The sequence below is a fragment of the Microcebus murinus genome, chromosome 16 (assembly GCF_040939455.1).
Source record: "Microcebus murinus isolate Inina chromosome 16, M.murinus_Inina_mat1.0, whole genome shotgun sequence".
NCBI classification, from domain to species: domain Eukaryota; kingdom Metazoa; phylum Chordata; class Mammalia; order Primates; family Cheirogaleidae; genus Microcebus; species Microcebus murinus.
The window spans coordinates 13,210,319-13,498,676 of NC_134119.1; the positions used below are offsets into that span (position 1 = coordinate 13,210,319).

The following is a 288,358-nucleotide window of genomic DNA, read 5'->3' on the forward strand; positions in this document are numbered from 1 at the left end:
TGCAGGGAGTGAGCGAGTTGGAGAGGGTCCTGCTGGTTCCAGAGTCCGTGGTCCGTGACACTTGCAGGGCGGGCTGTGATTGCCCCTTGATCTTTGGGTGTGAACCAAGCCAGAAAGGGCTGCTGGCCCACCTGAGACTGGGCTAGTTGTGATTCCCCCCCCTCAGGCTGCTGTAGAGATGGGACCATAGAAGTGACTAGCTCAAGAGCACAGAGCTAGTGGACTCCTACTTAAGTGCTCTTTCTAGTAGATAAGGCATTATCTGTCACTTTTTAAGTGAAAGAAAGTGTTAGTGTCCCTTTCTTGGGCATGTCTGTGCACCTGCCCTCTGGTTGCATTTTACCCTGGAGACCAGCCTGGGGAGAGACGGGGTCACCCCAGAGTCTCCTTTCTGCTCCAGCGTCCTCTCTGCGCTGCTGTGCTCTCTGCTCCCTCAGCCTGACACCCCCTTCCGTGGCGGGCACCTTATTCTTCAGGCTGTCTTTCGGATGTCACCTCTGAAGTAGCCGCTCACCCACCTGCCCCTCCTGTGCTCTGTGTCTTGTCAGTTCTCTTCATAGCCCCGAGCAAGGTCTGTAGGCGACTTTATTTCCTGTGTGTGTGTGTGTGTGTGTGTGTGCGTCCCACTCGACCGTGAGCTGTGTGCGGGAGGACTTCCAGGACTTGGAAGGGCTGATGGAGGTCACGGCCCCACCCGGTGGGCAGCGCTGTGCAGGTCAGCCCGGAGCCTGCCTCACCGGGAGGCGCCCCCGACCTCCCGGCCTCCCGCAGAAGACAGACACCCAAGGAAGCCGCTTGCTGACTCGGAGGTATGGAAATGGTTATTGTTTTTTAAACGTTGAATTTCAGTTTTACCACTTACTTGAGCAGGTAATGCAGTCACACGACTCAGATAGGAAGATAGGAAAGGGCCCCCCGTTAGAAAGTCCCTCTGTCCCAGCCACCCTGGTCTCCTCCAATTTCCCTTCCTGCGCCATCCGGCAGGAAGAGTCTCTGCATTTACAAAAACAGAAGCAGAGCGACATTCCCTGCCTTTTCCTACATCAACCGTCGCCTTTGGCACACACTCCTCTGCCTGGCCTTCCCTTTGTGACTTGTCTGGAGTCTGGAGTGTTGTTCCATCTTGATGCAGGTCAAGAGCATCTTCATTCCTCGTGATGGGTGTGCGGTATCCGTTGCGCGGACAGGAGATAACGCATGTGGCCAGTCCCCAACTGGTGGACGCTCAGGTGGTCCCCAAACACTGGCTGCGGCGGGCTGCCTGCCTCGCGCGCCTGCGCACCTGTCCCTGCGTGAGTGCCGCGGAGCCACGCCCAGGGTCCGTGGGCGGCCAGGTGAGGGGAAGTTTGGGTGGCGTGTAGACCCAGTGCCAGTTTGGGTGGCGTGTAGACGCCCGATGACTCCGAGTCTATGCATGGGAGCTGCAGAGGGAGACACGCCGGAACCTGGCGCCCCTGCCCAGCTGCTGTGGCCCTTCTCACTCCTTCCCCCGGCCCGCACGTGCGCACAGCCTGGGGCGGCCTGTGCGCGCCGGCACTCTCGCCACATGGTGGCCACGGGCAGAACTGCAGCTCGCGGGGACCAGGAGCGCGTGGCCAGCATCCTGCATCCCCACGGCCATTTCCCCCGCCCTCCGCGGGAGCCGAGCGCCGGGCCGCAGCAGCGAACGAAACAGGCGTGCTCCGTCCTCACTGAGCAAATACCCGAATGCATGCAGTGCGCTCCCTGGCCGGCTGGACGGTGAAAGGTAAATGGCGTGGGGGGGGACGCCTCTCGAGGGGCTGACCTTGGAGCGGCAACCCGAGGAGGCGGGACTGAGCCGGGACACCTTGGGCAACGATTCTTAACGCCCGCTGAACATCAGAAGCACCTGGGAAGATTAAATCCACTAACTACTTGGACGCCACCAGAATAAGGCGCCAGACTGTGAGCTGGGGCTCGGGCATCTGGACTTTTTGGAGCCCAGCTGACAGCCACTGACCTGGCTGGAAGGGGCTCCGGGGAGAAGGAAGCGCACCTGCGAAAGCCCTGAGGCGGGGCCAGGGAAGGAAGGCTGGCGAGGGAGGGAGGGAGGGAGGGGCCCGGGAGGCAGGGGTGGGGGGATCAGAGGGAGAAAGCTGGGGGGAGGCCGAGGCGTGGATCCCGTGGCGCCGTGCGCTCTAGAGGAGACGGGAAGCCAGGGTGGGTGGGTGTTTTGTTTTTAAAACAGCTTTGTTGATGTATAATTCACACACTATACAAGTCACCCATTTGAAGTGTATAATTCAATGATTTGAAGGTATTTTACAACATTAATTTTTAAAAAAATTTGTGGTGAAATGTATATAACATAAAATTTGCTATTTCTACCATTTCTAACTGTGCAATTCAGTGGCATTAATCAGAGTTGTGTTTTCCAAAGTCCAGCATTCAGCTGCCGCCTTCACGCCAGGGCACAACCGGACACCACCTGTGCTCTTACATCTTCATCCGCTGAGGCAAGGGTCCCCCACGCCCCTCCAGGTGTGGCCGATGAGGGCATGTCCCACGTGCTGGGCTCCGTGCTGAGGCTTTCTGCGCTGTAATCTTTTAGGTCTTCCCAATGACTCCACGCATGAGGCAGGCACTAGAGATGGGCCCATTCTCCAGATGAGGAAACAGGGTCGGAGAGAAAGAAGTGACTTGCTCAAGGTCACAGGAAAGGTCAGTGCCAGAGCCCAGAGCCGGGACTCAGCCAGACTGTTCAATGCCCAAGCCGGTGCAGGGAGCCATCAGACGACACTGCCCCAGCCCCGGCGAGCCTGGTGGCTGCAGCACCGTGGTAAGAAGACAACACGCCTTCCCAGGCACCCTTTCCCCGACTACTCTCAGTTACCCGTGGGGTGTGTGTTGTCCCTTCTTTGCGCAGCCTGGGAAACTGAAGCTCAAGGGTTAAATGAATGTGGAGGGGTCAGGTTTTTAGTTGCAAATAACAGAAGCCACTCTAGCTAATTTGAGCAGGCAAAGAATTTGTTAAAAGGTATTTATTGAGTGGCTCACAGATCTCCAGGAGGGCCAGAGAGACGGGCCGGGAGACTGCACAGCCACCATCAGTGTCCAGATTGCATTGCTGGACCTGCTTGTTAGGACTTCCCCCATCAGTGCTGCTGGGCCCAGTCCCTGCAGCTCACTAGGGAGGCTGGGGACGTCCCTTCTGCCCCTTGCTGGCTTCCACGCAGCAGAATCCACTCCCACTGCTTTCACCTTTCGGTGTGTCTGGCCTGGCTGAGCCTGGGTCCCACATGGGTGCATCTGGTGGACTCAGCCCGAGTGCCAGTGGGTGTATTTGATCGCTGAGCCTGGGTGCCATCTGGGGACATGTGATTGGCTGAGCCTAGGTCACATGCCTGCATTCTAACTGCAAGGCTGGGGAAGCGAGAGTCGGGCTTCTGGTGCAGACTCGTAAGGTCTATGTTGACAAAATGACGACAGCGCCTACTGCAGAGCTGTCCAAGGTCTCTGTCCGCGAGGTCCGAGTAGAGAGTGGGATTCGAGGGCCGGTTTAAGCACAAGGCTCTGCATTGCCCAGAATTCCCTTTCCTTGAGTGGTTCCACGCTCAAGGTGACCAAAAGAGGAGCTGTGTGTGTGAGATTCTGAAGACAGAAGGGAAGCAGCAGCCTAAGGTCCTAAGGTCCCTGTGGTTAGACGTGGCGACAGATGCAGAGGCACCAGCAGGCTCCAGCTTGTCCTTGCTGTCGCTGAGCGTCCAGGCCTTCTTCCTCGCTCCTGGACGTCAGCGCCTGGCCTGTCACCAGCCACGTGGCTGCAGAGGCAATGCTGCCCCATTGATGCCCGACCCTGGGTCCCCTCTGCCAGATGTGCCTCACAGCTTCTCAGGTTGCCAGTGTGGGGAGTCCAGATCCCGTTCTTGGGCCTTACTGTCCTTGTCCTCCCACCGTTGTGCACAGCTCAATTCCCACGATAAATTACTTATCCCACACTCATAGGCCAGATCCGATGCATTGAGAGTATTTACAGAGTCACAAGGAGGCTGCAGAAACCCGTCTGCGTTTCAGGAAAGCCACGGGGCTGCCTCGGAAGAGATGCTTGGGGTCCGGACCTGCAGGTGACCTGAGCAGCCTGGCTGGAGGCAGCTGGGGAAAGAGTTTTTAGCTTTCTCTTTAGTTCGGGAAGCTACCACAGAAGGAGGAAGGATGGTTCGATGTTGAACAAGCCCGAGGTGGCCGGGCCCAGGGCTCTTAGCTGCCCAGGGCTCTCCTTTCAGAGCGTGGTGTTAATGGAAAACCGAAGCCTCTGGGCCCAGCAGATAGCCCAAGTTCCAACATGACAAGGTTTGTTACGACAATCGAGCACTGACCTTGGGTCACCTTGATGAACTGATGGCGACTGGAGCTTCATTTACATACACAGCAGCTCCCATGTTCCGGCAGTCTGTGCACGTTGCATTCTAATTACCTGCGTTTGCAGCAGAGCACAGCAACGGGCCCAGAGGGACAGAGGCTCCACAGCCCGAGAGTGGTGGAAGCTGCACTGGAACCTAGTCTAATGACAGAAAAAGGCCTGCTCTTAATCACCACTGTATCTTTGTATCGCTAGAGAAGCCTTTGCATAAAAGCCACGAATTAATTATTAATTAGACACTCATTCCTGGCGGGGCACAGTTTCAGGTGCCGGGGGCACCCGAGGGTGGGGCGGGGGCTGCAGGGCAGAGAGACGCCCACCTCGCCTCCCACCAGAGTTCACCAGATGCTCATCTTTGGCCAGATACCTAATGGCTGAGGCTCGAATGAACTTCTGGAGATAAACCCTAATGTATTCCCAAATAATTTAAACTATTATTACAATTATAATATCACAAATCAGGGCAGTCCACGTTCAAAGTCAGGCTGGGTGCAGGAGCACGTGCCACCCAGCCCTGCGGATCGCTCTGGCGGCCACCAGTGTCCCTCTGCCTCCTGCAGGGACATCGTGTCTGCTGAGGCGGCTGCTGTGGTCACTGCAGAAGGTCACCTATCACCGCCTCTCGGGCCTGAACACATTGTCCTTGGTGCTGTAATTCCATCGGAGCAATCCTGCAGCACGGGCGGAGCCTGAGGGAGACGCTTTCTGAATCCTTCCAAGGGAAGCCTCCCGTTATTATTTTCTGGTCCAACTTCAAGTGGCATCTGCAGGTGACTTGGGTGGGCTGCGGGGTCGCTCTGCCCCCTGGTGGTCACAGTTGAGCACAGCTTTGCGGGCGCTGAGCTTGCAGCAACCAGGGCTCAAAACGTGGGAAAAGTGGTCCTGTGTTCTTAACTCAAATTGCCCTTACCCAGGATAAACTGCAGGTCTAGCAACAGCACGATGCATCTCAAAAGCATTTCAGTGGGAGCAGCCAGGCACCAAAGGTTGCATTTTTCGTGAGTCCGTTTATATGAAATTCTAGATCAAGCCAAACTTTTTTTTTTTGAGACAGAGTCTCACTTTGTTGCCCAGGCTAGAATGAGTGCCGTGGCGTCAGCCTAGCTCACAGCAACCTCAAACTCCTGGGCTCAGGCGATCCTCCTGCCTCAGCCTCCCAAGTAGCTGGGACTACAGGCATGCACCACTATGCCTGGCTAGTTTTTCCTGTATATATTAGTTGGCCAATTAATTTCTTTCTATTTATAGTAGAGACGGGGTCTCGCTCTGGCTCAGGCTGGTTTCGAACTCCTGACCTTGAGCAATCCACCCTCCTCGGCCTCCCAGAGTGCTAGGATTACAGGCGTGAGCCACCGCGCCCAGCCCAAACTGACAGAAATCAGAGCTGTTGTATGTAGACTGGGAAGGGCACGAGGGAGCCAGCCTTTTGCCTGGAAACGTCGTCCGTCTTGATCTGGTGGTGTAATTATCCCAGCGTAATCACATATAAAAGTACATCAAGATGTATACTTGAGATTTGGAATTTGAGCAATAAACTTTGTTGATTACAAAATTAAAAAGAAAAAACCTCCTTTAAATTCATGAAGGAATCCCGTGATCAGATGTCCTGCTTCCCTCCTTCCCCTCCAGCAGCTGTGATGATTTTGAAAATAAACATCAGATCACACCACTCTCCTGCTGATCATCCTCTGACATCCTTTTTTTTTTTTTTGAGACAGGGTATCACTCTGTCGGCGGGGCTTGAGTGCCATGGTGTCATCCTAGTTCACTGCAACCTCAGACTCCTGGGCGATTCTTCCAAAGTGCTAGAATTAGAGGTGTGAGCCACCTTGACGGCCTGCCTGTATGATTTTGTGGAGGATTCTTGGAGTCACCTTTGCCACACCAGGCAAGAGCTTGTCGGAAAATTAAGGTCACATAAGAGGAAGCCATTTTATCACCTGGGTCCAGCTATGCCTGAAGTCAGGAGTCTCCAAAAACTTTAGGTTATTTCTCCCTCTCCCCTCCCTCCCTCCCTTCATACCTCCCTCCCTCCCTCTTTCTCTCCTTTATCCCCTTCCCACCTTTCTTCCTCCCTCCCTCTCCCTTCCCTCCCTTCTTCTCTTTTTCTTTCTCTCCTCTCCCTCCCCTCTCTTTTTCTTGACTTGAGCCAGTCTGAGTTGGATTTTATTCTTTTGCGACTGAAAAAGTCCTGGAAAAGACCAACACGTTTGGAAGCCCGAGAGTGGTAACGAAGTGACTACACCCTACCCCACTTCGAAACGTAAACGTGGTTTTATTTAATGCCTGTAATCCATCACAAAGGACTGCTTCCTTCCCAGCGTCCCCCTCCCTAGGGCGCGAGAGGGCAGCGTAAGGCACGTGCGCTGTCCACGTGAGGCACGTGCGCCGTCCACGTGACGTCGAGCGGGTCTCTGAAAACAAAGGCAAGGAACAGTCTCCCCAGCAGCCCGCGCCGCCTCCCCGTCAGTGGTCAGAGAACGACTGGACCCCACAGCACGGCGGGAGAAGAGCGCGCTTGAATTAGATCTGTGAACCGCCACACGTGCCAGTTTAAAACACCAACGACTAAGAAAACCAACAACACAGGTACAAGAGCGTAATACCAGAGTAATGAGACTAGTCCATAAATTAAAAAGGAAAAAAGAAAAAGAGCCCATCCCCTGCTCCTCAGCAGCCCCCCTCCCCCCGTCAGCACTTCCTTGCTTTTGTCCTGTGAGTCTGGGGGGGCCTGCGAGCCAGCCCTCGCCCCAGGTGGCGTGTTCCCGCCAGCGCTGGGCACTTTGCTGCTCAGGGGCCCCGCCGGGGCCGGCCGGACGGGCGGCTCTTGGCAGCCACGGGACACGTCCTCTCGCTGTGGGACCTGCCTGGTGTCCGGCGTTGGGTCTTTGCGGCTCGCGGTGGGGACGGGAGGGGCTGGGTGGGCGCCATGGCAGGTGCAGGCGCCGCCGCTATAAGTACTCCAGCTCCAGGGCGTGCCTCAGTGCCTCCAGGTCGGCGTGGCAGGATATCCGCCAGAACGGCATGTTGTGCTGGAACACAGAGCGCCAGGTTACCGCGCCGCCCGCGCCCCCTGAGCCCCCCGCGCCTTGATGGCCGTATGAGCAGTGGACCCCAACTCGGTCCAGCGTGTGGGCAGGTCCCAGAGCGTGATGGTCAGCACACGCACCTCCCGCCACCAGCGAGGCCCGACCACTTTTGCCCCGCACCGCCCTGCGCTGTCCCCGTGGGGCCCGGGCCGTGTGCGGACGCGGTATCACGTCACACAGCGACCGGGGATTCCTTTGTGCAAGTTTGTTCTGGTCCTGCCTCTTGCAGAAGAAAGGCTCAGCCGGGTGCGGGACGCCTCCGCCGGCTCCGACCTCCGTTCTGAACAGAGAGCCGGCGCAGAGGGTCTCGGGCGAGCCCTGGTGTGTCGCTGGGTCGTGTCCTTTGCAGCCTTTGTGTCTGGCTTTTCCGTTGCCTTACGGTGGGGGACGCTTGCTCTGTGTCACTGTCGTGGTGTCAGGTTTTCGGTGTTGAATAAGCGTTAGTTGGTTGAGAGGAAAATGTGCAACGGTACAGGCAGGGTGCGGCTACGACCAAAGTCGCAGCTGGCGTGAGTCGGGGTGTGCGGATCACAGCACGAGGTCACCAGTGTGGAAGAATCGCCGGTCACCTGTGCCAGGTGCTTCTACAGGGTGATGGTCAAAGGACACCCACCGTCACCAGCCGGGTGACCTTGGGCAGTTTACTTTGTTGCTTGTCTGTCAAATGGAGATAACCCTTGCTGTATACCATGGGCGCTGTTCACCATGCCTGCGCGTACGAAGTGCTCCGTACGTGTTAGCTGTTATGATCAAGTCTCAGTGCCCAAGGACCTGCCTACATAGATGGGACAAAGTCAGGAAGGATGCAGGACAAATATGAACATGTAGGTGGAAGAATGGATTTTGGGGGTTTTCAGTAGTTTAAAAAATAATAAATACGAGTATAACATGAAGAATTAAAAAAGTCATGACGGCAGGTGTAAATAAAATGTCATGGGAGCCAGCAAGAGGAAGCAGACTCCTTTTTGGTGGCAGTGAATGGGATGGGCGTGGCCCAGAGGAGCAGAGGGGGCATGAGAGCCAGGCCTTGAAGGATGAACGAGGGCTTCAGGCTTTGCAGGCTGCTCAGGGGAAGGGTGTTCCTGGGCGAGCAGAGGAGGAGATACAGGATGCAGGGGGCAGCGTGACCTGGAAATATCATTGAGTGGAGCGGCTGTGGTGTGGTGCATGCAGGTGTGTGTTATTTTCTCTTCCTATTTGGAGGTTGTCATGTTAGTTTGTGATACCTGGAGCTATGGCAGCTATTTTGAGATCATGAGGCAACACAATAGAAACTAAAAAGCCAAAGATGGTAAGAAAGGTTGAGCAAAAATGATGCTTTGTAAATTTTTGACCCACTGAACCAACCACTGTCTACCCACTTTTGGTCTTTAGGTGTGCAGGTGTGTAAGCCATCATTATATGGGTTTTCTGTTAGTCTCCTAAAGACAGTCATTGGCCTTAAATTATTTGCTGAGTAAAAAAAGATATCCTTGATGAGCATATGGATGCCAGGGGTTCTTTGGTGACTCTGAGGTTTTATGCCTAGGGGCTAGAAACTATGCAGGGGTCCATTTGTGTCTGGAACACACCAAGCCCACTCCTGTCTTTGGGGCTCTGCACTTATTACTCTGCCAACTCTTTTTTTTTTTTTGAGATGGGAGTCTTGCTTTGTCACCTAGGCTTGAGTGCAGTGGTGCAATCCTAGCTCATAGCAGCCTCGAACTCCTGGGCTCAAGTGATCCTCCTGCCTCAGCCTCCCAAGTAGCTGGGACTACAGGTGCGTGCGATTGTGCCTGGCTCTGCCAACTCTTTATATCATTGGTCAGCTTCACCTTTCTGGTCTGTGGTAGGCAGAAAAATAGCCTCCCAAAGAGGTCCACATCCTAATCCTTAGACCCTGTGACTATGCGACCTTACAGGGCAAAGGGATTTTGCAGATGTGATTGCGTTCAGGATCTTGAGTTGGGGGAGAGCATCCCGAGGGCAGGGCCTCGGTTGCATCTCTCACTGCTGTCCCCCCAGCGGGCTCTGCTGCACAGCGGGCACGCACTCATGGAGCTTTCCTCCGCGGCACAGACGCGAAATAAACAAGGAAAGCTCATCTCCTTGTAAATGCCGCGGGCGAAGTAGAACAGGGGGTGGGGGAGAAAGCAGCCGTGTGTGTGTGAGGTCAGGAAAGGTCTCTAGGGGAGTGTCATTTAAGCAGGCCCTGGTAGGATGTGGGGGAAGGTAGAAGACACAGCAAATGCAAAGGCCCTGAGGAGGCTTTGAGCTTGGAATGTAAAGTTCACTGCTGCATTGCATGGCTCTTGGCACATATAGGCGCTCAAGAAATATTTGTGGAAGGAAAAGAGAAAAGGCAAGTTTCTCAAGCAAAGTCCCCTAGGAATGCATGCTTTCCCCTTGTGCTCTGTAGCTTCTAAATGATTCCCAGCACGAGGGGAGCAGAAGGCTCTCCGTCACGGGTGACAGGTGCCCTCTCTTTAATGCCTTCTAGTTCTCCCAGCTCCCCCATCCCGGCCAGGCCTTCCTGTCCCTGCAAAGGTGGAAGAGAATGTCTCAGCCACCTCCCTCCCAGGCTTGATGGCTCCAGTGCACCTGTCACTGGTGTAGACAAGTGACCCCCTGAAATGGGGTATTAGTGGCACTGTCAGCAGGAGCAGTCACAGCCCCCGGTGCGTGGACCCTTGTCGCGGCCTGTCCCTAACGCGCTGGGGCTGCAGACACTGTTGGGGGATTTCTAGGGGTGCTTGGTGTGTGTCGGGGCACCTGGTCCTCTTTGGTGGACTCTTGTCTGACTAGCTTAGGGGTGCGAATCGACGGGGTTTGAAACTCATTTGGAGCAAGACATAGGTGGGCTTGCACGTGCCAGCTGTGTGACCTTAAGAAATGGGGTGGGCTTGGCGGCTCACACCTATGATCCTAGCACTCTGGGAGGCCAAGGAGGGAGGATTGCTTGAGCCCAGGAGTTCGAGACCAGCCTGAGCAAGAGCGAGACCCCGTCTCTACTATAAATAGAAAGAAATTAGCTGGACAACTAAAAATAGAAAAAATTAGCCAGGCTCTGTGGCACGTGCCTGTAGTCCCAGCTACGCAGGAGGCTGAGGCAGGAGGATTGCTTGAGCCCAGGAGTTTGAGGTTGCCGTGAGCTAGGCTGATGCCACGGCACTCTAGCCCCGGCAATAGAGTGAGACTCTGTCTCAGAAAAAGAAAAAAAATGGGTTGGAACAATAACTACAACTCTGCATTACATCATTTTACTCAATCCCCCCCACCAAAACCCTGCAGAGTGGGTAAGGGCACAGGGTGAGCTTGGCCCCTTAGGTGCCAGCTGTCCCCCAACATCCTGTCTCCCCTTCTCTCTGAGAAGCCCCATGTTTTAGCCGGCCGCTCAGTGGCCAGTAAGGCTGCATCTCTGGGGAAAGGGAGGAACCTTCCAGGTGGAGGGAACAGCGCATGCAAAGCCTTCTGAGCTTCCTTCTCCCCCCTGAGGACCCCAGGGCCTTCCCTCTTCTTCTGGGTTTCGTTAGCTGAGACCCTAAACATTTTTGCATTTCCTTGGGATTTACTGCCAGGGAGAGAAGGGGGAAACGAGGTCCCCCAAATTAAGCTCCGTGACATTAACAATCCGCTTCCCAGGCCCCTGGGTAGGGGGTGGCAGGCTCTCTGGGGCACTGTTGACAGGCCCAGACTCAGGGCTTTGGCAGCTGTTTCTTTTCTAAGAACAGAGATGTGGCCACCAGAACCCCCTGCCCTCTCCTCCCAGGCCCGAGATCACAAATGTGGGATTTTCTTTTTCATTAGCTTAATGCTGTCTTTATTAACTGGGAAGGGTTCCTGGAACAAATGATCAGCGAGCGTTAAATAAAACGCACACACGTGCACCAGCCCCACCAGCCTGCCCCGACGGGGCGTCTCTGGGTTCCCCAGCACTTGTCCCAGAAACTGTCCAAAGGCACAGAGGGGATTTGCAGAAGGAAATTACTTCTGCGATTTGCAAATGGGGGTGGATGGGTGAGAAGGAGCCTGGGCAGGAGGGTGCGGCTAGTCGGGGAAGAGCCCGAGAAAGCTCGAGGGAAGGAAGAAGTACCTTTTTCGCTCCTTGCTCCTCTTCGACACCGTCCCCGATCACCACGTAGACGGCCTTCCTGCCGAACCTCTGCATTATCCTCTCGAAGCAGCTCTCCTTCCCTGCACAGGGCGGAAGGAAACACGAGGAGAAGCGCGGTGAGGACCAGTCTCCAGGTGTGGGGAGCTTGGCTAGGCCGTCTCCATGTGAAGGAGGGTGAAAACTCAGAGACACAGAGAGGTTAAGCCGCTTGTCCCGGGGGACACAGCAGGAAGAGGCTGCGCAGGGGTTTACAGCAGGCCCTGGGGGCCGCCTGATGTAGGCCTGCCGTGGGGAAGGTACTTAACACTGCTGGTAGAAATGTTATATTATTTTGCCCCAATTAAAAATAGAAACATTGGCCAGGCCTAGCACTCTGGAAGGCGGGAGGATCACTTGAGGTCAGGAGTTTGAGACCAGCCTGAGCAAGAGTGAGACCATGTCTCTGCTAAAAGTAGAAAAAATTTGCTGGATGTGGTGGTGCATGTCCCAGCTACTTGGGAGGCTAAGGCAGGAGGATCGCTTGAGCCCAGGAGTTTTAGGTTGCCGTGAGCTAGGCTGATGCCATGGCACTCTAGCCCAGACAACAGAGTGAGACTCTATGTTAAAAAAAAAAGAAAAAAATTAAAAGGTGGTTCTTTTTTTTTTTTTTTTTTTTTTTTTGAGACAGGGTCTCGCTTTGTTGTCCAGGCTAGAGTGAGTGCCGTGGCGTCAGCCTAGCTCACAGCAACCTCCAACTCCTGGGCTCAAGCGATCCCACTGCCTCAGCCTCCCGAGTAGCTGGGACTACAGGCATGCGCCACCATGCCCGGCTAATTTTTTCTATATATATTGGCCAATTAATTTCTACACTTGATCTTAGCCAAAAGGCTGAGAAGCGATGGCCAATTAATTTCTATATATAGTAGAGATGGGGTTTCACACAGGCTGGTTTCCTAGCTCCTGACCTCGAGCTATCTGCCCGCCTTGGCCTAAAAGATTCTAAATAAGCCTGCAAAGGTAGCTGTCAAGAGGTATGCACAAAGAAAATGAAAGACTCACAGGCTCTTGTTGAAAAATCTCTAATAGCCATTTTGGCCTGAATTACTATGATTTAAAAATCTAAAGGCACTTTTACATAATGTTCAGACCTAGAACTTCAGTGAAGACAAAAGTTGCCATAAGAAAATGCTTCCAAAGTATGCTAAGTTGATTTTATTTGCTCCAGAAAAAAAAAAAAAGGGTAAAAATTTCTACTCATGCCTATAATCCTAGCACTCTGGGATACCAAGATGGGAGAATTCCTTGAGCTCAGGAGTTCAAGACCAGCCTCAGCAAGAGTGAGACCCCGTCTCTACTAAAAATAGAAATTATATGGACAACTAAAAAATACATAGAAAAAATTAGCTGAGCATGGTGGCACATTCCTGTAGTCCCAGTTACCCGGGAGGCTGAGGCAGCAGGATCGCTTGAGCCCAGGAGTTTGAGCTTGCTGTGAGCTAGGCTGATGCCACAGCACTCTAGCCCGGGCAACAGAGCCAGATTGTTTCCAAAAAAAAAAAATTAAAAATTTCTAACTAACTAGACTTATTTTATATTATTATACATGCTTACATGATATAAGAATTAAAAGAAAAAAAAAACAGGCCCCCAAAGAAAACCAATATTTCTTGGCATAAAAAGAAAGTAGCCAACGATAAACAATGCTGTTAATTCCTAGTTATTAAATTCTCTTACCTGATGAAAGCTCTGAGCCTAGACTTGTTTTCTTGCAAGTAAGGGAGATCAGCAGGTATAAGATAGGCTAGTACTAAATTGAGACTCTCTAAGAGAATTAAAGACAATAATTTTCTATGTGGTTTAAAGTTTGATTCAAGGTTACTGACAACCAAGGTTATTTGATGTACCACCTAAATAAAAATCACCTTATATGCCATGCTGTGGTGTGAACTGTTCTTTTCTTCCTTAGTAATAGGATTCCATGAGTTTTATCTGGGCAACTCAGCCACTCAGCCATGGACTATAATTCCCAGCTTCCCTTGCAGCTAGTGGTGGCCATGTGACTAAACTGGAATAGGAGATGAGGAGACGTACTATGCACCTCTTCTGAGCTTGGCCTTAAAATATCAGACATACATTACTGCTTCCTCTTTTCCCCTTTCCCACAGGCTGGAATGGTGATGTGGCAGGACTCTGGTTTGACCACAGACGTGAGAATAAAACCACGAGAGGTGGTAGAAAAATAAAATGGGGTGCCTGGATGACTGACCTCTTCTGTCACGGGAGGGAGACATATGTAAGCCCTTGTGTTTGGGGTGTGTTTGTTACGGCAGCTTTGCCTGTATCTCAACTAACAGACACTTTGGAAAACTGTGGTCCCGATCAATTTCCTTAGCAGCAGAGGAAAAAGCAAGCGGGGCGTGAGGGTTGTTCTTGGGGTTGAGTCATGCCCGTGGACAAGTTCCATCAACTTCCCTGGTGCCCTTTCCCTGCCACCTCCCGTACCCTGGTCTGGCTTGCCCTACCTGTCTTGGTTGCACTGTAGATGTTCTCGATGGGAAACACGGAGCCCAGCCCATACAGCAGGACTTTGGCCAGGGCGGGGATTAGTTGAGTGGTGGTGACCAGCACATTGACACAGTTGGGCCTGAGGACAAAAGAGACGGCGGATCAGAACTCTGAGGTCTCAACAGACCTCCCCCCCCGCAGCGTGAGGCTGTGGTGGGCGGGAATCCTGGCGGGGTTTGGAGGCTCTGGCAGGTAGTCTTCAGGTGAGGGCAGGGCCTGAGGGTTCTCCAGCTGTCCCTCTCTCTCAATCCTGAAGCTGCCTGACACCTTGAAATGGAATGTGGGTGCAATACTTCTCCTGTATGAAAGGGAAATGGGGCCTAGAGGTAAGGTCGGTGAGTGATGTGGAACAAGTGTAGGGCAACAGGGAGAGGTGGCGTCTGCGGCAAACCGGACAGCACATGCCAGTTCTGAACTTTTGAGAGAATCCAGAAACCTGGAAAGTCTCTGCACTGTTTGCCCACCTACGCTACAAGGTGTCCACTGAGCCTTGGACACCTAAGGGTCAGCATGTCTGGACAGGGTGCAAATGAGAATTTGGGGAGTCCAACTCCCCCGAGTGTGGAAATGGAGGAGCCACCACTGCCTACTGGGAGAAAGTTCAGGGGTGCAAAGGAAAACGGGGAGCTGCCACTTGCCGGGAGTTGATGAGGTTTAGTGCCTTCAGGGAGTGCGTCAGCCACAGGTCTGTCAGAGCCTCCAGCTCGGCTCTGAGCTGTAGCCAGGTCTCTCTTTTGGGGGCTCCTATCAAGCCTGTAGATGAAGGGAAAAAAGATGTAGTCGTCATATTAGAGATAACTGGGGAACAGAGTTAGGGAAGAGGAGTCTAGCTGCTATACTCTGAGGGTTCAAATCAGATGACACCCAAAGCCAGTCCAGTGTCTTCTTTTAACCTTATCCTGAAATCAGCTGATTGATTAATCAATCCATCTACTGATTGATCCGCCCACCCATCCACCTACCAAGCCATCCACCCACCCACCCATCTGCCCACACTTGCATCTGCCCATCCAACACAGAATTCCAGAGTACCTTCTAAGCTTGATACTGTATTAGGCACTAAGTACATAGGTATGAACAAAAACACACATATTATAGAACTTATACTCAAAAAATAATAATGGCCAACATGTATTGAGTGGTTACCGTATACGTGCAAGGCCCTGTGCTTTTAACATGACTCACTTCATTCCATTCTCACAGTAGCCCTGGAAGCGGACACTGTTTTCTCTCTGTCGTTTGGGTGAAGGAGCGGGCCTTGTGATGCTGACTGACTTGCTCACCGCAGGGAGGAAATAATGGAGGCAGGTCGGGCCCAGGCAGCTGAGCGCCAGAGCACCCCTGTGGCACATTTAGGGCGGCTCGTGTGTGTCAGACGCTGTTCTAAGCACCTTCCCCATGAGAGTTCACGCTATCCCCGCAGGAATCCCATGAGTTGGGCGGCATCATTAGCCCCATTTCACACACGAGGAAACTGAGGCACAGGGAGGACAAATACCCGCTCAGTGGGCGAGGGAGGACTGAAATCAGGCAGGTGGCTCTGAATCCGACCACCGCCTCCCAGACGTTGACCCACTAGGTGTTTTCTCACTTCATCCTGGGTTTGCAGGTGTCTTTCCTCCGAGCACCTTCTGAAACACGCAGAATCGCGGGCATCTGTGGGGACCCAGGCCAGAGGCTGCGGCTACGCACGTGGCTGGGTCTGTGGTGCAGACGCAGCTGGTGCAGGGAGGGGCTGGCGTCCTGCCAGCTGTGGGTCCTCACCTGTTGACACCTCAGGGAATTTCCCCCCAGCTTATGGGCGAGCAAAGCGGCCCTGCAAAGCCCTGGGCGTTTTCCTGGCTTTAACCTGGACGGGGAGCAGATGGCCTCTGTTGGCCAGCTCTGTGCTGTCTCCCCTAACCAGGCACACCTGCCGCCCTCCTCCCTCCACGCGGGCGCGAGCACACAGGCAGGGCCGACCCTGGCCAGAGGCTGCTGCCACACTCCTCAGTCAACAGACTCGCACCGAGAGGCCGCCGGCCCGAGCTGCATTAGGACGACAGCCTTGGACGAGCCAGGAAATCTGTCCCCGAGAAACTGACGGTCTGGCCAGGGAAGGCAGAAGACACAGAGGGACCCAGACTCCCGAGCAGAACTGAAAGGAACTAGTGATCCATGCCATCATTTATCGAGTGCCTACTGTATACCAGGCATGGAACTGTGCCTTTTGTATGCATTAACAATAAACCTCTCAGCAACCCAGGGAAACAGAATTAGTTTGATTCCCATTTCATAGACCTGGAAACTGAAGCCCAGAGTGGTGACCGGATTAATGTCACCTAAAGCTAGAAAGTGGCGGAGCTGGGACTGGAAGCAGGTTCTGTCCCGGTTGAGAGCTGGGACTCTGCTCTTCCTGGAAGGGGGGAGGGAGCCCGAGGAGCTTTTGTGGCCACGTGGATATTGCAGACACTCTTAGCTGCCTGCTCCAACCCTTCCCTTATGGGCCAGCGGCTGGTTCCGGGCACCATGACAACGAGGAAGACTCCCAAATGGCCCTGGGCGGGAGCAGTATCACCCCCAGCGAAGAACTGGTCTCAGCTAACACTCTCCTGCCTGAGCCGGTTCTCCCTTGGCTGTACATTGGAGCCACCCGGATCCCCGTGCCCCAGCCGCAGCCAGACCAAGAAAATCAGACACAGAGATTCCTCGGGAGGTTCCAATATGAGCTGAGTTTGAGAACCAGTGACTTCCGAAGCTTCCTCCACTTCAATGCCTCCCCAGCCACCTGGGGTTCTGGTTAAAAATGCAGATTCTGCGTCAGTCGAGGGGTTTGGCTGGCGATCTGCCTTTCTCCCCACTCCAGGGTGGCGCTCCTGCAGCTGGTCCACCCGAGGTCAGAGCGGTGCAGGCTGAAGGTTGCGCCCCCACCCCCCGTCCCCCAGCGGGCACCGGACCTCGCAGGGGCCGGCCCCACCCAGAGCTTCACCTGTGCGAGGTCTGAGGTGCGGCCAGAGAACCTGCACTTCTGCCATGCCCCACGTGGCCTGCTGGTTTGGGGACCACACTTTGCGAGCCTGTAGCTGTGGGTAAGAGAACGCAGCCCCGTGCCCACCCTGGCGTGCGGCTCGTGTCATCACAGACACGGCGCATCTGTTTCTCAGCTCCATCGCCCGCAAAGGGAAGGTGACAAAATGCTAGTGTCCTATTCTGGAGGGCGTCATGAGGGTCTCGCCATGTGAGCCGGGACTGCACTTGGAAGCGTGTCAGACCAGCGCCCGGCGGAGGCCGGTACTCACCGCCCACGTTGTTCCTGTAGGTGTTGTACATCTCCTTCACGCGCCGGTAGCGGAAGGCCAGCTTCCGCATCCAGTCCACGCCGCCGTGCACGCCCGAGCCCAGGCACAGGCTGGCGCCCGGGGCTGAGCTGTGGAAGCCGTCCGCCGAGAAGTTATAGGTGCTGGGGAGAGGAGGGGACGGTGTTAATAACTCGGGAGGCCAGGGCTCTTCACTGGGACACGCAGGTCCCACGAGCGGGCCTTGGGGCACCTGTGAGCCACCCAAGCAGGCAGGAGGTGCCGCGCATGCACTTGGGCAGCAAGAGGACCACAGCTTTCATCAGCTTCCCAAAGAAGGGCCACATCTCTTGCTCTTGCCTAGTTGGCATTTATTTTCCTGTCTTTCGATATGAAACAACATCTCTAGTTTCTGCTGGGGAACGATGGCTGCCCCTGCGTACAGCGGCCACGCTGGGGAAAGCCTCTCTTCCTCGCCCTTTGGAGCTTGAAGCTCAATGGGAATTCCACAAAAATGGCTGGAGTTGGTTCGTCCTGGCCAAAGAGTCAAGAAAATGTCAGTAAATTACTGCTACTTTTTTTTTCTCTTTGAGACAGATCTCTCTCTATCACCCCGGCTGGAGTGCAGTGGCATCCTCATAGCTCACCTCAAGCTCCTTGACTCAAGTGATCCTCCTGCCTCAGTCTCCTGGGTAGCGGGGACGACAGGTGCGCACTACCATGCCCAGCTACTTTGTAACACTTTTTTTGTAGAGATAGGGACTCACTATGTTGCTTGGGTCTTGAACTCCTGGCCTCGAGGGATCCTCCCGCTTCAGCTTTCCAAAGTGCTGGGATCACAGGCATGAGCCACGGCAGCCAGCCAATTTCTGCTACTTTGATCCCCAAACTACCCTGGTTCGTGTCCCTCCTGAGGCCTGGCTGCTTACCCTCCCTCCTGTTCTGTGAACAATGCCTCAGCTTTCCACAGAAGTCCCCTCTTTCGATTTTTTAATTTGTTAAATTAGGCAGAGTCATTGTCTAATGGGTGTTTTGCAGCTATCAACCCTGACCCCGGAAGAAGCATGTTAGGCTAAGGAGTTCTACAGTGGACTGGGACATTTTAAAAATGACACAAAGTCAACCACAAAAAAAGGCATCTGGGATCCATAATAGTTTTCTCCTTTGCTCTTTATACCGAATTACTCAAAATTTTTAAAAGACCCTTAGAGAATGCAGTATGACTGTGTGAATAAGTTGTTTGCACAAAAACTTCCTTTTCCCCCATGAAAAGTGCCTCCAGGTTTATGACGCAATCTCGTTGCTCCTTCTTCCTTCGGCTGTGACAGGGACTACAGACAAATGAAATCTGTGCAGCGGGTAGAAGGGAGCAGACAGCTCGAGGACGCACTCTGTGCTGGGCGCTCTTCCAGCACATTCTGAAGATGAGGACGGAGCTGAGACTCCATCCCCTCGCTGCTGCTAGCTCCAGAACCCACGCTTGTCACTGCCACGTGGGCCTTCCTGTCCGGTGTAAAAATTCCCATCGTGCTAGTTTTATTCTTGAAAAGGCGAAACTGCAAAACTGACTATAAACTTGGAGAATACTGTGGACAGATGTCCGGCTGGAGGTCCCTCGTGGAGGGCAGGGTGGGGCGTCTGGGGTGAACTGAGGGGCTGTTCAGAGCTCGGGCCCTGGAGCCAGGCTGCCTGGATTTGCATCCTGCCTTCCCCACTTACCAGCTGTGTGAGTTTGGGCAGGTTGCCTGAGCTCTCTGAGCCTGGCATTCCCCAACTGTAAAATGGGGACGATGGTGAGAATGTCTGTCTCAAAGGTGACTGAAGATGCCACGATTCGACCCAGGTAATGCACTCCGAGCAGAGCGTGTCACAAAATAAGGGCTCTTTGAAGGTGGGTTCTTACCACGAACTGGGAAAAACCCCACAAAAACAAAAGTAGGGGCATCTGATGCTTGGCGCCTGGCATATAGTAGGGGCTCAATAAATATTTCTTGAACGAATAAGTAGGGAATTTGGTTTCTAGGGGAAAAACACCCTTGGACTGTGAGTTCTCCAGGTGAGGTACCAAACAGCTCAGCACGAGGCACAGTTCAGAGGAATATTGCTCTAAATTCCAAGCCAGCGAGCTACGGGGGAAACTTTATAAGAAGGGAACCGCGGTTGCTTGCTGCCCTGAAAGGAAGCGTGGTTCCCAACGATGACTTCATGGAAAGGACACAATTAACCTTGATCTGGGGTTTATTTACTCAATAAATTGAGAAGTCCTGGCGGGGCTGGAGCCTTGCTCCTCGCCAGTCCTGATTGCAGAAGGGATTTTCTGAATGGCTAATTAGAACGAGGCAGGCATCTGCCCGCTCTCACTGCTGATTGTGCTAGGCTTTGAAGTCTTGCGGGCTTGGTAACAGAGACTTTGATTTCTGTTTGTGTAGTAAGTTGGGAGACATGCTTTGGAAACAAGTCCTAAGTGAAGTTACAACGACTGTTCCCATAATCAAAACATTATTTGGTCTAATAATGTTTTTGATGTGCCTAGAGGCATTGAATTGTGATAATTTTGGATAAGCGCAGATGAACTATGGTTCCATTTTTATAAAGTTTCCCCAGGGCTAGGTTTGGAACATTCCAGCCACATTCCTCCGAAAGCTGTTTCATTATAAGCGGTTGGTTACCCGATTTCTGGAAACCATGTCCTAGAAGTGTTTTCCCCTAGAAACCAGACACACCACTTACTCATTCAAGAAAAGCTTTTTGGAGTATCAACTATATCAATGGTTATATTAAAACGTATGTACGCCCATGATTACAGTCACATGTTTGAAGAATGTATACCAAACTCTTAATGGTGGTCAATTTGGAAGGTGAGGTCATGGTTAGTGTTTGAATTTTTGACAACATGCATGTATTACTTTGGTAAGTGGGAAGAAGAGATAGAAACATATGCAGAGTTCAGTGATTTGAGGTGATGTGGAAGAGGCTGGGGGGGTGTGTCAGGCTGTGATTTTTGAGTTCAGAGAAGCACAACTCCCAGCTCTGGCTGGAGGTGAGAAATCCTGTCCCTATCAGCGCCTTTCCCTCCTGCCTGCTCCCTAGAAGGCAAGCTTGATGACCAATCAATCAATTGATCAAAGGGCATTTTTTCTCTTTTTTTCCTTAATATAAACTCACAGGAATAGAAAAGGAACATTTTTGAGTCCCCAAATTCCTACCTTAAATCTTGGCCATTGTCATCTGATGAAACGTCATCAACGTGGATCTGGTCACAATCCTAGGGAGAAATTGACAAGAAGAGAAAAAGAGAGAGAAATGTGCCCGGTTAATCTGATGTAGCCTGCAAGAGTTGGCTTCACAAGCTAGGGGCAGTAATGAGCACTGGACTGGGAGTCAGCAGTCCTGGGTTCTGGTCTGGGCTTTGCCACTAGAGGTGAGATGTTCTTGGGTTAAGTCTCATGCCCTTTTTCTCTTCGGTTTCTTTATAAATGAGCAGGTTGACTATAAGGAAAGTGACCATATAATTTATCATCCAAACCAAGATAGTTTTGAGAGCAAAAGGGCTGCTATTAATATTATATCGGGGGACAGGTGCAAACTAGGACTCCCCAGCTCTCCAGCGCCCCAGGCACACTCCATGGTCACCCTGGCCATGCGGTGGAAGCCTTTGCCTTGCTCAAGGTGTTTCCTCTGCTTCGAATGCTCTCCCTCCTTCATCTGCTGAACCCTGTATTCTTTAAGCATTAACTTCTGGAGGTACACCGTACACCCTCCGTGTCCCTTGATCTGTGATCATCACTTATTGAGCACTTACTACATACCGGGCATCCTCCCAAGGACTTGACATTCAACCAACAGGCGAGGAGATGTGGCATTTGGGGCGGCTCGGGCTGCCTTGTGGGGAGCCGGGCTAGAGCCTGGGAGGAGGGGTCAGCGGAGGAGTGGCGTGGACGCTGGTTCCCATTTGACCCCTACAACGGGCTTTGGATTGGAAAGGGGTTTGCTGGCAGGCGGGACTTCCAGAGTCCTCTGCGCACTGGCCCGGGCACAGCAGCTTTGCGGCAGGTGACTCAGAGTCCAGGAGCTGCCCTTCCCACGTCTGCATAGGACCTTGCACCCGTGACCCAGAGACGGAACCCCAGGCGTGGGCGGTGGTGTGCTCTGCAGGGCCTGGAGGGCAAGAGCAGCAGGGAAGTCCCACCGAGTAGCTTCCTCGGGCTCAGCCGTGGGCAAATGGGAGTCGAGCAGATGGCAAAGGACATGGTGGATGCTAAAGGGTGACCCCAGCATGAAAAACTCTTTGGGGGAGTGGGAGAAAAACTGGGGCAGGGGGACACTGAATGACCACTCTTGAGCCAGCAGGTATCTGGCTGACGCCTAAACCTTTTCTGCTTATTTCACATTTCCTTCCTTTCCAGGGACCCAGGACTCTAATCAATGCTTGGTGGTTTCAGGTATAATCTGTCCCCCATCCCCAAGAAGAAGTGTCCTTTTCCTGCAGTGGCCGGGCACAATGTCAGGACTCCCACCTTTAAAGACTCTAGAGCCATGCCCATGCTGTCCAACACGGCCGAAATTAGTCACACGTGGGTATTTATACTTATATTTAAACTAACTAAATATAAACTTAAAAATTCACTTCCTTAGTCCTATTTCAAGTGATCAATAGCCAGCTATGACACTGGACAGTGCCGATGTTTCCATCGTCACAGAAAATTCTACTGGACCCTCCTGCTCTAGAAGGATCAAGGAACTAGACTGGTGGCTTCCCTCCTGTGCAGATAAGTTCAAGCAGGGAAGAGCTGAAAACTGGCCTGCAGACTTATCTCCTTAGCCCACCCTGTGCTTAAGATTTTTTTGGAAACAATAGCCAAAATGTAAACTCAGTGGGTCTCTCTCCACCCCCACCCTGCCCCTCTCCCCCTCTCTCTCCTTGCTCTTGCTCTCTCTCCAGATTTGTAGCAGCTCTTGGGAATTTGTGCACTCTGGTGGCACAGAGCTTGCACTGTCATATCCTGACAACCGCTGGGAGCTGAGCCGCAGCTGCCTCCTCCCGCCTGGGCATCCCTCCGTAGCTCCCACGGTCTCTACTGTGTTGACTTCACTTTCCATCACCCTGAGTTTGAGACCCCTGACCCACTGCCATCTTACATAAAAGGGAGGGTCCTAGGACCACCAATCCTGGCATGCTAATGAAAATGCTATTTAAAAGACAACGCTGACTTTACAGAGCCAGGCGCAGAGGAAATAAAATTAACAGAAAATCCCTATGCCCCCCCGCCAAGTGCACTGCTTTGCCTGAAATTGGAAAAACACCTCTGTAGGCCCCCAGGCCTTCCCTCAAGCTCCAAAGCCACCCAGGGTCACACGGGCTCAGGCCCCTGGGCAGGGTTCCATGTGCTTTCCTTGATGTCAGGGGAAAGGCATTTGGGGAGGCTCTGGCTTTCTCATTTGCAAGGGGATTGTTGGGGGCGCTAAAGCGTGACAACAGTAGCGATCACATTTCGGACTTAATAAAATACCATGACGCTCAGCTAGACGCTACCTCATATCCGCCAGCTGACCTGGATCGAGTTACCCCTGAGCTGGCAGCGAGGGGCGCTGGACAGCGCAGGGGACATTGGGCTCCTGGGGAAGAGACTCCCACGCCCCCCAACTCTGCTGCCCGCTCCCAGGTACAGGGCGGCCTCTGGGTCAGACCAGAGACTTGTGCACTTCTGGTCTCTCCTGGGTCAAAGTGTGACCGTCCTGGGGGCCCTGAGTGGGACCAGCTGGCAGAGACAGAGGAACGGTTCCCACGGCCTTGACTCCCCATAGGGGAGGCAAAGGGGGGTTGAGGACCAGGACCTGGTGCATCCTGCCTCGAAGGATGTCACTTTCTCACCCAGAGAGACACCTGCAAAGAGCCTTGTGCCAGGATGTCCGTCATCCCAGGGAGAAACTGGAAAACACCTACAGTTCCCTTGATTAGGTCGTGGCTAAATAAAATGTGGTATATCTATTCGGCCGAATCCTACCCAGCTGTTCAGAAGAATAAGGCAGATTTTTATATTAGCACATGGAAATGTTTCCAAGACTGCCTATGGTGTGAAAAAAGCAGGCTAAAGGATGATGAATCCAGTATGGTATCATGTAAAAACCCCATTAAAATATGAGATATTTTATATGGATATGTATGTACAATACGTAACTAGAAAAAGAAAGATCTAGAAGCCTACACATCTGGCTGGTAGCAGCAGTTCCACTTGGGAAGGTGTTGGGATTGGGCTGGTGGTCAAAGAAGGCTATAAGCCTTATTGAATACTTTCATTTTTCTTTTAAATGAGGATAACGTGCATATGCATTACTTTTGAAAAAATAATTGAAAATATCTCACTGGGGAGGAGATGAGATCTAACTTTGGATAAAAGCTAACACTGACTAAGAGCTTCCAACGTGCCAGAGACTATGCTCAGCACTTCGCATGTATCTAGGGGGAAACTATTGTCATCCCTTCTTATGGAGGAGAAGATGAGGCAGGAGAAGTGCAGGAACATGACTGCTGCGGGTTGAATTTTGTCCCCCAAAAGATGTTGAAGTCCTAGCCCCCAGTACCTGTGAATGTGACCTTCTTTGGAAATAGGGTCTTTACAAACAATCATGTTAAGATGAAGTCACTAGGGTGAGCCTTAATCCAATATGACTGCTGTCCTTATAAAAAGGGAAAATCTGGACATAGACAGAGACCCACAGAAGAACCACCACCATGTGACAATGAGGATAGAGATGGGCTGACACATCTCCAAGCCAGAGAACATATGAGACAACCAGGAGCTAAGAGGGAGGCAAGGAGCTAAGAGGAGGCAATTCTCCCTCACAGGCTTTGGAAGGAAGCAACCTTGACCTTGGACTTCTAGACTGGAGTACCCCGAGACAATAAGCTTCTGTTGTCTAAGCTCCCCAGGCTGTGGTGCTTTGCTAGGGCAGCTCTAGCCAGCTGACACAGTGCCCAGGTGAGGGGAAGAGGGGCTGCAGCTGGGCCCACGAGGCCGTGTGCCTGCAGAGCCTGTGCCCACGGAGATCCGCCTCCTCGAAGGCTACAGAAACACGGGCTATCGGCCCGATGCTGCGTCAGACAATGAATGGGGCGACGGGAGGTTTCTAGGACTGGATCTGGCTCCTGTCCCCGAGGTGCCTACCATGCCACTGGAAAAGATGAGGCAAATAAGCATGAACCCCTGAACTGCTGATTCAATACGTGTACATAACGACCACCTGCAGTGCGCCAGTGCTGGGCTGGGCACTGCGTGTGTCTTGTCATCTCTGACTTCCCTCTTTGTCTCACATCCCAACACTGACCCATCAGCAAGTCCTGCTGGCTCTGCCTGTGGCATACACCCACCCTGACCATTCTCACCTCCCACTGCTCCCACCGTGGTCCAAGCCACCATCATCCCCCACCCAGGCCAGAGGCTGGTAAACTACAACCCATAGGCCAAATCTGGTTTGTTGCCTGTTTGCATAAATAAAGTTTTATTGGAACACAGCCATGTTCATCCATTTACATTCTGTCTGTGGCTGCTTTTGTGCCTCTCTGCAGGAGAACTGAGTAACTGACACAGAGATAGCAAGGCCCGCAAAGCTGAAAATGTTTACTATCTGGCCTTCTCCAGAAAAAGTTTGCGGACCCCTGGCCTAGGCTATTGCCATCACCTCCCCGCTCTCCCTGCGCCCAGGCTAGTCTCCGGCCAGCAGCCAGAGGGATCCTTCCCCCTCTCCAATCCCCACAACAGCTCCCACCTCCCTCCAAGTAAGAGCAGAGTCGACACAGTGACCCCTGGTCCTGTGTGGTCTGCACACCCTCATGCTCCTCACTTCCTTCACCTCATCTCCTACCCTCTCCTCACTGCACTGTGGACACAGCCCTTTCCCGCTATTCCTCCAACAACTGGCACACCCTGCCCCAGGGCCTTTGCCTGGGCTGTTCCTTCTGCTTTGAATGCCTTTCCCTCTCCCTTTCCACCTGTCCACAGCTTGCAAAATGCTTTGCTGACATCACCGTATTTGTAAAAACTCCCCCAGCTCCATCCCAGATCAGGCTGAACGACTCCTGTCTCTGTTTCCCCACTTTGTGGAGCCTCTAGGACTAACCTAGGCCTGATATAATGGCCATTTTCTTCTTTATCACTAAATCAGAAGACTCTGAAGGTAGCTGATATGGTTTGGATGTCTGGTCCCTCCGAATCCCACACTGAAATTGGATCCCCGTGTTGAAGGTGGGGCCTGGGGGGCAGTGTTTGGGTCACTGGGGCAGATCCCTCATGAATGGCTTGGTCCCCCCGACCCCCAGACGGTGAGTGAGTTCTCGCTTTATTAGTTCATGCGAGAGCTGCCTGTCTAAAGGAGCCCGGCACCACCTCCACTCTCTCTTTTGCTCTTTCTCTCGCCATGTGAGCCGCCTGCTCCCCTCGCCCTCTGCTTTGATCGGAGCTCCTGAGGCCCTCACCAGCAGCAGCTGCCGGCGCCATGTTTCTTGCGCAGCCTGCAAAACTGTGAGCCAAATAGGCCTCTTTTCTTTCTTTCTTTTTCTTTGTCTTTTTTTGAGACAGTCTCACTTTGTTGCCCAGGCTAGAGTGAGTGCCGTGGCATCAGCCTAGCTCATAGCAACCTCAATTTCCTGGGTTCAAGCAATCCTCCTGCCTCAGCCTCCCGAGTAGCTGGGACTACAGGCATGCGCCACCATGCCCAACTAAATTTTTGTTTATATATTTTTAGTTGGCCAATTAATTTCTTTCTACTTTTTTAGTAGAGATGGGGTCTCGCTCAGGCTGGTTTCGAACTCCTGACCTTGAGCGATCTGCCCGCCTCAGCCTCCCAGAGTGCTAGGATTACAGGCGTGAGCCACCACGCCCGGCCAAGACCTCTTTTCTTTATAAATTACCCAGCCTCAGGTATTTGCTTTATAGCAACACAGAAACGGACTGACACAGTAGCACCTACTTCTTTTTTTTAATTGATTTTTGCTGGAGGGGAGGGAAGTTAAAAGCACACACTCTGGGGTCTGGGTTCAAATTCTGGCCCTGCTGCTTCCTAACCCAATGGCTTGGACAAGGCATTGAACCTCACTGAGCCTTGGCTCCCCGCTCTGTGGTTCAGTACCCACCTTGTGGGTTACTGGAAGGATTAAGTGAGTCAATACAGAGGAAGCCCTTTGAAAAGTGCCTTGCTGTAGAAAATGCCCACACAGCACATGCTTGCCATCCTTGCTGCTACTACTACCAACTTGAGTTCTATAGGTTCGAACTCCAGGCCCGGCACAGTAACAGTTCAACTGGATTGAGCCACCACTGAGAGAGGGCAGGGAAGAAGAGAACAAGGCAGGGGCATTTAGGTTCACACATCCTAGATGACGTTGGAGCTGGCATTCCAATGCCCGTCCCTGGCCTCTGATCCCAGCCCTGCATTTCCAGGTGTGTGATCTTGGGCGAGTCACTTAACACCTTTGAGTCTTCAGTTTTTTTTTTAAATAACCTTTTTATTTTAGAATAGTTTTAGATTTATAGAAAAGTTCCAAAGACAGTACCTCTGTATCCCAAAGACCCACATAACCTACACCCAGTTTCTCCTTTTGTTTACATTTTACATTGGTATGCTACATTTGCTTCACAACTAATAAACAAATACTGCTATGTTCTTATTAACTAATGTCAATTCCTTATACCGATTTCCTTAGTTTTCCCACTGATGTCCCTCTACTGTTCCAGGATTCTTCCAGGGTGCCGTATCACATTTAGTCATGTGTCTTCTTAGGCTCCTCTGGGTGGTGACAGTTTCTCAGACATAACTTGCCTGCTTTGGGTGACAGGCTAAAGAGTGCTGGTCAGGTACCTTGTACAATGTTTGCCAACTGAAATTTGTCTAATAGTCTTCTCGTGGTTAGCCTGGGTTTGTGGGTTTTTGTGAGGAAGATCACAGATATAAAGTGCCCTTCTATCTAAGGATACCCTAATAAAAAAAAAAAAAAAAAAAAAAATAAAGTGCCCTTCTCATCACATGCCAGCAAGGGTATACACACTGTTGACTTGACTTATCACTGTTGGTGTTGAACTTGATCACCTGGCTCAGGTAGTGTTCGCAGGGTCTCTCCACTGTGAAGTTACTCTTTCCCCCCTTTCCATATTGTGCTCTCTGGAAGGAGGTCACTGTGCATGGCTCACACTAAGGGTGTAGTATCTACATAAATTATTAGGAATTTTTCTGCTGGGAATTTGTCTATTCTCCCTTATGTATTTATGCAATCATTTATTTACATCACTATGAACTCATGGATACTTGCTTTATACTCTGGGTTGGAGTCCAGTACTATGTTATTTCATTGAGCTGGCTTCTATTTTATTTTGTTGTGCTTTTTATTTTAGTGTTCCAGCTTTGGCCATTGGGAACTCTTTCCGTTGGGCCCTGTGTCCCTTAGACACAACACATCACTGTGGGGTTTTTCCAGCACTTCCTTATTTTCTTGGCACTACAAGTTGCTCCAGGCTTAGCTTGTACATTCTCTGCCCCAGCCCTACAACCAGCCATTTCTCCAAGGAGCTCGGGTTTTAATTGGAGAATGGTATTAGAAACCATTCTAATATCTGGGTGCTGGGTGTGCTCGTTGGTACATGGGTGTCATTGCTTCTGGGCCCTCCCCTGTGATGGAACAAGGTCTTCAGTTTTTAAAAAAATTATGAAACATGGAGGTATGTTACAACTTGCAGGTATGTTACAAGGCAAGTGGCAGGCACTCAATAAATAGTACCGATTATAGTCCAGACCCCTCCTTTCACCTCCTTCAGTTTCTGCATGGAAACTGAAGCTCAGACAGGATTTGCAGGAAACTTCTGTGAAGAGTCACAGGGTACAGATGAAGGTATCTTCTGGGATTGCAGGGGCATTCTGTCTTTCCTTGGTGATGACAGCAATTTGTCTATTTGTCATATGCTCAAGGTCCAGGTTTATTTTCAGGGTGATGTTTCATAAAATGTGTGGGAGAGGATCCCATCTTTTTCTTTCCTCTGTAGTTTGTGTAGGATGGGATTTATCCTTTCCTTAAAGACTTGTTGGAACTCTTGTTTAAAACCAGCAGGACCTGGTACCTTTTTTGGGAGTATACATCTTTGACAATTTCCCATTGGTTAACTTTTATTTTTTTTTTTTCCCCCTTGGGCTAATTCTGGTAATTTGCATCTTCCTGAGAAGTGTCAACTTCACCTAGGTTTTCAAATTCATTGGTGCAAGCATGTACTGGTATTCTCATAATAAAAATAAATGACCTCCCCTGAATCCTTAGTAATGTCCCTTTCATTCTGTTTTTTTTTTTTTTTTTTTAGAGAGCATAGAAACAAGAGAACCTTTCATTCTGGATGTTGCTTATTGATCTCTCTCTCTTTTCTCCCCGTTTGATCAAGCTTGACAAAGGTTTATCTGCTGTAATGGGCATTTCAATTGTTCTTTAAATTTTCTAATAAGTGTCATTTAAAGCTGTAAATGTCTCTCTTGATCCCCTTTCTCCTGCACCCCACAGGTTTGATACTTAGTATTCTTGTCGGTGCACACTGCCAAGCCATTAGCTCAGTGACCAATACTCATCAAAACCTGTTCTGGTTAAGCTGGGGACAGCTGGGGTCTCCCAAACTCCCCTGCTGTGGTTTGATCCTGTTACATTTTGTCCTTGGCTGCCTCGAGAGGAGACTGGAATGCAGGAAGGAAACAGTTAACAGATTTGCTTTAGAAAAATGGCTTTTGTCAGGGCCAGATGAACTCCCTGGCCACTCCTGCTCTGTGGCAGGGATATTTTTTAAGTGGGATTGCTCAACGCTGCCTCCAGACCAGCCAGAGAGGAGTCTGCCGCCTGGGCAGGAAACCTTGGCCTTCTCCCCTGCGCTAAGTGTTTCATTTATCTCAAGAGCACTAAAGAGGCCGTGGCTCGAGTTGTATTAATGGCCAGCTGGGCAGGACGCTTTGGAGAGCAGTTCGGCACTAACACAGTGAAATATCATTCTCCCCGATAGCTTCCAAAGGACTGTAAATCAGACGTTTAGCAGCCAGGTCCACGTGTCAGGCAGGCAGCCATGGCCTGCCCTAATTTCAGCAACTGCTCAGTCGCTCTGACATGCTCTTTCCCAAAGCTCCGGCAGCATCTAGAACACTTCCCCACCAGCCCACCTGACTGCCTGGCCCTCCTGAATCCGGCCAAGACAGTTTCTGCTGAAGACCTTCAGGGTCATCTCGTTTCTCATGAAGGGACTCTTTTCCCTTCCATCCACTCTGCTGGTCTCTGTTTCTCCTCCGCTTTGTAGTTCATCTCAAAACGCTTCCTCCATGAAGGATAAGCCTGGAAGTCAGCTGGGTCTGGGATCAAATATCCACACTCCTCTTACTAGCTGTGGGACCCTGGCAAAGCGACCTATTTGGGCTGCGGTTTCTTCATCTGTAAAATGGAGATTAAAAAACCCAATCTCCTTTGCAGGGTTTTTTGTGAGGATGCAGCGAAGTAATTCATGTGTGATGCCTGATACAAAATAAGAGCTCAATGTCTGTCAGCTGCCAGGCAAGTGAACTTTGCTGTGCCTCAGTTTCCCCATATGTAAAACGGTCGGGTGTTATGGACTGAATGTTTGTGTCCCCTCAACATGCACGTGTTGAAGCCCTAACCCCCAGTGTGCAGTGTGGCTGTATTTGGAGATGGGGACTCTGACAAAGTAATTAAGGTTAGAGGAGGTCATAAGGGTGGGGCCCTGATCCAGCAGGATTAGCGTCCTTAGAGGAAGAGACGCCAGAGGGCTGTATCTCTCTCCCTCTTCCCCCTCTTCCCCCGCTCCCCTGCGTGCACGCACCGAGGAGAGTCCAGATGAAGACATGGCAAGAAGGTGGCCATCTACAGGCCAAGAAGAGGGTCCTTACCAGAAACCGACTTTGCTAGCACCTTAATCATGGACGTCCAGCCCTCAGAACTGTGAGAAAGTACATTTCCGTTGATTACGTAAATGTAAATGTGGCTATTACGTAAATGTAAATGTGGCTATTTACGTAAATGTGGCTATTTACATCAAAATTAGTTAACATTGAATATAACAAAAATTCATTGCCTCAGTTGCACCAGCCATATTTCAAATGCTCATTAATGACACATGGCTGGGGGGGTATGATATTGGACAGTGCAGGACAGAACATTTATATCACTGTAGAAAGTTCTACTGGACAGCATTGCTCTAGAACATTGGCTTTCAAATGGTTTAGACTGTGACCTTTGGTAAGAAGTACCCTTTGTATTACACAGAGATTTATGTGACTGAAACAAAATTTATGTCACTGAAACAAAATTTTAAACAATATTCACCACTGCAATTTGTGCCATACCCTATGATAGTCTATTTTATTCCTTATTTTTGTGTTATTTAAGAAATTATCCTGGTCTTGACCCTTTAAATGGTCGAAGTTTGCTGTTTGAAAAACGCTCGAGTTCCCCACAGAGTAGGAAAGAGGTTAAGGGAAAGATAGAATGACTAGTTATGGAGGCCTGGACTAGACATTTTATAATAAATACCTTCTCTCATTTAGATCACACGACTACCTTGTGAACTAGCGATGCCCCCGCTGTGCAGAAGAAGATGTGGACGCTCGGCCACGTTAAGTTCCTTCTTGAAAGTCTTAGAGCTAAGAAGCACTGGGTCAGTATTTGAATTTGGGTCCCTCTGACCCCAAATATTAACAGCACCCGCCTCTTTCCGCGGTGCGAGGCATCGCAGTGGATGGGCACCGGCCAGGGCAGGGGTTCCCAGGCTTGCGGTCCACTGTGTCGCAGCTTCGTGGATTTGGCTGTGCAGGAGACCCGCCTCTCCTTTGCTTCTCGTTAATCTTTATATGGACTTTCCCTTACCAACATTCAAATCCTTAGCTTCATCTTGAGCATTATTACCTACGGAACCACTGATTTGACGTGCCAGTCGTTCCCTCCCCCAGTGAAATACGATACACAAAATGGCGTCACGCTGGCTCAGAGCTCTGAAACAGTCAGAAAGCCATTCTGATAAGGGCCACCTGCAGCGCCTACTACCTTGCCGAAAAAAATCCTCGAAAACTTGTCTTCTATCTTTGAACTGGGCTAACCTGCCATGACCACCCATCCCAAAAACCAGCCAAATTTCACCAGGGCTACAATTCCTCAACAGCAACAACCAACGAACTATGAGCCATATACTCAGCCAGCCACCCCCACCAAGGACAGCTCTTTCAGAGCAGCTTGTGTAATCACCCTCAGCTTCCTTTCAAAAACCTCTCCCTCCCTTCAGAACACAGTTTGCCTTCTAGCCAAATCTGTCTCCAGAGTTACGATTCCTAAGACCCCGGCACATGCCTGTCTTCCTGCTTTGCAGTCTGGTCTTCTGCCTCTTGTTGGTTGACACCCCCCAAAACACTGGGGGCTCAGTGTGATGTTTCTCAGTGGACGCCATTGGCATTTGGGGTGGGACAGTTCCACCGTGTACAAGACTGTCCAGCTTATTGGGTGGCTTGGCATCCGTGGCCCTGCCTGCTAACAGCAAATAATTCTTCCCCTTCATGTGACAACCAACCACTACCACCCCTAATTTCTAAATGTGCCCCCTAGCCCCCACCCTAGGGGATAGTGTCGCCCTCAGTTGAGAATCTCTGGTCTAGTGAAACGCGCCGACCATAGGGAAGAGGCAAACATCTAGAACACCTGCTGTTGGACAAGGAATGGCCATGCAGACGGCCCCGTTAGGAGCAGTGCTGCGGATTCACAGCAGAGTGGTGGGAGGTGTGTGCAGAGTGAAGGGACAACCCCGGGCAAGATACCTAGACACAATGGACTAAGATACCTAGCAAATAGAGAGAATGGTCAGAGTCCAGGCACCAGGCCAAGGCTGGAGAAACAGAGACCAGGATTTGAGGAGGAGAAAATGCACTAAACAGAAATTAAGGTCTGTAAAATAGATGAGAATTAAGTGCTGTGGCCAATTGCTAGTTTCCTGCCAGTATCTGTTCTCTCAGCTCCCAACAGTCATAGAATTTTGAGTGAGCCACATGGCTCTCCAGAATGAAGACTACAATTCCCAGCCTCCCCTGCAGGGGGTGTGGCCATGGGATTCTTTTCTGGCCAATGGGATGTAAGTGTGAGTATCACATGTATTACATGAGTATTATGGCAGCTTCTGGGGACATTCTGTGAGAGCTGACTGGGGTGCTTGTCTGAAAGGGAAAAGGCAATTCCTCTTTGTCCCTTCCTCCATCCTGATCCCTGGAACTTAAATGTCACCACTGTGGATCTTGAGGGCAAGACCGATGAAGATTGGTGGAGTTGGAAGGTGGCAGGAACCCGGGAATCTTGAGTTCTTCATCTAGACGAGCTCCCTTGATTGCTCCCCTCTGGAGTTTTACACACCAGAGAAATACATCCCATTCTGTGTGGCCCACTGTTAATCTGCTTTATTTCTAATAAAGTCAAAGTTAGGAACGTAAACAAAATCAGTTTCCTCAATGAAGGTTAGAAATTCCAGCAGGCAGCTATTACCATGGACAGGGTGAGATCACCAACAGTCAAGACTCGAGGATGACTTACTGAGCACCTACTGTGTGCCGAAGACATAGCAGAGAACACAGCAGATGTGTTCTCTGCCCTCATGGAATACACAGCCAGCAGGAAGACAGACTTCACGTAGATTATTTCAAATAATTAACGAAATGGTTACAAGTGTGCAAAATGCACCACATAGGTATGAGGTGTCCTCAGAGCATACAATGGAGGAATCTGACCTTTTGGGGGGACCAGGAAGTGGAAATCGGCTAGGGAAGTGTGTTCCAGGCAGAGGGCGGAGCAGGGTAGGATCCCAAGGTGAAAGGGAGCCTGGTGTGTTCAAGGCATCACTCTCAGTGGACTTGGAGTGGAGTGAATGAGGGAAAGAGTGGTAGGAAGAGTCTGGAGAAGTAAGTGGGGCCAACCCCCGAACGTTTTGTTTTTATTTATTTTTTGATTGGCCATGTCTTTTTTTAAGAGCTCGGAGAAACCACTGAAGAGCTTTAAGCAGGGAATAGTATGTTCAGATTTCCCCTTTATCATCCTGGCTACTGTGATTAGAACTGAGCAGGGGTATTAGGCTGAGACTGCAAGCTGACCCCCAATATCCACCCCCCCACCCTTTTCTATAGTATCGGAGTTTCTACCGGCACCTGACTGCCCAGAAAACGACTACGCCTCCCAGGCTCCCATGCAGGAAGGTGCGGCCAAGTGACCAAGTTCTGACCAATGGAGTGTGAGCAGACGTGGTCAGTGCAACCGCTGGGTGGTGCCCCTCTCTGCCTCTGTCCCCCTCTTCCATCTGCTGCTACCCACGACGGATCTGTTCTGAGATGTGGATCTGGACTTGGCCCCTACGACTCCCACTTCTCGAGGTGTGTCTAAGGCTTGATGGAGAAGACTTTTCACTGCCCTGGGTCTGCAGGGGCGTAGGATGGACTACCGTCAGTCTCGCAGTCTGGTTACAAAGGGCAGGCGTGTCCTGCTGCCGTATGGAGCGCTTACTACATGCCAAGCGCTCTCTCTGCATGCTCCAGAGCAGGTAATTCTCTCCCAGCCGCGGTGCCAGTTAAGGGCTTCATACACTCGGTCTCTGATATTCACAGCAACCTACAAGGTAGACTTTAACCTCCTTTTTACAGAAGAGGAAACAGAGCCCCAGTAAGTTTACCTAACTTTGAGATCATCGGGAAGTAGGCAGGAAAACCGGTTTAACTCCAAATCTGCCCGACTGCATAGCCTGTGTCTCAGCCACTGCCTTATTCTTTGGTGTTTTCTCTGCTTTGCACATCAAGATTCTTCTGCCAACCCCGAGTTTCCAGTGTCTGCATTCATTCTGGGAGAGACTGAGGGAGGGGATGTCTCTACTCTCGATGGAAGTACCTGTGCCCACCTAGCCTTTGGAAAGGCAGGGACTGGCTTCGGCATCAATGCCAGGGCCTGTTCAGATGTCAGTAGCACCTGTGGGTGCTAATGTCCCCAGCAGTGATGTACTGGGGGTGTTGGGGTGACGATCAGAACTCTGTTTCTTCCAGCTACTGGCAACACCACCGAGGCAGCCAAGGGGCAGCCTGTGCTCCCTGCCCCCCCTCACCACACCCGGAGGGCACCTGGCCCTGGTCAGAGAGCTCTGAGTGCTCCTGTTCACTCCAAAATTGCTTTTCACAAAGGAACTGGGTTCTAATTCAGCTCCAAGTGTAACTTCTTTTGCCTTCCCTTGGTTTTGGTGGGGTGTGGAAAAGGAGACTTCTGAAACTACAAGGCTTAATATTGGGGCAAATTCTATCCTTAGAGCGACGGGATCCTCTGGGGAAGGATTGAGCCTGGCTGGCCCCTCTCCCGAGACACACACCCGTGCAGGTACACGTGTGCTGCACTCAATGTCAGGGGTTCCTGGCCCCTGATGGGTGGGTGTGACCTGGGCAGTCACTCCCCAGCTATAACTTCTGCAGCATAATCGTCTCCAAATTGCTTGAGTACCTGAGTACCTAGCACCTTCTGATACCCATTTCCATCTCAGAAGGTGAGACAAGGCAATGAAAACGGATGTAGCGGCAGGAGTATTAATGACTCAGGCTTCCCCAAACGTACCCATCAATTTCTTGCCTCTTACCCATCAATTTCTGCCTTTGCACATACTGTTCCCTGACCTGCAAATACTCTTCCCGCCAGCTAGCTCTAACCTTTTCCTGATAATGACCGCATGACAGCCTCCTCCCTCAGCCTCCTGGTGGCCCTCAGAGCACTTTATCCGACAAGATATTACTTAATCTGTTGTTTATGGTGGCAGCCCCAGCTGGGAGGTCAAGAGGTCAAGCCGAGAGGGCATGAGTCTCGCTGGGTTTCGTTTGCTGCTGAACCCGTAGCACTGCGACCAGGGCCTGGCAAATGGGACGTTCTCTGTAAAAAGCTGCCGGATGCAGAGGACGCCCTTACTTACGGACGGCCACTATGCGCTCAGAGCAGAAAGGGATCTGACTTTATTCCTTGGGGCTGTCACTCGCGCAGGAGCCGGGCTGTGAGCTGGCCTCCTGCGGCCGCTGGCCTCTCCCTGGGTCCATGCTGCCTCCTTGGGAAGCTGCAGAGACTTGAGAGTGTGACAGGGACTGTTCTGCGTCAACAAACAAGGTGTTTTCACTTGTGTGGGTTTTAACTTCTCCGTTGTGTGACACGGTTTCAGTTCTGCTCAGGTGCCCTGGGGCTCCTGGCACGGGGGACATTTTTGAAATAAATTTAATTCCTCAAGTTTCTACTTACAACTGCTTTTTGAAATGGATGTTGGGCAGTGAATATCAATCCCATCATACACATGGGAGGACTGAGGCCCAAGTGGCTAAACCCTTATTGCTCTTTCTTTCTCTCTCTCTCTTTTTTTTTTTTATCCCAGAGACAAGGTCTTGCTTTGTCACCCAGACTGAAGCTCAGTGGCGTGATCATAGCTCACTAGCCTCCAACTCCTAGGCTCAAGGGATTCTCTTGGCTCAGTCTCTGAGTTGCTGGGACTACAGGTGCACCACCATGCTCAGCTAATTTTTAAATTTCTTGTAGAGATGGGGTCTCACTATGTTGCCCAGGCTGGTCTTGAACACCTGTGCTCAAGCAATCCTCTTTCCTCAGCCTTCCGAAGTGCTAGGATTACAGCCACTATGCCTGGCCCACTCTTATTTTTTAATCTGTTGAACCAATAAGATGAACATAATTTACAAATCCAGAAGATCCCCACACTAATCCTTTTATCAGCCAAAAACCTTTCTTCACCCTAGAGAAGGCTGCTTACTCTTTCATTAGCGGGAAGTAACTCATTATAATTCTCTTCTTCCTTTGGCTACCAGGAAGCTCATAGATTCACTCTGAACTTGACTGCAGTAGTTAGCCTATATGAGCCTGGATTGTTTTGGTACAACTCCTTACCCTTATTCATTACATAGCTTTTAATCCTTTTGCTTTAATAGTTCTATTTTAAGTATGTTTTCCATTTGAAATCTTTCCCAAATCTTTCTGACATAGTCTGGGTATAAACAAATGAATTCAATTTATGTTCAAAGCTTCTTTTCTGCCTTTTTTTCCTACCTCCCTTGCATCTTGCTTAGGGGCTCAGGAGCAGATACTTTAAATAAGCATATTCCCTCTGCTCGCTCTCACGCTCTCTCTTTGTAAAACATGCTTTCAGGGGAATGTCAATTGTTTTTAAAAGCTTCCATTCTGGCCCACTGCTAATTATTACTGACCCAGGAGGATCTGCACTAATTTGCCTTAATAAACTTATTAAATAGCAAATTTCAGGAGGAAGAAACTACATAGCCTTTATTGGATTAGTAAAACTGCCAGTGGACATCACCGCTAGAACAGAGAGAAAAACCCATTAACCACACAGGAAAGCCAGGGAGATAATCTGGCTAAGTGTGTTTCTAATAAACGGTTGCTGGCCACAGTTTTGTGCCTTCTTGGGGAATGCAAGCAAAAGTTTCAAGCCTCTGAAAGAAAAAGAGGAAAAAAAAAAAGAAAGGAAGGAAGGAAGAAAGCATCTTTCCTCCCAAACTAGATGCAGGTGATTAAACACAGCAAATGTTAAATGAAAGCGGCAGCTACAAACCTCCAGGTCATTGAAGAACAGATGTGTGTCTGCAAGGTTGAAGATCATCTCTTCCATCATCAGGCCGATGCGCACGGACGTCGTGGTGTCCTGTTAGAGAAGGAGAAAATCACACGAGTGGAGCCTGAGTCATCTCAGCCTCCCTCCCCATCCCGTCCCACTGCTGAAAGGCAGTTTTGGTCTGTTCCCATCTGCACGGCTCGTGCATGGCCTAAAATGTGTCTCCGTGTGGGGTCAGGGTGATCATGTTGCAGATTCTGACATCTCACTTCCAGTTTTTCACCATTTCTATTTACCCTCTCCAGTATGTATTTATTTATGAGACAGAGTCTCACTCTGTCACCCTGGGTAACAGAGTGCCACCTACGGCATCATCATAGCTCACTACAACCTCAAACTCATGGTCTCAAGCGATCCTTCTGTCTCAGCCTCCAGAGTAGCTGGGGCTACAGGTGCATGCCACCACACCTGGCTAATTTTTCTATTTTTGGCAGAGAATGGGTCTCGATCTTGCTCCGGCTGGTCTTGAACTCCTGATCTCAAGCGATCCTCTAGCCTCAGCCATCCTCTCCAGTTTTTAAATCTCCCTGGAAACGCCCTTGGAATTGCAACCGTGTTCAGTGTTGCGTGGACACTCATGACAGAAATGGCTGCAATACAGGAGGGCCTCTTGGAAAATGTGTTTTCTGGGGTTCCCTCCAACACGTTTTTGTTTTCAGGGAGGCCTGGAAGGTTTCTGGGAAAGCAGTATAAACTATGTATAAACTACAGGGAGACCTGGGATGTCAGTTCTCTCTTTCCGATGATCTCTCTATGGATGCTGCCTTACTCCACCTGGTATTTTAAAAATCACTGTTACCTAACAATAGAGGATTAATGATAAAAACACACACACAAAACCCATTATGGTCCATCCATACAGGAAAAACCAGGCAGCCATTACAAAAATGGAGTCATGCTAGAGCTAGTGATCTGAAACTATCATCAAGAGACGCAGTACTAAGTAACGGAAGCGATTTGCATCACAGCGTAATGTATGAAACACAGGGTGCGATAAGTGTCCTCTCTCTCTCTTTTCTGTGCACATAGTGTGGCAACTGCATTGCTGTTCACCCACACTTGGGGTCTCTCCCTGAAGAGCTTCTCCCTGCAGGAAGAGGACACATACCAGGGGTTGGCACACTATGGCCCTCAGGCCAAATCTGGCCTGCTGCTTCTTTTTGCACAGCTCATGGGTTAAGGATGGATTTTTACATTTTTTTAACAGTGTCTTATCTATGGTTCCTTTCATACTACAAAGTCAGAGGTGCCTCGTACAGAGACCACATGTCCCAGGAAGCCTAAATTGTTTACTGTTCCACCCCTGATCCGTACCCTCCCTGTTGAACTCAGGTGTGACTATGCAACTTGTCTTGGCCAATGACACATGGGCAGAAGTTACGTTTCACTTCTGGTCAGAAGCTTTGAAGAGTCAGTGCATGCTTCCCCATGCACTCTCTCTTCCCACTTTATAAGACTGTACATATTCTGGATAAAAGCTATTCTGGATAAAAGTTACTCTGGGTTCTTGAAAAAAGATGATGTGGATCAGAGCTGCAGTTCACCAATAGGGTCATGTGCCATAAATGAGATTTGGGGGATGTTTGTTACTGCAGCTTGCTCTCACCTATCCTAACTAATACACATGGAAAATATGTAGTACAATGGTTTTCAAGCCTGGCTATGCACTGTAATCCTCTGGGGAGCATTCGAAAATCTTGATACCCAGGATGCTCCCCAGACCAATGAAATAAGAACTTCTGAGAGTGAGGTCCAGGTACCAGGAAGTTTAAATTTCCCCAGGTGATTCCAATGTGCAGCCAAGGTTAGGCAATACTAACGCATTATTGGTAATATTCCTGGCTAATCTCTATTAAGTGTTTTCTCTATGCCACTTTACAAGTATTAACTCATTTAATCCCCACAAAGCTCTAGGAGGCAAACACTATTATTTTCCCATTGCTGTGGTTTGGACGTGGTGTGTCCCCGTCAAAACTCATGTTGAAATTTGATCCCCAATGTGGCTGCATTAGGAGGTGTTTGTGTCATGGGTGCAGATCCCTCATAAATAGATTAATTCTTTTCTCAGGAATAGATTAGTTCCCATGAGAGTAGGTTGTTCAAAGAGTTTGGCTTTCTCAGTTTCACTTCCTCTCTTGCTGCATGGTCTCTCTGCACATGCTCACTTCTTTTCCACTTCCCACCATGATAGGAAGCAACCTGAGGCCCTCACCAGGTGCAGCTGCCCAGTCATGAACTTTCCAGCCACCAGAATCATAAGCCAAATACTCTCCAGCCCTGATCTTTCTTTTATTTTTATAAATTATCCTGCCTTGGGTATTGTGTTATAGCAACACTAAACAGACTAAGACACCCAGTTCATCGATGAGAAAAATGAGGCGCGCCAAGGTTAGGTAGCTTGTTCAAGGCCACACAAGCTAACAAGTGCTGGGATTTGAACCTAGGTAATCTGGTTCCAGACCAAGACTGCTTCTGAGGAGAACTCAAAGGGGTTGAGTTGGCAAAGAATAAAGGGGGCCTTGTACCCTCACTCTTTACACTTTCTTTTCATGTTTGAAAATTTTACTGGGAAGGTATATTACTTTTTTTTGAGACAGAGTCTTGCTTGGTTGCCCCAAGTAGAATGCTGTGGCATCAGCCTAGCTCACAGCAACCTCAAACTCCTGAGCTCAAGCGACCCTCCTGCCTCAGCCTTCTGGGTAGCTGGGACTATAGGTATGTGCCATGACACCAGGCTAATTTTTCTATTTTTAGTAGAGATGGGGTCTTGCTCAGGTTGGTCTCAAACTCCTGACCTCGAGTGATCCTCCCACCTCGGCCTCCCAGGGTGCTAGCATTACAGGCGCAAGCCATCACTCCCGCCTGGTGCATTACTTCTATTATAAAAATAAATAATTAACAGCATAAACCCTTCTTGACCCTTAAAAAAATGTGGCTGGTGATGTCAGCTTCACACACAGGACTGTGGAGAACCAGGCCCAGGAATGCAGCCATTAGGAGGAACACCTCATCAGAGCCCCGGGAGCAAAGCTTAGCACTCCCTCCTGGCTGGAAGTCTGGAAGTCCGAGGGGGGGAGGGGGCAGGGTTTGGTGAGAAACAAAGAGCAAATGAGGAAAACAAATGGCTCAGGGCCTAGGAGGGAATCAGAGTGTGACCTGAGAGAGAGAGAAGGTTCTGGGGGTGTTTCCACGAATGACTCACAGCCGAAGCGTTTCACCTCTGCGCAAAGACATTCCTCTTTGACGGGGCCACTCGGCTACTCGTGCACCAATCCACCTACGACCAGCCCTCAACGTGCTGGGCCAGGGGCAAGCAGCAGCTGTCAACCTGGACTCCTCTGCTGAACGGATTTACTCAGAAAGATGTCACCTCCCAGGCCAGCACACAGAGAGGGAAAAATAATCCCTGCCTATGAAATGGCTTCTCTGTGAAAAGTGCCTGTTATAAAAAGGCAAATGCCGCATGTTGATAAAGCTCAAGTCATGACTGATTGATGTTGGGAGGATATGAAGAGACAGTCTGCACGTGTGTGATGGGGGCAAGGGTGAGAGAAGGGACTCTAATTCTCATCTTATATTTCGGGAAGCCAGAGATCACGCCCAAAATGGCAAAAAAAAAAAAACCAACCCAATCAAGAAGTAGCAACATAAGCACGTTACTTAGAAATCTGGAGGTAAGTTCCAAAAGCATCAGCAAAGGTTGAAAGCTGTTGCCTCTGGGTAGAAAGAAAGAGTAGGGGCGAGGGTGGGGGCAGGGTCACTGGGGACTGCTGTTTTCCATATATTTTTCCCTATAAAACTATATGATTTTTTAAAATTGATTTTATTTTTTAATTTATTTTAGAGATGGGGGTCTCGCTCTTGCTCAGGCTGGTCTTGAACTCCTGAGCTCAAACGATCCGCCCACCCCAGCCTCCCAGAGTGCTAGGATTATAGGTGTGAGCCACCGCACCCGGCCTGATTTCTTTTTTTTAAGAGAAGGTCTTGCTCTGTCATCCAGGCTAGAGTGCAGGGGTGAGATCATAGCTCACTGTAACTTTGGACTCCTGAGCTCATGTGATCTTCCTGCCTCAGCCTCCCTAGTAGCTGGGACTATAGGCATATGCCACCACACCCAGCTAATATTTTAAAATTTTATTTTTTGTAGAGATGGGTTCTCACTATGTTATCCAGGCTGGCCTGGAACTCCTGGCTTTAAGCAATCCACCCACCTTGGCCTTCCAGACTGCTGGGATTACGGGCATGAGCCACTGCACCAAGCCCAGAACTATATGAATTTTAAACTATATACATATATTTCTTGGGTCAAAAAATTCAAAATAATAGGCAACATATTTAGTAACATCCTAGAGAAAAACTCATACACATTAACAAGGGGACATGTCAAAAGATGTTCATTACAGAATTGTTAGTAAATAGCAAAAGATTGGAAAAAATTTAGTTTTCCAGCCAAAGGAGACTAGAAAAATAAAATGTAGTATATTCCTAAAATGGAAAATGAAATTTCAATGGAAAGAAATGAACCAGATCTACATGTACTAACATGAATGTATCAAAAATATGTTATTGAGTGAAAAGAAATTTTTTGATTACAGTATATATTATATACTGCATGTTATTACCATTTATTAGGAACACATAAAATGTTACTACATATTTTCCATGGGTACTCATATATTTGTAAGCATCTGAAAGGATAAACTCAGTGAAAGAACAGTGGGTACTTCCAGAAGGCAGAGAGGAGGGAGTAGAGATGGTCAAAGCGAACTTCAGTATTATCTAGAATATTCTAACATTTTTTAAAGGAGAAGGGATCCAAATATTTACTGTATAATTTAAAATTAAAAAAATTAAATACACCCAAATGTTTCTGTAGACAGCCTTCAGAACACCCACCTACTCCTTGGCATTCTATTATTAATATTTCAGGTTTTCCTAAAATTTGCTTGCATGTTGCCTAGACATGCAAGATTGTTTTAAGACAATCTAATAGGCTTAAGCTACATAGGTGGTACCTCTTTTAAAAAACGACTTGATAGAAACTAGTTGCGCAGAGGCAGAAAAGTCTGGAATAGCCCCAGAAAAGCACAAGCATTCCAGGAGTTAAAGTAACACAGAGTGTTGCCCTGGGCCAGACCACTTTATCCAAATAAAAAATGTTTTTCCAGGGTTGCAAAGACTGAGAAGCTAGAAGAAAAAAAAATTGGTGGGGATTCTGTTAATTTGTGTGAGAGACATCTGGAGCGAGGGCAAGACAAAAGCCATCGGTTTTATCTCAGGCTGCCTGCGCAGCGCATCCCTGATACGTGCCATAAACACACCGCTCTGGTCTGTTGGTTTCATTCAGCCCAGTGCGGTGGGGAGGAGAAGCCTCCGTGTTAACCCAGCCGTCCTCCTAGCCACACAAAGCCCGAAATATAGGAGCCTTCGCACCATGCTCTTCAGCCAATAAAGCGCAACTGACCCTTCCAAATCCACCCTGATCCCTCTGACTGCCTAACACCGCAGCGAGGATGAAATGACACAGCACGGGTTTAAGCACCTAGCCCAGGGCCTGGTATGCAGCAGGTGCTCCGCAAGCGTTGGTGATCGCCAAAATCTCCCAGTCCCCTGCCTCGAACCTTTCTGCAAATAACCTGTTTCTGTAAACCCGGCAGGAGCACCCGAAATCAGTTGGTACAAAAGCCTTTAACATGCTACTCGCACGAAAACCATTTTCTTAATCATTACATGCTCTTTGGATTAAAAATAAAAAATCAGTGGTTAATTTCCCAAACGAGCAACAGCATAAGTGGATTACTTAAAAATAAATACATAAAGTGATCAATTTAAACCAGAACAGAGAACTGAGAAAAAGGGATTTCCCCACTTGGGCTTCAGAGTGTGACTGGTCGTTGGAAGCACTAGGCTGGGGACGGTGGGGCTGGGTGGATGGAATGGCGTGTGTGCTGCACTAGAGAATCTGTGGGTGGTTCTCTCCCAGCGAAGGCACAAGTCAGACAAAGGCACTGCAGATTGTTCCAGCGTGCACTAATGTTCTACAGATTTCTCGGGACTGGCTTTGATGCTGGCGGTGGGCTCCGCACACATTCATCTAGGAGGCTGGCAGGAGGCTTCCCTGGAGCCAGCCCTCAGGGCAGGTGCCGTGGCCCTGGATGGCAGCTCCCTAACCTAATTATTACGCATTCTTGATGAAGTTCCCTTAATTAGAGGAGAATGGCGGGGCCTTTCCTATACGCGCTGCCCAGAGATCTGCCTTGCAGATCGCTGTCTTGTGATATAGTGTTGTGTTTCTTGATCAAAGGACTAGCGTAGAAAAGTCTTTCCCCAAAACAAAATTAATCTGAGGCAAAACAAACACGAAGAAAATGGCACGTAAATTCTCAGAGGTCTCAAGATTTGAATGCCAGAAGTTATCCAGGGTTAGTTAAGACCACGACAGTCGTTTTCCAACAAGTGTCTCTACCGTCCTCAAATTTATCAGCGCTCCAGTGGCAGCCACGTTGGGAGTCTATCTCCCAGTCCATATAGACTAGGAGACGATGGTTTTCCTTTCAAAATGGGGAATTGAAGTTTTTGGCAAAAAGTTGTTCTAATGAATTAGAGGTCTATTTGTCCATTAAAGAATTTCCTTTTATTTTCCAAGTTTTCTGTTTTCAGCACATAGTGTTTTTGTATTAGATGGCTCTAGAATGTGTTCAATTCAAAGAAGCGAGACCCACACATTATTGAATCAGCATCACAGCTCTTTGAGGAAGGTATGCTCCAATTTCATCCTGAAACCACGTTATGTGACTGTGGTCTTTTGGGTTTCTTCACAGTCCTGGTTGAATCATGGTGATGATAATAATAATAATAGCCAATCTTTATCCAGTGCTTTGGAGCGGAGGTTAAGAGGTGGGCCCTAAGCCCGTCTGCCTGTGATCAAGGCCAGCTCCACCTCTTATTAGGTAGATGACCTTGTGCTAGTGACTTAAACTGTGGGTGCCTCAGTTCCTCATCTGTGAAATGAGCTTGCTTACCTGATAGAGTTGTTATGAAGATCAAATGAGTTTTCCATAGTGCAGTTTAGAATCCTTTTAGTGAAAGTTTAATGCCTAGCATTAAAAAAAAAAATAGACTAGAGTCTAGGAGTCAGCAAACTGTGGCCTGCTGCTTGCTTTTGTAAACTAAGTTACTGGGTCACAGCGATGCCCAGTTGTTCACGTGGTGTTTTTTTTTTTTTTTTTTGAGACAGAATCTCACTTTGTTGTCCAGGCTAGAGTGAGTGCCATGGCATCAGCCTAGCTCACAGCAACCTCAATCTCCTGGCCTCAAGTGATCCTATTGCCTCAGCCTCCCGAGTAGCTGGGACTACAGGCATGTGCCACCATGCCTGGCTAATTTTTTGTATATATATTTTTAGTTGGCCAATTAATTTCTATTTTTAGTAGAGATGGGGTCTCGCTCAGGCTGGTTTTGAACTCCTGACCTCGAGCATTCTACTCTCCTCGGCCTCCCAGAGTGCTAGGATTACAGGCGTGAGCCACCACACCCGGCCTGTTCATGTGATGTTTACGGCTGATTTCACGCTACAATGGCGGTTGAGCAGTCACCAAAGAACCTAGGCGAAAACCTAAAGTGTTTGTTATCTCTTTATACAAAATGTTTGTCAGTCTCTGGGATAGGCAACAAAATATCAGAATCTATCATACACAGTCCTGTGAACTTCTAATTCAGTTGGGGGGTGTTTTTGTGTGTACACGTGAGTAATGGGCCATAAATAGAAAATATATTTGTATGGTCATGTTAAAAATTTCAAAAACAGTGAGTTTATGACTGTTTAGAGGTTGGAACTGTGCCTGGAACAAAGTAAGCACTGAATAAATGTTAGTTTAATAATGCCTACTATTTATGTTGCTGTTAGTATTACTATTAGTACCATGTGACTTGTTCAATGTCACTTAAGGAAGTGTTGGCAATGAAACTCAGGTCAAATCTGACTCCAGACACCATAATACTTTGGTGATGCCATGATGCCTGTTATGGCTCCTTTGCTTTGAGGCAGCGCCTGCCTTTCATGGCTTAGCCGCGTGAGTAGACAGGAGGAATGTGCCGTCCCCCATAGAATATCCAGATGGACCACACATCTGCAGTATTTGGTGGTCTCCACTGGAGCTGAGCCACTGAGTCGATTTTATTTGGAGTCCTTGCTGTGAAGATTTAGAGCTGGAGGGGCAGGAAAGGGTTAACTCAGCGGGCCTGGGTTGCTCCAACCCTGCACATGGCTAAGAGCTGTCTGTGGTCAGGACTGGCCCTTGGAGAGCTCCTGGCGGGTGAGCTCTGAGCCCCCCGGGCCACACGACTCCAGCTGATCAGACAGTTCAGGCTAACAAGGGTGAACATTCGTTTTGGCTTTGGAGCACTGGAGTCTAGTGGTTTAGATCAGTCACGCAGGTGCTACCTGCTTGTCATTGACCCTCAATAAAACCGCGGACACCAAGACTCAGGTCTTGGCAACACTTGGCACGTGTTGTCACACACTTTTTTTTTTTTTTTAATTTTTTTTTTATTTTGGCATATTATGGGGGTACAGATTTTAAGGCCTCAACAAATGCCCATTTCCCCCTCTCCCCCCAAAAGTCTGAGTCTCCATCATGACCATCCCCCAGATGGTGCACATCTCACTCATTATGTATGTATATACCCGCCCTATCACACACTTTTGATGGGACAATTAAGAAGAGCATCCATGCTCCACTAGCAGAGGACACCCGGAAGGTTGTACCTGGTCTTTCCTGGACTTCACCCCGCGTGCCTTTTCCCCTTGCAGGTTTTAACCTGGATCCTTTTACTGTAATACACTGTAACTGTGAGTATAACAGCTTCTCGGACTCTTGTGAGTCCTTGAGTCTGAGCATGGTCTTGGGGACCCAACACAGCATCTTTAGTAGACGCCTTTACAAACCTACAACTGGTTAACAAGAAAACTCCCCCCCCAGTAATTCCAATACAATAGTTTAACCTGTTATTTTCCAAACCTTGGCCATTCTAGAGCAGCTGTGTTACTATTAACTTAGTATTTTCCTTTAATTTGGCTACCCCCTCATTTAAAAAAACTTAAATGCATTTTAGTTTAGAAAGAAACTTGTTATCATGACCCTAAAGGGGAAACCTGGCTTACTCACCGTAAATGGAAGGTGACCACGAAGACAAGCACATGCACTACTTTCCTACATGCACTACTTTCCTACGGCTGCTGTAAAAAATCAGCATTTTGACCGTTGATTCCCCTGCAGTTCTAGAGATCAGAGGCGTGGGCAGGGCTGCCCTCCTGGAAGCTTCGCAGGAGAAGCCAGTTTCCTTGCCTGATTCAGCTCCCGGAGGCCACCTGCATTCCCTGGTGGTGGCCCCTGCCTCACGTCACTCCAGCCTCTTCCTTCTGCCCTCACGCCTCCTATCACTCACTCTGACCCTTGTGATTACACTGGGGCCACTTAATCTCATCTGAAAGTCCCTTTTGCCATAGAAGGTAACAGCCACAGGTTCTGGGGACTAGGATGTAGGCATCTTTGGGGGGCCATTCGTCATGCCACACTTGCTCCTGCCCCACGGCCTTTGCACTTGCTGCTCCTCAGCCTGGAATTTCCTCTCCCCAGGCTCTTTCATGGCTGGCTCTTTTGCAGCATTCAGTTTCTACTTCCAGTGCCAGACAGATCTTCTCTGACCATTTTATCTAAAATAAGCCAAGATGCCCACCACACACTCATTCCACATTCCATGACTCTGTTGCAGTTTTAAATAGGATTTATCATTAGCTAAAATCATCTTATGTACGATTTTTGATGCTTCTTCCCCAACTAGGACACAAGCTCCATGAGAGCCACTGCCACGTCCCCTTGCACCTGGAGCACAGCTTGAAGGGCAGATGCTCAGCTAAGTGTTTTTTAATGAATACCTGAGCATGTGTGAACTTTGAGCACACTCCCACATTTCCTCCCTAAAATACATTCTCCCTGTTTTGATAAATTGATAAATGAAGACTCAAAGGGAAGTGATTTGTCCAAGGTCACACTGCTAATTAGTGGCAGGGTTGGTATTCGAACCCAGGACTGTCTGATTCAAGAAACCAAAATCTTTACCATTTTACTCACTGAGTCTGTCTTCATGGCAACTAACAACATAAAAATAAAATACTTTATTAGGAAAAGAAGCTTAAGGCGGATGATAATCAGATTTCTTTTTTTGGGTAGACACCTGATTTAAAACTGTTGGTATCCACTTGTAATGAAGCGAATGATTCGTGTAATGAAATCACACTGGCAAACTTGGAAGAAACCCCAGCAGCTGCTGTATAAAACCCAGCGCCAATGCCTGTCCCCCGTCTCAGGCTGGCTTTCCTGTCTAATAACTGCCGGCCTCTCCAGGGGAGGCAAGGAAGGCCCAGGGGTGGGAAAGGTTCTCTCCTTGTGGCCTCTGAGCATCTGTGGCTTTAATTGCCTAGACTTGATATGGAAAAAGAGAAGTTAGCCGGTAAATCCCTTCCTTCTCAGCTGCCATCCCCTCTGCCGCCTCCCAAGGCCAGGAGTGGCTGTGTGGGAACCAGACACCTTGGCTGACATCGGAAATCGGCTCATTTTAGCCGGCCCTGCACGGCTCAGAATCCTTTTTCTGTCCTGCCAGCCATTCTCCCCCCACTTGAATGTAGCCCATAGCTTTTATTGTTTTTGAGACAGAGCCTCACTCTGTTGCCGGGCTAGAGTGAGTGCCATGGCGTCAGCCCAGCTCACAGCAACCTCAAACTCCTGGGCTCAAGCGATCCTGCTGCCTCAGCCTCCCGAGTAGCTGGGACTACAGGCATGCGCCACCATGCCCGGCTAATTTTTCCTATATATATTAGTTGGCCAATTAATTTCTTTCTATTTATAGTAGAGACGGGGTCTTGCTCTTGCTCAGGCTGGTCTCAAACTCCTGACTTTGAGTGATCCTCCCTCCTCGGCCTCCCACAGTGCTAGGATTACAGGCGTGAGCCACCGTGCCCGGCCACAGCCCATAAACTTTGCAAAATGTCATCCTCGGAGCCAAAAGAAGCGTGTTGTGGAAAGACGTACTTGAGGGCTTCTTTAGATCCGTTATCAAATGTTATCAAATGCAACCTTTCCAAACACAATTTTCAGGGGGAAAAAAAGCTACTGTCTCTGAATAACGTCTTGGTCTCCAAGGTCAGGTTGCTTCCCAGAGGCCGGGGTCCCTGTTCTTGCCCGGGGTCTCTTGGGTGGGGCACCGGCCAGGCCTTCCAGGTGAGACGAGGGAGGCGCAGCCTCCACTCTGAGGGGCTTGAGTCCTGCACCCGACGCCAGACTCGCCTGCCTGGGCCCTCCCGACTGCCTGCTTATTGTTCCAGCTCCAAGCACAGCCCTGGGGCTGCCCGAGGACGACAGTCTGGGCAGCTCCAGCGAGGCATCGAAGGAAATCAGCCGACCTGCTTTTGTGCTCCTCCCGAGGCATTTTCTTTTTTTTCTTATTTTTGAGACAGTACCTTGCTCTGTAGCCGGGGCTGGAGCACGGTGGTGTCATCCTCGCTGAGGGCCTGAGCCAACAAGGAGGCGTTTTCTTTTCTTTTTTTTTATTATTTTTTTTTTTATTTTTTAAATGATGCAACATGCTAGGAATCTTTTCTTTTTTAGTCAACTGATCTGGGACTTTAAAGGAGGCGTTTTCTTAAGGAACTTGCACAACAAGCAGAGGTGATGTTTGGCATTTGGGAAGGGGTCTTCGATACTCTTGTGCTAGCAATTGCCCCCGTAACTGTCATTCAGCTGGGAACTCTTAGCTTGAGGTGCATTTCTGAAAAATTTCTGCCGGCATGGTTAACAAATTCACTAGTTAATTCACTTTTTTTTTTTTTTTTTAAAGATTCAGCCCAATTTATTTTAGGGGAACTGATGGGCGCATGAACAGTGCTTTTGCTTGTTTACAAAATGCCACTAGAATGAAAAATGTGAGCATTCTACCCTACAGAGGAGGGTTTTTCAACCTTGGTACTGTTGGCATTTTGAGCCAGATCATTCTCTGTCGTGGGACCATCCTGTGCACTGTGGGATGTTTGGCAGTCACCCTGTCCACCACCCACTAGATGTCACTAGCACCCCCGCCCCGTTGTCACTGTCATAAATGTCTCCGGACCTTGCCCCACATCCGCTGAGGGCAAAACCCCCCCTTGCTGAGAACCGCTGCTCTAAATGATTTTAAAATAATGAAGCAGCTTGGTCCTAAATGCTAGTAAATTAACTTTGTAATTATAGAGCGGGCAACCTTATTAACGAAACTAGCTTTCTAATTAAGACATGAGCTAAATTAAAAAAAAAAGAAATCTGAATCTCCCCACCTGTGGAGCGGGAGGTGCGGCTGTCCCACCCCCGGGGGCGTGTGACTCAGGAGGCAGGAACCACCCTGCAGCCAGACACCTGGCTGCAAATCCGGGCTCTGCCCTTACTAGAAGGTGTGTGACTTGGGGCTGGGCACTTAACCTCGGGCTGCCCGCTTCCTCACCTGGGTGAGGTGGGAACCCGCAGCAGCTGACGGGCTGGTGACGGCGAGTTAGGGAGCTGAGGGGAGGAAAGCACTTGAGACGGTGGCCTGGCTGCGCAAACACCACAGGCGGGTCAGTCATTCTTATTGCTGTTCTTTTTTTTTTTTTTTAGATGGGATCTTGCTATGCTGCCCAGGCTGGTCTCAAATTCCTGGTCTCAAGTGATCCTCCTGCCTCAGCCCTCGAAATGCTGGGATTACAAGAGTGAGCTGTCACCGCCCAGCACAGTCATTCTTATTCACAGAGTCGCTCTCTGGGGCCTCACTGGCCGCATCTAGCATCTGCGCTTGGCTGTCCCTTCCTCGGGTGCCGCCTGAAGGGAAGGCCGGGGAGGCGTCTGTCTTGGCACTTTGTGATCCCAGGTCCTTTCCTCTCCTCTCAGCTCCCGGACAGCGGGCGGGCCGGGCTGCGTGTCGGCAGGGACCCTGTCTGGGCTTGCACACGGTCGCTGCAGAGGGCAGACCTGCCCGCTCTGGGGACGGCTCACGATTGCAGACAGCTTGCTGCCTGCCTTGCCCACGCTGCTTCTGTGTCATTACCCTGACGTCCCAAACTTGGGGGCAGTGTGCTTCTGCACCTCTCCTGGAAAGGAGATCTGCACCCCTCCGCTTCTCTTTTAAAGAAAACACACACACACACACACACACACACACACACACACACAAAACCAATCAAAGCCATCACACCATCCAAGCCAACTGAGCCTTTAAAAAATCACTGCCAAGTAGCTGTTTACAAGCTGAACAAATAATTACTCTGCCACAAGGAAGAAAAGTATTAATTAAAGCTATTCATTAAACCAGCTTCCCTATTCTGTGGGGTTTATCTGTTAGAAGTGTCAGCCAAAGGTTAGGGGCGGATTAACACACAATGGAGAGCTTTGCCAGTTAAATCTCCTCCTTGTGGTTAGCTTTTAATAATAAAGTTGTCATTAAAAGAAAGAATTTAATGGTTTTAATTGGGTTTAATTACTTGGAAACTCTTGGAAGGCAGATCAGCTTGTTGAAAAAAATTTTTTTTAGAGGAAGACAAGAAAATGATGGTCATAAAGAAAAAATGAGTTGATTCACATGTTTAAACAGTAAAGTGAAAAAAAAAAAACTTGGCTCCTTTGACAGTTTCACAGGAGAACACAGAAAATAGGACCGATCATCTTAGCTCAGCAAATGGGTCTGTTTGTACTAACAAGAAGTGAACCGAAAGACTGTAGGAGAAGTTCTGTCATCGCTGAATCACAAGAGTCAAACTGACAACAAATGATGAAATCATGGTCAAATTTAAGAGAACAGAGATGTCTAAACTGGTTCCTCTTTTGGGGTTTTATGCAACTATTTAGCATCTTAGTTTATTCTTTCTTTTTTTTATCCTTTGAAGAATGTTCTTTTGGCTGGAGATGTCTAGCAGCTTTTAAAGCATTACACTAGGGTATAAATTTGAAGGCAAAAAATAACAAATAAATAGGTAAACGGAGCTGTGAACGCTGAGCAGGGTGACCGGCCATCCTGATTTGCCTGGGACTGAGGGGCTCCTGGGTTGTGGGATTTTAGTGCTAAAACTGGACAAACATGCATGAGACGATCACCCTAACACAAGTCACCACCTGGGACCAAGGAGCATTTGATAACATGGGAGACCCGTGTGTTTAGGGAAGTTCACACCAAGGGCTACGACCAGGGCTTGACACCCAGCAAGTGTCTACTACTCCATCTGCACTGACGACGTCCTTGTCAAAACTGTGTGTCTTCTGCTTGTTAGCAGTGTAAGAAACGGAAATTATAAGAAAAGCTCAAAGCCAACAGCTTATTTTACCTTCTGTCCCCCCAGCTTGCTTGCTTACAATATGTAGCTGAAGTGAAGCCATGACAGGCTTCAGCAGGTGCTGGGACTCAGAAGGCCGCAACCGCAGGTCATTTCCTGATAAGAGGTCGGTCCAAAAGCTCCAGGACGGGATGGGGGAGGGGGCCAAACTATGATGACTCTGCAGTAAAATGCAGAGGAAAAGCCCTAACCCCAGAACCAATCAGGTAGCAGCTCGGGACCAACCAGAGCCAACCAGTAAAGAGCTGCAAGAAAATGCGGCGGGTACTTAAGAAAGGCCTGTAGCCTAAGGGGGGGTCCTAGTCAGAATAGAGGCCACTGCAATTGTCGCTCTGAGACTCGGACCCTAGCTCGAGCTAGTCAATAAAACTCCTTTTGATGATTTCAGCCTCAGTGACTCTGTCTCTGTCCTGTGGTACTGCGGTTTCCCGCTCTAACGAGCAGTAGAGTCGTACGTCGCACGCCTCCCTTGGACAGGACGTGTTACACAACCAGCAACTTGTTTCTAACGGTGCAGTTCTTTAAAAGACACGGCCATTCATTTACTCTACAAAAGCTGCTCACGACGTAGCCGGTACGGTTCCACACACTTGCCATGTGTTCACTCACGCAATCCTCCCCCAGGGACCCTACCAGGTAATATGATTGCTATTATGCCCATGCGGGAAAGTACTCATTTGAGGTCATGTGGCTAGGAAGCGGAGCTGGCTCTGAACTTGAGCATTCTGGCTCTTGAGCAGCCCAGGCTCTAGACCAGAGATGGCCAACTTTCCCTGTAAAGGGCTAGAAAGCAAATATTTTAGGCTCTGTGGCCCATATGGTTTCCATCACAACTACCCAACTCTGCTGCCGTAGCCTGAAAGCAGCCATAGACAATATGTAAATGAATGGGCATGGCTGTGTTACAATAAAACTTTATTTAAAAAAAAACAGGTGGTGGGCCAGACAGATTTGGACCACGGGATGGATGCAGTTTGCCGACACCTGCTCTAGGCCGCTATGCGATACTGTCTCCTTGCTCTCAGACACTGAAAGTCCCTTGTCACATGGAGCTTACATTCTAATGGAGGAGGAGGGCTGTGAAAAACTAAGAAACGGTTCATTTCAGACAGTGACGAGGCTATGAAGAAAAGGAAACACGAGGATACGCTGGAGGGAGAGAGCAGCGGGGGGACGGATTGAGCGTGTCTGTGTGCATGTGATTTGGGAAGGGCTGCTAGAGAGGGGGTGGTCAGAGAAGCCCTCTCCGAGGGGGTGACATCCGAGCGAAGGCCAGGGGATGACCTGGGGGAGGGAACAGCCAGCGCAAAGGCTCTGAGGCAGCAGCAAGCTTAGTGTGTTTGAGAAGCAGAAAGAGGGCCAGAGTAGAGCGGGTGTAATAAGTAAGTGGGAGAGGGAGGATTTGCCAGGCAGGTGAATCAGACAATTTAGGGGATTCTAGGCCATGGGCAAGAGTTTGAATTTGATTCAGTGTATTGGAAGCTGGAGGGCAGTTTCCAGCAGGGCAAATGAGGAGGTCTCATTTATGTCCGAAACAGATCACTCAGGCTGCCTTCATGGCACTGCGTCATCCTGTCCAGTCAAAAACTCAGAGAGCTGGGCATCATTATTACACCCATTTTGCAGATGAGAACCGAGGCTCAGCGAATCCCCCACCTAGTAAGTGACAGGACCGGGCCCAGTCTCATTCTCTCCTCCTGTGCCACTCAGCCCTAGGAGACACAACTGTGGTTGCCTGAGTACCATCGTCTCTCAGCCTGAAGGCTTCTTTGTGTTGAGGATAAGGAAAGCAGTACTGGGCCCAAGTCAACTGGCCTGGTTTTAGTCTGCAGAGAAGCTAAACCACTTACAAACACTGTGATGGAGCGTCACCGTGTGATGGAACAGTGACGGAACCTAAGGAATGGGAGGAGGAGAGGAGAGAACAAACCACCCTTTTGAAAAGCCAATCAATGAATAAAGCAAGATTTGTAGTATGCTTGACGGTAGGGCTGCTGTGTACAGCTGCACAGGTTGTGCACTGCATAACTCCAGGGGTATCACTCACATAGACCACGGTGAAAGTAGCATCCCCTAGAGCTGGGCGATATACATTCTGCACCACAGTGTGCTCTGCCAGGAGGTGATGAATATTACAGAAAAAAAAAATAAAGCAAAGAATTTGTGTTGTGTGGGCCGTGCAGGAGGTGTCGCAGTTGTATCGGGTGCTCAGGGAGGTCCTCACGGAGAGGGTGGCATTAGAGTAGACCTGCAGGAGGAGAGGGAAACAGCCACGTGTGTATCTGGAGGAGGAACATTTCAGACAGAGGGAAGCAAGTCTGCGAAGGGCCTGAAGCAGGAGCATGCCTGGCAGGTCTGGGTGCCATTGAGGAGGCCGTGTGGCTGGGGCAGAGGGAGGGAGGGAAGGGACACTAGGAGATGAGGGCATGGGGTGACAGGGGCCAGATCTCACAGGGCCACATCTAAGGGCATGGGGTCTGATAACTGAGCCAGAGGATTACATTTCAAACGTTTAATGAGCACCTACTATATGCTGGGTAAGACCACGAGGTCTCCTGGCCTCCACGTGGCTTGCAATATGCATCTTAAACCCAGCGTCTGCTGTTCTTATCTTGTTCTTGCAGAGCCTAAGCGGTTCACGTGAGAGAATGAGCAAAATGGCCCAGGTGAGACGCACGGCCTTGTTGGTCTTTCATTTTCCAATTCTTGATACAAGAAACATTGACCTTTCTCTTCAATTCTCCTTAGAGAAGACACCAGTGCAAGGGGGTTAGTAATGACGACTGGTGTTTGACCTCAGCGTTAAGGAGACGACGGGGGTGGGGGTGGGGGACTGTGGCAAACTGGAGAACACCCGTGCCATTTAAAAGGGACAGCAGCTGGGCAGCTCCAGCCAAGGGACGCCACGCGGGGTTGTGAGTGCGCCGTGGGCAGACCTTCCGATTTTCCAAGAGAACCCAGAAATCTGAATTTTTTTTTTTTTTTTTTTAAGACCGAGTCTCACTCTGTTGCCCAGGCTAGAGTGCCATGGTGTCAGCCTAGCTCACAGCAACCTCAAACTCCTGGGCTCAAGCAATCCTCCTGCCTCAGCCTCCCGAGTAGCGGGGACTATAGGCATGCACCGCCATGCCCGGCTAATTTTTTCTGTATATGTTAGTTGAAAGAAATAAATAGAAAGAAATTAATTTCTTTCTATTTATAGTAGAGACGGGGTCTCGCTCTTGTTCAGGCTGGTTTCGAACTCCTGACCTCGAACAATCCTCCCGCCTCGGCCTCCCAGAGTGCTAGGATTACAGGCATGAGCCACTGCGCCCGGCCCAGAAATCTGAATTTTTATGTGAAATCTTCTAATTTTAAATGCTGGCAACTCATTTAAAAATGTAAGAAAAAGAATATGTTTAAGAGCCAGGTGTGGCCTGCAGGCCTGCCCACACCTGAGTGGTAACTGGCCTAGGAGGGAACCAGGGTGGATCGAGGGTTTGAAGGTTGGCCGTGGAGCTTGGGGGCCTGCAGTCAGGTGACAGAGTGGCTTAATATGGACTTCGGGGTTCTGGGGCTGACCCCCTCTCTGCCACTTCCCAGCGTGGCAGTCTTAGGCACGGCCTCTGTGTCCTTCTAGGTGGAAGGGGATCACCGTGTCTAGCTTGCGGGTTTGTCTTGAGGACCAAGGAGATGACCCACGTAATGAGTGTGACCCAGTGCTAGGCTCGGGGACGGAGTCTCACGTTTCATCCCGACGGTTGAAGGTTGCTGGGTATGGGTTATATGCTACAGACCATAGTAAGTCGTCGTAAACGTCAATACTTCATTTTTGTTTTTTAGCGCTACACACTCTGTAAACTTGACAATGAGTCAGATGGATCAATGCCTTGTAAACCACCAACCTCCAAAACCCACCCAAGATGAAATAGCTACAACTATTAAAGAACCTGAATTCAAAATTAAAAACCTCCTCCCTGCAGCCCCTCCCGAGTCTCCAGGGCCAGATGGTTTCACTGAAGACTGCCACACCGAACACTTCCCGGAGACTGAGCGCCAACGCTCCACAATCTCGTCCAGAAAACAAAGAGGAGGGAACGCTTTCTAACTCGTCCGATGAGGCCAGTATTGCCCCGACACCAAAACCAGTGCAGACAGTACAAAACAAAAACCAAGCACCAAGACACAAAAACCCACTTGAGTTTTCAAGTTAAGCAATGTTCATCCTTTGCTACCTCCGGGAAGCCCGTGCCTTCGAGAGCACCCGCAGTGCCCTTTGGGGGGCAGAGCGCGAGCCTCAGGCTTGTCCAGGGAGGCCAGTGGGGCAGGAGCTGCTGTTGCAATGTCACAGACACGCACACCGAGGCCCCAGAAGAAAAGTGACTCGCTCCAGGTCTTGGACCCGGGAAACGGGGCAGATGGGATTGGATCCGAGGCCTCCGGACCCCACGAACGTCACACCACCCAACGGGATCCCGGTGAGAAAAGGCACAAGAGCTACCACGGCAAGAAGCGACGTCCCACCCCAGCGGGCACACGGGCTGCGGCCGCACGCAGCAAGCCTGGACTCAGCGGCCTAACAAAATGCTCCACCCAGGAGATTCGTTCTTTCCTTTTCAAAAATTGAGGTGAAATCCACAAAACATAAAAGGATCATTTTGAAATGAACAATTCGGTGGCTTTTAGTACACAGTGTTGTGCAACCACCACCTACCTCTACCCGGTTCCCAAACATTTTCATCGCCCCAAAAGGAAACCGCATACCCATGAAGTACTCGCACCCCCTTCCCGCTCCCCTCTGCCCCGGTAACTTCCAATCTGTGTGCTGTCTTTATGGTTTGCCTAACCTGGATATTTCATAAAAACAGAATCACACAACATATGACCTTCTGCGTCTGGCTGCCTTCAGGCAGCCTAATATTTTTGAGGTGCATCCACGTTGCAGCATGCATTAGTACCCCCTTCCTTTTCATGGCCGAATAATATTCCCCACACAGGAATATCCTGCCATGCATTTATCCACTCATCGTTGATGGACATTTCCAACGAGATACTTTTTTTTTTTTTGAGACAGAGTCTCGCTTTGTTGTCCAGGCTAGAGTGAGTGCCGTGGCGTCAGCCTAGCTCACAGCAACCTCAGTCTCATGGGCTCAAGCAATCCTCCTGCCTCAGCCTCCCGAGTAGCTGGGACTATAGGCATGCGCCACCATGCCCGGCTAATTTTTTCTATATATATGTTAGTTGGCCAATTAATTTCTTTCTATTTATAGTAGAGACAGGGGTCTTACTCTTGCTCAGGCTGGTTTCGAACTCCTGACCTAGAGCAATCTGCCAGCCTCAGCCTCCTAGAGTGCTAGGATTATAGGCGTGAGCCACCGCGCCCGGCCCAAAGAGATTCTTAAACTGCAGATTCCCACTGTGAATTAGGTCCTGTCAGGAGACACACATCAGAGCTTCCCTGTCTGCCATCAGAGGGGCCGGAAAGTTCGAGACTTCTCAGTGCAGGTGTGGGAAACAGGTAAACAGTGAGGCGAACACCTCCCACTCCCTTGTCAAAGCCAACCCCAAACACAATAGGCGCCCATACCTTTCTGCCATGCAGCAGGTGACACCTCATCACCGAAGGCTCATGGGAATCCCAGCAATCTTTGGACTACCTCAAGGACCCTATTGTTGGCAAATTAAGTAGCATAAAAAGTGCAGGTGGGGAGTTGTGGGGAGACAGTGTCCCAACCTGCTAGTTAAGGTAAAGGAAAATTGGTCCCATTATTCAGGCTCCCAGGGTGCCTAGGATTTTTTTCACCACTTACCATTGTGAGCAGCAAGCCCTATATTTACGGAAGACAAAAGAGCTCCTCACTCTGACCCAACCGACAATTTGTTGTAGGTTTTGCATAGAGGATTTAAATCCATCTCATTTTGTTTCCTTTCAGATGCCCGTCAGCATTCATTGAAAGGTGGGGCAAGAAGGGAGGGAAAAGTTGGCAAAGGACGTCTGGGGAAGAAGTCGGCATCTGTTAAATTTGTGGGCGGAAAATTAGGCGCACTCAGGAGTCTTAACTTGCTCTAAAACCTTCAACCCAAGTTGAGTGATTCTACTAGGAAATGGTCTCTCTCCAAGTGGCAGAGAGCACAGGGCTTCAAAGAATGTCCCTGCTAATGAGCACTTTTCTGACAACCCCAAACCATCTTTAAAATATATTTTATGTTGGAAATAATCCTTTAATGCTCTAAAATAAATAAGCAGAGGCACTTGGCATGGAGGTCGCCCGGCTCAGGGAAGCACTATTATAAGGGATTAAGTCAACAAAGGGTACCACCCCCTGCCCAGCGCCCCTCAAACTATGTCATTCACCTCCACGACATCTTTCAAAGCTTTCCCAACTTCTCCCTCGCCCACACCCGCCAAAATGACAACTGCAGATGTTTGCTTCTTGCCCCCACTCCTTGCAGGATGGGATGAAGTGACAGGTGAGGTCACCCTCCGTCTCCCCCTTGTCCTGCAAAGAAAATAATCACTGCTCGAGAAGCCCAATCAAAGCCACGTTTTCTTTATTAGCCACAAAGACTAAACACCTTTTACTTAACTGAAAAGAGAGCAGGAGGGGGAAGAAAAGATTTAAATACAAGGTTTAACCCCCAGTGGGGGAAAGAAATCTCCAACTTCCTCAGAAAATCCTTTCCAAATTGTATTCATCTTGACCTAATCCACATCTACCGAGTGAATTAGGCAGTATTTATTTTGAGAATCTATTTTATAGAGTTCCAAGGAGTCTGTTTTCCTTGGGCAGGGCCTGCGCTCCATTTCAGAGCTAGGGGCTGCCGGCGAGGGCCTGGCCGGGCCCTCCAACTTCCAAGGTGCTTGGCTCACGTGACCAGCAAAATGTAAATAAACACAGCTGAGCTCGGGAGAAATTGGAAGGTTTTCTCATTAAAGAAATAAAATAAACAGATGTCCTTAAGCACTTTGGCTTGTGTTTGTCAAAGGATGGAAAGCTCTAGAAGTCTGAGCGGCAGAAGTGAATTACAGACGCATCGCGAGGTGGAAAGGGGGGGGACGAACAGAAAGCAAAGGAAAGAATCTGGGGTCCCCTGAACTGACTAATCGTCCTCCAGGGAGGGCACTTTTGATTTGAACCTTAGCAACTTCTACAAATAGTTTTTAACTGCTGGGCCATAAAACCTGGGTTTTTTATTTCTTCTCAGTTTGTAAAGCAGTGACGGAGGGGCCGGGCCACGCATCGCCAACGGGATCTCATTGAACCCGATGGCACCGCGCTGGGTACCGCGCTGGGTATCGGATTCGGGAATCGGTAATGACACCGCGGTGGGGTGGGGGAGGGCGGTGGCTGGGGGAGGGGCAGAGGAGCTATGGAGGGGCGCAGAGCCAAGATTGCCCAGCGGAGCCAACGCCAGGCGAATCGAATCGGGGTTACCGCTCACCCACAGACAGTAATCCGTGAAAGCACCCATCGCGGGGGCATGGGGTGGAGAGGCAGATGCCGGGTCAGGACTGTCTGCATTTCTGACAGCTCCCCTGCCATGCTGGGGTCCGTGGACCGCACTTCCGGGAGCCACTCGTGCTACGGCAGGGCTCTGGCAAGGACGCGTTTCAGTCCTGCTAAAAGCCACTCGTGGGAAGTCCGGACAGCTATACACTCTCAAGGCCTTAGTACAGATCGCCCTGGAAGCTGACCCCGAGCCTAGGATTCAGGTGTGAGATTTTACCTGGGAGGTGACCCCAGGAAGCGCTGGTGACCCAGTGGGGCAGTGAAAGGGGAGGGGAAGGGAGGGTGGGTCAATGAGCAGGTCACTGCTGGGGGCCACAGGGGCTCTGTCCCTCGGGGGACACCTGGGAGGCTCTAGAACACACAGCAGAGTGTCGTGGGTGCTTGCAGGGGGATGCCATCGTGCCCACGGGAATGGGGGTGCCACGGGAAAGAGGGTGGGCATCGACAGCATCTTCTATAATCAAAATTCAATTATAGCCCTTTAGCAAGGATGCTAATGATGTTATTCTGTAATCAAATGATCACACCAAGAAATGAATAATTGCCCGTGTTGTTTTAGCGAGCCCTGTGGTGCCATGACCTGCTCGGGAAGACCGGGGACCTTCCCTGAGGGTATGATGCTGGATGGGAAGTGCTGGCTGGGCTAAAGGGTGAGGAGAGCGTTCCAGGCAGAGGAGTAGCCGGTGCAAAGGCCCTGTGGTGGCAAGAGCATCATGAGCGGGCAGCTGCAGCAGGGCTCAGGGCCGGGGGGCAGAGATCAGCTTGGCAAGGCTGGCAGTGGCTGGACCTGGCAGAACCTGCAAAGTCATGGCCAAGAGCCTGTCTTTAGCGTGATGGGTGCCACTGAAGGGTTTTCAACCGGGGTGAAGATGAGGAAGGTGACAGGGTCGTGTTTGTTTCCTGGGGCAGTCGTTGTGGCTGCCCAGTAGACAGGGGGTGGGGAGGCAGAGGGGCAGCAAGGAGGCAGGGGAGGTCCTGGCCAGAGGAGACGGAGGCTGGGCCAAAGCAGGTGGTGGTGGAGATGCGGAGATGGGGGTAGAATTCAAGAGATTTCAGGAATAATAATTATGACGTGTGGGGTGCAGGTCAGTAGTTAAAAGAGTTACGTGAGCATGTATCGCAATGGGGACCTGACTTCCTCTGGGGACCCTGCAGATGTGATTTTTGAACTGTGTTATGAAGGATAACCTGAGCTTCCCAGTGGATAATGGGAGTGGGGGAGGAGGAGGAAGAAGACTATTCCAAGAGCTCAGAGCAGCATGTGCAAAGGCCCAGAGGCAGATGAGAACTTGGAGGCCCTGGGTAACCACAGGTGTCCAGGGCGGCTGGGGAAGAGGGCTCTCGACGGCAGCAGGGAGCTGGATGGTGGGCCACCGTGGGGAGCCTGCCTCCCTAGCAGCAAGGGGGGTCACTGCAGGGCTTCAGGGAGGGGTGGACCGGATCCAACTTGCATGTTCCAAGGACCCCTCTGGCAGCTGAGAGAAGGCCGTGTGGTGGGCTGTCTGCAGGTGGGCGGCAGGTAACAAAGATCTCTGGTAAGAAGACCCCTATCATGCCTGAAAGTGTCTTCAATAGAGGCTGAAGCTTTCCTTGTCATTCTTAAGGGGTAAGGCTAAGAAAGTACACCTTAAAGGGGACAGGAAAACTGTGCCAAGGGCCTTTTCCAGAGGCTTCTAGTTCTGACACTTGAGCGTGCTGAGCCTCAGGGTTCTCACCTGTGAATGGGCATTCGTCCGGCCCCCACCCTCAGAGTTGAGAGGACTGTGCGTCCAGAGTTATCAAACTGGCCTGGTGTCTTCCCGAGAGCCTGTGGGGGGCTCCCAGCAGATTCCACTCAGTCCTCTGCCCCAGGATGGCTGGCTCACATGCCCAAAGGATGCTGAACAAACGCACGTCTGCGCGGAGAGTCACTCAGGGACACATTTGGTGGCCCCAGGCACTGCTCCTTCGGACAATGTGCTCCATTCAAATAAGACATCCTGGAATTCAAGCATGGGCTCAGACAGTTCCGACGCAGTGACTCGCTCTGCAAAGCTGGGCATGTGGTCTGCGCTTCTCAAGGAGTGGGATCCACACCCGGTGCCTCTGCCTGGACAGGTGGGCAGCCGGCTTGGGCGGCGCCATAGCCTCGGGCTTACGGAAGAGCCAGGCCACACACTGTGTCCCTCCGCTGCAAGGGCAGGACCCAGGCCGAGACCTCTCCAGGGAGAGAAACCCACTCCTTGAGAAGCGCAGACCACATGCCCAGCATGTATAATCAATTTAAATCCTTTATTCTTTCAGTTTTTATTTTCATCAAAGCTAAATCCGCCCCCCCCCCCCGCCATGCCCTGCTCCTCCCCAGCACATCCTGGTTTTCACTGGGTGAGCAGTGACAGTTCACAGCCCCACGATGGCCGTGGGGGCTGGCTGCGCTGACCCCTCCCCGTGCAAAGCCCTCCCTGTGTCCTCACCCTTCACAGTGTGGTAGCAAAGCTCCTTCCTTCAAGAGGTGGGGTCTGATGCCCCACCGTGTACACCTGGGCGGCTTCTGTTGGCCTGGGGTGACAGAGCATGGCAGAAACGCCGGCGTGCTGGTTCCAAACCCGGGCCTAAAGAGGCCTGTGTGCTTTCTCTCCCCCCTCCTCCAAAGGAGCGCTGTTCCCCTGACGAGGACAAGCCTGGCCTTGCCTAGTGGGGGATAAGAGATTCAGGAAGCGGAGACTCGTCGTCCCAGCTAAGGCCACTCTGTACCCCGTCGATCTGCCAGCCGACTGTAGACACACGAGTGGGCCCAACCCAGACCAGCAGGACCTCTCTGCCAACACACGATCGCATGGGCTTACAGATGGCTTCTTGTTTCATGACACCCAGTTTTGGGGTGAGTCGTTATATAGCTAATTGATAACGCAGCGAAGCCACATAAACTATTATTACTTTTCTTGCCTTTTGTCTTCTGTGAAGTTAATAACGATCTATCTTTTTTCTTTTTCAATCCTTTCAATGCATTCAGATGTATCAGGTATTTTATCAATTTCATCTTCTTGAAGGTATCTCAGCGCCTTCTGACCTAGTCCACTCAGGACCAACTGCAGCGCTCACTGCCTCTCATACTGGGACCATTTTCCCTACGATGGGGGGTCGCCTTCGTCTTGCTTCCCCGTTGAGTTCCCTGCTTCCTGCATCCCACATCTTTCCCTTTCTCGATTTTTCTCCCGAGTTGTGTGCATATCCTCTAGTAACTCCCTGAAAAGGGGTATGTGACAATGATTTGTTTTCAGGCATTGCAGCTTCCCTTCCTGAGAATGTCTTTATTCTACTGTCCTCCTTGACTGACGATTTGGCTGGGTAATTTTTGCTTAGAAATAGTAACTTTCCTTCACAGTTTTAAGGCACTTTCACATTGACGCTACCTTCCCTTATTGCTAGCGAGAAGTCCAAAGCCACTCTGGTTCCAGAGAAGTATGGAATGTGTCATGAAATTGTGTGTCATCCTTGACCAGGATTTATGCTGATCATCCATGTATTTTTCCTAAATGAGTATGCGGACTATTGAAAAAAGCATTCCTATTGGATTTTTAAGCTCTTTAAATCTCAAAGTAGAAACAGTTTTCTACTTTTGGTTTCCCACTTCCAGCCCCAGGACATTACTGTATACCTGAGAGGTTTAAAAAACTTCCAGGCCGGGCATGGTGGCTCATGCCTGTAAACCCAGCACTTTGGGAGGTCAAGGAGGGGAGGACTGCTTGAGCCTGTGAGTTCAAGACCAGCCTGGGCAACATAGTGAGACCCTTCTTGCCTCTACAAAAAATTTAAAAAATATTAGCCTGGTGTGGGATATTCATGACAGAACTGAAACTCAATGTTTTAGCTCTAGTAGCACCCCATCCCCAAGCCATGACAACCAAAGATGTTTAGGACGTTGCCAAATGTCCCTCGGGAGGTAAAAATGCCTCCAGTTGAAAACTACTGAGTTAGAACATGGAGCTGTATGGATGGCAACGTGGAAGGAGCTAAAACCACAGCACAGAGGGAGAGAAGTCAGAAACATGGGTATTTAAACAACGCTATGCACATACGTAACAAATAAAGGCACGTAAGAGGACAATACATTGCAGGAAACAAACAAAAGGCTCCCCATTAAACCGCGAGGTCCAGGGGCTTCCACCCAATCCCCTGGTGCTGCAGGAGCTCCCTGAAATCTGATTTAATCTGGGGAGGAAGCAAGAGGAACCCAGCAGAATGAATACTGGAACTGGAAATTAAGTGGCATTACAGAAAAATAAAATTCTATTTCACACATGCTGTGTGGGTTGAGATCTCTCCCTGCTGCAAACACATAAAATATTCCCTTGATAACATTCGTGTAATTAACAAACATTCACCAAGCTCCTACTGTGTGCCCCGAGCTGTGTACAAGGCTTGGGGCTGCAGCTGGGAACATGGTGCTTGTCAGTGCCGGAAAAACATGGCCCCTACGTGTACTCATCAAAACATTTTTCTCTATTTTGAATCGAGTGGAAAAAGTTAATAAAAGCTCCACAATAAAAAAAAATTGCTATATATAAAGCCCCTTGATGAGCTGCCCTATGGGGATATAATGGCCACTAGGCCAGGGGTTGGCCACTAGGCCAATTGTGGGCTGATTGGAAACTGTCCCTGTTGCACAATAACACGGGGCTATAAAACAACTTGTCTTTATTTACATTTTTATTTTCTTTCATTATCGATTTTTCGGCATTAATTTTGATTAGACTATAACCAACGTAAAATATTGCACTAAAATATGATTTATCTTGGTTACTCAGTTTTTGGCACACACTTTAATTTTGTGCCTGAGGTGCCCTAAAGCCTGGGGCCTGCTGCTCACTTTACATTCAAGTGTGTGTGTGTTGGGGGTGGGGAGTTGATAAATAATAAATATTTAACATGTCAGGTGGTGACACAGCTTGTTTCAGGAAGGAACATTTGGGCAGAGTCCTGAAGAAAGTAAGAGAGGAGCCACATAGGAAGCTGGGAGATGGGGTTTCCTGGTAAGAGAGAACAGCAAGTGCAAAGGCTGAGTAGAAACCACAAAAAATAAAACTATTGGAGATGCCAGTTATGAAGGTTAGGAACCGGTCATAAGAATAAAGCTGGAAGACTTTTAATTCCCCATTTCAAAGCTTACTACAAAGCTACAGTAATCAAGACAGTGCGGTATTGGCATAAGGACAGACATATAGATTGATGGAATAGAATTAATAGTCTAGCAATAAACACATTTATGGTCTATTGATTTTTGACAGGGTGCTGAGACAATACAAAAGGATAAGAAAAGTCTTTTAAACAAACTGTGCAGGGACAACTGGATATCCACTTGCAAAAGACTGAGGTTGGACCCCTACCTCACACCATATACAAAACCTAACTCAAAATGGATCATTAACCTACATGTGAGAGCTAAAATGACAAAAATTCTTAGAAGAAAGCATAGGAATAAATCTTCGTGACCTGGTTTAGGCAATGGTGTCTCAAATACAACACCACAAGCACAAGTAACAAAAGAAAAGACAAATTGGACTTCATCCAAATGAAAAACTTGGTACTTCAAAGGACACCACTGAGAAAATGGAAACACACCCAGAGAACGAAACAAAATATTTGCAAATCACATATCTGATAGCAGACTGTATCCAGAGTAAGAACTCTTACAGCTCAACAATAAAGAGACAAATAAACCAGTTAAAAGATGAGCAAATGATACGAATAGATATTTTTCCAAAGAATATAGAAAAATGGCCAGTAAGCACAGGAAAACATCATTAGACATTAGTCAAAATGATTAGTTATTAGGGAAATGCCAATCAAAACCACTGTGAGGTAGCACTTCACACTAAACCAGGAGGCCTATCACCAAAAAGACAGACAATAACAAATGTTGATGAAGATGTGGAGAAATTGGGACTATTTCACAGGCTAATGTAAAATTGTGCAGCCACTTTGGAAGCTAGTCTGGCTGCTCCTTAAAAGTGTTAAACCTGGCATTTCCATATGACCCAGCAATTCCACGCCTAGGTATGTACCTAAGAGAATTAAAGACATATGCATGTGTTTTGTATATGCAAAATGTACACATACAAATACTTGTCCACAAATGTTCATAGCAGCATTATTCACAATAGCCAAAACCCCAACTATCCACCAACTGATAAATGGATAGACGAAATGTAGTCTAACCATACAATGAAAAATTATGTGACCATAAAAATGAATGAAGTACTCAATCATGCTACAACATGGATGAACCACATATTGTATGATTCCATTCATATGAAATATCCAGAAAAGGCAAATCTACAGAGACAGAAAGTAGATTAGCAGTTGCCAGGTGACTATTGGGCATGGGGTTTCTTTGTAAGTGTGATAAAAATGTTCTAAAATTAGATAGTGGTGATGGTTGCACAATTCTGAGGATATACTAAAAATTACTTAATTAGACACACTGAAAGGGTAAATTTATGGTATATGGATTGTATCTCATCTCAATAAAGCTGTTATTTAAACTGACAGCTGGTCCTAGAGTTGAGCTTCAAATTGGCACTGAGCTGCCTAGGAGTTTGGGCACAGATGAGGTGACAGGGCTGCCTCACTGTGAATCCCTGGAGGAATGCTGATGAATCCGTCCCAAATCCCTTCCTGGCAACAGGCAAAGCCTCCTGACCACCTCGCATTCGCCTAATCCCAGCTGGAAAAAAAAGAGTTCAGAGTCTGCCGAGGAGGGAGGTGGAGGGCGAGGGGTCAGGAAAGAGGCGGCGATCACTGGCTGCTCCAGCTCTGCAGGGAATTTCTAATGGATCCACAAGATGCTGGGAGGCACAGCTAGCAAGGGGATGTTCTGGCTCTGAGCACCGAGGAGGAAGAGATGGAAAGGAAGTGGGGAGATGACAGCCCTGAGCAGCACATCCCTTGATTGGGAACAGGAAGAGAGCCCAGTGTCTGTTTTAAAATTCAAACACTCTGTTTTGAATCACTTCTTGATCATTTTAGCTCTGTTGGTCTTATTTCTCTAAATGAACAGCAAATCCCCTTTGGCTGGGACTATAATTGATATGATTTCTGCTTCCTGCACAGTGCACAACACAATGGCCACAGGCAAAGAGCTGCTGGTCCTTGGCATGGAGGTACAGGGGGTCTTGGCCCCCAGAGCCCACTCACTGGACACCACGGTCCTTATACTCTTCTGGAAGGAACAGTTCGGTTTCCTTTAGGGGACCACCCCTCTTCCACTCAGTTCATTGGCTGGAGTGGAGCTGACCTGCTCCTCTACTCCCTCCATGCCAGGAGTGGGCTCTTGATCTAGGCTGGCCAATCAGAGCTACAAAGGTGGGCACGTGGATGGGCATGTGACCTAGTATGGCACAATGAGATTCAAGCCTGGGAGTTGTGCTGGAATTTGGGAAGTGGAAGGAAGGTACCCCTTTTTAGTTGGGACTGCTGAGAGGGAGTCGCCACATGGAGAAAGTTGGCTGAGGGATGCAGAATGACCTGAGAACATTGCTTAAGCTCCTGGATCTAACCAGACCTGAATCCCAGATATCCCTGGTTTTTTTTTTTTTTTTTTTTTTGAGACAGAGTCTCACTCTGTTGCCCAGGCTAGAGTGAGTGCCGTGGCGTCAGCCTAGCTCACGGCAACCTCAAACTCCTGGGCTCAAGCAATCCTCCTGCCTCAGCCTCCCGAGTAGCTAGGACTACAGGCATCACCACTAAGCCCGGCTAATTTATATATATATATATTAGTTGGCCAATTAATTTCTTTCTATTTTTTTTTTTTTTATAGTAGAGACGGGGTCTCGCTCAGGCTGGTTTTGAATTCCTGACCTTGAGCAATCCGCCCGCCTCGGCCTCCCAGAGTGCTAGGATTACAAGCGTGAGCCACCGCGCCCGGCCGATACCCCTGGGTTTGTCAATTTTGTGATCTAATAAATCCCCTTTGTAGCTTAAATACTCTTGTGGTTCAAACAGTCCTGCTTAATATCAGCAATTAATAACAAGCTTCACATGGCTACAGTTGCTGAGGAAGTATAGAGGGAAAGAACTGTGAACCAGAGGCTAAAACCTTGAGTTTTAGTTCTGCCGTGAATAATCCCACCAACAACATAACTTCCCTAGATCTCAGTTACTCTGCAAAATGGGGCTCACACTCCTGCTCCTTTAGACCCGCTCCACTTCTCTGACTTCCAAGTTTAGCGCCATAGCCCAGACCTCTCTCTCTCGAGCTTCAGATGCACAAACCTACTTGTCCCTTGGGCCTCTCGAACGGGGCACATTTTGTTTTTCCTCATCATTTTTCTATTTTATTGTTGTTTCTTTTATTATTTGGTTTGGTGGGCTAGAAATTGCTCTAATTTGTTGTTCTCTAATATTCTTTCTTCCTTTCTCTCTCTTAGTGTAACAGAATCTCTAAAATTTAGCGGGGCACATGGCTGCCTCAAATAAAGACTATACTTCACAGACTCCCTTGCAGCTAGACGTGGCCACGTGACCAAGTTCCAGGCAAAGAGAGGTGAGCGGAAGTGATTGTGCACTTGAGTCTGGACCTTGAAAGAGAGGGATGAAAAGTAATAATAAAATAAAAAAGAGAGGAGGTGAATTCTCCTTTTCCTGTTCCCCCTTCTTACTGGCTGTCTGCAGACACGGGGGCGAGCCGTGATTGCCCCATGAGGGCAACGCTCCGGGGAGGCGGGGAACAGGGCGGAAGGAGCCTCGGGCCCTGGCGCCGTGCGGCCGTTACAGCAGCTTCTGCTTGTGTCTGGACTGCTAGGGGAGCGAAATAAGCTTTCATCTTGCTGAAGCCACGGTTATTCTGGGCCTCTCTTAGGGTTGATGAATTTTGCAAATGAAAATACTCCTTCCTCGTCTGACAGCTGGAGAGAACAGAAAATTCTAGAAGAGTAATGAAGACAGCACAGGAGACCTGGGGGCTACAAGAGCTTTTCAGTTTAGTTTTCCCCGGATGTCCACAGATCACGCAGGGAGGCCGGTGAGCCCGAGTCTGACTCTCATTCTCTCTTGGACGATCTTACTTCCTCTGAGCCTCGGTTTCTCCTTACGTGCGATGGAGACTAATTGGACACGATGGTCTCTCAAGTCCTTCCGGCTCTGACTTACTGTGGTTCTGTGATGGTGGCATGGACGTTGAAACCTGGACACCAGAGAGCCCCATAAATGGGTTCCACGGGCCAGGTGGGGGCCGTGCGGGGCTGGAGAGCGTGCGCCCCTCCCAGAGGGCAGCGCCACTCAGCTCCTGTGACTGCTGCCACCTGGGAATGCGGGACGGCCAGTTCTCCTAATTCTTCAAGAAGAGCTGGAAATCTAGATTGTTTTTGGTCTGTGCAATCTCCTGGTTTTAAAATGTTGGCGACAAATTCACATTTTTCAAACACTCTGGGGGCCAAACAAAAATATCTGCAGGCTGAATTTGGCCGGTGGCCACCAGTCAAAAATTTCTGTTTTGATACTATTTTCCTTTCTTCCTTCCTTCATTTAACAAATATTTACTTGACACCTACTAAGTGGGAGACACTGTTTTATGGGGATAGAATAATGAACAAAACAGAAAAAAAGAGTCCCTGTCCTCATGCAGCTTAACATTCTAAGGGATCGTCCTGAGTCACTCATTCAACGAATATTCATTGAGCAGTTCTGCCCTGTGCACAGACGGGGCTTGGGTGGGTGGAATAAAAATGTTCACGGTCCCTGCCCTCATGGTGCATACAGCCCACAAGGGAGACAGACAGTAGGTGCATAATTAGGATGTAAATGAAAAATACAGCTGTGAGGAGAGATGCAATTTGGATGGAAGGAACTAGTGAGCAAAGCCCTCTTGGAGGAAGCTATATATATATATTTTTTAGACAGAGTCTTGCTTTGTTGCCCAGGCTAGAGTGAGTGCCATGGCGTCAGCCTAGCTCACAGCAACCTCAAACTCCTGGGCTCAAGCCATCCTCCTGCCTCAGCCTCCCGAGTAGCTGGGACTACAGGCATGCACCACCATGCCCGGCTAATTTTTTCTCTATATATTTTTAGTTGGTCAATTAATTTCTTTCTATTTTTAGTAGAGACAAGGTCTCGCTCAGGCTGGTTTTGAACTCCTGACCTCAAGCAATCCGCCCGCCTCGGCCTCCCAGAGTGCTAGGATTACAGGTGTGAGCCACCGCGTCCGGCCGGAGGAAGCTATATTTAACGTGAGAACTGCAAGATAAATAGGATTTAACCCAGTAGAAGAAAATTCTAGAACATTTTAGATTATAGCAGAGGCTGCCAGTGTGCCCCTCCTCCACGGCTCCTTGGCTGCCACTGTTCCTGTACAGGCCTGATGCCCCGCCCTGGGGCTTTCTTGAGGCCAGGCCAGAAGTGCTCGGAGTTAGGCCCCCGGGAGAAGCCCTCGGCCGTTATGGAGGGGAGTCTGTGGCTACGTGCCCCAGCCCCCTCCCACTCTGGGTGGGTCGGCTCTGAGGGTGCTCTCCACAGTCCCTCGGACTGAGCCCTGGTGCCACCGCAGCCACCATTTACACAACTGTGTTGGCTTCCTTCCCCTCCTCGCCTCGAGGCCCACTCTGCACCCGGGCTCCCTGGCACTCCCCCCCCAACCTGCCTGCGCCCACTCCTGTCTCAGGCTCCTCCCTGGGAGAAACCCCGCAGAGCTGTGAGGGAATGTGGCAGGTTCAGGGACAGAAGGTAACTCAGGGTGAGCAGCAGGAGAGGCGGCGGGGCAGTGGGGCCGGAGCCCCCCATAAAGGACCCGGGAGGCTGGCGTTAGGGTGGCATTAGGAAGTGATTTTTCGGTATGACCAACTGTGGATTTGAGCATGACCCCTCCATAGGGGGCTGGCAGGGACAAGAGTGGGAACTGGGAGACCAGGGAGGAAGCCACGCTGGAGGTGGGTGGGTCAGGCCGTGGGGTGGAGAGAGGCAGCTGGCAGTGAGGAATGGCATAGGCCAGGGGACATGTGGCCCAGAAAGGCGCTCTGGGCTTTGTCCCTGCCTTGAGGGAGCCCACGATTTGGTTTAAGGCACGGTGGTAAGACAGACACAAACATCAGACCCTAGACCCCAAGGCCCTACGCAATCCATAAGGAGTGATTGCTGCAGGGCACTATGGAACGTCACAGCAGGCTGTGTCTGAGGGCAAGGTGAGGGAGGGGACGTGGAACACCATAGAACACCCCGACTTAGCGGGCAGCTCACTAGTGTCACCACTCTGGGACAGCCCAGGACTTTGCAATGGCTGCAGAGCCCATTTCGGCACACCTCCCCCCCCCCCCCCCCCGCCCCCGGCTCTGCCACCCTCTGCCTGAGCCGTGCAGTCCAGAAACGCGTGCCGGATTTCCCGCAGGCGCTGCTAGACGTATTAACGGCATTCCTGCGCGGCAAGAGATTTCTGCACCACCAACACCATTTTTATATTCTTTACAACATAATGGCAGACGATAAATCTATCTTGCTAATTACACATCCAGCTTGTTATAACCCCCATAAAAAACCCCAGCAGCTGGAAAAGCCATGAGGTGATGTCAAATCATATTGCTGGTCTCTAAACAGAAACGTAAATATTTTCCAGGCGCTGGCGAGTCTCGAGGTCCCTACCCATGGTGGCAGCCGCCGCCAGTGGGGCACACACCTCTGAGGACACGGCGGCTAGGCTGTCCTCTTACGCACTGCCCGCCACCCCCGTGTTTCCCTGAAGAGATGGCCGATGTCTGGGGCACCCACTTGGGGTCCGTGAAGGGCTGAATGCAAAAAACCAGCAAGATTTAGGTTTCTGCAATTGGGCTCATTTTTGCATTATTAAAGCGGTTTCAATGTCTCTCCCATTCACCGCCAATCAGCCAATAATAGCACTTGCCCAGAATTCTCACTAGATGGTTCCCCGACATAATTTGTCGACGATACATTTGTAAAACTGTCCCTGAGATCCACGCTGGAGCTGACAGTGCCCCTCCCTCCGCTCGAAACAACAGAAGGAAGATTAAATTCACATGCCGAAGACACTAGGCTAAACAACTGGGAGGAAGAAAAGCACTTTACCTCATTTTCTAGCTACAATTACTGTCTTTGGCTACAGCGTATCCTCCTCTTTTAGGAAGGAGACAGCTGTAGACCACGAGCTTATATCCTATCAAGGACATGTTGATTGCTTCAAATGTTGGACGAAAAGGCATGGGAGACAATAAAAGGGAAGCTAATTAATTTTTCACATGTCAAAGGAAAATTCCACAGGAGTTTTCAAACCTGGGCTGACCCAAAGGGGCAGCTTTGGTTGAAGAAGCTGCCTCATAAACTGCCCCCACAATTCCCAGGACAAACTGGCTGGACAGATGGTCATGTTGGGAACAAAACAAAAACAGAGAGAGAGAGAAAATGGGCTCTTACCTTCCCGTATCTGGATGCAAAAGTCCCCGTGAGTAAGGAGTGAAAAATAATTATTGTCTCATCCAAGTCCCACACGAACACACGCTGTGATGAAAGAGAGGAAGAGAATGGAAACAAATGGACTTGCTTGCATCTGACTTCATGTCTGCAGAAATTAATTCCCTTGGAGGAAAAGAATTCTTGAAAAACATTAGCTTTAAGTTATAAAACATGCAGCTTACTGATGCATCGTGAATCCCCATCCAACCTCCTCTGCGTATAAAGTGTATCCGAATGGCCAGTTTTCGGGATCCTACCAACCCAGAAGATGCCAGAACCAACAAGCCCGTTCTTGCCTTCCACATGAAAGCCCAGAAGAGGAGGATTCAGGCCAACAGCAACAACAGAAATCATATAGCTCATTTGACAAAATGAAATGCTGCCATTTCAATTCACTGTTCACCATAAGCCCAACTATTTCTAACCATTTCTATTCTTAGCAAGTCTGGCGATTGTCTCCATAATTCTAATGAACATATTTATACCTTTACTTATTTGCCAGCTTTAGAGATTATCTCTTGCCCAGGCGGTCTAAAAGAGGAGGGTTTAGCTCACGCCACTCTGCCCCATTGCTATGGAACCTTACTTTTTCCACATATGCGAATCCCTCCGTTTCCAGTTCCATCGGCTTTGGACGATTTCTCTTGGCTGAACCATTAAATAGTAAACCCGATGTGGAAGGCACAGATATTGGCATCCCTGCTTTCTCCCTACCTCCTCCCCTCTCCAAAACCCATCAGGTTCAGTTTCACTTTTGTATTGTCAGTGCGAATAAACTCTGGCTTGTACATTGGTTTTATAGCTATAATTAAGTCTTCTGTGCTCTGTCTGTATGTTAATTTAGAAAATTGGTTACCAGTAAAGAACATTTACATTTTGTGATTATTGCTCACTGAAGAGCCAAGTAATGAGCGGGTAATTGAACTTCCTGCCCTATGTGTTCAGTGTCATAACCCCAGGTCCACATTAAGGAGAATGCTTCCACCATCACGCTCACACATATTCTCCTTACTTGCACTCCATCTTGATTCAAATCATGTCATATCTCAGTTAATTCATATATGCAGGATACCTGTCTGATATAACTTTTTGCTTTTGTTGGAGTTTAGTAATTGCTTTTAATTTTGCTCGTTTGCAACAATATGTCTTCATTATAATGTCAAATTCAGCCACACCTCCTGTATCAGAGATCCTCAGTGATAGAATGTTCTAATGTGAATGGGATCATTTTTAGGTTTGCCACAGAACTTGCTGCAGACTAGAGAACTAGTCTCTCAAGGAGACTTCCCTTCAGTACATTCCAGGTTGGATCCACTGTTTTTTGGATCCCATGTCTCTCTCTTTCTTGGCTTTCTTCCTTGTTTTGCTTGAGTACATCCTTAAGTTGCTTTTTCTAAGAGGGTGCATGAAAAGTAATCTTCCTCAATTCTTGCATATCTTGATGATGTCTTTATTTTGCTCTATAGTTTCTCTTGGTACAGAATTCCAATTTGAAAACAATATACTGTAGATCTTTGAAAAAATTATTTCTTAGAGTCCAGGGTCGTTGATGAGAAATCTGATGTTTCACTGTTCCTCAGTCCTTCTAGGTTTTACATTTTTTCTCTCTAGGATTTTTAAGAACCTTTTCTTTATACTTGGTATCCTCAAATTGCATGCGGATATATCTAGGTGTGGCCTTTTTTTTTTTTCATTTATATTGTTCAGCACTTAAGCATTTTCAAACCAATGACTTACATCTTTCTATAGCTCTGAAAATTTTTATGTTCTTATTTTTTAAAATAAGTCTCTCCCATCTTTTCCACTGTTCTCTTGTTCTGAAATTCCCAACAGTCAAATCAAACATTTTGGATTACTATTGCTTCTCCTTATAAATGATATTTTCTGTAATTTTGTCTTTTTGATCTATGTTCTGGGAGACTTCTTAAACTTTATCTTCCAATCCTTCTATTAAATTTTTGACTCTCACAGTCATTTACAAATTTCCAATAATTTTTTTTTTTTTTTTTTTTTTTTAGCTCTGAGTGGTCTTTTCCCAATAGTCTCCACTTCTTATTTTATGGATACAAGATCTCCTTCGGTTTTTATAAGAAAACCAATCAGAATTTTTCTAAGTTTCTTTCTTTTTCTTAAAATACTTTGCTTCTCATTTATCCTATTTTTCTTGGCCTTTATTTTTCATACCGTTGATTTACCTCATTTGTCTGGAGATCACTATTTTTAGGCACAAAGAACTTGATTAATTATCTCTGTAGCTGGTGTCAAGGACGGGAGACAAACGCACCTACTCAGTCTGCCGTCTTGAACAGGACACTTTAAAAACTGCTTGGAAGTCAATGGCTGTATTTATGCAATGACATTTGCCATGCATTTAAAAGTAAAGAGAAGCATCTAGAAAGAAAAAGCTACATTAGCATCTCCTAGGGTTCTCTAGTATGGGAGTTTTTGAAGGAATCAGTAGGGCTAAGTATTATATTGTGAATTTTTTGGTTCAGTTATATTTATGTGTATGTATGTGCTGGGTCATGATATTAAGTATATTTCTTATTGGGGGTCATAGTAAAAATCGTTTGAAAACCAGTGTTTGAGAAGGCCTTCTAAGGTGCAAATATGCTAAGTCCTAACTTAATCTGAATTAATTGGGTTGGATCAGTTCAACTTAGAAATTTCAGTAATAGACCTTTTTTTTTGTTTTGAAATGGGGTCTTGCTCTGTCACTTGGGCTACAGTGCAGTGGCATCATCACAGCTCACATCAACCTCAAACTCCTGGGCTCAAGTGATCTTCCTGCCTCAGCCTCCTGAGTAGCTGGGACTACAGGTATGCACCACCATGCCCAGCTAATTTTTCTATTTTTTGAAGAAATGGAGTCTCACTCTTGCTCAGGCTGGTCTCCAACTCCTGGCCTCAAGCAATCCTCCTGTCTTGGCTTCCCAAAGTGTTAGGATTATAGGCGTGAGCCACCACCCCCTCGGCTTACTAATAGAATTTTTAAAAATCAGTGAATATCTTCAAATTTAGAGAAGGCTCCTTTAACTTATCTATTGCATCCCCTCTGAAGAAGAAGGTCTGCCCCTCCCCTACTACCCAGCATCCTAGATTCCTGGTGGGCAAGTCCCTGGTGGCTTCTCTGCAGGTGACCCTATTCACTAGGTCCTGATTTGGACCTGGGTGAGCCCCTAGCCCTGGGTGGGTCGGAGACCCTTCCTTGGGAATTTAAAATTGGGGCCTAGAAAGAAAGCCACTGCCTTTAGGAGGCTGGTGGTGGCCAAGTTTGGCTGTGCAATTCATAAGGGTAGGGAAGGGCAGTCTGCAATGGGAGAAGAGAGAGAAAGATACAGAGAGAACCTAACACTTTACCAGGGCCTGGGTTCAGTGGCGAGCAGAGTGAGCGGTGGGGTGGGCAGATCCCGAGGATCTGTGACAAGTGCATGGGGCACTGCAGAGACACCACTGTTTGGGGTTCTCGTGCCCCCACTGTGGCATGTGTGAAGAAAAGGCATAAACGCATTTCCTCGCCCCTGTCTCTCTGGCTGGTTCTGGTATCTTGCTGAGATTCCCCTGCACCCCTGCTCCAGAGTTCTAACACAGTCCCTGTGTCCTTAAAATAAAGTCTGCCTTTTCGCCTAAGTGAGCTTAAGTTGGTTTCTGGCACCTGCAGCCAAGGATTTTAACTAATACATGCTCAGAGTTTTCCTCCTTTCCACTTCTACATCATTTCTCTCTCATGGGCTTCAGTTATTAGCAAAACTGCCAAAGACTTAAGAGGTGTGACCCATGCAAATCCTCTATGCTGACATTAAGCACAGAAGTGAAACACAGCTCACACCTTTTCAACTGTGCTTGCCCAGTGGTCCTTACGCTGGAATCAAGAAGCAGATGTTTCCAGAATAATATCACCTTATAATCCCCAACTTCCACGCCACAACCCTCCCCGCCTCCTTCTCAGTTTAATGGAAAAATGTCTCTCCACCCCCATCATCCCCCACCGAGAGCAGAAACCGTGTTAGGTGACTGGATGATTGGGGGGTGGTGGTGGAATATTAATGCATGCGTTGCGATCTGTGTTTTGTATTGCTCTGCAACTTCTAGCTGGTAGAAAATCCTAGGAATATGGGAGGGAAGACTGAAGGAAATTAATTCTCTTCTAGGCTTTCCCAAAGACCTAAACTCATCGAAGGGATTGTGCAAAGTCTCCTCGATTTGCAGGAGGGGTTTTTAAGAATAATGGGAAAAGCAAGAACAGACCCTTCTGCACTAACAGTGGTCCCATGAACAGTGGGAACACTTGCCCTACAGCAGGTCTCTAGGGTGGGTTAAGGCTGCTGGTAGACCTCAGGGGGCTGTCCTAGTGTGGGGGACATGCATGATGTTCACAGTTTTTTTTTTTTTTTTTTTTTTAGAGATAAGGTTTCGCTCTGTTGCCCAGGCTAGAGTGCAGTGGTGCAATCATAGCTCACTGCAGCCTTGAACTCCTGGGCTCAAGTAATTCTCTTGCCTCAGCCTCCCGAGTAGCTGGGACTACAGGCGTGCACCACCAAGTCCAGCTAATGTTGCCCAGGCTGGTCTTGAACTTCTGGCTTCAAGCAATCCTCCTGTTTCAGCATTCCTAGTCGCTGGGATTACAAGCGTGAGCCACCATGCCTGGCGTTATGTTCAATACCTTCCGGGATGATCAGAACCAACACTAGCCATAAACTGCTACAGCTGAACTGGTGAATACCAGTTAAATATCAAAACCCTGGCGGTCAGCATTTGGTGCTCTGGGCTCCCAGCATCCATCCCCAGGTGAGCGCATCCTGGCTTTCCTTCCCCTTTGTGTGCTGTCTCGGTGGGGCTGTCAATTAAAGGGCAAGCTCGAGACCTAAGCCAGGCCAATGAGAAGCCGTCTCCTTGGAGTCTAACATTGAACTAAGTGCCCCTAGACTCTAATAGATCCTCATAGAATCTAAAATGGCTGGCTCTCGGGCACAGCCCAGCACCTGGAAGGTTCCCTAGCTTCCTCAGCACCCCTTTGTTACTTTGTTTCTAAACTTGGTTTTGTGGCCTCCTTTCATTGTCCTTCCCAGTTAATTCCTCCCAGTTAATTCCCTCCCAGTTAATTCCTTTTTGCTGATGTAACCAGAATTGGTTTCTGTTGCTTGCAACCAAAGGAATGTAGCTAATACTCCAAGGTCCTCAGGCTTGACAAGGATTTCCATGCCCAGAGTATAGCATGGAAGCCCCAGAGCGTGGCTGGACTTTTGCTGACCACTGCAGGCTCTGACAACGAGGAAGGCAGCAGCAACTAAGCCACCCTGGGCAGTAGAAGCTCTTCTGCCTTCTGAGGCCACCTGGACCCTTAGGTTCTCATACAATTCTGGGAGGGAAGCGTCCCCACTGATGAGATGACATATCTAACTATCCTGGTGGGACGACGACTCCAGAGTTAAAATTAGATTGATTTTGAAGGAAATGACGAAGATGGTATTTCTTAGCATATCCGAGTTTGTGGCTGAGTGTAGCAGCTGCTACATACAGTGCACAGGACTATGAATGGGGCATGACGATGCATTTGAGCTGCCTGGCACTGATCCAGGCTTTGCCAAAACTACCCATGTACCGGCAGCACATTTAAGCCCACAAACGACTGCCTTTCGCAAATTACTACAAAACCAGTGAATTTGCCCATTTCCTTCCATGATAGATAACTGCAGCTTATTTCTGTTTTGGGCAGTCATTTGGCCTGTGTCTCCACTAGTACCCTCCCCTCTGCATGCTGATTTTTGGGAAAATGTCAGTGCCTGACCAATAATCTTATAGTTACTTTATTATAATAAAGATTGGAGATGAATAAGTCTAGAGATGTAATGTACAACATGAGGGCTAAAGTGAGTAAGACTGTATTGAATTACAGATTTTTGTTCCGTAATTAGATTTTAGCTGCTCTTGTCACACAAAAACATATGTGAGATGACAAACACGTTAATATACTTCATTACTATAATCATTTTACTATCTATATGTACCCTATAACATTATGTTGAAAAACTCAAAAATACACAATGAAAAGAAACAAATTGGGGCATCCCTTAGACCATGAGTTCTCAGCCTGGGCTGCGAATTGGAATCGCTCAGGGAGCTTTAAAAATACTGATGCCAGGCCGGGCGCGGTGGCTCACACCAGTAATCCTAGCACTCTGGGAGGCTGAGGCAGGTGGATTGCTCAAAGGTCAGGAGTTGGAAACCAGCCTGAGCAAGAGCGAGACCCCGTCTCTACTATAAATAGAAAGAAATTAATTGGCCAACTAATATATATAGAAAAAATTAGCCGGGCATGGTGGTACATGCCTGTAGTCCCAGCTACTCGGGAGGCTGAGGCAGGAGGATCGCTTGAGCCCAGGAGTTTGAGGTTGCTGTGAGCTAGGCTGATGCCACGGCACTCACTCTAGCCTGGGCAACAAAGTAAGACTCTGTCTCCAAAAACAAACAAACAAAATACTGATGCCTGGGTCCCACCCCCAGGGAATCTGATTTAATTCTGGGGTGCAGCTTGAGAATGAAGTTTCTCAAAGCTCCGCAAGTGATTGTAATGTGCAATCTAGGTTGAGAACCTCTGAGAAACTCAGAAAATCATAGAAATTAGATGCAAACTCATTTCAGCCAGCATCCAGGTTGAAAACTATGTAAGCTGTATTACAGTCGCCAGGGGGAACTTCTAAAACTCCCCTGCACCCCCACATCCCAGGCAAGTCTCTTCAATTGGCCTGGGGTAGGGCCTGGGAATCTGTTCTTTGAAAAGCATCCCAGATGATTTTGATACTTAGCCAGGGTTAAGAACCACTCTGCCCCAGCTGGAGGGTCCACTGCCCACTACCCTCTTTGCCAGGGGCTCTCAGAGTGTGGTCCTCAACCCGGGCATCAGCATCGCTGGGGACTTGCTAGGAATGCAAATTCTCAGGCCTGACACCAGATCTACTGAATTGGAAACTTTGGGGGTGGGGCCCAGCAATCTGTGTTTTCAACAGCGCTGCCAGGTGATTCTGATGCTGCCTAAGTTTGAGAGCCGCTGTTCCGTCCTTGCTCCAGGGCCATCCATGTGGCCAACCTCAGTCCTCCCTACTTTTACCTTCAAGCGCTTTCCCGTGTTACTGTGCTTCGAGAACACAAAGGACAGTTCTCCCCTACGGGCTTGGAGAGAACCCTGTCCCCCCCCCCACCTGTTTGGGCCACAGACGGAGATGACATCCACCGAGTCACATGCAAGCCCTTTGGATTACCTCAATCTCATTGTCCCCCGCGGGGGAGGGGTCACTGCTCCTCTTGGACCGGCCTCGGAGCTTCCCGTCGGAGGCCCGAAGCGGCCTGTCCGTGTCTCCCTCTTTCGCTGGCGTGGAAGGTCCGTTGTGTGCGTTGTAGTCACCTGGGGTAAGAAAAGGAATGGTGGCTAATTCGGAAACTTCACTGGGCGTCTCCTCCCAGGAAATACTATATCAGCACCGTCTAATTCCAGAGTGGTATGTCCCAAAGGCAGCACTGAAGGCAAGACTGTAGAATGAAGATCACTCTGGGAAGTCCCTTACGTTGCCCATTCATGAGAACCATTATCTCTCGTCCAGCCAGCAGATCTTGCCCAGCAAGCTCTGTTCCCGGCCCTGGGGGGGTGTCCTGGTTCTCCTGGCACCCGAGGCTAGTGAGAGCAGAGAGACACTGGACAACTGAGCAGGCAAACCCGCAGCACGTCCGGTGGGGGCACGTGCAATGGAATCGGTAAGTCAGGAGGCGGCAACACTCGCTTCTGTGGGGCTAGTCAGGGAGGGGTAGCCCCTCCTCTTGGATGAGGGGACAGTTGAGCGGAGATCTGAGGACCTGGGGCAGAGGCCGCTGGAGCTACAATGAAAGAAGTGTTTCCAGCTCTTTCTGTACCCCAAAGCCTGAGAACGCCCAGACCCACAGAGGGAGGTAGTACGTGTTCACATGTAGCCGGGCGTCACGCTCTTCTACCTTTGAGAGTCCCCCAGCGCCCTTCCCAGGGGGGAAGAGTCTCCATGTTCCTCTCCTACTGGGCCGCTCTGTTCTCTGTTAAAAGTAAGCTGTTTAAACTTTGCCAGTTGAGAGTTTTGTTAGTTTGAGAATTAAATGAGATCGTATCTGTGAGAGCATCCAGCCCAGGTGTGGCAGCGAGGAGGCGATCCCGATGGAGTTCTGGCTCGACTAGACCCGCAGCCCCCTGTGATCAGCGAGAAGATGCGGGGCAGGACTGACGTGGGCACCTGCTGCTTCTCACTGGGGGGGGGGCACTCCTGGGCGTGGCCCCATGCGGAGGCCGCTGCGCCGTTGCCCTGGGCAACTGTCTGATGGGCCCAAAGCAGTGGAGCAGCCTCTCCAGGACGCAGGTCCCAGCGCCAGCACAGCAGGTGTGTTGCTTAAACACAGAAGTTTAAATCACGGCTTTTTATAACGCTCCATCGTCTTTGCTTAACTAACAGGGGAACCCAGGTTTAGCGAGGTGACTTAACTCGCCCGCTGTTACCCTGCAACTTGGTGGCAGAGCCAGAGCTAAAATGTAGGCCTGTCCTTGCGGCTAGAGTGACAGAACTGTCAGTCAGCGCGGAACCCTCGAGGACATCCATTCCTCTGTCGTACTTTCCAGTCGCTTGTTTTAGCTCCCAAATGTCTCTTGAGGACTCCATCTCTCCTTCCAGAATCGCCAGTTCTTGGATCATCAGGGGGAAATGCCTTTGTCTGAAAATACTTGGCGATGGGCTGTTTTTTTCCTACTCTGGAAGGACTATTTCCCTCCGAAACCCTAGGGGCTAAACTTTAATATTTATAAAACTTCTTAGCAGAAGAAGGTTATAATAAGAAAAGATGTGATTTTGCGTTGTCAGGACGTCTGGGTGATGTCCAACTCTTCAGCATTTTCAGGATACGGCATTAGAGATTTCCAAACACTGAGCTAGCAAGGACTTTCTTCGGGAGAAAGAATTTCTTCTAAATTCACAGACGCTGAAGAGCAGTGTAAGTCAAGTCTATCCTGACTCACTTGGTAGTTTAAGGCTTAGAAAACATTTGTTGCTCCCATTAAAATTCAGGCAAATATTATATTGACAAAGAAGCAGGGTAAATGCCAGCTACCTAAGAAAGGTCTAAAGTAAGGAGTGTGTGAAACCAATGTAGTAGGGGATACCACAGAAGAAAGAAAAAAAAAAGAAATCAAAAGAAAAAAGCAACTTTTTACCTGACCTTATACATTCTTGAGAATAAAGAGTAGAAGACCAAGGTCATAGAATCTACAGGATAGAGCAGGTTATGGAGAGCTTTCTTGGAGTCATTTCACTTTTTCTTTCTCCTTTTTAATGTATTTGCTTATTTTAACAGCTGTATTGAGGTATGATTGACATGCAATCAGCCATACACATTTAGAGCACACAATATGGTAAGTTGTGACATGTGTACACATCCGTGAAGCCACTGCCACAACTACTTTGGGCTTAATATACCCTTCTTTTTCTAGTTCCTTAAGATGGAAGATGAGGTCTTTGGTTTGTAACCTTCCTTCTTTTCTAATACAGGCATTTAGTGCTATAAATTTCCTTTTAAGAACTACCTCAATGACATTCCATAAATTTTGATATGTTTTGTTTTCATTTTCATTCAGTTCAAAGTACTTTTTAATTTCCCTTGGATTTCTTGTTTGAGCCATGAGTTATTTAGAAGTGTGTTACTCAGATTCTAAACCTTTGGGAATTTTCTAGAAATCTTTCCGTTATTTACTTCTAATTTAATTCCACTGTTGGGGAAGAAAACACACTTTGTATGCCTTGATTCTTTTAAATGCACTAAAACTTGTTTTATGGCCCCAAATATATTCATCTTGATAAATTTCCCATGGGTGCTTGAAAAGAACATGTATTTGTTTTTGTTGGGCAGAATGTCCTATAAATTGTCTGTAACGTACAGTCTTTTCTTTTCACTCCAGGTCCCCAGTTTTCCTCTCCAGAGAAAATGACTATTAATAGTTACTTTTGCATCTTTCCAGAAATTTCCTATGCAAATATGGATGTTAACTTACACTTATACTTTAAAAAACCTCAGGGTCACATTATGCATGTAGTTCTACCTCTTGCTTTTTTTCACCTATCACAATAGCTCAAAGAGAGACTCATACTAGTACAGATATAGCTACCTTGCTCTTTTTAACAGCTGTATAGTGTGCCCCTGGTGGAAGTACCATGACTTATTTAACCTGCTTCCTTTTAGTGGATGTCCAGGTTGTTTCCATTCTTTTTCTGTGATGTTCCTGCAATAAATACTCTTTTTATGTAAGTCTTTGTACCTATGTGGAAGTTTATCTTTAGGATAAATTCTTAGACATAGAATAGTTGGGTTAAAGGGTACATGCATTTTAAATACTGTTATTAATAGATGTTGCCAAATTGCATGAAAGAACATTCCAAATTTCTTTTTGAGAGATTAAAAAAAAATCTTCTGTTGGCCAAGGGAGATGATCTTAGATGTTAAAAAGATCCTCCAACTTCTTTTCAGATAATTTGTATCATACTTAAAAATATAAAAAGAAAAAAAAATCCTTAAGCAACCAATGCTGATTTGTTTTTTTCTCTTGAGTAATGTCAGATGTTCAGATTTTGCCCTCTGCATCAGCAAATTGCCCTGCAATCATCTGCAAATTGTCGGCACTTCATGTAAATGTTAATGCATGTCAACGCAGAGAGCACTGCGGTGGAGAGAGCCAGGAGTGGTGAGGAGCATTAAAATACTGTGTCCAGGCGATGCAAAGAGCGAGCAGGAGCTGTCAGTAGTACATAAACCTCTTGAGCCTCTGGAGTTTGGAACCGACCACTCAAGGATATCCTGGATAATTTCAAAAGTAGAGTTTTTATGGGAAATTTTAAAAGAGTGCATGTGTGTGTGTGTGTGTGTGTGTGTGTGTGTGTGTGTGTGTGGACGTGCACACACGTGTATGCTTATGTGCCCTTCCTTTAGAATAAACGCTGGGGAAAAGAGACCTTGGTCATAGCTGACAATTATTTATGCCATTAGATTTTATGTGAGCTTGTTAGACACACAGTAAAAACCATCTTAATCACTTATGGTTGAACCTTAGATCAAGGGATAAATGAAGAACAGGAAGAAACCACAAGGAAGAATTTCAAAGAGACACAGTGAGCTTTTATAGTCACTTCTGATGGGGAATAAATATGACCTTCCTGCATAACCCAAATTCTTAGGAGGGAAGCTTTTGGTTCACCATTCAGTTCACCACTGAATTGTAAATGGATAGTGGTACCTATGTGAAGATTTCCTGCTTGTATTTTCCTCTCTGCCCTAATTTCTCATCAGTTTTTTTTTTCTTTTGCTGAAACCAGTTTGGAGGGGCCACATTCTGAAAAGCAGGATGGCCAAAGATAATTCAAGATTATGACAAAGAAAAGTTTGCCAAACTTCAAACTCTTCAAAGAAAGCAATTTGGAAATTGTTAAATAGGCACAACCCATTCATTAAATACTCTGGGATGAAAACACAGTGACCCAAATCAACCCTAAAGCCCTAAACCTTTTTAAAAGTTGACTTAAACATGCTTGGCCATGTTGTCTCCATTTGTCATCAAACAGAGGATAAATCATTCACCCCCAGGGATGGAAAATAGAAGGTCTAAAACCAATAACTACACCAAGAACCCCAGGAACAAGAGAGGTGGGTACTACCCTATTGTTTCTTTTCATTCAGTCAGTCAATATTTGTTACTGAATGTCTACACACCATGCCAGCTTAGCTTCCACAAAGCCCTAGAACATCGATAGGTTTCATAACAGAAGAAGAAAAAGAACGAAACTCGATGGTATCTCCTTTACATTTGGACATTCTAATGCTTTGCTGCCGTGTTACTTAGAGGTGGTAAGCCCAAAGCACGTCATAAACGAGAAGACACAGGCACAGCAGATTTGTGGAAGGAATGAATGGATCCACAGGCTGTTGAGTTATTTGCACAGGGATGTACATTGCAGGTTGAGACCACAAAGGGGCCAGGACATGGGCTCTGCCACATGTTGCTCATAGTCTAGGTGGGATCCATATCAAGGTTGTGAATGTCTTTTTTGCTTATTCAGTGTCTCTTCTGCCTTCTGGTTAGGGTGCTCTGGGTTCCTCTGGGAAATCACTTCTCCCTCATTCTCGGTCCACGTGGTTGAGGTGAGGCTGACCCCCAACTGCAGCTCCAGCTGTGGGCATGAGACCCGAGTTGGCTGCCCATCCCAGCATCCTATCCCATTGGCCACAGAGATTGAGCACATGACCTAAGCTGGGCCAATGGGAGCTTTACCTGGGACTTTTGCAGGAACCACTAGGAAGGAGGAACTCTGCTTGCTGGGGTGGATTAATAGGCAGGATTGAATCCTCAGTAGCTGGTGGCTGTCTTTGTCAGCCTAGGGGAGGAGCCTGCTTGAGGATGAAATGAACCCAGAAAAATGCAGAGCCACGAGGAGGAGAGAGACTAAGTCCCAGCATTATAATTGGAAACCCTGGACTCAGCCCTAAACCCGTATACATTTTGGTTACATATGCTTCAAAATTCCTTTTTTTGCTTAAATGAGTTCAAATTGGATTTCCTATCTTTTGAAGCCCAAAAGACATGGACTAATAGGAAGGTTTCCTAAAACTGTTGTGCCGTTAAAAATGAACATACTTAAGGATTTCTTTGGAGAATTCTATAATTATTGACGACCCTGAGTCACTATATTTGAACCCCTCTTGGAGAGAGAACCAACATTTGAAGGCCTCTGCCCTTCTGTTCTCAAGTGGGTTAGACAACATTCTCAGCTGTGCATGGGCGGGGGTTGCAGGAGTGCTGCTGACAGAGTCCACCAGACCTGGGTTGCATCCCAGCTCCACCAACTGAAGCAGAGCAAGTTCCTTATCACTCTGATCTTCAAGTTGTTCTTATTTGGAAAAAGTGGGGGGTAATATGAAACCTGTTTTTGTGAGGACGTTGGCTTTCCTTATCACAGTTCATAATTATGTATTTGTATGATTATTCGATCACTGTCTGCAAAGATCAAGTCTATATTGCACTTTATTTATTTCCCAAACTAAGAGGAGTGCCTGGAACACAGCAGGTGCTTATTAAATATGGTCACACTTGAGGCTCAGACTTGTGTGTGGGGGGCAAGGGCATTATTTGAATCCTTAAAATTTGTACCCCCATAATATGCTGAAATAAAAAAAATTGTCAAATAAATATATATAAATGATTAGAGAATACAGCACAGGTATGTGCTTGGTACATAACAGATGGGCAGTAAATACTAGTTTCTTGTCTTTGTGGAGCCCGGCTTACCAGCTCCAAGGCCTACATGGGCCAGGCAGGCAGTGAACCTGGGTTAAGCCGGCTAGAGGTGGAATCATCATCATCTTCTCTAAAGGGGGGGCAGACACACTTAGTTTCAATCCGGGAGCGTTCCTTGGGAATGTGGCTAGAGTGGCCGGATCTTCTTTCAAGGGAGGCCAGAAACGAAAACTTTCAGGTAAAATTTTCTGACTTTTAAACACGAATGCAATTAAACACGTGCGCGTACAAACAGAAAGACCAACAGAACACGTCTGAGATGCGCAGCCCTTGCGGGACCCGTTCACTACATGGGGACCTACGTCCGGGTCCGCCCTTCATACAAGCGCTCAGGCCACGGCTGCGGCGACCGCACGACAGTGGCTGCACGTACCGGCAAGTGACTCGGAACTCTGGCTGGGGACGTTGTGAGGTGCCTCCTGGAGGACGTAGGTGGACGTGGAGAGGGGCGACGGGCAGATGCTGCTGGCCGGGACGTACGGCGGGTTGTAGGACGAGCTGTAATACTGGGAGTACTGGCTCTGGGGGAAGCCGGGGTAGGAAGGATAGTCCTGGGAAGAGACAGCACACCGAGGACGTGAGTGACGCAGCTGCCTGGGCGTGGGCCTTCGCTTAGCCTCGGACCCAGGCGCGCAGACACTGGCACCTGGAGGTCAGCAGGCGACCTTGAGGGATACAGGCGTGACCCTGACGACACCTGTCCTGGTCACTGTTATATCCCCAGCACCTGGGACGGTGCCTGGAATATATAGTAACTCAATAAATGTCCAATAAATGAGTGAACAGTAGAGACCACACGTACACACATATCCAGGAGACCAGGCGTCATGCTCACGGGCATCTGCACAGCACTAGGGGTCCAGAAAATTCTATGAGGGAGTCATGGAGATCAAATCAGTAGATGCCAATCATCTCTGATCAAGCTTTGCCTGAACAGACTGGATATTTCAATTCTCCCACAATAGTCACTATTTCAGTATTCCGCCCGCCATCGCCCCACACCAGGGCTTCTCAACTCTGCAAAGAACTCATGGGAAGTTCAGCTTCCTGGGCCCCACCCCAGGTCTACTGTGTTTTCGACAAGTTCTTATAGCGAAGTGAACAAACACCCAGAATTAAGAGCCACGGCTTAAAAAGGACTGTTTTCTTTACAACTATTTTATCCATGTATACAGTACACTGGAAATAATACAAAATTATATGAAACAATTTTCATATTTTCCAAGTTTTATGAATACATTATTTAGATTCTTCGGCTCCTTGGAAAAGAAATAGCACATTCCTCATATTTAAATTTGTTAAAATATTCCTAGGGCCCATCTACCCTAGGGTAGTTTTAATTTAACAGTAGCCTGAGAGCAGGTTAACCTTTTGTTTTGAAGTGATTTTAGGCTTACAGGAGAGGTGTACAAATAGTACACGGGGTTCCTGCGCATCTTCAGCATGGTAATTCTTAATTCACTCTCTAAGTGAAACCAAGAGAATCAAAATATGAGCCAGCATTTGTCTTTGTAGAGATGACATACTTTGGTTTAACAAGCATTTATAAAGCCCCCACTGTGTGCTGGCTCTCCGCCCTGCGGATACAGAGGTGAGCAAGATGTACTGTCAGCCCGAGAAGCCCCTGGTCTGGTGAAAGAACACGCACGACGGCATCCACATATGCCAGACTGAACAGGCAACGGGTGTCTTGGACTCAGGCCAACTCGCACATTGCCATGACATTTTGGAAATCTTCTAATATAATTCTAATGTCTCTGCCTGTATGTTACGCGTATCCAGTGGCCTTTTGCACAACCTGGCTCCCGTACTCTGCAAACCCAGGGAATTAAGAGGCTGAGTTTCTGGTGGGGAGACTGTGTGTGTGAGTGGCTCTCCGGGTGCTCTGACTTAAGGGGGGTATTTAAGGAAAAAGCAGAGGAAAGAACTGGGAGGGAGCCGTGTCTACCTGGTGCACACTTCCGAATCCAGCTGTGTTGGTCAGTCCATTTGCTCCCTGGTAGATCCCGGGCGTGCCTGTGGGAAGGAGGAACAGGATGAAGTCTCAGTCAGAGAGGAACGTGGAGGAGAAGGATGTATTGGCCAGGTGGGGTCTGAGGTCTGACAGGCTGGGATACAACCTGTGACCATGGGTACCAAGTCTCTCTGAACCTGTTTCCTTAACAGATGAGGCAAATAAATGACATCTTTTTCAAAGGGTCATAGTGAGAAATAAATGAGATATTGCACACCACACACAGTCTGGTCCTTGATAATTATGTTTTTAAAAAAATCAGTTTTTCAAAAATTATGATATATATATATATAACATTTATCATCTTAAACCACTTTATTTTATTCAGTTTATTATTATTTTTTTTGAGATAGAGTCTCACTCTGTGGCCTTGGATAGAGTGTAATGATGTAATTGTAGCTCACAGCAACCTCAAACTCCTGGGCTCATGGGATCCTCCTGACGCAGCCTCCTGAGTAGCTGGGACTACAGGTTCATGCCACGACACCTGGTTAATTTTTCTGTTTTTTGTAGAGACGGGGTCTCACTCTTGCTTAGGCTGGTTTCGAACCCCTGAGCTCAAGTGATCCTCCTGCCTCAGCTTCCCAGAGTGCTAGGATTACAGGTGTGAGCCACCACGCCTGGCCCATCTCAACCATTTGAAAGTGTACGGTTTAGTGGCATTGAGTACAGTCACACTCTTGTGCAAACATCACCACCATCCGCCTCTAGAACAATATACAGTTAGGTTTATTTGTTTCAGTTTGCTATCAAATTTTAGAAATTACTTTTGCCAAAATGTGTTTTATAATTATGTAAAGTATTTACATGGTTCCAAAGGCAAATCTACCAAATAGACTATATCCATGTCTTGGGGGGTGGCCACATACTGGGACTCGGGGGAGAAGAAGCGTCCAGCGAGCTGCTTTCACAGGGAGCTCGGGGCACAAGGAAGGGCCCTGTAACGCTGATCGGGCAGGGCTGGGGTCAGGGCAGGCTTCCTGGAGGAAGTGACATCTAACCTAACCTCCACAGGATGAAAAAGAGCTAGCTGGGTGAAGAGAGCGAGAACCGGGACCTTGGCCAGACCCGGGTCCTCTCTCCTGATGGCCGCCACATGGCGGCTGGCCCAAGGCCCAGAAACCCAGACTTTGTCCGCACCAGCGCATGCCGGGATCCCAGCGGCTGTCCTCAGTGGCCTGCCCTGACACGCTGGGCAGAAGGCCTAGGCCAGCCTACTCCGTTCGAGGGCGGCTAGTTGGACCTGGCTGCCATGGTGACCCTACTTGCTGACGTTTAGGAAGGCCCGAGTCTCAGCCAAGCTCCTGGATGCAGCATTTTCTCTTCTGATCGCTCTCTCCTTTCGTGCCAACCTTCTGAATGGCGACTCAGGGCAGGTTTGGACACAAACAGGTCGCAGTCTTGTCTCTTGGTATCCTTTCTCCAAAAGGATCCTCCTGTTTATTTGCGTTTTGTGACCCAGGGTCATCCGAAGAATGGACAGCTGAACAGACGGCAGCGTGGGGGCGGCCGCAGGGCGCCTGCAGCGAGAAGTCCGTCCCGTGCCAGGGAGGCCCGGGAAGGAGGCGGCAGGTGGCCGCAGAAGCCCTGTGCCACAGCGCGTGGCCTCGTGGGCTCGGGAGGGCTTTGACAGACAGACCCGCCGTGGTGCTGGAGTGCTGAGCGCCTCTGGCTGATGCAAAGCCCGGTGAGGGCCGGGAGGCAAGGATGAGGTGAAAACAACGTCCTCTCTTAAGGCGACGGGGGCAGGTCCTGCGAGGGGTGCCCCAATCTCCATTCACCCCTTCCCTCTCATAGCGACAGGACCTCTGTTTGTGAGCTGGGCACACGGCTCCTTGGAATAAACACTGCAATCCCCAGCGTCCCTCCTGGCTAGCTGTGGCCACGTGAAGAGTTCCAGACAAAGGGGACAGAAGTGAATGAATGTGAGCAACTTCCTAGTTGTGCCCCGGAAGGGCGGGGCAGGTCCTCTCTTTCCCTGTGGACTTGGTGGGGGGGGGGGGCTGCCTTGCATGGCACGGCCGAGCAGAAAGACATAACACGCTCGAACCCGTTACACTTGCTGACCAGGACTGCCGCATCAGTTGGGACTTTCGTATGAGAAAGAAACGCCCTTCTTTCTTGTTGAAGACATTGCTGTTTTGAGCTTCTGTTGCAGCAGACAACTACTGCTTGTGTTTTGTTTTATTGGTTTTCTTGGGTTTTAAGTAAAAGCAGTCTCTCAATGCCTGCCTCCTCCTCTGGATCATGTGAGCATGCAGCGTCTGGAGCTATGGCAGCCACATTGGGACATGGGGCCACGAGCACAGAATCAGCAGGCCCACATGCTGAAACGGAAGGAGTAAAAAAATGGAAAGAATCTGGTCTTTGAAGACATAACTGAGCTGCCAAACTAAACATGGGGGTCCTGACTTCTTGTTAAATATACAATAAATGGGATTATGGTTTACTCCAATGTAACTTGGGCTTTATCATTACTTGCAGCCCAAAGTGCTCTTCATGGACACAGTGCTACCCCACTTTGGCCCACCTCTGCCATGGAGGAAGGTGAGTCTGAGGTAGCCAGAGCTTCTGATTTTTCAGGAGGAGTCAGGATTTGTGTAGGAAATTTCCCAATTTTCAAATGTAGGTAACAAATACAAACTAGTTAGGCAATAAAATAAAACCAAACCAAAACAAACAAAAACACGCAGGGTGGAGGGGCCTCTGCGTTTCCAGGTTGTGTCTGGTCTAGGAGGGGAGGACAGAGAAAGGGTCCCATGTCCCCGGTGTGACAGGGACTCAGCCCTGCAGAGCCCAGACCCAAAGGGCCGAGACCGCGGACGTCTCGGCAGCTGCCCAGGTCCCAGCGACACAGGACTTTGTGAGCCCCCAACACCACAAACACACTGGCACCGAGTGCGATTCCAGAACCCTGGCCCAAATTCTGGAGAGTTTGGGGAAAGCTCTGAAAGACTAAGACGAAACTTTCTTACCATCCCAGAATGGCGGCTTGAGATAGAAATTACGTTGACATGCTGAAAATAAAGTCAATTCTATTTTTTTTACCCCCTTCTGCTCGCGCACGGAGATTTATACCTACTATACAAGGGACAGAGGGATTCTTTCTGTCCCCAGAACTGTGCCTCCCAGTGTCAGGGAACCCGTGGCCAGCCCTATAGGACAAATACGACATCTCATTTGTTGTCTTGAATTCACACTTCTCTGATTCCTGGTGACTCTGGACATCCCTTTGGGCTTGCTGCCCTCTGGATTTCCTCTTCTTTTTAAGGACATGGTGACAGTTACCATGAAAACCCCCCCTCCCTTTCCCGGGCCAAGCCCAGCTTTAACTTAATCCAGGCCCTTGGAAGCCTTTCAGTTATTGGCATTAGCCGTTGGGTAAATAATGATAACAGCTTTTATTTATTGAGCACTTATTATCTTCCCCAAGGCTAATCATTTCGCATGCATTATCTTGTTTAATTTCCACCGTAGCCCTAGGAAGTCGGCCTTCCTGGGAAGTGGCAGGGCAGGTTCAAGCCCAGGTCAGCCCGGAGCCTGGGAGCCCCGCGCTGCCGTCCCCGCGCCCGTGCGGAACAGCTGCCCGCCTCGGTTCTTCGGGGCCAACCTAAAGGGAGCTCGCGGTCACCCGCGGGTTTGACACAGCAACCCAGGCGGTGCAGGGACAGCCTCACGGGCAATCCCAACGGACGGGCGCCCCCTCATCAATGCTACCTGCTCCGGGATCCATGTGGCAGTTTCTTTCCCCATAGCAAAGGGCCCTCCCACGCTGGGTCCACAGTGACGCTCCTACACACGCATGCTCCCTCTTCACACAGCCTTCCCGAGGCTGGCATTCGCACAGAACTGCTGAGACCTAACAGGACTGCGAGTGCAAAAGGTCTGGAAGTACGACAGGGGAAAGGACTCAGAAGACACTGTACAAAATGCAGAAGCCACAAGCAGGGAGAGAGACGTGAGCCTGTTCCCAAACGCACTCACTCGGGTACCCTAACCACGGCCAAGTTCCAGAAAGGGGCACATCCCGCACCCTCATGGGTCTGCGTCTCAGTTTCTTTTCTTTACCTACAATACAAAGCGGGGAGAGCTGCCAGCCCTGCCCCACACTCCCCGCTGTGCAGACCTGTCACTCACCCAGGCACTCACTCCTTTTTCCTTCATTCGCTAAATATTTGCTGAGTGCCTGGTGTGCGCCAACAATTCTGTCTTGAGAAAGAGCTGGGTCCTGTCTTCTTGGACCTTAGAAGCTGGAAGGGGCTGGAAGACAACAGGGAATCCATGCACAACTGATGATTTTCCCTGGTGACTGCGGACAAATGGTTGCATGTTCTAAGCCTTAGTTTTCCCATCTGTAAAATGGAGCCAGGCAGAGTTAATTTGGCTTCGAGATGAGGACTCTGAGATGAGGTATACCAAGGGCAGAGCTGGGCATAGAGTGCGTGTTCAGTAAATGGTAGCGAGGATTGCTATTCTCCATGTGTTAACAGTCATCACTGGAGATGTCAAATATGCTAGTATTTTACTGATTTGCCATTTCTGTTTTTTTTTTTTTTTTTTTTTTTTAATTCATGGGAATAAAGCCATTCAAGGAAGGCTTAAAAAAAAAACCCAACTTGGATAGGGCCAAACAGCAGAGCCCACATGAAGACAAAGGCTTCTGGGATACCCAGATTGAGCGCTCAGCTCTGGGACCGCCAGGGCACAGGGTCCGAGTGCCAGGAAGGGGACGCCCCGTCTGTCTTGCCGCCCTGAGCTGTCTGGCCCACTCTGCCGTCTTGGAGCCCCGGAGCCTGAGCTCCTGCATCTTTGCTCCACGTGGAGCCCAGCCCACATCTGTGTTCAATCAAACCCGCTGCTAAACGTCACAATGGCCTCATTCACAGGTAGCGGAGAGCACATTTAACTGGCAATAAAACAACCCGCATTCCTGAGGATGCCGTTTCAGATAGGCTGCCCTGTCACCCCGTCTCCGCCACACCAGTCAGCCGGGAAAACGCCATGGTGGGGAGGGCGGGGGCGGCAGGGGAGGGGCGGGGAGGGCAGTGTCGCTGCAGAGGAGAAAGCCACCCCGTCGGTCCGCACGTAGCGGCGGGGGGGAGATGTCCAAGGCGCGGCGCGCTGGGACCGAGGCGAGGCGCAGGGCGGCGGGGCTACTCGCAGCACAGGCCAGACCGCGCGTTTGCCTTCGCTGACTGCAGGTAAGTGGAGGTTAATGCATTTGGAAGGCTTCTCAGAGGAGGCAGCATCTGAACGGAAGCTAAATGGATGGGAAGGAGCCAGCCACGTGAAGACGTGGGGAAAGAACATTCCAGGGGAGGGGAAACAGCAAGTGCAAAGGCCCTGAGGTGGGAAGAGCTGAAAGAAGCAGGTGTGAGTGGAATGGAGAGGACGGGGCAGATGTGTACGGTGAGGTCGGAGGTCTGCAGGGCCCGGCGGCGGTCATAGCTCGGCGTTGCATTTATTTCTGATTGCAACGGGAGGCCTACATGGAGGCTTTTAAACAGGGGAGTGATATGATCCGATACGACACCAGATCGGGAAGGACTGCCCATCTGATTTTACCCAGCGCGGTGAAAACAGATCGGGGGATCACAGTGGAGCCCGAGACCAAACTATTATTCTTCCTGCCAAGGGTCTCCTCTGGGGCGACTCTTGGGAATGCTAACCCCCATAAAAATCAGTTTCTGAAACAAGCTCTACGTGTTGGAAAGTGGTTTTCACTGATACAGCCCAGGGAAGGCAATGAAGTCAGTGATGCCTTACGCTGCCCTGGTGGAAATTTGGCAGGGACGAAGCATGTGACCTAGCCTGGACCAATCAGTGCATCACAGTCCCCTGCCCACAATGACTCCTCCAGGAGTGTGCACCTGAGCTAAGCAGGTCCAATGAGAGGGAATCCCAAGATGATGTATGGTAAAAAGGCTGGAGCTACTGCAGCCACTTGGCCACCATGAGGGCAGAATCTGTCAAAGCCCAGTTGTAAAACAGAGAGAAACCAGAACTAGTTGGCATTTTTGAGCTCTGGATCCATATATGCCTAGAGTCCATAATAGTTGGATTTTTCAGTTGTTTATGTCAATAAATTCTTCTTAACAATACTAAGCCAGTCCAGGCTGGGTTTCATTTTGCTTGTGTCTGAAAGAGTCCAAACAATAAAAAATGTATAGGTAATGACTAGAGGGAGATGGGAACGGCCTGGCATAGCTAGGACACTGGCTGGATGTCCCGTGACTGAGTCCTGGAGTCACATCTGGGGGACACAGGGCAGAGGCGCAAGAGAACTCCAAGCAAGGCGTCTTGGGGTCGAGTCCGGACTGCCCACATATCAGGTGTTGGGTGCTGGGCAAAGAGGGGTGAATGCGCCTGTTTTCTGAGGGGCAGACGCGGGAGGCAGGGCCTTTGTCCGGTGCACCTGGCTTACCTGCAGCACCTACACACACGCACAGACTCACCTGGTGCACGGCAGACACCCAACGTTTACATGGTGAGCTGAGGCAATGAATGACCTGGTGTCTTTCCCCCACGAAGAATCGCTGGATTCATGACAAATATTCATCCATCACCGACACCACACTGACACGGAACGAATTTCAGGGGAAGCACAGATGTATAAGGCATGATCTACTTCCTCATGGTCATTCATTCATTCATTCATTCAGTCAAACTAGAGATGGAGAAGTGAACAAGACGACATTTATTCCACAAGTATTTCCTGAACACCTCTAGCCAGGAGGCAACAAAGGCAACTGGGGGGGCAATGCTTAGCGCCTCCCGATCTTCATCAACAAGCCCCATCCATTCTTCATATGGACAACGTATGTTTTCTCAAACATGCATATTCATAAGAATAGCTTATACTTGCCAAATTCTTGGTGGGTGATAGGCACTGTTCTAAGAACGTAACTGCAATAACCCATTTAATCGTCACAACACCTAGGAGGCAGATGCTATCATCAACATCATCCCCTCTTCACAAATGGGTAAACTGAGGCCCCAGGCCACTGGGGAGGGTTCAGAGCTGAGATGCAGAGCCCGGCAGCTGCCTTGAGGCTGGGACCCTAACCACTCTGCTACACTGCCTCTCCTTCCGGCCAGCCCTGAGCCCCTCCCACGCGGACGCTCTAGTCCAGCATCCTCAGTGGGGTGGCGTCACCCCAGGGGGGCACACGTTGGGTCTTGGGAGACGAAAGACTCGTACTCTTTTTATGAGGACAGCACAGACACACCTTCACCACGTGGACAGACCACAGGACGGCCACGGCGCTAACCTCTCATGAGGACGCCTTTCTTGCTGAGGAACTCACAAAGCCAGCAGGGTCTCTAAGGGCTGCGGCAGAGACAGCAGGGCGGCCTCCAATTTCCACTCTTCCTTCTTTTTCGTAATTGCATTTAGAGAAAATGTCTAAAAAGGACGCTTGGGGTGGGCGTGAGGGTGGGGCTGATAATGGAAAAAAGCTGAGAAACTGTGTTGGAACCACCTTGGGGTGTGTGTGTGGGCGATTCTGTGCCCTGGACAGGCCCCCGGCCACCTGCTGGGGAGACTGAGCTGACAGAGACACAGTTGACATCCTGGAACACGCAGGGGACACGGTCAATGCCACCACGACCAGGTCCTTGCCAGAGGATGGCCGGGAATATTCCACGGCTCGTCTGTACCCTGTAAATGCGGATAAAGAAACAGGAGCCCCGGAAGGAGCAGGCGGGGGCCTGGTCCCCCCAGGGGGCTCCTCCTCCTCTCTGGGGCCTCAGCTCAGATGTGACCTCCCCTGACCGCTCCGCCAACGCGGCCTACGCTCCCCCCGGCCAGCCTCACCCCACACGTCACCCTGGTTTTGGTTTTTCCTTTTGGTAGCACTGACACCCAGGAGTGACCTTATTCCTTCAGGCTCCCTGTACTGTTCATCTCATTCCACTAACAGGCAAGCTCCGTGAGCACAGCCTTTGCCTTTTCTTCATAGGAGGCAGGAGGCACGCGGTAGGCGCTCAAGAAATAATTTTTGGGAAAAAAAAGAGGGATATCTGTTCTGTTCTCGGCACTATTTCCAGCTTTCAGCACGGTACCCGCACACGACAAACACTCACTGACTGTTTACTGAATGAACAAACGAAAACAGTGAATGGCTCGACCTTAACGATAGTTACTGATTAATGAGCATCTGCTTTGCGCCAGGCACTACGCTAAGCCCCCTGCCTTGGTTTCCCTACTTCATCCTCCGCTCGACAAGGGAAACAAGACAGCAATGTAGGTGACTGTCAATCATTTCACCAGAGTTTCCTGAGCACCTACTATGTGCCAATCCATCCTGAGCACTAAGAACACAGCAATGCGGGAAATGATGAAACCACTGTCCCCGTGGAGCCGACATGCCAGTGGGCAGGGCCGGAGGTGACAACATATGTAACACGACGTGTCAGATGCAGACAGGTGCCGGAGACAACTACAGCCAGGACGAGAGCCGGGAATGCTGGGGTCCCGGTGGGGCTGTCAGGGAAGGCTCTAGATCTGAGGACAGACTTGCAGAAGCTGAGGAATTGGAAGCCCCCTGAGGTTAAGCACCTTGCAATTCATAACTCACAGATTAGAAGTGGCAGAGCTGGGATTCGAACCCAGGACGGTCTGCCCCCAGGGCCTGCTGTTTTTCATCTCAGTTCTCTCCCAGCTCCTACCTGCTGTAACTTCCATCCCACTGGAAGGTTCATTAATAGTTTCGGTGGGTGTTTGATTTAACCCAGCGAAAAATCCCCCTCCCTCTCTTCCTCCCACTGCACGCTAGGTGTTGCGTGTGCGGCACGCGTACAGGTGACAGCAGCTGGCCTGCCGGGGGGCTGTCTGGAAGGCCCGTGCCACGCCAGCCACACGTGCCGTGGGCACGCCGCCACGGCAAAGCCCTGCGGAGTGTGCCGCTACGGCTCCCTGGCAGCGGCGTTCAACTACGAGGGGAAAGCCTGGCAGAGGCCGGGGGCTCGTCCTGGGGCAAACCGAGGCCAACATCTGGTTAGTGACAGGGAGGCCATCCAAAAGGCCACGTTACGGCCTCTGGTCTAAAGTTTCCTGGCAGTAAAGACAACCATCTCCAAATTGATACTTTTTCAAATGGGAAGGTCAAGTGCTCACCCAGATGACCCCCCGCAGCAATCCTCCAACGCCTCGTAAGGTCACAGAGCCCGTATCCGCCTGCCCCACGGAGCAGGCAGCCCGGGAACCGCTGCCCGCGCTCAGGCCCGCGGCTGCGGCGCTGGGCTGCTGCCTCCGACCCCAGCCCCCGTTTCAAGTGCTTGCCTTAGGAAAAAAGGTTCCCTCCGCAGACCTGCAAGTCCCAAGCGGGCTCGTCTAATGCGCCCCAGGAGGGCATGGCCTTAAGACGCCTCCCTGTCTCAGATCAAAGCCTTCTTGTCCTAGGTCCCAGCAGCCATAATTCACTCCTTGCCCTGAAACCTCGTGTTGCTTTTAAGGTTTGATGGTCCGAGCAGCTGCAGACCTCAGCTTTCATCTCTGCTGGGTTCATTTCCCCTTCTCCCACCATCTCCTCCAATCTTTGTCGCTTAAGTTATTTCCAAAGTCCCAGAATGTGGGTGTTGTTCTTCCCCACTCCCACCAGCGCTCGTGGGGTTTTTTCAGTCTTCATAAAATCTGGAGGGTGTTCACATTCACCGAGCACCTCCTATGTGCTAGGGCAGCCCAAGGGACAGGCGGGGCTGCTGGCGTGTCCTGCGCTGTAATGTGTGTCTGTTTTATTTTTTGCCCTCTACACAAGGGAAGCATTTAAACCAAGGGGTTAGGCTGGGCGCAGTGGCTCACGCCTGTAATCCCAGCACTCTGGGAGGCCGAGGCGGGAGGACTGCTCAAGGTCAAGAGTTTGAGACCAGCCTAAGCAAAAGTGAGACCCCGTCTCTACTAAAAATAGAAATAAGTTAATTGGTCAACTAAAAATATATATAGAAAAAATTATCCAGGCATGGTGGTGCATACCTATAGTCCCAGCTACTCGGGAGGCTGAGGCAGGAGGATCGCTTGAGCCCAGGAGTTGGAGGTTGCTGTGAGCTAGGCTGATGCCACGGCACTCACTCTAGCCTGGGTAAGAGTGAGACCCTGCCTCAAACCAACCAACCAACCAACCAACCAACCAACCAACCAACCAACCAACCAACCAACCAAGGGGTTAGGCCTGGACTCAGCCGGGGGAGGTTAGTGTCACTGGCGACGTGACATGTCAGCATCACGCAGCCCCCAACAAGGTGCATTAAGATACAACGTCACTTGTGAGGTCTCCTTGCCACAAACGCACACCCGAGAGTGACTCATGAGCAAACGTCAGACACACCCAAACCGAGGGACAGTCGCCAAACATACCTGACCAGTATGCATCGAAAGTGTCAAGGTCATGAGAGACAAAGACAGACTCGGGGGCTGTTGCAGACTGGAGACTGGAGGGAGGCACGACAACTAAATGCAAAGTGCGGGCCTCGATTGGAAACTGGGACAGAAACCGGATGTTTGTGGGAACGCTGGTGACATGCAAATCATGCCTGTAATTTAGCTGAAAGCATTGCACCAGCGTCAATTTTCTGCTTCTGAGCACGATGGCTGTGCCCTGTGGTTCGTAAGATGTTCACACCAGGGGAGGCTGGGTGAAGGGCGGACAGGAACTCTCTATACTATCTTTGCAACTTTTCTGTAAGGCTAAACTCAATTTAAAATATAAAGTTAAACATAATAGATCCTGATTGACACTTACTGGCCATGGGACCCTGTGCAAGTTACTTAACCCCTCTGGGCCTCAATGTCACCATCTGCAAAATGGGTATTAAAATAGCACCCACCTTAAGGGCCATCGTGAGAATCAGATGAATGAATATGGGTTGTTGAGAACTGTGTCTGGAACTCAGAAATCCCGAAACACACGGCACCCACTGCTGGGGTCATTATTCCCCTCACTCTCCCTCCTGCTGTCTCTCGCTGGAGAGAACGGGAGATGCCCGCACAGCAATTCAGCGTCCCCTCTTAGCATCCCGACCTGGCACAGGTCGCAGCACCTGCCAGGAACTGCCCTACAGTATGTTTGGAACTGACAAAGTGTAATCATTTCCTATGAGAATCCGGATGTGGGGCTTCCCTTTGGACAGAACCTCGGGGAAGCTCTCGCGGAGTGGGCACACCTTCTCACCTGCGACCGAAAGCTAGAAATGGGTCGTGGCCGCCCCGTTAGATGGAGCGCGAGCTCTCCACGCGGCCAACTGCTCTTCCTTCCCCCTCGGCTCCCCGACCCGAGCAGACACGCCAGCACCGCGGCCTGAGGCCGTCCTCGCAGTGGAAGGGGTCTCCGTGTCTACGGTAGGCTGAGCGACGCCCCCAAAGTCGCCCGCGCCCTAACACCCGGAATTCGTGAATACGTTTCCTTCCTCCACGTGGCAAAAGGGACTCCTCGGATGCGACTGTGTTGAGGTCCTTGAGACGGGGGATTATCGCGAGAGCTTTAGTAGGAGGGAGGACACGTGACCGAGGACGTACGGTCTAGAGTGATGTTCTCGGGAAAGGGAGGATGGGGCTGCGAGCCCAGGGACGCGGGCAGCCTCTAGAAGCGGAAACCGATCCTCCCGCAGAGCCTTGCAGAGGAAGGAGCCCTCCTGACGCCTTGATTTCAAGAATTCTGACTCTCGGAACTTTAAGATAACAAACGTGTGCTGTTTTAAGCCACCAGGTCTGCGGTAATTTGTTAAAGCACCGATAGGACACAATACAATACCCGTGTCTCGGACACAAGTAAGAGTGACGAAAATAAAACAGGGCCCACCCAGGTCTCCTTAGGCTCAGCCCGGCTCCTCGCTGTGTGAGCCCCGCCCTGCTCCTGCGTGTCCGTGTTTGCCCCCTGCAAGGGTCTCGCGTCGCCCGCTCATCGCCCCTCGCGCGCACCGAGCTTCGTGGGGACTGTCGTTACCAGGCCCAGAATCACCGCTGGGGACTCGACGGGGAGCGAGGCACAGCCCTGCCCTGATGGGTCTTGCGGTGTGCGTGGAAATCCAAGGGAATGGCATACGCCACTTAAACTCAGAAAAGAGAAAGATCATTCTTTGAGAGATGTACAAAATAAATTTTTGAAAATGGACAAGCTCCCCCAATGTTATCTTAATTTTGTCTTCGTAATAACCCATGGGGGACAGGAATCGCTCTCCACCCCAGCCATCTTAAAGATAAGGAAATGGAAGCTCAGAGACGTTAAGTAACGCGCTTGAGGTTGCACAGCTGGTAAGTGGCAGCGGCTTCCAGCTGGAGCCTGTGCTTCTTCCCCTTCTCCACGAGGCAGCTCAGATCCGTCGGATCCTTTCCCAGAAAGGCACCAAGCTGCTGAACTCGTGAGCTCACCTTAACAGTCTGCACTTAAGCAGTGGCATAGTTTACGGTGACAAACTTGGCCCAGAGCTGGCCCCCGGCTGGACTCTTTGTGGCTTTAGCCACCTGGTGACACATTTTGAGCAGATGAAAGGACTGGTCCAGAAAAGGCAGATTAGCACCGAGTCCATGCGCTTGGCTGGGAGGACTTGGCCGCAGGCCACCTCCAACACAAGCCTCCGTCAAAGCTCGCTCTCCGGACACTCAGACCAAGGCAGGGATGCTGCTGTGGGATGAGGGCTGGGAACTCCAGTGGCGGCCCACAGCTGTCACTGCTCTGTGCAGGGATGATAAGGGACGCAGACACCGCCACCCACGGGCATATCCACATGCTGGCTCCCCTCATGAGCCCTGGGTGGCAGAGCCTGGTAACAACTGCCACCTTGTCACACAGGGTGACAAGGCTCACCGTTTTACCTGGGCCCATGGCCATCCTGAATAAATACTACACCTCCCAACTGCCCTTGCAGCCAGGTGAGGCCCGGTGGCTGAGATATTGCCAATGCCACAGGAGTAGATGTGTTGTGTGCAACATCTGGGTCAAAGGAAAGTGTGAGGCTGTCCCTCTCTCTTGTCCTCCTTCCCTCCGGCTGGACCAGGACATGGTGGTGAGCCATCCTGGGTGCTAAGGACCGAATGTTTGTGTCCCCCCCCACCCCGCCCCAACATTCCCCAATGTGATGGCATTTGGAGGCGGGGCCTTTGGGAGGGTGATTAGGTCATGACAGTGGAGCCTTCATGCATGGGATGAGTGCCTTCTAAAAGAGGCCCCAGGCCGGGCGCGGTGGCTCATGCTTGTAATCCCAGCACTCTGGGAGGCCGAGACAGGCAGATTGTTTGAGCTCAGGAGTTCGAGACCAGTCTGACCAAGAGTGAGACCCGGTCTCTACTAAAAACAGAAAGAAATTTGCTGGACAACTAAAAATATATAGAAAAAAAATTAGCAGGGTGTGGTGGTGCATGCCTGTAGTCCCAGCTACTTGGGAGGCTGAGGCAGGAGGATTGCTTGAGCCCAGGGGTTTGAGGTTGCTGTGAGCTAGGCTGATGCCATGGTACTCTAGCCCAGGCAACAAAGCGAGACTCTGTCTCAAAAAAAATAAAATAAAATAAAAAAATAAAAAAAAAATAAAAGAGGCTCCAGAGAGCTCCCTCCCCACTACTGCCATGTGAGGATATGCAGAAAAGCTAGCTGCAAACCAGGAAGAGAGCCCTCGCCCGAACCTGACCATGCTCTCACCCTGATCTTGCACTTTCCAGCCTCCAGAACTGTGAGAAATAAGTGTCCTTTGTGTATAAGCCACCCAGACGGTGGCATTCTGTTATAGCAGCCTAAATGGACCAAGACGGCGGGTCATGTAGAAGAGGAAAACAGTGTAGGGACTATGGAGCAGCAAGATGGAAGGAGTCTGGGGCTCGATCTCTGTAACACCCAGACTCTCGCATAAGAGATAAATAAACTGCCATCCCACCGAACCACTGTTTGTTTTGGTCTTTGTCGTGGCAGCTGAACAAATACCCTAACATTATTCCTAAACCTTCATATACCATTGATGCTGAACAAAAGTCTCCAAGACAGGTTCCTGTCAACTTTGAGAAAAGTTTTCTTGGTCTGCGATGGTAATACCCTCGATTATGTAGATGAGTACAAAAAGAAGTTGAGGAAAAGGACAGGGGCACCTGCAGATAGGAGTCCCAGTGACAAATCCTTGGGAGCATTGTGCTCCAGCTACTCTGGAAACTTGTAAGAAGTTTTCAAGACAGGGTATGGTAGGTTGCCTTCAAATACAGCTGCCAAGAATTCTTCTGATCCCTGTAAGCATATGCTGTTCCCTGTCTAAGGGTAGGTCCTCTTTTCCCTTCCCTTGAATCTGGGATAGACTTATGACTCACCCAGGCCTTGTAAGAGCTGGCAGTTTCTGCCTCCTTTCTCCTGGAACCCAGTGCCATGCTATAAGGAAGCTGGCTAGACAGCTAGAGGAAAAGAGTCCATGTGGAAGAGAACCAAGGTGCCCCACCTAGAGCAGCACCAGCTGCCAGATGAATGAGTACAGCCTTCTTGGGCATCTCAGCTGAATGCAGCTGCATCAGTGGCCCCAGGCATCACCAGCAAGAGCAGAAAAACCACCCAGCTGAGCCCAGCGAACCCAAGAAATTGTGATAAATAATACATTGTTGCTGCCTTAAGCCACTATGTTTTGGGATCGTTTGTTCCATAGCAATAACCAATGCACACACAGGGGCTGTTTTATTTTTCTTTGTATTTCCTTAGGGACAGTTATAGTTCCCCAAAGCCTCTTATACTCTTCCTTCATAGCAATTACCACAATTGCAATGATTTAATTAGGTATGTGATGATCTGTTTAGTATCTTTCTCCCTTACTACAGCAGTATAGTGAGAAGCAGTATATTTACATGGTAAGAAGCATGTGCTTGGCCATAAAAATTCTAGAAGTAAACTTAGAAAAAACTCTTCCAAACGTTGACGTAGGCAAAGAATATATGACTAAGATGCCAAAGGCAAATACAACAACACCAACAAAAATAAATGTGGAACTTAATTAAATTAAAAAGTTTCTGCACAGCAAAAGAAATAATCAACAGAGTAAATAGACAACCTACAGAATGGGAGAAAATATTTGCAAACTCTACATCCAGCAAAGGATGAATATCCCGAATCTACAAGGAACTCAAACAAATCAGCAAGAATAAAACAAATAACCCCATTAAAAAGTGGACAAAAGACATGAACATTTTTCAAAAGAAGATGTATAAATGGTCAAGAAACATATGAAAAAATACTCAACATCACTAATTATTAAGGAAATGCAAATTAAAACCACAATGAGATGCCACCTTACCCCTGTCAGAGTGGCCATTATTAAAAAGTCAAAAAACAATATATGTTGGCTTGCAACACTTATGGACTATTGGTGGGAATATAAACTAGTACAGCTTCTTGGATAATAGTATGGAAATTCCTCAAAGTACTAAAAGTAGACCTACCATTCAATCCAGCCATACCCCTACAGAGTATCTACTCCAAGGAAAGTAAGTCATTGTATCAAAAAGACACTTGCACTCATATGTTTATCATAGTACAACTCATAACTGCAAAGGTATTGAATCAATCTAAGTGCCCATCAACTGGTGAGTGGATAAAGAAAATGTGGTGTATATATGTATATATAAATATATACACACACACACACATACACATACGCACACCATGGAATATTACTCAGCCATAAAAAAGAGTGAAATAAAGTCTTTTGCAGCAACTTGGATGGAACTGGAGGACATTATCCTAAGTGAAGTGTCTTGCGAATGGAAAGACCAATGTCACATGTTCTCGTGTACACGTGGGAGCCGAGCGATGGGCACATATGGCCATATAGATGGTACTTTGGAGGGACTTTGGAGACTCAGAGTGGGGGAGGATGGGAGGGATCAAAAATTATATTGGGTACAAAGAATAATATCAGGATCACAGGTATACTAGAAGCCCTGACTTCACCACCATACAATTCATCTATGTAACAAAAAAACCACTCATATCCCCTAAACCTATTGAAATAATAATAATAGCAAAACAAAACAAAACAAAACAAAACAAAACAAAAGAGGTGTGTGCTTGAGTTTCTCAGTCCTGGATTTAGAGCCAGGTCCTGCCACTTTGCCATTGTGTTACCTTGAGCAAGTCACTCTGCCTCCCTACGACTCAAAATGCTCACTGTAAAATGGGAGAGAGAGAGTGATCACAGGATTTCTGAGAGACGAGACGAGAGGGTGTTAGGCAAGCACCTGGCATGCCCTCAATACACATTTGTTGAATGAACATAACGGAGTTCTGCAAACAGGAGACGGCTGGACGGGCAAGTGCCCAAGGTCAGCTTCACAGTGACGCTGGCCTGACCTCCCGGCTGCAGAGGGCAGCTGGGGCCCCTCCCCACCCCGTTCTTCATCATAGCGTTTAGCGCCCCACACTACAACATGCTTATCTATCCTACTACGGAGATTGGTCCTTGCCTGTATTTCCCACCACAAAAGGAGATTTTTGTCTCTCTCGTCTGCGGACGCATCGCGAGCGCCTGGAGCAAGACCCGGCTCGCGGGACGCGCCGTCGAAGGCTGCAGGAGCCAACGCGCGAAGGCGAGCCGTGCTCGTGGGGGATCTCGGGAGTGGGGACCCGGCGGATGGAGAGAGCCCCACGAGCAGCGGCCCCCCCCTTCTCAAGGTGCTTTAGTGCCAGCGGTGGGGACGGTCTGAGTGACCATCCAAGTACAACCGAAAGCACAGCCCGTGAGAAGGGCCATGCTCATCAACGGTGGCCGACTCTTCCCTGCGCCAGCAAGCCCCACGCACGCCCTGCCAGCGCTCTCTCCAGAGACACAGGTTTCGGTACGTGGTTACAAGGATCTTCTGCCGCTGGACAATTCCACTTGGATCCCAAAACCTCGTAACGTTGAACTGTTCCTCTTGATCGCTGCAAAAATGAGATAATGACCCCCGAACTGCCCAGCGTTGATGGGGAGGGTGTGGACTCCTGCAGGCCCACTCACAGAGGACAGTGATGATGAGGGTGGCACAGTAACGCACACGCCAGGAAAGTTTCTGTGAGCTTTGCACGTGTCACCTCCTTTAATCCTCATAACAATTCCATGCGGCCTGTGATAGCATCAGCCCACTTTATAGAATACTGTGGAACAGAGAGGTTAAGAAACTTGTCCAAGTCCACCCAGCTAGAAAGCGATGGGGAAAAAAATGCTAAGTCAGGCAAGTCGTAAATAAAAGGACAGGCACTGCCTTCTGCGTGCGACATTGTGGGAAGGGCGCCAGCCGGCCGCGTGACAGAATGTGGCCATACCCGTGACCACCGCAGCCGGGGAGCAGTGAGACGGGCCCGGGGACACTTCCCGGGCTGTAGCTGGAAGTACCTGACACTTTCTTCCTGGGACTCGGTGTGACCTCCCCCGCCTGTACGCTTGCCCCCCTCCCCCACGGGTGCCCCGCCTGCGCCTCCGGCCGCGCCGAAACGCACATCTGCACCGCCATGAACTTTCGTTCCCCTGGAACGGGTCTGCCAGTAAAAACAAAAGTGGCCTCGACACGCACACGCTCGCAGAGAGGCCCTTTTAAGGAAGAATGCAACATCCGCACTCCCGGGCCCCGAGCCCCGTGAGCGAGGAGGACGCACGCTCTTCCGTCGCAGCTCTGCAGCCCTGGGAGGGGTCTGAGGATTAACCCTCCCCTGCGTCCCTCGCTCCTTTCCTTCTCTGAGCATTTACAGTTGCCCAATGGTTGCCGCCCCCATACCCATTTCCTCTCCATTCTTGTTAAGAGAATGCACACTGAGTGGCGATGCAGCCCGGTAAAAATAATCACTTCTGTACTCTCCCCTGCAGCCAGGGATGGCCCCATCGCACAAATCCAGCCAATAAAGCAAAACCTGAAAACTTCAGCTTTCCCAATTGTGGCACTGCTCCTTCTTGCTTCCCTCTTCTGCCTGCCTTGAATGTAGAGGTGAGGGCTGGAGGTGAAGCAGCCATCTTGTGATCGTGAGGAAACAAGCACGAGGATGAAAGACAGAGGCCAAGAACAGCAGGGCAGACAGATGGAGGGAAGCTGGGACACTGGGTTCTCGGTTGTTTGTGGCTGAATGAACTCTGATAATGTGTGCCAGGTGCTGTGGTTTCTGTGAGATAAGGGATAGTTCCTGCCATCTGGAGGATCAAATACAGCCCAACTCCCATACTTCACAGATGGAGAAACTGAGGACTGGAGGCTGAACGGCCAGGGTCATATATGAATTTGTAACAAAGACAGGATTACAACCCAGACTTATATCCTAATTCTAGTTTTGCTTTTTCTACCAATCTACCAAAATATGATAGAAACCCTCAGTGATGATAAAAAAGGTAATTTTAGATGACTCTCTTCTTAATTCTCTTTTAATCTCATGAGCAGCCTAGCTCAGAGGCTATGAAGAGCTCCATGAAACGGAGGTGATAATAATTTCTACCTATACAGTAGTTATGAGCACTGAATGAGGTAGCACCTGGAAATATAGTAAGTATTAAATTAATTTTAATTATTACTAGGTCAAGGAGAAAATTTCTAATCTCTCTTTGTAGCTGAGAGAGAATAGTTTTCAGATTTGGAGCCTAGGCTAGAAGGTTTATTTTTAGTGAATTTATTTTTACCAATCACCTTCCATTTATGGCAAACAATACTGGCTTTCCATTTCAGGTAGTGCTAGAAATTTGCCTTTTTTTTTTTGAGACAGAGTCTTGCTTTCTTGCCCAGGCTAGAGTGAGTGCCGTGGTGTCAGCCTAGCTCACAGCAACCTCAAACTCCTGGGCTCAAGCGATCCTCCTGCCTCAGCCTCCCGAGTAGCTGGGACTACAGGCACGAGCCACCATGCCTGGCTGATTTTTATATTATATATATTAGTTGGCCAATTAATTTCTATTTTTATGGTAGAGACGGGGTCTCACTCAGGCTGATTTTGAACTCCTGACCTTGAGCAATCCGCCTGCCTCGGCCTCCCAGAGTGCTAGGATTACAGGCGTGAGCCACCGCGCCTTTTAAAATGAATTTATTTTTAAGTTAAAAGAAGTCTGTAAATTAAAAAAAAAAAATCAAATAATAGTACAGATGGCACTTAGATGTGACAAAATCATAAATTATATATTTGAGTGCCCGAAGCTTGGGAAGCACTTCCTAGACCAAGGGAGAAAACCTGAGCACTCGTTCTGAAACTCTCGTCCCACGGTCATGGCAGACATTACCAATTGATCTCCGCACCCCTTCCCACTGAGTCCAACAAGGCCTCAGATACTCACTGAATCAAATTCTCCAATGGCTTCCTTGATTGGTCTAGTCCTTTCGGACAGAATTCAGAACGTGACACTGCAACCCAGCGATGAAAAGAGCAGACCAGTGCAGACCAGTGCAGACCAGTGCAGACCACTGGCAGTTGCTTGAAAGGCTGTGAGTCCTGGTAGGCTTAGGATCGGCTTTTTACCATCTGTATAAAAACTGTCCAATATACATGTATACCTAGACGTGCACAGACTTAAGTGCACAGAAGAAACTGGTGTGGGGGCTGCTTCTGGCGAGAGACCTGGGTGGCTGTGGGTTAGAAGAGGAAGGAGACTGAGCTGCTCCCTCCGCACTGTGCGCGGGTATTGAATTCAGAACACTCAACATATCGCTAAGGGAAAAGGCACGGGGAGGGGAGCTTTCCTGGTGGGGTAGAGTTGCCAAAGTTTCTGGATTTCCCGAGGATCAGCGGGTCCTTTGAGTTCTGGAGCACAGAAATCAGGTTTGCCTGTAGAATTCTAACTCCCTGGGGTGCGGGTGGCAGCTGAGTTCCTGTCCTGCCTCAACACGCCAGGGGATGTGGTTATCTGACTTCCCTGTCCACCTGCTGGTTATCTAACTTCCCCAGGAGGTGGCTTAGGCCTCCAGCGGTGCCTAAGCTCCTTACCCGCTGGGACCCCACCGGGTGCTTCTGGCCCCCTGCAGCTCTGAGCACAAACCTAGCAGCAGGTGTTCTGCCTGAGCTGCTCAGCATAAGCCCCGGGACAGATAAGCCCTAAATCGCAAAGGTCTACAGGCTTTCACCTCCCCCTCCCCACACTCCCATTTCTTGGGACAGTTCGACGTAATGGTAACAGCAACGGCTCTCGGCCGGAAAGCCTGGGCTCAGACCCTGGCTCCGCCACTTCCTAGCTGTGTGACCTCAAGCAAGTCACTCTACATCTCTGTGTCTCAGTGCCTACCCGTTAGGGTGCTGTGACGAGGGAAGTTACCTGCGCAATGTGACGACAACAGTGGCCGCCATAGGGGTGTGATTTTTATTGTGTGACGACAGAGAGTGTAGCAGAACAGGGAATGACAAAAGCAGCAGTGGCCGCATGTCCTGGATGTCTCTGAGGGCCAGCTCCACCGCTGAGCCCCGGACGCTGCACTTTCCCACCAGGTGCAGGTGGGCTCTGTGGGGTGGGCACAGGCTCCTCCATTCTGCAGGTCAGAGGCTGAGACTCAGACCGCGGAAGGAACTTGCCCGAGTCCCCCATTCCAGGAGACACGGAGACGGGCTGTCACCGGAGCATATCACTCTTCAAAGACTGTGCTGCCCGCTACTCCATGGAGCAGGATCTGCAAACTGGGCCAGACCCGCTAGCGGGCCGCGAGACGCATTTGGCAGGTGGAAGCGCTACTACTGAGCAGCTGACCTTCAGTGCCCAAACGGCAAACTCTCACCTGGCGCAGTCTGTGCCACGCACGGCTAAGCACTGGCACCAAATAATTTAATCGTCACAACAACAACCCTAGGAAGTATTACCCCCATTTCCGAGGGAAAGAAGCTAGGCCACAGGGAAGTAAAACACAGCTAAGAGCAAAACTAGAATGTGAACCAGGCAGCCTGATCCACAAGGGGTGTCTCTTATCACAACAAAATACCCTACCTCCACGGCAGAGAAGAATTGCAAATTCTTTCAGTTGTGCCTATATCCAGACCCAGTGTTAAAATAGAAATGGTATGTCTTCCTTCCGGTAGGTCTAGATCAGGGGGTGGGGAAACATTTTCTGTAAAGGGCCAGACGGTACACACTTTCTGCTTTGGCCGCATGGGCTCTGGCTGCGGCGACTCAGCTCTGCCTGCGTAACACGAAGGCAGCCACAGACAAAACAGAAGTGAATGGAAGTAGCGGTGTGCCAATAAAACTTTATCTGTGGGGACTGAAATTTAAATTTCCTATCATTTTCATGTGTCACTAAAATGTTATTCTTCTTTTGATTTTTTTTCTCCGCAGCCGTCTGAAAATGTACAAACCGTTTTCAGCGCAGGGGAAGTGCAAAGCCAGGCAGAGGCGGATCTGGCCTGTGGGCTGTAGTTAGCCTACCCCAGGATGAGGTCCAAAAAGTGAGAAACTCACTGCTACAGAGTTGTTTTTTTCCCCCCAAACAGCTGCTTTGGAACAAAGAAAAAAAAAGTCAATACTTCTTTTGTTTGTCTTCTGTTCCTAAAAGTTCCGGCCCCTCGGGAGACGAGCACTGCGCGATTCCACTTACACGAGGATCTAAGCAGTTGAGCCCTTAGAAACAGAAAGCAGCTGATGCCTGCCCGGGGCCGGGGCAGTTTGGGAAATGGGGAACTGTTGTCCACTGGGCACAGTTTCAGTTTGGCAGGATGAGAACATTCTAGAGACCCACTGCACAGACTACTGCGTACGGTCAGCACTACTTACTGTGCATTTAAAAGTGGTTAAGATGGTAAATTTTATGTTATGTGTTTTTTACCAACACACACACACACACACACACACACACACACACACACGTCCCGCAGCGTCTCCTCTGCCCTCTGTGGTCTGTCCCGGGAGCACCTAGGTGGGCAGAAGCAGCAGTTGATTTGTTCTACTCTAAGTGCGTGACCCCCCTGCACAGCAGGGGACAGAGGAGGCCCTTTACACCTTAACCTTTGACCCTCCTGCCTTGGGTCATAGGGGCCACGAGTCTCCCGGGCTGGGTCAGGCAGGGTCCCTCACGAAGTGCTCCCACCCCTGTACTCAGTCCCTGCCCCTCCTCTCTCCTGGCCGGCTGCAGTCCTCTCCTCGCTGGTCTCCCCGCATCCAGCCGTTGTCTCCCCATGGGATATTCTCTGCACAATAGGTCCTATTAGAAGCTGTGGTGCATTGAATTGTGCCCACCCAGAATGGGACCTTATTTGGAAATAGGGTCTTTGCAGATGCAATCAAGGGAAGGATGGAGAGGAGACCCTCCCGGATCAGGGTGGGCCCCAAACCCAGGGACAGTACACCCGCAAGAGCTGGGAAAGGACACACACAGACACAGAGAGCAGAGGCAGAGGGTGGCGTGACGCATGCACGACCGGGGGCTCCTGGAGCCACCAGAGGCTGGAAGAGGCTGGAGGATTCTGCCCGACAGCCCCTGGAGGGAGCGCGGCCGGCACGCCTGGTCTCGGGCTGCCCCCAGTGCGGTAGAGGAAACATTCCTGCTGTGTTCAGCCACCAAGTCACAGCACAGGACGCAAGGCAGAGCCTGTCCCTCCACCCACCTTGCTCAGGAGACAAAGCCAAGGTCCTCACAGCGTCCGTCTGACCTGGTTTTGTTGCCAGTCCTTGGCCTCGTACTTTTTCCCCTCCTTCCCCGCCTCCAGGCACGATGGTCCCTTTGCTGTTCCCTGGACCCCAAGGTGTACTGTTGTCCTGGCAGGTGCTGCTCCTCCCAGGACCGCCTGCCCGTCCCCAGCCCTTCCCCAGCCCGTCCCCAGCCCGCTGCAAGGGTCCCGCCTCCCCTTTGCTCTTTGCTCAGATCCGCCTCCGAGCCAGGCTCCCCCCAACTGCCCCCGCCCCAGCCGCCGGCTTCCCCACCCTCTCCTCCGCTCCACTTTCCTCTTTTTCCTGCACGAATCCGTCTCCTTCGGAAACACTATGGATTTTACTTAAAAAATCACCATCTACCTTTCCTTGTTTGAATGTGAGCTCAGCAAGGGCGGAATTCTGATGTGTCTGCCACTGCGGTAATGCCCGAACCCGGCCGGTGGATGCTGTGAGCAAATACTTGCTGCAGGACCAGCGTGTGTGGTCGGCAGAGCAAGTGCCCCCACGCCGCCCCCCCAAGATCTCCTTCCCTGACGCTGGGCCGGAGAACATGTTGAATATGTCAGGTGACGTGGCAAAGGGAAATTAGGGTTCCGATGGAATAAATGGAGCTAAACAGCTGGCCTCGAAATACGCCCTATTCGCATTATCCAGGTGCGCATAATTCAATCGAAGGGTCCTACAGGAGTGGCAGAGGCGTGAGGACAGAGGGTCAGAGCGCGGTGATGCGGGCAGGACCCGCCCGCGTGGCTGGCTGAGGGGAGGGAGGGCTGCTTGCCAAGGAACGTGCGGAGCGACAGCGGCGAGAAACTGGAAAAGACAAGGGAGCAGACGCGCCCAGAGTCTCCTGAAGGAGCACAGCCCTGGTGACACCTGATTTTAGCCCGGCGAGACCCGTAACTGCCCTTTTGTTGGTGTGTGTGACAGAGTCTCACTCTGCCCGGGCTAGAGTGAGTGCCGTGGCGTCAGCCTAGCTCACAGCAACCTCAAACTCCTGGGCTCAAGCAATCCTCCTGCCTCAGCCTCCCGAGTAGCTGGGACTACAGGCATGCGCCACCATGCCCGGCTAATTTTTTCTCTCTATATAGATATATTAGTTGGCCAATTAATTTCTTTCTATTTATAGTAGAGACGGGGTCTCGCTCTTGCTCAGGCTGGTCTTGAACTCCTGACCTTGAGCGATCCGCCCGCCTCGGCCTCCCAGAGTGCTAGGATTACAGTTGTGAGCCACCATGCCCGGCCCCGTAACTGACTATTGACATCCAGAACTGTGAGATAACACATTTTTGTTGTTTTAAGCCACAAAATCTGCGCGATTTGTCACAGGAGCCATGGAAACGAGACGGTAAGTCCTAATACTCATGAACTCCTGGTGCTGCTTCTGTCACGTCTATTCTCAGTGTAATTCACCATCGATTCACTCAATCATCACAACTCACTCACAAGGGTGGGACTCCCGTCATCTGCATCTTACAATTGGGGAAACTGAGGCCCAGAAAGACAAAGCTGCTAGCTTATCACACAGCCACCAAATGGCAGAGCTGGGAGGTGAACTCAGGCGGTCTGGGCTCAGATGCCAGGTTCTGAACGCCCGCGCTGGGGTTATGCTGTGACATGAGCTGGTATATGCAAGGCTGTAGAACCTACCAGAAGGGAATAATTAAAGACAAGAACTTTTGATTCAGGCTGCCTGGGGATGAATCCTGATCAGCGCTGAGCCAAGCCGAACCGAAGCCTGGGGCCAAAGGAAAACTGCACGCTTCTACACGCAATTACCAAAGCATCCTCTCGTGTTCTGAACCGAGTGGAAAACGTTATCAAACACTTGACAATCGAAAAGCACGGCTGTATGTTAAGCCCAGTGTTGCCAAATCTGCTTGTGCACCCTCCTAGACCCGCCTGGCTGAGCACGTGTGCGGGGACCTCGGGCTAACTGGGAATGACGGTGCCTGCCGCACAGGGATGCAGGCTCACGTACTTTGTTCGTCAGGGTGATTTCTGCATTGACTGATTATTTTAAAATAGTGCCTTAAAAGAGTCATCTCCATGATCAGGTTTTTGGCATGAGGGGCCAGTGTCCTACCTAGTTTGGGGCCTGATGCTGGTTGTGTCAACTTCCAGCTTTCTGCCTTCCTTCCTTGGAGCCTCAGTTTTCCCATCTGTCGAATGGCAACAACTTGCTGCCAGCACTGAAGCAAAGACCAGGGTGTGAACGCAGGCCAAGTGCTCAGCCTGGTGCCTGGTCCCTGGGAGCCCTCGCTCAGTGTTAGCTATTTTTACGATCATTCAGCACCTGCCACCAAATTGGCTGTTAATTCATGGTGGCCATGATTAGGCTGGCGGTCACCAGATACTTGTCAGACAAACGCTGACTATTAGGACACACTCTTAAACGTCCCTGCCCCAGGGTTCCGAGCTGCCATTAGGGAAAAGGGAACAGAGGGGCGCATTGGAGAGACATCTATTATGAATTTTCTTCCCCTTGGGGAAGGGGTGGCGGGGGGCTGGCAGACAGAAGGGGCTGGTTTTAAAACAATAAAGTCAATTTGGCACGGTCTGCTGCGGTGTTTTGAGATCTTTGAAAGAGATATTGTGTGGCTGCGGTGGGGGCGGCCGGGGAGGGGGTGTATTTACACTGCAAAGGGGGGGCCCTGACCTTTGCTGGCGGCAGCCTCTCGCTGTTGAACTTGCTGGGCTCTGGGCCGCCTCGCCGCCACCGTCTTAGACTGGGACTAATGCAAGCCAGCTGAGCGGCAGGGCCCTGGCTGACCTCTTGCGCCTGGGTGGTTTCAATTTTTGCTAAGCCCATCCGTCTCAGGGGCAGGACACGGCTCCTGGCCTCGTGCCTCTTGCCGCGCAGCCAGGGCTCCTGCTTGGGCGATGTTGTGGGTTGAACCGTGTCCTCTGAAGAGATACGTTCTAGTCCTGACCCCCAGCACCTGTGAATGTGGCCTTATCTGGAAATAGGATCTTTGCAGATGTAAGCAAGCTGGTATGGGGTCACGCTGGATGAGGGTGTCCTCACAAGGACGGGGAAGTGTGGACAAAGACTCACGGGGAGAAGCCATGGGATGACGCAGGCAGAGGCTGGAGCGAAGCATCATCTACAGGCCGAGCAATGCCACGGGCTGCCAGCAGCCATGGGGAGCCAGGGTAGAGGCCCAGAACAGATGCTGCCTCGGTGCCTCCAGAAGGGACCAGCCTGGCCAACACCTCAATTTCAGATGTCCGTGGTGCTTCATTGTGACAGCCTTAGAAAACTCATCCAGGTGATCTTGCTGATGTGCTGGCATTCGTCAGCTTTCCTTGCAACTTTGGTAGGGACAAGGACAGCCTGGCCTCTGAATTGCAAAACTGGGGGTGCCTCCTTGCCCTGTCTTTGGGAAGCTGGGTCACCCCAGCAGAATATATCCCCTCTCTGAGCCTCTACTTCCATGTCTATGCAAGGAAGATACTGAACTAGATTCCTATGTTCAGACTCCACCTAACTCCCTGCCCCTACACAATTTTTACAATATCTTCAAACTACCTATCCTTTTATTTTACTTAATACTTCCATATATCAACTTTAAATTGACTACCATTTTTGCAAAACTTACCTTTGTCCTAAGCCTATCTATAAAATCACTCATTGTTTTTACTTAAATAAATTTGTCCAAGAACACTTTCTATCTACTATTGTAACTATAAATAGGAAATCAATGCCACTTGCCATCAATAATAAACCTATAAAGATAAAAAATACATAGAAAGCAAATGTTTTTAGTTCTAGCTAAATACTGTTGCCTGCCACAGACCCTAGACCTAGGGTTTTCTCTCATTTTGTTAAAAAGAAATATTTGCAGGGATTAGAGAGATGTTGAAGACATATTAGCACCAAACAGAGACTTCCTTACCAGCTTTACCACTGAATCACAAGGACTGAAAGAGAATAGAAAGGGGAATGGCTTCCTCACTATGTGACCCAGCGACTTTTAGTGCCACTCGCATGTTCCATGTAAACTAATCTCCTGGGCTGACACATTAGTCAGGAGAGGTGATGGTATGCTGTGTAGCAAACATCTCCACTCTCTTAGTGGCTTGAATGCAACCAAAGCTGAAGTATCTTTCAGGCTGTATGTGCACGGGCGGTCAGCAGGGGGTCTACGCATTGGAGCAGCATTTGGGGGTACCAGTTAAAGAAGCATCCCCTGGTAGAAGGAAAATGAGCTCTTGGAGGGTTTTGTATTAGCTGCTGATGCTCTGGCCTGGAAGTGACATGGTTATTTCCACTCTCAACTCAGTGGTCAGAATTAGTCAATTGCCTCTCCCCCACACTCTGCCCACAAGAAGGCAAATCTTCCACTCTGGGTTGTTTGGCATGACTCAGTGTTGAGAATGGCATTAATGGCAGCCACAGCGACTCCCCCATACCCAGGGATGGGTTGACCTAGATCAAGCCATCTCAGGAGTTGGCAAACTGTGGCCTGTGGGGGGGGGCACCTGTTTTTGCAAATAAAGTTTTATTGGAACACAACCATGCCACTTGTTTATGTATTGTCTATGGCAGAGTTGAGTAGCTGCAATAGAGAATATACGGTCTGTAAAGCCTAACATATTTCCTATTTGGACCTGTATAAAAAAGTTTGCTGAACCCTGACCTAGATGGTCCCTACTACCCCTTCTAGAAATACAGTTCTGGGATCCTGGGTTATCTCTAGCAGTTTGTGGCATTTGTTTTTTCTTGGCCTCTAGTCTTTTGTCCCTGAGCGATCAAAAATATACCCTGGACCTGAGTCCTCAGCTAACATTATAGATAAATCAATAAAAAAAAAAAATCACAAAATTCCTAAACCACAATGGCTTAATTAACCTTATAGCGTGTGCCAGGAACTATTGTATGTATTTCATACTTTCATCTTTACAAGAATTCTGTGAGGTAAGAACTACTGTCTCTTTAGCTGAAGAAGCCAAGGTACAGAAAGGTTAAGTAACTGGTGTAAGATCGCACAGCTTTTAAGGAGCAGAGATGGAATCCAGACCTTGGCAGCCCGGCTCCAGAACTCACATACTCCCGTGACCACTGTGTGGCTCTGCTTCTTGAGGCTAAAGTCAGAAGGACGCCCAGTTAACGCTATTAAAAGTGAATAAAACACTTACCGTGTCTCGCAAGCTTTCTAACCTGTATAAACAATGAGAAAATCCCCCCAAGGACAGTTCAAGTGTGAATCTCCTGCCCCTGTTTAATTTCTCCACGGCAACCCTAGATACTGAGAATGTAATAAAGACTCAGTCTCAAGACTTAAAACATGAATGGCTCTTATCAAAGCCATTTCCATTCAGTAGCTTACTGGTACACAGAAGGGACTAAATATTGGCCATCTACTGCTCTGATCTGCCAGCCATCCCTCTCCATTTTGTCTTGCCATAGGGGATGGGCATGTGACCCAGGCCGACCAATCACAATTCCTCACTGGTTTAAGGACCAATCAGAGATCTTCTCTGGGATTTTTCAAACTGGAGCTCGGAGTCAGGCTCTTTTCCTCCATGGTAATAAAACTGAGAAGCTTTAAGCCTGGAGGTACAGGAGGCAGTGGGTACGGCCTCGTGGAACCATTCGGTAGAAATCATTTGGTAGAAGGAAACAGGTGAGTAGAAAGAACTGGTTCAAGATGCTTGTGTCTCTGGTTCCAGGTCCCTGAAGCCAGCTCGACTCCCCTGCAGGTGGTTTGCTCGCCATTTAAAATCCTAACCTAATTTGAATTGAGTTTTGGTAACCTGCAAGAGAGTCTGGTAGTAGCTGGCATGGTTGTGGAGACCATGAAGGACCAGAGAGACACACTGATCTGACCAAAGTCACATAGCGATTAGTGGCAGACCAAGACCCACACCCTCCTCAGACTCATAAAAGGAGCATGATTTCTCCGAGGTTCTGTTCATTCCCCATGGCCAGGGTGTGTCCTGTGGACCCATGGCCACCCTGGATTGTGCTGTTGTCCTGGCATAATTATTAATGGTGTTTCCTTTCATACTAAAACCAAATCCAAGTTGAAACAAAAAATTATATAATCACCACCAACCATAGCACTATTAAATTCAACAAAAGCCTTTTTCTTTCTATTTAACCCAGTCATTTACATTTCATTCTGGGAACCAAAATAAACCAGAAACCTCAGGGTTTTATCAAAGTGCATATTAATACATTTAATATATATCCTTAAGAAGGTGGAAATGGCTAAACACGGCACAACAATATACTCTGTAGCATCATCTATTAAACCCAGGGACAGCAAACTTTTTTTGTGAAGGGCCAGTTAGTAAATGGCTTTGCAGGCCATGAGGTCTCAGTTGCAATCACTCAACTCTGCTATTGTAGGGAGAAAGTGGCCGCACACAATGTGAAAACGAACGGGTGTAGTGGCATTCCAACAAAACTCTATTTATAAAGACAGACTGCCGGCTGGTGAGCTGCAGTTTGCTGACCCCTGTATTAGACTGAAAATGCTGATAACCCTTTCAATGCTCATCATTATGGGATTAGTTAAATAAATGATGGCACTTCAATGAAGTGCTATAAAGTCATTTAAAAGAACGTTTGCAAAGTTCAAGGAAAATAAAAAAATGCATATAATATTAAAAACCCTGCAAAAATCTAAATCAATGGATTCAACACACTCTTAATCTGTTCAAGACTATCCACATGTTAAATTAAGAACTTAAAAGGAACTGGTGTAACTAGAGATAAACAAAGTAGCTCAACAAAATGATGGAAATATAAATTATTAATAAAACTAAGTCCGAAAATTTATTTTTGGACTAGTAAAAAAACTCAGCCCTTTTGTCAATAAACCATTATCAGAAAGGACTTAGAGACCATCTTACCCAGAGAGTCCCAAACTGTAGGTCATGATCTTCTAGTGGGATGCAAAATCGATTTGTGTGTCCTGATCAGCAACTCTTTAAACAAGATGGAAGAGGATTTTATTTTATTTTGTGCCTGTTTTTCCTTAATGAAATGGAAGAGAAAATATCAGAGTGTAAAACATATAACAAGGATGGGTATTGTTTTTCAGAGCCTTTGTAACTAGATGTGCAGGCATTTGACTGACTGCATGTTAGTGTGCACCGGGCTGTGATGTAGAATGTATTTTGTAGCATGAACTGTGATTTAAAAGACTGAAAGTCACTGACTTCCAGTCCAACTCTCCCATTTTGCAGGCGGGGAAGACGAGTCCTGGAGAGAAGGTATGTCATCCCTGATATCGTCCCATACTGGGCAAATACTGGAAGATGAGCCCTCCTGTCACTTCTTATAACCTGCCCCAACATTGTAGGCCAGTGCAACTGGGTGGCTGTTCCAATGTGTGATATCAAATCTCTACAGGATTAATGACCCCATGGCAAGTCACAAGGCACAAGGAGGGAAATTAAAGTCTCAGCAACAGCAAATTCTAAGAATCTGGGCCTGGGAGGGCACAAACCCCACTCCCTGTCCCCAAGGTGGAGTTCTCCTATGAGCCTTTTTATCCCATCCCTACTTTGGTCCCAGGAGTCTGTCACCAGACCAGTCAGAGCAGTCTGGAGCATTTAAAGGTCAGGCAGCTGGCTGGGGCCCACATGCAGCAGCAGCTGGGACGGCCCTGGGCTATGGTCTAGGACATTGCACAATCCTTTGGAGCAGCTGGTTCTTGTAGGCTGCAATTTAGGGCTGGAGCAGCGGAGATGCAAGGGTTGGCAGGACCTGGCAAGGCCTGCCGCAGAAACTGGAGGGAGGCCCGGGTCACCACAAAGGGAGACAAACACACAGAGTGATGGGGGTTTCAGTACTGAGTAGTGGGAACAGCGAACAGCTGCAGCAACAAAAATTTCAGACCACGGATTTCAAAGGAGGTAAAAACAATGAAATATTGAAAACAATGTAATTGCCCATCTAAAGAGGCTAAGTACCACGCTGTTTATCCAATCAGTAACAATAATAACCAGCACTAAGGAAGCTACTTTGTCCCAGGCCCTGTACATGTATTTATTACTCACTTCCAGCTTCCCGGCAGCTGACGCAGCTACACCTATGGACCCATCTTACAGATGAGGAAATCAAGTCTCAGAGATGTTATTTGCCTAATGCACTTACGGTTATAGCCAGTAAGTGGTGGGGTTGAGATTCCAACCCAGACGTCTGGCTTTCTCAATGTAGTGCTGGGAGACTATGCAGTCTATGGAGACTATGATGGGTATATTTGAAGTGACTTTGAAGATCTCCAAGACATATATTATTTAGTGAAAAATATTAAAGGCAATTTATTAAAAAAGATGCACAAGATATTACTTACATTAAAAAGAAAAATCCTGGAATTTTCTACTGGTGGGAGGAAAAATAAGCACACATGTGTAAATGCACATACATAGAGAAAGTTCTGGAAAGATGCATGCTCATATTACTGATGTGATTTGAAATAAATGTATGAAAAATAAAGAGCAGTATAAAAAGGCAGGTAGATTCAGGTCTGGAGGGCTAGGCCACCTTCCTGGAGCACGTGGACGTTACCGAATGGAAAATAACACTGCAGAAACTAGAAATTCCCTGCATGTTCAGTTCTCGAGGGTGAGAGGGACTGGGCTCTGGGTCTTCTTCACCACCTCAGCTTTTAGGAATGCAAAAATATGATTTGCTTTATGGGTGCAAATTGTGCATCCCCTGGCTTCAGTCCTGAGTCCTCTGAGTGGAGATGGGAGTTGCAGGGCTTGCCTGTGTCTCTCTCCTAATAAATGGCTCCTTGCCTGAGGCTGTTTCCCCCTCCCCATAATTAGCCCTTTCAGTTTCTGAACAGAAGGCTGAGCTGCCCAGAGCCTGCAAGCTCTGCTTTTATCTCTAAGGAGTCACCATGGCAGGGACTTGTACCTTGAATAGGATCCCATTTTTGTGGGTCTGCGGCATTTTTAAAAAAAAATTTTTTGGTTCATTGTTTTTTTTTTTTTCCTTTTTCTCATTCCATCCTCCTCCCAACCCGCCCCTTTAATGATCAGATGGAGGGGAGATTTATTCTGTCGCTTCTTCAACAAATCTTGTGGGCGCAGACCCTGGTCATGGCTCGGTTCTTATTTCATTGAAACATCAGAAATAAAAATGAACAAATGACACAAGAGCAGCCACATCAAAGCCACGCCCTGGACTTTGTTCCCTTGGGAGTTAAAGGATAAGTTGGAGTGATTCTGGAGTTTTCTGAACGGGGTCACAGGGACCTGGGGGGCATTGCCACATGCACATTGGGGAGTGCGGGCTCTATAGGGTTGGACCTGAGGAAAGCGTGGAGCAGGGGGGGCAGAGACAAGGCCCCGTGAGTGGAGAGCAGTCTGGACTGGTGGCATCAGGGTCCCGAACCCCATCAGACCCAGCGCCCCCTTCTTACGGCAAATGCTCTACAGTATTTGCTGACCCCCGTGGATGCCCAGACCCACAGACGCTCCAGTCCCACGGTCGGCCCTGTGGGGCCCGAGCACTGAAAAGCCAGCCCCCCTCCCCCATCCGAGGGTTCTGCCTCCGCGAATGCTGTACTTCCGTCCAAGGCTGGGTGAACCTGTAGATGCTGAACCCACAGGTACGGAGGGCTGAGACAGTTTAACCTACTTACACGAGTTTTTAAAGAGTCACACAAAACGCTCTTACTGTAAAATAAAGAAATGAGGCAAATTAGAATTTTTGAGCACGTAACTGCCCAAGCGTGGCCACACTGGACGCCGCCCAGAACATCTCCATCATCTCGGGAAGGGCCACTTAGTGAGCCGCTGTGAAGCTGAGCCCCCTCCTGATCCTGACTCTCGATCTCTTCAGCTGTTTCCACCTGTCACCTCCGGTGGCTTTTGGAGATGGGGGTGGCCAATCAAACCCGTTATGTAACCAGAGGAGAAGACTGTCCGTTTAACCTGGACACGTTCTAAATCCGGAGGCCTGCAGCTCAAGCAGGAGGCAGCGACACGGGAAGGTGACTCGAAGGTAAGCTCCACGCTAATGTGCTTGGGGCAGCCGCACCCACTTGGTCCTGCGCGGAAGAGCTGCTGATTCACACCAGGAAACCTGACTTCGGGCCAGCAATCCCTGGATGCCAAGCCTGGCTGCCGTCTTGACCGACACAGCGGGACCAGGCAGGCTTAGCCTGCTCCAAACTGGCTGGGCCGGGACAGCCGCAGAGTCGCTGCCGCCAAGGAGAAACAATGCCCCTTCGCCGGGAGGAGGCCAGTGGGCTGCGACCTCGGCTACCGCCGCGCCCCCACTAAGTCCCCGGGGACCCGCTTCGCTGATGAAATAAGCCAGAGGTTGGGACTCAAAGGGACGACCTGTCTGGTTCCTCAAGTCGCCACTTGGCTTATGGTTTGCTCCATTCATTCCTGGTCTCGGGGCCTGTGGCTGGGTTAAGAAAATATGGAACAAGATTGCAGGTTGTAAGCGTGACGACTGGCCTTACAGGTGCTTGTCTGCTTCACAAGGTACTTCAGAGATAGTGTTTAAATCAGTTGCCAATATTGAAAAAGAAAAGGAGATTTCACATTAAAATGTAATTTTAGGGATCATCTTGAAAAAATGGAAAAATCTGGTCTCCCTGAGATCCATTCTAGCGCGGCAGCGATGGGCTGAAGCCAAGCAACACCCGCTACTCCCCAGCTTGGGTGGGGGTGTGGTCTCTGGTGTGCTGCGCTTCCTGCCACTCCTTATGACACTACACCTAGCTCGCGCCTCTCTTTACATTCCTGTACCACCCTGCACTGTCTGAATTTGAAATCCTGATTGAGAAAAATCACATTCCAGAGCAGGTTCAATCCATAGAACCACAGAATCATTTTTCAAAGAGTAACATTTATTTGTGATTTGAGATATAAATATTTCTTTTCAGTTTGCCATTTGTTTTTTGGTTTTTGTTGTTCATTTTTTTGTTTTGACTTATTTTTTTTTTTTCCTGGAGGCAGGCTCTTGCTCTCTTGCCTGGGCTAGAGTGCCGTGGTGTCATCATAGCTCCCTGCAACCTCACACTCCTGGGCTCAAGCGATCCTCCTGCCTCAGCCTCCCGAGTAGCTGGCATTATAGGTGCATGCCAATGCGCCCAGATGATTTTTATGTTTTTTGTAGAGACCAGGTCTCGTTCTTGCTCAAGCTGGTCTTGAACTCCTAAGCTCGAGCGATCCTCCCGCCTCGGTCTCCCAGATGGCTAGGATTATAGGCATGAGCCACCTCACCCGGCCTGACTGCCCTTTTAGTGTTCTTTGCCATGAAAAAAAAATTTCGTAGGTGAACTTGTCAGTCTTCTCATTTTATGGATTTTGGATTTCAGAGCCATGGTTAGAAAAGCCTTTTCCACTCCAAGGTTATAAAAATTTTGCTCATTCTCTTTCTAGTATTTTTATGGCTTTATTTTTAACATTTAAACAGTTGATCCATTTGGATTTTTTTACTAGTATGAGGAACAGATTTGTTTCCCCAGGGTGCTAACCAGTTGTTCCAATACCATTGATTGAATAGTCCACCTTTTCCCACTGACTTAAGACCATCTTCCCCATGCACTAAATTCTCTAACGTGTGGGGCCTCTTTCTGGACTGTATGAGTCAATAAGCCTATTCACACTAGAAGTATGCTGCTGTGATTATTGACGCTCTATAATATATTTAAATATGGCTATGTCTAGTACTTCATTGCTCTTCTTTTGCACGATTTTTTGAGTCCAATCTCCTAGTTCTCAGAAAAGGAAATATAAATTGCCAAAGATCTGAAAAAATGCTCAACCTCACTCCTAGGACAAGGCTTAAAATTCAGTAGTACACTGAGATACTGCTTTGCACGGATCAGATTGGCAAAAGACTGCGGCAATCAGGGGACCCTGGGTTGGCCAGTCTTTGAGGAAGCAGGCAGTCTCAGACACTGGCCGTGGGAGTTTAAATCGGTAGAATCCCCATGGAGGATAACATGGATGTATTTACCAAATTTAAATCTGCCCCTTGGCCCCGAATCACACTTTTGAAAATTTGCCCTTCAGATAGACTTGTAGAAAAACAAAACAATATACATATAGGGTTTTTTGTAGCCATATTGATAGGATTGCAAAAGACTGGAAACAAGCCCAATGGCCTCCCCAGTAAGGATCTGGGTAAATCACATACACGACATCATTCAGTGGATAATGGCATCTGCGAAAAAGGATGAGGACACGCTTTGTACATATTGACTCAGAAAGGTCTCCAAGGTCCGTAGCTACATGAAGAGAGCAGAGTGAAGAAGAGTGTGCACAGTATGTCATCTATGAAAATAAGGACGTATATTAATACAAGTGTTTCTGCCATAATGCGATAATGCCTTTCTGAAAGGCTATGACTTGTACAAAACTGCACTAAAATAATAGAGCTTATGGGGAAAAGTAGGGTTGCTCAAAAACAATATATATATATATATTTTTTTTTTTACTATGCAAAGAACTTTATTAATCTTTGTTTCCCACTTCATTCCCAGCCTTCTTCAGCTTAATTAGCTGCAAAGCATGAGTTGTGTATAAGCAAAAACTGAAAAGAGCTGCAGTGTCCAAGGGGCTTGGGCTCAAAAATTAATATTAGAGATCCAGATTTTATCAGATCCATAAACAAAACAACTTTAAAAAGCAGCCATAATATAAAATAGCAGCTCCCCATGATTTCTTCCAAGTTTTATCTTCAGAAGTTGACTCGGTTCAGTTTGCCTCATTCTTGGAAGCCTCAACTAAATTCTCCCCAAGATCTGGAGCTTCATCCTCCTCCTCCTCTCCAGCAGCAAGTGGTGCTTTTCTGTCCACAGATCGTTAGGGCAGAGCTTCAGCCCGTCTCCTCAGCCTAGCCAGCCCGTCTGCACCAAGCTGGTTTAATGCGCTGGTGGCATTTCTGCCTGCTGCTTCGTCCCAGCACAGCCTGCCATGTCAGTGACATTGCTCGCTGCCAGGGATGCCTGGACTATAGGCTTGTTACAATGGATCGCTGTTCCTTGGTTTGTAAACATATTCACCCTTCAACAACAGAGACATTGTTTACCCCTCATTCCTTTAGGGAGAACTGAAGTTTTCATCATCTGCGGTAGCTGTTCTACGAACCATCACCTTCTTCCTGCGAGCAGTTCCTTTCCCACCAATGCGCACTTGTGCCTGCAGTTTGGCGAGTTTCTCCTGGTTCATGGTAGTTTCTTTCACCTTGTCGGAGCATAAAGGGGCCGCGTGGGGGACTAGGGTTGGCGCCCAGAGGGTCTCGGGTAGACCAGCCGAGTTCAGGCGCACGCACGCGGAAACACAAGATGGCAGCTAGCTCGACAATGCAACTTTGTGCCCGGAACATTAACAAAAGCAATAATAATCCTAATAAGAATAATAGCACGGAGAAAAATAAATAAGTAAGTAAATAAAGAGTTAAAAAAGGAGTCCTACATTAAATAGAGGGCTTTGCTTTCAAAAGGAGGTGCAAGTACCGTGGTGGTAGGTGGTATAGAGGCAACAGAGGTGTTGCATTATGGGAACAAGGGCGAAATGTACAAAGATTGGCAGGAACTGCAAACTTAGTTCTCCACAAATAGAGCATGTGACCAAGCTGAAGATGAACACAAGGCATCATGGGCAGAACTTTATTCATACATGGCTTGCTGCATTTACCTGTGTTAGATATTTTACACCCAGCTGCTGTTAGCATACATGTGGGAAAAAAATACACATGAACCACTGCAGCGGAACTTGCTCTTCTGGCTAAGACTGAGTAACAAGGTCTGGATTTACCCTCTCAGCTAGAATACTTTGGAAACTACGTTTGCAAGACGCGGGGCATCAGGCATGAAGGATGGTGCTCCTTGTGAGAGGGTAGATGGCAGACGTGGGAAGCCATGTGATCACCCCAGTGTCGAGTTTCCAGGGTGGGGAAACAACTCTCTGAGTTGGGGAGACGGAGCTGCAAGCCAGGAGAGGCCAGCATGGCTTGAATTTGCAGAGCAGAATTCCCAGAAAAAGGGAATCTCACTGAAAAGGCTCTGGAGGTTTGCAGCCAGCTCCTCTTGAGTGGTCACCTGAGAACTGATGGGCTCTTGGGTGTGGGGAAGTTACCCAGGGCTGGGAGAGAACTGCTGGAAAAGACTCGAAACAGCTACCTTTAGACTTCAAAACAGTTCCTGGCCGGGCGCGGTGGCTCACGCCTGTAATCCTAGCTCTTGGGAGGCCGAGGCGGGCGGATTGCTCAAGGTCAGGAGTTCAAAACCAGCCTGAGCAAGAGCGAGACCCCGTCTCTACTATAAATAGAAAGAAATTAATTGGCCAACTGATATATATATATAAAAAATTAGCTGGGCATGGTGGCGCATGCCTGTAGTCCCAGCTACCCGGGAGGCTGAGGCAGAAGGATCGCTCGAGCCCAGGAGTTTGAGGTTGCTGTGAGCTAGGCTGACGCCACGGCACTCACTCTAGCCTGGGCAACAAAGCGAGACTCTGTCTCAAAAAAAAAAAAAAAAAAACAGAGTTCCTGTTCCCACCAGCCAGGGCAAAAGCTCACAGTTGATGGGCATTGGGTACAACACTCAGAAGGGTTTGCCTCAGAGGTGGGCAAAATTTCCTCTGGACTAAATGCTGCTCTGACTCAAAAGAATCAAACCGCTTCTAAGTAACTAACTAACTGCATCCCAGAACAAAGTTATAGGAATATGACAATATCCAGCACCTAACAAGGTAAAATTTATGTCTGGTATCCAATCAAAACTTGTCAGGCATGCAAGGAAGCGGTAAAATATGATTTTTAACAAGGAGAAAAATCAAGGAAAACTAAGCCCGAAATGACAGAGCTAGAAAAAGACATTAAAACATTTACTGCAATTGGATTCTATTAATATCTGTTCAAGAAGCCAGAGAAAAGATTGGACATGTTAAGTAGAGACACGGAACTTATTAAAGAAAAAGACCAAAACCAAACTTCTGGAGATGAAAACTAAAACTATGTATAAGATGAAAAATAACTTGGGTATAATTAACAGCAGATCAGATACTGCAGAAGAAAAGATCTGTGAACTTGGGGGTGGTGGAACAACAGGAAAATATTAGCTGAAATATTTCCAAATTTGATGAAAACTATAAATCTACCGATCTAAGAATCTCAATGAATCCAAAGCACAAGAATCATAAAGAAAACTACATCAAGTCACATAATTATAATAATTATCCTGCTAATAATAATGATAAAGAGAAACTCTTAAAAGCAAACAAACCCGTGCAGCTTCAGACATCATTTCCTTCTTTCTGAATCAAATATGAACTAATTCTTGTCATAGGAACATGTAACATGCCAGATTGCTTATATTTTACTTATACTTTCAAAAAGAAGTTCTTGGTGCGTTCACAAGAAACTACGACAAGTTTGGAAACTGGGCGGGTGTGGGAGACGGTGGGAGAAAGGTTTCTATAGATGCCTGAACTAGTTGAATGCATAATCTGCTCAAAAAATTAATGTGAAAGAGGAGTAATTTTTAATGTGTCTTTTTTTTTTTTAATCACAAAAGGAATACATGAGTGGTGGGGGAGATAGGTAGCATGGGCATGGGGTTTCTTTTTGGAATTGGTGATGGCTGCACAACTTTGTGAACAGTCTAAAAACCACTCAACGGGACACTTTAAAAGGGTAAAGTTGATGGTATGTGAGTTATAGAGCAGTAAAAACGTTAATTAAAACACAGAAAAAAGGGATATATACATGTTTAAAAAACCACAGAGAATCAAATAATTTTAACACAGGAAGGGACCTAAAGGATCATCACATCCAGGACTTAGTGAGCTCAGACCATGAACTTGGAGAGAGGCTCCCTCATCAAACCCACCTGGGAAAACTGCCTCCTCAATTCCATTCTCGGGGAGTCACACGAGTTCTGCAGCACAGACATCCCCGCAACCTTGTGGCTACGCTGTCTACTAAATGTATTGGAAGCATTTGACCACGACCCTTCCCAACCCCTTTATTTTTTCCTGGAACACTTGTTAGCACTAGACTCGCGGAGCAGGGATCATGAAAGCTCGGTGTCTTGTCCAAAATCACACAGCTTACTGGTGCCAGCGATGGCGCTCGATTCCATCCATCTGACAAAGATTTCATAAATGCAACACAAACCAGCCTCAGAGGTCGCGGGATCACTGGCTTGCAAACTCTTACTGTGCTGTGGGTTTTCCCGCACATCCTTGAATCACAGGTGTCCGTGTTGCTGCTGAACGGCGGCCGGGGGGCTCTGAGTGTCGGTGTTGACATCCCCTGGCCTTTGGTGAGCATAAAAGAGGCTTCCGCGGGAGAGGGCGCCCACTGTTTTTAAGTCCCCCTATAATGCAAAGTTCACCGGAACATAGACGGCTCACCAGTCTCATGCCGGCGTTCCTCTTTTCTCTTACTGTGACTGCTTACTAAAATTGACAGTTCAGGAAATAGAAATGAACTTGGAAAGGACACAGACCGTCAGACCTGAAGTCAGGATGACAACAACATTATGATGATGATAATAGTAATGAACATTTGTAGAGCACGTAGCCTGTGCCAGGCACGGCACTCAATACCCCACGTGCATTAACTGATTTAATTACCACAGCACCCATGAGGAGGGTACTATTAGTATCCCCACTTCACAGGGGAAGAAACTGAGGTACCGAGAAGTAACTTAGCTCAAGGTCACACAGCCGGTACTCTCCAGAGTTGGGACGTTAACTCAGTCTGACTTCAGGGTTTCAGCTTTTAATTGTTTTCAACTACCGTGCTACGGAAAGAATGACAGAAATAAGAAAATCCAGCCTTTATGGACCTCATCTGATATGCCCACCAGTCAATCATTCCATTTGGTTCCCCCAACAGCCCCACGAGGTCATCTCCCTCTTGCTGTGATGCCGGTTGCACAGGGGAGGAAACTGAGGCACAGGGAAGTCCAAATGCCCCTCCCCCCAATCATGCCGCTGTATGCAGGGTATAGCCAGGACTGACTGCAGCTCAGGTCCAGAGCTCTTAACTCCTCCATGGCACCAGAAAGTTCCTATAACACACCCTTGAGATGTTTTTTTTTTTCCCCTTTTTAATCTTTGTGGTCATATCTGTAAATAGCCGTGTTTTATCAGGAGAGGCCAAAAAAAACCCCAAAAAATCAAACCCATAAGAAATACATTTCAGCTATAAAAACCCCAGGGTGAACTTAAAGAAAATAAACAACCATGCAAGGCTGAGCGAGGCTGTGAACTTTTCTCTTTTACGTTTATTGTACGTTCGGTGGAGGGGCAGTGTTATCCAAACAGATACAGATCTCAGCCCTGAGCCTTTCGGGGTGACGGCTGTGCCAAAGTTTCTGGAAGTTTATGAAATTAGCTAGAAGAACTTGGGTGAGGAGTGGGCATCCTGGCTTGTCTAAGGCTTGCTCTGTGACCTCACATAAGCCACTCTGTCATGGTGCCTCAGTTTACTCACCTGTAAAATGCTGGGGTGGGCCCCACATAGGTCCTTTTTGATTCTACAAAATTATGATTTTGATTCTTAAGAAGAAAAAACAGACTCATCCCGGTTTCTAATCATGGGCCAATTTCACTATATCAGCATGGTAAGGCCTAAAACTCAATCTTCAGCCTCAATCTTCCTCTTCACTCCCTTCTTGCTCTAAGAAACTAAGCTGGACCATCGCCTTCCATTCTGAAATGCTCAGAGTAGTTCGAGAGTTTATTTCTCCTCTGGATCAACTAAAAAAAAAAAAGTTAATAGGAAGCACATGGGCATGGTGTGTGAGCGTTCTGTGTGTTTGGGTTTGAAAAAAAATACTTAAGGAGGAATATGTCAGGCTTGCAAAATGCCTGGGCTGTCTCAGAGCAGTTTATGGCCATTAGCATCAGACCGAAGGCAGTTAATTGGGACAAAGCCCAGCTGCTGCCCCGGCCCTTCTGGCATCTGGACCCTGAGGATGATAAGAAAATAGCCTGGACTATTCCCATGGCAGGGCAGGGACAGAGCAGGCAAGGTTTCTGGGTTTGTGAGGGGCTGGTGGGGACTGAGGTGGGGGGTGGGGCCCTAGGACGGGGCTCACCCCCGAGAGTCACCTAGATGGAGGGGCAGGATGGTGGGGGCTCTGCAGTGTAACTGCCTGCCTGGCTCAAATCCCACTGCCATGGCCCGGTGACCCCGGGCATGTCACTAACCTCTTCGTGCCTCAGTTTCTCCACCTGTAAGACGGGGGAATGATGGAACTTATATGTCACAGGGGTAACATAAGAGGAACAGTTTATGTGCAGAGCTTAGGACAGCGCCCGGAGTCCTGACGGAGTTCAGGAAATGTCTGCGCTTAGAGGAAGTAGCACAGGGTCTGGGATTCCAGAAACTGGAGTTTGAATCCTAGCTCTGAACTCTTACTGGCTCTGTGACCCTAGGCAAGTCACTTGCCCTCTCTGAGCCTCGCTTTCACTACCTGTCAAAGCAGGGTTGGCGCCCAGCTCACGTGGCTGCTGTAAGGGCTGGAGAAGCAGCGACATTCTTCTGCGCACCCTGGCCGGGGAGGGCTCCGCCACATTGCCGCTCTCACCGCCCTCACTCGCCACACCCCGGACTCCTGCGGGCCCTTGGACACTGCGAGCTTTCCCTGCTCCAGGGCCTTTGCCCTCGCTGCTGGTGCTGCTAGACTGGCTGCCCCGTTTCTATCAGAAGGTCCCTGGCCACCTGGTTAAGGGTGGTCCCCGCCTGGCCATGGTCTAGCACGCCGCTCTGGCTTTGCCAGATTCTGTACTTATCTATTTATTTGGTCATCGATTATCGTCCATCTTTCACCATGCGGGAACTGCCTTTGTTGGCCGCCGTGTCCTCAGTGCCTACGAGGGTGCCGGGCATAAAGCTGACACTCAAAAATCCAGAATGACTATATTATATATGACTATTATAACTCGCTTATTACGCAGCTGGGGCGGGAATGTCAGAATGGGGTAGGGTGGGCTGTGTTTGCTCTTCAGCCTCTGTAACCCTCAGGAGCCCTGAGGCAGTAAGTTAGTTTTCCTTTAAAGAGCTAGGAAGAAACTGGCTCGAAACTGACCCAAATGCAAGTTCAAGTTCAGCGTCTTCACAAGCCTCTATTATTGGGACTGGTGCCATAATTCACTCCCCACTCAGAGAGAGGGGTCCCAGCAGCTTCCCCTGTCTAGCGGGACACAGAAAGGCCACTGTTGGGGACACGCAGGTGGCCGCAGAAGCAGAGGAGGCAGGAGAGCGCAGTGGTTAGGGGCGCGGGCTTCGGAGTGAGGCTGGGGGCTGGGACTCCACTAGGCGCCCAGGAGACGTGACGCAGTCCATCTCCACTAGACTCGCAGTAAAGTCTAAACTCCTTGCTCTGATATTGGACAAATCCCCCTGTGCCTCAGTTTCCTCTTCTGCACATGGGAATAATTCAGTACTGACACTTTGCAGTGTCATGAAGGTTGTATGAGATGACCCACACAATATCACCTGGCACCTGGCGTGTTCCGTCAAGGTCAATTAATGACATCACCTATGAACTCTGATGCAGACCTTCATGGGAAACCATTCCAAGGGCCCAGCATGAAAGCTCATCACCCCTTTCCCTGTGCACATCCCTGAGATCATTCACTGTCCCTTCACGATATTTTTCCCTGAATGGCTGCCCTTGACAACCATTTTTATTGTTTCTTTGATAAAAAAAATTAAAATAAAAAGACAACGACATGACAATACTTATGAGTAATTCTTTTTAAACAAAAGTACAATCAAAGCTGGGCTCAATGGCATGCATCTGTAGTCCCAACTACTTGGGAGGCTAAGGCAGAAGGATAGCTTGAAGCCAGGAGTTTCAGACCAGCCTGGGCAGCATAGTGAGACCCCATCTCAATAACAAAAAAAGAAAAGTACAATCACTTACCAGCCCACCACCTTGTCATTACACTTTCAGTTTTACATTTTACTTTTCAGACCCCTGATAGTCATTCTTACCACCTAACATGAAGGAGAAGAATAGCAGGAAGGGGATCTCCCAAATTACTGCCATCAGTCCTCTGCTCCATGCAGCAACCCAGCATGCTCCCCGGGGGCATCAGAGCAGAGAAGGGACCTTTGACCCCTGGATGGCAAAAGGGGAGAGGTGGTCCCAGGAGGATCCAGCAAGCCGGTTCTTCATGGCATGTGCAGTGAGGGGCTACACAATGGAGTTCTTTCTTTCCTGTCTAAGGCCACCCTACGGGGTGCAGAGCCTGGAACCGCCTGCCTGGAATAACAGCTTCTCCACCTGCCTGCCCAATATTCCAGTGCCCGACATTTTTCTGAGTCTCTGCAATAGACTTGTGTGACTTCCATCACACTTAAAATACAAGCCACCTCCTTCCCACAGCCCTCAAGGCTTCGTGTGATGTGGCCCTGCTCTTTCTCCAAGACCTTCCTCTCCTACGTGCCCTCGGACTCTGCTCCAGCCTCGCCGGCCCCCGCTCTGTGCCTCAAACTCATTGAGACATGTCCCTCCATGCAGCTTTTGCGCTGGTCGCTCCCTGGAAGGCCCTTCCCTGCGATGGCCACGTGGCTGGCTCCACTCGCCCTCTGGGTCTTGGTCCAATGCCATCTCTTCAAAGAACCTTCCCCGATGACTTTATCTAAAGTCACAAATCCCACCGCTCTTGACCTCCCAAATGCTCATCACCCTCTATCCCAACACCATGTTATTTGCTCCATTACATCCAAACCCTTCCAAAATTATCCGGCTTATTTGTTGACTTGATCATTGTCAGTTTTTCTTGGCTGCCATGAGGGCAGATCTCATCTATTTGGTCATCTATTTGATCTCATCTATTTAGTCCACTACTGTAACTCTACTCCTAGAGACAGAGCTTGGCACATAGTAGGTGCTCAATAAATCCGCTGAATAAACGAGTGAATGAATGGACACCCTACTCAGAGAGGGGCCACCGTGGCACACTGACCGTGCATCTGGTAGGTGTAGGGGCTCTGTCCAGTGGATGGGGTGCTGAAGCTCGAGCCATAGCTGAGGAATCCACTCTGGCCAGGGGAATGGTTCAAGCTATCTTCTGTCTTGATGCCTTTGAAAAAGGAAAAAAAAAAAAAAAAAAAAGAACATAAAACAAAAACCACCAAGGACACATGATTAGGATGAGTGCTTGTCACCCAAAGAGCTACCGGAGTCAAGACAGCATGCAATTTTATCAGCCTCCCAGCCAGGAATTGCAAACTGGTGGCTTTTCGGCTTAAGTTAGCCTACAGACACATTTTGCTTGGCCTGCATATTTTAAAGCAAAATCTGAATTAGTAGCTTTTGTTTAAAAATCAGAAGATTATGGAATTATGGCTTCCTGGAGCAAGAAGATGGCCCAGCACCACCATGTCTGCATTCCCATGTGACGACTGGCTGTCCTTAAAGGTTCTCCAATTTGTGTTTCCCAGGTCACCGCAGATTCCACGCTAGCTCCATGACACTGGGGCTGGTTTCAAGGTGCTATTTTCCCATCGAAATTGTATTTTTTTATGTATATATTCCAGGACACTAACAAAAGTGGGGAAGTCAAAGGCAGGCAGGCAGGCAGCCTATACTTCCTGCCTGGCTCTGGAGGTCCATGGGTTTGCAGCCCCCTCCTCCACTGAGTAGCTCTGTGCTTCAATGTCCACTAGGATTTTGGCTGAAGGTGTTAAATGAACCATCTTTCATCTGCAAAGATGATGCCACTTAGCTGTAAGACACACTCTCCGCTCTTCTCATGGGGGGACCTGCTCATCCCAAGGCCACAGTTGCAAATCTGCCTTCTGCTTCAGCCAAACTCTGCGTGCTTCCCCAAAGCACAGGTGCCAGCCCCATGAGCAACCGGCTGGGAGAGGGACTGTGCGGAGATGGGGAGCCGAGTCACCAACAGTCCATTCATGCCCTTTTTATTGAAAATGTAACAAATGCACTGTAGACGATTCCAATATACAGAAGGCACAGGGAAAAATGTCTCTTCTCATCTTGAGCCCAAACCCCAGGTCTTCCTCCCACGGCAACCACTATGACCAGCCTCTGTGTCCCCTTCCAGACAGGCTCTGTGCATCTGCAAGCTGATGTGTATAATATCTACGTACATATAATATATATAATTCCTTCTTTTAAAAATGGGAGTATTCTATAAATTCTATTCTGTATTTTCCTATTTTTTTATTACTTTGTACTAGATGATAACAATCACCTTCCATCACCTTATAAAGTTCTTCCTTATCCTGTATTTATGGCTGTGCAGTATTCTGTTGTGTGGCTTCCCCATCATTTAACCAGTCTCCTATCCATGTACTTCTGGGTGGTTTAGAGATTTTATGACCTATAATCTAAGCTGCAGCCAACATACACACACACGTGCACAACAAATGTATCTTACATGTATACATGCAGAAAATATATGGATATAGATATACTTATATATAATACAGATATGTATTTGCTACAGCTTAGTTTATAGTCATAACACACACACACATTTTTGTGTTTATGTACAAGTATATCTTTTGAGTAAATTCCAGTGGTTGCAATTGTGGAGTCCAAGGGCAAGAGCATCTTAAATATTCATGGGTGGTGCTAACTGGTGCTCTCTAGATTGCAGGTGGACATTCTCTCCAAACAATGTTTGCGCCTGCTGCCCCTCACCCTGCACCAAATGTATCATCAAACGTCGCTTGTCTCTGTCTGTCTTCTAGGTGTAAACCAGTATCTCGTTGCTGCTTAAAGTTTCATTGCTTTAAAGAACATTTTTAGTTCTGGGGATGGTTTTGCAATTGAGGTTTCCCTCCCTCTCACCCAGTCACTCCCATAGCACAAAAGGATTCTTAGCAAGGTAAGACTGGGTGGATTCTGAGTGGGAAGATCTAGGCTGGAGGGGCTGTTTCATTGCTTGGTGACCTGGAGAGTTTCTCCTGCAACCCTAATCTGGAAGCCTCCTTTCTTACGAAATAAAGGGTTGTCAGGAAATTAGAGGAGGAGGAAAGAATGAACATATGAGGCTCGGAATGAGGCACTTAAAAACACCCACACGGCTCCCTTATCCTCATAACAATCTCGCCCGAACAGGCAATGTTATTTCCCTCAATTTGAAGGCGTGGGAGCTGAGGTTCAGAGAGCCAGTCCACCTGCTTGAGGCCTTGCAACTGGCAGGTAACTCTGAAGTCAAGGTTCCTTATCTTGATGCTTCTCAATAAAAGGCTGGGAATTTATGCAATAGCTGGTATAAGACTTCAGTAACAATAATGACAGCAGCAAGCAATATTGATACAGCACCTTGTTTTTGCTCAGTCCGCTGGGAGTGGTTAGTGTTGCACCAGGTACAGTCAGCCTCCCCGTGCACCTGGAGCAAACTCTAAACTCTGCGCTGACCCCCAAGGCCCTGCATGGGCTCTGCCCACCCCTCTGACCTCACTGCCTTTCCCTGCTTCCCTCAGTCACTCTGCTCAAGCCGTGTTCTCAGCTAGGCTCACGCGTGTTAGTGGCTGAAAGAAAATCCAACATCTGGAATAGCACTGTTGATTCAGCCAGCCAGTGCCCTGATGACAGACTCTAAGTTGGTTCCAGTTTTTACTATCACAACCCAAGATGGAATGGATACACCCCCTGAAGCAGCGTCAGAGTGTTTGTCTTCATTGGATACAAGAAGTGGAATAGCCGCATCAAAAGGTATGGGCATTGTTCATTTTAAATGGCTATAGACAAACTGTAAGAATATCTTTGGCCTCAGGCCCTTTGCACATGCTGTTCTCTCTGCCTATAATGCACATCCCTTCTTCTCCACCGGCCTGTGCCTTTTCATCCTCTGTTTCTCAGCTTAAATGTTGTTTCCTCAGAAAGGCCTTTCATGGCCTAAGCCAGTCCCTGCACGGTGCACAGTTCTTCTCCTGCCTGGCACTCGTCCCAGTTCATTGTTGGACATCTGCCCCCTCAGGCTGGGAGCTCCAGAGGGCAGGGGCTGGGTCTGTCTTGTCCAGGGCAGTATCCTCATCCGTGGCTCTCTGCCTGGCACATAGCAGGTGCTCGAAAAATGCCTGGTGAATGAATGAATATGAAAGAAAGCAAAGTTTTTTAACTCTCCTTTTGTCACTCAAGGAATTGGATCATAAAATTCTAACCCATTAGAAATGGAAGAGAACAGGAATGCGGCAGAGGCACGTGAGGGGTTGAGTCTTGTAAATTTCCCCAGATTGTGGTCCACACACCAGTCACGAGTTCACGATGAGAAAGGACACACACTGAGACGCAAACATTCAGAAACTTTCATAGTGTCCTGACTCGGCAGTGCCACCCAAGGCCATATCTCTAGGCTTGCATTTTATATGCTTCTTAAAATTTTTAGATTTAATTTTTTTTGTAATTCATTTTATTTTACTAATGCATCAGTTCGCGACAGATTGGAAATAAAAAAGCAAAACCCGTAAACTAGTCTTTCAAACCAGCTGAGAGACACTGCTCCTTAGGAGATTGAGTTCAAAGGACATCTAGTCAAGGCTTGGCCTGGGGACAGACTGATCTCATCAGCCCTCCTGTTCCTGTGTCTGATGAATATCGACACTGCAGAGAGAGAGAGGCCTCTCCGAGATGCTCAGGAACTATCCACAAGTGCCACTGGCTTCCGCTCATCGAAGCAGTGACGTGAGCATGTGCATTTCAGAGTGGGTGTCAGCAGCAGAGACCCACGAGCATGCATGCATGCATTCATTCATTCGTTCATTCTGCAACTCTTTGCTCAGCATCTACAACAACCCAGGAGATACAGAATCTGGACGCTGAAGACACAGCAGTGCCTGGAGCTTCTGTTCCAGTGGGAGGAGAGTAACAGCAGAACATTAAGTGAAACGCTGTCTGTAGAACCACACAAATTCTTCCCTGGGTAACAAGGGAGAGAACGTGATTGGCTCCCAGACCCCTGGCATGCTCAGCTGACCAGCTGCACACACGCTGCCCTGCCATCCTATTAACCTCCCACGACCACAACCCTCCAAACACATTGAAGACTTTGGACTCCATTTACAGTCTTAAGCTGCTAGGCAGAAGAATAAAGCGGAGAAAGAAGTAGCAAAGTTGGCTGGAGGGAAGTTGGGATTTGGAGTTTTAAATAGAGTGATCTGGGAGGGTCCTCTGGGCGAGGAGACATTTGAACAAAGACCCAAAGGAGGTGAGGGAGCAAGACTTGCGGATACCTGGGGGGATAGCTGTCCAGGCAGAGGGAACAGTGTGTGCAAAGGCCCTGGGGCAGGACTGTCCTTACTATGTTGGATGAGCAGGCAGCAAGGAGGCCTGTGTGGCTGGAGTGGAGTGAGGGGGGCAGAGAGGGGTGGGCAATGAGGTCAGAGAAGCCATGGAGGTGGGGGCAGGGCAGAAAACCTTTGGCTTTGAGCCTGAGTGAGAGGGTCCCTGGAGGGCTCTGGGCAGAGGACAGACAGGAGATGGCGTGTGTTTAAAATATCAGCAGCCCCTCTATTGATGCAGGTGCCCAGTGATGTGGATTTTGGATCAGCCACTGTGCTGCACGGCTCAGTCCTCATTTCCTGTCCTGGCTCTGTGATATCACTTAGGCAGGTCCCTTGCTCTCTAAGCCTCAGTTTTCTCATGAATATAATGATGATTTTAGACCAAATTAGTAGTTCCCCATCTCCAATGACTTGGTATCAGTCTTGGTCTTCCAGTATCCCAGGTCACAGATACAATTCATTTCATGCATTTTTTACCATCAACACAATGATTCATTTCATGTCTTTCTTTTTTTTTTTTTTTTTTTTTTAAGAGATAAGGTCTCCCTCTGTCACCCAGGCTGGAGTGCAATGGCATGATCACAGCTCACTGTAACTCCTGAGCTCAAGTGATACTCCCACTTCAGCCTCCTGAGTAGCTGGGACTACAGGCCCTCACCACCTTGCCTGGTTAATTTTTTTAAAAAAATTTTTTATAGAGATGGGGTCTTGCTGTGTTGCCAGGCTGGCCTTGAACTCCTAGCCTAAGGCAATCCTCCTCAAAGTGGCGGGATTGCAGGTGAGTCATGGTGTTCAACCTCATTTTTTTCATGTGTTTTTAAAAATGAACTCAATTTAAAAACTATTTGCTTGCTTGCCCTAAGCAATAATTGCCAAGCAACTATAGGCTCAATATGCCATATATATATGTGTATAAATATATAATGTGTATATATATATACAATGCATAGTAAAATAAATATGTAACTACAAAATTCCATTAAAGTCCATTTGTGCACATGCCATGTAAGATCATCTCAGGTGCCCCAGTGACCCAGGGAGCGTAGTGCAGGTGACCCTTACAAATGATTCCTGAGAGCTGCCTCTGCCCTGCCACCCACAGTTCTCACTGAGCTCTCTCCCGCTTGCTCCAACTGTGAGCTTGCAGGCTCCGGTTGCCTAAAGCAATCAAGCAATGGGGAGCAAAGGAAAGACAAAGCAGGGCCTCTGCTGTCCACAGGACCCCAGGAACTTATCTGGAGGAAAAGTCCCACCCTGGCATTTCAGAGGCAGCATGGAGGCCCGGCCCATCCCGTTCTCTTGGGAGCAGCACAGGAAGGTGTTAAAGGATCCTACAAGATAGACAAGGAGAGTCTACTCTGTGTTTGAGCACGGAATCCTCCCGGTTCCTGAGTTTCCAATTCCACCACTGGATGCCGACAGATTCGTTTTCCCTTGGAGCAGACCTCTGCTTCTTCGTTAAGAAATTTGGATCTGCTGTGCTAGGTTGAAAACCACGGGCACGATATTTTGCAGCTCCTCTCATCAAGAGGTGGAGACCATTCTCTCACCCGCAGAATCCAGGCTGGCCCCGTGCCATGCTTGGACTGACAGAGCGGCTGGCGTGAGCGTGGGTAATATGGGGACTAGGCATCAAGAGTCTTTGATGCCTCTACCTTCGCCCTCCTGACCCCTGAGCCCGCCACGGCGTGGAGAGGCCCAGGATGAAGGCCGTGTTAGAGGGAGGCCCAGCTGAGCCAGCCCTCAGCTGACCTGCCAGTCGAATACAGCAGCATGGCAGGAACTGGGGAGACAACAGGAGGCCCAGCCAGCCAACCAAAGGAATTAGGACAAATAATAAATCAGTGTTGTTTTAAGCCATTAAGTTTTGGGGTGCCTTGTCACACAGCCATAGACAACAAAAATGCTCTACTGTCATCCAGGAAAGAGGAAGGTGCATATATATACCTCATAACCCAGAAATTCTACTCTTAGGTTTCTATCTCTGAGAAATGCACAGAAACGGTGACTGCAGCATCCTACAGAATGGGAGGCAAACATAAAACCCCCAAACCCTAAACGACCATCTAACAGAGAATGGATAAATGCATTATAATACAGTCAAATAATGGAATATGATGCATTAGTGGAAATGAACGAACTATATCTACATGTAGGAATAGGGATAAATTTTATAGATATAACATTAGGTGGAAAAAAAGCAAGTTGCAAAAGAATGCATACTAAAAGTACATAAAGTTTTAAAACATGCTTAAAATACTGTACATCACAGGTCAGTAAACTACAACCCATAGACAAATGTGATCTGTTTCCTGCTTTTGTAAATAAAGTTTTATTGAAACACAGACATGCCCATTCATTTACATACTGTCTGTGGCTGCTTTCACACCACAATGGAAGAGCTGAGTGGTTGCAGTAGAGACTGCATGGTCTGCAAAGACAAAAATATTTGCTCTCTCGCTCTTTGCAGAAAAAGTCTGCTGCTCCCTCTTCTACAAAAAGAAATGCAGGGGATGATAAACATCAAAATCAGGGGTGTGGAATCTCTGAGAAGGAAGGAAGGCCACCTCCTTTGATTTTTAAGTTGCATGGTCAGTTCATGGGTGTTTGTAGTATTACTCTTTATGCTTTTATATATGTCTTTAATATTGCATAAGAAATTGAGAAAAAAATATGCAATACTCCCAATGTCCTTGTCTCTAGTTTTCTCAATTGTGTTATTTCCCTGAAGCTATTTAAACAAAAGTAAATAGTGCTATTTGCCAAGGAGCAATGAAAAAAGTTTCCCAACGAGAGTCAACAAAGTTTGCCCAGACGATGAGCAAACACTCCTGCTGGGGCACGGGTATATGCGAAGGGAAATAGTTTTTCGTCCCACCTGTTATTGTTCAGTGACATGGACAATATAGATGTGTGTAGGTGGCAACCCAGCTTCTACCGATACGGCTGGCATTCACTGAGAATTTTTCTTGGGCCAGGCCCTCTGAGGAAGCTCTTTACCTAGATCAGAGACCATGGGCCAAATCTGGCCCCACTGCCTGTTTGTGTAAATAAAGCTTTATTGGAACACAGACATACCCATTAGTTTACATATTGTCTGGCTGCTTTCATGCCACAGTAGCAGAGCTTCCGTATGGCAAACTAAGTGGAAAATATTTACCACCTGGCTCTTTACAGAAAAAGTTAGCCAACGCTTGATATATATTTAATAGGTGATCTCATTTAATCCTCACAAGAACCATGATGAGGCCAGATTAGTATTACTTCCATTGTATAAACGAGGAAACTGAGGCACAGGGAGGTGAGGCCATTCGCCCAGTGTCCTGCAACCAGTGACAGGCAGGGGCGAGACGTGAGTCCAGGCAGCAGAATTCCAAGACATGTGCTCTTATCACCTACAACGCATTGTTCGGGAACAGACTCTCTGAGAGTAACTGAGACGGTAAAATAACTTTGAACCAAATTAATTTCCATCTGATGCCATGTTTTGTCTGGGAGCGGGACTAGTTTTCTCTTTTATGTGAAAAATAATATGGCTTCATTTTTCTTGGCTGTCAGCCAAGCGGGGTAACTTACGTGCGATTGTATCATAAGCCTTCTAGCAAAGGAGGGGAAGAGAGTTAGAAGAGATGCCCACACCTGTTGGCCGAGGCCTGTCACCGGTAATCCCCCAGGATTTACGCAGTGCACGCCCAGGCCCCGGAGCTCGGCGGGGAGGGCTTGGACCCCAGAGCCGGGCTGCCTGGGTTTAGTTCCACCTCTGCCACCAACCAGCTGGGTGACCTTGGGTGAGTTTCCTATTCCCTCTGAGCCTCTGTTTCTTTATCCCTCGAGGGAGGATAATGGCATGACCTTCCTTGTAGGGTTGAGGTGGGGATTAAAGGAATGAATGGACATAAACCAATGTGAGTGGCAGGCAGTCAACGGTGGTGACGACTGCTAATGCCGGACTGGCTGCCCCGCCATGACCTGTCAATCCCACCTGCGAGTCCCTCCTGCCCCTGTCTCCTCCTGCCCACCGCTGCGGCCCTGCCCGGGCCTCCAGCACTTCCTGCTCCAGGCGCCATCTGTCTCCGAGGGCCTTCCCGCGACTCCGCCACTCCCTCCGATCCGGCCTCCCCGCAGCAGCCAAGTGATCTTTGAAAACCCGGACTGAACCATATCGCCCGCTGCTCACAAACTCTCCAGTGGTTTCCCTTCTCGCTTGCAATAAAACCCTGAATCCTTCTAGCCTCCGAGGCCCTTCCCGCCTTGCTCACTGCATCTCCCACCCGCTCCAGGCCCCGGCTGTCTCAGACTTGCCAGGTCCCTCCTGTGGCCGCCCCCCCGCCCCACGCTCTCCTGTCTGCGTCCACACACTGCCACCTCTCCATTCCCAGCTGCGTGGCTCCTCGTTGCAAAGGCCTTCCCTGGCCCCAGAACCTCAGATGAGTCTTCCTTGTCTTCTCTCTTGCCAGCTTCTTCTCTTCCCTTACAGCGTGCATCATGGTTTGAAGTAACACATGCCATTTAAAAATTGGTTTAATTTTTATCTTCTTCTAGGCTGGGGTTTGCAAACTCACATGTCTTCATGGGACAGGCAGATAAGTCAAGCGATTACCATGGGGCGGGTGGGGGCTGTGGCAGACTAGGCGACAGCAACTGTCTATAGACGTCCCATCAACCTAGAGCCACCTACTCCCGACACCAAAAACGTGGACCCAGTGCTGCTCGAGCACCTGTTTCGTGCTGTAAGCGCCACGAAGACAGGGCCCGTTCTGCTTTGCTGACCACTGTACGCCTAGCTCATGACTCCATGTCGAATGAATGAATGAACTAATGAATTAACAGGGCAGAGGCAGGGAGGAAGAGGAGGAAGGAAAGAAATATAAGATTTTGGCTTCTGCACTCAAACAGAAGTAACACCATCTGGTTGGGAAGACGAGATGAACGTGTTAATTGTACAGTTGGAGAAACTGAGGCTGGAGTCAGGGCAGCTGAATCTGGAAGGAAGGTCTCCCGCCCACCGACCCTTCCACCAGAGACCATGGATTTGGGTGGACCGTAAAGCCATCCGCAGCGGCGTCTGTGGTTTCCACCTCCCTCCGGCTCCTTTGGGAACCCCTCCCTTCTCCCGCCCAGATTAGCTGTTTTGGGTGAGGCCGACCTGGTTCCATGGGTGGGCATGTGGCCAAATGTGGCCATCCGGAGCATTCTGTCTTCTTGGGTGGGCATGGGAGTCCAGTCGGAGAAACTCCTGGCACTGGACGGGGAGTCCTGGACAGGAGCAGTTCTTACTGGGGCACTGCAGCCTCGGACGCCCAGGAATGTCGTTGCCACCACCATGGGAGAGCCTGCCTGACACTGGAGCCCACACGAAGGGAAGCAGAGGCCGATTCCTGATATTGTCTCTTGAGTACCTGGATCCAACCCTGCCTGAAGCCAGTGCTCTGAAGTTTTTCTGCTATGTAGGCAATGACCTCCTTTGTTTCCTTAAGTTGATGAGTTGGGTTTTTGTCATTTGCTACCAAAAGAGCTTTGGTTGTACATCAATGAAGAGGGGAGGGAAGGGCGTGAGTACGGGCCAGAGGCAGGGCCAGGGGAGTGGTGCATGGTGAGCCCGGTTCACCGGGTCTTCACTTCCTAGCCGTAAGGTGTGGACGGTCAAAGCCTGTTGCTTCTGCACTGCCCCACCCCCACCTCCATTTCTCCTTCTGATACCACCTCTCTGTTTTCCTTTGAGAAACCTACTTCCCCCCATACACAGTCCATATGCTTCAGCCTCCTTGTCTCCCTCACCCCTCTCCTTGCTTTGGGCCAGTGAGGTCAATATGGGATTCCGGCGCAACGATTAAGAGAGATGAGCTCTCCGTCCATGGGAGAGCTGGGCTAAAAGGACGCAAACCCAGAGTAGATGGGCACCGTCTTTGCTGCCACGCAGGCGGAACCTGTGCAGGGGTAAAGCCAACTCAGAGGAGAGCATCCGGAGATGGAGTGAGACACATTCCTCGTGATGTCATTTCAGCACCCAGATCCAGCTGTACCTGATGCCAGCCGTATCCCTACATCTCTACTATGTGAATCATTCACTTCCTATTCTTCCTATACCAGCTTCGGCTAGGTTTCTGATTCTTGCAATGAAAAGAGGTCCTGATATAGTCTACAGAGTTGAACCATATGCAAAGTGTCTCCCTTTTCCCCCTATATGCATTCCAAAATTAGGCTGGCTCCATTTATCATTCTGCATTTAACTGAGGCGATAGGCAAACAGAGACATGGCGTGGGGACCCCGGGAGGGAAAAAAGGGCGTGCCTGGTACTCACTGTAAGAAGGGATTCCGTAGGCTTGTGCCGGAGGTGGGTAAGCCGCGTAGGGGGCAGCCTGCTGGATGCCCGCGCTGTACTGCGTCTGGCCGTAGGCTGCCATGGCTGTGCGCGGCTGGCTGGGCAGGACACGCGGGCACGGTCTGTGCGGAGGGAGACAAGATCAGCTCTCCGGGCCCAGCCCAGCCTCCCTTCCCTCTTATCCTGGCATCAGCATCACCACTTTTCTTTGGGCATTTACTCTTTCCAGGGCAGAGACGACATACACGTTCACCAAGTCCCATTTCATTTTCCTTTTTCACATTTTCTTTCCCCTTGGCAGTCAGATTCAACCCTGTGACTGTGTTCAGTGCAACAGAATGTGGGTAGATATGCTGTAAGCCACCCAGGCTTGGCAAACAAATACATCCCCCTGCGCCCCTCCTGCCCTCCCTCCTCTTTTGGCAGCAATTGTGGGGGTCACAGGTTGAGATGGAAGAGCCATAATATGGAAACATCCTGGATCCCCGTGTCAGCTTGTGGAGGAGAGCTGTCCTGGAGACCTTTGCCCCATCCACATCGGACTTTATGTGAGTAAGAAACAAACCTTCGTTGTGTGAAGCCACTGAGAGTTCAGGGTTTATTGATGACTGCGGCATTGCCTATGTCATCCCAATTGCCTTAATTTAGACACCTTCCAAACTGACTGCAGCTTTAACAGGGCTGTCAATCAAGACGCCTTGCTCTTAGCCAATGGGTGGGCACATGATGCAAGATCATCCAATCAGATTCTGTCCTGGGAATTTAAATCTTGGGCTGAGCAATCCATTGCAACAGTCACACTTTGAAAAGACTGCTTTTAGTTCCTTCGTATTGCTGGGATTCCAGGATCTGTCACATTCTTAGTCTTCCTCAAGGACTGATTATTTCACTTTCATTTATGTTGTGAGCTACTCGAGACATTCTCAAAAATGTCCTTTTAGACTTACATCAGCTAGAATTGATTTCATTGCTTGCAACCAACAAATGGATTCTGTACTTGGTGGTGAACAACAGGTTCCATAAAAGGCTAGGATTTAAAGTGCCACTTATGAAAAATATTTGTAATATGACAGCTACCGATCATTGTGTTCTTACTATGGGCTGAAAATCATGTCGCATAGGCCTGCTATGTACATTGTATGTCATAGATGCTTTTATCAGCTCTCTGGGGTGGAGGTTCCAATAACTCCCACTTTAGAAATGAGAAACCAAAACTCAGAGAGCTCAAGTCGCAGCAAGAAAGTGGTAAATCTAGAACTTAAAGCCAGGAGTCTGACTCCAGAGCCCACACTCGTAACCGTGAACCTTTGCTGCTTCCCATTTACACGTCTGGGATTCACCCAGGTAGCAATAAATGAAGTCAAGGTGAGTTGCTCTAACACCAAGGGGGCAAAGTGGTGGGCCAGGGGCCATATTTTGTCCAAGGATTCATGAATATAATTTTTTTGGCCAGTGCAGTTATTTTTTTTTTCCTAATTTGAATTCGGTGACAATATTTTAAAACCAGGACATTACACACACACACACACACACACACACACACACACACACACACACACAGGTGATCTCCCCCTTCTCTTGGAAAGCAGGTGCCTCGGGAAGCCTGGGTCTGCACTCCCGCGTGGTGCTGTCAGCTGGGTTTGAGCAGGAGCAGCCTCCCCTTTGGACTGAGTGCCACACGCTGTCTGCAAGAGTCCGCTCTAGGCCCACTTCACTGAGTGGTAAAGGTAGCTCACAATTCTCCTGCCTATGATGTGCCAGACACTGTCTGCTTTATGTGGATTGGCTCTCGTAAGCCTCCCAAGGACTGTGACAACTCTTAGAGACAGTTACTATTCCTATCCCCATTTTACAGATAAGAAAACAGAGGCAGAGAGAGACTAAATGGCATGCCAAAGGCACACAGCGATACAGAGTTTGAGCCCTGGCTGCAGAGGCCATACTCTTAACCCCACCTCTAATGTCACTTTGCCTGGACACCACGGCTGGGTCAGCTTGACATTGCATATCTAACTATGGTAACTGGCATCTGTACACTGGCACATCTTGCTGAGATTCCCGGATATGCTGTACCTTATTCTATTTTGGCTACATGACATCACTTTAGGCAAAGCTGTTTGGTTCCAGAGTTCCTAGGAAACTGCATGGCAGGGGAAGATGAATGCAAACGTTTATGGGATTATAAGCAAATGTCCTCCTGTCCTTCTTTCTTTTTGACGACTGCTGCAATAAACGTTAATTGTGGGGAACTTCTTTCAAAATGCACAAGCAACTCATTTGAGCTGAGATGCCAGAGCCGCCCCGGGAGGTGTTTCATCAGTCAGTGTTCCGGCTCCACGGGGCGCCTGGAAAGCAAACGTCTGGTGGGTTGGGACTTCCTGCTGAGCAGAGACCCTTATTTGGAAAATGTTCGCGATTCATACCCTTGCTTAGGAGAGAAGCGAAAGGTGGAGATCCGAGATGATCAACTCCTGCTTCCCAGCAAACCCCATGTAAATGACTTGCATTAAACTGGGGCTAAAGTTAAAACCCAGAGAGAGGGTGGGGGAGCTCTCCAACCTCGAGGCCTTAAAAAGGAGGCAGATAGATGTAGCAGCGCTCCGTTGCTACTAACAACTCCCCAAAACACCTTCCAGAGGGAAGCGAAGGCTGAGGAAACGTCTTCCTTTTAAACGTCGTCTTCTGTGTTGGTGAGGAAGGAAGATTTCCAGGCGCTGAAGAGCTCACCGCCTGGCCCGAGGGCCACGCTGGCCACGCGGCCAGGCCCGGGGCCCGGTGAAGGCCCGTCCAGCACCGCGCTCCACCGGCCCGGCGCGTGCGAGCCTACGGCGGCGCATTCACGCCACCGGGTTGAGACCCCTGACTCACTGGTCTGTGTCCCCCACTGGACTGGAGGCTCCGCAGGGGCAGGGACTGTGTCCTGTGGGATTTGGTGTCAAGGAGCGATGTGTGAACGTTGGAGTGGGAAGAAAGGGTGGAAGGAGAGAGGGGAAGCGGGGAGAAATAGGGAGGGAGGAAGGTGGAGAGAGAAGCAAGGGGGTGAGGAGGGGAAAGGGGGTACAGCAAGAGGGACGGAGAGGCACAGAGAGAAAGGAGGGAGAGGGAAGGGAGGAGGAAAAGAGAGAGGGAGAGGAGGGGAGGAAGGGATCAAGAAAGTCTATGCATGGGAGAGGAGAGGAAGGGAAGGGAGAAAAGAATTTAAAAGAGAACAAAGAGAAGAAAGAAGAAAATAACAGCTAACGCTCTCAGCACACTCTGCCCCAGGCCCCGTTCTAAGTGCTTTTTTCCTTGTTTTTGCTTATTTCATGGGGTAGGCAGCATGCTGTGCCCCTTTCCCAGATGTGAACACTGAGGCCTGAGCAGGTGGAGTCACTTGCCCAAGGTGGTGCAGCCAGGAGGTTCTGGGGCTCCTCTCCAGGGAGTCCGGCTCCAGAGCCTCTCTCCTAACTCCCAGCTCCCAGACAGAGGAAAGGAGAGGGTGTGAGAAGGGGAAGAGGCGATGCCACTCACCTTGCAACGGGCTGGGGCACTCCCAGGGCAGCCGGTGTGCTGATGCCTGCAGGGGAAAAGAAAATTGGGAGGGTTTAGCCCTCAGGGTGACGTTCTGCAGAAGTGGCCACTCGGGACGCTGGCTTAAGCGGGGCTTCTTGGAGTTTCCGTCACAGGCTTTGTCCTCCACACAAGCTTATCGGCGGCGCAACGTTTTAGCACTCATCATCTTTCTTTTTTGAGACAGGGTCTCGCTTTGTCACCCAGGCTGGACGCTCTTCTTCTTGAGGGGCTCAGAACCCGTTCTGGGTGTGTTCTTTCTCCAGGTGCTCAATAAAAGGGTGACAGACAGAGAATCTGCAGCACCCTCAAACACCGGCGCGGAATCCACCCCCTCCCACCGCACAGGTGGAGAAACAAGGGCCAAAGAGACAGCAAGAGCGGGCCTGAGCCGGCGGTCACCTGACTAGACAGCAGCACCGCTGGGAACTGGATCGAGCTGGTGCCATTTCACCAGTGGATGGAGAGCCACTCCCTTCCCCGCCTCAAAAGTGACCCCAAGAACCCCGGAATGGCAGCCACTGCTAGGCTTTGATTGTCCAGCCACCCTCCCCCTTCCTCTGATGACGTCACCTTGGCGTCCCTCCCCTGCCCCCACCTCCCGTCCGTGGGGTCCAGCTGGGGCTGGCACCAGTACTACAGGAAGGCACATCTTGGGTGCTCCCTAGTCGCCAGCCAGGGTGACGGAGCAGGGAGACGCACGAGGCCTGAGCTCCGGGCACTGCGCCTTGCCCCGTGTCCCGGACACACGGCGCCCAATGCCGCTGGCAGGGAACGCGCAGGAGGCGATGAAAGGTGAGCGTCAAGCTGGGAGTTGTTTGCCAGGGGGTGACTTCATGTGAGGACAGTTCACTGGGGAGTATCTTTGCGCTCCATCATCTTTAACAACGCAACTCCACGTCCTCACTGCGGAGAACCGGACAAATTCCGGACGATGCGTCTACACGTGGGCAAAGCGTGCCCCCACCTGCCGATTCCCGCGCCCCGTCGTGGAGGGCAGTGGCCGGGCCACCCTGGGACCCTGAGGTCCAGAGCCCTGAGCCTCTCTTAGCTCCTGAGCTGAGGGAGACCCAGCAGACCGGCTTGGACTTCCAACTCCTGCACTTGCTGCTGTGAGACTCCGGGCAGGTGCCTGGATCTCCGGGCCCAGAGTCCCCTTGTGCAATGGGGATAAAAGTCCTCACCTTGCAAGGATGCAGGAGGATTAAACGAGATCATGACCATCTCCACCGTTTACCCGGAGCTCGCTACGTGCCAAGCTCTCTTCTAAATACTTTACTGGGATTAATTATTTTAATCCTCATGCCCTGCGAGGAGGGTTCTATTCTCATCCCCAGATGAAGAGCTGTAGGCACAGAGAGTTTAAGTAACTCACTCGGGGACACACAGGACCTAACCGGTGGAGCTGGGATCCGAACCCAGGTGATCTGGCTACAAAGTTTGCCTTCCCAAGCATGGCACTGCAGCCACCGACGGTCATCGTCATAACGGCAACAAGCATGCACTTAAACACTCACTATGCGCCAGGCCCTGCTGACTGCGGATGCACGTGGCCTCGAGTGTCCTCACAACGACGTGGGGAGGCAGCGATGCCATTCTCTCCACTGCACGGGGCTCCGGAGGTTGAGTGCCTCGCTCAAGCCACACGGCCTGCGCGCAGGGCAACTGGGACTTGAGCTCGAGGCTATGTGAGTCCACCCCAAAGTCGGCGCCCTGAATCACCAACCCCGGCCGAGTCAAACTCTGCTCAAGTCCAAACCGCTGGGGTGGGGGTGCGGGTCTCAAAGTTCATTTAGAGAGTCATAACTGGACTTTAAAAAATAGAGAATTATCTATTTCATTGAAAAAAAAATGTTAGCACGCATTGCCCATAGTTAAGAAGGAATTGTGTGAGACTTTTGTTCCAGTTATAGATGTGAGAAGGTGTGTGTGTATGTGTGCACGCTGAATGGCAGTGTGAAAATATATTTTTTATTATGGGTCACATTCAAAAAAGAGGTTAGGAGCTGGGTGCGGTGGCTTGTGCCTGTAGAACCAGAGACTTGGGAGGCTGAGGCAGGAGGATCGCTAGAGCCCAGGAGTTCGAGGCTGCAGTGAGCTATGATGTCACCACCGCACTCCAGCCTGGGTAACAGAGCGAAATCTCATCTCTGAAAAAACAGAAAGGTTAGAATAGCAGGTGGCCCAATGTCAAGACATCAAGGAAAGCCCTGACACACAGTAGGTGCTCATGCAATGCTGATTTCCTTAACCTAGACTCGCTCCTCCAGGCAGGGTGCCCCGCACTGCCTGGTCCCTTCTTCATCCTCCCCCAGGACGAGGGAATGAACCGTCTCATTCTGAAGCAGCCACTCTCTCATCACGGGCAAAAGCTCATGACTTGAGTACGTTCAGTAATGCATAAGTTGCTGAATTAAACATTTTGAATGTTTTCTTGAATAAATATGTAAATATTCATAAACCCCAAAATCTATGGAAACAACATTCCTATGGGCTCCAATTAACTTGGCATCCCATAAATTTGAGGCAAGTGTTTTCCTTCCGCTCTCATGGCATGATTTGCATGTTTGCCTGGCCGCTTCCTTTGCGAGCCTCCGCCCTGGTCTCTGAATTGCTGAGCACCCTGCCTTCCCCAGCAGGGCAGCCTCCCTCCCCTGCTGTGCTAGCCCATAATACTCTCCCTTTCCCACCCCGCCGCCCCAGGAAGACTGTGCAAGTGAGGAACACGCATTTTTAAGTGCTAAGAGATTTTCCTTTTGCAGATAGTGTGATTTTTTTTTTTTTAAATACAGGCTTTTTATCTGTTTTCTATTGATATCACATTTAATCATTTTATCCCGGGACACTTGTGGGAATTGAGAAACTGGAAAATGAGTGTGTTGAACTGCATATGGGATGATCTGTTTTCTCCCGTTCTCTCTCTTCTTCCTTCTCTTCCTCCCTTTCTGCTGCCTCTCTCCATGGTCAGGACGGTGTAGACTTCATCGACGATCCTGACGTCCAGCGTGCGGCAGGGCTGGCTCCTTCCTCCCTTGGGGGCCTAGGATGGGCGGTGGCGGGATGGAGAAGACCCCCGTGCTTCGGCACAGAGGTCGGGGGCAGGGACTGCCCAGGAGCAGAGAGCTTCTCCCCCCTCGTGCTCCTGCAGGTGGTGGAGGGCCACCAGTCCTCAGAGGTCACGTGCACGCGGAGGTCTGCCCTGCAGCTCCTGTAGCCAGACGTCATCCCGGTACCCGGAAGTGGGCTTGGCAAAGTGGCTGTTGTGGGCAATGCCAGTCCCTGTGACGGGGGGAAGTGGGCAGTCACAGGAGACGACCTGCTCCTCAGTGCAGCCTGGAATGTCTTTCCATGACCCCCAGGTGCCTGCTGTTTCCAGATGGCAAGTCAGAGCCTGGACAGATACCCCGAGGGTGGAGACACGGGGGGCCATGCCAGTGAACGTCCCCTTCAGGTCAGGAGCGCCCAGGGTAGGGTGCCATGGTGTCACGATAGCTCACAGCAACCTCAAACTCCTGGGCTCAAGTGATCCTCCTGCCTCGGCCTCCTCAGTGCTAGGATTACAGGTGTGCACCACTGTGCCCAGCCTCCACTGACTTCTGAATTACAGACCCTAAGCCTCTCCTTCCTCCCCAGCTTCTTATGGGTGAGAGGAGGATTCGCTGAGCACAGGGGTCACAGCCTCTGAGATGAGCTCATTCATTCATTCATTCATTCATTTATTGCCTACCACATGCCAGGCACGTGCTCCAAACAGGGTGACAGTAGCGAGCAAAAGCAGTCAGAGCTTCTGTCCTTATGGAGCCTCCTGTCTGGAGGGGGACATGGGTGGCAAATAGGCACCCGAGTGAGTGTGTAACTACAGTCGCCAGGAGCTGCGAAGGAAGGAAGCGGGCGGGGCAGACCGGTGCAGCCGGAACCCTGGCCCGCACGGCACTCGCCCGGCACCTTGATAAGCTGCAGACCCTGATTCTGCCGGTCAAGGAGTCCCAGGTGATGCTGGAGCCGCAGGCCCCCAAGCCACACTCTGAGCAGCCAAGAGTCTAGACCGTGGGCTGCTGCAAAACTGCAAATTTCTAAAAATTATCACGGTTTTCTGGTCATGAAAATAAATCTCCATTCCAGAAGTCGCAAACTCAAAAGCATCCTGGGGCCAAGGAGGTATTAATAACAGAATAAACGAGCCGAGCGTAAGACCCAGTTCTGAGGCGAGGGAACCGAAGCTGCAGGCTGCGTGTGCCAGGGCACACCCACGCGTCATTGTCTGTGCGTGTGACCGTGGGGAGTGCTTACTCAAGGACGCGCACAGGTTTTCATTCATTCACGCAGTCGACAAATGTTTCTCACGCACTCACCCTGGGCCACACCGAAAACCCAAATCTCATAATTTGTTAACTCAATGTTCTTGCCAAAGGTGGCAACTGGTCTTAAGGGTCAGATCGACGTGCAAATCTTGGCTCTGCTGTGATACAGCTGTGTGACCTTGTGCCTGTCCCTTCCTCCCTCCAAGCCTCGGTTTCCTCGTCTGCAAATTGGGGCAACATCTTGCACCTGCAGACGAGGCAGGCACCTGACAAATGGGAACTCTCAATGTACCGGAGCTACTAAAAGCTTTTCACTCTCCTGGGGGCTCTTGCTTAAGCCACTTAAATCCATGAGACCGATTTGGATGTTCACACTTTTTTCACCTCTCACTGGGAGGATTAAAAAGCTAATGATTCTGAAAGCAGCAACTGCTGTTATGTGGCCTAATTGGACCCCCGGGGCCAGCTTCTAACTGATCCCCCGTGAGATGAGACAATTTCTAGTGCCAGCGAGATGTCTCGAGGCTGAGAAAGGTGTATGTCTATAAATTGCACCAGCTTGTCTCCCAGGTGCGGGGCACTGAAATCGCTCCCATGCCGGGGACAGCGACGGCTGAAAAGGCACCATCCTCGTTCAGACGTGTGCACCCTGATTTTGACTCTCACCGAGTAGCTCCGTGACCGTGAACAAGTCCTTTGTCCCTCATGGGAGATGTTGCTGAGGACAGAAAGGAGAGAGGCAGCATGTCCCAGAGTGTGATGATTTTAGGGGATCCATAAACACATGCTCTTCTCTTGACATCATCACCGATTAACCTCAGTGTGCGTTAGAATCATGACTAGACCATTGAAGTCGTAACTTTTCAGTTCCGGGACTGATTGAAGTCGCCCTTTCAAAATGACCTTATTTCAAAGGAGTTGTTTTAAAGAAAAATTATTAATAGTAATCAAGTGGCAGTAGAGGTGGCCCGGATACATGGCAGAAAATGGCTCAAGACCGTGCCGTTTGTGACATGCTGCCATAGGCGGAAGCTCTTCACCCGTGGAGCGCACGATGGCATGAGTGACAGTCAGCACCCTTTTGTGTGAAGAGGGCACTGGCAGTCTCCTTCGCATTGCAGCAATACCCCACGAAGCGTGACTTCTGTCCTGTGCAGGGGGAGGTCGTTCTGGGTGTGCAGGCCGCCGGGGAAACCGGCCGAGGAACCTTCGAGTGGCGGAGGGAAGCTGACCCAGGGCTCCCCCGCCGGCACCCGGGCAGAGCTCTGGGCAGCTCGACCTGGCTGGGTGAAATGAATCGGAACCTGCCAGCCCCAGGCTGGACCCGGTGAGACTGAAACTGAAAATCAGGCCTCGTCACACCCCGGGCAGAGGAGGTGCAGGAAGCGAGAGAAGCTGCCAGCCAGGCTTGTTCCGGGAACGCTTAATGAGATTATAGCACTGGCTTTTGAGAAATGCATCTGCATTTTAAAAGACCATTTTTTCCTCTATTCAAGGTAACTTCTCTACCCCCACTCCTTCCAGAAGACAGGATACAATTCAAACCCAACTTTCCCATGAATACTAATGAACGATAGACACTATTTCTCACATGGGTCCCTCACACCAGGGCGCTGTGCTACGGGGCTGCATGAGCATTACCCCTTCCTTTTATTCCCACAACAACCCGTCGAGGAAGTTAGCAGTACCTGTACTTTGCAGGTGTGGAAAATGAGGCAGGGGGAAGTTAAGGAAACTTTACTACAGATTCAAAGTCAGTGTCAACCTGAAGTTATCTGTGCTTCCTCAAGACCACTCTATTCATCCATCCATCACTCCACCTACTCATAAATAATTTTTAAGGATGTACTATGAGCCAGGCACTGAGTTGTATGCTAAATAGGAACAGGAGTTTAAATATGTACATATACACACAGATATATATATATATATATATACATATACACACAGATATATATATATATATATATATGAGAGACAGAGAGAGAGAGAGAGAGAGAGAGAGAGAGAGAGAGAAATAAAAAAACTGTCTTTGTCCTGGAGGAAATCAGCATCTAGAACAATGGTTCTCAACCTTGGCTACACAACAGATTCTCTGGGGTCCTTTAAGAAAATTCAGATGCCTGGGCCACACCTCTGACCAATTAAGTCAGACTCTCTAGGGTGGGATCCAGGCCTTACTATTAAAAACAAATACACAAAATACTCCCTAGGTGATTTCTATATGCAGCCAAGTCTGAAAAATCAGCACTGGAACCTGGTTCTCAAACTGTGGTCCCTGGACCAGCAGCAGCATCTGCACCTGGGACTTGTGAGCAATGCAAATTCTCGGGCCCCTGCCCAAACCTTTACAGAGTCAGAAAGTCTGGGGCTGGGGCCCAGCAATCTCTGTGCCAACAGGCCTCCCAGGTGATTCTGATGCACAGTAAAGTCTGAAAACCACCGAGCTGGAGCCTTACTGCTCAGGAAGGGGCTGGTGGACCAGCACGCTGGCATTACCTGGGAGCTTGTGAGCAATGCAGATTCTCAGGCAGGATCACAATCTGCAATTTAACAAGGTCCCTGGGCGATTCCTGTGCACACAGGGAGTGACACGCGGCTAACCTCTCCCGAGCGCCTTCCAAGGGTCAAGCACTCACAAAGCCTTTAACATGTGTGGCCACGTGAAATCCTTCCTAACCCCACGTAAGCCTCTCTCTACCATGGTTTTGCTTTGCTTCTTCACAGAAATTATCACTATCTGAAATTCCTTACTTTTTCTTAAAAAAAATTCAGCACCTGTCTCTTGCATCAGCTGCACAAGCCCTGAAAGGAGGGGACTTGTCTGTCCCCTTCACCATTATGTTCCCAGCACCCACACGAGGAGCTGGCCCACGCTGGTACTTGGGAACTATCTGCTGAGCAAATGTGGGCAGCACTGAGCATAATCTTCATTATGCAGAAGAGGAGTCGGAGGCTCAGAGAGGGGCAGGGATTCCCCCAGGTTCACACAGTGAGCAGGGGATGGCTGGGAAGCTCAAGTGGCCCGGATGACTCCAAACCCATGGGCTGTGACGTGCAGTGGCCGTGGGGAGAGGCTAAAAGTGCCCCCTGGGAGCAGAGTGGCTGTCAGGAGGCAAAGTCCCTGGGGCAGGCAGAGGGAGGCCCCATCCTCCCCACAGGAGGCTCATCAAGCACGCTGTCCCACACGCGACTGGACGGATGAACGAACGGACGAGGAACTATGGAATCTCCCTGGGGGGAGGTTGCACCGGAGGTGGGAGCAAAGTGGAAGGAGAGGGAGCGTGGAGACAGGACGGGGGGAGGGAGGGCATCCTAAGAGGCTTCACTTCCACCTGTCAGTGTCTTCCCCGGAGAAGCGGTGCCGTGTTCAGACGGCCGCGTACCTGCTCCTCCGGCGTTGCTTTTAAGGGCACAGAATTAAAGACAGCAAGAGTAACCTGAGTGCTTACACGCAGGGGCTGGCTCAGAGACCCGGGGCGTGGTCAGCCTCTGGCATACTATTTAGTTAGAACAAGAAAGCAGATCATTCCTTCTACCTTGCATGAGCAAAGCAAATTATAGTAAATACCTACAGCATGAGAGCTTTTGCGCTTCAAGCCTTTCCTCAGCAATACTGTAATTTCTACAGTAAACGCACACTGATTAGTATATCTACACAGACGCACACGGATTATATAAATACGTATCGACACACAGGTAACTGCACAGGAAAAGGCCGTAAGTAGCACACACGAGACACGGCAGCCGCGTACTCCTGGGGCAGGGAGGGAAAGGCTGAGACGGGTGGATGTGGTGGAGGGGAATTTGGTCTAATACTCCAAAGTTTTGTAAAGATTGTGCATTTCTATATTACCTGGTGACTAGCAACTGATTTGTCTTTAAAAATCCCTCGCAAAGAATACAGAAAGAGGAAGGGAAGGGCGCCCGGGCGGGGCACGGCACGCATGCAGGCCGGGCGACAGGACGTGTGACGTCCGCAGCCCATCGGCGTGGCCCGCTCCGGCACTCGGTCCTGAGCCTCGCAGAGGTCTGTCTCATTCAGTCGCCAAACCTTAAGGTCCCACGACATGTCACGCCCTGTTCTTAGCAGCGGGGACGCCTCGTGGACTCAAGCGGGCAGGGGCTGCCCTGGGGAACTTGCCATCTGATGGGCGAGACGGACAGACAGCAAGGGGCGCAGTGCACAGCCTCCGAGACAGCGGGAGTCTGGGGAAAACGGAACGGGCCCCAGGACAGAGCGGCTGGGGCTCTGCAGCTCCGCCCTTAAAGCTGACCCAGAATCCAAGCCCTGCTCACCACCTCTGCTGTGGCCGCCTCGGTCCACGCCACCAGCACCCCCACCTGGGTGGCTGTCACTCTCTCTGGGCTCCCGGATGCCACTCTGCTCCCAGGCCCAGTCTGTTCTCACATGCAGCCCAAGGGACCTGTCATTGTGCAAATCAGATCATCCCTCCTCTGCTCACACCACGCCCTGGCTCCCTTCCCACACAAGGTGGGAGCCAAAGTCTCTCCAGTGGCTCACAAAACCCTGCAGGGTCTGATCCTGGGTGTCTCTCTGACATGATCTGCCTCCATCCACCTCCTCGCTCACTGGGCTCCCGCCACACACCAGCCTCCTTATAGTTCCTCAAGTGCTCTGAGCACACAGCTGCCCCAGGGCCTTTGCACTTGCTGCCTTCTCTGGTCATAAGGTTCTGTGCAGCACCCTCCCTGACCTCCTGCAGGTCTTTGCTCAAGTGTTACCTTTCCAGTGACCTCTTTCCTAGACACCCTAACAATAACTGCACCCCTCCACCCTTGCATTCCTTAGCCCCGTGCCCTGCAGTTTTCCCTCCACAGTGTGTATCACCATCCAGCATGCTATATGTTCTGCTAATTTATTGCCATTGCCAGCCTTCTGCCTGGCCAGCACCCTCTGTAGGCTCCGTGCTGTCTCCCTAGTACTTAGAACTATGCTGGACACGTGGCTGAACAAATGAAGGAAGGAAGGAACAGTTACTTTCCCTGAGAAAGACCCCTCCGATGAGAACGGCAGGAGCAGGGGCGGTCCTGCAGAGTCTGGGGAAGACTGGTCCAGGCCGAGGGAACAGCAAGTGCAAAGGCCCTGAGGGCAGAAGCACGCTTCCCAGTTAAAGCAGAAGAAAGAAGACAGGGCTGGGCCAGGTGAGCAGAGGGGCCAGGGGAGGAGAGGAGTGTGGAGGCTTCCAGGGACAGACAGGTAGAGCCCCATGGCCAAGGGTAAGGAATTCAGATCTTACTCGACACATTTAAAAAACACCAAGTTCTCTCTGTTTTAGCTCATTTCATCCTCACACCAACTCTATGAGGTCAGTGGAATAATTATTCCCATTTAACAGATGGGGCGAATGAGCCCCAAAGAGGTTAGGCCTGTAGCCCAGGGACCCACGGCTGGTAAGAGGCAGAGGCGGGAACATAATGGGAACCACTAGAGGGGTTTGGGGGTCCACATTCCCTCCAGAATCCCTGAGTGCAGGGCCTATGGCTCACGCCTCTTTGGGGTTCTCCTCTGAGCTGGACCCTTGAAGCCACTCAATAAAGGAATGGCTCGGGAGGGAGAACAGGAGGCCAGGCAGGAAGAGCAGCCTAATCTTGCACTTGGGGGTCACACTCCAGGGTGGAATGTCCCCTACAGAGTCGCTGGAGCTCACCACAGCCTCCAGAGAGAGAAAAGTATGTGTGTACCCACACCCCACCCCCCACCCCACTGCCCTGCCCACTCTGAATCTGGAAGCAACCCCTTTCTGCCCCACTCCCTAAAGCCCTCACCATGGCCACCAGCTTGCTCCAGGGAAGAAGAAAGGGGACTCCAAGCTCCAAGTCACACAGAAAAAGTGTTTGTGGGTGCCACCACTGGGGGGTGGGAATTGGACATGTGGGGTCTGGAGACTCTTAGAGCTTGGCAGAAAGTGATTTAGAAGTGGAAGCTCTGCAGCCAGAGTGACTGGGGTTGATTCCTGTGTGACTTTAAGCTGGTTACTTAACACTCCAATGGCTCAGCTTCCCCATCTATAAAATGGGCTCATAGCTTAATAGGGGATAATAATTAAATGAGAAACAGTGTTGTTTACTGATTTGCAGAATAGACTTTGTAGTCAGACTACCTGGGTTCCAATGTTGGCGATCATTTGTCTGTGGCTTCTCAATCCAGCTACTTAACCTCTGCGCCTCAGTTTCTTCAATTTGTAAAATGGGTCAATAACAGCAACCACTTTTTAGAGTTGCGGGGATTAAATGAGTGCCCAGTGTGTGCTCTGATGGTGCTGGAGGAGGAGGAGGAGAATGAACCTAGGTTTATATTGCTTTGAACAGCGCCTGGCACAAATATGTGCTCACAAAATTAAGGACAATAGGGAGTGGCAGGGACTCGCTTAAGGGACAGCAGCCTCTCAGCAACCACCTGTGGCAGCCAGGTGGGAATGCAGGGCCAGCGTTGCTAAAGCGTGCAGCATTTCAAGAGAAACCAGAAATCCAGATTTTTATGCGAATACTCCCAATTTTTACAAGTTCACTTTTACTTACGACACGGTGTAAACCAAGCAAAGGCACACTCAAGGGCCAGACTTGGCCGTGGGCTGCTAGTTTGCAACCGTGGTTTTGAATTCACAGTGGTTATTTGATTCAGAGGAGGAGGACAATGGAATGACAGTTTAATCATTTACTATGCCCCAAGGCATGCCAGGCATTTCACATGCCACTGCCTCATTTAATTCTTGTAATCGGCACCCTATGGAGTAGGTCATTAATATGTCCCCATTTGACAGGTGGAAAAATTGAGGCCCATGGATCCCAAAGGTGCTTTAAAATAATTTAAAAAATAATAATAAAAATCGTTTAAAAACAGAAAACGGAGGCTCAGAAAGGTTAAACAGTTTGCCCAAGACTGTTGGGCTGGGAAGCAGTGGGACCGGGATTCAGACTTGGACACTCCTCACTCGGGAGCCTACGCCCTTTCCTGTCACTTACCAGCTCTAAAACGAAGACACTCGTGGGCTGACTTGTGCCTCCACTCAGAAAGAAAGAAAAAGATGACTTTTTGTCAACAGGGCTCAGTAAATTTTCTCAAACTCTCGAAGAGCCCAGGGCAGCTTACATGGATGCTGCAAAGTGCCAGGAAGAACGAGGGTGTGTCTCCACCAGTTCTGTCGCGGGGGCCCAGACCTCTTGGTGGCACTTGTACTGGGGTCGTCCCAGCTTCCTAACCAGCATGCGAGCGAAATGTCACTGTAGGGGTGACGGCCATAATTACTCGTGGAAAGCTGGACTTGCTTCAGAGCAGATTCCTTGTGATGTTCTGTTCCCACCAGACACGCGTCACTCTGGTTTTCCGCGACAGCTATGTAGCGTTCGTGCCGCGTGGGCTGGACTTAAACACAGACGGTGGAGGAGGAACAAGTAGGGTTCTCAGAACACCAGCAGCAAACCCCAAAGCCGGCCAAGTGAAGGGTTAAGCCCGATGGTGAAACATAACAGCTTCACTCCAACCTCCACCAGGAAGGCTGACAGATCCCACACAGAACAAACAATGGCTGGAATTGTTCTAGTGAAAACTAGCTGGGCTGCATCATTTGCCAATAATGTTTTAAACAGCTTGAACTCTCCTCTGCCTTCTTGACTCCGACCCGGCCCGAAAGCAGAAGGCAGCCGAGGTCTCGTCCTAACGTCAACCCCCCGTGAACCGGACGCCGGCCCGGACCAGGCGACGGCAGAGAAGAGGTCAGGGGACAGAGCTCAGAGCCGGAGACTGCGACACTGCGAACACACCCGGGGCTGGGCCTGGGCCACATCTGAAAGTGACTTTCGTCTGTGGTGGTGTCAGCATTTCTCAGAACTGGAGAGCGAGAAAGGAAGCTCAGAACACGGATGGGCACACACATTTCCCTCTGGTGACGAGACAGAGCAGGGAGCGACACACACCAGCGTTTTGGTTCAGAGGCGACAACTGAAATGGCAGGAGGAGAAACTGTCCCAATGACAGTAATTTGGAAAGGATGTGCGTCAGTCCCTTGTCACACTCGCGGGGACCACCACACCTGTCTGCCGAAACTCGCGACAGGAAGCCTACCTTTTCTGCCACTCAGAGTCCACACGGTGGAGTCGGCGCAGCTGAACTTCAGTTTATCCAGACAATCGCTGTTTACAGTGAGGCTGGGTGAGATCACTAGTTCTAGCATTTCCTTGTACCTGCAAGAAAACAAAGGGAAATATAATTTATTCATTAATTATGCATGCTTACTAATGATTCCTATTTCTTTCCCTAAGAGTATAAATATTAAAGCTGATTACCTAAACCCTGCCTTCTTATAAATTCTACATGATAAAAATTCACTAAACTTTTCATCAAAGGGAAATGAGGAATTAAAATGAAGTACTTGCTCCCCTCTAGGGAATGCACCCACTCGATTAAAACGTTCCCCTCCTGTGTGCTGTATTTTGCCATTAGAAAAATTATATTTTAGTCTCTTTTAGATGTCGTCGGAATGAGCCAGAGTGAACGAGGGGGACTTCCCAGCAGAGGAAGGGGGAGGCAGGCAGAGAGAGGGCGTCTGAATTTGGATTCCCAAAAGCCAGAGGCTTGGGGAGAACTTGGAGTTGATTGTGGTTCAGAGAGAAAAACGGACACGGTGTGTTTGCACAGACAGAGAAGGCTCCAAAGGCCTGGGCGACATTCACAACTCTGGGCAGCACCCTCCACGGCCCATCAGTGCGGCCAGAACCAAGAGGGAAAGCCTAGCCTCCAGGATTACTCACGATTTTGACAATATATTAATATTATGGGAGGCAGGGAGAATAGGAACAAGACTTCTTGGGTCTTTCTCAATTTTTATTGAAAACATTTCCAACTCTTGCACCATGTTGGTATTTATTCTTCCTAAATTCCCACCCACTGTGTTTAGGAAATGAGGTTTCTAGTTAATGCACACAACATCATCCATGGTGTAGCAATTTTCAGAGGTCTGAACTACCACCAATGACATTTAACCCTCAGCTGTCTTCAGAGGAAGGCTGAATGCACCGAGAGCACACCGTTATCACAGGCTCATTACCGGCGGGATCGGCTATTGTTCTGTTCATGAAACGCAACGCACTGATGGATGGGGTAAGTGATTATAAACTCAGACTCTGTGGCCAAAAAGGTCGTGAATTCAAATTCCAGTTTCTCTGCTCACTACCTTGAATGAATCATCAAACTGCTCGAAGTCAAAGGTTTTCTCATCTGGAAAAATGGAGATTATCAGAGTCCTCCCTGGCAAGGTCATGGTGAAGACGAAAAGAGATGATGCCTGTACAGAAAGGACTTAGTAGGCAGCAGCCTCTACTCCAGGCGTGGACAGCTAGCGGCAGTGTGTCCCCACTGTGGGCCGCAGCGCCGCAGCGTAAAAGGCAGCTGGCGTTCCACTCGGCGCGGCGGACAGCTGCCAAACAGAGCGTTGGGCAAAGAGGCAGAAAGACGGGCATCCGCGGTGTGATGCCATTTCCACCGAGTTCACAGTGCAGCTGCTTCTTGAATCTGAGGGTGACTGTGTGCAGGACTTCCCACGGATACCAACATTAGCATATGCTCAAGCCCCTTAGGTAAAACGGCCAAGTATCTGCATCTAAGCTACGCACAGCCTCCCATATACTTTAAATCATCTCTAGATGACTTATAATACCTAATACAATGCGCATGCTACGTAAACAGTTGTTATAGCGTACTCTTTTACAACTTGTATTATTTTTATTGTTGTATTATTTTTTATTGCTTTTTCCCCCCGAATACTTTTGATCCAAGGTTGGTTGACATGGAACCTGCAGGTACAAAGGGCCGGCTACCCTGTTGAGGGATACAGACACAGGCAGTAAAAAGACAATAGTATGTATAAGAATGGTCTACACCAATTTCAGGAGAATGGTTGGCTTTGGGAGTAACAGGGGATGTAATCTGGTAAGTGGTACCTGGGGATTCAACTGCGTTTGTTTTAGTTAGGGCTTGGCACGAACTATGGCCCAAATCCAGGCTGTGACTGTTTTTGTGTGACCCGTGAGTTAGGAATGGCTTTCGTGTTTTTGAAAAAAATCAAAAGGAGGATACTATTTCATGACATGTGAAAATGATGTGAAATTCACATTTCAGTGTCTGTAAGTAAAGTTTTATTGGGACATAGTCCCTGCTCATTGGAGGACTGTCTCATCCATGGTGACTTCCACGCTATAACTGCTAAGTGGAGTAGTTTAGATAGAGACCATATGTGGCCCTAAAAGCCAAAGATATTTAATATCTGGCAGAAAAAGTTTGCCAACCTCTGTTTTAGTCCCCCATTCCTTGGGGTTAAAAATATTTGAAATTGTTGCCAATATTTTAAGATGAGGCAATTTCACATAAAATCTAGATTTTCAGCTTCTCTTAAAAATGCAAGAATATTGCCACATTCCTGCATGGTGACAATTGGCTGCAGTTGAATAGTGGCTGCCCAGTTTAGCCAAGGCGTATATAGGGCTCCAGTTTTCCACAGTCCCCACCACTCCCTACTCTCTTGCACTTGACTCTCTTTTTCCGAGTTGTATTTCCTCCTGGTCTCTCTGGGCATTTGCATTCAAGATGCACAGCACATGTGTTATCAGAAAAGCCTGCAGAGGAAAGAGACAGCAGTGTGACACTTCTGGCCTCAGTCTCCTAGCTTACTTAGTTTACCGAGTGTTGCTGTCATCCTTAAGAACTCTTAGCATATCCAAACAGCACTTGATGATGTTACATAGAGTAGGAATGCGTGTGTGCGTTTTAACTCTCAGACAGAGTATTGCTACTAAAGCCTTTAGTGTAGTCACCTTAGACTCTAGTCTTGCCCAAGATCCTTGAAGGCCAAGCCAACGGAGAAATCTCCTTTATCTTGCCCATAGCACCTGACACAGAATCTTGTTCATCTGTCATCCAAATAACATCTGTTAGATGATAGGAGAAAGGAAGGGACAGAAGGAGAGAGGAACAGGGAAGGAAGAAATCTATATTTGAGTGATTAGCTTCTTCCAACAAGATTTTTAAAAATTCATTCATTTATCTTCATTTTCCACCATACCCTAAACAATGACTCGAATGTATTAAATATGTAAATATGTTTTCTTATAAATGATGTCCTGTTATTTTATGTGTTTTAATTTAATGAATAGTGTGCACAAGAGCTCATTGTTTATTAGGCTTTTTATTTTCAGTCTGCACTATGATTTTAAAATGTGTATGTATCCATCTCATTGCATGGATATCTAACTTGCAGCTCTAATTCCACACTGTGCACCTAACTCTATTGTATTTCTGCATTGCCCCAGTGGTGAACACCCAGCTAATCTTCATCTCTCAAAACAAACAATGCTGCAATGAACATCTTCATTCATCTTCATTAAAAAAATATACAGTACATCTCCATATGTATATATACACATTCCTAAAATGTATTGAGTATTTATATTCTAGGAGGAGGATTTCTGTGTCATGGGGTATATGTGAACAGAGCTTGACCAAGTACTAGCAAACTGTTCTTCATAATTCCTGTGCTATTGTACATTCCTACCAGAAACACATAAAGGTTCTAGTTTCATAATTTTCCTGCTAATACTTGGCATTGCCCAGCTTTCTAATTTTTGCCAAACTTATGGGTAGAAAGTAATATCTTATAGCTGTTTTAATTTGTAGTTATAGGATTACTAGCAAGTTTGAGCATATTTCACATAACTGTGGGCCATCTATGTATCTGGGAACTGTCTATTCATATCTTTTATCCTTAACCATTTTTCTACTGGGTTTTCTACTTTTTAAAAAATTTTTTCTCATTGATTTGCTGGAGTACTTTGTAGAGTCTAAGTATTAGTTCATTGTTGGTTTTTAGATGCTGTAAATTTCTTAATCTTTCATTTGATTGTTTATTTCTGGTGCCTTTTGTAGAATTAAAAACTTTACATATTTGCCTAATAATTTCTTGTTTTTTTAGTTATAAAAATTCTTTCTCTATTTCTGGGATTTAAAAAATTGTCTACATGTCAAACTATTAACTTACAATTTTATCTTTCATCTTTAAGTCTTTAATTCATCTGATGTCTGTCTTTTTGTACAGTTTAAACTTGCATTTTCCTCCAACATTGAAGAAAGGGAAAAGAAGCCATTTTTCCTAATATGTATTACCATGTCCAACTGAATTCACTTCCCAACTATGACAGGATAGCTTGCATTTTTAGTTCAGTCTCACTATCATGCTCAAAAATAAAAGCTATAAAATGTTATTTTAAGGCATCAGAAGGCAACCAAGCAGGGCCTGAGGGACCAAGATCCCAGAGATGAAAAATAGACTGAGCTAAGTTTGACCTCTACCAATTTTCCCCTCAAGACATTTGCCAATTTATAAGCAAAGAAGAAAAAAAGCAACAGCTTAGCATTTTCCAGTCTCATTGGGCTGGAGAGGCAAAGACAAGGGTGCAGGGTTACTAAGGCAGGTAGGACACAGGAGCAAAGATCCTAGAAATATAAGGACCACAGACACATGAGTCTGATGTTGCTGACAGTTATTAATTTTGAGGCATTTGCTAATTCCTAAGCTGGGTGGGGTGAGAGGCAGAGAAGCCAAGCAAAAAGGGGCAGCTAAGAAGGCAAGAAACTAAGCAGAGCTTTAGGCAGTCTCCCAATATCAGGGAGGCAAAAACTGGATTCATGACCCATCAAGGACGAGGAGCCTGTTAACACCCCAAGCTTTTAACTGAGACCTGTGACAGGTTGCTCCTTTGAAATAAAAGCAAACCAAGCAGGCCAGGTGCAGTGGCTCACACCTGTAATCCCAGCACTTTGGGAGGCTGGAGTGGGAGTACTGCTTGAGGCTAAAAGTTTGAGACCAGCCTGGGCAACATAGCAAGACCTTGTCTCTACCAAAATAATAATAATTATAATAATAATTAGCCAGGCATGGTGGTGTGGACCTGTAGTCCCAGCTACTCAGGAGGCTAAGGCAAGAATATTGGTTGAGCCCAGGAGCTCAAGGCTGCAGTGAGCTGTGATCATGCCACTACACTCTAGCCTGGGTGACAGAGCGAGACCCTGTCTCTTAAAAACAAAACAAAACAAAACAACAAAAACAAAGATCCTGCCTTGACTCATCTTAATCCCATATTGGATCAAAGTGATTTGCCTCTACCATCATCACCTGCCAGAAGAGAAAAGTAATTTTTCTTTTGGGGAAAATGTTATCCTCCAGAGTCTCTACAGTTTTTCATACGGAATGAAAAATTACCAGGCATGCAAAGAGACAAGACCAAATAATCAAACACCAAGACAAAAAATAAACCCACATGAGGTTCAGATATTGGAATCATCAAACATGGACTCCCTAAAGACTGTGATAATAAAAAATAGATTTAAGATGAAGAATGCTATTAGCAAACTAGAATCTTAAAAAAAAATGAAAATTACAGAACTGAAAAAAGAAATGGTTAAAATTCAGAACTCAAGAGACCAGTTGAACTACAGACTGGATATAGCAGAAGAAAGGATTAGTGAACTGGAAGCTAAGTCAGCAGACAAATCTCAGGAAGAAGGTTAGAAAATAGGTTTTAAACAAGCATAAATGAAATGTGAGGCATGGTAAAGGTCTAACATTCATGCACTGGGAGCTACGGAAGGAAAGGAGAAAAAGGGCAAGTCAGAAACAATATTTAAAGAGAAACTGACAGAAGGCTTTCCAAGATGGATAAAAGACATCATAACATGGAATCAAGAAGTTCTGTGAACCCCGTCTCTACTAAAAATAGAAAAAATTAACCAGGCATGGTGGCACATGCCTGTAGTCCCAGCTACTCTGGAGGCTGAGGCAGGAGGATCGCTTGAGCTCAGGAGTCTGAGGTTGTAGTGAGCTGTGATGGAGACACTGTGACACAGTGAGACCCTTGTCAAAACAAAACAAAACAAAACAAGTTCTACGAATCTCAAGCAGGGTAAATACAGAGAAGAGCACTCCTGGATACGTCACAGTCAAACTGTACATGTGTAAGAATATATTAATCTTAAAACCAGCCAGAGGGGGAATAAGGGATACATTATCTTTAAAGAAGAAATAATAAGACTGATAAGTGGCTTTTCAGCAAAAATGATGGAAATCAGAAAACAATGGCATTTCATGTGCCAATGTAGAATTCTATGCCAGCAAAAAAAAAAAATCCTTCAAAAATGAAAACATATAAAAATGAAACAAACCAAAACTAAGATGTTTTTGCCATCAGTATTATGAAACAATGTTCTGGAAGCATGAAAATTCAGCAAGGATGAAGATCAACATAGAATGGTAAATATGTGAGGAGGAGGAGGATAAATGTAGTTAACATGTTTTAAAGGCCCTTGCATTTTCTTGGAAATAATAAAAGTACTACTTTATAGTAAACTTTAAGATATATCAAGGATTTATGCCATGATACTTAGAATAACTACTTAATAACAATAAATATAAAGATATGACATACAAAATACAAGTATTACAGCAAATGTAAACAGATTAAATACATCAGCTGAAAGGCAAAGATTATCAGACTGGCTTAAAATAACTAACTACATACTTATTACAACAGACCCCTTTTAAATACAAAGACATACAAAGATTCAAAGCCAAACACTGAAAAAATCCATATGATAAAACACAAAACAAAAGAAAGCTGGCATAGCTTGAAGTAGACTTTAAATAAAAGCCATTACTAGAGATTTAGAGGAACAGATAGTAATGATAAAAGGATCAATCCACCAAGATAATTAAAAAGTTTGTCTTTTCCAAAATTAATTGGCATAGTATTGACTCCAAAAAGGAATCAAGGCAGTTGACTGAGTCTAGATCTCTGTTAGGCAAGGCAATATCTAAAGTTCAGACATACCTATGGCAATTCAAACACATCATCCTCTGGAAGCAAATGAACAAATAGCACTAGCAAAGCTAAAGCAATCAAAATACCAGTTTTCACAAAGTAAACAGCACCCTGACTTAAGAACCTGACAATCGGTCTTTCCCGCTGTCAGCCACAGCTACAGGTCCTGCTGATCTGCAGAAGCAACTACCACAGAGTATAGGAATGTGAACAAACAGCTCAAGCCAGAGTTAACAAAACCCTTCCAAAAATTCTAATCACATCTCTCATTTCCAAGCACCTATTATATGCCAGGCAATTTTCTCGATCACTTTTACATTATCTCCTTTAATTCCCTCGACCATTCTGGAAGATATAATTATCTGTCCTGTATTTCCTGACAGGCAAACTAAACATAGATTTAGGTCTGAGCAAAGCATAGGCACCAGGAAAATATGCATTGTCCCTGCTGGGTGAACTTACCTATTCTACCATGAGGATCTAAAAAGCAGCTTTTCAAATTTCAACATGCCCCATCAATGGATGAATGCATAAAGAAAATGTGGTATATATACACAATGAAATATTATTCAGCCATAAAAAGAATGAAATCCTATCATTTGCAGCAGCATAGATGGAACTGGAGGTCATTAAGTGAAATGAGCCAAACACAGAAAGACAAATATCTCATTTTTTTCTCGCTCATATGGAGAAGCTAAAAAAAGTGGATTTCATGAAGATACAGAGTAAATTGGTGGTTACTAGAGGCTGGGAAAGGTGGGGGGAGGGTGCGATGAAGAGAAGTTGATCAATGGGTACAAACATACAGTTAGATGGATGGAATAATATTGAATAATAATATCTAGTGTTCAATAGATCAGTAAGGTGACTACTGTTAACAATTTAACTATTAACTATTTTGTACATCCAAAATAGCTAGAAGAGAATAATTCAGATGATTCCTACCATAAAGAAAAGATAAATATTTAAGGTTATCCTGATTTCATCTTTACACATTATATGAATGCATCAAATTATCACATGCACCCTGAAAATATGTACATCTATGTATCAATAAAAATAAAAATAAAATTATTTAAAAACCGGAATCAGCACCCAGTGAGTTTTGTGTTTTATGGGTCATATTGTTTTATATTTGAGTTACAGGGGACAACAGGAGAGAGAAACTGATCTCCTTGGTGTTTGAGGCCTCTGAAGGTCTTAACCTGGCCCTAATTGCAGTGCTCATTTGACAGATAATAGGAATAAAAATGGCTCCCACTTACTGAGCACTTACTCTGGGGACAGAGGCTCTTTACATGCATTGGCTCATTTCATCCTATGAAGTAGGTAGAGATGAGGAGACTGAGGTTCAGAGAGTGACCTGGCTAGTTAGCGGTGGAGCCAGGATTCGCACCCAGGTGGTCTCGCTCCAGGGTTTGTGCTCTTAACCTAGCTTGCAAGTGGCGCTGGGTCGCCCAGGGCCCAGCCAGCTTTGAAGTCTACTCAACTACCCAATCAGAGCATCAGGTTTGGTTCAAGTTATTTATCGAGCCTTAGCTCTGTAGGGATGGAGAAAATCTCAGCACCCTCCCAACCTGGTTATCCTGAAAATTGAGTGAGAGAAGGCTCGAGCAAAGTGGATGCTCAACAAAGGGTAGCTACTGACATTATCTGCGTTCACACAAAGGCGTGAAACACACAATTAGTTTCATTCCAGGTAGACACTGCAAACTGTCATGAGGATCACCCCCAAACCACTGGTTCCTATTGTGGTTTGAGGGGTGGAGTTGGGTTCTCCTACAACCTGGGGGGAAAGGCTTCCCTCACATTCCCCCCCCTCCTTTCCTCACAATTACCTGAAATAGGAGATCAGCTTATTCTCTTTGCAGGGGAGGGAAGAGAGAAATCAGACAGGCTTAACAGAATCTGGGGGAGGAGAAAGACTGAGCTTCCTTTTCACGAAGTCAGGGAAAGGACGGCATAAAGGCATGGAATTCATTTACAAAAATAAAAAAAAAATTTCTTTATTGTGTTGCATTGTTGCGAAACCCTGACACCCCACCAGGGAAGAAGGCGGCATTCAGAGCTCCCGCTCTCTGGCCTTCTTGGCCTGCTGCTGCTGGCGGCTCAGGCCATTTGTTACCCTTGTCACCACCCCTGTCCCCAGGGACTGCACAGCACTCGGGGAGCACGGGTTGCAGAGAAGCCCGGGAGATGACAGCTGGGGGGTGGGGGCGGGGGCGGCTTCAAAGGCTGCAAGGATGAAAAGCAGATGGAGGGTCCCAGGCGGCAGGCCTCACCTTTCTGCACCCCCCTGAGTGCACTGACTACCTTGGCTGAGGATAGTGCCTCTGCCTGCTAGAGGCAGAGGACAGATGGCCAGTGGGCCAGGGGGCACTTTAGAGGGGGCCGCTCCCAGCATCCTTCAAGGGCTTGGAAACTGAAGCCTGCTGACAGCAATCACAGGCTTCTGGACAGACAGCAGCTGCGGCCCAAACCTGGACATCTCTGGCTGCCTCTGCCACCTCCATTTGATTTCAATTCAAAATACATCTGTGAATTGCAGGCCGGCTGGCTTGGCCCCAGCGTCCCCCATTTCGGGGGGGGGGCAGTGGCTCACACCAAAATTCCAGGATTGTCCTCACTGCTCCCCGTCCTTCAACTCTCACATCCAATCCGGCACCAGGTCTTATCAAGGTCACCTTCACGGCCATCACCCAGGTCCAAGCCACCAGCCTCTCTGCCCGGGAAGACGACCACGGCCTCATGTCCCTGTCCCTGGGCTCACTCTGGCCTCCCTCCATATGTTCTCTGCGTGGCAGGTGACAGCACCTGCCCATCTCACCTCATCCTCCCTTACAGCCTCCGACTGCTTCCTTCTCAGGGTGAAGCGAAGGCTTGGGAACACAGCCTCGACCCAGCTTCTCCTCCACAATGCCTCATTCCAGCCCACTGGCTTCCCTCTCACTCCACGTTGCCTTTGCACATGCTGTTCCCTCTGCCTGGAACTCCCCCCTCCACCCCCTCACCCTTCAGAGGCCTCGGCTCCGAGATGACCTCCCTAGGCCACCCCCCTACCCCCCAGCCCCGCCCCCGTGGGCCAGTCCCCTGCAGCCGCTGCCACAGGCCCAGGTCCCTCTTTCCCACGCCAGGCACTGTAACCATTCTTCCTGGTATTAGTGAGTTATCTAATTTCCCTCTGTCTCCCCCACCAGACTGTAAGCTCCCCAGGGGCAGGACCTGTGTCTGTTTTTTCCCACCATTATAGTCCCCAAATCTCTTGCAGAACCTAGGCCTTGATAGTTGTTTAATAGATATTTGTGGTATAGTGAATGAATGTACTGTATGAATAAACGTACTCATTCAACCAATCTTTATGGAGTGCTTGCCACGTGTGCCAAAGATGCTGATCAGCACCGTTGTCACCACCCCGACACTGCACTCACTCACATCGCCTGCCCACCCCTCTGGCCATCGAGTTTGAGTCCCCTGTTACTCCTCTTTCTGGTGTCAGCACTGGATGTAGGGCACTGCCAGAGCCACATGGACATTGGACACTGCTGTCCCCCAGGCCATTCCAGAAGGGAGAAGTGCTCCCAAAGCACCTGTCCAAGTGACACCGATGTCTCTTTAATCACGGTCGTCATGCTCTTAAGCTCTGCCTGGTCCTGCTTTGCGCTAAGAAAGCAGGAGGAGAAAGCAGAGCGTGTACCGCCGCAACATCGAGAAGAAAGTCGTGGCTTCAGAAGCAGCATCATGGGAGCAGGGGGCTCCTAGCATTTTCACCTGGTGGCTCTTCCGGCAATAGTGTCCTTTCTTTCTTTTGGGGCACTGCCCCTCCCCCACTCTCACCCCTCCTCCTGTTCTCACTGCCATCCTCCCCACCCTGGCTTCCTTAAAACGGGGACGCGGCCATTGAATAGAAGTTGTAGGGCAGGGCTGTGACGCACAGGGAACTGTCTCCCCAGATAAATAAGGTGCTTTGAGATTCCCCTCCAAAGGCTATGAAGAAGGCACCGTTGACACTAACTTCATTTATTGATTCATTCACCAAGTCAGGCTGCCGATCATTTAGGATCACTGATTTCCGCTTCTATAGCACACCAAAAAAGCAAAGATGCCACGCAGTCACTAATTTATTTCATCTTTCTTCCTCCCCAAACCCCAGAGGCCTTCTAAGAGCCAGGGACTGTTCCAGGCACTGGGGACACAGCGTCGAATCAGACAGACAGGTGCCTGCTCTCACAAATTCGACATCCCAGAGTGGAATTTGCTATACAGACCTGGTTGGAATTCCTCCATGGGTGACCCCAATAGCTGGGGTACAGAGAACACAGCCGGCCTCAGCCTGTGCCTCCTCTTGCTTGGATAAAAGCCGCATTACCCTTTCTTCATGAAAATAAAATTGTGATTTCCCAAATAATCACTCAAAACCTTTGTAAATAAACTTTAAAATTTCAGATGAGATTAAAGTTACATTTGGCCACTACCTCCCGCCAGATGTATCCACAATCGATATGATCAACAGCTCTGCAGACCTTTTTTTCTTTCATAAATGCATACAAATACTCATGCATATTCACAAAAACATACAGTATTATTTTTATAAATGTGTTTTTTCAATGCTATTGATCTGTACATTTTGTTCTGGACTTTTTTCATGCTAATAATAAAATATCCTAGTGTTCATTCCATGTCATGACACAGAGCTCTAGCCTATTCTTTTTAATTGCTGCATAGTATTCCCAGATCTGTCTATACCACAGTTCATTTGGCCAGTCCCCAGGTTTCCCAAATTGTTGTTGTTATATAATTAAAATTCCACAATAGCTGGCATAGGCCTTCTTGGCTGCATAGGCATGCAGGTCTCTAGAAGTGATATCCCAAAGTAAAATAGCTGGGCCCCCCAGTTTAAAATTGCAAAATCTATTTGCATATTGTCCCTTGGAGCAGCTGATCCAATTTATATTCCCAATGGCCATGTCCCATTTCTTCACCCCTTGTGGTATTTCTGCTGCCTGGTCTGAAAGCTTTTATCCAAAAGGAAGACATAAATAATTGCTTTCAAACACTCCTGCAGCAGCCTACGCAGGGCACCATCTTTCAGCCCAGCAGGATAAGTTCTGGGGAGTGTAATATCAGAAGGAAAACAAGCCCGGGTCTTGAAGCTCAGTCCCAGCCTAACCTCTCTCACTGGTGCTTGGTAAATTCTCAGCCAAACGACAAAGTGGGCTCTGAATAAAGACGGCCAATAAGAGAGCTTTTACTATGCTTCTGTCCTTGTCGCTAGCACATAAGACTAGGGCCTGTCATTTGGCTAATCCAGTTTTTGCTGTCCATGGGATTTTAAAAAAACGTTTTGAGATCATTGTAGATTCACGAGAAGTTGAAAAATGTAGTACAGAGAGATCCTAAGTCCCCTTTACCCAATTTCCCCCTGTGATTCTATCTTGCGTAACTGCAGTACAGTAGCGAAACCAGGAAATCGACATTGGTGCGTGTGTGTAGCTCTGTGTCATTTTAGCTTGCGTGTGGATTCGTGTAACCACAGCTGCAATCAAGATACAGAACGATTTCATCCCCACAAAGATTTTCCTTGTGCCACTCCTTTGTAGGCACACACACCCTCGCGCCCCCAACCCAACACCCCCAACCCCCGGCAACTACTAATCTGTTCTCCATCTCTGAAATGTCATTTTGAGAATGTTATACAAACGAAATCACACAGCAGGTGACTTCTTGAGATGGTGTTTTTTTTTTTTTTTAGACACATGATGCAAGTTCAGATGGCTGCATTTTATAATGCGTGTTCCAATATCCTCTAGGCCCACATAGAGGCAGCCTCCAAAAAGGCACCCGATGTGCAGCGACAGACTGAGACAGGACCACACACGTTCTGCTTGATTTCTGGTTGGGTTCAGCAGGGCCCTGGAGCAAAATGCAGAACTTTATAGAATATTTCTCATGCAGAGCTATTAAAAACAAAAAAAAAAAATCCAAACCAAACCAACATCCCAACCCACAACCACTCAAACAAGGCACAGAGCAAAACACCAAGGACTCTTACTGTAAGGGAAGGCTCGCCCTTGCCAAGAACGGCTGGAGAACATCAAGTGCTTGGAGGCCACTGGGGAGTCCTGGTACCCCACCAAGAGCCAGGCAGGCAAGTAGGAGGAAGGGCACAGAATTCTCTGGCTGCAAAGGCATTTTGCTTTGAGTTCAAAGTCACGGCCCCTACTCTCAGTAGAAACCTTCACTGCTCCTCTTCCTTTTGTTCACCCCTAACGCAGCCCATCGCAGTGACCTGGACCCATGTGAGACCCATTTAGACTGTGGCAAGATTGTTCTGAGTCTATACAGCAAGGGCATTTGAATTTGGGGAAAAGAGGAACCGGTGGGAGAGAAATATTGAAGAAAGGGATAAGAGAAATTGAACATTAGGAATAAAATTTTAGAATGTCTTCCCTCTGCACAAATCCTTATTTTTGCCCTCATGAAAAAGTGACCACCGTGAAAGTGAAAGTAATCAGGGTTCATTCGTATTAAGTGCTGTCCACCAGCCAGGCACTGCTTTAAGTGCTGCTTTTCATAGCTGAGCCTCCTTCGTCTTCCCAATGACCTCTGTGAGGTTGGTAGAATTTTGATCTCATTTTATAAGATAAGGAAAGCAAAAGCCCAAGTTTAAGGCACTTTCCTAGAATCAGCTGTAAGTAGCAGAGATGGAGTGAGAGCCAGGCCTTGGCGCTGAGGCCCATGCCTTGAACGACCTACCCTCCTGCCATCTGCCACTGACAGCAGCAGATGTCTCCAAATTAATCTTTTTTAATGACTGATCTCCTCTAATTACATCATTACCCTGAAAGTGAATGAGCCAAGCAGTGATTCATGAGTTTTCAAATGTTTTTATTCTTGTTTTGAGGTTGGGTCAACTTTATGCAATTTCATGCAGTGAGGTTCCCTCCACCGCCCACCCCCCACCAACCACCTTTTTTTTGGTAAGATGGTTTCATGGTGAGGGCTAGGCGTTTTTTAATGAAAAATTTCAGACTTATACAAAAGCAGACCGACGGTGAAATGAAGAGCTGTGCAGCCACCCCTTAGATTCAACAATTTTCAACATTGCACAGAATGTGTTTCTTTTCAGCCTTTGGGTTTCTTTACTTTTCTCTTTGCTGAAGTGTTTAAAACAAATTCAAACTTGAAGTCTCTTATCTCTACCATATTTCATTTAAAAACATGGACATTTTCTATTATCCCACCCAAAACAATTCCCAATAATTCCTCGTACCATCTTGAACACAGTTCACATTTTGTCTTCCTCAATCATCTCAGCATGCCCTTTTATGGGTGGTTTATAAGATTCGGGATCCAAAAGCAGTCCACACGTTAGATTCGCTTACTGTGTCTCTTACAATTACTTAATCTAGAATAGCCTCCTCCTCCTTTTTACACAGACTATTGACATCTTGAAGCAGCTAGTTAGCTGTCTTGTAGAATATTTCACATTCTAGATTTGCCTACTTCTTAATGGAATTGTTAATGTATTTCTCTTTTCATTGTATTTCCCATAAATTAGCTTTAAAATGTGATCAGGTCCAGATTAATTGGAGGGAGGACAGTAATGCTTTGGAAGTGGCACTGAGTGCTTCCCATTGTGTCACATCAGGAGGTGCACAGTGTTCAGGTGTCTCCCTCCTAGTGACGCCAGTAGGGGCCCGCAGGTTCAGGTGGCAACGTCATGCTTCTTCCATTCCTAAGTACCCCATCAACTTTAGGTCTAGTGGTTTCATCCACTAATGCTCATGGCCTGAATCAATTATTAGGAGTTTAGAAACTTTAAAAAACATATTCATAAAGAAGAGAGAGGTTCGAGACTATTGCAATAGTATCAATCCATTTGTTTAGCACTTACATTGTTGCAAATTGCTGCCACAAATCTTTCTTTGTTTGCACTCTCCCAACTAGACTGTGAGGTGAGCAGAGCCCCCAGGAACCTGGGATGGTGTGGTGGCTAAGCAGGCTCCCTTGGGTGCCTGGTTGACGGGGTTCGAATCCCAGCTCCGCCACTTACTAGTGGCGTGGGATCTTGCTTGACTTTTCTGCCTCCGTTTTCTCACTTGCCAAGTGGGGGTAAAAAATGGTACTCACCTCCTGGGGCAGTTGTAAGGATGCAATGACTTACTACTTCTATAGTTCTTAGAACAAAATGGGACACAGAGTGAACTCTCCTCACCTTAGCGGTGATGAAACTGAGAGCCAACAAATGAAATTACGTTTCCTCAGGCCCCACAGCTAATGACAGGCAGAGCTGGAACAAGACACAGATCTCATTTCACCCCAAGCCGCTGTGCCAATGGAATGTTTTTCCACATTCCACATTTCCTAATTATTTTGAAAATAATTAAAAATAATTAGGAAAAACACCTTTTGACCATAACGACTTACAATAATACTCAAATGGCCAAATATAACACCTACTCCAAAAGGCCCTGTCCACCCCTCCAATCTTACTCCTAGAAGTTCTGCCCTTTTGCCCTCCCCTGCAGGGACATTACCCTTTTGGCCATTATTCCAACCCAGTGAGTTGGTTCCCACCTCATAGTGCTGTTCCCTCCACCACAAATCCTCTTCCACCTGGCTCCTTCCTGCACCACTTCATTCAGGTATTTTCTTAAATGTCACCTCCTCAGAGATGTCTTTCTTGATCACATTATCAAACCCATCCCCAATCCCCCTAAACATCCTCCCACTTTCTATCCCATGATCTGCTTTACTTGTATTTACAATTCTGTCCACTATCTTAAAATGTACTGCATATTTATTTGTTCACTATCTGAGGGCGAGCTTTGCCTGTCTTTTTCCCTGCTGTGTCCTTAGCATCTAGTACAGCAATTGTAACTGACCCTAAATAGTCAGTGCATAAATATCAGTGAAGTGAATATCAAAAAAGACACTATATAACCTCACAGCATTGTGTATAAAGATCTCACATTTATGAATAGAAATTTTTATATTTGGTTATTTTTCACAAAAGTAAATATATACTCATGGCAAAAGAGCCGATCAGAGCAACATACAATGTAAAAAGATAAACTTCCCATATTCCCACTGATCTGCATTAATCATCATTCACAGTTTGAGGCACACTATGGTAGAGATTGTTAGGTGATTCCCATTATTCTTTCTCTTCTCCTTTGCTTTTATAATAAAAGAACTTCTTAGCAGGGCATGTGGCTAAAGGCTACATTTCCCAGCCTTCCTTGCAGTTGGGGCGTGGCCATGTGACTAAGTATAGGCAATATGGTGGAATCAAAAGTGACCCGTGCAACATGCAGATCATGTCCTTAAAGGAATGGGGTGAGCCTTCTTCCCCTTTCTCCACTCCTCCTTGATAAAATGCAATATGACGGAGAGCTGTCTCGGACAATGAGGAAGAGGGCAGCATCTTAACGATGATGAAACAAGATGGGAGGAACCTGGGCTGCTGGTGACTTTGCAGAGCACGGCTGTTGTGTCAGTCTCGGGCTCCCAGATGAGAGAGAAATAAACTTCTAGGTTATACCGCTACTATTTAACTTCTCTGTTACACAGAACCTGATCTGCATCTGTCTGTCTGTATCCATCTATCCATCTATCATCTATTACCTTCTACAGATTTTCTTCAGTGCATTTATGTGTGCGTGTGTGTGCGTGTGCGCATGTGTGTTTAGAAACTTTATATTATGGGGAATTCCAAACATACACAAAAGTACCCAGACTCATCATCTAATGAACTTCCCTAAACTCATCACTTAACCCCAACAAAAATCAATCCATGGCCAATCCTGCCCCATCTCCACCTTATCTGCTTCTCCCTGTCATAGTATTTTATTTTATTTTATTATTATTATTATTTGAGACAGAGTCTTGCTCTGTTGCCTGGGCTAGAGTGCCATGGCATTAGCCTCACTCACAGCAACCTCAAACTCCTGGGCTCAAGTGATCCTCCTGCCTCAGCCTCCCGAGTAGCTGGGACTACAGGTGCATACCACCATGCCCAGCTAATTTTTTCTATTTTTAGTAGAGACAGGGTCTTGCTCTTGCTCAGGCTGGTCTCAAATTCCTGACCTCAAGCGATCTTCTCGCCTTGGCCTCCCTGAGTGCTAGGATTACAGGCATGAGCCACCTTGCCTGGCCAATATTTTTATTTTTAATGGGAACCACTTAGACTATGTCCTCTCCCTCTTACTCTCGTGATGGAAAAGAAGAATGATCATTAATGGCAAATTTGCAGCAAAGCAACACCAAGAGCCAGTTTTATGCTCAGGAGAGAACACTGTGCCTTCTCCTCATGGTGTCCAGAGCTATGCATGCTCAAAGAAACTTCTCTAGTAACAAACTATAAAAATGACCCCTGAAAGTAAGTCTTTCTCTTTAAAGCAAATCCCATAATACCATTTCATTTGTAAATATTTTGGTATGAACCTCTAAAAACAAAATGCTTTTGAAAACATAGCCATAATACCATTATCATGTCTACAAAATGTCTTAATATCACCAAAAACAGATATTAGTTTAACAAACACTCTGCTGTGTATGTTTTTATTCTCATTAAAAAATACACAGTGGACAATTTTCAACATCAGTATATATAAAACCACCGGGTTCTTTTTAATAGCTGTATAATATTCCACTGAAATGATGTACCAAAGTTTATTTAAACTTTCCCTAACTGGGTATTCAGGTTATTTACAGGTGGGTTTTTTTTTTCTATTTTAATCAATAATGCAATGAGCATCTGTCTATCTCAGGATTTCTCAACCTCAGCACTACTGAGATTTTTGGGCTGGGTGAGTCCTTGTGGTTCCGACTGACCTGTGGACCCTGGGTTGTTTAGCAGAAATCCCAGGCCCCTCTCCACCCTGGTTACCAGTAAGTAGCTGTCCTCTCTCTCAGTTCTAACAACCAAAAATGTCTCCAGGCCTTGCCAAATGTCCCCTGGGGATCAAAAAAGACCCTCTTTGAGAACCTCTCCTCTATTTATATACACACTCAAGCAAGAAGAAAACTCTAATTTCTACAGCAGAGGCGAGTAGAGAAACGGAAACAGAGGAACTTTCAGAATGGCGACCGCTTGAGAAAAAGACCAGCTCAGATGCACTCTGGATTTTAGTAAACGCTTTCTCTGTGCTTCAGTCGTGCTTAACTACGACAGTCTTGGTACTGACTTCCCAAAGAACTGCAGTTAGGGTCTGCAAATTTAGCATGTCAGACAAAGACTCTCTGAGTTGATCTGTTTTTCAACATGCTTCAGATCAGAGGGTTTGATGGATGAACACGAGATACATTTTATAAAAGTGGCCTTAGAGATGGGAACACATAGGTAACTTCCATGGTCCAGCACAGTTTTAGCTATAGGGTTATGTTTCAGGGAACACGTAGGACCTCTGCCTTTCCCTGCCCCTCTACATTTAAAACAAATTCTATCACAGTGATGTTTGTACACAAAGGCGGGACAGACTTCAAATTCTAAAGGAAGCCTATACTCAACAACCTTGAGCACGCCCCTTGGCCAGGTTCAACATCCAGCCAGAACCTGATGGGAAAAATTAAACAAACTCCAGAAGAGTGCATTATGGGGGTGAAACAGGCCAAGGGAATTACTAAAATAGATTTGAGGCTCCCAACTTAGGCTAGCCCAGCGTTAGCTCCAAATGCTGTTGAATTCCCAGGGTCTGGCATTTCCAGAGCAGTAAAAACAAAGCCATTGTAAAAACAAAGTAACAAAACAAAAAACACACTAAAGAACATAATTAAAAAGCAAACACACAAGACAAACAGTAAAAACAAAGACGGGAAGAAAGGGAGTAACAAATCTAAAAAAAAAAAAAAAGTTGTGTAGATAATCATAAGGATTTAAGTAACTTAACCATTCAACAAACACCACAGAGAACCTACTGTGCGCCACCACTGATTTAATTCCTTGCAGTCCAGTGGGGTGGGGGAAGACAGATGGAGCCGCCCTTAACTTCCAGAGCTAATATCCTAGTAGATTTCACTGTAGCTCATGGAATTCACTTTTGCTGGTAAAAAGCCCAGCTGGTAGTTCCTGTTAGCTGAAGACAAGAAATAGAGCCATCTTAACCCAGTCTTCACACTCAGTAAGTGCTCGTTACACCCATACGCCCAGCACTGTTAGCTGCTTTACCTATATTGGCTCATTTAATCTTCAAAATAAACCATGAGGTAAGTAATAGCGTCCCCCCATTTGACAGAGGAGGAAACTGAGGCTCACAAAGGTTAAATGCCCTGCACAAGGACACAGGTACCCAGGTAACTGGTGATAATACATTCTTTAGAGAAGTGGGGAGTGGTTTTGTTCTCCAGGGGACACCTGGTCATGTCTGGAGACAATTTTGGTTGTCACAGTTGCGGGAGGGTGCCACTGGCATCTAGCGGATAGAGTCTGGGGCTGCTGCTAAATATCCTAAAACTCACAGGACAGCCCCACGACAAAGAATCATCCAGCCCAAAATGTCCCAAGTGCTGAGGTTGAGAAACCCAATGTTAGACGAATGCTGTTCCGGGGGGAAACAGACTTTCTGAACCCACGGGCAAACACGGAGAGGCAGTATCGCATGGTGGCTAAGGACGTGGCAACGGGGGCGAGAGAGGCGCCAACCTCAGAGACGTGTGCAAGGACGAAGTGAGAGAACGGGCTTTGAGGCGTGCCTGGCAGACAGTAAGTGCCAGGGAAACGTCTGCTATTCTTGGGCTCGTCCCACGCGACGGCCGCCACGGTCAAGTGCACAGACCTGCATCATGGCGACTGCTGAGACGTCGGCAACGGCGGGCCAGGTAGGTCACCAACGTCATGGCCCTCAGCGGCCTCTCCCTACTCACAAGATGTCTTAGGCCACAGCGCCAAGAAACACAACTTGCCGTGGCCCTGCCCAAAGCAGGAAGGACGGCAGCAGAAACGGGGCTTCCCTCACGTGCCCCCTTCATCTTATCTCGGAGGGACGAATCCACCAGCATCCTCCAGGAGACGCCCGACGTCTCATCGGGCAGACCTGGGTCTCGTGGTCATGCTGAGACCAGTCGCAGGCAAAGCCGCTTAGTCTAAGCCACTCAGCCTCTGGGCTGAGCACGTGGCCAGCCAAGCAAGACTGGGCTTCTGTTGGCCTGGGAGGAGGGACAATGGCTGCTGGCTATGCCACCAGCAGGGGCTGTGCTGGGGCGCCCAGTACATCAGGCCAAGCCAGTCTTCCGGATGTGTGAAGTCACCGTGCCAGCAGCAGCCGACTCTCCCAGTGCCAGCTGTCACTGCTGCTCTGCACCAGCAGCTCTGCCAGGTGCCTCACTTGTCCTGGCTCCTGCTAACCGCTCCCATCACATCCCTCACTACTCCATCCTATGGTGACACCAGCATTCTACTGTTTTCTGTCCCTTAAAAGCAGTAAGCTCCTTGCCACCTCGGGGTCCAGGCACAGCTATTCCATCTGCCCTTGATGCCCATCCCTTCCTCCACCTTTACGTCTCTGCATAAATATCACAAAGTCACTGCCTCCAGGAAGCCTTCCTTGATATCACTACTGCCATCACCACCCTCCCCTACTGGATTAGTTTTCACTACACCCTGAACTTGTCATGTGTGGCATATCTTACCATTGGAACTAATGGCCGAGTACTGAGCTGTAAAATGCTGTCTCTCTTCACACTATCTAGTAGCTGTGAGCCACGCATGGCTGGAAATGCGGCTAGTCCAAACTGAGACATGTTCAGACACACACCAGCTCTCAAAGTCTCAGTAGGAAAAAAAGGTAAAATAATGCATTAGTAATCTTAAAAATACTGATTATATATTGAAATAATATTTTTAACATGTGTTAAATAAAATGTTTTTAAAAAACATTTTTAACGTAGCTTAGAACATTTTTAACTACATATGTGGTTCACATTTTTTTTTTTGAGACAGAGTCTCACTTTGTTGCCCAGGCTAGAGTGAGTGCCGTGGCGTCAGCCTGGCTCACAGCAACCTCAATCTCCGGGGCTCAGCGATCCTACTGCCTCAGCCTCCCGAGTAGCTGGGACTACAGGCATGCGCCACCATGCCCAGCTAATTTTTTGTATATATATTTTTAGTTGGTCAATTAATTTATTTCTATTTTTGGTAGAGATGGGGTCTCGCTCAGGCTGGTTTCGAACTCCTGACCTTGAGCAATCCGCCCGCCTCGGCCTCCCAAAGTGCTAGGATTACAGGCGTGAGCCACCGCGCCCGGCCTTGTGGTTCACATTTTTAATGCATATGACATTTTTATTGGACACTGTTGCTCGAGACCTTTGTGCACTCCATGGGGATAGAGATTATAACTAGATTGTTCCTGCTCTATCCCTTGGGTCTAGAACAGTGCCTGGAACAGAATATGTACTGAATAAATATCTGTTGAATGAATGAATGAATGAATGACATGCAGAGGACTGTAAGAGGCTGCCTTGCTCATATCCTGGCTGTCCAGAACACGTTGTTCATATGCTGCATTTTAAAGTTCTCCAAGGCCGTCAGTGCCACACCATGGAATTCCAATCCCTTCCCTTGCCTGGTCGCGGCCCACCCGGCACCAGCTGCTCAGACTCGGGGTTCTGCGGGCACAGCCGGCCCCCCGCCCCCCGTGGCTCTGCAGCCCAGAGAGGCCACGAGGAGGGACAGAGACATCCGCAGCAGCCCGGTCGCCAGAGCCTCCCGCAGAGTCAACAGACGTTGGCTGGGGAAGTCCGTCAGCCTTGACTGGACAAACACACTCTACAAAGGGCGCCTCGCACTCGCGGGGCGGCACGGCGGGTGGAAGCCAAGCAGCCAGGGCCGCGCCAACCTCGCCCCAGAGCGTCTGGGAGCCGAACAAGCCTGGGCCCGAACCAACCAGGTGGGGTCACCTGTCTCCACCCCACGCCAAGGAAAACAGTTCTCCGAGAAGGCACGCTTAGGTCAGACTCCGCAGTGGCATGGGGCCACTTGGGGGCTGTGACTTCCCAGCGCTGGCCCCTGCAGCCAGGCTAGGGGGGTCTGTGCTCTGGGTGCCCGTGACCCTGATGTCCCCCAGGGCCGGGAGCTCTGGTTGGGGTCCACTGCTGGAGGTCAGAAGTGGGTAGAAGAAATTAAGGACTTAAGGGCCGGGGAGACACCAAACTTGATGTCTTGGCCCCATTCAAACTGGGCTTCAGTCGCTCAGGGGCAAGCTGGCTGTGGGTCTGGACCCCGGCCTTGGCACCTGTGTTCCCGTTTGACCTTGAGCAGCAGGATCACTCGCTCACGCCTAGAAAGGGGCCACCACTACAGGTCAGGCTCGGTCCCAAGTACTTGACACAGAGGACCAAGTGACAAGAGTCAACACTGACACCACATTCCAGCAACCCGGGGAGTAAGTGGCAGATGCAGATTCGAGCCCTGGTAGTTCCGCCACCGTTCTGTTCACCGTTCTGTAGATTTGAACTCTGCTCTGCTACTTGTTATAGCAAGTTAGGGAACGGTTGTAGCCCAGATAACTGTCATTTTTCTAGCACTTCCTGGGTCCCATCCAGTCACTCAATGCTCTAAGTGTATTATTCACTCACCGAATCTTCACAACATTTGGTCTATTACTATTATTATTATTTTACAGAGATGGAGTCTCACTCTGTCACCCAGGCTGCAGTGCCGTGGCATCATCATAGCTCGCTGCAGCCTCAAACTCCTGGGCTCCAGCGATCCTCTTGCCTCAGCCTCCTGAGTAGCTGGGACCACAAGCGTGTGCCACCATGCTTGACTAATTTTTTATATTTTTAGAGATGGAATCTCACTATGTTGCTCAGGCTGGTCTCAAACTCCCGGCCTCAAATGATCCTCCTGCCTCATCCTCCCAAAGTGCTGGGATTACGGGCGTGAGCCACCGCACCTGGCTGCTCATTATTATTCCCTAAATTCAAGCTGCTGCCGATGCTGCAGAACAGAGTGACGCTGCACTGCCTGGCTGGAGCCCAGCTATGCCACCGATGATGGCTGTGACCTTGGGCAAGCCACTTATCCTCTCTGGGGCCCCCTTATCTACAAAATGGGCATGATAACTATAGCTATCAATGGCGTGGTTGTTAGGGGTGAACGAGTTAATACTTGGAGGCATTTATCAGAGTGTCTGGCAAAGAGGAAGTCAGAGCCCGCTGTCTACCATGCCTGAGATACCTGTGCTGCAGGACAGGTGACAAGTTGGGGGTCACCCCAGAGAGGGATTAGAAGCCAAACCTGAAACTTAACCTTTTAACCTCCCAGGCGCCCCACTTCCCGCTGGCTCACACACACCTTCAGCAGTCACCTGCAGCCCTGTGCGTGGCAGGTGTCACCCCCACGACTATCCCCTGCAGCCTGCTGAGGCGCCTCCTGCCTCTACCGCCTGCCTCCCCGCCCCCCCAATCTGTCCTCCACACTCCTGGAGTGAGATTTTTAAACATACATCTGACCTTGTCATGCTCCCACTAAAACCTCTTTAATGGCTCCCCACCGCCCTTGGGCGAAATTCCAAACTTTCACAGGGACTAAAAACAGTGGCTTTCCAATTAATTCTTTGAGACCCGCAGAAAGAAACACATTTTACAATGCAGTGTAGTGTACACCTTTATAAAACTTGAAATAAAAGTCTCAAAACACCACACTGACCTCATGTTCAACACCCTCTGGTATTTTCAATCCTATTCTTTTTTTCCCCTCGGTGCCAGCTGGGGCTCACCAAATTGATTTCACGACACGCTGATGCATCAGACCTGCAGTCCGAACCACACTGCTTTCAGAGCTCCTAGTCCCCGGATCCACAGCCCCTCAGCCCATCTCCCCCTCCCCTCATCCTGGCAGCCCAAGTTCTGGTCCTGCAGAACCCCTGCCTCCCAGTCCCTCTTGGCACCGGGCCTTTGCACATGCAACTCCCTCTGCCTGGAACATTCTTCCTGCTTGTCCACCTGTCTTAGCCAAAGTCTACCTCCCGCCTGCCCAATCTCACCTTCATCCCCGAGCCCCCTCAGGCTTTCTCTACATATTTCACTGGAATCACCTTGGGAGGATTGTTTTTAAATACATATGCTTGGGCCCACTTTAGACCAACCGAATCAGACATTTCTGGGGGCAAGGCCTGAACATCAACCTCTTAAAAAATGTCCCCAGTGAGTATGAGTGAGGACCAGTGAGGACCCTAGCCCTAGCACATCACTGACTTATTTTGTCTAGAGCACTAAAACAATCTAAACTTAGCTTAGGTATTTATTTGTTTCATTGCCGTTCTAGAATCTCAGCTCATGAGGGCAGGGACTTTGTCGGCTGTGTTTGTCACGGTGTTCCTAGGGCTTAGCTCAGTGCCAAGCATGCTGCAGCTGCTCAAAGAATTTCTCGTTCTTTTTTTTTTATTTCAGAATGTTATGGGGCTACAAATGTTTTGGTTATATGTCTTCCTTTTGCACGGTTTGAGTCAATGTTATAAGTGCCCATGTCTCAGACTGTGTGCGTTGTACCTGTTACGTGTGCATTTACCCAACCCCTCCCCCCACCTGCTGGATTTCCGTTGAGTTTTACTTCCATCTGTGCATATAAGTGTTGATCAAATGGTTCCACTTTAATAGTGAGTACATGTGGTCTTTGTTTTTCCATTCTTGCGATACTTCACTTAGAAGAACAGTCTCTAGTTCCACCCAGGATAATAGAAGAGGCATTACTTCCCCATTTTTTATGGCTGAGTAGTACTCCATGGTATACATATACCATATTTTATTAATCCACTCACTTATTGATGGGCAGTTGGGTTGTTTCCACATCTTTGGAATTGTGCTGCAATAAACATTCTAGGGCAAGTGTCTTTTTTTAATAAAATGACTTTTTTTTCCCTTTGGGTAAATGTGCAATAGTGGGATTGCTAGATTAAATGATAGGTCTACTTTTAGTTCTTTGAGGAATCTCCATACTGCTTTCTACAGAGGTTGTATTAGTCTGCAGTCCCACCAACAGTGCATGCATAAGTGTTCTTTCTCTGCACATCCATGCCGGCATCTTTTGTTTTGGGACTTTTTGATAAAAGCCAGAATGGGAGAAAATATTTGCATGCCATACATCCCATAAAGGGCTAATAACCAGAATCTATAAAGAACTCAACAAAAATAGCAAGAAAAAAAAAGCAAACAACCCCAATAAAAAAATGGGCAAAAGACATGAACAGAAGCTTTTCAAAAGTAGAAAGACTAATGGCCAACAAACATGTGAAAAAATGCTCGACATCTCTAATCATCAGGGAAATGCAAATCAAAGCCACGGTGAGATATCACCTAACTCCTGTGAGAACTTCGCTTTCAGTGACGGACCGATGTGAGCACCTGCTCTGCGCTAGCTCCCGTGCTGGGTTCCGGGGAACAGAGACAGACAGACACGGCTCTCGCCCCCAGGAAGGACGAGAGAGGACCCCCACTTGGTGTGGGTTCCCTGGAAGCAGACGCTGAGAGGATTCCAGGGCAAGTGGCTTATCCGGGAGAGGATCCTGGGCAGCACCAGTAGGGGACTGAGGAAGTGGGAAGAGAAAGGGGAGGGACCAACACAGGGCGTGTCATCAGGCAGGTGACCACTGTGGGCAAGTGGTGCTCAGTGCTGCTGGAGCACGGTGGGAGCCCGTGTAGACACACAGCTCAGAGTCATCCCACGGGGGCAGCGTTGTGGTGGGGGCGACATGGCAATGGTGGGCTGGGGTATCTACACACCCACCCCCGTCAGGCATTGGCTGCAGGCCGAATGGGGCAGGGTTGGGGTAGAGGGACAGAGGCATTCATTCCCTGGCCCTCCTGACTTGCAATGCAGCAGGCAGGCAAAGCGGGTCCTCTGGTGGCCAGAGAAGGCCCTCAGGCAAAGGGTGCAGCTGTTGGCAGCTGGAAACCCTCAGTCCAGCTGTGCACTGAAGTGGCAAGAGTGGGCAGGTGACAGCATCTGCTGCAGGCTTGTAAAGGGAAAATCAGACTTTGCCGCCGCACGGTAGGATGCAGTGAGGTCAGGTCAGGCACTGTGGGGCCCAGAGGAAGCCCTCGCCCACTCTGCCTGGAGGAATCAGGGGAGGCTTCATGGAAGAGGTGATATATGCTCACACTGTGACACCAGATTTTGTCAGGCATTAAGCAAACTGAAGGGAAAGCATCTTAGATTTCTTTATGTCCCTCTGCCTTTCCCCCCAGGGTTGAGGAAGGTGCCTGCACCCATGTTGACTAGAGCAAGCTTTAAAGAAAAAAGCTTTTAATTGACACATACTAATTGTATGTATTTATGGGATACGGTGTGATATTTTGGTATGGGCATGCAATGTGTAGCGATCACATCAGGGTATATAATGTATATAATGTAATAGTGGAGTGCTTCCTACACACCAGGCCCTTTTGTAATTGCTTTGCCTCCATTAAGTCACTTAATTCTAGAGGCGGAGATGCTCATGTGCTCACCCAAATCTAGCTCTTGTTCTTCCTAAACGTAGATCCAGACTGTTTTTCCTAGCCTCCCTTGCAGGTAGGTGCAGCCGTTGACTGAGTTCTGGCCGATGGGCCATGAGCAGAAGGGATGTGCATGGTGTGTACACCTGGCCCATAAAGACCTCTCACCCTGGGGCATCCTTCTTTCTCACCTGCCTGCTGACTGGACTTGCCTTTCAGGCACTGGAGGGAGAAAGAGCTACACAATGGCAGGAGCCTGGGTCCCTGGGGGACCACATGAAGGACATCCATCTACAAGCAACACTGTTATTGGCTTTAGGTGAGAAATCAACTGTGGTTGTGTTAAGCCCTGAGACTACAGGGTTATTTGTTACAGCAGCTAGCATTACTTTAACCAACACAAATAATCTGTTCATTTGATAGAATTTTATGCCATCATTGAAAGCAATACGTAAGGGTTATACTAGTTGTTCTGGAAGCAATTCCCTGAATATCATTAAGCAGAAAAAATAAAATTTTAAGCAGGCATAATATATTATTTTAAAAAACAGTGATTCTTCCCATGACCTGTCCCCACACAAAACCCAAACCAAACATCAACACTAAATACGTGTGTTTAGGAACACAAGAGCATGGAGGAAAATGTGGAAGACAGAAAGTTCAGGGATTGGCAGATGATGGCCAGAAGGCCAACTCTGGTGCATTGCCTGATTTTGTAAATAAAGTTTTATTGGCACACAGCTGTGCCCTTTGTTTACATACTGTCTGTGGCTGCCTTCATTGTACAACGGCAGAGTGGAGTAGTTGCAATGGAGATGTGTGACCTACAAAGCCATAAAGATTTACTACCTGGCCCTTTGCAGAAAATGTTTGCCAATCCCTGTACTAGATGAGCAACATAGGAAAAATTGAAGATTATAAGGCATATAAGATATAAGGCATATAAGATCTAGGTGTGCTAACATGGAAAGACGGTCACAACATAAAAGTGCAAATAGTAAGTTGCAGTGTATAAAGTCTGATCCCGTTTTTGTAAAAAGAAAATGATATGAATTTGTAGGACAATTTGTGTATTAAAACACATCTGCAAGAGTACATTTCTAACAGTTAACGGTGGTTATGTCAGAAGAGATCCACTTTTTACACTGGTACACTTCAGTGTCATTTTAATGTTTTATGACAACCACATTAATTATCTTTGTAATTAAAAATAAAACCAATATAAGAAAAAATTCACAAGAAACTTGAACCCAAGATTGCATAAAGGCTGCTGGTGAGATGGCATTTGTTGAGAGTGGTTTGTACACCTCTTCAGACTCCCTTAAACGCCAGGTGTGAGGGACACAGAGTAGGTGCTCCTTAAATGAATAATGACTGCATGACTACATGTTGAAGAAAATGAAAAATGCAGCAAAAGAATGAAGAGAGGAGAAAAGAAAAGGAAAACTCATCTGCCTCTGCTCACCCAGCAAGTACCAGGAAATCAACTCAAGCTGAGCAAACGCCCGCAGGACGGTTGACATTCCCTCCTGACCTTTTGGAATGACCGCAGGTACTGGGAGTGCTGCTTCCACACGCTCAAAAGCAAGGCAAACAAATAAACAAAAAACCTAGAGTAAGTCCTCTGCCAAAACTTTTCGGCTGCAGAAACCACCAGCCCAGCCTCCCCTGGGCACCGCACACGCCTCGTCGTAAGACCCGAGTGTTATCAGAACCCATTTCCCCTCGGATCCGGGTCAGGGTTGACGTGACTCACAGCTCTGTTCAGGCCAGAGCGAGGCCATCGGCGAGGTGGCTCTCCGTGCTTCCTGGCGTCTGCGGAACCACACACGGGGCGTCTCTGATCGTCATCGCAGAGCAAGGAGCGTCTGTCCACGTTGTGGCTTCCTTTTTAACACGGGCCACTCACCAGCGTGGCATTTGTGGACCATAGCAGCATAAAAACCGAATGGACGTGTTCCCGCAAAGCCAGTGAGCTGCCAGGAGCCTGTTTGCTACACAAACTTTGTGTCCATAAACCACAGGTCAAAATGAGGTGGAGTTTGGGGAGAAACACAGCTGTGAGGGCTGAGAGATGGCTCCTTTACCGTAAGCTCCCGAATTTACTGATTTTATTTCTCTCAATTGCTCCCTTTTCCTTCCTCCCTCTCTCTTCCCCTCCTCCTTCCACAGGGTTTATGGAGCTTTTACGTTGTGCCAAACATTGTTCTAGGATTGGGGGTGGGATAGTAAATCATACGAAGTCTTAGCCCTCCTGGAGATGACACTCTAGTGGGGGGAGATGGACAACAAATAAAGGGACACGTAAATACTCGTGACAGGGTTACCAGGGAAGGCCTCTTAGAGGAGGTGACATTTGAGCAGACACTTGAAGTGGACGAGCAAGTAACGTGAAGAGGAAGCAGGAAACAGCACAAGCAGAGCAGCACATGCAAAGGCCCTGAGGTCGAAATGAGCCGGATGTGTCTGAAGAACAGAAAGAATAATAATAGTGTGGTTCCAATGTGGTGAGTAAGGGCCAGAGGAATAGGAGAACATGTCCAAAAAGTAGCCAAGGGCCAGAGAACATAGGGCCTTGCAGGCTCCGGTAAGGCTAAGTATACTGAGAATTCACTGGAAGGTTTTGGTTGTTCCTAATGAGAGCTTCTTTTGTTTCAACTTTTTCACTCAATCCATGCCTATTAAAGGGAACCACAGAAAAGAAAAGGGAAGGAAAAATTCTACCCATGATCTCAGCATCTATGTTGGTGGTTCTTAACAGGGGTGATTCTTCCCCCCTGGGGACACTTGGCAATGTCCAGAGACATTTCTGGTTGTTATAACTGGGTGAATGCTGCTATAGGCATCTGGTGAGCAGAGACCAGAGATGCCGCTAAACATCCTACAATGCACAGGATGGCCCCACAACAAAGAATCCCTGGGCCCCAGATGGCAACACTGCTAAGACGCTCAAGCCCTGCTCTAAGCCCGTTTTGGGAGTTCCCCTTATCCAAGCCCTGCTGGTCCCTATATACATGTGTACATGTCAGGCTGGAAGGGCACCTGTGGAGACCCCTGGGGATGGTTATGCAAACCGAGTCTGTCGGAGAGGGGACACATTGCTGGAGGGGCCCATGGCAGATTAGGGGCAGATGGGAAACAAGAATTCCATTCTCCAAGATTCTGGAAAAATGATTCTTTTTTATCTCACTCAACTGCATGCTTCATCAAGCCTGGTGCTCCTGGGAGAAAGTCTTGCCATGTCCCACTGCCACCTTTAAACAAGCAGGCACCGACAGCTCTTTCACTCTGAGCGCTCACGCCGCGTGGGGCACTTTGCACGCCAGGTGGAGAAAAACACGAGCTCTGCAACCGGAAAGCCTGGGAGCTCACCCGGCTCCACGACTCACTTTGCACACGCAGCTCGGCCTCCTTGTGTCACCCTGTCCTTGTGTCACACGCACAGGAGGACACTACCTGCTTCGCAGGGCAGTCGCAGATGCAGAACTGAGGTTGGGCCCTTTGCCCAAAGTCACACAGCGAGCAAGTGGCAGCCAGGGCTCGCAGCCGGAGCAACGCGCTTGCACTCTTAACCTCTGTGCTACACACAGACAAGTGAGCACAAGTCTTTTTTTTTTGAGACAGAGTCTCGCTTTGTTGTCCAGGCTACAGTGAGTGCCGTGGCGTCAGCCCAGCTCACAGCAACCTCAAACTCCTGGGCTCAAGCGATCCTCCTGCCTCAGCCTCCTGAGTAGTTGGGACTACAGGCATGCGCCACCATGCCCGGCTAATTTTTTCTCTATATATTAGTTGGCCAATTAATTTCTTCCTCTTTATAGTAGAGATGGGGTCTCGCTCTTGCTCAGGCTAGTTTTGAACTCCTGACCTCGAGCAATCTGCCGGCCTCGGCCTCCCAGAGTGCTAGGATTACAGGCGTGAGCCACCGCGCCCAGCCGAGCACAAGTCTTAAAGTGTTCATCAGCCTAATCCCTAAGCAAAAAGTATCAAGCTTTTAAGCCAATCTTGAGCAGTCCATTCATTCAATAAACATTTACCAAGCACCTACTGTGTGCCTGCTAGAGTGTGGTGCAGAGCTACCCCACCATCTAGCTCCCTGTGCAGACTGAGGATAAAGCCAAAAAGTGGAGGAGAACAAAATCAAGTCAAGAGTCAGAAAGCAAATGGAATCCGGCCTGCACCAGTAGCCCTGGATCCAGCTATACCTGAAGGTGCATCTAACCCTGGACTCTCAGTTTCTCTAGCCCCTGAATTACCATTACTTGCCAAATTAGTTTGAATTGGGTTTTCTGTCATTTATTCCTGGAAGTCTTGACTGTGAGAGTAGGTTTGGCCTGACTTATTCTCATACTCAGCAGGAAGGTTGCGAAAGCATTAAAAAACCCTCCCCACTCCTCAATCTCACCGTTAACTTCAGATTCTCTTGTAAAAGGAGCTGGATGATGTGTTTGGTATCACTGCATAAAGCACAATAAGGTCCCTTTCCAAGAGGACCCCTTAAAACATGGCCGCCATTGCCAACAGGGCTCAAAGACCTCATGCTTGAGTGGTCCCTGGCATCGGGTGGCATGTCCCAGCCTCGAGGCAGCACAGCCTCGTGGGCAGACATCCATCCTCTGCAGTCAGAGACGCCGGCTCCAACCCCGCCTCTACCAGTCACGAGCTGTGTGACATTGGACACGCTACCCTGTGCCGCCATTTCCTCATCTGTCCAGCGGGAATAACATGAGCACCCACCTCCTGCAACTTCTGAGAAAATTAAATGAGATAGTGTATGTAAATCACTCGACAGACCAGCGTTTTTAAAAAAGGAAACAGAGTAGACCAAGGTTGGCCACCCACAGCCTGTGGCCCAAACCCAGACCACTGCCTGTTTTTATACACAAAGTTTTATCGGAACGCAGATATGCTATGCCCATTGGGTTACACATCGTCTACGGCTGTTTTCACGCTAAAAGAGCAGAGGTGAGTGGCGGCGACAGAGGCTGTATGGCCAGCGAAGCCAAAAATATTTACTCTTTGGCCCTTTACAGGAAAAGTTTGCCGAGTCCTGGGATAGACCAATGCGCTAGTTATAATGCTCTTCACCAAACAGCTCAGGTTCGCCCTCTGTGTCCACTGCACGTCTTCACCTTGGTTAAAATTATTGTCACGTGCTTGCTGATTGGTGTTAATAGAAAATGTGAGAGTTTACTGCGTGTAGTAAGGGTAAGTATTGTTTCTTGAAACCTTCGGTGACGCATGTGTTTTGCGTGGATGTGTGTGCATGTAGCTTTGTGTACATCATTACAGGGGTGTAATGTAAAATATCCTTCTTACTGATGATCATGCTAAAAAATTGTTTGAAAAAAGTGGCCTAGAATTTTGGAAAAAACTTAAGACTGCAGAGAGTAACATCTAACTATTTGAAAGACCAGCAAGAGAACCTGGGAGGAAAGGCTTACAAAGATGAGTTTGGAGGGTTAGTTTTAATGCTCTTCATGCATAGGGAAAAAAAGGCTGGTTTTCGCCCAGCAATTCTCTAAGTCTCTAGGGCAGAGGTCAGCGAAAATTTTCGGTGAGGGGCTAGATAATAAATATTTTAGGCTTTGAGGGCCAAGAGGTCTTTGATGCAACTACTCAGCCCTGTCATCGTAGCAGAAAAGCGGCCATAGACAATACAGAAGGGAATGGGTGTGGGTGGGTGTCAATAAAACTTTATTTACAAAACAGGCAACTGGCCAGATATGACCTGTGGGTCTCAGTTTGCCAACCCCTTAGGGGATCAAAGGAAGGTTTAGAAACAGGCTAAAACGATGGCAGGAAGGACTTACATTTTAGATCTATGGGAAAACTAAAGAGGAGTTCCTATAAGAGCAAAGCCCCATCATCTACTTTAGGAGGTCAGTAAACTATGGCCCATGGGCCAAATTCTGGCTGCTGTCTGTTATCATAAATAAAGTTTTACCCATTTGTGTGTTGTCTATGGCTGGTTTCACGCGATGACAGCAGAGTTGAGTAGTTACAACAGAAACCATCTGGCACACAAAGTCTAAAATATTTACAGAAAATATTTGCTGACCTCTGGCCTACACAGCCTTACTCATACCTAGGCTCCCGTTCAAACAGTGGTGGTCAGGGGCCTCGGGTAGACCCAGGGCAGTAACCAGGAAAGTCCTTAGAGCAAAGGAAGCCCCAAACAGAATGATATTTTCAATAAAGTAAGTAGGGCAAAAGCCAAAAAAAGAATCAAAGTAACCCCTGGCCCAGCACCCTGGAGAGAATTTGACCGCAGTGACGCTCAAGAAATGAGTTCACAGCTAAAACGTGCTCCATAAATGTTAAAATAACAAGAACAATAAATAGTAATAAAATACAAAGCCATGCACCCCATCTCCAAGGGCAGGACCTCCCAGGGTTTTGAGCCTAGAAGAAGGGAGGGAACAGCCCCACAAATGATGGCCAGTTTTGGCAGGGGACCTAATGGTCCTGCAGGGACCCCGTGGGTGAGGTCCAGAGGAGGAAGTTCAGATACAGGCAGGCACTGGAGGAGGGCGACCTCGGCCACGGAGACTCTCACTCCCCCTGGGAAAGAACCCAGATCCGGAGGTCAACACTTATTCTCAAGACCCTTACAGAGTGCTTAGGGGCTTCGTGCCAGACCCACTCGCGTTCTGGGCGTGTCCTCATCCCAGGCACACAGGGTGCCAGGCGCCAAGCTGCGCGCCAGACTGAGGCAGCTCAGTGTCTTCTGCACCACGAGGCCTTGCCGAGCCCGATGGCTTGGTTGCATTGTCCCATACCTCCACCCTCTGCAGCCAAGTGCCACTGAGGGTCCGGAAAGCTAACCCGGGCACGAAACTGTCGCATCTAAAGCTTGCTGCGAAAGCTGACTCGGCAGATAGGAGCAATGATGCATTCCCTTCCCGCCACACGCCCAGAAGGGCCCAGCAGGCCGCAGAGGTGAAAGGTAGATCCTGTCCAAAATCATCAAATGCCCTCACGATGACCGGAGTCGAGTCGGGAAGAATCTAAACAAACCCAGGCTTCCCAAGTCCCAGAAGAGCACCGGGGAACGTGGAGTTTGGGAACAGCGTTCCCAGCAGCCCGCAGCCGTGCAGGGCTCCGCACACACCACGCGGGCACCTGCGGGCACCCAGCCCCTTTCATTTTGGCAGCAGCAAAACAACCCCTTTCCCAGGACACAGACACGGAGGTGCAGGGGAGGTTGCTCCACTTCCCCAGATGTCTTGGAGTTGGTTAAAAACAGGGAGCTTAAGCTTAATACGAATCTGTCAGGCGGTCACGGAGGGTCCAGCCAGCCTGTCTCAACGTGGCAAGCTCTTAACTAGCACTCACGAAATACCAGGCACCGTTCTAAGCACTTTTTATATAAAAGATCTGAGTCCACACTTACCTGGCAGGGGAGATACCATGGTCAAGATCTGAGTCCACAATACCGCCATGATATAGGTGCTATAATTCCTCGGACGAGGAAACTGAGGTTCAGAGAGGCCAAGGCCACCCAAATAGAGACCTTCTATGTGGACCGCTAACGGCAGGAGGCAGGTTCTTTCTGAAGAACCGAATGCATTGCCAGGAGGTGATAAATGTAGCACCTTCACCTTTTATACCCTCCTCTTCTCCTTTTGCACCTGATACACCTTCTCAGTGCCCAGCAGGCACGATGAAGGTAAGATGTGAGACAGAAACAAAAGAGACATTTCCGGAACCCTCACTATGTGCCAAGTCCTGCCGGGGGGCTTTATAGCTAAGCGCTTGCTGAATCCTCCCAACAACGCTGTAAGCGGATGATCTTTTTCTCCCCAGCTTGGAGATGAAGGCAGTGAGGTTCAGAAAGTGCCCTGAGCACTTGCCACAAGTGCCAGGAGCCCCTCGGCGTCCTCCTCCTCACGGAGTCCTCATCCCGGCACTCCGACCAGACCCCCTCCTTGTTCCCACCGCCCTGGAGAGGAGACCAAGGCTGCAGCTGCCCTGAAGCCGGCGCAGCCCTGCCAAACCTGCCACGGAGCCAGAGATGCCCACCACGGGAAGGGACCTGTCCCCCACCTGACCCTTGTCCTCAAGGCTGGAGCAAGCGTCTCCCATCACACACAGGGGTCTGTGCACGGGGCAATGCAACAGGACCACTCCTGCCTGACCCTACGGATGACAGCATCCCCCGTCCCAGAGCAACCAGGCGCACACTTGCCCTCCGCCGTCTCGGCCACTCCTGGGGCTCCGAGGAGCCGGCCAGAGGCGACAGAACAGGGCGCAGATTTTAGTCGCGCCCGGAGCCCGCGCAGGGTCCGGGGTTGGGAGGCGACAGGCTAGCCCCAGGAGACTTCGGCACCTACCCTGCTCGTTTTTGGCACAAGCCAACTTCCTGCACTTGGGGGAAAAGACATCTTTTTAAAGAGAAGGAAAGGGCGAGAGAGGGAGAGATGGAAAAAAAGAGAGAGTCCAGGAACAGATAAAAATAAAGTGTTCAGAGGGATTCCGGCCACTGAGAGGTTCTTTTACAGAACAGCATTTTGATGAATTACACACAAATGAGGCAACAACGCATGGATTAAGTTTCCCTTAAAATTCTTACAGTTTTGGAAATAAGTGAGGAGGGAGCACCAGCGGCCACGTGGCTTCTAGCTCCCTTCTGCACACTTTGCTGCATTCCCTTTTGTTTGGGCCTATGTCATGCTTGCAATCCTTCGGGGAGAAAACAGTTTGAGCTGCAAGACATACATGCTGACACTATCTGTGTGACCCTGGGCAAGGCAAGCCACTTACCCTCTCCAAGCCGGTTCCCTCATCTGTAAAATGAGGACCCCATGAGCCTTCTGGGTGAACTTTCCTGCCCGAATCCCAGATCTGAGACTCCCTGTGCCCTCTTGCTATAGTATTCATTCAATAGCCAACAACAGCTCCCAGGCCCCAGAGAGGCCCTCAGGCTGGCAGGTGCGTTAGTGTATTTTTCTCATTAAATCTCATGACAAGTCTGGGAGGTATACATATGCTCCCCATGCCAGGAGAAGCTAAGACTTGGAGAGAGCAAGTTCATTTAGTCATTCAACAAACATGAGCACTTACTTTTACTGGCACTGTGCTAAAGCCAATACTCTATGTCAGGGTTTCTATGGACACTGCTGACATTCAGAGTGGACCATTCTTTGTCGTGGGGATTGTCCTGTGCATTTTAGGATATTTAGCAGCATCTCTGGCCTCCACCCACCAGATGCCTGCAGCACACCTCCGCTCCAGTTGTGGCAACCAAGAATGTCTGCAGATGCTGTCAAATGTCCCCCCAGGGGGCAAAGTCCTGGTTGAGAGCCACTGTTCTACCTGGATTAACTCAGGGGTTCCTCCTTCTGAGGTGGGTCTGTGGGTGTCCTCATTTAACAGAGCAAGGAACCTGGCTTGGAGAGGGTAAGCAGCTTGCCTTGCCCAAGGCCACAGCTAGTGTCAGAGAGTGGACACAAACCCAGGGGGCCCTGCTCCATGTCTGGGCCTGTGATTCCAGCTTGGCTGCTCGGCAAGTAATGTCTGCACAGCTGGCTGTCGGGGACCCTTAACATGGTCCCTTTTGGGGCTGGGTTCACCCACTACAGGGCTACATAAAAAATGTCCTTAAATGTCAGGGGACACCTTACCCCATCTCTCATCTTTTCCCTAAGATGGTCTTTCTGCTATAAAATGGTACTGTTCCTTTTATTGTCCGCTACTCACCCCTTGGAGAGGCACATTAGTAATGGAAAAAACGTTACTAATGAGGACTAGTAACAATCACTTTATGATCGAGGAGCACTTTTGTAACATTAAGAACCATTGTCTGTCATGTACTCACCACCTGCTAAGCTCCAAGGGCTGTTAGAGTATTTCACCTAATCCTTAGGACAAGCCTTTGAAGCAGGGGCTATGTATATTTCCATGATACAAATGAGGAAACTGAGGCACAGAGAGGGGAAGTAACCTGCCCAGGGGCTATGAATATTTCCATGATACAAATGAGGAAACTGAGGCACAGAGAGGGGAAGTAACCTGCCCAACGTCACACAGCTGGTAGTGGCAGAGCCTGTATTCTCAACCACTGTGATCACCTGCCCCTCTTAGCAGTGTTACACAGACTAATGCATTGAATTTCTCACCACAGCCTTGTCGGACAGATCTTCTAACCCCTATTTTACAGATTTAGAAACTGAGCCCCGGCAAGATGAAGAAGGCTGCTCCCAGCCACACGGCCATGGCGAGGCAGAGCCAGGACTTGACTTAGCAGTTTGGTTCTATCTTTGGCAGCTTCACCCTCTGCTGGGCCTTGGGGGTAACCTAAGCCATCTCATTGAATCCTTCCAGCTCCTGTGGGGAGCGGGCTGTGCCCATTTTACAGAGGAGATACGAGACGGGGTGGGTGACTTGCCTGAGGTCAGGCTGCTCTTAGGGGCAGAGCCAGGATTTGAACCCGGGTCTGTGGGATTTCAAGACACAGCCCTTCCCACGGCACCCCAGCACGTGGAGCTCCTTGCTTGCACCCCCGGAACGGCCTTCTCGGTCAATGCACCCTCCCCCTCTGCTGGCTCGGGCTTCGGAAAGGGGGGTGTCTTGCACGTCTCCCACTGTTTATTCTGTAGTTGTTTCCCCATTTATGCCAAAGGGAACAACCCGAAATGGCACCTCCAGGTGGTAAGACAGATGGCAGTCACGAGGCTGAGGGGCTGGTGGGCAAACCTTTCACCCCGGGGTCAAGGCTTTGCCCCGCAGGTCACCCGCATAGGGCAGGCCCTGTCCCCTCTGACAGCTGTTGGGGTCTTGCCCGGGAGAAGCCTAGGGGTGCTCAGGCCTGGTCAGCGGGAGACAGCTGGCCACAGCCCCAAGGCCACCAGCTGCCTGGCGTGCTCGCCACCCCTCCCCCAGCTGGCCCACCGCCTGCCCCTCCCGGGGTCCTGTGTCTGGTGCTGGCCACCCTCAGAGAACAAAGCATTCAATCCCACAGGGCCGGACACCAGCAGACCTGGGCCCGAGTCCTGGCTGGACGGGTGATCTTTGTGCCTTTTCTTTTAAATCCTTATCATTTGAGTTTTGTGTCTGCCCATAGCCATGGGGCCTCAGTAATTGCTGTTGTGTTATCACCTATTTTTTATTGGAAATAGCAGCACTAGCAGGGCGGTTAAGAATGTTTGCTCTGGATCCAGACACCTGGGCTCGGAGTCCTGGCTCCCCAACTTAGGATCAAAGCGACCTTGAGCAAATGGTTTGACCTTTCTGTGCTTCTGTGTCCTTATCTGCGAAACTGCCCATCGTGACACACAAGTTGACATGTGACCACACCTGGCACACAGTAAGTGCTCAATAAATGCTGACTATTACTATTATTGATCTGTGTTTCTGCCCATTTTGTGTAGGAAGCCCTCTTCTATTTGTTTACTTACATTTTTTAAAATTTTGGTCCTTAAAGGCCTGATCAAGCCTTTCCTCCCCCGAGGATGTCTGAGCTACCCAGGTGGGCCTGCTTGATACTACTTCCTGTGGATCTCTGCAAGATCCTTGTACAATATTGCGCACGGAGTAGGCCCTTCATCTAATAACAGTTATGAATGGCTATTTTTATTTTATTTTTTAGAGACAGGGTCTTGCTCTGTCGCCCAGGCTGGAGTGCAGTGGCATCATCATAGCTCACTGCAGCTTTGAACTCCTGGGCTCAAGCAATCCTCCCGCCTCCGCCTTGTGAGTATGTGGGGCTACAGGCATGCGTCACCATGCCCGGCTAATTTCTTTTTATTTTTTGTAGAGATGGGGTCTTGCTATGATGCCCAGGATGGTCTTGAACTCCTGGCTTCAAGTAATCCTTCTGCCTTGGCTTCCCAAAGCGCTGGGATTATAGGCATAAGCCACCACACCTGGCCAAATGGCTGTACTTCCTTGAGCTCTTACTGTATACCCAGTACTTTCCCTGTGCTTAACATACATTATCTTATTTTACTCTCCTCTTAACTTGATGTCTTAATAATATATCCATCTTATAAATGAGGAAACGGATGCTTAGAGAGGTTAAATGACTTACCCATTGTAGCAATAGTAAGTGTCACAATTGAAACCTGATGAAACTCCAGGGGATGAGCCGACCCGTTATGGAAGGTAAGAGGGCGAGAGTTTTTGCTCCATCATCTCTCAGACTCTTACAAACAGAGGGCCAAAACCAACTCTGATTTCTAAGAATATCAGTCCTGCTTTCTCGTAGCAAGCAAACAAATGAGTGTCCGTGGCAAGGATTTACAGTAAGTCATTCTCTCTCCCTGGAAGATGCCTGTATGAGTCAGGGCCCTTTCTGTTGCAAATAACAGGAAATTTAGCTCAACTTGGCTTAAATTAAAAAGGGAACATATTGACTCACATGACTGGAAACCTGAGGGGTAGTTAACTTCAGACATAGATTGATCAAGGGATTTAAAAATAATAAAGTTATTACCTCTCTCTGTCCTCTTTCTCTCTCTCTCAGTTTCGCTTTCCCTGATGTTGACTTCATGTTCAGGCAGCCTCTCCCGCAAGCTGTTGGCAAAGATGGCTCCCAGAGCCTTCGATCCGACCGCACCTGCTCCTCCACCTCGCGGTGAGAGGGTACCTGTTTCCTAATAGCACCTGCTAAAGCTATTACTCTGATTGGCCCAGCTTGGGTCATGTGCCCATCCCTGAACCAATCACTGCCACCAGGGCGGCGCTGTGCACGCCCTGCCCGGGGGCTTGGGCTGAGCTCCCCCTGGGCCAGGTGCACCGAGTGGGGAAGGAGTTTCCCGAAAGGACAATCAGGTGTTTCTGTGTCAAGAAGGTGGAATGCATCTAGACTGATTTAAAAAGACATTATTGAGACACTGGGAAAATTCAGATATGGAGTGAATGTGGGGTAGTAGTATCGTATTAATAATAAATGTCCCGAGTGTGATAACGGTTTTGTAGAAGGTCCTCATTATTAGGAGAACACACTTTGGTAACCGGCATCCAAAACGCCCCATGGTCTCTGCCTGCCGGTCTTCACACCTCTGTGTGGTCCCCTCCCCTCCCACGCTGTGCCAGGGCTGGGCTGTGTGACAAATAGAGTCAACAGAATATGGTGGAGGGATGGTCTGTCATTCTAAGATTGAGTTATGAAAGATTGTGGCAGCCACCTAAGTTTCCTGCTCTCTCTCTCTCGTCACTTGCTTTGGGGGAAGCTAGCCAAGGTGCCACTGGCAGCCCTGTGAAGAGGGTTTTGTGGACAGGGAGGCCTGGATGGAGAGGAACTGAGGCCTCCAGCCAACAGCCACACAAGTGAGCTCCGTCACACCTGACGTGACTGCAGCCCCGGCTCACACTTGGACTGTAGCCGTGTGAGACCCTGAACAGAGGGCCCAGCTCAGCTGTTCCCAGATTCCTGACCTATAGCAACCATGATATAACAGATATTTGTTTTTTAAAGCTATTAAATGTTGGGGTCATTTGTTACAATAAATAGATAACTACTGCATATGCTGAGGTCTGCAAATAACTCACAAATGGTTTCGCAAAAATTTACCGAGAAAGACAGTGACAAAGGAAATGTGGCAAACTTTTAACAACTAGTGAGTCCTTGTGATGGGTATACGATGTTCACTGTGCTATTTTCTGTAGGTTTGATATTTTCCAAAGCAAAAAGCTGGGAAGAAAAAGGGAAGAGTATAGACTTTGGAGTCAGGCTGCCTGGGTTTGAATCTGGCTGGACTTTATTTACCTGCTGTGCACCCTTGGGGTTACTTAACCTCTCTGTGCGTCAGTTTCTGCATCTGTATAACAGCATGAAAACAGCATCTCTCTCATGTGGTGAGGATGAAATGGATTAATGTATGTACAGCTCTTAAAACAGCCTGGTTCCCCATAAGAGTCACTTTCAAAGTTACGCCATGCTCACTTTGAACCCTGTGAGCCCAGCACGGAGACTTGGCAAATAGTACGCCCACAAGAAATATTTGCAGAATCAATGAATGAATGAGTTGATTTTCTAACCTGTGGTTTGCAGGCTTCTCTTGGTTTTGAAAAGTTCCTCTGTTAGCTAATGTGGCCAGAAAAAATCTCTCTGGAATTCAAGAATTCCACATTGCCTTGTTGGAAGCATGGCCTGAAAGGTTGGATTAAAAAGAGGTGGGGGTGGCAGATCAAGGCATGATGAAACGTGTGCATTGGAATACCAAGCCAGAAAACTAAGGAAAAACAATTATATGTTTCTGTTGCAAAAACAGGGCTGCTCTCTAGACTGGCTTTCCTGTGTGCCAGGCAGAAAATCACCACCAATCCCCAAACAAAAGTCTGTACCATTGGGTAATAGTAGCTCACCCTTACCAAGTGGGTCCACTGTCCCAGGCACTGTTCTATCTGCATTACCTCTAGTAGTCCATATAATCCTTACAACAACCCCAGAAACCAGTCCTATTATTCTTTCCATTGTACAGATGAGGCACAGAGAAGTGAAGTAACTTGCCCAAAGTCACACAGCTTAGGAACTTGTGATCTTAGGCAGTCTCAGATCAGATCTTTGTAAATTATAAATGTCTGATGGCTAGACACTCCTTATTCTCCATGAAGTTCCTCCCATAGATTCATGTACATGAGTTCAGTCTCAGTGCCCCAACTAGCAGAGATTTTTTTTTTTCCTTTTTGAAACATGAGCTAGATATGTCTGTATTTTAACATACTCAAAAGGATTTATTTCTTTGCAATCAAACTGCTCCAGAGCAGTGTTGTCTTTTTCTTCACAATGGGAGACTGTCATAAATTAAAAGGGTTCCCCATTCCGGCAGGCACTTAGCTGGGCCACTTAAAATCGCTTTGGACCTTGCCCTGAACTGACCTTTCTAAACTGCTTTCCAGGCATCACTCCCGCCGGGACCTGAGCAGGGCTGATCACAAGAGCTTTGCTTCTCTTGCAAACGGAGCCACTGATTATTCCAGGCACGAGAGAGAAAAGAAGTCCTTGAGTCACAAAACAGGAATGCCACCTGCAGTCACATTCTGGGAGCTCTAGAACTGTCCGGGGAAGTGGGGGATGCCCCTCTGGCCACCCCGGGAGAAGTCTGGGGAGAGGAAGGAGCCTCCTTCTCCTGTCCTGCTAGGAGACAGGCTTGGGCGCCTTTCCTCCACTGATGTCATTTCACCCCACCCAAGGGGCAATATTTAATATCCGTGTGTTTTGAGAGAAAGACACCTGCCTTTATGGGAGGAAATAGTGGCCCTTCTGTCCCCAAAACCAAATGCCATCGTCTTCCCCACAGTGTGTGACGGGGTAATGACGATGACCCTGAGAACAGCCACCATGTAATAAGGCCGCACGATGTCATGATCTCAACCACCACCGTCACCCCTACTCCTTAATAATGTACTGTGGGTTGAGCAGCCCTTATCCGAAATGCTTACGACCAGAAGCATTTGAGATTTCAGATTTATTTTAGGATTTTGAAATATTTGCCTTATATCTATACGTATTGACTATGCATCCTTAATCTGAAAATCCAAAATCCGAAGTATCCTATTGAGCGCTTCCTTTGGGCATCACGTCGGTGCTCAAAAACTTTTGGAATATTTCAGAGTTTAGATTTTTGGATTTGGGATGCTCAACCTGTACTATTATTACTAAATAATAATAATTATTATTATTTTGCAATATAATATCTACATTATACTATATTAAATTAATATAACAATATATTCAACATAGTATATTATAAATAAATAATATTTATTTGGCATTTATTGAGATCTTACTATGTGCCAGGAACTCTTCTAAGTCCTTAACGTGATTTGTTCAATTCATATAGCGGCCTTTTGTGCAGGGACTAATACTAGCCCCATTTTTTCCGATGAGGAATCCAAGGCACAGAGAGGTGACGTCATGTGCCCAAGGTCACATGGCCACTGAGTGGTGTACAGTTCCATTAAGGCACATGCCATCATTGTCCCCATTTTCCAAGAGAGGAAGATGAGCATCAGGAGGTGACGTGCCTTGAAGGCAGTCATGGCAATAATATTATAGCAATTGGTAACATCATCATTTATCGAGCATTTCTTAGGTGCCAGGCACTGTGCCAAACACTCTGAGAACACTGTCCTATTTAATCCTCACGACAACCTCACAAGGTAGGTGCTGTCACCGTGCCACTTAACAGAGGAGACGGAAGCCCGGAAAGGTGAGGCGGGTCACACAGCCAGCACGTGGACGGGCAGGACCCAAATCGAGGCTGAGGGATCCTGTTGGCTCAGCCTGTGTGCGCAGATGCTGCGGGGCGGCTCCCAGCAGGCTGCCCTGATGCAGCCTCAAACAAGACCTGGAATCTGCTTGCGGCGCTCGTTCTGCACGGGAAAGGGCCGGCTCTGGGCAGAGCCGACCGGGAACGTGCTCCACAGCCCAGCGAAGTCTCGCCCACGCCTGGCCGCACTGTGCGCCCGCCGCCTCCCCGGCCTCCCTGCCTCCAGACTCAGCATCTCCAGTCTCCTCTCCTATCATTGCCCTGCGGTATTAGAATTCAGGGGTTTGTTTATCCACATAGTACTCGGTAAGTACATGTTGCATGAATGAATGAATGATAAGACACAAATCAGGCCGCAGCTCTTTCCTCTTTGAACCACTTGATCTTCAAGGACTTTGGCCATCTGCCCTCTCTCAGTTCTCCAACCCCGACCACCTGCCCGTCTCCCTGCCCGTCTCCCCATGCTCCACTCATGCTGGCTCCTTTCAGGTTTTCTAAACATGCCATTTTGAGCCTCTCGGGGCCTTTGCTCTTGCTGTTCGCTCTACCCGAGAGTCCCTTCCCCACCCCAGCCCACCCGATGAACTCCCACTCGTCCACACAGTCAGGCTCAAATGGCCTGTCTTCTCCGTGGGTCTAGCGGACACCTGTTGTCTGTGCCTGCCCAGCACCCATCTCCTCTTCTCAAACAGAGCCCCAGCCCCCCCAGCACCCCTCCTCCTACCCCCTCCACCCCCGTCCTTTGGGTGGAGCTGATTGCGCCAAGCCCCATAGCGCTGTTTGGGGAGGGAGGGCCCTCGGCCCACCTGGAGCAGAGGGGATCAATCCTGTGACTCTGGGGAGCTGTTGAGGAAGAGGGGCCCTCCCTGCTGCCACTGCCAGTCCTCGGGCGGGCGAGCGCCTGCAGCGGCCGGGGACCACCGTGGGGAGGAAGCCTGCACTTCAACAGGAGATGGGGGGCTGGGCCAGGACTTATTTCTCTCCAAATTCCCCGCAACCAGGGCAGAGCCTGCTCCCGACAGGGGCCGTTAACTTCCGTCGGGCAAATTCATTCATTCGTGCAACAGCTATTTACGGAGCGCCTACGGTGTGCCAGGCCCCTTCTGGGTGCGGGCGTGCATGCCTTCCCGCCTCTCCCGTGGACTCCCTGTGCCCTGGTGACCGTGCGTATCTCCACGCGGGCCACACAGACAAGGCTCAACCACAGCCCAGCCCAAGTCTTGACCGAATGCCCTGGGATCCTCCCGGAGAGCGGCCCCGCGAGGAGCAGGAGCAGGGACATCTCTCACTGGCCTCCCTGACTCTAGCGGGCCGGGCACCGTCCACCTCGCCCCTCTTCAGTGCAGCTGCAGACTGTAAAACCGCTTCGCTGCTGTCTAGAGGTGGCTCCTCAGTGACAGAGCGACCCACGACTCATGTCGTCTGTCATCTGGCCCTTCCAGTTTGGTGCCACCCAGTGGGACTAGGACATGGGAGCTGACACCCAGCCGATCTTGCCTATGCTGCCGTGAAGCATTAATAATAACCTGTCCAAATCCATTTTGATGTGCTGTCTCCTTACAGGCCAAGCCCGGGGAGTGTGGCCAGCCGACCAGACAGCTGCTGCCGCACTTAGGGGCTGTGTGGCCTCTTGGCACTCCCTCTACCTTCTTTAGACCCGATGTTCTCCTCCATCCCCAGCTGTACAGGGTCCCTTTCTGCCCTACCTGCCCTGAGCTAACACGATTGCGTCCTTACTACGTGCTCAGCACGGCGTCGAGTCCCTAGAGTGCCTTTTCTGGTTTAAATCTTGAAGGATCCTGTAAGGAAGGCACTGATCAGCCATTGGCAGCCCATTCTACGGGCACAGAAACTGAGGTTCACAGAGAGCAAGTCCCTCACCTTCGCTTAGCAGAGCTGGGGTTTAAAGGGCATTCCAGAGCCCACACCCTGTCAAGCCATGGGCCACCTGCTGGGGGGAGGCGGAGGTGGTGGCATCAGCTTGAAGGATGGTGACATTTAGTCGTGTGCAGACCGGACGGTGATCGCAGATGGAAGAGGGTGTACCAGGTGGAGGAAGCAGGTGGACGAAGGCCCGGAGGTGGAAACCCGGGAGACATACCATCATTCTGACTGTGCAGTTCGGCTGAGATGGGGGAGGCCAGAAATTAGGCTTACTGGTGGGGGAGCGAAATGAAAAACAATCAAACTACTTAATCGCATCCCCACCCTCGGAAATTCCTGAGAGGTCCCCCCGCTACGAGCGCCGGGCAGCCCAAGGCGGCCCTGTGGCTTTTCTGGCTGCCGAGCTGGCACCCTGAGTAAATTTCAGGGGATGCTAGATCACAGCGCCGAGGACACAGTGTTCGAGCTATTTGTGGCCACATGAATTAATCTCTTCCATGTGCAGAGACATTTCCATAATTCTCCTGAGACTCTGATTGGTGGGGAAGGCAATGCTTGGTCAGCTCGATGGTTTCTCCTCGGGACATTCCAGCCAAATCCGGCTACTCCTGCAGCCCGGAGGCGATTGCTCAGTGGTCAGCGAAAAATCAACCCAAATTGCAACCCCAGGGCTGGACGGCAGAGAAGCAGCGTCAGCCACCCAAGAGACAAGCCCTGAAGTATGTCACTGGGGTCCGTGTCCAGGTCTGAGTACATGAAATGGATTTTAAAGCTTGCCAACAAGAGGAACAGCTCCTATCTGTTGATGCCGAATCTCTCTCTGCCGGGCACTGCTGCACTCACAGGGTCTCTCGCAGTCCCCACGTCAGCCCTGTGAGGAGGGGGCGCTGGCTTAGTCCCATTACACAGGGAAGAAAACTGAGAACCAGAGAGGTCACGTAACACGCCAGGGCTTCAGAGATGGCAATGAGGCCACTTGGCCCCAGGGCGAAGTGTGCTCGGTCACGACATGGCCAGTCTACTTTAAAAGACGTAATGAAGCCCCAGCCCCTCCTCTAAGCCGTCCACTGCGGCTAAAAAAGAGCAGATGCCGCCTGTGTTTTAGACTTAGCACGAGGGTGACTGTCAGGTCTGAGCCCGGGTCCTCCTAGCTGGTTCCGTAAGTTCGAGACTGAAAGACGTGGCTCAGTTCTCAGCTCTGCCACTGGCAACGACGTGCGCCTTCTCTTGGCCTCAGTTTCCCCATGTATAAAGTAGACACCGTCACAGGTAGTGGGTGGGATGGTTACAGATCACATAGATGCCATGCCTAGTCACGGAAGGCCAGGGGTTCTCCACAGGGGCAGATTTTGCCTCCCCAAGGGCATCTGGCAATGTCTGGTGACACTTTTTGTTGTCCCAAATTGGGAGTTGGGTGGGGTAGGGTAGGGTGGGGCTGCGAGGGGCGGGGTGGGGTGGCACTGGCATCTAGTGGGTAGAGGCCTGGGAAGCTGCTAAACGTCCCCCTGCTCGGCCCCCCAAAACAGAAGATGAGCTGTCCTCCAACGTCAGCAGGGCTGAGGCGGAGCGAGCTTGCGGTAGGCACCCCAAAGTCACCTCCATGGCTAGCCCTCCTCCCCAGCATCACGGTGAGGGCCAGATGGGTCGATGTTTCCATAAGGCGCCTGGCACAGCGCCTGGCACAGAGCAAACGCTTCGAAGCAGTGTGCTTCCTCCCGCTCTGCCTCCCTCCTACCAAGTCCCAAATGGGGGGAGGGGTGGGAGAGAGGAACAGACGTGTCCCCTGCAACTGTGTCACAGTTTCTCTCTAAACACACATCAGTGCCTTCTCTTAGTGTGATCTAAGCTGCAGAATCCCTCACAATGTACAATCCAGAAACAAAACGTGATGTCCTTTTTCGTCATGGTCTCTCTGCACCTTCTGGTCCTGTCCGCAGGAGCCCCCACCCCCACCCTACCCTCCCCGCTGCTCACACCTCACACGAGTCCCACTGAGGCAGGGACAGCTGAACATGGTGTCTGACTTGGATTCTCAAGTGAAAAAAAACCTGACAGCCACGCTGTCTGTGCATCTCTTGGAGCCTGTTTCCTCATCTCTAAGATGGGATTAATTCAATAAAATATAGAAAAGCTCCTAGCACAGACTCCAGTAAAGGGCAGCTATTATTGTCTGTCTTTTATTTTTAAAAAGGGTTTCGTTTTTATCAAAGGTCATATAATACACCCACGGCATTTTAAAATTCATATGATGACACAGAATTGATACTTAAACAAAATCTCACCTCCAGGCCTGTTCTCCAGGGGCTGCCACCATCGGCCTGTTAGCCCAACGCCTGGGAATTAACTCCCAGCTCTAAGCAGTATGCTGGCAGGGCCATTTCTTCATGTGTCAGTTTCAGGTTTGGTTTTACACTCGTCCCTCCTATCCTGTTTCATCCAAATCAGAAGCATATTTTCCTAGAATCGCAGAATTTCAGCAATGGAAAAAACTTGGACATTATCTAATCCTGGCATTTCCAGACTTTTACATTTACAAAGTGGTCATTTTATTTTACAAAGTGGTCATTTTATAAGGGATATTTGAACATGCAACTATAGGAAGGGCATAGTCTCGAGGGACAGTCCTTTTGAATAAATTCATTTTGTTTCTTGGATTTAAACCTCACTACTCATTAGACAGTCTTATCAATAAAACCAATTTTATTTTTCAAATTAAAACTTCACTACTCGAGTCTTGTTAATATTTCACTGCAGGTGGGTGTGAGAACTGGCACAGAGCCGTCCCCGAACGTGGACCAGTGTTTGCAAACCTCTGCTCTAACCCTTTGTCCTATCTCAAAGCTGGAATCCCCGCGCCATCGCGCAGGCTCATCTTGAATGCCTCTGGGGACTGTCCACTCACTACTGCACGCAGCAGCCTCCCTGTGGCGCCGGATGCCCTGAGTCTAACTGGTGTGGAGTTGGAATCGTCCTTGCCACCTTGCACCATATGGCCTGGTTCACCCCCGAGAACCCTCATTTCCTCATCAAAGGGCTTCTTCCCAGTCCTTTTCTTCCTGCCTCCCATCCTCCAGGGTCTCACAGATTCGTCCACCCGGGGCTTTGTGCTCCCTCCAGACTCAAGACGTAATTTTCCCTCTCCAGACATTCCCAGCTCCTTCAGAGGCGCTTTCACAGGAGGATGGGCTGTCAGGCCCTTCCAAGGTTAGTTCTGCCTGCCTTCTCCTCCTTTCGGCTTTAAAGAAAAACTCCGAGTGACTTTCTTTTTTGCACAACTTATTTGTGATGGCAAAGCACGTCTCCAGGCCTCTCCCACCCCACAGTTCCCTGAGCCTGCTCCAAACCCTCAGGAACAATGCTTCCATTTTCTATTTTCTCGGAGGTTTCTCTCCTTCTGATAGTCCGCCCTTGCTAAAAGTAGCTGTTGGCAGCAGGATCTGCATTTAAAGCAGGCTGGGTGGGGGAGAGGGCCAGGACACAATGTGCTCTTGTCGGAGGGGGCAATTTGCTTGTCGCTCGGAGGGGGAGGTCCCCGGCATCGGCACAGCACTGCCACAGAATCTTCTAGAACCCTGTCCGTAAAAGAGTGGTCCCTGAAAGCCGTCCACATCCGCATCCTGACGTAGCAGAGGAGGAAAGGGAGACCCAACACGGGCAAGGTCAGTTTTTCACGAGCAAGTGCAGTGTGGACACCCCAAACACTGGTGATTCTGCACACTGGCACTGCGTATGAACACAAGGCGCCACACAAAAAACAGCTCTAATCCTCAAACCAGCTCCCCAAGGGCACAGAGTCTGGGGAGGGGGTGGTGGGCCCAGGCTCTGGAATCAAACAGACTTGCCTTTGAAATTCTGTCTCTGACACTTACCAGCTGCCTAAGATTTCTGAGCTTCTCTGAACCTCAGTCTCCTCATCTGTAAAATGGGGATAATGGCACTGGCCTCACAGGGCTCAAAGGAGGATAAAAATGAGACATGTAAGGTGCTTATCGCAGTGCAGTACCTGGGGCCTGGCAGGTGCTCAATAAACAGTACGTGTCATTACTATTCGTATCCCCTTTATGTATGAGGAAAATAAAGTTCATGAAGTTTCAGAGCGGCCAAAGCAGTGAATCAGAAAGGTCCGAGACCCATGCTCACAGGAGACTTCGCCAAGGGTTTCAGGTTCCCATTTTTTCATTTATTCAAATTCGTGTCCCAGGACTCACCGAACAGAGTGATGAAGCCAGTCAGAGCAGTCTGTGAGCCAGCCTGCCGGGGTTCAAATCCCACCTCCCCTCCCTGCTGAGTCGAGTGATCTCGGGCAGGACACTCACCCTGTATATCTCAGTTCCTCACCTGTCAAGCGAGAATAATTCAAGTATCCACTTCGCAGCGTTGCAGGGGACAGCCTATAACACCTGTGAAGGGCTCAGAACTGTGTCTGCAGCACAGTCAACGTGACATAGCATCGCTTGTCGTTATCACCTGTAAGAATTGCAAGTGTTCTGTCGACTAGGGTGAGTGTGGGGTTACCATGTGCCCTCTACTGTATTTCCTCATTCCATCCTCAAAAACCCTTCGAGTTAGGTACGATCCATGCACCCATTTTACAGAAGACAGAACTGATAGAGTTAAAGAGGTAAGTGACGTGGCCAAGGTCACACATTTAGTAAGGGTGTGGGCCGAGCTGTGAATTCAGCTCTGAAACTGTAGCACCTAAACACTGTGTCACACTGCCCCACCCCACCGCAGCGGGAGACCCCAGGGGAGCTCACAGGTCGCATTTTCGCCTGAGCACCTGTTCTACAAGGCTCTCTGCCCACTGAGGTGACCTGGGTAATTTTCCTTTTTGAGGGAAGGGGCTCCTGCGGGTTCCAAGCCGAGCACATAGCGTCAGCTCTGCTCCAGCACTTAAATGAATTTCAGACCTTCCCGACGCAAACTCGACTCGGGGCAGACATGCCCGGCAAGGGACTCCCTTCCCGAGGCACTCCCGGGCTGGCCTGCATGTAGGTATCAGTCCCAGGCAACCCTTGGCACCTGCTCTCTTCCAGAATAACCGAGAAGGAGCCCCCTGAGGCCAGAGAACTCAGGGCATCACAGGAACGGCGTGCTGCAACCAGCAAACCAGGCAACCTCGCCCCTCCACCCGAGGCCTTGGATTTATTTTTAACTTGATTTAAAATAAGTACTACATGCACGATTCAAAAATTAAAATTATAAAAGAATACAGCGGAAAAGTCTCATTTCTACCCCCACCACCCCCATGGCTACTTTCATTCGTGCGATGGTTAATTTTATGGGCCGCACGGGGCCCACATTAAACACAACTCCTGAGTGTGTCTGAGGGCGTTTCTGGACGAGACTAGCACTGGATTGACGGCCTCAGGAAAGCACGTGGCTTTTCCCAGCGTGGACGGGTATGACCCAATCCACCAAGGGCTTGGATAGAACAAAACGTGGAGGAAGAAGGAATTTGTCTCTTTTTGGTTATTTTCTGCCTCGCTGCTTGAGCTGGGACAGCTCATCTCATCTTTTCCTGCCCTTGAACTATGATTTACATCACTGGCTCCTCTGGTTCTCAGGCCTCTGGACTGGGACTGAATTACACCCCTGGTCTTTTTGGGTCCCCAGGTTGCAAATGGCAGATCGTGGGACTTCTCAACTCTAACCAATTCTCTATTATCCGAGAGGGCCTGGAGAGCTCCCAAGCTTTTGCTGTCACAAGTGATGCTACGATAAAAACTGTGTTACATATGCTACTTTGCACACATACAGTTGCAATCAGTTCCTGGAAGTGGATTACTAAATCAAAGGGTGGGTGCACTTGTAATTTGGATAGACCTTATCACACCGCCCTCCAGAGGGACCATAGCGTACACACTCCTACCAGTCACAGACGACACTGTCTGTTTCCCCACAGCCTCACCAGCACAGCGTGTTTGCAAGTTTTGAAATTGTTGTCAATGTTATGGGTGGGTTTCGATTGCATGCCTGTTATTTTAAGTGAGATGGAGGGCTGCCTTCAGAAGCCAAGAAGAGGCAAGGAAGGATTCGACCTAGTTTCAAAGAGAAGAGCCCTGCCGACACCTTGCAGTCTCTGGAGACTTCTACCTCCAGAGAGAATACATTTCTGTTATTTAAAGTCACCAAGTTTGTGGAGCTCTATTACAGAAGGCTCAGGAAACTAATACTGCCTCCTTCCTCTGCATTTCCAACCTGATACTGCTCTACCTCATTCCTCCAAGTTCTGAAAATTAGGGATGAGAACACAACGGGGACATTGTCTGTGGAAAGAGAGGGCTCGGTTATCCTCACTGCTCTGCTGACTGGCCATTCTCCGTTTCCCTCCCTCTCCTTGGTCCTCCTTCTTCCCTAAAATACAACAATTGAAACCAAGTCAATGAATAAGCCTGCAATGGCCTCCAAGTATTCAACTGAAAGGAAGAGTCTCATGTCTCTCACTTTAAATGAAAAGCTAGAAACGATTAAGCCTAGTAAAGCCGAGAGAGGCAGAAGGCTAGGCCTCTTGCACCAAAGAGTTAGCCAAGCTGTGAATGTGAAGGAAAAGTTCTGGAAGGAAATTAAAAGTGCTACTCCAGTGAGCACATGAATGATAAGACAGCAAAATAGACTTACTGCTGATACGGAGAACGTTTGAGTGGTCTAGATAGAAAATCAAACCAGCCACAACATTCCCTCAAGCCAAAGCCTGATCCAGAGCAAGGCGCTAACCCTCTTCAATTCTATGAAGGCTGAGAGAGGTGAGGAAGCTGCAGAAGAAAAGTCTGAAGCTGGCAGAGGTTGGTTCACGAGGTTTAACAAAAAAAGCCATTTCTATAAAATAAAAGTATACGGTGAAGCAGCAAATGATGAGGTTGAAGCTACGCCAAGCAATCCAGAAGATCTAGCTAAGACAATTGCTGAAGGTGGCTCCACTAAATAACACATTTTCAAAATAGATGAAACAGCCTTCCATTGGAAGAAAATGTCATCTAATACTTTCATAGCTAAAGAGGAAAAGTCAATGCCTGGCTTCAAATCTTCAAAGGACAGGCTGACCCTCTCATTACGGGCTAATGCTAGTAACTTCAAGTTGAAGCCACTGCTCATTTACCATTCCCAAAACCCCAGGCCCTTAGGAATTATGCTAAATCTACCCTGCCTGTGCTCTATAAATGGAACAACAAAGCCTGGATGACAGCACATCGATTTACAGCACGGCTTATTGAATATTTTAAGTCCACTGTTGAGACCTACTCTCAATAAGAAAGATTCCTCTCAAAATATTACTGCTCATTGACAAGGCACCTGAGCACCCAAGAGCTCTGATGGAGATGTCCAAGGAGATGAATGTTGTTTTCGTGCCTGCTAACACAACATCCATTCTGCAGCCCATGGATCAAGGAGTAATTTTGACTTTCAAGTCTTATTACTTAAGAAATACATTTCATAAAACTATAGCTGCCATAGCTAGTGACTGATGGATCTGGGCCAAGTAAATCGAAAACTTTCTGGAAAGGATTCGCTATTCTAGGTACCGCTGAGAACATTCATGATTAATGGGAGGAGGTCAACATATCAACATTAATAAGAGTTTGGAAGAAGTTGATTCCAACCCTCATGGATGACTTGAGGGGTTCAAGACTTCAGTGCAAAAAGTCACTGCAGCTGTGGTGGAAACAGCAAGAGAACTAGGATTAGAAGCGGAGCCTGGAGATGTGACTGAATTGCTGCGATCTCATGATAAGACAGTTGAGGAGCTGCCTCTTGTGGATGAGCAAAGACAGCGGTTTATTGAGATGGGGTCTACTCGCAGTGAGGATGCTGTGGACATTGTTGTAGTGACAACAAAGGGTTTAGACTGTTGCATTGACTTAGTTGATAAAGCAGAGGCCAGTGGTTTGAGAGGATTCACTCCAACCTTGAAAGAAGTCCTACTGTGGGTAAAATGTCATCAAAGAGCACCACATGCCCCAGAGAAATCTCTCACGAAACGAAGAGTCAACGGATGCAATAAACTTCACAGTCGTGTCATTTTAGAAACCGCCACAGCCACTCCGACTGCCACTCGACCAGTCAGCACCTTCGACACGGAGGGCCAGTCCCTCCGCCAGCGGAAAGGTGGCCACTTGCTGGAGGCTCAGATGACCCTTAGCATTTTTTAGCAATAAAATATTTTTAAATTAAAGTTTCCATGTTTTTTAGACATAATGCTCTGGCACACTTAATGGACTACAGTATAGTATAAACATAGCTTTTATACACGCTGGGAAACAGAAAAATTTGTGAGACTCACTTTATTGTGGTATTGGGTTTATTGTGGCGGGCTGGAACCAAACCCCAAACATCTCTGAGGTAGGCCTGTAGATTTCTGGAACTCTCTGCAGCCACTTCGTTTTCCTCATTTTGCCATGGGCCGGCCATCATGGTCTGCCCTGAGTCCCATGTATTGGTATTTGGCAAAAAGTTCATAGGCTTTGTGCAGCCCGAGGGCCATGAGTTCAAATCTCAGCTTTGCCATATCGTAGCTGCCAAACCTGAAGCAAGTCCTTAAGTTCCCCTGAACCTCAGTGATCCCCATCGTGCCGGATGTCTGTGCCTTCGTTCGCTGATGTTTCTTGATCACTTCCTGTGCACCTGGCACACTTCTGGATGCTGGGAACACAACCTTGAAATGACAGGCACAGCCCCAGTTGAAGAGACAGAATTATGCAAAAGGTTACACAATGATGTATTTAACGACAAGTTTAAATGCTTTGAAGATGTACAGAATGTTAGGAGGGGTTACTGCCTTAGGGGTGGGCTGACCACCTGACCAGCCCCAAGCATGGCGAGAATCAAATCAAATCAACCATTCATAATTTTGTCATATCTACAGACTGTTTGTATTATTTACATACATTTTTCTTGGGCTCATTTTCCTCCTTATATAAATTGGGCTCATTTGAAGAAATAGTACTAATTTATATATTTTATAGGATATATATACATATATATACACACACACATATGTGTATGTATGTATTTTCTGAAGCACACACTAAAATTAACACATCAATATTAAAAGAAAAGTTCCAAAGCTCACTTTGGACAGCAGAGAAACGCCTGGCACATGGCAGGCGTTAAACACTAAAAGTGTCAGTCCCCACTCTCTGGTCACTTACTCTGGGAAGAACGTGATCATCATGTATAAAACTTAGTGTCCCCAACTCCTCTCTCCACAAGCCTTCCAATATACCCCAAAAGGAAGGAAAGTCAACCTTAACTCAAGCTTAACCAAGCTCTCTACTATAGCACCAAGGCAGAGCTAAAACCAACTTGGTGTGGCACCCTGGCTTAAGTTCATGGTAAAGCCCAGAAGTGCCAGTCTCAGAGCCAGGGAAAAACCCTTCTGCCCAGCTCTACTGGGTGCAAAGCCTATGAATCAAGAACTCATCGTCTATACACACATGCACACACAAACGCACTCATCCACCTACACTCATGCCCACACACCTGGCCACAGACTAACACACACACGCACACACGTTCACACACATCGTCGCTCACACTCACAACATACCTGCCCGTGCACACCCACCCACACTCACGCACTCTTTCTTGAGCAGTTAAAGATTATTTCAACTTTTAAAAACTTCTTAATTTGGTTTAATAGAATTTCAGGTTTCAGAGAAGTGGGGCAGATTTAGGTCAAATAAGTTTAATTCAGCCTTAAAAAAATAAGTGGGAACGACAGCGCTGGCACTCGGGGTGGCAGACGTCACACAGGCAGGGAGGCAGAGGTGACCTCAGCGGGTGAGGGGCGGCTATTTTTGACACTGAGGTGTTCTGTTTGCATGCTAAATTCACAGAAGTCTTTTGCCCTGCTGCAAAGCAATAACGTCCTGTACCATTAACTTTTTAAGTAAGTGGTCGTTTCAGTTGATTTTTTTTTTGTTTTCTTGTTTTTGTTAGAGACACAAGTCCAAGAACTATTTTACTTTCCTCTGAATGGCACCTAAGAGAACCAGGAGGGAAAGGTCTATGATGGCAACTGCCATTGAGCCCCAGCGTCCGGGGATACAAGAGGGAGGGGTGGAGCTTGCGGCAAACTGAAGAGGACACGTTCTGGTTAAAGGGAGTGGCCGTGACTGAGATCCTCAATTGTCACCGTGCAGGAATGCAGACCTCATTTGGCAGATCTCCCAGTGGTCCCAGGGAAGCCAGAAATCTGGGTTTTTATATGGGATCTCCTGATTTTTAAATGCTGGCAGCTCATCAAATCAAAACACTCTCAGGCCAAAGAAAGCACATCTGTGGGGTAGAGGTGGCCGCAGGCTGCCCGTTTGTGAACTCTGACGAAGGAGGAAGAAAACAGGCCTGGAGTCAAGAAATCAGGGTATGACCAAGGCTGCAAGACAAACTTACAGTGGCGGGTCTCCTTCTAGGTCTCTTTGAGCCTCAGTTTCCCCATCTGTATCACACAAGGGCTGGCCTAGATAATATCCCCGCTCTGCCATCCAGGCCTCTCCCGAAAGCACCAAGTGGAAAGAATGGTGTATCCAGGCCACGAAAGTGGGGCATAATTTGATACCGTTTCAAAAACCGGTAATTCAACGAGAAATGTTTCTCTTCCCCGGCTGAGGTTTTTGGAGGCAGTGGGCGTGTTTTAAAAAAAACACAACACACCAAGTCAGGAATTTCATCAGGAAAAACGTGGCAGCCCGGACTGGGCTCACATCTGGGGATTTGCTTGCTGAGAGTACACGCTGTTCTGCCTCCAACACACGACAGCCCCCGGCGGGGGACGCTGAGCGGGGATGTCCCTCCTGCGGGACCCGGATGGCAGTCACTGCCGAGGCCGGCCCCCTGGGGAGTGCGGCTGGAACACGGACAGCGGCCCCCAACCTCCAGGACAAGGGGAAAAAAAAAACCACAAGGAAAAAAGAACAAACCACAAAGCTCTCAAGCACGCCCGCTCCACAGCCCCTGGACCTCACCCCAGCCTGAGGCAGGTCGGCCTGTGTCTAACCTTGAACCCAACTTCCTGACTCCCTCTCTCCAACGGTAACGGTCAAGATGCCCTCCGAGTGCCGCGTGTGACCGGGGACCTGGCACGGTGCCGAGTGCCTCACGTGCAGGGTTTCACGGAATCCGGGAGGGACTCTCACTGCTCCCACTCCACGGATGGGGAAACTGAGGCTCAGGCAGGTGAAGCCATGAAGTGGTGGGGTCCGGATGTAAACCTATGTACACACAAAAACCAAAGCCTTCTATACTACGGACTACTAATTTTTTTTTAAAAAGTGTGCATTCTCTAATGCAATATTAATTTCCGTGAGGCTAATCCAACAAATTCGTCATGGGAAGGTGCCAGAGGTTCGTCCACTGAGCAGAAGTGACATGTGCCTGGAGTTAACTGCTGGACAGCTCTTTGCAAACAAGGGAGAGGGTCTCCTACCTCTTTCCTGTTTCCACAAAACAAAGAGGAGGGATGGGACCGGGAGGGCCCAGGAGACATGGTAGGGCGGCAGAGTGGTAGAGGGTGGGAGGGCCGGCCCGGCCCGCTGCAGTCCTGGGCCACCCTGGGCATGCTGTTTAGCCTCCTCGAGGCTGGGGCCCATCAGCTCTAAAATGGGCGTAATAGAATAGCTCACCTGTGAGGACACAGGGAGAGGGCCCTGCATGCAAGCACTGGCTCCTTCCCAACCTGCTCCTCCCCCCTCAGCAAATGGCAGCTCCCTCCTCCCAGGTGCTCGGGCCCCAAACCCCAGAGTCACCTTCGACTGCACTCTCTGCATCCCTCCCCAGAGCCGATCCCTCAGCAAATCCCGCAAGCTCTGCCTTCAGAATATATCTCGAATCCAACAGCCTCTCACCCGTCCCACTGCCACCAGGCTGGTCTAAGTCCCCATCAGTCTCCTAACAGGTTTCTCTGCCCCACCCTCTGCCCCTGCAGTCTGTTCTCCAGGCAACCAGAGGGATCCTGCTCCATCTAAGTCAGATCCTGTCCCTCTTCCTCTGCCCGGCGCCCTCCCGTGGCTCCCCCCTCACTCAGGGAAGAAGCCAAAAATACTGCCCTGGCCTCCAAGGCCATGCATCATCGCCCCCTGGCTATTCTCTGGTCACACGTCCTGCCCCGCTCTCCTCACTCGACTCCAGCTACAATGAACACCTGGCTGCTCCCGAACACACCCGGCGCAACTCTGCCTGGAGCTTTCGTGTGTGCGGTTCTGCCAGATAGTTTAAGGGAGGCCCTCCCTGCCAATGGCGTGCTGGAGCCAGCCTGCCCCAAGGAACAATTGTTAAACTTGCATGAATTTTGTGAGCTGGCTGTTAAACCACTGGTAGCTTGAAATCAGCCATAGTGGGAGTATTTACACCAGGGTAAGTGGCAAAGGCTATATAAAATCAGGGCCTTTTATTTCCAGAGGGTCAGTTTCCCCACATGCCACCACAGTGACCACTCTATGTCCCCACTTTGATTTTCTGCATAGCACTTAACACTCTGTCATACTATATATATGTTAGAATTGGCTTGTATGGTTTTCGAGTCTGTCTTCCCTCCACCAAAAATGAAAGCTCCATGAGGGCAAGGCCTTTCCAGTTGTGCACACAGCTGCTTGCCAAGTGCCTGGAACAGTGGCGGCCTTGTAGAGGTGTTCCATAAATACGTGCTGAATGGATGAATGGCAGCTATTATAGTTATTATGGGAAACCTTAGCATGGATGGTATTTCACACACTCAACAGGACTTGTAACACTGGTGAAAGGCCAAAAAAAAAAAAAAAAAGTCTCACATCATACACAGTACTAGCCAAGGGAAAATGATCTCTCTCCCTGGACATGCATACCCTTGAGTTTCCATAGTAGGGAATGGTTACGAGCTGCAAAGATGAAGCAGGCAACATTTTGAACCAGTCTTGGGGAAACGCACTCTGAGCCACAGCTCGTAGAACCACAGGTGGAGGAGACAGTAGGGACATCTAGAGGTCATTGGGTCCGTCTGTTCACTCTCCAACAAGCCCTGATCACTGCCCATGGTCTATAGTAGACCCTTTTATTTGCACAGCTTTTCTAGTAATAATTGTACATATTTACGGGGTACGTGTGATATTTTGATACATGCATACAATGTGTACTGATGAAATCAGGGTACTTAGGATATCCATCAACTCAGACATTTATCATTTCTTTGTGTTGGTAAACATTTCAAACCTTCTCTTCTACTTTGAAAGATACAATACACTGTTGTTGACTGTAGTCACTCCACTGTGCTGTCAAACAATAGAACTATTCCTTCTATCTAAATGTATGTTTGTACCCATTTACCAGCCTCTTTTATCCCCAGACCCCTCCCTTTCCAGCCTCTGGTACCCTCTGGCACCATTCTACCTTCGACCTCTGTGGGATCAAGCTCTTCAGCTCCTACACACGAGCAGGGGCATACGATGTCTGTCTTTCTGTGGATGGATTATTTCACTTAACATAATGACCTCCAGTTCTATCCACGTTGCTATGTGCAAAATTTTGAAAGCTGCATCCACCATAGGCTCTTTCTGCTAAAAGTTAAGAAATTCTCCAAAGACTGTCTGAAATGGTTTAACCTCTCATTGAACACTGAATTCCTTCTATAACATCTTAGACAGGCGGTCATAAATGGCCTCAATGGTTGGCAAGTCCACCTGGGATTAAACGAAAATCAGCCAACTCATAACCTCTCTTGCCAATGCTGAGCCTGCCTGGGCACCACGCAGAGCAAGAACCGCCTTCCTCACTTATGGTAACGGTTTTTACAAACTGGGGGTGAGTGCCTGGAGCACAGGACACCTATTTGCTTCTGAATGGCATGCGATCGCCACGTGGACATGCTAAATGCCACCCTTACTGTAGTATACAGGACAGACCTCCACAGCAAAGAATTACCCAACCCCAAATATTAATAGTGCTAAGGTTGACAGACCTTGATTTACCCAAAGACAGGTGCTTTTTTTCCATTTTTTTCAAGACCAACGACCAACTTGGTTTACACTTCATTTTCATACTTTTGATGTGGACATGGACAGAGGAAAGATTTCCTTTCTCTCTTCAATCTATCATACGACAGCCACCGGCACCGTCCCGATAGTAAATGCTAACCAACCCTGAGCCTTGGTATTGGAGAGACTCTAGGGAGAGGTGGGGACTGGGGTGAACTTATTTATCCATCTAAAAGGGCTAGCTGTTTCCCAGCCCCAGTCAATTGAAGTCATGTGGAAACACAGGCACAGTGTTGAAAGATCTTGTGATTTTTTTTAAATGGAAGCCAGAAATCTGCATTTTTTTTGGTGAAATATACAGATTTTCACATTGGCTCCATTCTCCTTTTCAAATGCTCTGCAGACCAAACAAAACACATCTTGGTGTCAGCTTGCAACTTCTGTGCGTGTCAGACGTTACCGCAGTGCCCCTAGAACAGGCGAGAGGAAGTCCAGAGGAGGAAATTAGGGGGGCAAAGCTCAGAGGAAGAAAGGCATAGACTGACTATCACACAGGCGTGGGAACATGAGTCGCCTGCGTTACTCCCCCCGCTTTTTTTTGAGACTGAGTCTCGCTCTGTCACCCGGCTAAAGTGCAGTGGCGTGATCGTAGCTCAAGGCAACCTCAAACTCCTGGGCTCAAACCATCCTCCTGCCTCAGCCTCCTGAGTAGCTGGGATGACAGGTGCAAAATGTCACGCCCAGCTAATTTTTGTATTTTCTGTAGAGACGGGGTCTCACTCTTGCTCTGGCTGGTCTTGAACTCCCGACCTCAAGTGATCCTCCTACCTCGGCCTCCCCACCCTAGTGATACTGACTCATTTCACACATTTTTTCAGAAGTCCAGTACATCTCCCATGCTTGGCTGGCGTGTCTCCAATATGAGTGCAAATTTGGTACACGACACTATGAAACGAGATGACCCACTCCTGAACTCATCTTTACACGAAATAAAAGACAGTTCTCCAGGCCTACGGGAAAGAGCATGTGGAGGGCAGGAGAGTAACATGTCTGAAAAGTACCAACCTAAGCAGAATGTTTGGGGAGTAAAGAAGATGCCCCAAAGAGCACAGCACGCTGCCGGGAAAAGGTGCCCGTTTCATAACCAGCACTGCAGTCCAGGAGGAGAGGGGCGGACACAGCACAGCTAGAGGTGCATCAGAACGCAGCATGGGAGCCACGGGGAACCAGTCCACTCCACTTCCAGCAAATGTTACTGACTCCATTTGGAAATCCACCTTTCTCCCACTCCATCCCCAGTTGCAGAGGGTGGGGCACAGTACAGAATCTTCCTGATTCTGGAAGAACAGAATCTTCCAGGGCTTGATTAAGAGACAGGCACCTGACCTCCATCTGAGCCCTTGAACCAGCCGTACCTGAAACCAGAGCTCTGCAGAACTTTTCATTTCCCAAGTGAGTAATTTTTTTTTAATGTTTTTTTTTTTCTTAAACCAAATTGGAAGTACGTTTTCTGTCACTTACATTCAGAACAATCTCGGTAGCTATGGGGTCCCTTGCCTGGGTTTTGCTTTGGGGTCAAGAAGGTTGACGGTGACTTCAGTGTCATCACCCTGGGCATCTCAGGTCTGAAAAAGCTTCGAGAGTTCTCCTTCCTGCCCCCCCTCAGCCCCCATCCACAACTACTTCCTTGTGGGGAAGGCTTCGAAGCTCCCCATCCCCCCTTTGTCTGTGGCCATTGGAAAGTGTCACCCCGCTCCTTGCAATGCGAACAACGGGAGAGTTCTTTGCCATTCTAAACAGTGGCTGACAACCATGTAGGAAACCTGCATACATTTCACCACTCTCAAATCAACCCCAGATGACATAATAATAATCACCACGAAACTAATGAAAACCCGAAGGAGGACGGATTTGGACCATCTTGCCTCTAGCCCTGATGAGCGGGGATCAGGGAAACGTCCTGAGAAAGACATAAAAATGAAGCGAGCTGATTGCTCCTTGGACGGATTCTCGGCCCCATCCCCATGAGATTCGAGTCCTACTTTTTCCTGGAAACAATTTTTAGCATCTCTTGGCACCCTTTCTGGTCAGGAATTGGTAAAAAAAAAAAAAAAAAAAAAAAGAAAAGAGGAGAGCGAGCAAGAGAGGGGCTTACTGCCTTTTCATTGAAATGAGATTCCCAGGGTCTGTGGCGATATTTGGGAGGAGTCACAAACTGTAGGTGCATTTCTGGTGGTTCCTCGTGGTGATTTAAAAATCAGGAGGTTTCTCATAAAAAAAAAAAAAAAATCAGGATTTCAGCGTCTTTTGAAAAACCAGAACACCTGGCAACACGAGCCTGGTCCTGAGTGGCACTGCATGTTTAATCGCTACCTGCCTGGGCTCTCTCTGTCTGGGTATCTGGGTTTGCAATCACTGATTGCAGATCTGGGCTCTGTGCAATTTAAAAATCACTTTAAAATTATAATAATTTTGACTCTGGAAAGGGCTGACCGACGCAGAATGGTGGTTGGATTCCGGCCCTTCCATCGAGACCTCATGTCCCCAGCCCACCTTGCTCAGGGGCCCCAGGCACACTCACTGGCCTCCAGGCCACACCCACACCAGGGCTTGTGTACTTGCTGCTGCTTCTTTCTAGAATGTTCTCTCTCACTCCTCCAGCACTGTGCTCAGTGAGGCCTCCTTCCCTGGGATACTTTACATCCACCTTCTCTTGAGTCCCCCCCCCCAATGAACTTATCACCACTTGACATTCCATGCACTTTACATATTTGTGTTTATTTTCTGTCTCTCCCACTTAACTGCAACTCCACAAGGAAGCAGATTTTGGTTGTTTTGTTCTTGACTGTGTTTCTCATGTGCAGAGTACAGCCTGGTATCCAGCTGGTGCTCAATACATATTTTTGAACGAATGAATGAACAAATGCAGTTTCCATATTCAAGAGGAAATGGAGGCAGGAGGGGCCCATAGAGGAAAAAGGTGAAAGGAAGCAAACCCGGAAAGCCTGCTCACCTTGCCACTGAAAACCAGGTAGATGCCTCCTTGGAGAAAAAGATGCTTTTTTTCCACAAAAGAAAAAAGATAACAAGAAATAGATAAAAATCCTGAAATTAGAGTCTGTAGCCGACGTCAGAGTTTGCACCACCGCTCCAGGGGCACGCTGGTTTTTCCGTGTTCCTCCCTGCCTCTGACCCCTGCCTCACCAGGTCCCTGACGCCTCTTGAAACAGGGCTGGGAGTTGGTGGGCGAGCCGTCCCCCGCGTTTCCTCTCGTGTGCAGACTCCAACCCCCCCCCAGCTCCGACTCCTGGGCCCCTGCTGAGGGCTTAGCCTGGTAACTTTTCATGTGGGGACGTGGACAGCCAGTCTCCCTGGCTCGTTCGTAAGTCATCTGGAAAAGCCTGAGCTGTTTTCCAGCTTGAACCTCACATCTCAGGCACTTTTTCCTTCTCTCCCTCTCCAAACTCTACCCAATTGCACGGGTGCCCCCTTTTGTCCCTAGTAGCCACTGGAATCGACCACCCCGCTCCCTGCAATGGGAGCAGCCTATACCGTGTCATTCTAAACAGTGGCTGAGACCACAGGGAGATGTGGTTTCCATACTTAGTGTCCCCTCAACGGCAATGACCAGCTTTGGACGATCATTGTGTGTGTCCGGTGCTCTCTGATGCAGGTCGCATCTGTTAACTCCTGCAAGGTAGACTGCATTACTTTCACGTCGTAACTGTGGAAACTGAGGCTGGGAGAGGTTAAGCAAACCTCAGGCTGGTAAGTGGTAGACGCTGGACTTGAATGTGGAGAGACTGGCCCTTTGATTTACTGATGTATTTTTTTGAGACAGAGTCTCACTCTGTTGCCCAGGTGGGTGTCAGCCTAGTTCACAGCAACCTCAAACTCCTGGGCTCAAGCGATCCTCCCGCCTTGGCCTCCCAGAGTGCTAGAATTACAGGCATGAGCCATCTCGCCCAGCCAAGACTAGCTCTTAACTCTTGCATTAGGCTGCACCCAAAGCTAATAGAATACATAAATATATCCTTGTAAAAAAAACTGAAAAATTATAGCTAAGATTGAATGTCCCTTTTAGTTCCTTCTCATGCCTGTCCTTAATTAATTCATTGTGCAGTTACTTGAGGGTCAAAGAGAAAGTAAATTTAAATCTTTCTATGGTGGTTAAAGGGGCAGGGTAGTGCAGGAGTTACGAAGACAAACTCTGCAAACACACTCTTGCATGCAAAGCTTGATTCTACTCCTTACCTAGCTGTGTGACTTTGAACAAGTCACTTAACCTGTCTGTGCCTTACTTGCTTCATCTAAAATGGGAATAGTAATAGCACTTCCTTCATAGAATTGTTATGAGGAATAAATGGGTTAATGCCTATATCATTTAGAACAGATCCTAGCATAATAGAGTTAGCACTCAGAGAGTATTTTTACCAACATTATATTCATTCAAAGGTTAGCTATTCTTTCTTTCTTTTTTTTTTTTTTTAAGACAGAGTCTCACTCAAGTTTGTCCAGGCTGGAGTGCAGTGGCGCCATCATAGTTCACTGCAGCCTTGAACTCCTGGGCTCAAGTGATCCTCCTGTCTCAGCCTTCTGAGTAGCTAGGACTCTAGGCATGTGCCACCATACCTGGCTAATTTTTATAAAAATTTTTGTAGAGATGGGGTCTTGCTATGTTGCCCATGCTGGTCTCAAACTCCTGGCCTCAAGCAATCCTCCCACCTCAGCTTTCCAAAGTATGGGATTACAGGTATGAGCCACCACGCCCAGCCCCAAGCCATTCTTTTTTCAAAGATGTGAGACACAAACTAAATGTGCCCGGACAATACTGTACCCTGAGATAACTTTACCAACATCCATAAGAGTCCTCATTTGTTTCATTTTATTCCCCTAAAAACAGAGCACAGAATTGCAATTCTACTTAGTAAAAGGTTCTGGTTATTTGAGGGAATTTGTTGTAAGCAGCTTTCAGCGATGAGTTTTAGAAGTAAAATATTTCATTTTAAATGAACACTTAAAACTGGAACTTTACACAACCAGATTTGTGTTTCTGAAACTTTGCTCATGAATTCTGCCATAACTATTTGCCATTTTTGCTATTAATTACTTGATGGACTTGATTCTTTTTTGCACACCTCACTTTGGGAGTTTATTGAGAGACTGCAAAAATATTTTAAAAACCCTAATTACTTTTTAGATACCAGTGGACTTGATTTTTAAACTATTTTTGTCTTAACCAGTAAAACCTTGTGAAATCATTTGTTTGAAATGCTTGTTTTATCTTTTCCAAATGCATAATAAAATAAAGACAGAACTCTAAAGAAAAAAAAGTTCATGCGTGTTTCAAGTTAATGTGGAAAGGGTATACAAACCATTAAAAAAAAAAAGACTGCCCTTCAGAGACTAATAGATTCTTCCAGAATGTCTAAAATCCCAAGATCGTAGCTACCTGGAGAGCAATAAAGAATATTCCCAGAGGCAAGTAACTTTCATTTTCACTCCTTTCTGTGAATACTTGTGGGGAGCAGGTCCAACTCCATATAATATCCTAAAAATGCCACCAGCACTTTATTTTAGTTGTGTAACAAATCTAATATAGAAGGTGCCTGCTCCGTGAACTGGTGAGGAGATCGGGGCTCAGAGGGCTCGTGCGATCTGCCCAAAGACACACAGCAGGTCGGTGCAGGAGTGGGGAGCCCATCCCATGCCTCGCCCAGTGGCTGCCCAACCTCTGACAACCCTGCCCGGTGGCCCCACAGCATAGCAAGGGCCCGGCCCTATCAGAGGAGGAAGTCGCTTGGCATCCTGGTTGGCAAGAGGGGGCAGGATTTCACCTAGAAAAGGATTTCCCAACCCACTCTTGTTACTTTTTCCATTTGCTGTTCGAGAAAAAAACCCACTGGTTCTCAATGGAGAGGGGGTAAAAGGCCACAAAAACTAAGCTCGTTGAGGAAGGAGGATGCTACTGAAACTCGAGAACAGACCGTAAATGACCAGTCGGTCAGGGGAGCCTCTGGAGCCCCCTGCAATTGTGTGCTTGCTCCGGGGGGGCTGTGGGTCATACAGTGGAAGGGGCCGTGCTTGGGTCAGATGCACCTGGAGTGGAGTGCCACTGGACAGCCACTTGACCTGCCCAAGCCTCAGTTTCCCTGTTTGTTAAATGGACACATCTATATCATGAGATTTTTTTTTTTTTTTGACAGAGAGGATTAAATGAGCTTTGTGAAAATATCTGGCACATAGCTCTTGAGAAAGATTTTCAAATCTTCTTCCCTCCTCAACTCCCTTCCTTGAATACTGAGATTATTTTGGTTTGTAACTCTCAGAGGCATACCTGTATACTTTAATTCTTCAACGTCTCAGAAGTCTGGGGAAGTTTCATTCCTTAGGTAATAGCAGAAGGTTAAAACACCCACAGCGACAGTTACATACTCTCACCATGACCCTGTGCAGTAGGTATATTCTCTCTGTTTTCTGGACAGAAAAACAGAGGCAGAGCTAGGATTTGAACCCAGGGAGTTGGGCTCCGCAGTCTGGGCTCTCAATGATATACCCCACCATCTGTAAAATCCGGGGAGGAATACCATTTAGACGAGGTTAGCTCATACAGCGTATCAGATGTGGGTTGTTTTGAGTGGGTACCATTCAAAGCCGGGGTTAGGAGGGGCCATGCATCTTTGGCAGGATCAGGTAGCAGAAGAAAAACGAGAATTCTTTTGTTTTTCTTTTTCAATTCATTAAGGCTTGTTGAGGGGAGCAAGAACCTCATTTTTTTTTCTTCCCATGACTTCCCCTTTATTTTAATGGGGAAACATACATTTCAAAGACTGCTCAATAGCAGCGTTGAAGTCTCAAGTTCAATCACAATGTCCCCATTGTGGCTGGGGGACTCCCTGGCCTTTAAGCTTGGGTTATAAAAATTTGGTCTCAGCCCAAAGTCTGGCTTTAATAGAATATTTTAATTTTGTTTAATGAATACGATTTTAAATCTGTTTGGCAGTTTTAAAATGTGTTCTTTTATTTTCAAATTAAAATTTACTAATGTTCAGTGCTTTCTTGGGGGGTGGGGGCACAGCAAGGAATAGGGGTGATAATAATACAAGCTACCATTTATTGAGTGCTCTCTACGTGCCGAACACCCTGCTATGTACTTTATGTGTGCCACCTCTTTTAAACCTCCCGGCCACCCCATGGACAGTAACCGTTGTCTTTGCTGTCTGGGGAGCTGAGAGGGTCAGAGCCCTGCCTGAGATGGCATCGTTACTGAGTGGTGGACTTACTCAGGCAGGGCCGATGCTATTGACCACTCTCCCACATTCTCTTGATATTTAAAAGGACTCAATTGACCCTTACGTAGCATAGAGATACGTCATTGGCCCAGTATGTAATTCCCCATCTCAATAGCTAGTGTATTAAGCATTTGATGTAGGCAGACACTGTCGCAAAGCTAAGTTATGTATTGCCTAATCACTGCCTAATCTGCTGCTATCTAAGGAACATATACTTAATAAATACACATGTTTAAATTCTCACAATGGCCCTATGAAACAGTTATTTTGTTGTTATTATTACTATTGTAATATTATTACTTCCATTTCATAGATGGAGAAACTGAGACCCAAAGGGTCTAAGTTATTTGCTGCGGGTCATGTAGCTTTTAATTAATAATAGTAATAGTCACAGCAGCAGTAGCCAACACTGACATCATTTAACCTATTTGCCAGGCACAGCTCTAAACGTTTTATATTTATTAACTCGATCTCTGCCATAACCCTCCGAAGAAGATGCACAGTTATGCGCCCTGTTTTACGGATAAAGAAACTGAGGCACCAAAAAGTCTGGCAATGTACCCCAAGTTCAGAACAGTAGCTGGAGACAGTGGGCAGGGATTTCAACCCGCACAGCCTGGCTCCTGGGTTCACCCTCTCAATCCCGAGATGGAGTTCTCCGCATTCCTGCCCAAGCCGTGCTGCTTTTTGAGGGGAGCAGAGAGGTGTCCGTCTGTGAGGGCCGGGGCACCGGTATGACCCGTGAGGGCCTGTGAGGCGTCGGGTGCGGAAGCCAGAGTGCTGCTCTGACTGCGGCGTGGCTCCCTGGGTGAGGGTCTTCTGAGAGCAGGGCCTTTTCCTCTGTCCTGCTGCTTGAACGATGGAAAGTTCAAGAAGCCATACCAACACCCTCTGTACCCTCATTGTACCCTCAGGGAAGACGGGGCCATGGGATGCTGGTGGTCCTTCTATCGGCAACCCTGGATCCGGCCTCCTCACCTCTGCATCTCTGGCAGTTAGCACAGAACACAGCTAAATGAGCACTGCTGAACAGACAGACAGAAGAACGCAGGCATTTGTAATTCCCCCGTCACCGTGCAATGTATCGGGCACGTAGGGGGCACTTGATAAATAAGAAGTCATTGCAATGGTATCCAAAAATGGCCCAAGAGCATGTTCTTTCTTCTCAACAAACGTCTTGTCATATTGCAATAGCTTGGGGTCAGCACACGTTTTCTGCAGAGGGCCGGACAGTAAATACTTCAGGCTCTGCAGCCCGTAGGGTCACCGCAGTAACTAACTGTTCTACGCCGCTTCTCTAGGGCAAAAGCAGCCACAGGCGAAGGCTTAGGCGGCTAACTGCAGTGACACAGTGTCATTTCAATAGGTTCCAGCCCTCATTCATTTCTTGACGGACCAGCTGATGACTTCTACTTCTTCAACCTGACTTTCATATCTAATCATTGGTCAATATCCATAAGGCAACACAAGTGCAGAATGACCGTAAAATCTAGCTTTCCAGGACAGAAAGGTGGTTCTTATCACCATGGGAGCTGGTGGTGAGGTTGGATAGCCCAGTGATTAGGAATCGAAACTGGGTTTCATCCTGGCTTTGACACAAGCCGTGTAACCTTGGAAAATTTACTTCATCACCCTGAAACTCAATTTGCACATCTGCAAAGTAGGAATAATAACAACAGTACATTTCACCTACCCACTGCTATCTGGAGACCAAATACATAAAGTATTTCCAAAGCACGGTGCCTGGCACATAATAAGTGTTCAATAAATATGGGCGACTTCCACATAAGCCTTACCACTCACTCTGTGTTTTCTCAAAAACAAAACAAAACAAAAACCGAAATGAATTCACTAAAAATTAACACAAAGAAATGACAGGAAGGCTGCAGGAAAAGATAAAATTTCTAAAAATCAGTTTCCTAAAGGTACTTCAGGGGTCCCAACGTATCAGAGAATTCTCCACTACATCAAACCACTAGCAATCCCCTCAATCGCTGTCTCCCCCCCCCCCCCGCTAAAAAAAGCCTGACTTCATGCAGTTTTATCACTTTGTCTTTCTTGTGGGTGCCTGAGCGACGCTGAGACATTCCGAGCGTTGCAGACATTTGCAGAGTCTAAGACACTCTTTCTCCCTCCTACTCCGCTTCCCTCCACACCCCAGCCATTAACTCCTGGGGGGGGGTGTTCTATTTAGCAAGCGGAGAGCACCAGGGAGCCCATCCTCACAGACCAGACCGGAGGTGAATAATCCTCTGGGCTCCATTCTTTTTCACGGCTGGTTGGGGCCAAAACTCTGTTGACAACACAGGCACAAGTCACGACTTGTCATACCCGATGACACCATCCAAGCAGCGCGTCCGGGCTTCCCTCTGCCGTTCCAGGCACACAGGAGGCTGGAGGTGCGGGACCCTCCCCCCCAGGCCCCTTCCCCGCCACCTCCTCAACCAAAAAGGGCACTCGGACCTTTGCTGGAGAGATAAACATTTCTAGAACACCCTGAAACCAAAGTCCTGATATGTGCAAATAATACACGCCCGCAAAAGAAAACAACCGCTTTGTGCTGACACCCTTCTGTCTCTCTGAAGAGGTTTCTCCCTACACGAAATTTCCAGTAGCACCCGGGCTGGCACCAAACTCAGGACACAGCGGACACTCTCTCTGTCTCCCTGTATTTCAGGAAGCCGCCAATGTAGGAACATTCAAAGGTCTGTACATATACCTCACACCTTAAATACTAAAAAACACAGTAGGAGCACAAAATTATTCTGGAAGCTACTAATACCTTAACTATAACGTGACAATAGGAAGAGAATGGGGGGGTAAAGAAAGTGGCCCAAAGGAACCCAAAACATCTCTGACCTCTGACTTCCGCACATGCAAACAGCAGGTAGGTAACATCTGCTTTGGACTGAAGGGTGGCCCCAGCCCCTGCCCGCTTTTTCTCTGGAACAATGAGAGGTTGTGATCCAAAGGAGGCTGGCACTCCCACCTTCCTATCTTCCTGTACCACAAGAACGTCTTCAGTAGTCCTCGGAACCCAAATCAAACGGAGGACTTCCAACCGTGGGCTCAGAAACCTGCTTTCTGCGTCCACTTCAACCAGGCACGTCTAACAGGCAGGAATGCAGAGTTGGCCAAGCTAACAAGAACCAGTGGTTTTCGCCCTGTTTTGGTGACCTTCACGGGGCTCTTTATGCACTTCAAGCTCATGACCTAATGCATGTTGGTTTGGCTTCTCTTCTCATAATAGCAGCCTGTAAAAAGCTTTTGAGAATTCCCCGTGTTTTCTCATTTTGGGTCAAGAAAATAAAATCGATATCTAAGTAACCTTAAAAAAAAAACTGGCCTGTACAATCTAAAAATGTGGAATGTTTCCACTAGAACTAAGGATATCTCTAAAAGCCTCAAAGATCATCAAAATTAAGACCAACATTTGCCATTCCAAAGGTGAGCTATTTGGTAACAGAGTATGTGAGAATTAGCTAAGAGGGGCTTTTTGACACAAGTCAAACAATGACATTTAAAACTCACGTTAAAGCAATTACCGTGTGGAATTTTTCAGTGTTTTTCCCATTTCTTAAACAGAAGTGTATATGTTTTCAACATAGTTTCTTGCTGTAATTTTCTTTCTTGGCAAACCCACATCTTGCCATGAAACCCAAAGTATGCACGCTGCAGAAACAATAATGGTTCAAACAGACCCGGCCGTCTCTGGCATGATTTTTCTTTACAAAATTAAAATGTCTTTTGGCTAATACACTGTATATTTCAGTTATGAAAGACCATTCTGGGGAGATGGATAGAAAAGAAAAGAGAACTGACAGATTCAGCTGATGCGAGACAAAAGCAAGTTGCTATATTCGTACGGTAGTCGGACCCTCCCGTTCCTCATTCTTTGGGGAAAAATATGTTGATTTTATCATTTTTCCTTTAGTTACATTCACAGAGAGCTGACAATTCTCTGAATGACTGCAAGTCGATATGTGCATATCTGTTACATCTGGGAATGCAGACTTAAAAAAAAATGTAACTTTGCTTGACACTCAAAAGGAAAACAGAGGGAGGAAAAGTCCAGTGTCATTGGAACCGCACACCACACACACACACACACACACACTATTGATACTAAATGACAAAATAGGTTCTAATCTCTAAGAAATACTTTGTTCCTTCTTAAAAGATGTTTAAATTGGCCTTACTGCGCATCTCGGTTCCCGTTTTAAATTTCTGCATCTATCTGAAAGCCGAGGCAGACTTTTCGAAAACGCACGAGCAGACACATCTGCGCTCGCACTGCTGTCACCAGAGGGTGATGACAGCGCTGGTGGAGTCCCCGGCCCCTGCCAGGTTCTGTCCCAAAGCCCGCCTGCCGGCCCCCACTGACCCGCACACCCCCGGCCCCAGACTCAAGCAACCGACGGCCCCCTGAACGTTCAAAGTGGCGAAGATAAATCATTCCAGTTACCTGACTCTCGGGACCACCTGTTCCAAATTATTCTTTGCTCTCCAAATGTTTATAATCTAACCCCCAAACAACACCCACCCATTGCGATCCAGCGCCTTCCGGTAAGCTCCGCTTGGGCCGTGCCTACCGTAACGTTTTAGGGCCTTCCCGCTGCCGGTAAATTTATTGGCTCTTTTTAGGAACTGAGAAGGCGTAGCGTTAGTTAGTATCGAAGGAATAAATCAAATTATCCCTTGTAAACAAACAGTCATTTTCCTTTATAGACCCATACCCAACCTGCTGAGTATCGTGGCCCACAAAGGTTCATAGCTGTGTTTTCTAAATACCGAATATGATTTTTCTTACGTTTAAAATAACAACGGCAAAACACATCAGGGCTGGTTCAGAAAGTAATTGTGTTCTGTGCGTTTAAAACCGTCCAAATTCAGTGTCTCCCTCCAAGAGAGATGACAACAGGAATGTCCCGAGCCAGGGTTTTTGAAGCCCATGGCTGAGGCACATTCTAGAACCGAAGGCCTAGATTTCATTTGCACGCACTCTGTGGCCGTGCATTGGTCCTTTGACCTGTGACTCAGTTTCCTCTTTAGTAAAGTTGGGATGATATTAATAATAATAATACTCAAAGGGCTGTGGTGAGAATCCACCCTAAAGCTACATGTGAAGGGTGGACTTCAGGCCTGGCATACAAGTACTCAATAAACAGCAGCTATTTTCATCGTTATTATTAAATAGAAGGATATAATTTGCAAGTGAAAGAAATTACAAAGGGACCCACCACTATGATGAAAGTGAGCAAAAAGAAAAAGGCAGTAAAAATACATTTACAAGCTTTCAGCTTCCTTTGCACCTTTCCCCTAAACACACCTGGCAGGTACTTTCCTGTCTCCGAACTGATTTGAAATTGCACAGTGTGAAGAACAAGCTCCTGGCCCTCTAATTTATTTAGGGGAGGCCCGCTGGTCTGCAGCCTCAGCCGTTGTTACATTGTTACTTCAAGCATTTGCCACCTGAGGGAGGGGGTTTAACCTTCCCAGATTAGAAGAGGGTGTTAGTCAAACACCATTAGGCCACTTACGACCTTCAAACAGTGAAAATGAAGCATTGTCTCCAGTGACTTCTCCGTCATTGTTCTCCTACCGGAATCTTCTTTTTGTTTTGTATGTTTGGGACTGTTTGTCCTGCCACAGATGACAAGGGGGGAAAGTGGGCCATCCAGGAAGCTGCTAGGATATTGCGGGGAGGGTGGAGATCAGGGAAGAGGGTTGGGAGTGAGAGAGGAATTTTGTGTGTGTGTGCATGTGTGTACATGTGTGCGTATGCGTGCGTGTGCATGTGTGTGTGCATGTGTGTGCATGTGTGTACATGTGTGCGTATGCGCGCGTGTGTGCATGTGTGTGTGTGCATGTTTGTGTGTGTTCTGTCAACAGGCTGTGTTTTCTCAACTCTGGGATTAATTCTCGGTAAAGAGATTCCTTTTCAGCAAAGTCCACCAACTCCTTTTTCAGAGCAGTTAGCTAGAAAAAAATATTTCCTTCCACCAACAAAACCCAGTCTTGGCAACAGCCAGAAATTTCAGTCTTTGGAGGTAACTGCCTAGCTCTTCCCCTCCACAAACCCCACGTATAAGGAGAACCGCATACTTAGGCAAACTCCCCCTTTATCAAAAGTCTTTTGGGGAGCAGGTTCTCCTCTCCCCAAGGAATTTATATCAGGGCAGAGAGCCTTGCTTTTTATCTTGTGCCCAGGTGGGAAGCAGGTAAGGTTTTGTCCTGCCACGTGACACAAACCCCTCTCCCCCAGCTCTTGTGCACAAACACACAACACACACACACCTCAGACCTGTGGACACTAACACTTGGGGTTTTACTTCTCCCCCGAGCATCTTTGGTGAGAAGAAGGCCTGCCCAGGGAACAAAACCCGACCCCATTTGCCACTTGCACCCGGCCCGCAGGGGAGAGAAGGCGCGTGGACATCCAGGAACAGGCGTGTGTCGCAACGAGATACTCCAGTCCCCTCATTTGCTCCTGACAGCCACAGCACGTCCCTCTCTGCCCAGAAAGGTGTCTGTCAGGAGCTGCTGGGAACCTCACTTATTCTCCATAACGGCCTGCGATTTTATTATACAAGGAGTTTATTGCTGGCCTAATTAGTTTCAAACTGGGCATTCCAGCTGAGGACACCTAGAAAACATCTGGTGGAAGGAGCGAGAACGAGTCCTCACTCCGAGCTGGTTACGGTCGGATTTCTGCATAACTCTGGTCTCTAGCGCCTGACACAAGTTATCTTTGGAAAAGTAACTGAAAAAATAAGGAAACGATTTCTTCTTTGTGGGAACAGAGTCGTCTTGTCGCGGGGGATCCAAAAACTTCTTAAAGTGGACGTGCTTGGACTGTGTACACTTTTTCACAAACTGCCCGGGGTCTCGATAGCTTGCTCAAGCTAATTCAAGATGTACTTAGCTATACCACAGAAACTTTTTGCTGTGGGCTTCTCTGTTCTCCCAACAGCAGCTAGCATTTTATCAATTTATCCGTCTGGAACAAGGCTTGCAATCTCTTACATGCAATTTAAAGCAGAAGTAATACCGCAGATTTGAAACAGCGTGTCTTGGGTGTTTTTGCCAAATGGTAATCCTATAACAAGTCAACAAATCATATCTCTTTATAATGTGTTTAATACAACACATAAGGCTTGAAAAGAAGATTCTAAAACTTAAGTCCTTGAAACATCTGCCTTTTAAAAAAAATCCCAAAGTACTGGCATACACATCTTTTTATTTTATTTATTGCCTTTAGTTTCTTTGATATTAGGAAAGTGATTTATATGTTTATAGAGCATTCTTTTACGCATAGCCACTGCACTAAGTGAGCTATTTTAAGACAGAGGAAAATACCAATTCTTTTAAGATAAAATAGTGAAAAATATTGTGAAGCTAAAGTTATAAGAGAAGAAAGGGCATGTATAAACTGCTTTAAAATAAAAAGATCAGGTTCTTTCAGACCTCACCACTTTGGTCTTTTCACAATCACAAAATTTAGAGTTTCCTCCAAAGGCAAGGTGATCTTTGAATACAAACAACAATCTAAAGCTTAGTCAAAAGCAAGATTCAAACCACGATCACTTGTTATACGAATTATCTAGTAACATGGCCCAATCTGAGGGTGTCTCCATGCAAGAAAACCTAAAGCGTGAGGGGTTTAAGTGAGAAAAGTGGAAAAAATTGAACATTTCTTGAGTGAAACTGAAAGATTCTTCCACAAAGATTATTTTGAAAAGGAGTTTCTCTCTCTCTCCCCCTCCCCCTCTCTCTTTTGCATACATTCTCTCTCTAAATACATGCTGTCCCCCCCTCCCCCAAGCAGCATGGTCTTATGTGTCCCTTAGGTGGTAACCAAGGGGCCATAGGTTGGTAACTTGGCTACTAGCTCAGTACCCCATATTCTGGTCATAGAAATTTCACTCAAGCAAGAAAGGGCTCATGAATTAATACACTCAGTTTGAAATACAACAATTGTCCGCTGGCTATGATTTCCTCTGGAAGGGATCTCCCTAACTCAAACATAATTCAGCGCTCAAATTCTTACATGATGTTTGTAAATCACTCCCCTCCACCTCTGCTAACAGCTCCAGGCCGACGTCCACTTCTTTCGCTGCGCCTTGTAATTAAAAGGTACCTCTAACCAGGAGTGATTTATATACCTCCACGTTAAAAAAACAAAAGTAATTGAAGATTACAGAGCATTTCAGGGAAATGGGGAAAAAAGGAAAATGGTATCCATAAAGATGTAGCATCGGTCTTGCTTTGTAAAGAGAATCCGGGACGCAGCAGAAGGCGGTCAACTCTGAGCCACCGCTGGGGAGGGAGGAAGCCCACGCCGCACACGGCGCTTCCAGTTCCACGCGGAGAAGAGTGCCCTGGGACTCTGCGGCAGGAAGCTTTTCACCGCTCACGCTTCCCTAATTTTCCTTGAGGTTATAAACTATTTATCTGGGGCGCAGGAAATATATTTAAGGAGCGAGAGCCGCACGGCTGTTTAAACCTCCAGACTGCATGTCTAAAAACAATTCCATTTCCCACTTTCTCCCATTACAAAACCCTCGTTTCTTTCTAAACGCCCCTTTGATGTAAAGTTTTCTAAGTCTCAATCCCAACTTCAGTAGGCGCCAGGGCTGCCCGCTGCCCTGCGAAGCCCTGCGAGCTGGCCCCGCGGGCCGCGCGAGCGGACTTTGAGAAGGAGTGCAGCCGGAAGGCAAAGGCTCCGCGCCCTGCGTGCCGGCCCCATCCCAGGGCTCCAGCGGCGGCTCCGCTCCCCTGTTACCCCATAAACGCCGCCCGAGGAATTCGGTTTGTCCGATTAGGGTAGCACCCCTGATCTCCAGCCTCCGGGGCCGTAAATCCAACCAAATGCCGAGGACCCAGCCGCGTCTACACCGCCCGCGCGCCATGCACTTGTCCCGCGCGCGCGGGAGCGTAAACTTCAGGGTCGTTGTCCCCCAAGCGCACGGGGAAACTGAGGCCCGGAGCCCGAGAGCGACTTTCCCAAGTGGGGGTCTGCCCGCTGTCCCGGCTGCCCTTGCGCCTGAGTGGCCCTGGGAGGCCCGTGCGCCCCCGAGCGCCCCGACAGCTGCGGAGGCCCGGCTGGGCGAGTGCCGGGCAGAGGCGCAAGGCGAGGGGGTCCCGTCAGCCCCGGCGGCGAATCGCGGCGGGCGGCCCGGGGTGGGCGCCGCGGGCGGTACTCACCGCGCGCAGTGGAGAGGGCGCCCCGGCGCGGTGCGGGCGGGCGGGCGCGGGTCCGAGGCGGCCGGGCTGAGCGCGGCGGGCACGTTGCTGTCTCCGCTGCCGCTGCCGCTGCCTCCGCCTCCTGGGCTGCCGCGGCCGCTGCCTGCGCGGGGAGGACCGGCCCCTTCCCCTCCCTTGGCCGGGCCCTCCCTCTGCCCCCGCCCGGGTCCCCGCGCCGCTGCGTGGGCGCGTGGGGGCGCCGAGGCGCGGCGCTGGGCTCCGCGGGCGCACACGGCCGGCGGCTGCACGCGGGGCGCGGGGCTCGGGCCCTGCAGCGGCTCCTGCGCCTGCAGCCCGGCCGAGCGCGCTGGCTGTCGCGGGTCCTGGAGGAGGCCAGGGCCCAGCCTCCTCCCCACCCCCGACACCCCACACCTCCTCCCTCCCTGGGGCGTCTCATCCTCCCTGCAGCCCGGGCGCAGCCCCAGAGAAAGGGAAGGCTGCTTGGAAGGGACCTGGACGGTGACACTAACATTCATTCACTCGCCCACCTATTCATTCATTCGACATACCTTGAGCATCTGCTGGCCAGGTACGGCTCCTGGGAGATTCAGCTGGAACAAGACAGACTAGTTTTCCGCCCTCCCGGAACTCGCGTTCACACGGAGAGACAGACCATAAACAACCAAGTAAGGAAGCAAGGCAATTTCAGAAAGTTGCAGCTACTGCGGAGGAGAGGAGAATATCTGCTGTGGGTGGGGAAGGTGGCGGTAATCTTAGCTAGAGCAGTCAGGGAAGACCTCTCCGAGGAGGTGACATCTGAATCAAGAGGAAGTGCCATTCGTGGTGACATCCAGGAGAGGAGCTCAGGAACCTCGCCCTGTGTCACCCATTTTACAGCTAAGGAAACTGAGGTCCCAAGAGCTTAACCGGCTTAGGAAAAGTTAGTAGTATAACGCCCTCCACCCACGTGTCCAAATTAAGGCACCCTACCTACTCCATCCTCTCGTGGCCACCCCACTTTTAGTCTCCCGGACAACAAACTGGATAAATGGAGTCTCTGTAGCCTTTCTGTGCCCCTCACCCACTCTCTGATGTTTATCAATTCCATGTGGGACATCCAGGATGCTTCAAGCCCAAAACAATGTCCACCACTGTCATTTGATGAGCACCATAGAAGACAGGGCACCCAGGTAAATTTGAATTTCAGAGAAACAAAGAATCAGTTGTAGTATAAGTATGTCTTATGCAATAGGTGGTACATACTTGTACTAAAAAAAAACCTTCCGTTTTTTCCCCCTGAAATTCCAATTTAAGTGGGTGCCCTATATTTTTATTTGCTAAGCTGACAACTCTAAGCTCATTCAATGTGCCCAACTCTTCCCTATCTTATTTAATCCCCCAAAGAGATGGGAAGGTAGCTGCTATTAGCGTTTCACAAATAAGAAGTCCAACTCAAAGAAGGCAGAGAGTGGCTGAGCCAGAATAAAATTCAGGTCTGGCTGACTCCAAAGCCCTAGCTCTTAAGATATAATACAGTCTTCAGCTCTAGTTACAGGGCTACTGGGAGGCTGATGAAGGTTGGGTTCTTGGGCTCCTCGCCTATTTGGGCCCCTTTCTAAGGCCCTGAGAGGGACCTAGAAATGTGTTCAGAGGGTCACTTGTTCGTGTAACACTTACAAAAGTCATTAGCTTTTGACATTTGGCTGCACTCAGTCAAGATCGCTATCTCTCCACTCTGATGTCCCACCTGCCCCTGAGTAGGGTTGTGTGACGGGGTCCCTGGCATTTTGGGAAAAGTTGAGTTGGGAATTTTGTGCTGTTTGTGGTATTTTTCAGCCTCTTAAAATCTGAATGCGTTATGATTTCTTTGCTTAATTTAAAGAAATATTCACTTTTGTGTCAAATTTTAGACTCATAATTTTGTATTGTTTTTCTTGAATAGGGAACCCTAATTGTATATGTTTCAGGCCCCTCCACTCCTGGCTCCACTTCTGGTCACAGCTTACTCTGCCCCCCTGCTTCTCCCGCTACTCCCCCCCCCTAAACTGCAGACAGAAGCCAACGTATCCAGTAAACACGGGCGTTCTCTTCCTACGAGACAGGTGAGCAGCAGGCATGAAGTTGACGCCTCTTCTGCCTTCTAAAAGCAGAACACACATTTGTATTTGGCCTTGATTTTCTCATCTCTGAAACAGAGATAACAGTACTCATTTGTGTTATTGTAGTGAAAATTCACTGAGATCATGCTCGTAAAACACTTTCTACTATGACTGTAGCTGGCACTAGCAATTGCTCAACAAATATTATTACTGTACACACAACTTCACTTCCCATAGCATCTTTGCAAAGCGCTCCAAGCTGTTATAAACTGAGTGTCTTAATGACCTCCAGAGGTGTTTAATTTATCTTGGCCCATGGACCTTAATATTTTTTTCCCCTAAAGGAATAGAATGGAATAGACTAGAATAGGAAATATCAAGTGAATTGCATACAATAAGAATATATATATATATATCCACATCTATATCTATATATAGATATCTCCACATATATATCTACAGATAATCCCTGATTTATGACGTTTCGACTTAAGATTTTTTTCAACTTTACGATGGTGCAAAATCAATATGCATTCAGTAGAAACTGCAGTCTGAGTACTCGTACCACCATTCTGTTTTTCACTTTCCCTATAATAGTCAATAAATTCCATGAGATATTCAATACTTCATTATAAAATAGGATTTATGTTAGATGATTTTGCCCAACCGTAGGCTAATGTAAGTGTTCCGAGCAAGTTTAAGGCAGGCTAGGCTAAGCTACGATGTCTGGTAGGTTAGGTGTATTAAATGTAGTTTTGACTTATGATATTTTCAACTTAAGATGGGTGTGACCCCATTGTAAGTCAGAGGATTGTATATTTATATACTGGACCAGGATGTAGAATGTGTCTTTTCCTGTGGATCATGGGGGAAAATGTTGAACACTTATTAACTCAAGGTACCCCTATGGGATGCAAGGGGTTAATCTATTTCCTTCAAACCATTTTACTCCTTCACCAGAATTTGACCCATTATCTCATAAATTGCAGCCACACCCCAGTCCCCCCTGAGAGATAGGCAGGAGGCAGGTGCTTATTAATTTTATTTTTCCTTCTCTTAGGGCAGTGATTCTCAACCCCAGTGCACATTAGAATCTCCAGGGAGAGCCTTTAAAAATCCCCTTGCCAAGGCCCCACCCAAGACTAATTAAACCAGACTCTCTGGGGAGGAGACTGTGGCATCAGCATTTTTTAAAGCTTCCCAGGTGATTCCAATATACAGCAGAGGGCGAGACTCCTAGCCTTGAGAGAGTAAGGCCTTGACTGCCCAGTCACAGCAGATGAGCAGAAGCTGAGAGAGGGCTTAAGGCTCCCAGTTCTAATCCAAGACCACTGAAAATCCAGCCCCCTTCCTATGTAGAAGCACCCCCTTCCTTCCTCTTCTCTTGATTTCTCCTTGCTAAGTATTTGTCCTCATTGTATCATGACCCTCAAAATAATCACAAACAAAATTGAAAGTGCTTAGCCCTAAAGCAGAGTCTTTGGGGTGTAGACCATGAGCACACCTACCCTGGGGTAAAACACATTTTCTTTCCCCCAGAATCTTCCAAGTAAATGCACTCTAAAGCCAGAAAATCATATTAACTTTGACAACTACAAACTTCACAATGTATCCAACATGTATATACATATCCCACAAACACATATGTGTATTCTCCATGCCAAATCATGCCATGTTTCTATATATGTTCCTTTCTCACCTGCAAAGATTTCCTCTAAAGAAAAAATATTCCATTTTTTTCTATGCAGTCATTTAAGCTTTGACTCTATTCAAAAAGGATTTGAGGCATCATGCAGAAACAAATATGTGGCAAAAGAATAACAAAAACAAGAAAAGCAGGTGATGGGGAAGCATAGGGAAGAAAAAAAAAGAAAGTAAGTCACGGGTAAAGTTTATGCACAAAATGTGAGCTCAAAGGTTCCGGACATTTGTAAGTGAAAAACTGCGAATTAGATGCTGAGCATAAAATGGTGCTGGAAAACTGAATATAGGTAGAAACAAATTAACACACCCTCTTATTCCACTTTATGCACAAAAATTAACCCAGTAAATCTAAAGCCTAAAACCCTATAACTTCTAGAAGAAAACAAAGGAGAAAATCATTGTGACATTGCAGTAGGCAAAAGTTTCTTAGAACACAAAAAGTGCGAACCAGGAAACACTGATAAATTGGACTACGTCACAATTGAAAACTTCTGTTCTTCAAGAGACAAAATTGAGAAAATAAAAGGCAAGCTATAAATTGGTAGGAATGCAACACATATATCAGACAGATATGAGGAACATGTAAGGAACCTATAAAAGAAATATGAAGAACTTTTACAACTCAACAGTAAGAAGACAAATAATTTTTAAGTGGGCAAAAAGTTTGAACTAACACTTCAAAAAAGAAGATATACATATGGCCAGTAGGCATATAAAGAGATGCTCAATATCATTAGTTATCAGGGAAATGCAAATTAAAATGCCATAAAATACTACTACATATTCATTAGATTGGTTAAAATTTAAAAGATTGGCCAGACCACGTGCTGACAAGGATGTAGAGGTACCTAGAACTCTCACCCACTGCTGGTGGGAATGTAAAATGGTATAACCACTTTGGAAAACAGTTCAACAGTTTCTTAAAAAGTTAAAGATCCTCTTACCATTTGACCCAGCCATTTGACACCCAAGAGAAAAGAAAACAAAAATCTATACAAAGACTTGTATATGAATGCTAATAACAAGTTTATTTGTAACAGCCTAAATGTCCATCAGCAGGTACACGAATAAACAAATGTTGGTATATCCACACCATGGAATACTACTCAGCAATACAAAAGGAATGAACCATTGGTACACACAACATGGATGGATGTCAAAATCATTATGTTGACTGAAAAAGCCACCACCTCCCTGCCAAAAAAGACTCATGGTTCCTTTTATATAAAATTATTGAAAATGCAAACTAATTTACAGTGACAGAAAGCAAATCAATGCTCACCTGTGGCTGGGGGTGGAGGGGAAAATGGATGACAGAGGGGCACAGGGAAACTGCTAGGGATTGTTTCATGGTGTGTGTATGTGTGTGTTTATATATACACACACACCATGGTATATATATATGGTATCATTTTATCAAAAATGGTAAAAATTTAACACTTTAAATATTTCCAGTTTATCCTATTTTAATGATATGATCAATAAAAATATCAAAATATTGTGATATAGTCATATGTTTATTAATGCATTAAATAACAAGATCTAGCAGTGGGCCTAACAACTTCCATAATTTCCGAGTAACACTGAGTACAAAAGGTATAATGGCAACAGCTATAATGTGGTATAAAAAAATCTACTATTTCTATTGGTGCCAGAGTCACGGGTCCTGCTAATCCTACTGTGGCTTGTTGTATGTGTTCATATTTGAAGAGAATGCTAAATTTCAGGTTAGAGGATGGTAAAAAGAAAGATACTTTTTTTCCATCCAAGTTTGCAGGCTCCCTGAATTCTCTCCACAGACCCCAGATTAAGAAGTCTGTTGGAAGCAACCTCAGATACTTGAGAAGATGATAATCTCCCCAGAAGGGAAGCATCTTTAAACTCCAGGAATATTTAAAGTTACTTATAGAAATGTCCCACATGAGAAAGCAATTTTTATCAGTAAGCATATTGTACCTGAGATAAGACTGAGAAATAAATGTGGAAATATTTGACAGGGTCAACATTACCACATTAATATCTTTTTGTTAAAAAATTCATATTTAATCATTTATATACTTTAAGAGACACATGCAAGAGGCGTAGGGCTATTAAAGTAACATATTGGTCAAACTTGTCGATTATAATTTAAAATGGAATTGAATCATTGCTTCAATGTGCAGTTTTTAAATAGGAATCTTACTAAGTTGGTATGTGATCACTGGAACATTTAAGAGAACTCGAGATTTGTTATACAAGTGTGATTTATTAGATTTATAAGTACTTACTTGAGTAAGTAGAAATGTTGGACAGTTGAAGCACTTGAAAAGAAACCCCAGAATGTCAAATTTAGAAATGCAGTTTAAAATGCTTGAAGGTATTTAAGGCTAAATTTATAAATGGGACCAAATATTATTCAAAGACTTCCTTAAAAGCAGTGACTCATTTTTGTTATTCTATTCTCATAAATAGAACAATAGGTTTGTAAAGGAAACTTTACAAACTCAAGAGGGAAAACTAGGTTCGGTAAATGACAACTTTAGTAATTCAAAATTATTTCCTAGAATTTGTGTACGGTTTATTCTGTGTACAAAAACCACCCAAACGCATATATAACAGCACGGATGATTGGAGATGGAAAAACAACAGGAAATCCCAGATCCTTCTCTCCTCCTGTGTTTATTTTTGACCTAAGTAGCCCAGGCATCTCTCCTGTCCCCTGTTTGGGCCTCTGCCATTGAGGAATTAGCCACAAACACAAGAAAATTCTTTTCAGTGACCTAAGAAGAAGAAAGGTCATTTGTTAGACTGGGCTTAGGAACAAATTTGAAATACTGAACCACTTAATTTTTTAAAACAGAGGAATCTAAACAAATGCTCAACTTGTGAACAAATGTGCATTCATTGCCAAAACCCCAGTTGGCTTGGACAGCATTTTTTTCCTGGTTCCTTCAGCAGAGCTGAATCCCCTGGCCTGTGTGCTCCAGCAGTGGAGAAAAATCCCAAAGGGAAAAAAAAATAGCTGTTCAGTAAGCATTTTTAGCAATCTACAACATTAACAGCAGTTAAATACCAATATACAAACTTCCGTTCTTGCAGAATTGTTGGGAAGATCAAATAAAATGATCTTTTTATGAAGTCCTCAATTTGAATAGTTGCTTCCTTTACCTGTAATTATTTGTCAGCAGTCAGTGACCCTATTAGTCAGGGTGTCAGTTTGGCTGCTGTGACAGAAAGACATCTTCAAAAGTGGCCTTTTACATTGCTATGGTTTGAATGTTTATCGCCTCCAAAACTCATTTTAAAACTTAATCCCTAATGTGGTAGTATTGAGAGGTGGGGCCTTTAAGAAGTGTTTGAGTGATGAGAGGTCTGCCCTCATGAATGGATTAATCCATTCATGGATTAATGGATTAATGGCTTATCACCGGAGTAGGACTCGTGGCTTTATAAGAAGAGGAAGAGAGACCAGAGCTAGCATGCTCTGCGCCACCTTGGGACTCTGCAGAGAGTCCCCACCAGCAAAAAAACTCTCTTCAGATGTGGCCCCTTGACTTTGGACTTCTCAGCCTCCTTAACCGTAAGAAATAAATTCCTTTTCTTTATAAATTACCTAGTATCAGGTGTTCTATTCTAAGCAACAAAAACGGACTAAACGTATATGATAGATTTTTTTTTTCTTACTTAAAAGTCTGGATAGGCAGTGAAGGCTGGTGGGTGGCTCCACGATCATCTGGGTCCCAGGGCTCTTCTGTTTTGTTGCTCTGCCATTGTCAACAAGGGCCTTCCACGTTGTAGCCCAAGATGGCTGCCTTAATTCCAGTCATCACATCTGCATTCCAGCCAGAAGGTAGGTGGATGGAGACTATGTGTTATACATATGCCATGCCTCATTGAACTTTCAATGTATCAATTTATTTGGACTCTTTTAGTTGATTGGTAATCCATTACTATCTTATTCATTTTGATGTCACATTGTCCATGCAGCCAATGGGAGCCTCTTTCTGCTGGCTTCTACCCCTATCACGTCTCCATCACTCTTTGAGTACTTCTTTTTGGGTCAAAGAATACATTCAGCTTCATCTTCTGCTTGTCTTGCCCCAGTCCTGGAATTAGGCATTTTCCAAAAAATCTCTGGTTCTACCTAGTGGAAAATAATGTTTAGAAACCAAAATCTGGGTGCCAAGTGTGCTCATTGCTGGTGTTGCGTGGCTGCTCTCACACCCTCTCGGTGGACAGAACTAGATGCACACAGACATATGTGCACATACGTGCATTTATTTATTTCTGTATCTATGTGTTGAAGACCATGAGTATATACCAGGACTGGCTGCGTGATCTGCAGGGCCCAGTGCAAAGTGAAAATGTGGGGCACCTTGTTCAAAAAGCAGGAATGAAGAGCCATTAAAGGTACTAACTTTTCCCTTTCTTCCAGGGTGTGGACTTGTCAGTGTTTTTTATTTGCCATCTCATGCCGTGCGTGGGATACTTGTGGGGTGAACTCGGGTTCTCCTAGGTGCCCAGGGACCCTGCCCTGCAAGTCCGAGCAAGTGCAGCCTCCCAGCTCCATGTCTTCTCTCTCGCCAGTGCCCAGACCGATGTGGCTGCACCTGCCGGGTGAGGGAAGTTAAGCCAAGCATCTCCCCTTCCCCCAGACTCACACCCCCAACCCACAGCGCTGGACAACCTCAAGTGCATTGCATCCTCTGAGCCAGGACACCCTGAGCACCTGGACTGGGGGTAGGTGCAGAGGTGCTTACTGAACACGCCATGGCAGAGGGCGAGAGTGGGCGCAGGGCGCAGGTGGGGTCAGGGAGGTCAGGAGGGGCCTGAACAGCCACGTGGGGAGGGAAAAGTGCAGGGAGATGGTGGGACGTGGGACTGCGTGTGCGCTGAGGCTCCCAGTCCCTGAGTGTGCTCCATTGTCCCATCAGACTTGACTTGTGAAATGCAAATTTGAAGATAAAATTATTAAGCATTCCAAGACCGTGATTGCGCAGCATGAACAGCCGAGCTTGGGGCCCTTCCGAGCACCGGGCCCTGAGCGAATGCAGCCGTGAGGCTGGCCTTGGCTCATGCGGATAGTTCCGATCCCAGACCAACTCGGCAGGCTTTATTTTGTTCTCTCCCTTTACATACTCATAACTACCTTTTCTAACAGTGAGAAAGCTGGATGCCCGATGCATTTATTTACTCCTCTGCTCGTTCCCTCTGCTTGCAGTCCTGCTCCCCTCCATTTGGAAGCCGTCCTCACCCTGCCGGGACGCTGGCCCCTCGGCCAGGAGCTGCCACCCTCCAACAGGTACGTCCACCTCATTGCCCCAGGCGATGGGCACCCACCCTGAGCTGGGCACATCCTTGCAAGGCCACCCTCCTCACCCCCCTAGGACTCCGACACCTGATGCCAGGCTGTGCTCCCACCTGTCCCATGGGGAAGCCGCCTCCTGCCTCCTGGGCTCGGGTATTCTGCGCTGGACCACTGCCCTGCCCCCACCAGGGATGCCTATTATCTTTTATGCCTTTTGCACTGAACTGATCAGGGAAGGAAGAGAAAAGAGGAAGGGGAAGGGGGTAAAAAGAGACAGAGGAAAGAGCCTAAAAATATTTTTTGGGGTGTAAAAAACTGATTCTATAATTCATCTGAAAGAGGAAATACCTGAAAAGAGCATCATGAAAATAAATAACAAATTGCCTTACCAGATATCAAACAGATAGCGGAGCTATAATAATTAAAATGGAAAAGCGTTGGCTTAAAGAGACAAATCAGTGTGATAGAATATGGGGTCTAGGAACAAGCATGCATGTATGCAAATTTGTTTTGCTTAGTTGGGGAAAGCGAGCATTATCCATTGCTGTTGAAACAATTGGCTCTCCGTGGGAAAGGTTAATTCCTACCCCATTTCAGTCATAAAAACAAGTTCCATGTAGAATAAAAAATACACATTGAAAAAAACCAGAAGACATAAAGATACCAGGAAAAAGCATGGAACTATTTCTGTAACACTAGGGCAAGGAGGACTTCTTTGAGCAGGACTAAACAACAACAACTAAAACAAAACAAAAAACACAAAAAAGCAAAATCTATAATGAAAAAGATTGATAAATTCAACTATGACAGGTTCAGAAAGCTTTTGTATAGCAAAAAACATCAGAAACCAAATTAGAAGACAAGCAACAGCTTAGAAGAAACATTTGCTAAATTTAAACAGATAAACTATTAAGAGTTCAGGGTACATTTACTAAGAATTCCTACAAATCAATAGAAAAAGACAAACCACCCAGCATAATAGTGAACAAAGAGTATAAATATGCAACTAATAAACCATGAAATAGAAATGGCCACTAAATGTAAAAAGAGATGCTCAACCTCATTAACAATCAGGAATAGACAAACTAAAACACACTGACATATCCTCTTGTACCTGTGGATTGGCAAACGTGAAAAAGAGGAATAATCATCTGTTTGTGTGAACTTATGAGAAAATGGACGTGCTCATAAAGTATGGGGAGATGTAGAAATTATTCAGCCTTTTTAGAGGAAAGTTCAACAATAAGAAAGTTCAACTATATATATATATTTATATATATTTTAAATGTATATAGGTTTATATTCTTTGATGTTTTAACTTATATATATTCATGTAGGTTAAATGTGCAAATCCTTTGGCCCAGAAATCTAACTTCTCTTTATCTATCTTAGAAAAACAATCATATCCGGGTACAAGGAAACATATATAAGGATCTTCATCAAAGTAATATGACAGCAAAAATTGGGAACAAGTTAAACCAATAGGGGAATGGTTCAATAAACTAGGGTATGAAAACGCCACGCAGCAGTTAGAAAGAATGAAATACAGGTGTATTATGTTCATAAAAAACTGTCCTGGATACATCACTAAATGAAAAGGAATTAGAAAGCAATATGTAAATCACAAAATTATATGTAAACCCACTTCCAAGCTCACTCAGGTTGTTGGCACAGTGTGTTTCCTTGTGGGTGTGTGACTGAGGGCCCAGCTTCTTAGTGGCGTCAGCTGGAAGCTGCCCTCAGACCCTAGCTGCCACCTACAGTCCCCTCCCACACGGTCCCCACCATAAGTGGTTTACGACATGGCTGTTTGCTTCTTCAAGGCCAGAATCGCTCTTGTTCTAGTTCAGACTAGCAAGGTGGAGAATTTAAATATATATTTATTTCTATTAATATATTTATATTAATTAATATTTCTATTACTATTAATATAATATGGATATAATTAATATAATATATTGATTATATAATTAATATATTAATATAATATATAATTAATATAATAATATAATATAAATAGAAATATTAACATTTCTATTAATATATTAATATATATTTCTATTAATCATTTCTATATGATATATGATTTTTGCATTTATATGTATCTATACACACATGTAATCACAGGAGTGACAACCCTGCACCTCTGCCATATGATGCAGCCCAGCGAAGGGAGTGCCACGTCACCACCGCTGCCACATTCTGTCGGCTGGAAGCAAGCCACACTCAAGAAGGAATTACGCAGGTCATTAACACCAAGGAGCAGAGATCATGCAGACCATCCTAGAATTCTGCCTGCCACAACATCTCTAAGCCACAATTATTAAAAACCAATCCTTTATTTTTCCATTGATAAAATTATTTTGGCCATGGTGGAGAGGGGGTTTACCAGGAAAGTAGAATTTCACTTTCAAAACAGAGTTTTGCAGCCAATAAATGGCAACACTTAACTGGGAGAGTTTTTTACTTTATGATTCAGAGCCTACTGTATACACTAATTTTAAATCATCCCTTCGAGCCATCGTGTACTGAAAACTACATATTTAAAGAGCACATGAAATTGAATCACCTCTAGACAATTATTTTGAAAAACTAATTCCTGCCTTTTTAAAAAAATCAAGTCCATTGTTTAGATTCCATTTTCTCCATAACTTTCTGTACAGATAAAATTAAAAATCGAGGCTGTGGGTGACTCTGGCATGCTTGGAGGGCAGAGTCGAGACTGAAGGATAAAATAAAAAATAGTTCCGTTTGAAATGTGCGTCTATACAGTGATTTTTTGCATGAAATCCTGTGAAGCAAAGGGGACAGGGACTAACCTGATATCCTTTCAAAAATATGGCCTTGTCAACCAAGAAGCAGGCCCAGACAGTAAGGATGGGTGAGAGAGAGGGGAAGGGAGGAGAAGGGGTCTTTGTGAGAGTGGACTTCCGCTGCAATTACCTAGGGTTCCCCCTGTCCCCCGCCCCCAGGCTGGCATCTTCCCACCCCAGGACAACGCTGGCCCCTTTTGCAGGGGGAAACAGAGCCATCTGCAAAGGCCTGCATCAACTGGCCGGAAGAAACATTTGTGGGGGGGAAAAGGGTTTGCCTGTTCTTTTTCATTCCTTGCAGCAAATAGATGATTTGCCACAACAGTTAAAACAAATGTTTCTCTTAAGGAGCCACTTCCCAGGCAAATAAACATCTTCAGCCGGAGTAAACATGAAGGGTGTTAGGACAGGGCAAAATAAGGAACTTTCCAGCGCATGTTGCCAGGGAAGCTGAAATGTAGTTCGTGTGTGCAAGCGTTTCAAAGCAATGGGTCACAAACCGGCTTCGGGGCGGATTTTGTTTGTGCAGCGCCGTGTTTCGAAAAGGGTTTTTTTAAAAAAATCTAGATGGCATCCTTAATGATAAGGAGATTTTATATAACTTCTGGATTCCTGACTTCTCCTGAAAAAACTGGAAGATCTGTCAACATTAGGTTTCTATTCCTGCCTAAACGGCCTCAGCTGTCTGGAGCTGAGTAGTAGTTATTTATTTTTTTAGTTCGCCCCAATCTCTGTCACTCTCTATTGTCTCACACGTGGCCCTCTTTGTGCATTTATCTTTACTCCCTAGCCTCGATAGAATTTGAGTTTCTGGCCCTTAATTTCATGCCTATTTAAGTTTTCAACTTGGAGAGCATCAAGTCTACCCCTCCGATTTTACAGATGGAGAAATTGAGGCAATCACACAGTTAGGTCGGAGGCTGAACTGAGGCCAGACTCCCAGTTTCCTGGCTTCTAAGTGATTCCTCTTTCTGCGGTGACCCCCTGCCTCTGTTTCTCCATATTCATCACCAGGAATTGAAATTCTCTAAATTTCTTTCCAACTATGTGCTTAACATGCACTAATATTATGATTTTTTTGTTGTTTTTGGAGAGACTTTGATTGCTTGGCATCTGTTTTAGCAGAAAGTGTGCTCTGACTTTTCTTAGCTACCTCAGGTTGGGATTCATGATTTAGGGCAATGTCACCAAGGCGGAATAAGTCAGATCATCCACTGGAATGGAAGAAGACAACATAAGCACTTCTATTTCTAAGTATCATTTTAATCCAAAATAATAATTATAAAAGACATTAAGCTTTACTGTAACTGCTCCAGACCAGCCTGGTTCAACTTTCATGTAACAAAGTTGTGAATTGTTTTTCAGTTGCCATAGACCCTCAGGTTAGCAGTTGTGTAACCCAAGCATGCTCAGATGAAACCAGCATGCAACCACAGGCGGAACCTAAGTGCTTGGACCAAGGAATGGGGACAGAATTAAGAAGCGGACACACCATATGGTATGATCCATGATCCAATCAGATTGGGCCCTGGCATCACCCCATGGCATGATCCAGGCAGATCACCACTCCTGGTATTACCTCATGGCAAGATCCAATCAGAGCACACCTCGTTACTCTCTGCCTATAAAATCTGCCATGGCCCCCAACTCAGGGAGACAAATTTGAGCCAGACTCTGGTCTCCTTGCTCAGCCACCTTGCAATAAATTTTTCTCTTTACAAAAAGCCGGTGCTTGGGTGATTGGGTTTCCGTTGTGCGTGGGCAAACAGACCCAGTGTGGTTCAGTGACATTACTGATATTTGACATTCCAGCTGGCAGTGGTGGCTCCTCTGAGTGTCAGAAGTCTTGGGCCTTTTAGGGTGTTTGAGACATCCAGAAGTTGGAGTTTTCCAATGCCAAGGGGTTGGAAGCAATACACATTCACTCGTTCATTTACGTCTGTGATGTGTTGACATCAATTAACTTATATTACTTTGAAATGAACAAATACTACTTAGAAAGGATCTGTGTGTCTTCCCCATTCTCAGTACAACTTTTCATTTCCCCTCTATTTCTTAAAAATACCTTCCACATTGGCAGTTGGAAGTCATTAGAGCACTCTTGAAATGGGTTTTTAGGATTCGAGAGGAGCTGAGAACCCTTCTCTTTCCCAGTTCCCCAAGGCGAATCCTCTCACTGGGTAGGTCTAGACTTTCACATCCACACCCAGTCCACCAGTCAGCACCGTGGCCTCCACCTGGGAGAGAGGAAGTCCTGGTGCACTGTCTTGTTGAAGGCCAGCGGCCACCTAGGGTGCTCACGACGACAGTTCAAGTGAGGGTTTTCCTGCCACTAGTATGAGAAAAGAGGAGGCTGCCCATGGGAAGAAGGCAATCGAATGACATCTGCAGGCGACAAGCCTGCCCCTGTTAATCTGCAAGAGCCAGGGCAAGAGCACAAATGGAGGCCCACTTACCATATGACTAAATGTCAATATGTCAAATAAAACACCTTCCAGCCCTCTACTTTTGCATAGCTTCCTCATGACCTGGTCAGCCAGGCTCAGATTTAGAACTCTTGAATTTCTCCCTGTTCTGGCTGAAATGGACCCAGCCCCCAGCCCACCTCCCTTTTCTTTCTGCCTCCAGCTCCATCCTGTACCATGAGGGTCCTTGTGCACGTGTGTTTGCATGTGCCAACCTGGGAGTCCAACCTTGTCATGGCCCTCTGACCTCCCCATGAGCTGCTGGGTGTGCACATGGCTGCTGTAATACGCTCTGGGGAGGACAGCCCTGGGGAAGAGGCCCACCCAGCCCCCGAAGGAAATTCCAGGACCCCAGGGTGCATGGTCGGTGGGACTGAGCGTGAACTGTGGGTGTGTAAGACCCCTTAGCCTTGCTGACTCCTCCCCCGTGGAGAGGGCACAGCCAGAAGAGGACCAGGTGGGGACTTGGTGGCCATTCTAGTTTTAATGGAACCAACCCTTCCCAAATAGCAAACGACAAGTGGCCACAGAGATTCCTTGGGAGAAGAAGACAGGAATAATGCCCATACCAGGAAGAGGGCAGAGTTAACATTCCTCTCTGTCCCCAAGGGCTTGGTCAGCCACACATTTATTCAGGGTCTTCAAAGTACAGGTGGCACTTACAAAATGAAAGGGAAAATGATTGCTTTTTAAAAGAAACGGGCTATGGAGAGAATATTTTGAAAACAATGTTTGGAAATCTTCATGGTAAGAGATTATTGTTGATATATTTACATTATTCAAAAATTATGTAAATTCCCTAAATAAATGCTCCAATCTGCAGACACTTCAAAGTCCTGAAACCCAAATTTTCTAATATTATTTAAAATTACCCCAACGTAGTATGTCAGTGAATTTTACACTCATGTGCTAAAAGTGCAAAAATTCAACACTTTTTAATTAGTTTTTAAGAGCGATAGCTTAACCTCAGGGAAAATGGAAATAACTAGACAAATTTCAACAAAAACCTTTGCAAAATTGGTATAAGGGATTGAAAGATGAAAAGCCCTTAAAAAAATAAGTATGGCAAGCGATACCCTTTTTCTAGTTTGAAGATATAGCTTTATGAGGTTATTTTTTCATTTCTGACAGCCATTAAAATCAAGTATTGATATAAACCATACCCCATAACTTTAAACCATATAAAAATAAACCAGGAATTTAAAATAATCAAGGATATTCCATATTCAAATAATAATAATTTAGTGAGTAAAGAAAATTTTATATCATTGAACACATCTCTTATTCTATATCACTTCCTCTTGGCAATTTTTCCTTGAATATGGTTTACCATCCAAAGAATATGTTAATATTGTAGTAAATACGTGTAATTCATCAGTCAATAAATAAATATTAGAGGAATTGTTTCAAAATGTTTTCCTAATGTGTGTGCCTGATCAGAAGTTTGCAGAATGTGATCCGGGATAAAACCAAATATGGCTCCTTTGTCATTGACACTTGGGCAGGTCAATCCAAGAATGGATGCTTTCTTCTTTTTCCTCTAAAACCTTTTCAAATAAATTATGCCATCTGCTTCCAGGGGTGGAGGGGGCGGGTTGTTAGTCCGTGGCATTCAGCAGTCAGGAGCTTCTGGTTTCTATTTTGTAATGGAAGTGATACAGGCAGCCAGAAGGCACCGTTTGCTTTTGTTTAAACTCTTGGTTTTTAGGACTGATTTGCAGAATCCTGTTTACTCAATCCCAAACAGAGAAGTCGCTAATGAGGGCAAGAGGCAGGGAAAGCCAACAAGGGGCAGTGACAGTGTTGGTACTCATTGAGCAAGTGTCTGATAAGATTCAAAGGAGGTAGCAGTGACTGTCTCTGTTGTTCATAGAATTGGGTGTTTAATGTGCATACCATCCCTATACGGTAGGAACTTTTTCACTCCAATTTTTAATTTTGCATTTTGAAATAATTTCAGACTTTCAGAAAAGTTTGCAGAAATTTCTCATATACCCTTCACCCAGCTTCCCCGATGTTAACAACTTACATAACCACCTTGCAAGCAAGCATCAACCCCAGGAAATTAACACTGGTGTGATGCTATTCACTAAACCACAGTCATTATTCATCAGTTTCTCCTCATGTCCTTTATTCTGCCCGATAATTCAATCTAGGACCCCATGTTGCATGTACATGTTTTGTCTCTTGGTCTCCCCTAGTCTGTGACAGTTTCTCTGCCGTCCTTGTTTTTTATGACCTTGACTCTTGTGATAAGTCGTGGTCAGTTATTTTGTGGAATGTCTTTCAATTGGGCTTAGTCCGGTGTTTTCTTATGATTAGATCGAGGTTGTACATTTTTGCCTAGAATACCGTAGAAGTGACGTTGCATCCTCAGGGATCGTACCAAGGGCTACATTACGTCAATATGTCTCATTACTGGTGATGTCAACCTTGATCACTTGGCAAGGCTGGTGTCTGCTGGGTTTCCTTTTGTAATTAAATGTCTTGGGGGTGACGCTTTGAAACTAGGTGTATATCCTGTTTCCCCACAAGCTTTCACCCACTGATCTTGGCATTCATGGGTTGATCTTGCCTGCAACAGTGAATACTGTGGTGTCTGCTTAACGGGGTTCACCTCTATTTCATAGACAGGGCAAATGAGGCTCGTAGACCTGAAGTGACTAGCTCACGGCCACAATACCACGTCCCTCATCTGCTCAGAATCCTGCCGTGGCTCTGGTCTCGCTCAAGGGAAAATCTGAAGTCCTGACACGGACACCCAGGAGCCCACACAATCTGGCCCCATGACACCCCTGAATTTATTCATACCCTGCTCTCCCCCTCACCCACTTTCCATGGGCCACATTGGCTTCCTGGCCTTTATTTGAAAATGCTTCCACATCTGAACTTTGCACTGGCTGTTCCCTCAGCCTGGAACCTCCCTCTACTCCCCCAATATCTGCTTTGCTCACTTCTTCACTTCCTAGGGTCTCTGCTCAAATGTCACCTCCTCAGTGAAGCCTTCCCTGATGGCTATTTTTATCCCACCCACATCACAGGCACTCCCTAGCCTCCTTTTCTGCTTTAATTTTCTCCACCTGACATACGATTTCTGACTTGCTGGCGTATGGCGTACGCATGCAAATAGGGTTATAGATATCCCGTCAACCCTCTTAGCTGCGATTTCCATGAAGACAGGGAGTTTATGTGTTTTGTTCATTGCTGCATCCCTAGTATCTAGGATAGTGCCAAGCTCATAGTAGACATTCAATAAACACTTGTTGAATGAATGAATGGATTTTGGAACATGAGTGAAAGACTTAGGAAGATTTTGCTTCAGTCATAAGGAACAGAAAAACACAACTCATATTGACTTCTCTACAGGGTGGTTAGAGACCCTCCTAATTGCAGGTTCAGAGGTGGGGCAGGCTACAGGAGGATGTTTTCAGGACCTTGGCCTCATTTTTCTGTGGTACTCTTAGCTCTCTGGGTCTTCGGTAGGCCCATATCACCCTCTCAGCTAGTGCTTCCAATGAAAAGAGAGGGCTTCTCTTTCCCGAGATTTCCAATAAGATGCTGGGGCCAGGTCTCGCTGGCTCAGGTTGCATGGAATGCCCATCCTTGAACTGATCACTGCGCAGAGGGACCAAGCTCTGTGACCGACCAGGCCTAGGTTATGTGCTCACGCTCAGTACTGGGAGGGGATCATACCCCAGCCACATGGACTGAAACTTGGTGAAGGGAGTTTCAGAAGGAAAATCAGGAAATAGAGAGGGAGAACATATACTGACTGAGCAAAACTATTATGGTTCTGCACCTAAAGTTGCATGTGCCCTCCCTGGTCACACCCACTGGGATGCTGCTTCTTTAGGTCTGAGGAGGGGTCCAGGCACCTGTAATTTTAGGAAGCATGCCAAGAGGACTTTGATTTACAGCCAAGATCGGGAATGATTGGTTGTCCAAACCAGACAAAGCCATCACAAGAAAAGAAAATACAGACCAATAACTTATGAACACACATACATAAATCCTCAGCAAACTATTAGCAAATTGAACACAGCAATATATAAAAAACCCCATCATGTTCAAGTGAGTTTATTCCAAGAATGAATTGGTTTAATAATTAACAATCGGTGTAATTCACTACATAAGTAGAATAAAGAAGAAGAAAAGTATGACCATTTTGGTAGATGCAATAAAACCATGTGACATAATTCAACATCATTCCTGATTAAAAATAAATGAATAAACAAATTCTCAGCAGACTAGAATAAAAGAAAACTCCTTCAACCTGATAAAGGACATCGAAAAAAGTAACCTACGGCTAAAATTATTACTCAATGGTGATAACCTAAAAGCTTTCCCCCCAAATATCAGGAAGAAAGTAAGGATATTTGCTTTCACCACTTCTATTCAATATTTACTAGAAAAGCTACAGTGGTAAGACAGTGTGGTATTGGTGTAAGGACAGACGTATAGATTAATAAATAGAAAATCCAGAAATAGACCCACACTTGTATTAATATAGTAAGTGGGTTTTTGACAAAGGTACCGAGGAAATACAATGGGGAAAGAATAGAAATTTCAACACATTGGAACATCTGGGTATCTCCTAGGGGAAAAAAATGAAAACAAAAAGCAAAACCACGCACACTATACATAGAAATAATGCAAAGTGGAACATAGACCTAAGTGAAAGAGCTAAAGTGATGAAACTTCTCGAATAAATCATAGGAGAAAATCTATGTGATTTAGAGTTAAGAAAAGAGTACTTAAATGGGTCATAAAAATTAAAAAGTTCACAAATAAAAAAGTAAAAAAGTGAATGAAATGGACTTCATCAAAATGAAAAGCTTTTGCTCCTTGAATCACAAAGAAAATGAAAAGATAAGCCATAGTCTGGAAGACAGCATTTTTAAAACATATATTGGCTGGGCGAGGTGGCTCACGCCTATAATCCTAGCACTCTGGGAGGCTGAGGCAGGAAGATCACATGAGACCAGGAGTTCAAGATCAGCCTGAGCAAGAGTAAAACCCATCTCTACCAAAAATAGAAAAATTAGCCGGGCGTGGTGGCACACGCATGTAGTCCCAGCTACTCGGGAGGCTGAGACAGGAGGATTGCTTGAGCCCAGGAGTTTGAGGTTGCTGTGAGCTATGATGACACCACGGCACTCTAGCCTGGGCAACAGAGTGAGACCTCATCTTAAACAAAACAAAATAAAACAAAACTCTAGGTCCATATGGCTTCACAGGTAAATTTTATCAAACATTTAAAGAAGAAATAATACCAATCCTTCATAAAATCTTTCAGAAAATAGAGAATGGATTAATTCCCAACTCATTTTGTGGGGCCAGTGTTACCTAATTTCAAAAGGAGACAAGGATATCACAAGGAAAGAAAATTATAGACCAGTATCCGTTGTAAACAAAGACACACAAATCCTTAATAAAACATTTTCAAATTAAATCAAGCAATATACAAAAAGATTAATATATCATGACTAAATGGGGGTTTACTCAGGAATAAAGCTGAAGTTCATACTTGAAAAGTCAGTGTAATGTGCCACAGTAACAGAACAAAGGAGAAAATTCTTTTACAAGTCATTAAAATGTTAGTAGTGTTTTACCTGGGTATGGAGACTTTGAGTCATGTTATTTTTTTTTTTAATCTCTCTAATTTTCAAGGTATCTATAACCTAATCTACTGGATGCAGAAAAATCATCTCAGTGGCTAAATTTGATACTTATCCATGATAAAAAAAAAAAAGCACAAACCCACAAAACTCTCAGCAAAACTAGGAATAGAAGGAATCTCTTGATTTGATAAAGGGGACCTACAGAGAACCTACACCTATCATCATATTTGGTGGCAAAATGGTTGCTAGAACTCCATGCACAAAAATTAATTCAATCTAGATCATAGCCCTTCATGCAAAATTAATAACCATAATGCTTTAGGGACAGAACCTTGGGGACGAGGGGAAAAGATTTCTTGTACAGGACGTGAAAAGCACTAGTTATATTTAAAAAATAAATAAATTGAAATACACCAAAATTTCAATTTTCCGCTCATTCGTAATACCCTCAAACTAGAAACAACCCAAATGCCCATCAGCAGATGAATGGCTAAACAGATCACTGTATATCCATGAAGTGGAATGCCATTGAGCAGTAAAAAGGAATGCACTATTGATGCACACATGGATGAATTGAAACAAATGAGGTTGAGTGAAAGATACAGATACAAAAGTGTAACACGGTACCATTGCATTTATGTGAACTTCTGGAACAGGCAAAATTTATCTTTGGTGATAGGAATAGTGGTTGACTGGAGCGGAAACATTGCCTGAAAGTGGCATGGGAGAACTTTCCAGGTGGGGCGCTGGAAGTGTTCTGTATCTTATTCTGGGTGCTGGTTAGTTATGTGTATATACATGTAAAAGCTCATGGAACAGAACACTTAAGAACCATGCATTTTATTACATAAATATATACCAATATAAATTATGCCTTAATTTAAAAATCCTATAAAATTATATTATATCATTATATTATATCATTATATCCCATATTCAAGGTGGAGAAAGTGAGACTTAGAGAGGTCAGGTAACTTGCTCAAGATCCCAGTTAGGAAGCAGCAATAGTGTGACACTAACCCTAATTTACCCAAAGCCAAAGGCAGAGCCTACCTACTTATGCTTCCCACTGCTTCTCTCTTCCAGTATAAATAAAATCACAAATAAATGATCAAATCCCCCCAAATCCAAGGGTCTTTAATATATCTGCCTTTGGCTATAAAGTGCATTGAGACAGATCTCAGGGGAAATTACACAAGCTTTACAGACCCTATATTTTGATGCATTTTATTTTAATAAGCTTAATTTCTAAATATTTGTAACGGAGGGAAAAGTACACATTAACCATCAGAACCCCCAATTGGGGAATCAGTAAAAAAACAAATTCTAGCAAAGCTGTACTGATACTTTTGAAGCGTCAAACCAGATGGCCCCCAACTCGAGCTGAGCACACCCAGGCTGAGTCTGGAGTCTGCCAACCAATCTGCTGTGTCTCCCCGGCCTCACCTTTCCACATTCGGCTCCTGTGGCTCTAAGGAAGCATTGCTCAGAAAGAACTGAATCAAGCATTGCACACGATGTCACAAAGATTCAACACACAGAACTCACCCTGGCTCACTCACTCAGGTGTCGCTAAAAAGGCATCATCCGGATCGATTTTGTCATTGAACATCTTTCTGACCGACCAAAGAAAACCTTTCTTCCTTTTGTCCTCCCTACACCACCCCTTCCACCCCAACAAGGGTTATGAAATGGGGAGATTCGGGCCCCCTAAGATGTGCCTGGAACGCACTTCAATTTGGAGGAAGAACTTCCCATCCTTGATTCCTCGTAAGGCAGCAACAGCTGGTATGTGTGAGATTCACTCATCAGAGGGCAAGAGGAAGCCAAACACGCCTACAAGCTCTGAAATTCAGGCCTAAGCAATATGAGATTCTCAAAAGGATCAAGGAAACAAGCATCAAACTATAAATCTGAAATCCAGAGTCCTGCGAAGAGTGAATTACTTTCCACAGTGCCAGAGAAAGGGAACTTTTTCAGGCACAGTAAAAAGTCCACGTAGCAAATGCTGGAAACAAAGGAAGCAGGGAAAGCAAAAGCGCAAACACACACACAAACAGAAATTCTCTCGTGTTATCTTCATCACAGAAATAAAACCAAACATGTCAGTTACGTCAATATGGCCAAGCGCTGGATATTAGAAATAAACCTTTCAAAGACTACATAATAACATGGAAAAATCCTCTTGACTCAATAGCCAAAAAGAAAAATAAACTGTAGAAAAGGTTTCTCTCCATGATTAGATGAAAATATACCAAAATATTAATAGTAATTATCTCTAGGCAGTGAGATTTTGGATGATGTTCATTTTCCTTCTGTAATTTCCAGAACTCTACAATAAGCCTGCCTTTGCAATGTTTTTGGCAGTGTGCAACGGAAAGTCAGCCCATTGGTGCCTTAAATTGTGAAGATATTTTTATTTATTTATAATACGTCTGAAGGTTAGTGGCCTCAGGGTTGGCCTGGCACCCCAACAGTGTCAGCAAGGACCCAGGCTCCTTCTGTCTTTCTGCTCCATCATCCTTACTGTGTTGGCAGTTGGCAGGACGGTTGTCAGATGAGCATAAAATGGCTGCCACAGCTCCAGGAATCACAGTCTCATTCAAAGACAGGAAGGAGAAGTGTGACGAGGGCAGAGGCAGAACTTTAGTCTTGCCTTTTGTCAAGATGCAAAACTTCTTCCTAAAATCTCCCCCGTCAGACTTATTTTACTTTTAATTGGCCATAGCTAGGTCACTGCCCCTGAGATCATGGGGATTCTGGCCAATACATAAATAAAACCAGGGTTATGCTGGTAGGGAAGAAGGGGGAATTGCTACGACGGTTATAGAGTCTTCCCCAAGTGATAAATGAAAAGAGAAGAACACAAATTATTAAGTGGTGAGATCTTCACATAAATAGATAGAAGTACATAGATACACACACACACACACACCCTAAGTATGTGTGGATGCATATTGCCAGAAGAAAGACTAGAAGGAAAGTCATTAAAATGTTAGTAGTGTTCGTCCTGGGTATGGAGACTTTGAGTCATGTTATTTTTTTTTAATATCTCTCTGTAATTTTCAAGGTATCTATAACACACATAATTACAAAATTACTTTTTTAAGAAAAACCTTAATGTAAGAGAATCTAAGACTGTGGTTCTACTGTTGCCTCTTGACACATCCTGCTCATGTAAGCCTTCTTACACACACACCTGCAGACCTGCGTGCCGTGTTTCACGCGTGTTACTGCATTTCATCCTCCCGAAACCCTCCGAGGTTGGCACCATTATTGGTCCCATTTTTTCGTGTAAGGAAACTAAAGCTCAGAGAAGTTAAGCAAGTGACTTGACTATAACGCCACACAGCAGGAAAGAGCCGACACAGGACTCAAGGCAAGATCTGTCCGACTGCAGAGTCCACACGCCTAACCTCAGGGTCCCGTAATGGAGTCCCCACACTGGTGACCTCCTTACTCCCACGCCTGGTTCCATAATTTTACTGCTTACATATACATCTGTACAGAATGCATAATGTTACATCGTATGATTTGAAAACCTTTTATAAATGGCATGTGTGCACCTATCTGAAACTTGCCCTGTATATTTAACATTATGATTTTGAGATGAGTCTCTCTTGCTACAAGGCCCTTCCTCTCTGCCACATAATGCTCACTTCTGTACAACGACATATATCTGTTTCCATTCTCCTGGACATTCAGTCTCCCCCGACATCCAACTTTCCACTATTGTAAGCAATGCTGCAGTGAACATCCTCATGCGAGTGTCCCGGGACGCACGTGGGCCACAAAGCTAGGGCGGGAACTGCCGGGTCGTGGGCACTAGATGATGACAGGTTGGTGTCCCACCAGGGGCTTGTGATAACTGCTGCTGCTCCACACGTTTGTGAATACTTGGTACTGTCAACTAAATTATCGTATACTATTTTAGTTTACAGGATAACTCTAGAGTTAAAAGGTAATCTTGAAGTTAAAAAAAAAACAAAAAAAAAACCCCAAACTCTTACCTCTAAAAATATTAGTGTTTTTCATATCATTGAATTATGCCCAGATAAGAGGCTAATCAAGCTGAGAGCTTCTCAAGCCAGGTGGTTTTTGTTTTCTTTACAAATCAACTTTAATTATATGTATAATTTACATATAATAAAATGCACACATTTTAAGTTGCGGTTCGGTAAGCCTTGACAAATGCCTACATCTGTAAGCACCACCACAGTTAAGATGCAGAACATTTGCCCCAGCCCAGAAGGGTCCCTCATGCCCCTCCCAGCCAATCCTCACCCCCATTCCTGGTCCCTGCAAACCATGTTCTATGTCACTACAGATTGGAGTGGTCTTTTCTAGAGCTCCATGCAACTGGAATTGCACAATGTCTACTCTCACGTGTCTGCCTTTTTTGGTTCATGGTGTCTGTGAGATTCATCCATGTTATTGTGGGGGCCAGTCCTTTGCTTTTAACTGCTGAGTAGTATTCTACCGTATGGATATACAGTAGGCTCCCCATCCTCGGTTTCACTTTCTGAGGTTTCAGTTACTCGGGGTCAACCTTGGTCTGAAAATATTAAATGGAACATTCCAGAAAGAAACAACTCATAAGTTTTCAATTGCTCACCATTCTGACTAGCATGATAAGATCTTGTGCCGTCCTGCTCCGTCCCACCCAGGACATGAAACATCCCTTTGTCCAGCACATCCATGTTGTAGACACTCCCCAACTGTTAGTCACTTGGCAGCCCTCTCCCAGGCCACAGGAGGGTCATACCTGAGGACAGACCCCCTGCAGTCCCTGAGATACATACAGTGGGAAAAGGGAAGTCGTAGAGACTTGGATTGGGTATGGGAGGAGAGGTTAGAAAATCATTCATTCATTCATCCAGAAAATGTTTATTTTTGTGCCTCCCGGGGGCCAAGCTCTGTGACGGCCACCTGCGCCAGACCCAGGTAGGAAAGGCAAGAGGAAACCAGTCCTGGCTGATGAGGATCTGCCGTGGGTTTGTCCACACCTTGCAGCAGGCAGTGGAGTGCAGTGGATGCTTGACAGACAGACAGACTTGAGTTGGAATCTTGGCTCTATTCCTGTCTAGCTGTGTGACCTTGGGCAGGTCACCCCACCTCTCTGAGCCTGTTTTCTCATCTGCAAAATGGAAATAAGAACCCCTTCCCCCAGGGAGGAACCAATTTTGTGTGGCCTGAAGCTTATATATTTTGGAGTCCTTTCTAAGAATAAGGATAGAAACAGGTCTTACTTTTTCAAATATTACAACATGTGTCCTCATGAGGAGCTATTTCAGGGGCTCTCCCAGCACTTTGGAAGAGGGCGTGAAAGTGCAAGCCCTGATGCTTAACCCTAACAGCCTCACGGTAAATCCACCTTTGCCAATCCGCAGCATTTTCCTCTTTATTTTTTTAATGATGAAATGAAATCATGTGCGTTAAGAAATAAGCACGGTGCCCTAGCACAGAAGTGCTCGTGAGAAACAGCTAACGCTCGGGGAGTGCTTCCTGAAAGCCAGGCCCTGTCCAAAGCACTTGGTGTATATTAACATATTTAATGAGGTAGGTGCAACCGAATACTCCATTTTACAGATTAGAAAATCGAGGCCCGGAGAGCTAAATGATCCCTGCCGCATCACCCACCTAGTGATCTGGCAGTCTGGCTCCAAGGCCTCTGCTCCAAACTCCTGGCTTTTATGACTCTTGTTGAAAGGCAGAGGTTTTTATTACTTTTTCTTGAGTGTTATGAGCGTGCCCACTGCTAGAAAGTCTATAAGCAAAATGAGACATTTATCCCGTAATGTTAGGTGAAAGCCCCTTTGGAACCCCAGAAGCCTGTTTTCCGAAGACTGCACTCCTGGTGAAAGAAAACATTTCTCCCCCAGGGAGGCTGTGTGCAAACGCTACCCCAGAACACGTGCGCACACGGCCGCCTGCCTGCCAGACCCCTGATCCTGACATCACACGGCGGACCCTGAACTCAGTTGACTTCCGCCTCTACTTTATAGGATCCCTAATGGGAAAACCGGGGACAAATCCAGTTGTGCTTTCACGTAACTTAACTGCACGTAGAAACAGACCTACAGACATTGGTTTATGGGCGGAAGTGGGTCCTTCCCAGGGTGGGATTTTTCCTCTCTTGGAGGCAAGGGCTGAGGCTGCTGAAGGGTTAACTCTGCCCATTTTCTAGAAGCTGCTCAAGCTTGAGGCTGTTGGTCAGTATGTGCTACAAGAAGCCCGTTTTGTAAAATGGTAGGGCCTGGTGTTCGGTGGCCCTTGGTACAAATAGCCGCTTCTTTCGACTGGGGAATGACATCATTCGAATGAATTGCATGCAGCAAGGAACACGACGACTACAAGGCCATCTCGTCCCGGCAAAGCATCTCGGGCTGTTACAGCGATCAGAGGAGCACGTGTAACCTGAGTGGGTTTCAGTGGGAACTGGGATTGCCAAATTGCACGGTTTGCTGTAACGGGTGTTTTCAAGACCTAATCTTGCAAAGCAGTTCTTCTTCCCTCTCTGCTTCTTCCCTCTCTCCCACGACGCTGCTAACTGGTCAAAGGTGAAGCCAATTCAGAATTTTCAGTCTCCTTCTTGAAACCCTGAAATGGCTCCTCACTGGCCCTGGGATAAAGGCTGATCCCTGGCGTGGGGAAGAGGCCCCGACCCACCTGTCTCCTGCCGGCCGCCCGGACTCACCTCTTCACTCCACACCCAGACGCAGACCTTCCGTCCTGAACTTCCCCTCCAATGCAGTGTAGGTTCTCTTTGGCCTTCAGGGCCTCTGCCTGGAAATCTCCTTCCTTCTTCAAATCAGAGACCAGGGGTTTTTCATTTGTTGTTTTCGCTGGCCCAGAATAATCCCCTCTTCTCCTGGTAAAAGCACATCAGTCTCCTTGGGGGTCCTCTCCGCCCACATAATTTGGGTAGGTGGGACCAGGCTCCGGGGGTAGAACAGGACCAAGCCTGGCCAAACTACAGTCAACTTCAGGACTTTTGCTGGCACCAATGTAAGGTTCTTTTCCACTGGAGTTTTGAGCAGACAGGATGTTAGGCTGGAACTGCTCAGGGACATCTTTGCCACGATGGGAGGGTAGCCTGGTTGCAAATGAAGCTGCGGAGACGAATGCAGGTATAAGAGATAGAGATATCACTTGAGTACCTGGATCCAGCCACACCTGAAGCAACCCACTCCGGAGCTTTCTAGTTACACGAGCAATGTATTTCAATTACATAAGCTGATGGATTTCCCTCTTTGTTTGAGGCAACGTGAGCTAAGTGTCTGTCAATTCCAACTAAAAAGGTCTTCAAGAATACACTTTCCCTTTTATTTCGTTAACTCTTATTCATCCTTTAGGTATCAGCTTAGAGGCCTCCCTGATTCCCAGATGTGTTGGGTTTCCCCTCTGTGTAGCCACAGGACCCTGTATTTTCCACATATTAGTGCTTTTACTACTATATTGTTGTTTCCTGTTCTTTGATTCCCTGCCTAGACTCTGAGCCACAAACGGGAGTCTTCCTGTGTTGTTAATATTTGCCATTATGCTCAGCTCTGTGCCTGGTGCATAATAGGTTGTTAGTAATTTTTGTTGATTAGATAAGTTAGTTAAATAAAATCACTGAACCTGTATCTAGGAGGCTACATCTATAAATTGAGAAATTAAGAGTAGATGTCTGAATCACTCTGCTGAGCATTCTGAGATTGAATCGAGAGTCATTAAAAAAAAAAAAAAGCCCTGATTGATTAGTAATGCCTGCCATGGGTCTGGGAATGAGGAGTTGTGGTACGTATGCCACATGCTTGCCATGTTTGGTCTCTATTGTCACTAAATAGTTCCCCGAGTGACTATCTTGTCTCTTCAAGTAGATTGCAGTCTCCTTGAAAGCATGGACCAGGTTTTTGGCTTTCCAAGCATTATTAACTCTTCTGCGTTAGACATCCAATTGCTCAATAAACATTTATTGGCAGACGGACCTACATCCTTTCAAAGGGACAAATTGGGGGCTTCACAGCTGTAAGCTTCCCATCAGCCCCACCATCCCTCCATGGCCTAGTGAGGGGAAAGCCAGGCACTGCCTCCCCCGTTTCACATGCTAGGAAATACAGAGAGAGGGAGGCATGGAGCAACATCGCCTACTCTTTCCATTCGATCCTGGTGCTATTTCACGGCATTTAGGAGCTCAGGCCATTCTACTAATCAAAGGGTTGCAATATTTCCTAAGCGTGAAATAAACAGCAGGCTCCAAGTATTCCTGGGCACGACACCAGTGAATACGCTGCAGGACGGTTCCACTGGCCGATATTCTACTCTCTTCTCCACTGCTGGGGCTGGGACGCTGCAAACCACACGTCCCGGAGCCCTGCTAGCTGGCTTGCTAAGGGTTCTACCAACAGGAGGTATCAGTGGGTGAATGGAAGGTGGAGAGAGGAGAAGCCATTTTCCCAGCTCTCTTCTGACAGTGTGACGGTAGCAGCGTCAACAGCACCCACAGTGGTGGCTGGGGGTGTGGGGTGGCGTGTGGCCTTCGATCCTGCTCAGCAGCACAAGGCAGCGCACCTGTGGATTGTGTCCCCCCCACTGCCCCGTTGCTTCTCCAGCCCTTCCCGCACCTTAATCGCCAATCCCCTGCATTAAATTCCTTCTGTGAAACTTGAGATTGGACACTTTTACTGTGTTATCACTTACTGATAAAATAAACCGATGTAATATGTACCTGTGGGGTTATCTACCTAGCCCGTGATCCCATTCGCTGCGAACTGCCTCCAACCACCTGTGGAATAAGCCCCCCAGGCCGGGTTAATACCGCATGACCCTCCCTCCTTGCCCGTTGCTGACTCACTGCTTTGAGCTGGGCCAATCAGATCTTCTCTGCCGGAGTTAAACCATGGGACGCACAATCACTAAGTAGTCTCTGCTGTTGCTCAAATTTAAAACAAGTGACTATATGTAGAGCAGCTGGTCTCTCCTGGGGTGATCTGCCCCCACCCCATGGCACTATGTGGAGACATTTTTGGCTGTCAGACTGGGTGGAGGGTGCTCCTGGCATCTGGCGTGCAGAGGCCAGAGGTGCTGCCAAACATCCTACAATGCACAGGACAGTCCCCTACAACAAAGAACAATCCTGTCCAAAATGTCAGGAGTGACAGTACAGAGGTTAGAGGTTTGGAGGTGGCCATGCTTGTCCACAAGCCCGCAGGTGGAGGAAAGGCAAAGAGAAACCAGCGCAGGTGCGCACAGTGGCGGGAGGTGGCGGACCGTCAGCATGGATGGACAAAGGCATTCTGCTTATTGTCTGACTAACTGGTTCCTCGTGAGCCCCCCATTATGGAAAGAAGCTCACGCTTACCCAGAAACTTTGTCTGGTGAGAATGAATGAACCAATCCTGCAGGAAATAACATCTTAGGAATATAATTCTAAGTTTAAAAAGCAAGTTCCTTTAAATTACATACAATATGATGCTGTTTTAATAAAGCCCCCACAGAAGCAAAATTTTACAAATATGGCTTAGGGATGCATACATACTTGATAAAACTGTAAAAGAAAAAGATGAACAAAAAGGACAAAATTGAGAATTACGGTCCACTTTGGGTAGGGTGAGGGGGAGGCAGGTGGTGGGAGACAGAGTACAAGAGTTGATGGCATTAATATTTGGGGGTTTAAGTTGGGCGCTGGGTTCTCAGGTTTTTGATTTATTATTGTGATTTATAACATAGCTGATATAGAATTTTTTGTATGAATCAATTATTATAGGGGCCAGCAAACTACAGTCCACTGGCCAAATCCAGCCTGAGGACTGTTTTTGTACCGTCTTCAAGCTAAGAGTGGTTTTCCCATTTTGAAATGGTTGAAAAAAATCAAAAGAAGAAAATTTCATGACATATGAACATAATATGAAATTCAAATTTCAGTGCCAGTAAAGCGTTAGGAGAACACAGTCACTCGTTTACAGACGTCTGTGGCTGTTTTTCTGCTACAACAGCACAACTGAGCATTTGCAGCAGAGACCAACTATACCGGCTGCAAAACTTAAAGTATTTACGATCTGGCCCTGTATGGAAAAATGTGCTGAGCCTTTAAATATTATATTGAAGAAGAAAGATTTTGAAAACTATCTTTAAAATAGAGTCAAATGCAGTAATCCAAAGAGTTCTTCTAGGGAATGGTCAGCGTCGGGGTTGATCGGGTCTCTAATTCCTGTGTCTGCACTGCCAACATGACCTCCAGGTGCTTGGGGGCAGGTGAGCTCGGGTGATCTGAGTCGTCTGGAGGGAAGATGTCCTTGTTCCTGCAGCTTGTCCTGGTGTCATGGTTCCTTGGGTTGCTGCCAGTCCCTGTGATGGAATCTCTCGGCCAAGTGGACTCAGCTCAGCCGGAGCCTGACCACTCACCCGCTCTCTCCCTAGCTTTGGGCCTCTTTGACCAACACCCCATCCCCCCAGCCCCCGAGTGGCTGCCACATCCTCCACCGGCCCTCTGGCCTGAGCAGTCCTCCTTCCACCCTGGCTCTGTGAAGGGTCACGCTGCCCTCACTGCCACGGACCCCCTGCCAGACGCTGCCAGATTTCGATTCAGCCGCCTTCTGAGTCCCACCTCGTGAGGCCATGGGAGCTGCCAGTCGCATCCTTACCGCACCGGGAACAGGAGGAGCAGGGAATGCAGGAAGCCGAGGCCACCTTGGACTTGTCAACTTGCGGCTCCACGTTCATTTCCAGGTGACCACCCCTGGCTGTGGTCCAGTCAGCCAGAGAGAAGGATCCAGAGTCTTACATGGGGGTTGGTGTGCGGAGAGCTCCTCTCTCCCCAGGCTCCCCCACCCCTGTCTGACATGACGCCCCCATCTCCTGGCCAAGACCCAAGGTGGGAAGTCAAGACACGAACAGACACCTGCTCTTCTCCCCCCTCTCGGTCAAGTAAGCGCATGCCGCCACCATCAGTTCAAGGCTTGCATCTGGGGAAGGAGGCTGCACACAGCGCATGACTTAAGCGGTGAAATAAAAATGTCCTATTTCTGCAGGGAACTGCAGAGGGGAGACTATGTTGCCCAAAATAAGAGGTGCCATCCTCTTGGCCCCCATCACTTTTTAATTCACTGTCCTGTACCTGCTGAGGCTGGGCTGCATTTTTGGACTTTGGATTCCATGAAATCCCCGCCCCCTACCCCCCTATAACAAATCCCATCGTTTTGCTTATAGCACCCCATTACCATTTTATGATAATTTTACTTTTCTCTTACTGTCAATGAAGAGCCCACCTAGCCCAACACACCTCTTAAAGAATTCTGAAGTGCATTCACGTCTTTTAGTATGAGCTTCCTTGATTGGGGGAGGGGAGAAAAATTTTGCCCAAATATTTCACTGTTGGTTATGTCTTTAAACACCACCCCCCTCCCCAAACGCACACGCATTTACTCAGACATTTAGGCCAAACATGAATGTCAGCCTCTCTTCTTCATCCTCAATTCTTCAAGGGTGTTGAGTGAGTTTTAAAGTAGACAGTCTGGGAGGAATAATGAAGCAGATTAAAGTGTGTTTACTCAATGGACTAACGTGCAGACGGATGAAAGACAAACACGAACGTTGGCTCACGGTAGCGAGTAACTGCAGCCACTGTGCCAGCAGACTGCACTGCGCATGCGGACGGGTTGGATCTGTTGCACACCTTAGCTCATTTGATCCCATCGGCTCTGTGATCCGGCCATTACTGGTCCCATTACACAGATTAGGAAACTGGGGCAGAGAGATGTGCCACGATTTGCACAACTAGATATTACAACTAGTGCCGGAGCATCCCAAATTGGAAGCCAGGCTCCCCTGGTACCAAACCCTCAGCCCCTAACCACAGGGCTATGTCACATACTTAAAAGCTGCGATCCCTGACCACCGGGCAGTGGGCCAGTCTGTGGCCTGTTAGGGACGGTTCTGCAGAGCTCAGTGGCTCCCCCTGCCCTGACCCCTCACTCCGGTCTGTTGAAAATCGTCTTCCACGAAATTTAGGCAATGGAGGTGGAGTGGGGGTAACCACAGTAGGAGGGGAGCGGTGGGCTAGCAGGGGAAGCTTCATCTGTATTTCCAGCCGCTCCCCCATCACGTGCACCCCTGCCTGAGCTCCGCCTCCCCCACCAGCTCCCCTCCACCCCACCCCTGCCCTGTCCGTGGAAAAATTGTCTTCCATGAAATCCCTGGTGCCCACAAGGTTGGGGACTGCTGCTTAAAAGTATATCATACCAGGGGTCCAGAAACTATGTATGACCCTCAGCCACTTGTTTCTGTAAAAAGGTTTCCTTGGGACAGAGCACACTCAATTGTTTACATATAGTCTATGGCTGCTTTTGTACTGCAGTGACAGACTTGAGTGGTGCAGCAGAGAACACGCGGCCTGCAAAATCTCAAATATTTACTATGTGGCCATTTGCAGAGAAAGCTTGTTGACCCCCTGGTGTATTCAATATTTTATCAAGTGTAAAAAAAGCAAACTCCGAAACTGTAACTATATCGCTCCCCCCTCCCCATAATGTACACGGATAATGGCTAAACAAGACCAGAAAGAAGTGTGTATATATGTTTGAGTAAATAAATTAAAGATGTATTTTTCTTTCTGAGGGATGAGGAGTTGTTCTAATAATAAATAAAATTTTAGATTAAAAAGTTAATCGATTGAATTATTTAAAAACTGCAGCCAAACTTGGAACATCTCTGCTTGTTTTGAATGGTATTTGCAAGACACACGAGTGTTTTCTCCTTGGGCTGAAACCCAGCCCTCCTGAGAGATCAGCTGGTTCTCGCTAACTTGTCAGGACAGAGAAGAATTCAGGGTGTCTCAGAAGGCAAATCATTGCAAACTGTGGGAAACAGATCAAAATATCTCCTGTCGCCTGGGAAATTTGGAAGCTTCTATTTTCTTGAAATTAGGTGCTCTGAGTTTCTCGAGGATAACCTGGGAGCAGGGCTGGGGGTGACTGGTCAGGGGGAGGGGTGGGCAAGACAGCCCCAAAGGCCTTTGGGGGTACGTCCTTCTCAGCCTGTGCCGCTGCGGCTTGGGAGGAGTGCATGTGTGTGCAGAGAGTCGACTCGACGTCGCCGAGAACCCAGATCGTGCCCCCCGTTAGCCAGCTCTGGGAAGTGATGTCGCTAATGCTGCATTAGAAAAATCGTAGAAATAATAGGGCTTTCTTGCTGAGTTGGCGAGAAGGAATAAGTGAAATCATGCCATAAAACATCCAGAACAGGGCCTGGGACAGAAACTCCTTTTTATTACTTTTGAACTTCGGTACCCATCTCAGCTCGCAAACTCGGGTCAGCAACAAATGCCACATTCCTCCATGTGCTGTAACCCGGCAAAATGCTCGGCGATTTTAAGTGGGAGCCGTCCGTGGACCTCAGTTTATGTAACACTGACTCAAGCGGAGAGAAATGTGTTCCCTCTTCCCTCTCGTGCCGCCCTTCGAGGACACGGTCTCCCGCGAGGGCCAGTCTGTCTCAGCACGTCCCTGACACTTACGCATCTCTGGCCGCCAGGGAGGACAGGCCTCAGGCAGGAGAAAGTACTTAGCTAGAGCCTCGGAACACTGCTTGGCTCTCATCAAATATCACTTTTACAGTCACCTTCTGTTCAAGGCAATTAGCACCAGTTTTCCACTTTTATTAGTGGCATGAAATTCCCTTAAAAATAACTTTACCTAAATGAAACCGTAGTAAGAATTTAAAGAAAATATTGGCTAAATGTTAGAACAGTTGGTTTATTCTCATAAAGCTGAGGGTATATGAGGTAGTGTGTGGTTAAGGTAAAAATCCTGACGTTGGGGCTGCCAGGTTTAGTGACCTAAATACAGGACACCCGGTTACATTTGAATTTTACATAAACAACAAATAACTTTTTAGTATAAGTATGCCCAAAATATTGAGGAGTAAGGGGTGATCTGGAGCGAGACAGATTAAATAGCCCAGAAAAGCGAGTTCAGTTCGTTTCTTCTTAGCGATAATCATGGCATACTTATACTAAAAAATGATTTGTTATTTATCCGAAATTCAAATTTAACTGGACATTCCTGTATTTATCTGGCAACTCTGCTTGCGGGTGGTTTGCAAAGGACCAAAAGCCGGAAATGCCGAGCTAAGTCTACCTCACTTCCGGTCCGAGCCATGAACCTCTGTCATGGTTGGGGCTGTTTGAGCCCAGACTCCTGGGTTGTGCCAAGATGTTGGGGTCTAGAATTTTAGGCAACGCCGGACATAGTCACCGGTACCTAGTCACTGAATTTTAGTCACTGGTACCGGTCACCCAAAAAAAGCCCGTAGTCTCAGCCCACAGGTCCCTTCAGACACTGAAGTCCCCTCCCATGCCTGGGGCAGGGGACCTTGGCTGAGACAGGGCACTAAGGTGACTGGGGAGTCCCCTTTGAGCCCTACCATGTCCTCAGGGCACTGCCGGGGGTGGGGGTGGGGTGGGGCAGGGAACAACAGCATAGAACTCTCTTCTCTTATCCAGCTTGGGGACACTTCTTAGCCTAGGAAAATCCCAGTCCTCTGCAAATGGGCCATGACTTTGGGAAATAAAAGCCAGGAGGTCCTGCCTCAAAACTATGCAAAAATAAAGGCGGGGGGTGGGGGGAGGAGGAGAAGGTGAGAGGACACAGGAAGAGACATAAATTAATACCTGACGCAGCCAGCCTCCCAGAGCCAATTGACTTCCCTGGTCCCATCTCCAGCCACCACCGAATGACAATCAAAGGGGGACCCCCTTCCCCAACACAGCAGAGCAGGGGACAGCTTTTTCCACCACGTGCAGCTGTCTGAGGTGTCCTCTGGATGTGCCTGTCGTAGAGATGGTGCCTCCCTTTACCTCACGGGAACAAGGGCTCAGGAGCCGGGTCACCTGGGTTTGGACCCCAGCGCCATCATTTATTAGCTGAGTGACACTGGGTAAGTTCTCAACCTCTCTGGGACTCAGTTTCCTTATCTGTAAAATATGGTTCCAGCCTCCTACACTTGCTCATCATGAGCATTAAATGAGTTAACACACGTGAGGGAACTTAGAACAGTGCCTGGCATGTGCCCACATATTTCATTTGTGTTAAATGTTTTTGTCATCTCCTGTGCCAAAATACTTTCAGGTCACTTTTCCGGGAGCCCTAGACATCATTTTACCTAATGTCTTTTGGTCTGTTAAGAATAAACAGACATGATTTTTTTTTAACAGATTGTAAGCATTTGTACATCCAGCAAATTGGTTAGTGTGCAAAATAACTGCTAGGTAGGGACTGCTATTCCCATTTCACATATGAAAACACTGAGGCTAACAGAGGTACATCAGTTATTTATTACTATGTAACAAATCACAAAATGTATGAGCACGAAAGAGCGATCTCTCCTTTGTAACGGTTCTGAAGGTCGGCGGGGCAGTTTCTCTGCCGGTTCGCTGAGGCTCACTTATGTGCTGAATGAAGCTGGGATTGGGCTGACACGGACCGAATAGTCTCCCTCTTGCCCCTGGCTGGCCGTTGACGGGGGCTCCTCGATTCCTCGAGCAGGCGACCCGTGCCCCCGTGGGCTAGACGAGCCGCGCATGTCGTAGTCTCAAGGCTACAAGAAGGGGAAGGCAGAAGCTTTAAGCCTCTGAGGACTCAAGCTCTGGAACTCACCCAATGGCGTTTCCACCGCGTTATATGGGTTAAATCAAGTCACCGTGTCAAGCCCAGAGTCAAAGGGGTGGAGAAAGAGATCCCACCCACCTCTGGATGAGAGGAGCCCCAGAGTCACATCCCACAGGGGCGTGCATACTGGAGGGGAGGAATTGGTGCCTGTAACGTCGCCCTTTTGACCAGGGTCAACGACAAGGGAGAGGTAAAGAGAGATGGGGAAGCCGCAGGCAGGCAGCGCCTGGGAAAGTACGTCAGAGAAGAGGCAGGGGCTTGCCGTCCAGACGCAGTTCTGAAAGGCGTGTCTGGTGTAGTTTGTAGCCAGATCTGGGGCTTTGCTGGGGCTTCCAAGCCCGTGTGCAACTCGGCCCGGGTCCCAGTGGGGAGACGGCCCCTGGATTCCGGTTTCTCTGTGCCTGGGCTGAGAACACTAATTTTTCAAGAAGCTCTAACTTTTTAGTGTTCAAATTTTCTTTTCGAAGAAAAGATTTTCTTCCCGATGAAAAGATTTTCTTCCCTCAGTAACCTTTGGTCATTCAGCAAACACTTTTTGGGCTTCGAATATAATCTTTAGGACAATGTTTACCTCTAGCTCAGATGCTTATCTTAATTCCAGATTCGGTCCCTACTGTCTGCTCAGCATCTCCTGCTGCGTGTCTAAGGGGCATTTCAAACTTCACGTGGCCCAAGCTAACTCCTGGTCTTACACGCATACACACACACACACACACACACACACACCACACACGCGCACGCGCACGCGCACGCGCACACGCACACGCACACACTCCTCCCTTGATCTTCCTCTTAATAAATGTCAGCTCGTTGCTTTCAGTGGCTCAGACTGAACACCTTGCCACCATTCTTGACTTCTCCCTTTTTTGCACGTCCACATCAATTCAACCGCCAATCCTGGCCCTTCCTACCACTCCAGTGCCCCGCCCTGTCCAGGCCAACAGAATCACTCGCACGGCCCGTTGTACAGAATCCCCACTATGGGCCACGCTCAGCCCAGCCTCCCAGTGATCCTCTCAACATAAGGCAGAACGTGCTGTTTCTCTGCTCGGACTCCCGAGCTGCTTCCCATCTGAGTCAGGGTAAAAGCCAAACCCTTGCAATGGAAAACAAGCCTGAATAATCTTCCCTTCCCAGCTCCTGTCACCTCTCCCACCTTGCCTTGGCCTCCCCGCTCCTCGTGGCTCCTCAGACATTTAGGGTGACTCTCATCTCAAGATCTTCGTCCTTGCTGTCCCCGCTGCCCAAATACTTCTCCTCTCGTGCGATGACCTGGTGTAAAAGCTGTGCCCAGCGACAATCATCCCTTTGGGGAATTTGAATTCGAAACTAAGATTGTTGGTCGGTTGGGAGCAATTAAAATTATGATCTCAAAATTCATATAGTCAGTCTTGAATAAAATTAAATTTATAATCAGAAGCCACACATTTGTAATGTCACCATAAGAGAAACAAATGTTGAACTGTTGACCCAAGGACTTCAAAGCACTGAAGCAGCCACTAGATTTGGTTATCTGAATAAGGGGGAAAAAACAGTTGGGAGTTTACAAGTCAGAACTTGAAGACTTCAAAACATAAGTATAAGCAGGGTGGATGGAAAGATTCTTTTTTATTAGAAAAGAGTTATGCATATTCTATAGCTTATTGTCATAAAATTCAGTTCAACTGTGTGTTTTTTAATGCAAACTTGAATTTGAAATTACAAATAAGCTTCTTTTTTAAAATTTTTTTTATTTCAGCATATTATGGGGGTACAAATGTTAAGGTTACGTATAATGCCCTTGTCCCTCCTCCCCCCCCTTGAGTCAGAGCTTCAAGCGTGACCATCCCCCAGATGTTGCATATCTCACTTATGTTTGTATATACCCATCCTCTCCTCCCCCCTCCCACCTGCCCGACACCCGGTAAATGCTATTCCTATATGTACACTTAGGTGTTGATCCATTAATACAAATAAGCTTCTTAATATTTAAATCAATGATATCATCACTGATATTCTTGTCTCTTGGACTTAGGGAGAAAACCCTGCTGTTTCCCCTATGTGTAAATTACAAAGCTAGGAAAAATAAATTATGGTTTTAACAGAATCATTAAAATGATTTTGACTTTTCCCACCATGTCCAATAGCATCAGCAGAAAGAGGCAGAAGGAGGTGGGGTGGTGGCGGGAGTGGTGGCCAGATGGCCGTTCCTGCTTCTGTAACTATCCCCATGAAGCTGGGAAAGTGCAATAGGAAACAAAATGGGTTTCACACCCAGATGGACTCGAGTTCAAATCTCTGCTCCTGTGCTTTCCAGATGTGTGACCTTGGGCAAGTCACTGCACTTCTCTCAGCCTTTCTTCCCTCACTTGTAGAAATAACGGTCTTTCCAAGGTTGCTGTGACCATACATTGAGATGATGCCTGTAAAGTGCTTATTTAGCAGAGAGGGTAGCACACAGCTATTGGGCTCTTTCCTTCTCCTTAGGTCGCCCGATGTCTGTGATCCTTGAAACCTTTCAGAACCCAAAGGAGCCGTGGGTCCCACACTGGGTGAGCCACTTGCCCCAGGTCCCAAAGCCAGTGAGCCGCAGAGCTGGAATTTGAATCCACATCTGTCTGATTCCATCTCATGCTCTTTCCAGAACATGAATATTTTTGGAACTTCAACCACTCAGTGACCAACTTTATCTTAAATTTTTTTTTGCCAGATATGCATACCACCTGCAACATTAGTTTCTTATTTCTTTAAATCAACTCATTTGATTATTGCAACAAATTTGCTTAAGAAACGTTACATCTCTACTCAAAATGATGAAAAATCAGTATCATTTTCACACTTAGATAGTAACTAATATTTTTTTATATATGTATATAAATACATATAGATGTTATAACCAAATCAATGCTGTTGGATCCCGCCTAGATACTGTGGACTGCTGAGAACTCCAAACCTGAAGCTATCTCTGTCTCAGTTGCAAAGGGGGTTTAGCCAATATTAGAGAGTGTTCTTCAAGAGATCCTATTCCCCAAGTGGGATGTCCTCCTGGTTGTAATCAGAATGATTGAAAAATAATTGAACAGGGATTATTAATGTTATCACTATGCAATGAAGAGTTATTTAATATCCTATACACATGCAGTATACAACCAAAGCGTTGTTTTCCATATGACGAGGGGAAAATGCTCCATTGCTAAACATTGCCTTACACTGAGGAACCTCCATAAAAGATCTAATAATAGACTATTTTTCAAAATCTTACGACCACAGCCTATGATAGCAAGTACATGCCCACATTCACATCCATATTCATATCCACATTCGAGTCTGCACCTGTATCTATATTCTTGTTTGTGACAATGTACAACAAACGTGTACGGCAGTATGCACAGTGCTAACCAAGAATCTGTGCTTTGTGCACTGATCTTTCTTTTCCTTTCTTAGCTGTATCTATTTAATTTTTAAAAATGCTCACCAGGACTAGTAAAATAAATACTGAAGTTTATACTCAAAAGCCCATAATAGGTAAAAGATAAAAAGGCTTGTGTGGAAACACAGAGAGAGAGAAAGAGAGAGAGAGAGAGACAGAGACAGAGACAGAGACAGAGAGACAGAGACAGAGAGAGAGAGAGAGAGAGAGACAGAGACAGAGACAGAGAGAGAGAATTAGTGCCTCTAAACACCTATGATGGTGATTCTCACAGGGTGCTTCAGTGACCCTGGGCTCCCCCAAATCCTTTGGGGAGCTCACCAGGGCAAAACTGATTTTGTTTTGATATAACAATACTGAGATGTTATCTGCCTTTTAAACTCTCATCTCTCACAAGTGGCGGTGGAGTTTTCCCCAGGCGTCCTGGCACGTGATGCTTCCATCCGCTGATACTAACATGTAATGGATTCCTTCTTGTTCTTTTCATGAGAATGGATAAATACTTAAAACATTTCTCAGTTTGAATTTCTAATATGGTAAAAGGCAACAGATATAAGCCACATAAAGAAAACTCTTTGGGGTCCTCTATAATTTTTAAGAGTGTCAAGGGGGTAATGAGGCCAAAAACCTTGAGGATGGCTTCCCTCAAAATCATCCGCTGAATTTCACCGATGAAGAATTAAATTGCGGCGCCAGCTAAGGGAGAGAAAGAGAACCTTTTCCTGAGCCGTGGCTTTCGGGAAGGTTTCCTGTGTTGGGTGCAGCGCTCCACCTGGGTACGGAAGGTGCAGACGGTTTGCTGAGTCACAGGAGGGGCGGTCCAAGAAGGTTGGTCGGCACACGGAAGGCCAGGGGGGGAAGGGAATGGCGGGAGGTGGATCCGGTAGCCAGGAGACCAGCCTTGCTCGACTGGAAGGTACAGTTCAGAGGAGAGATTGTGGGATCAGTGACAATGGCCCTCCCAGTCCTCGGTGGTCTCCAAAGCTGACGCAGAGGCCCCTTTTGCCAGAGAAAAACCGAATAGTCTGGTTTGCACTCCCCGAATGTTCTTTCCCCTGCTCCTAGGAGCTGAACCTCACCCACGCGGGTCCCCCGTGGGGTGGGAGTCGATAGTGAACCACAGAACTCAGCAAAACCTAAACTGTTTCTTTTCTTTGGAAGGCCTCTAGAAACAGGAAGAGAGGCTGTTTTCTAGGATTTGCCAAGAGTTAAGTCATTCCTATTCCTTGCTGATACAAACAATTTCTCGGGTTACTCTTTGGGGCCCAGGAACATTCATGAACTGTGCAAGGTTTGAACTCTTCAACTCTGAACTCCAGTCCCCCGGGTTGTCTGCGGGGCTGGGGCACGGCTCTCTGGCCCTGCCTGCGTTTTCAGAGACACGGCCACGTCGCAGGGTGGGTGAGACGAGGCCCCCTCCTGGTGAGACCTTGGAGAAATTCTCATCCAGAGCTATTGTGGGGGGTAGGCTGACGTCAGTCTTTCTCCCGAGTTAAGCCAGTGGATGCCAGGTTTCCAGATGCCTGTAGCCGGGCCCCTCACAGGTAAGTAACGCACAGATGTGGAGGCGGTCAAAGAGAGTGCACAAAATCAGAACAGCAACGTGTAGTTCCTTGTCCTGAGCACCTTGCAGGTATCGTGTCATTTGATTCTCACAGCTACCTTACAGAGAGCATAGTGTAGCGTAAGAACAGTGTCTCTGGAGCCATCTGCCTAGTTTGCATCCTAGCTCTGCCAGGTGTCGATCGTGTTTTTCCAAGATGGCTGCAACAGCATCTTTCATACCAGATGTGCTGCAGTGTGACCTCCTCCCATCCACAGGTAGGGTCTACGTCCCCTTCTTTTGAATCTGGGTGACTTGCTTGTAACCAGTGGAACATGGCAGAAGCCAAACTATGGGACTTCCAAGGCCAGGTCAGAAAAGGCCATGCTGTTCCCCTTTGTTTGCTGGAACATTCCTGCTGGAGCCCTGAGCCATCGTGAAAGAAGTACCCTGAGGCGTCCATGTTGTGAGGAAGCCCAAGCACATGGAGAGGCCATGGCCAGGTGGGTTGGGGGGCCGTGTTTGGGGGCTCTGGTCAGTTGGCAGTCCCAGCCGAGTCTAGTGCTTGAGTCACCTTCACCCAGGTGCCAGATTTGTGCGTGAGTGATTTTCCATCCCAGCTGCCAACTCACCCCCAGCCTTCAGGTCTTCCCATGTGAGTCCCAGACACTGTGGAGCACAGACGAGCTGTCCTTCTGTGCCCTTTCTGAATCCCCAACCCACAGTATGGGGACAACAGAATGGTGGTTGTTTTATATCACTAAGTTTAGGTGATTTTTATACAGAAACCGTAACTAGAATGTGCCACTAACTTGCTGTGTGACCTTAGTTGAATTACTTTAACTTTCTGTGCCTGGGTTGCTAATCAGAAAAATGAAGATAATTATATTATATATTCTCCATAGACGTTTGGGGACAGTTAGACTAGGCAATGGAGCTTAGTTCTTAATAAAGCACCATGCACATCATAAGTGTTTGATAAAAGTTTTTATTATTAATTACCGAAGATTCCTTAATAAATAGAAAAAAGAATAGGAAAGATACTGCTTTCCTTCTGCTCTGCCCCAGTGCTGGGACCAGAGAGAAAATGTACATAAATGAAATACACAGGTCACAGAAAAAGAGTGGAACATAACAAACCGATGAATGGAACCGACACTCGAGTTCATCATAGGGGAGCAATAAGGAGGGGCCGTCTGGGCAAACCAAAGTGCGTATGCATTTCCGAATGGGACGGTCACTAAGCAACCCCAGCCAATTGCTGATACGCAGAAATGTGGTCCCAGTGTCACCAGGTCTTCCAATTTCCCCAAAGACCTAGAAATCCATATTTCATGTGAAATTTTCTAATGCTTAAACATCAGCAGTGAGTCCAAATTCTTTAAAAAAGAGCTTTAGTGGGCTGAATAAACATGTCAAAGGGCCACTTTGAAGCCCTGGCTTTAGTGACCATGTGGTGCTGGGTCACCTGCTAATGTTCAGGGCCAGCGGGAGAAAAGCACCCTCTGTCCCACCGGAGCCCCTCTGAGACACCGCCCCTGTCCCCTCTGGGGCACCTGCAATCCTTCTGACCCTACGAAGGCCTCACGGGCTCGTTCCAAACCACCTGTTTAGACCGGAGTTTCTCAACCTTCTCAGAATTATTATTCTCCTAAGGAGACTTTTAAGACATTCTTTTAAATCACCTCCCACCATGAAATTTTAATCCACAGATATTTTGTATATCTGTTTAGATACTGAATGTATATCTGTGCTTCAGACATAAAAGGGTGTGATGGTTTTTTTTCACATCCATCATGTGTGCTCAACGGTGGGTAGGAGACATATGGCCCCTCAAGGGGTTGAAAGTTGGTTCTTAGGGGCAAAAAAAATAAAACAAAAAACCAAACAAAAGCAACTTACTTATGTATGTATACTATACTTACTTATGTATGTATAAAGCACAGATACACATTTCTTAAAGTGAGCTACAGTCTATCTGTGGTATTAGAATGTCATGGAGGAGAGGTGGCATTCGGGAGAGATGTCTAAAGACTCCGTGGGGGGTTGGGGGGAACGATGACAGCAAGGTGAAGCGCTTGTCTGGACTCCATTGTTATGGCAACCTGCACACCAGTGATCCACTCTAAACCCCACTAGAGTGGACCAGTGGTGTCCAGGTTGGATTCAGGGGAGACTTAAAGGGAATCCGCAAACATTCAAAGCATTCTATTCATGTTAAAAATAATACATCCACCTGGTTGAAAACCCAAACAGTGTACTCGTTTTACTCTACCATCCCACTCTGGTCTCTCTTGCCCTTCCTCCCCACAGACAACACTGTTACCAGTTTCTTGAGTATCTGTGTTAGTTTCCTGTTGCTGTTGCAACAAATTGCCACACATTTAGTAGCTTAAAACAACACAAATTGATTTTTTTTTTTAGCTCTGTAGGTTAAAAGTCCGACATAGGTCTCTAACTAAAATCAAAGGGTCACCAGGGCTGCGTTCCTTTGCGAAGGCTCTAGGAGAGAATGGGGTTCCTTTTTGGCACCAGGGACTGGTTTCATGGAAGACAGTGTTTCCATGGTCAGGGTAGGGGTGTGTGTGGGGGGGATGGTTTCAGGCACATCGCGTATTTATCGTGCAGTCAGACCTCTCTGCTAATGGCCATCTGTATTTGCAGCCGCTCCCCAGCGCCAGCATCACCGCCTCGGCTGCACGCCAGGTCATCAGGCCTTAGAGTCTGATAACAAGTGTGCAACATAGATCCCTCATAGGCACAGTTTATACAGTGTTTCCCCGAAAATAAGACCTACCCATAAAATAAGCCCTAGCAGGATTTCTAAGCATTTGCGCAGTATAAGCCCTACCCCGAAAATAAGGCCCAGTGATGGGCGTGGCTGCGCGGCGTGTCTGCACAACCCATGCATTTCGTTGCAGAGCAGTAAAGAAGACGGGCGGCCCTTCTCATCTGCTCATGTAATGAGAGCTCTATTGCTCGACATGAGAGATTGGGACCAATGGTTCTAAAGGAAATAGAGTCGTAATTCAGGGTGGAATTCGGGATTTGGAGAGTTGTGATGATGTTCCAGAAGAAGACGACTTAACTACGTTTGAACAAATGTGGATTGTTGTACCCTACTTAAAAGAAATAGCACATCCCCTGAAAATAAGCCCTAGGGTGTCTTCCTGAGGAAAATTAAATATAAGACCCTGTCTTATTTTTGGGGAAACATGGTAGTAAGATTCATACTCCTTTTTATTTATTTATTTTTGAGACAGAGTCTTGCTTTGTTGTCCAGGCTAGAGTGAGTGCCGTGGCATCAGCCTAGCTCACAGCAACCTCAAACTCCTGGGCTCAAGCAATCCTCCTGCCTCAGCCTCCCAAGTAGCTGGGACTACAGGCATGCGCCACCATGCCCAGCTAATTTTTTCTATATAGAGAAGTTGGCCAATTAATTTCTTTTTATTTATAGTAGAGACGGGGTCTCGCTCTTGCTCAGGCTGGTTTTGAACTCCTGACCTCGAGCAATCTGCCCTCCCCGGCCTCCCAGAGTGCTAGGATTACAGGCGTGAGCCACCGCGCCTGGCCGAGATTCACACTCCTGTGAGAATCTAATGCCCTCACTGATCTAGCAGGAGGTGGAGCTTATGCAGTGATGCGAGTGGTGGGGAGCGGCTGTAAATACAGAGGAAGACTCACTCACCCACCCCCCCACCACTCACCTCCTGCTGTGTGGCCCAGTTCCTGACATACCCCCGACTGATACCAGTCTGCGGTGCAGGAGTTGGGGACCACAGCTTTAAGAGACCATCTATGCATACATAGCAAATATGAATTTTAATTTAAAACCTAATAAAAAGCAGCATTGCTCACTCAAATGTAGCATAGCCCTAATTTTAACCCACTGGAATGTACAACCTATTAATTGTCTTGGGTCATGACCATTACGAAATAGAATGCACAGCACATAATAAAAATAAGCATTGCTTTGTGAAACTTTTGTTTCAGTCTTTTGTGGGTGAGTGCATATGTGTGAACTGCGTCATGGTATAAAAAGTATTTTTCACAGTGAGTCACAGTAAAAAATGTCGGGAAGTTATTATTATATAGTTTAGTGGTTATGTGAGGTTTTTCTGGGGTCAGACTGTCTGACTCCATCACTTACCAGCTGTCTGACCTTGAATAACTTAATCTCTCTGAGCCTCAGTTTCCTCGTCTGTGAGATGGGGCTAACAACTGCACCTCACCTTACAGGCCTATGGGAAGATTAAACGAGCTAACATGCGCCGAGTGCTCACCACGGTGCTTGGCAATGATAGGCAGGTACTGTCATTGTCTTTGTTTTTAATACCCTTGTTATTCTTTTAAAAACAGTGAGGGATGTGATTTTTAGGAGGGAAAGCGCAGAGATTACATGGGGATTTTTGTACAAATAGGAAGTGCGGCCTCAGCTCAGAGAAGTGAGAAGGAAGCCAGGTGTGGGAGGTATTCTTATGCTAGCCCCGGCCAGGGGAGGGGTCTCAGCACAAACCCCACTGCAGTGGTGCCAGCCCTTCCATCTCCAGATGAGGGTTTTAGAGGTGTCTGATGACATGCAAATGAGCTAGTAATCTGAGGGCATTGGGGGGGGGCTGATTATTAACCCTTTGGAATCCTCCAGATCTGAGCACAAATTAGTTTATCCGGTTCATTCATTCAGTCCGTATTTATGGGGTTCCTGCTGCATGCTGTGTTCTGTTCCAGTGGTGAGGATGAGGCTGAACACCAGCATGACGGTACCTTTGTCCCCATGGTGTGCAGAATCTATAGCTGTGCAGGCACTCTGCAGCAGGCGGGTCCTTGCAGGTGTGCTGGGCGATAGTAAAGAGAAGTCCAGGATGTTAAGGGCAGGCAAACGGGAGACTCGGGTGTGTCTGGGTGGGGTACCTGGGGAAGTCCCCGTGGAGGTGTATTTGGCCACTGCCCAAGTGAAGAGTAGGGGCTACCAGTCAAAGGCTTTAGAGCAAGGAGGAGAACTTCGGGTGGACATCAAGGCATGTGCATCAGGTGACATGCCCTGATGTGGGGACTGAAGTGTCCAGAGGAACTTGAAGGAGGGATCCGACAGGAGCCAGGCTGCAGGGGACTCGGGACAGGGACTCGGGACAAGGGAGTGTCAAAAATGGGGCAGAGAAGAGAGGCTGAGGTCTTCTGGGCCCTCAGTGGGGAGCAAGTGGCATTAAGGCCCTGAGGACTTGGGGAGGAGACCCCCCAAAACAAACCGAAGCAACACTGGAGAGCTGCTTCAGAAGGAAGGCATGCCGGAGTCCAGGGCGGGGCAGCTGTGCGGAACAGCGGCCGGGGCTACAGATTGGGGCCTGGAAGAAGAGATGGGCAGGAGACCCCCAGTCAGCTCTGGACCAGCTGTCCAAGAAGCTCCAGGCCTATGGCACATTCTGGTAAGATTCCGAAGGCTCCCCAATGTCAGAGTCTGAGGGTGACAGCCAACAAGCTAAAATTTCATTAGGATCAATGTCAAGGTCAGCCTGTGGAGTCATTCATTTATTCAACAAGAGTTTATCAAATGATGCCTTAAAGTCAGAGAATCCTGGGTTGGAATCTGAAGTCTGTTGCCTATTAAATTCCTAAGCAAGTGTCCGCTATGTGCCTCAGTCTCCCTGCCTGTACCTCCTAATGGGGTGGGAAGCACTAATGTTGAGAATGGGTGTACCACCCTGTAGGAGCCCAGGAACTGTTTGTTCTATACTCCAGACTGGACTTAGAAGAAACAGAAATGAAAAAGGCAGGTTTCTAATCTCAAGAAGCTGCAATATTGTAGGGGGGACAGACAAGAGGTGATTTCCATACACTGGGATTATGAACGTAGTGTTGCAAGCATTGGATGGAGGCAGAAACAGGGGGGTGATTCCTGGTTCAAAAAAATCAACTGCCACTGAATTCATAGGTTACTCCTCAGAGTTACTTGGGTCCCTTTTAGTTGTGACAGAAACTCAGCTAAAACCAACTTGTATTAGTTCATACCACGGATAAACCCAGGAGTAAAGGCTTCAGGCCTGGCTGGATCCAGGTGCTCAGTTGAGGTCCTAAGGACTTGTTCTCCATCTTTCCCACCTGCTTACTTCGGTATTGGCTTCATTCTCAGGCAGGCTTGTGGGGGTAAGATGGTCTGCAGTAGCTCCACCCTTATTTCCTGCCAGCTTAACCACTCATGAGGAAAGAGAGCTTCTCTTCCTTCAATAAATCTAGCCAAATCCCAAGGATTGAGTCTCACGCCATTGGTTGGGTCATGTGTCCACCCCTGGACCAATCACTGGGGCCAAGAGAATAAACTATGCCGATTGGCCCTGCCCGAGTCACGTGCTCAGCCTTAGAGCCAGAGTGGGAGCGTGTTGGGGCAGAGTTCAGGCCCCCAGAAACAGGTGGCTCTGCTGTCCTCTGTTAGTGCTACCCCGAAGTGTGCTGTCGCCAAGAGGTGGCAAATGCATCCTACTCTTTCTCCTGCTTTCCAAAGAGGAGAAAAGACGGTGCTGCTGGGGAGATTTCTCAAGGCAGAGGAGAGAGGGGCACGTGCCCAGCAGCAGGTGCAGCACAGAACAGCAGAGGGGCAGCGTCGCAGGGTGCGAGAGTGTAGAACACAAGGAATGCCTATTAAGAGTTATTGGCCGGGTGCATGGTGGCTCACGCCTAGCACTCTGGGATGAGGCGGGAGGATCACTCAAGGTCAGGAGTTCGAAACCAGCCTGAGCAAGAGCAAGACCCCATCTCTACTAAAAATAGAAAGAAATTAATTGGCCAACTAAAAATATATAGAAAAAATTAGCCGGGCATGGTGGTGCATGCTTGTAGTCCCAGCTACTCGGGAGGCTGAGGCAGCAGGATTGCTTGAGCCCAGGTGTTTGAGGTTGCTGTGAGCTGGGCTGAGGCCACGGCACTCTGGCCCAGGCCACAGAGTGAGACTCTGTCTCAAAAAAAAGGAGTTATCATTGGCTAAATTCTACCCTCTCCACCCCCAGTAATTGTTGGAGTCAGAGTCGTGAGGGAAGACTGATATTTCTGTCTGGGTGGTGTTTCTTTAAATGGAACACTGGTTCTTAACTACAGGGGTTCATGTGTGCATATGGATTACATATAAATTTGAAGCTCTTAGTTTCTTATCCCATGTCATGTGCTTATGACCAGAAAAATGCCCCCATGAGGACATTTATAGGAGAGATTATCAACAAACTATTGAATAAATTACAACATGAGATAAAATGAAGTAAAAATAAAATAAATAAGGCATGTTCAGCACTCAGGTAGAGAGGTGCAGTGTACCATGAGGCATGTGGTCTGGGCTGGGGGGATGTATAAAATGACAATTACAATGGTTAACTTGTGTGTCAACTTGACTGGGCCAGCGGGTGCCCAGATATTTGGTCAAATATTATTCTGGGCGTTTCCACGAGGGAGTTTTTGGATGAGATTAACATTTAAGTTCATAGACTGAGCAAGGCAGATCGCCCTCCCTAAAGTGAGTGGGTCTCAGCCTGTCAGTTGAAGGCCTGAGTAGAATAAAAAGGCTGACTCTCCCCTGAGCAAGACAGAATTCCCCCTGCCTGGCTGCCTTTGAACTTGGACATCAGCTTTTTCCTGCCTTTGAACTTGAACTGAAACATCAACTCCTCCGGGGTGTTGACCTTGCTGGCCTTTGGGCTGGAACCACACCATTGGCTGTCCTGGGCCTCTGGCTTGCAACCTGCTCTGCAGGTCTTGGGACTTGTCAGTGTCCATAATCGTGTGACCACATATACAAACACACATGAGATGCACTCTGGAGAACATGGATAATACAGCTGCTACCACTGCGGTCTTACTGTGTGTCAGGAGTTGTGCTTTTTGTTTTGCCTACATCATCCCCCTGGAATGAGGCTTACCCTTATTTGCAGATAAGAGCCAGAGGCTCACCAAGGCTCACCGAGATTTGCCGAGGTCCCCTAGCTGGTAAGTAGCAGAACTGGTATTTGACCCCACAGTCCCTTTCCAACTCCCCATACTGCACTGATGTGAGAGCACCAAGCCAAAGCTGGCTCTTTGGTGGGGACAGTGAACTGGATAAATACCTTGTGAGCCGTCTAGAGGAAAACCAAAGACAATAATATGCATTAGGTAGGAGGGAGAAAATATCATTACAGATAGGGAAGAGAGTAAAACAATTACAAGAAAACAGCTATACAACTCCCTGGTAAAAACATGGAAAATCTAAGGGGTATAACTGATCTTTCAGCAAAATATAAATGACCAAAATTAACTCGAGAAGAGGTCAGAAATGTAAAAAGGCAAATAACCACAGGAAAAAATGAAACGTTATTAAAAATTTATCAAAATGTTATTCAAAGTGCTTCTGTCTACAAAAATTGATGCAAGAGTTCCCAAATCATTTATCAAAGCAAAGAAAAATGTTTATGCCAAGGTTTGTCATTCCTAATACAATTAGGAAAATTCTGGATCATAGTCACTTATGAATAAAGATGCTAACATTCTAAATAAAGTTTTAGCAAATATAATCCACTGGCATCTTAAAAGAATAATATATTACTAGCAAATAGCATCTGTTTCAGGGAGACAGGAATGGTTCATCATTAGAAAATCCGACAGAAGAATTCATTACATCATTATATCAGCAAATTAAGTGAGGGAAACCAGAGTTTATTTTTTAAAATTCTGGAATGGCATTTGATAAAATTCTACAGCTGTTCCTAGAAAAGAAAAAAAAAAAACCCTTTAAGTAAAACCAAGAATAGACAGAAACGACATGAATAGCATAAAAAGTTTACTACAAAGTAACAGTAGATGTACTATTATACCATGAAACATGAACCAGGCCTAGTAAAATAAGAAGACAGACAGGGCAGCTACTGTCTACACTGTTATTTCAGAGTTTGTAGCTAATGCAATTATATAAGGAAATGAAATAAGTAGTGTAAATATTCAAAATAAAGAGGCAAAATTATCTCTCTTTTTTTGCAAATGGTATAATTGTAAGCTTAGAAAATTCAAAAGAGCCTACTTAAACAGTATTCACATATTTGATATTTGTAAATTGTAATTTTAAATTGCTTGAATTATGTACTAAATATGAAGAAATCAATAGCCTTCTTTTTACTAGGAATAACCAGTTAGAAATGAACATAGAAAAATATTTCATCCATGTTAGTAACCAAAACCATAAATACAAAGGGAATTTGACAAGAAAAGTACAAGACCCATATGGAAACAACTGTAAGATTTAATTAGAGAATTTTTAAAAAGCTTAAATACCGTACAAGGAAAGATGTGTACTTTCGAATTTCAAATTCAAAAAAGACATGAGAATTTCAAATTTCATATAATTTAAAAATTGTGAAATGTTGAATTTCACTAAATTTCAATCTTTCCCAAATCAATTGTTAAATTGTTTAAAATTCCAATCCTGATCTCCACAGGGTTTTCTGGGAGTGCATAAAAATCACTAAGAAATGATTGAAAATGAAGACTTGGGGTAGGCTGGGAAACAGGCTTGGGCTGGATGTGTCCATCTGTCTCCACCCTTCTCTACCCTGTGGAGAGTAGAGAGGGTAACTAAGTGTCCAGGTCCCTTGTCCCCTGATAACTGATCGGATGGGGGAAGTGGCAGGTACTGTAAGTGACAGGATGGCAGGAAGAGAGCAAAGTCAGAATACTTATACCCCAGCTCTTCCCTGGCGGGTTCCTGTGGGTTGGCCATGTCCTACTCAAGACCACAGGCAGCCCTCTCCATACACCTGTGCTCACCAGATTCCAGAGAACACTTCCTCCCAGAGGTGTGCTGGTGAGTGTTGAACAGCAGGCTCTGGGGACCGGAAGCTCTGATTGATAGCATTTGCCAATTTCCTTGGTGTAAATATTCCCACCACGGATGATTTCAAGCTACTCACGTGAAGTTGTGTATAGCTAACAACTGGCTCCCGCCTGCCAGCCAATGTGAGCTACCTCCAGCACACCCTAGGGATGGCTCCCCTGTCACTGGCCCTACCCCTTGTTGGCTTTGGTAAAGCCTGTCCATCCCTTCTCCGTTGTCCTGATTGAGTGGGACATTTGTTTTTCCCTCCTAGACACTGGCTGATATATTACTAGAAAGCTAATTAAATAAAAAGACATGAGAATAAACAAATAGATCAATAGGACATCATAGGCACTCCCAAAATTAATCCAAGTATATATGGGGAATTTATATGTATGTATTTAAAGGTGGCATTTTGGCCGGGCGCTGTGGCTCACGCCTGTAATCCTAGCTCTTGGGAGGCCGAGGCGGGCGGATCGCTCGAGGTCAGGAGTTCAAAACCAGCCTGAGCAAGAGCGAGACCCCGTCTCTACTATAAATAGAAAGAAATTAATTGGCCAACTGATATATATATAAAAAATTAGCCGGGCATGGTGGCGCATGCCTGTAGCCCCAGCTACTCGGGAGGCTGAGGCAGAAGGATCGCTTGAGCCCAGGAGTTTGAGGTTGCTGTGAGCTAGGCTGACGCCACGGCACTCACTCTAGCCTGGACAACAAAGCGAGACTCTGTCTCAAAAAAAAAAAAAAAAAAAAAAAAAAAAAAAAAAAAAAAAAAAAAAAAAAAGGTGGCATTTAAATTTAATAGAAACAGGATTTTTTAAATTCAAAAATGGTGCTGACATAAGTGACTGTCAGTTTATAAGAAAGTAGGTTAGACTGCACCTCATACTCTTGTACATACCAAAAACATTCTAGATGGATCAAATCTAAATGTAGGAAAATAACAACATTTGAATAATATATCAGAGAATATTTATATATACTCAGGATAGTGTGGGAGGAAATTTGCAACAAAATGACAGGCAAAGATATAATGTCTGTAATCTACGGAGAGCTCCTAGAAATTGACAAGAAAAAGAAAAATATTTCAATAGTAAAATGGACATAGAGTATCCACAGATGGCCGATACATAAAAAAAAAAAATTTTGTAACCTTGCTTATGGTCAAAAATATCTAAATAGTAATATACTATTTTGCACTGCTTTGTTGATAAAAATTAGGAAGATTGATAACACCCAGGGCTGGTGAAGAGATGAGGGAACAATCATACATTCTTGGTGGAATATGAATCGCTACAATGTTTTTGGAAGTATTATTCAAAGGCATTGTTAAATTAAGAGTATTATGAAAGTATTATCAAATTAAAAATGCTTGGAACTTTTGACCCAGAAATCCCACATTTGTAAATCCATCCTACATAAATAAAATGATCAGTATGGGACATAGCAGAAGCACAAGGATGCTTATTGCAGCACTGATTATAAGGCAATAAATTGGGGACAAGCTGCATGTTTTGAGAGACATAGTATAATAATTCAATAAATCATATCACATCCATATGGTGATTTCTATGTTGCAGTTTGAATTACATCCATATACATTAACCCATAGAGGTGTTCATAACATATATTGATTAATCAGATTTTAGAAAGGACAGGGAAAGTGGGGATCTTATTTATGTGACTGAATGCTGGCATTTGTTTGGATGAGCAGCAGGGGTGAAAAAACATATGAAAAGATTCTCACCCCACTATTAAAGTCTAAGGTGTGAGTTGAGTCTCAGGGTGAGTGTGAGTTGTTTTAACTAATACCTGTTGCTTGATTTGTTTCAAATAGCATGAATTGCCTTTGTTTCTATGTAGAAAAACATAGTTATATGCACACAGACATGCTTACACACACGTATGTTTAAAAACTTGAAATAAGTGCTGCATAGACTTCCAGTGTATAGCTACATTATATCACACTCAGCCAGTTTCCTATGTTAGACATTTAGTTTGTTTTCAGATTTGCACTATTATAAACACTGCTGCCATAGATTATCTTTGTACATATATCTTTACAAATGCCATCTATCCATTCAAATTATAATTCATATTTGTGTGCCTTCTACACGCCTCCCACCGTGGAGAAGGCCTTCATGGCACTGACATTCAGGTTGTGAGGCAAAATGAACACATAGTCAAATACTTGTAAAATACAATGTCCAGGAGGGAAGAAAAGTAAAACCAGGTAAGAGAAAGAGAGTGAGGGGAGGTTGAGGGGAAGGGTCTACTCATTTAGATGAGCTGGTCAAGGGAGAGCTTGACGTCCAGGTGGTTTTTGAGCAAAGATCTTAAGGAAGACAAGGAGTGAAACCAGCATTCAAATCCATAAAGAAGAAAATAAAAAGAAGCTTTAGTCTTATCAGCCCAAGATACTTCTATGCAACATTTTGGTGTTTTCCTTTCAGCTACTTTCTATGCAGTTTTTTTAAAAAACATAAACTAGAAAGGATATAATACACACACTTTTATATTCTTTTTCTCTTTCCCCTGGACTTCAATATTGCAGGTATAGTCTCATGCTCTAGATATGAGTTTCTGATGTTTTTCTTAGGATAAATTCCTGAGAGTGAAATTAACAATTCGAAGGATGTGTCCATTTAACGTTCTGATAGTCACACTCTGGAAATAGTATACCATTTTACATTCCCACCGGCAGGACAAAAGAGTCCCCACTTCACATTTTTGCCAGCACTGTGTATGGGTTTTTTTAAAATATTTGCCACTCTGATCATTAATTTTTTTTAAAATAAACAAATCTCAGGGTTGTTTTCATTCTTTTTAAAAAAATTATTAGTAGAAGTTAATAACCCCCTCATTTAAAAAAAAATTGACAGTTACATTTAGGAATTCATTTATGTCTTCAGACAACGAGTATTCCGAGCTTCCTTTGTGCGGGGCACTTGTTCCGGCGGAAGTCATAGAACTGCAGTGCTCAGCGAGGAGTGAGAGATCTGGTGCAACTCCTCAGTTTTATGGACAAAAAAATTGAAGCATTGAAGATTTGCCACACCGTGAATTAGTTGAAGATCTGAGACTAGCACTTGGATCTCAATGCTCTTTTTACTACCAAACACTTCTTCAGAAAAAAACAAAACAAAGATCTGCAGACTATTTAACTGGAAAATTGTGACTTGCTTGGGGGCGAGGGGTTGGAAGTGAGGCTGCTGGGAGGTAAGGTGGTTTAGCCAAACCTCAGTAGCTGCGGGGACCAGGCTCCCTGGGTGCAGGGGGACCGCTGCAAAGGGGACATTCTGTAGTCGGTCCCCAGGGTTTGGGGAGAAAAGTCAACGTCAGGAAATTAGCTCTGCTGGCTGCCTTTGTCATTCCGAACCCCTCACCCCCCTCCACCCCCCCACCCCAAACCCATTTCAGAAATCCGGTCCCATTTTTCTTGCCCCTGACCCTGGTGGCTGAAGTTTCTCTCAGCGCCATAAAACCTGGGGTTGTAAAATTCATATTGTAACTTTAAGAGCCACATCTGTTTTAATCATTTTTTTTTCCTGTTTTAAGAACACAACGGGATTTTAATGGCCGCAATAAAATGGAAAAGTTGAAGGAAATTATCACAGATTTGTAAAGCTATAACGCAGGTTCCTGGGCTCATGTGGGCAGTCAAATTACAAAGAAGTAACCCAATTGCTTTTATTGCAGGCAGATCTCTGGTTTAAGCATTTCTCAGTTTAATCTATTGATGAGGATTAGCATTTTATTCACTTCGGCACTCATAATAGCCGTGGTATGTATTACTTCTATGGGCCCGGTCGGTGGGAATCACGAATCTCAGAGAGGCAGAAAAATCCAGAGAAATAGCATGGGGCAAAAATTACTGGGTCTGGCAAGTCAGACAGACCTGGTTTTAATCCTGAGTCCACCATGTTTAACCGGATGTGTGGCTTTAGGTACAGTCCCAATTTCTCTAAGCTTTGCCTCATGTATTTAAACATGGGGCTATGTGAGCAAGTTTTGCAGTGAAATTACACAAGGAACTCCCTCAGCGTGATGCCAGGCAAACAGTAGGTGCTTACTCCATGATGGCTGTCATCTGGTTCTCCTTCTGGCAAGCATGCTATTTGGAACAGCCACTGTTGCTGCCCTTTCTGGATCCTTGCGTACTGCCCCCAAAATGCTCACTGCAAACACCTGCATGTCTCTGCCTGAGGCGCTTTCTGAGGACCCAAGAGCAGCGCCTGGCCTGTGTTCCAGGGCAAGACAGGGGTGCTGATGGGTTGATGCCGCAGGAGCGGCCCTCAAGCAATCACAAATGCAGGGTGGAGGATAAATAGGTGGAAGCCTGCTTGGTCATACACTCTTTATTGGTTTCCTTCTCTTCCATGTGTAGCATATGCACAAGGAGAGAGGGAAGAGAAGCAGTAGGAGAGGGACAGGGAAATTGCCCCTAGTAACTTTCAATTGCGGTACCTGCATCTTTACCTGGGGTCCTTTCCCTGACGCTGGAAGGACCTGCTGCTGGCTGCAAGAAGTATGCACCATTCAACACCGCATCCCCAGCAGAGCTCAACCAACGACTCTGCAGGGCTAGTGTCTCCATCCCCAGCTCCCTCGCCCCTGGGGGCAGGGTCATTCTGAGGTGTGAGCTCTGCACCATTCCCCAGAGTCTGTCTAAGCGAGGAAGCTGTCTGTGGTCACCCACTGTAGTCGCTGGCCCCCAGGGCTGCCTTCTCTCCCCTGTCTTCTTCCCTCCTTCCCCTTGGATTTCACCCCACATGTCTCAAATGGACTACATGCGGTTGAATCTTCGTCTCAGGGACCCCGTCCAGGGAAACACGAAGGTCAGGCGTCGCTGATACTCGAGCGATGAGAAGAAGTCAGATATGAAAAGAATTGGGTAAGAGCGGAATAAAAATGGTGCCATATTTTTTCTTAATCTCTTATTTTGAGTTTTTGGTGGTGCTATTTTCTAAGATGTGGAAGGCTGAGGGAGAACGGGAAGGAACTGGAGCTCACGGTGCTGCAGTTGCGAGCACAGCCCCGAGCCAGACCCCGCACGCACAGCCCAGCGTTGCCGCTAACATCTTAGGCACTGAGGCAAGTGGCCAAGTCCCTCAGTGCCTTGGTTTCTTCGTCTGTAAAGCGGAACTTAAAACAGTACTAGGCCCGGCGAGGTGGCTCGCGCCTGTAATCCTAGCACTCTGGGAGGCTGAGGCAGGAGGATCACTCAAGGTCAGAGTTTGAAACCAGCCTGAGCAAGAGGGAGACCCCATCTCTCCTACAAATAGAAAGAAATTAATTGGCCAACTAATATATATAGAAAAAATTAGCCGAGCATGGTGACGCATGCCTGTAGTCCCAGCTACTTGGGAGGCTGAGGCAGGAGGATTGCTTCAGCCCAGCCCAGGAGTTTGAGGTTGCTGTGAGCTAGGCTGATGCCACGGCACTCACTCTAGCCTGGGCAACAGAGTGAGTCTGTGTCTCAAAACAAAACAAAACAAAAACAGTCCTTCGCATGGTCCTGACGAGGACTAACTGAGTTAATACATGTAAAGCACCTGGGACAGTGGCTGGTGTGGTAACGCACTGTCATTAGCAGCAGTAGCGATATTATTATTAGTAGTAATACTGCTTCAGACACAGTAAGAGCGAGATGCCCGTTGACATCCAATTATATATGGTCCAAGCGCTCCCAAGTCTCTAGGGACAATGTGGTGAGATAATAACAGACATGAAAGGGTCTTGGAAACTCTTTGTTTACCCTTCTGTCTGCCCCTTTGAGCTCCAGAGACCATGACTAACTTACCTCGGTCCCAGGGTTTGACTCAAGGCTGCTCCGAGCAGCAGCTCAGGGTGCCCGGGAAGGGAGACTGAATGCATGACCGGAGCAGCCCTTGCTGGCCATAGGTGGGGGAACATTAATGCAATTATTTCAGCAGAGGTCTCAGATCTAGTCCATCCAGAAGCTGCTGTCACTGCCCCCGAGGCAGCTCTAGGGTTTTTAGAGTTTGTCTACCCCAGAGTTAAAAGGTTTTCCCAAGAAGGAAGTGCTTGGGCTTTGCACATCTGAGGTAGAGCAGCTCTGAGCTGAAACCCGAGCCTGCCCGGCTTTGGCAGAGCCTTCCGGCTGGTTCTCACAAGGGAGTGAGGACAGAAAGCCAGCCCAGGTAGGGCAGCAGCTTGGCTCCTCGCAGACAGGGCGGGAAGATGGACACAATGACCCTCTGCGAAGGCAGTTTAGTCCCCAAAGTGGCTTGAAACATGGAGCCCGCTGTCGGTGGGAGTGTCAACCCGTGTGGCCCGTAGGAAAGGCAAATTGGCAATATCCAGTGCCTTGTCAAGTCATCTGGGAGCCTGAGGCCAAAGGTAAAATGTGCGTCCCTCATATATATGTTTTCATCTAATTTTTTTCACAGCTAATTTCTTTCCAGAGTAGACTTTGAAAATAT

General features: G+C 47.8%; 1 protein-coding gene, 1 long non-coding RNA gene, 2 other non-coding genes and 1 pseudogene across 5 annotated transcripts; 1 reads left to right on the top strand and 4 right to left on the bottom strand.

The window, feature by feature from the left end:
- Nucleotides 1-6,447: 6,447 nt before the first annotated feature.
- LOC105859293 (uncharacterized) lies at nt 6,448-34,383 on the top strand. 2 transcript variants are annotated; one of them, XR_012923689.1, is made up of 4 exons: nt 6,448-6,970; nt 29,861-29,941; nt 30,952-31,061; nt 33,559-34,383. It is a non-coding gene; the product is annotated as an uncharacterized LOC105859293 (long non-coding RNA). The 2 variants fall into 2 exon arrangements; XR_012923691.1 differs by lacking the exon at nt 33,559-34,383 and adding an exon at nt 31,354-33,541.
- Nucleotides 7,287-195,619, bottom strand: EYA2 (EYA transcriptional coactivator and phosphatase 2). The gene is made up of 16 exons (XM_012743007.3): nt 195,413-195,619; nt 156,746-156,864; nt 144,320-144,365; nt 140,789-140,931; nt 130,196-130,312; nt 86,684-86,751; nt 85,109-85,286; nt 78,650-78,792; nt 71,352-71,435; nt 37,020-37,109; nt 20,589-20,647; nt 17,386-17,546; nt 14,746-14,860; nt 14,065-14,186; nt 11,543-11,643; nt 7,287-7,413 (listed from the first exon to the last, which is right to left on the bottom strand). Exons 2-16 carry the CDS (start codon nt 156,852-156,854, stop codon nt 7,333-7,335), a joined length of 1,617 nt encoding a protein of 538 aa, XP_012598461.2. The 5' UTR covers nt 156,855-156,864; nt 195,413-195,619; the 3' UTR covers nt 7,287-7,332.
- Nucleotides 62,396-62,500, bottom strand: LOC142861465 (U6 spliceosomal RNA). Its single transcript, XR_012912692.1, has one exon. It is a non-coding gene; the product is annotated as a U6 spliceosomal RNA (small nuclear RNA).
- On the bottom strand, nt 121,800-127,794 carry LOC105859239 (transcription factor BTF3 homolog 4 pseudogene; annotated as a pseudogene).
- LOC142861416 (small nucleolar RNA U3) lies at nt 173,726-173,935 on the bottom strand. Its single transcript, XR_012912653.1, has one exon. It is a non-coding gene; the product is annotated as a small nucleolar RNA U3 (small nucleolar RNA).
- Nucleotides 195,620-288,358: the final 92,739 nt, after the last annotated feature.

Excerpts from the sequence above, each read along its gene's own strand:
- EYA2 (XM_012743007.3), bottom strand. The coding sequence starts at position 156,854 with ATGCTAGAACTAGTGATCTCACCCAGCCTCACTGTAAACAGCGATTGT. Across the intron at positions 86,752-130,195 it reads CTACACCTACCAGATGCACG|GCACGCCCGGGATCTACCAG; the intron begins GTCAGTGTGCCA and ends TCCTTCCCACAG. Across the intron at positions 20,648-37,019 it reads TGTTCTTCAATGACCTGGAG|GATTGTGACCAGATCCACGT; the intron begins GTTTGTAGCTGC and ends ATTTCTCCCTAG.